The sequence below is a fragment of the Chelmon rostratus genome, chromosome 14 (assembly GCF_017976325.1).
Source record: "Chelmon rostratus isolate fCheRos1 chromosome 14, fCheRos1.pri, whole genome shotgun sequence".
NCBI classification, from domain to species: Eukaryota; Metazoa; Chordata; class Actinopteri; order Chaetodontiformes; family Chaetodontidae; genus Chelmon; species Chelmon rostratus.
The window spans coordinates 14,576,419-14,863,573 of record NC_055671.1 but is presented as its reverse complement, the minus strand read 5'-3'; the positions used below and the strand labels follow the sequence as shown (position 1 = coordinate 14,863,573).

The window sequence follows — 287,155 nt, the reverse complement described above, 5'->3', positions numbered from 1 at the left end:
CCATCACCCAGCAGCGTAGAGACTGCAGGGGCAGAGGGGTTGTTTAGTTGAATATTTTAATCTTGTCTCTGACTCATTGATCCTTTATCTGAGGTTTGTGCAAGTTAGAATCCATGACCCCCAATCATGGCTCTGAAGTACCAGCAGCCTAACTGTTCTTCTGTATTGATAAATCCATGGTGCTGTCCATGGTGCTGAAGTAGCAAGTACTGTAGAGTAGAGTTGTGTCACCTTCAAGATCAAGGTCACAAGTAGCAATGTGGAATTGTGGAAGAGTGAGAGGATCATAGAGACACACTGCTGCCTGTAGTATTCCTATGATATTTCTATGATCATTCAGTAGCATCTATGATGCTGACTGTGTTTGATGTCACACAGTGTGTGAGTGTAAAAATAACAACTTGTGGTTTTAGTCCAAACATGCAGCAAATCTGATCAATGGGAAAGACGAATCCAGAGCGTTGGGGCTAAAACAGCAACGGCACAATCACCTCTTGTTTTGCAGTTGGAGCAGGGGATGGATAAAAGGCAGAGATTAGAGGATCGAAGAGGTCAAGAAGTGGAATGAGGAATGAGGAGATCAGAAATGTAACTGGGGGCAAAGTCATGCAGAGCCTTATTAGAAATCAACAGGATCTAGTTTATTCTGAATTTTACAGGAAGCCAGTGGAGGGAAGCAAGAACAGGAGGACCATGGGGCAGTCGACTAGTTCTAGTTCATAATCTGACAGCTGCATTCTGAAATGACTGTAAAGGATTTAGAGCAGCTTGACTGAGACACGTGTAGAGGGAATTACAATAATCAAGGTGGGAGAAAATGAAAGTGTGAGTTAATAGTTCAGACAACATACATCTGATTTCTGCAATATTACAGGACTGAACAAGCTCAGTAACATGTTGGTCAAAAGCCATGTGCTCATCAAAGATGATACCAAGATTCTTGTGTGGTAGATTTGATCTGACAGTGAAATGGACCAATAAACCAAACAACTACAGAGGAAAAGTTGTCAGGATCAATGAAAAGAAGTTCTGTTTTGTCACTGTTTAACTGGAGGAAATTAAGAGACATCCATTCTTTGGTGGCTTAGCAATCATGGAGGTGAGCAGTCGATTCAGGTTTGTTGGGTTTAGGAGAGAATAGATCTATCGTCATCACAGCAGTGATATGACACGTCCTGAAACTAAACAAATGACCCGGTGGAAGCAATGAATTTCAAGATTTGGTCGGTGATCATTTTTTCAAGGGTTTTGGATAAAAAGGATGGTTTGGAGATTGGTCCGTAATTCTCTAAGTACACTCGTTCTGTATGTAATAATCAGGGACGGATATGGATGTGAGAGAGTTGTTGAAAATAGAGAGCAAGCTGGGACAGAAGACAGGACAGATGGATTTTAGGACTCGAGGAGGGACACATATGAGCTACAGTGTTAATAAGGATATAGGAAGAAATAAAGGACTACATTCAGACAGAAAAGTAGGACAGCTGAATGGTGTGGATGGTAAAACAGACAGCGGAAAATTGGACCTCAGACCATTGATCTTGCCTGCAAAAAAAAAGACTTCACAGTCATTAGAAGATGAGGCTGGAATAACGGGGGAGGGCTTACAAGCTGGTTAGTAGTGCTGAACAGGAACCTCGGGTTGTGTTTATTACTATTAATTAAGCCAGAAAAGTAGGCAGTTCGCACATTAATAAGTGGGACAGCCCTGGAGGTGTAAGGAGCTGAAGCATCTACTGCTGATGTATACAAATCATTAAACCAATTAACTTGGCCATTGATATTGGTGAAGTGTGCAAAGCAATTGGCCAACACAATAAAAGATGGCTAGAATGCTTGTTTCCTGGCAACCTCACAGTGAAAGCTAAACTCCAGGAAGTGACTGTGTCCGACTGCTGTTCTCCAAGAAATAGTCTCAGCACGTAACTTCCTCTAAAGTCACAAAATGATGTACTGATTGAAGTAATGAAACACAACATGTTATCGGTGAGCTTTTGAGGTGTTGTAGGTGTATCTTTGAACTCTGGACAGAGTCAGGCTAGCTGCTCCCCCAGCGTCCAGTATTTATGCTAAAATAAGATAATCATCTGCTGCTTGAGATTGAGATTGGTATCGATCCTCTCATCTCACTCTCTGAATGAGAGTGAATAATCCTTTTTCCCAAAATATTGAAGTACTGCTTTAAATCTGCCTTTCTGTATGTGTATGTGAATGCAGTGTCGAAGCTGTGTTGAGAATTTTGGGTGAAAAACATTTGTTTACCAAACTCAGTCGTTCAGTGTCTTGTCCGGGGTCCAGTCCAGCCGCATATGAAAGTCCCACCGGGAGGCTTTTGTGGTCCCTGATGAATTAGCAGTGTCTCGAGTCTGGTCTCGTCTTATTTTCAAGGTCAACAAGGAACTTTCACACATGGCCGTTAATGTTTTTTATGGAGAGTTAAAAAGCACCAGCCATGATTGGTCAGCATGTGCAGAAGGACAAAAGGGTGTCTTTATTTTAACCTTCACATGGTCTGCATTGCAGTTACAGCATGTCAGTGTGTATTCACCATGCGTCACGTAGTGACAGTTCAGGCGGTTATGACTGCAGACATGAAATATGCTCACAAAGTGTTTACACAAACTGAATGAGCACTGCAGAATGCCTGTGTTCAGTGTGATGTTACTGTTTGTGCCATCTTTAGGCTTATTTTTTGTTTTTAAGCTGTAGCAGTCATTGAACTGAAGATGGCTGCCCCTCTGGACCTGTGTACCCATGCAGTGCTATCAGCGTCAAGCAGAATTTCACAGACAATTCACAGATGCTCACAAAGCCGCAGCATACAGAGACAACAGCAGCACGGCACATGCCGACGTTTGCTTGTTCTCTGTGTTTTCAGTGTTCACTCTTTAACCAGCAGCTACATGTTGGATGTTCAGTAAAAGACAGACAACAGCAGCTGCAGCGATAAGGATCATGTGCAGGGGTTAAAATGCAGACCTCACCTGCCCTGAAAGAGACATGAGCTCCCCAGAAAGCCTTATTTTAGACCCCTAAAATATCAACATTTTTGTGCCACCATTTTTTCTGCAAAAATCTGTATTTTCCTCTATATTAAAGTGCCTGCAATAAATAATAAGATAACAGCAAAGCACTTAACCTGCATATAAACGCTCAATATGAGCGTTTAGCCATTTGTTGTCTATTCCTGCTGTGGCAATCCATGTGTGCAGAACGACAGAAACAACCAAAAACTTACAGCAAACAGCTGTTGTGTTCGCTGTTGCTGGTTGATATGAACGCTAACATGAAGCAGGAGGAGTTCAGTGAATATCCAGTGTTTGGAATACTGAAATGAGAAATTAGCATTCTTTTAGCTTTTGGAGGCATTTGATGACTGATTATTACAAATACCAGGGGACACAAATTATCATATTTTGCATATTGCAGGGGACATAACCCTCCATCACCTACGGCGATTACACGTTTGTCTCTGAGAGTGTTGGTATATGCTCATACTGTATATTCATGTGTATGTGTGTGTATGTATGTGCGCGCGCCATTTGTCTCTACCTGGCAAGGTCAATTCCCCACATCAGTCATCTAGGCCGTTGGGATTTCTCTAATCTGTCAAAATCTGTCAACAGTTGGCTGCACAGAACAAATGACAGATGCACACTGACTGTTTTATATCTACAGGGCTTGTTTCAGTGCGATTTATATGTGTGCGACTGTGTGCATGCGTGTGTGTTGTAGCCGTATGCTTCTGTCTTGTGGAGACAAACATATGTATGGGTATCCCCTCTGTCATACTGTAATCGCTGTGCAGCCTCAGAGGTGACTAACTAGGCGGCGATATGAGAACTTCATCTTTTATTGTTGATCATTTCCATTTGACTTGACACAGTCAGAATAACAGGGGGGAAAGGGAGGTGCTTTTATTTTGGTTCAAACGGGCCCTTACAGAGGCTTTTTGGTGCAACTCACAGAGAGAGTGCTTTCTTTAGCTGATAAACTTTGTCAATGAGATGCAAATCCATGCAGCACTGTGGAGGGAAAAAGCCAACAGAGCTGGGCCACTGCACAAACACACACACAGACACACACACACAACACACAACATTAAAGCCCAACTTTCTCCTTCAAACACTACATGCATGCATTTGCTGAGACACCGCGTAGTAAAAGTGTCTTTCTTCTTGATCAGTAGCTTAGCGATTCGCACACCATCGCTGTCACCTGCAGCAGCCGTCTGTGCAGCCCTGTGCACAAATTGAGTCAAGCCAATCATCCTCGCAAAATCCAATCAGTCTGCAGTACAGGTATTCCACACGGGGCTTCGTTCAATAAGAGAAGAATTGTATTCCAGAACATTCTACAGTATATCCATCCCAGCTTCAAGATATTACCAAAAGTTTTCAGCTGACTCAGTCGGATTGAATGAAGTGGGACTTAATTTGTTAACGTTATTTTCACAATCAGCAGTAAAGTTATGTGTAGAGAGAGAGAATCTGGGTTTGACTCAGCCACAGAGGCAGTTATAAGTGTAAATTACCCAAGATATTTTTGAAATGTAAGCATTTTTTAACACGTGTCATTGGAACTGTAATATCACACAGTAAAAACATTTTGTCATTTCTCGACTTTCTCTACTTTTGATGTGTGACTAATACCGGGATCAGACTATAGAATGTTTTTGGAGACGGTCACCGTGTCAGATTAGGTCATCAGGGAGACAGAAATCCTTGCCGTGACTCAGCAGAGAGACGTCGCAGACTTCATGTTGGACTCCAATCATAAATGATCCGACTTTACTGCTCCACCTGAAAGCACCATTACCTTTGATGTAGTATGAATTGTGCATATGATAGCATGTAAGAAAACTTAAGATGTGATCTGTCATCAAACAGGAAATTAGCATAGAAGTTGCTTAACTTTGAGAGAACAAAAATTCTGACATGTTAGCTTTTTGTCTGGATGTCGTGAGGCATCCCAGGTGCTGCATCAGCAGTGTTCTATCTTAGTTTCCATCCAAACGCAACACAAATTTTAAGATAATTTTTAGATAATCGGCAAAAGAAAATTCAAATATTTCCATCCACTACTTTTATGGGAATACTAAGAGTTAAGTGCATCAAGAAGACAGCTGGTGGTGCTACTTTTCCAAGCTGGTGCCATTAAACTATTGTAGGAGACGAGGGTGCAACAAGATGACATAATGAAAAGAGCACCAATCAAAGTGATGGAAAATCATATTCCGGTTATGTTTGTTTGATTCACGTTCTCATCAGTCGACACATACATGATGTTTTTGTCCGTTGACACTGAGATGCAGCAGAGGCTTGAGTGACATTTAACTCAAATGCATGTCATGATTTACTTGCCGAGTCTGTTTCCTTTCACTTGATCACGTTTTTTTTTCTTCCAACTTTCCCACCAACTTTCTAACACAGAAAGTAAAACTGTATAAGATCAGGTGGATGGCTTTAAGACGCTACACAGGGTAAAACGAGCTATTGTCCTGCCCAACTTCCATTTCTGTTCCATACATATTTGCATTGTTATCAGGCTGACATCGTGTAGTCTGATCCCTGTATTAGCCTCCTATTCCTTTGGGGAAACACTCCTCTGATACATCCTAATCTGCCATCAAAGCTACGCTCAGGCCACAGTAACATATTTACAAGTCGTCCTACATAAGCCTGGGATGGGAAGAGTCCTGGAAAGAGCCATATGTTCAGTGCCACCACTCAGTGATTGGAGTCAGAGGTCACATTTTGCTGTGCTCCGCAGATCTGGTGAAGGTGACGGCTGTGTCAAATTAGATATTGATCTTAAGTGTGTGTGTCAGCTTATTTCTGGATACTCTTCTTTTTCTGGTCTCCGTATAATCGATTTATCTGAAAGCTGCATCTGTGAGTTGCAGGAAATTCTTTGATATGAAGTTCCTCGGGGCATGTTTGCAATTGTTGAATATTCGATGTCCTCTTCCGTCTTTAAGTGTGTGCGCGTGTGGCTGAGCGTGTTAGGCATTCCACAAATATTAGTGGATCGATTCTCATTTGTGTGGACGGGCCGTGAATGCGAAGGCTGGGTCCTCCTTTTATCTGCGCTGCAGCTCGCCAACATGAGGTGACACTGTTGATTTGAGTATGGATCAATAGGACAGGATACTGTCAAAGCAGGAGATAACGAGGCATCTCGCACTCACAGCATCATGTGTTTACCGATGCCACTTTCGGTGCGTTTTGCTTGCGCTGTCGTGTTGTACAGGGATGAGGATCTTTCAGAAGCTGTGCAAGTGCAAAACAGTTTTTAGCTGGATGTCAGAGTTCAGTTAAACTTTCTTTTTTTTTTTTATTACTTTTATTACTAAGTGTTAATATTACTTATTAACACTTTACCAAGACTGACGCTGTGTCCGCTTTTACAGTCTATTTTACTGCCCTTTCAATTTCAGCAGTAAAATACACACACATAAACTACTACTAAAAATAGTAAAAGTCGTGTAAAAATACAAGACTATCACTACTTCCTCTCCTCCCATGTGCAATGGTCTGGAACCTTTTCTTTATTAACATTCAGACACAATTAGCAGACTTCCTTTCTTCTTTATGGAGCTCTCCACCTTGTAATATGCTTTCCTACGAATGTTGAAAGACATTTTCATCGTCGTCGTGCTTATTGTATGTATTTTATCCTCTTAGAATGTTTCATGTTGAAGCAGCTATAACTGATATTCATAAAAATTGATATGCTCATAGTGATGAATATACAGAGAATTATCGCCTGAATCTGCAGCTTCTCTCAGCTTTACGGAGCCTCATTGAAAGTTTCAGCTCATTATTTAACTGTTGGAACTTGACTGTTTTATTTCACTCCCTCTGCTCGCATTGCGTCATTTCTGGCTGCAGCAGGCAGCTGCTTTTCAGCAAAAAAAGCTCTAAAAACCCAATGCACACTACCTGCTCAGCACCAGACAGCAGATCGACACAGTTAGCGATAGGCTAGTGAACGTAGAGGAGCATTCTGCTGCTAAAGAGCCAGATGTTTCCCTCAGGAGCTGGTGGAGACCAAAACAGAGCTAAAAGAGGGTGAATATTGCACTTGCATTCATCCGGTGGCCACAAACGACTTGATAATACACAATCCAACTGGATGTGTATATAAACAACATTTGCCACGTCAGCTTTATGCTAGGTGATATACTGAAAGCCTCTATGTTTCCGCCTCCAAAAAATCAGTAGCCAAAGAAATCGTATCCACTTTAATTACAAATTCTGTTTGAACTTGTCTTTGCCTTGTCAGAATGTGTTTGCAAATATTAACTTCCACATACTCTGAGCCAGCTACAGTTACAGGGAGTCATCTGGAGGAGCCAACTTGAGGCGCTCCATGAGCTCCAGCCCTGCCACCAGAGCGTCAAGCTCTCAGTTGTTTCGTTTAAAAACATGATTTGGCATGAACAAAGACAATTTGAAGGGGATGACTCAGCAGAGGAAACTGCACACAGCAGAATGATAGATGTCTGCACAAAAAAACAACAAGCTGCAACTCTGGCCTCTGCTGTTGTCAGATGCTGACATGCGTAAAGGATTTTTCCATGTTTTTTGAAACCAGAAAGTGTTTGTGTGCACTTGTGCTGTTAGAGGATGGCATCTAAAACAGGCTTGTTTTTATTTTTGAAACGAGAACTTGAGAAAAGGAAAGTTCTAGAGGTGCTTATCGACATGTCACACTTTCCAGAAACATATGCAAAATGTAGAGGGTAAAATACAGGTTGCAGATTTTATCTCGTTAGATTTAAATGGATCCAGTCGAGAGAGTGAGACCAAGAAAGGGTGTGTGTGTGAGTGTGAGTGTTTGTGCGTTTTGGCTCAACCTCCTAAATCCTCAGGCTGTTCATCTTATCATCTGAGATTTGGCAGCTTTGCCCTGTTTGTGTATGTATATTTAGATATTAAAGTGTGTGTGTGTGTGTGTGTGTGTGTGTGTGTGTGTGTGTGTGTGTGTTAAAATGTGCTGGAAGTCTAACTATGCTAATACAGGCTATTCTGTCTCACACACACATACGCATACACACAGCACTCTCTCATACTCTCTGTTATGGCCTACTTCCTTCCTGATCACGTGACCAGCTGGCAGCGAAGGTGATTTAGTGCGAGAACCAACGATGCTGGAGGCTACTACAGGTCCCAGGATGCCAAGGGGCACCTCTCTGTTTTCTCTGCCCCCTTGAGAATCCACACGTCAGTAATTAGTGAATACCATCTCTAACGTCTGTGTGTGTGTGTGTGTGTGTGTGTGTGTGTGTGTGTGTGTGTGTGTGTGTGTGTGTGTGTGTGTGTGTGTGTGTGTGTGTGTGTGTGAGTGAGGATACTCTGTTTTTAGATTTTTTGTTTGCACGCGTAAGAGAGAGACTTTTTGAGACGAGCTGTCGACCACTTTCAGTCTAAACCTCCAGTTGTTGCTTGTTTGTATGTTGAATCCTTTAAGTCTGATAACAAGTTCTGTCTACTCACGTTAGATCCCTCATTACAGATGTACCGCTGTCTTCACCCTTTAAGGCAATCTGCACACGCTCTCATCCAATTTCAAAAGAGAGTTCAGTATCTTGCTCAAGCACACTTTGGCGGGGCTCATGACTTCTGAGGAAATTATCGACTCTGTGCAGGGATTCAAACGTGACCTTTGGATCCCAGTTGATCTTCAGCCTCCTTGGTGCAAATGCAACACCCCTCCACCCCCCTCACAGCCTCTTTCACATCATCTTTCAGCAACACTCATATGAAGCAGGGCTGCTACTAATTGCTCTCTTCCAATATGGGAACTTAATGGCCTGTAACCTTGTAGCTTTCAAGAACCCATAAGGCTTCAGTTCTGCCTGATATTTCCACTGTTTCACAAACACAACATTCTGGATATACTTCATTGAAAAGGCAACTGTGCTTCAGACAGCAGGACAAATGTTGTCTTTTTTATGCGTTGTTTGGAAGGCGAGTGAAATCCAGCTGTGGGACCAACACAAATGGCACTAATATTGATTTCCTTTAACATTTTACACATAGTGACTTTCAAATGTCAGCATCATTAGATTAATAGAATGGCTCCACCTGCAGTACAGTAGGAGGTGGACAGAATGTATTAAAGAGTGAAGGAGACTGGCTCCAGACCAGCTCCCGTCCTGCTCACCGGCTCTCTAAAGCCCAGCGTGTCCCTCGAGACAGGTCCTGCTCTCTCTCTGTTCCGTGCTGTCAAAACATCCCGCTGCTGTCCCGAATCAGAAGACAGGGAGGTGCAGGTGAAATACCTTGTAAATAACAGACTGCATTTTATTTGGTTTTGTTAAAATAAAATAAAATGCGAAGACAAGTTTGGTCACCTTGATTCGCTATTTAGTGGAAAAAATTTCACACTACTTGAAATGATTTTGAAAATTCAGACCCAAAAAACTGGTAACGTTCTCTGTAATATTGTCTCATAATCAGTTGAAAGAGAACACATATAACAAGGCAGCAAATAATACACGGTGGATATTCAGGATCAGTATATCGCCTGCATATTCTTTTATCCAAGCAGCGACCTCCGGGGCTGAAAAACGAAGCCAGCGCAGATGTGCCAAAAACAGTTCCACTTGAGGCTGGCTCCAAAAGCGAGTCAGTCCCCATAGACCCCCATATTAAAATGCAGAAGTAGAAATAAACATGTTTACGGCTTAGTACAAAAAACAGTTTTGGTCTTATTATTCATATAACTCACTTGTTTAAATTATATCGAGGCTTAATTATGCACATGGACACACATGGGCACATTTGAGTGACAGACAGCCACAAGGTTTCGGCAACCGGGCTTCACTCAGCTCACCTCAGCTCCACCCAAGCTCCACCTCTTTGCCCATTTTTGGATTAGCTGGGAGTTGGGCAGAGTCAGGCACTTGAGTGGAGCCACTAAGTCAGTCACTGGGGTTCCCAATGGCTGCTCTAAAACCTGTGGGTGACATCACAGAGACTACGTCCATGTTTTATCTATACAAGTGTTACTACCCAAACCGTACATCCCGACCGATGAGTACTGCACATGAGCGTAGGTCAGGTTGTAACACCTGAGAGTTATTCTAACCATAATTCCCCTAACTGCTTACGTTTGAGGGCCACATTTTTGCACATGCATAGAACAAATTGTGTTTCTGGTGCAGATCAGGCAGTGACAGTGTGTCTTGCTTTAAAATTGCTGTGTTGCCTCCACACACGAGCTGCTGCGTTTCATGGAGGTCTGAAAAGCTGACACTTAGTTTAGAAAGCAGTTGTTTACGTCGCTCAGACCAATCAAGATGTAACGTGGCACCAGTGCTCACCTGTTCACAACTGCATAAACAGCGATGACATTAGCGTGTGAAAGACACTTAAGCAAATGTGAGATTTTAATGATGTTCAGTGGCTTTGTTTAAATAATAATGACTGTGATTTTCAGTGATAGTGCAGAACAAGCAAACCAGTCAGGGCTGCTTTTCACTCAGAAAAGTCTTGTTTTCTGTTGAATTATGAGAGCTTCTCCACATATCTGGTTTCAGAGCCAAAGGTATTGATATTGAAAATCCCCAGGGAAAGCGTGAGTATGTCTCACCATCTATAACAGCTGCTGATAAAAATGCCTTTGACCTCAGCTTTACCCGTAAAGCTTCACAGCACAACACAGAGGTCGTACTGGGAAACTGCTTGCATTAAGGTAAGGATTTGGATAAATATGAATCTGAGCTGGGGATCACTGGAAAGGAATAAACATGCTCAGTTGTCTCTTTCTGGGTAAACAGAGATATAAAATTACCTTTTTCTTGCTTGCAAGAGTCCTGCAATTAACAGGCGAGTTGAAGCGAGAGTCGCTCAGGTAGCTTACTCTTATTTTGTTACTCTGCAGTTCGCTATCATGTTAATGGAGACCACCTCTCCATATTAAGTGCGTCCTTGATCTTTCCGTCCTCCCACCGTTGTGGTCCTGAATCACATTAGGCGTACACTCACTTACACACATGTGCACGGCAAACACACAAAGCCCTGCACATGCACAAACAACAACAGCACACACAGACACAGAGACACACTTGTCCTGCCGTTGTTTTATATTTTCCGTAGTCCAAACACCTCCTTCAAACTCAATCATATCCTCTCTTATCATTTCCCAATTCTTCCCCCATTATATCGCCTGCTCACGCGCTCCCTTTCATGAGAAAGCCAATAAGGAGACAAAGACTGAGAGGAAATGAAAAAAATTAGTTTAGACACAGCCCTCATTATTCTCATTCACAGCACCAGCAACATCGTAATTGCAGAAAAACCTTGCTGTCTCTTCTTCCTCACATGCTCCATTTAAGTCTGAACCCCTGAAAAGAACAAGTGATTGATGTCTCTCTCTCTCTCTCTCTCTCTCTCTCTCTCTCTCTCTCTCTCTCTCTCTCTTTCTTCCTTCCCCCCTCATCGTTTCATTTATCCAAGCACTCTTTCATGTTCTTGGTGCGCCTGCCCCACATGAAAAGAGCGAATGAAGATTACAGAAATAGAGGTAACATTCAGCAAGAGGGGCGAAGCTCCGTGTAGACCTACCGAGTGACACAAAGTAGCCTTTAATTGTTCACTAGAAATCTTTCTTCCCACATGTCTTTGATCCTCTCGTTGCAGGATCAATACTGTGAACGGACACACATGAATGCATACTGCCACGCACGTGCACACCCTCACAACAAGGGCACGCACACATTGATATTTGCAGGAAATCGATGGGGACGTTCGGTCTTCTCACAGCAGTGTTTCTAGCTGCTACAAAGAATTTATCAGGGCTGAGTTTGACTTTCACAAAGATTCAATATAAGAAGAAATACAATGTTTGAGCTGCAGGTAATTCTTCATTCAGGCCCATAACAGGTGGATGGCCGCTGTGGTGTGTGTGTGTGTGTGTGTGTTTGAAGTGCATTGATGATGTGACACAGATGGATCTCTTCCATCCTGCTTTTCTGCTTCTTGTGTTTCCTGGTCCGCTCTCCAGGACAGTTGGAGGACTTTTTGTAGAGCTGCTATCCATGAGATGGACGGACACTCTGGGCTCTGATTGGCTTGTCTCACACCAAGGTGAGCTTGTCCCTGAACGCCCACCCCATCCTGTTCATGTGTCAGTCTCCGTCACCAGCTGCAGCAGCGGGACGTCGGGCATGTGGCGATTACATGAGCTCGCTCCTCTTTCAAGTGCTGATGCGAAGGTTTGGCATCTGTTTTCCGAGCAGCGTTGAATTAATTTGCTATTTTCTTGGAAAACCAAATCATAAACAAGATCATGTAGGCCGGCCGACTATAAATAAAGCTTTAAGGTGTTTTTTTTCTAGCATCACTGATTAACACAAACTGGTTGAACTGGCTCAGCAAACTGTTCAGATTTGTTACTTCATGTGCATCTGATTGCACGCAGAAGGAGAGTGTGTTTATGAGCATCTGTGCATGTTTACCTGCAGAAGGGATGGTACATGTATGTTTGTTTATTCCTCACAAGCTGTTGACAGATGGTGACGTGCGAGAGGTGGCCAAGTTCAATGTCAACCCAGACGTGCACAAAAGCATTTTTACATGTTTACTTGCTTTCACTATGAGCGCTGCAGTGCAAACATCTGTCATAATCAGACTTCCTGGTCAGACATTATTGTGGCTGAGATCAGACACTGGAGACTGAGGAGTGTCTTGTTTGGGAGAATGGAGACCAATAAAAGTGGTGTTATGAAGGCATTATTGACAGATAGAGTGGCGTGTTTATTATGGGGCATTAAACTGGCAACAGATGGAGACCTTTGCCCGGTGTTCTAGTTCAAACAAGGGCAAATGTCATCATTCTGCCTTGTTTTTTCTCCCTGATTTGGCCCTGTCATTTCACTCTTAACGTGTGCAACTGTGTGTGTTATGTGTGTGTGTGCGTTTTTGTGTGTAAGAGAGAGAGCTCACACCTGCTTAATGCTGTGGGTCTATGCTTTGCTCATTAGTATTAATGAATCACACACTAACTACATCCCGTTCATTATCTCTTTCTTTCAATTCAGCTCAGTTCAAAGAGACGTGGTTAGTCAGTAAACATGAAAGAAAATATGAAACAACACAGATGACAGGGAACATGATGTGATAAGTAATGACAGCAAAAGCGTGACAGAAACATCTTAGAGGTTCAACCAAAGCAGGAAATATGGACATGGTGTCTGTGACTTTATATGAGTATTTAAGCCTTAGCTTGCATTTAATTCACATCGCCGTCATGTTAATCACTGAACTGGGCGGTGATGTGCAGCTGAGGTGGAGTGTGCAAGCAACAACCGCCACAGTTTAGTGTAAAACAGAGAAAAAACACACGCACAGCGATACCTCATTTTTTACAGCTGCATAGCAGTATATTAGTCTAGATGAAGTGACTGTGTGTAATATAAAAGGTGCTGCTCGTAGTGACAGACCCACAGAGGATTATCACCTGACTGTGCAGTACCCCTCAGTTCCAGGGCATTTTAGCATCTTTCGGCCAACTGTTGTGATTTTACGGCGACTGACATTACTGTTCTGACTCACACAGCTCTCATCCATCTTCTTTTCAGCCACATATTATATTTCCAGCACCAAGCAATAAACAGAGCGGCTGGTGAACATAGCAGCATTTAGCAGCTAAAGAACCAGGTGTTTCCCTCAGCAGGTGTGTGCACACCAAAACAGAGCCAAAAGAGAGTGAATGTTGGACTTAAATTCATCAGGTGGACGGGAACACGACTCCTATTTGATGCTGATGTTGCTCTGCTGGATGTGAACTGGTTGCTAAGACGTTTGCAACAACAATTACAGTATGTCAGTGTATTTGCAGCGTTTTCTGATGCCCTCAAGTTTGAAAAAAAATGTTCAATGCTGCTTTAAGATTTTATGAATTGAAAGACACAAATTAGAAAAATTTCAGTTAACTTAATCCACCCCCGGCAATTAGTATGACCAGAGTCTCTTCACTTTGGCACTGTCTTCAAAAGCAGATCCTGTCATGGTGGCTAATCTCCCGTACAGCATAATTTATTTTTTCCATTTTTACCTTCTACCTGGTTATCTTTGGCTTTCTTGTTCTTTTCTCAGTTTATGATGTCTACTCTGCACAGCTACTCTCTGGGCCAGCGGAAAACCCCCGAACCATCAATCCTGTGCCCTGGCCCCTGGCAGTCCCAACACTGTGGCAATGAAATGTGAACCTATGTTGTGACAGAGCTGACCTCCTTTTCCGTTCTCCGGGGATTGTGCCAGCAGGAGGTGAGAAGAGAGGATGGGGGAGGAATTGCGGAAGACGTGGCTGGTGGGAAAAGGCAACTGTCGGCGATGAACTGAGAAAATTGGGTTGGTGGAGGGGGAGCTGAAGCAGTGAAATGAAATCTAAGTTAGAAGCAGGAGATGAGGGGGCGTGCATGCGAGAGGGAAAAGGCTGGGAGGTTTGAAAGTGGAGGGAAAAGGGGGAAGAAAGGTCGATGGGTTGGGGTGATGGAACAGGTTACAGCCGATGTGGGGCAGGTGGGGTTTGGGGGCAGGTGGAGCTCCATCACTCCCTCTGGTTTCTGCTTGCTTTTGCCTCTAGCTGGAGTTGATTTACTGCCCACCACCGAATGAAGATCCCCTCCACGGTCGTCTGCCTCTGTCTCCAGTTTAGTGCTCCTTCCCAGGGGTGATATTAATACCTGAGGAAACACAGTGCTTCTATTCACCTGCTGCAGTGGGGACTTTATAGGGCACTTCACTGCCAGAGAGGAAGAGCATTACTCACAAAAAAATGTAGAGTGCTATTGTGGTTGCAAAATATTCTCTGCTTTGCAATAGCGACACTCCACAGTGCTGTTATGGCCCTTCACCAGAACTTGAATGGAACAAAACAGCCTTTTGTTGTTGCGCTGCACTCTTTAAGCGTCGTCTGACTGGTGCATTTACTGTAAAACATTTGATAATGTTGTCATGGAAATAAGCACCTTTTTCAGCTCTGAGTTTGGACCAATGAGCATATGACTCAGAAAGCTAATATGTTGCCATGGCAATTCCCATGGCAACTTATTAGCTTATATTAGCTGAGTTGAATATTCCTGTTGCTCTAGTATGATGAGCTGGCCACAGGAAACGTGTGCTCATGTTACATTATTTCAGGTTAGGTTTACGAAAGACGACGTTATGCTGTGCAAATTTGAACACACACACACACACACACACACACACACTCACAAACACTCCCGCTCCTCCTGGCTCCTCATCAAGAGTTTGCTTACTGTAACTCAACTCGGCTCGTCCACATCACCTTGGTCCTCCATCCTTCACGCTTTCTCCTTAGCTTCACCTTCCTCTTTTTTGTCTCCTACCTTACCTCTGTCTCTCCACGACCTCTCTTTCACCTTAAATCTACATAAACTCACTTGCTTCCTGTCTTTCCCACCTCTCCCCGCTCTCCTTCCCGACACTATCCCTGCACAACCCTTGCATCCTCTCGTCCCCCTGCTCCTCAGCGATGTTTCATTTACTTTAATCTAATTTGATGTTATTTAATTTAGAGAGCCGTGACTTGTGATGGCTCAGCAGGGATTCAGTGGTGTAGCTGCACTGTCGCGTGTGTGTTGGTGTTTGTGTTTGTGTTTGTGTGTGTGCGTATGATCACGTGCATGTACGTGCATTTAGGAATCTGCAGAGTGCACACATGCACAGATATACCCTTCTGCAGGGCTGAAATGTTAGATTTTTGCAGCCTGAGTGTGTCTCAGAGAAAACAAACTAACTTACAATTATGCGAGGATGGTCATCACTTATTTACATGGCTGAGTTGGGAGACAGTAGGGAGAGCCGGATTGAAAGGATGATGAGGGGTAATGTTCACATAGTTATAGCAGGGAAGAAATGAGGGCTGCAGGATGAGAAATAGATGAGAGGAGGAAGGAGAGGAAGAGGAAGAGCAGGAATGACCTTGGGGCAGGCCAGATAAACTGACGTATTGTGATTTATACGACTTCATGCATTATTGACAAGGGAATCATTGGCTGCAGGGAATGGTCTTCACTTGCAATAATCTCCAGACTGTGTTGACATGCTGCTATAGACACTGGCTATGAAGACAAAAGTGCATTGCCCATTTAAATTCAACCCAACGGACTTACTCCAAGCTGAAAGGACAGATGTGAAAGTCTGAGATAAAGTAAAATCTTGTCCACACGGTATTATATGTGATATGTATCTGCTGATATAAGACGCCTCAGACACAGAGCTGTTTTAGAAATTTTCAGCTCCAGTGATATGAGGATATTCCTGTGAAAAATGCAAGTAAAAAAATGGATTGTAGCAACAAATATCTGTTTTTATTCAACAAACAATTCTATATATCACATGGACATAGCACATTACACAGTGCACTGTATGACGCAGATAATTAAGCAGTAATATATGTATCTTGTACATTGCTTGATTTTTTGTCTGTTCATATGCATGATATGAGTCATGATATAATGAATAAAATACAGGAAAATACATGATTTCATGAAGAACTTTAGAAGCATTTGATGCTTTTTTCAGTTTGACAGCAAGTGTTTGTTTTTGTGTCAGAATTGAACCATGTGTCAGAATTGTTTGTTTACTTTGTAATTCCTAAAGTTTTGAGCTCAGATGAACTTGTGATCCTGTTAATTTCATCCCTCAGACTTTCTCTGAGAGCCGTAATGCCAGCAACATTACCATATCATGAATTAAAAGTAATATAATCATGTTTTAATTAAGCCTCATTTGGGTCTGTTACCAGCATGTGGTGGGGTGTGTGCCTGAGTGTGAGTGTGAGTGTGTATGTGTGTGTATATGTGTATGTGTTTGTGCCTGCCTGTGTGACAGTGAGTGTGACTGTGTAGGTGGATGGTGGGGTTTTATAGTGTGTTTGTGTGTGCCAACTGGAGTGAGTCTGTGCTGTTGTGTGGTTGTGTGTATGTGTGTGTGCGTGTGTGCGCGTGGTGCACACAATTAACTCCAGCATGAGGGTTTTTTTCCTGACTTTTTAAAGGAAAACCTCTCATAATGCTGTTCAGAGAGAGATGGGCTGCAGCGCTGCACTCTCATTGTTATCTCATCTCAATGATTCAGTTACTTTCCTCATTTTTCTCTTTGTTGCTCCTCTCTTACTGTTTGTATTTAGCTTTAAATCAGGGTGGGATGGGCACCTTCGATGTCGCTTTTCATACAAAGATACATTGAGACTCAATGACGTTCACTCAAAATATGTCCAGTGAAATGTTTTCATTAGTTTGTTGACTTGCTCCACATACCGTGCGTGTGCCTTTTGGATATAAATTCACACTGATCCAAACTCAAACCATTTGGAACCAGACAGGATAAGAAGAAAGCTGCTGCTGCTGAATTCAGGGTGTCTGGAGGGATGATGGACTGGCAGCTGCCTGGCTCAGAAGAGAAAACAGACTAGAACAGCTTAAACCTACCAAGGTGTGAGATTTATTCATGTTGTGTGTGGGGTGTGTGGGTGTGTGTGTGTGTATATGTGTGTGTATCTGCTGGGGTTCAGCTGATATGGGTTTTTTTTTTTTTTTTTTGAAGGCTGATATTTTTTTACATTGAAGGTACCTATAGCTGATATTCTGCACATTACATTTGAGCATCTTCATGCCAAAAAATGACACGATTCCTATCCATCATCATCTTTTTTTTATTTCTCAGGTGGAAAAAGCCTCTAAAATAGCATTTAGACCATCATGTCGCACTAAAACTTCCCTTGAAAGCCATTAAAAATTAAATTGTTCCAGGGTTTAGCAGCTCCTATTGAGTGTTAGGGGAAACTCTGGGATAAATTGGGCTTTTAATTTACCAAAACATTAGTAGATAATTAAAAGAGGAAATTGAATCTGCAAAGAACATGAAGGGAGGATCTTTGGATCAGTCGAGTCCACAGTGAACGACGCTGACTGACAAGTAGCAGGATGATATACTGGAATACAGTGTTTATGTTTGTGTGAGTGTTTGTGGAGCATAGTGTTTGTGTGCATGTGTATTCCTGAGTGTATCCATCTATTTAAGGGAGATGATGACTCACCCACTAATCTCCAAATGGAAGCGGTGTTACATTTTGAGGATACATCCATCATGTCTCCTGCAGGTGCATGCAGGTCATCCTCAGGGTAGTGGCAGTGCACAGCTAACTCGTTAGCACTTCTACCAGTTTCTCACTCTGCCTGTCACTACGGCGAAGTTTGCAGTAATTCCTAATTTTATGGTCTGTGGACAGCAGGGGCGACAAACTATGTTAAAGTTAGCGTGTCTAATGTCGTTACAGGCTGTCAAACGCTCTTTACCTCAGTCATTTAGCCGACAGCTTACAAACAGTGAGCAGGTAAAGCTTCATTGACTTTCTGGAAGGAACTCGTGCATCACAGTTGCATACTATAACCTAACTCAAACAGTGTTTCATTATGCAAACACAGCACACTCCAAGTGGGGGAAGGAAATGCTCGGATCAAATATACATACTAATGTGACCATGCAATCTAAAATTGCTCTATTTTTGAGTGTGGTGTTGATGGAGACCATTTTCCCACAATTCAATCTGCGAATGAAACGGAGGAGCTACTTACAGCAAGAAAAGAGTGGGGAGGAAATATTGTGATGGTTCTGCCAAAATATAAAGTTTGGACAAGTTACTTCTGTTATAAACTGCACAGTTTTATAAAGTTATTATTGAACAATCAAAGTTGGATCCAGTAATTTAATCCTCATCCACACAAAATCAACTTTATATATATGTACATTAAATACAAAACAGTATAAAAAATGATATTGCCTTGTAACGAAAGCACTTTGAGCTGCATTTCTTGGATGAAAGATGTTATACAACTAATGTTTATTATTATTATTGTCATTATTATTATTATTAGTTCTTCCTGCAAGTACAGATATAATGTACTGAGATCTGAAAGTCTTATGATTCCTCCTGATTCGACACACTAGTTGCAGCACATTTTTGTGTATTTTTGAAATATGTTGTGCCTTTACATGTAACTACCCAACCTCGCATTTATAATTAATTTATAACTGGCCTCGGTGCCCCGGGCAAAACAATGCCAAAAGTACATTTTAATATTCTACTCAACCTACAAAATGTCCCATTTGTATTTTGTGAAGATGAACATTCAATGTTCATTATCTTTGTCACACAACTGCAAACAGCTGGCGTCTCTCTCTCTCTCTCTCTCTCTCTCTCTCTCTCTCTCTCTCTCTCTCTCTCTCCCTCTCTCCCTCTGTCACACACACACACACATGTGTCTGCACACAACCTTTCCTTCAAAGGTCTGGATGTTAAATCTAGGCAGTGTTGTATTATTCATGTGGTGTTGCAGATGTCTTCCTAGATGAAATTTAAAGTTTTACCCCCAGCTCTTAGGGATACTGTATATGTTACAGGACGTGTATTCATTTCTGTGTGTGAGACAACTGTGAGTTTTTTTCTTTTTTAGAAAACCACAGGATGCTTACTGTTTACATGACCTTTGAGCTGAAATGTTGTGATTGAATTATATATTTATGTCTGGTCCGCTTGCAGGAGTCACCTGTTTAACAAGATTTTTCTTGATGGCTGTTTCTTGCTCACCTGCATATTTACTTATTCACGTAAACACACTTATATCACACTTATCAGCAGATGGTTTTAGTATGTTCGCAATCCTGGGGACGCACAGTGTGAATTCACCTGCTTAGGGATTTTAAATGTAATTTCTGATGATGCCTATGGTGCAAAACTCTGGCTGACAGGATCCTGTTTTTTCCCCACGGAAGGTCATGGTTGCTGTAGGACTTGGAATAAGCATGGCAGGGATGTGGAGGGGAATGGATGATGACAATATCTAAATGCTAATGAAAATGAGGTTGGATCAGGAGAGATGTTGAATGTATTACACAGCAGGGTTGTGATCTGAAACCATAATCTGCTTTCTCGTGTTTCTGCGGCTGCCAGGCTTCCACCTCATGAGGGAGCAAGAAACGGGATCAAGGCACCACTCCTCCTCCGGGTGCAACTGCAAAGAGAGTGGACAGCATCTATATGAGAAGCATTTGAAGCACCGCAGACATTCGTACAGTTTAGGACGGCGTCTTCCGCGGCTGTGCGTTGCAGTTCAAAGTTAAGTCGTGTCCCATTATCTCCAGTTTCAGCTTTATCATCACAAGGCTCAGTTGACATCACAAAGCTTGCTGCCCTTCCAGATAATCATGTCATTTTGATAAATATACCACTCTGAAAGAGGCCATTAAAACAGCACATTATCGTCACCTTTCACTGTATGGAGGAAATAAATTACCATATCTGAACATGGACTTTGAAATGCTAATGTTCTTGCTCAGAAGAGTGCTGTAATGCAACCTCAATAGAGACTCTTTCAGTCTATAAATTCACTCTGACCCTTTCCACTTTTACTGCAGACCATTTGCTCTGTTATCTTACTTATTTATTGATTGAATTTGATTTGATTTGAGCCTTAGGGAGTCCTGGTGGCTGTCGGACATCATAACTGCTCCAAGATTCAGATTTGACCTTTTGAATACCCCTTATATTTCTTGGCTCTCTCCACTGTCAGCAATCTAATTTAAAAAATCTAGAGAGTTAAGCCTGTCACGTCAGGCTGTGTTTTAGTCATGGTCTCATTAATGTAGTGATTAAAACTCAGGAGGCAGGATAAAAGCATATCTCTATTAGTGAGCAATAAACGGTCTGACAGAGTAAACACTGCAGGGAAAAAATAGGGCAGCTGCTTCTGATTGCCAACAAGACCCCCTGTATTGAGCTGTTGTGAGGTCAGAGTCCATATTAGTGTGTCCCTGTGGCTCTGGTTGATGGTTTAGACCTCCTCTCATGACTCCTCTTTAAATTTGTGAAGCCTGAGGTTTTGCCAATTGCGAATTCTCTCAGGTCACTTGGCAGAATCCAGCTGTGAATGTACAATCCATGTTACACTCAGGGTGAAGTGTATTAGTCAGTCAGTCAGCAGGGAACTGCAACACGGTGAATCAGGACGCTGAAAATAAGTCAGGCTCTTTGAGTCGGTGGAGAGGTTTCTTTGAGTCAGTGAAGGAAACACAAACAAGAGATGCTGACATTTTGTTGTTGTGATAGAGTGGTTTTTCTTCTTGTGAATGAATTGCAAATGTTCAACGACGTGTGACCAACCCACCCCACCTCCCTAAAGAATAAGCAATGAATAAGATATCTGGCCACCTGAGAAACTGACATTCAGATCATCACATGGCACAGATACCCACCACACAGGTGGGTCCGTTTAGAGCAGCAGATATGGCGACCATTAGAGAACAAGTTGATTTAACTGTATAGCTTTCGACTGTAATCATCCATATTTCATATCACTACTGTGAAAATAGTGAATCAGCAGTGTTTTAAAAAAGTCCAAATCTACCCTTTAAACCTATTCATGGGTGACAAATTAAAGTGCTTGACCACTGAATGGAGTATGAAAAGGATGTGAATAATAAGCTATAGCCTCCACAGTCACCAGATACCAATCCAACTGAACACCTCAATGTTCAATGTGTTAAACAGCCTATTATGTATCAGAAAATATCTGCCAACTATTTTATCAATTAATTGCTTAATCATTTGGTCTATAAAACATCAGATCACAGTATCTTTGAGCACCAGGTGATGTCATCAGACATCTTGCTGTGTCCAAAATCGGCAAATATTCAATTTACTTCAATGTGAGTCGACGAAAAACAGCAAATTCTCATATATCAGAAGCTTTACCAAATCATTTCTGGCATTTTTGCTTGAAAAATAACTTAAATTTATAATTATGAATTTTGATTGACCGATCAATTAATCAGTTAATTCAAGTAACTACTGCACCCGACCTGGAGGCAGCATTAAAGAGTTGTTATAACTATAACTGCAAACAGCATAAATAGACTTAAACTAACAGTCACGTGCCAGGAAAGAGTATAAAAAACACCCATTAAGATGCAGAAACAGGTACGAGTTTCTAAAACTGTACAAAATAAATTGTGTGACACATTAAGTAAAGGTCAAGGTCAAGATATTAGGGGAAAAAAATTTACTTTTTCCACTTTAAGACATATTACTTAACAAGCTGGACATTGAGCTTTTTTAATTACTATTATTAATTGTGACATGTTGGTTTGTCAGTAGGATGATGTCACATGAAGGACCATAATTTAATTTGGCCTCCTTGACTTTTTGGTGACTGCGTCTGATTTAATTTCCTCCGTCTAATGCTGTCAAATAAACTGAAGGGGAAAAACAAAGCCACGTTATGTTGGCTTTTCCTATAATTTGTCACCCAGCCGCACACGTTCACAAATGGACAGGAGATTTTGGCCATTAAAAAGCCATAAAGTGGTCATAAAGTGTTATGTTGGGGTTTAGTATTATAATATTGTTATGATATAAAGGCTTATCAATCCTCAGGTGTGTTTGTAGATGTATCAAATTACTTTGATGGTTTTTATTATAGAATTAGAAGTGGTGTATGAAAAGGGCCACTGGACTGCTGTTCAGTCTGTTTTCTCTCTAGACAGCCTTTGTGTCTTTTAAGAAACTCAGATTTTATCTAACCTGGCAGAAATCTCAGCCATGCAGGCTGGAGTGTTTGTAAAGGCTGACAGGAGGCGCATCACTGCCTCTGATGCAGAAAAGCCCTTCAGCACCACGGACAGCGCCAAATAAATAGATAAATAGAAGTGGATGATAATCGGCACCACAGACGAGCACGTTCAGAAAACGTCTTTGACGTGATTTCTATGGAAGCATTAAAAGGTAAATTTAGTGACTTTGTGTCTCAGATTTGACCTGATTTTCCCATGAAGCTCTGCAGTCTGCTCACAACCTCTGTAAGGCTCGTTAGATTTGCCCACAGTGCTGCCTGAGCTTCCATGACTCACTTGCGTTGTATTTACTTTCCACTGATGCCTTAACCCCCCGTGACAAAACAGCAGTCTAGTGGCCCGTCGCACTGTTAAACCCCCGAGGCGCACACTTAATGTGTTAACCCGCTGCAATCAGCGGGAGGGTTAAATAAGATGCTGCAACCACGTTTAATTATCAGCGCCAGAGACACAGTTTCCAACCTCAAGGCTAAGACTGCGCTCGAGCTGCTGGTGGGGAGGAAATAGAGGTATAGTGGTGGGGTGTTCAAAAAAAACAAAAACACAAACAGTCTGATCTGGCCCACGAAGAAGAAGAAGAGGGAGATTTAGGATGGGTGGTGGGGAGGAAGAGGGGGGATTAAACACTGCATCATTTAAGTGCTGCGGCTGATGTCATTTCCTAAGCACCATAATTGGTCATCAATGACTCTTAAAGCTGTGAAGTATGGCTAAATGAAAACACACACACACACACGTCCCCAGGGGAGAGGTTGTAGCTTCACTGATCCATTGAAACCTTAATTGCTCGGACCTCACACCCTCTCTCTCTCTCTCTCTCTCTCTCTCTCTCTCTCTCTCTCTTTGGTGCTCTCTCTCTCTCTCTCTCTCTCTCACTCTGTCTCTCTCTCTCTCACTCACACACACACACACACACATACACACACACATACACACCTGCGAGGAGGGCAGCTCCCGCTGAGCGCCACGGCGTCGCATATTTCCCGCTCACCTATACACGGTCGCACCTCTGCTGCCGTGGCCCCCATGTGGCCCCTCCCTTACCGGACTGGACCGATAAATGGGTTAACTCTGTCACCGGGAGTAGCCGAGATAAATGCACCGGGAGCGTCGGGAGATCCCTTCCCATCCCTCCGCTGTTTGACCGATCTGCGCTCAAAGGCATCACCCTCTCCTCTCCGCCGTGTTGATTCGACAGAGTAGACTGAATTTAAAATCGTGATTTATCTTTTTTTTACAAGAGGCGACCGGCAGCAGCAGCAGCAGCAGCACCGGTTCTTAGACCCAGACCCGTGGGCGGCTGGGTGGCGTCCGTCTGGGCGAGCTGACAGGACGAAGATTTGGCACTCTACCTACCCAATTGCTTCATCCCAAATTTTCAAGATATGGCGATGAGAAGTGAGATGTAGGATACGGATGGGAGGCCATTCATGTGGGTCTGGGCTTCAGCAAAAACGGACAAAATCTCCCAGCACCACCATCCTCCTCCTCCTCACCTTACCAGTTGATATTTTTGTTGTTGTTTTTTTAGAATAACTATCTAAAAAGTGCGGAACACATGAGGCACTGGTGAATCCCCGAGGCAGATCCCACACGCAGACTGAATGAGTCCATCTTTGGCTGTCGGACGGACTCCTCAAGAGCACAGGACGGATGCAAACAGACTAAACACATCTTGGCAATTCAAAACACCCTCAGCGTCTCCGCCAACGGTGTTCTAACCGAGCGGGGGGAATCTCACACAGCGGGGGGAGCAGTCGTTTCACAGGCAGGTAGGCTACACCCCGACGACTAATTAGTGTGTCACCTCTGGCTTGTTAAAGGTGATAAAGGTGATTACCGCCACCGACCGCCCATGCGTCGGTCCCGCTGATGGCCGCAGAGTCGCTGCACCTGTTGTAATCTGTGTAAATGTGCGGAGCGCGCCCGAGCGTGCGCGCGTGTGTGAAAGGACCTCTCTCTCTCTGTGTGTATGTGTTGACAGTCTACTGGAGCTGTGCTGTTTTCAATGGCTGACAACCTGGCGACAGAATGATGTCTGTGTCTGTTTGCATTCGCTGTCCGACTATTTCAACTGCTCCTGAAAATCTCTTTCCAGCTGTTTGCGAGCGTCGCGCGCGTCGGTGCGCGCTGCGTGGGTCTGGTCGGTGTGATGAGGTGATTATAGGTCCATCAGACACGCGCTATAAGCGTAATTGCGGAGTGAGCGTCTCAACGCGGTGCGGGATGTAAAGCACTCCATCACACGCACTGCACATCATGCTTTGTGGCTTTATCAGCCGCGCTCCTGCTCACTCTGGTTCTGATGAATGGGGAATGGCTGCAGTCTGAAGCCCAGTTGCATTCAGTCTCGTGGCCAGATGCTCTAAAACTCCCAAGTCATAAAGCGTGATGGCCAAATCTGACACCTGCCCTACAAACATTCATCATCTGATGCCCCGGAGGAGACCCGCCGGTGGATGGAGACGGATGGAGTGTGTTACAGTACGTGCGTGGTATTGGGCGGTGTGGGTGCGAGCATATTTGGCGGGTAGCGCGCATGCTTTTTTTTTTTTTTTTTAATAATTCTCAGACACCCCATTCTCGGTGCAGTGAGGGTGACATGTAGCAGCAGCTTTGAGCATCAGTGGGTGTGAGTCCAGCTGCGCTCCCTCCGCTGCAGCTGCGCGCGATGTGTCAGACCTTCATGGGTGTCCAGTTCTTTTCCCGTCGCGTGGGACTCTTTTAACACCCAACAAGCGTCGTTACAGACCACCTGAGGGAAGATCGAGAGCTCACTCGTCCGCATCAAGCACCAGAGCTGATCCATTAGCGCAGCAGCTGGTTTCGAGGTCAGACAGGGCGTGTTGGATGGCCCATGTTGACCCCCGGGAGAGGCGGCTGAAGGCGACAAGATGGGCAGCTCACCCAGCGCCTCTGTTGAGGAAATGTTTCTAGAGTACAGCCTTGATGGGAATGGGAGAGACAGCAGAGATCACAGCTGTGTGGAGGCTGCCTATCTTTGCCCAAGGTGACTTCAGTAGGACGCTGACAATGTGACATTGAGCAGAGACAGAAAAGCAAGTTATCTGAATTCCATCAATCATTTTTTTTTCTTATTGGTTTAGCAGTTAATCTCATAAAAAGCCATTCTGTTGTTGCTTGCCTGCTGAGGTTACAAGCGCCCTTCTTTGGTGCCTGGGATTGGTCTCCTGTCCATTTTCTTTGACTTTGTGGTCTGTCTGACAAATGGCAGAGTTGCACTTTACCTTCATCCAACACTGCTGGTGCCTCAGCTCATCAACATTGTCTCTCATTAGTTTTGGCAGGCAACAGGGCCCTTATCTCCAGAACTGGATAAGCTGGAGAGCGAACCGACATTTTACTGGCTTGAAGTAAAGAGAAAATCATTTGTTGATTTATCTTGAAGTCCACCTGGCCAGCTAACAGATCTAGTGCACATCAGAGAGTCCCTGGATGGAGTTAAATCACACAGTTTTGCATGTGCTGATGCTTAATTGGTGGCTGCCACAGTAGCAACCTGTTTCCTCTGATCTGGTGGATTTAAGGCTTGATTCTATAACGCTGTTGTCTTGTTGGCGCTGCCTGCTTGTAGGGGCAGCTTTGTGCGTGTGCTGTTGGAAAAAATACTGTTGTGACCCCTCAGCTCTTTTCTGCCACTCTGCTAATGCATCCCTCTACATGGGGAGCGAGGGAGGTGAAGAAAAAAAACATGATTCTCCTTTCTGCCCATTCCCAGATTTTGGTTCAGTCTCGTTTGCTCCTTTCCCTTCATCTCAGCCTCTTCCCTTTCGTCTCAGCTTAAATTCGCTCTGATCACCACGCTGCAGACCTGAAACTTGGCTCCCTGGGGCGCAGGTGACCCCACAGTTCAAACACTGTCAGTCAGCCCACTTTCATTTGCTCCTTTCATCCCTTCCACCCACCCTGTCTCACCTGTCTGCCTGTCTGTCTGTCTGTCTGTCTGTCTGTCTGTCTGCCACTCCTCTTACTGCTCTCCTCTGCCAGGCGATGAGACTCATCAGATGGAGGTTTTCTGCTAAAGCTTGTCCTTGTCAGCTTTCATGTCCGTCTCTGTGACAACAGTCTGTGTTTTCACGAGTAGAAAAAGCACAATCCAAAAATATATGGGAGAAAAATAGGGAGTGAGTGAGAGAGAGGGGAGAAAAAAGGAGAAAGAATCAGCGTGTGACTGAGTTTGATGTATGTGTATGTGCGTCTGCTGGTTTTTGCCATGAGTGAGTGGGTGTTTCTGTCAGGGGAACAATTGTGAGAGCAGATGGACTGTTAAAATACATTCTCATATTAATTTCATATCATATGTCTTATTAATTTGTCCACTTATTAAATAATTGCTGGGTCCTGTTGAATTTGAAGAGTTGAAGAATTGAGGGAATTTATTTATTGAACAGCCATTAAATGTTCATCATTTTGAATCGTGACTCTTTTTTTCATTTTTGCAATCCTTGCTTTAGTCTTTTCTTCCATAAATATATTCATTTGTAAATGCACAACACATCACTGATACATATTGAACAACTGTGTATACAGTGTACAAAAAAAAAATCATTCTCTTCTGCTCAATTGTCCCCACCGCCGCCGAAATTGTACATCATATGCATACATGTTCCCAGCATCTGCAGGTACATGCATGTTATAGGCATGCATGCAATAAGGCACCCACAGGAATTTCAACATGCGCACGGATTCATTAATTTACAATTTCTGCAGAAGCACCCTCAGATATAAATCACTCATATGTATAAATCTGGTGTATCTGCACATGCAACACACAAACGTAGCACTGCAAAAAGCAATATGCACATATTCCCACTCAATCATATGCATGTGTACTGGCACACCTGAAGTCACCACCAGAAGAAAAAAAAAAAACATATTAGAAAAAGCATCCAGCCTCATACATGCACACAAACCTGTTGCTTCATGTCTGTCTGGAGAAAAAGGTCTTATTTATTAATTTAGTTAAATCTCCAAATTAATTAAAATCTGATTCACTGATGGTAACATGCTTCACTTGGCACCTTAAAGCTAGACTAGGTCATTTTTGCTAAACAGCAGCCAAGGTGGCAGGGAGCGGTAACTATGGAAAAAAAATGATAAAGCTCAGTGTATAAACTATAGTAGAGAAGAGTCACTGTCAGTTTTAGTTAGTTGCTACCATCAGCTAACATTAGCCACCATGACAGTGATCCGACAATGAGAGCTTAGCATGTGTTTGCATTTTGTTGGCTGAAACTCGTGTCTGCAGAGCAAATACATGTTGAGTCTATTCGAAGTGCAGGTGGGACAAGAGTAGAACCAGGAGCAGATGGACTGAGGACTGAATATCCACACATACACACTTCTCTGCACACACACACTGTTTGCTGTCTGTCCCTGTCTAATGCACACACGGAGCCACTTTCACACCTGGTGTCCTCTACAGATCACTAGAGCTGACTTGCACCTATCCCCCGGCTCTTAACCTTTTACACTCTCTTTGTCTTTACGCTCAGTCCGTGTCCTTTGCCTCCCTTGGCTCTAATTCCAAGATCCACAGAGGATTCAAGTCTCAAATAATGGAAAGGAGAGGAGTGGAGAGGAGAAAGGAGAGGAGAGGAGAAAAGAAAAGAGAGGAGAGGAGAGGAGAGGAGAGTGGATGTTTATACTTGGACGATGTCTCTTGTGACAGAGACATCCCCGCTTCTCTCTCTATCTCTCCTGTCTGGCAGCGGCACGCTCACGAAATACTCCCGGGATCTCTATCTCTTCCTCCCTCCCTCCCTTTTCCTATCTTTCTGTCTCTCCCTCACCTCGGCTCACTTCAGTTCAGCATGTGTTTGGCAGGAATATCACATGAAGCACACTGCCAAAGTGTCAAAATATTACACAGGAAAGCCCCTCAGAGGGGCAACACTCATGCATCGCTCTGATCACGCAACATCATTGGGCTGTTGCTGATTGATGCCCTGTCAAGGCCTGGTGTCTCTTGGTGGGGTGCTGGGTGGCGGTGAGGATTGTCTGGTGGGACAGGAAGTCAGGAGATCTGATGGGGGGTTATAAGAAACGATAGCGTGTGACAGGACTTTAGTGCGCTTCCTCTGTGGACTGAGGCTGAACAAAGAGCGAGCGGGAGAAAGACGGCGAGAGAATGATTGCTAGATAATACAGTTCCTGATTGTACTCTGATGGTATTTATCAGAACAATAACAGTGGAATGGTTTTTTTTGGTGACTCCATTGAATTATAATGTGATTACATAATTTGTCACTGTGATTGTGCCACGAGTAGACAGCGGTTTCTCCCAGAAATGAGCATTAGCAGAGTGGAAGGAACAATGTTCCCTCCACAGGAGATTGTGTTTCTAAAAAGGGCTCCTGACCGTGCTGATACCCTGGGTTTGAATGCACATGCACGCACAGCCTTTCTTACCTGTAGTTTTCTCGCTCAAGTACATACATGCAAGGTTTATTTAGACTCTTTGTTTGTGTGTGTGTTTGTGTGTGCGCACTCTGCAGGGAGAAGATGCCATTCCACCATGTGCGGGCGGGCCTGCTCTATCCAGACAACTACCTGAGCAGCTCCCTGACGGAGGGCAGCGAAGCCTTCCAGCTCACCAGCATCTCCACAGAGGAGCTGGGAGGTGAGTGTGCCGACAGAGAGAGAGAGAGAGAGAGCAAGAGAGAGGGTGGGAGGTGAGGTGGGTTGCAGAGTAAAGTGTGAGGTATTAGCAATTAATGTTTCACTGCAGGAACAATGCAGTTACAACGCTCCAATCCTCCCAGGGAAAAGTTTTTCCATTTAGCCATTTTGTCAGAGCTTGACTGGATGCATTGGTTTCCAATTATGGTGCTTAGGAAATAAAATCAGTCACAGGACTTAGAATGAAGAAACAGAAATAAAATATATTGGACCAGGCTTGAATTAGGACACCAATATATTGATATTGGTATCCTAATCCAAGTTTACGATCAATCTTCCGTGAAAATTGATGCCACTGGCTCTCAAAAAGGCCTGTTTCCATCTGATAAATCGACTGTACAACAGTAAAACCGCACTTTGACAATCTGAGCTGAAGAAAAGCCATGTGTTCAGTGTGTAAACATCCCAAAAGTATTTGTTTTACAATCAGCACACATGGCTTTAAAGGTTTTTGGTTAGATTACAGTTAAATTCTTGATTTTCTTTATCTATTTACTGTGTAATTTCCACATCTTTTTACTACAATGTCTAAACATGACTACTTCAAAGAGGACTCATATTAGTGTTTTATCACATAACACTCTTGTGATTAAAAGAAAATTTGATTTTTATTATAACATGGGCTTTGTTTCGTAGCTTGGGCTATTGGTTGTATGAGTTCTACTAACATTGTACTCACCAAAGTAAGCATTGCTGAAAGTAGTTCCAGTGGGTCAAAAAGTATGATGGATCAGATTTTTTGAACTGGCTCACAGGCAGGCAATAAACCCCAGGTCAGCCAAATTTATTTGGAAGAGAAAACAAAGGTGGAACAGTTTGAACTGTTCATTGTGAAGCATCCATCACAGTATGCAGACTTCCTGGTTCCACTTTGACCCGCAGGACTTGCCATAGTTGTGCACACCTGCAGTTTTCTTGTGCATAAGCATTAGGAATTATTAGCCTGATTACAGATACATTTTCAGTATGACCTCCAAATAAAGGGGTATTTAAAATGCAAATATCACTGCTTGTTAAATATTAAAAGCAATTTTCCCAGAACTCCTCAGTTGCTTTGGTGAGTATGAATTCATCATAATGGATGACCAGAGCTAAGACAATAAAGCCCAAGTAGTAACAAACTGCAGTTTTTGGCTAAAACTGATAGGAGAGAGTTTTACTTTCATGCAGTCTATTCAGTGTGTGCACAGTGAGTGGCAGTTTTCATGCAAGAGAGACCACAAGCTGAGGGATCCTGAACCCTTCTGTATGGCATTATGTGTAGGTCCTGATTTGAGGTGAGACTGTGAGGTAACCTCACACGTGCCGCTTATGACGAGCTGCAGAAAACAAAGACTCCACTTCAGTGAGTGCACATATTTGTGACATGGGTTGGTTTGGTGGGAAAGAAACAGCTGCAGTAATCCCTGCACCAAGTGAAGACCGAGAGCACGAGAGTGTGTTTCTGACTGAAGCTGTTTGTTTGTGTTTATACATGTGGCCTATTGTAGTTTGCTCGAATGAGCTCTGGTATGAAGTACTTTGTCTCATAAATCTTTTAATCCGATGTCCCTTGCGCACAACTCGACTCAACCCAGTTTCAGTTGCTTCAGTGCACGGAAGCTGGTGCATTGGCTGAAGCGTCTCATCATCATTAGTCCGGATGGCCTCTGTCTGTGTTGTGTTTGTCAAGGACAGTGAGAAGGGTAAAGCAGTTTGGACCTATGTAGAGCTATTATATAAATTGAATCTAGACTCTTAGACTCCAGACATTATGATTACGCATTATCTAGGCCCTGTCAGCCACAGATCCAACGCAACCAATGGGATTGTTTGATGTGGACAAAATATCCGTGGTATTTGCTCCCAGCACTTGAAAACTCCTAATCCCACTTCAGAGAGACGCTGAAGGTTCTTCTAAGGATCATCTGTTAGCGCTGATAGAGGGCTAGTTAATCACCCCTCTGTTGAATCGCCGCTATCCTTTTCTCTGCTTTTGAGGCGTTTCATCAATCACAGTGAGAACATGTATGGTCCTGGGGGGTTGACTTCGTAATACACAGCCGCACACAGGCAGGGCCGCGCGCTCACACATACACAGACATTGCACAGTAATAGATCACGTACCAGCTCATTCGTACCCTATTGAAAATGTACCCCTTACTGTTGAGCCGCATACAAATACATCTCACTTTGTTTTGGGAGGCCGTGCACTAGCCTGCATTCCCCATCCCTCGCCTCTGATTCTCACTTTATTTAGCGAGAGACAAAGGGAGGCAGTGGCACGGTGCTGGAGTCTAGTTATCAGCCGTGGGGGATATTTACAGGCTCAGATGGGGGCTGCGACTGAACTTCGGCTCTCACGCAACTGACAGAGCAAAGACAGACATAGGAGGCAGATCTGAGACGGACTTATTACACAGAGGAAGGAAGGAGCAGCATGTCAGGACGAGAATATTAATGACACACAGCCTGAGAGAGACACAGAGAGATGAACTTCATGTAAAATTCATCGTTTAAGTTAGGAAAAGGATTAGTCTCTGGGAAATTGTGATTTAAATTCCATCGTGCAGCGGGCTATTACTCTTCTCGATTGTGTTTCTCCTGTAGAGATTTGCACAAATGCCGAATGCCAGCTGAAATGACACCCTGTCTCACCCCTGAAGTGTGGAGATACGCAGAAAAAATGGAGTGCTCGCCTGTCAAAGATGTTGAATAAAGACTTGCACGGTCTTTCCTGTCCCTGTTGTCTTTATCAGGTCGATAAATTCGACCACCTCCACCCCAGCCCGAAGCTCCGCCTCCTCCCCTTCCACCCCCCACTCAGAGAGTACCAACTGATTGACAAGTAATTAGCCAGAGATTGACCAGAGTATGTTGTAAGATGGTCCTCAGAGGTTTGAGTAATTGTGCTGCACGAACAGATAGCTGTGTGCGTTTACTTACAATTTCAAGTTAGAAGGAAGCCTTTTATGTGGGAGGAGAGAGTCGGAAATGCTCTTGGCAATACTGGTGGTGATTGTGCTGTGTGGAGAGATTGGTACAGGCCCCTCGGGGTTCGTAAAATACAATAAATATATAAAGATGTAAGAGAGACAAGGAAGGAGAGCGAGAGGGAGGGAGGGAGGGAGAGAAAGGGAGGGTGGGAGATCACCCTCACCTTGATTTGCCTGTGAGAGAGGCTGCAGCACTTCCTGTTAATGGGAAAGCCTGTTATCAGCACCAGGGAAGCACCTTCCAGCACCATCTACCTGCTAAAACCTGTTAATCATTGATTTCATCTCATGGATTAGTCCTTCTCACTGACACCATCTGATGGCTCACTGTTGTATTCTGGGATTTTATGAGGCTGACGACACAATCATACAACTGCAGCACTGTCTAAGTCTTGCCATTTCTATGGTTACACCTTGTTAAAATCAGCAATTGCACCAATCTAAAAAGCAAGTAGGCCGCTTGTCGTTGCCCTCCAAGTCGACACATATCAGCATTTTCTGATCTGGTGGCCCTGTTGTCAAGACAGCTTTGTTATGGTTAGAGATGAGTATTTGTGATTGTGATCAGCGTCCTCGTTGGAGTGCAATTAGCTGTAAACACAACACTGTTGATATGGTGAACATGTTAGCAAACAGTTGCTTATTTACACATCCAGCAGTTACTGAGCAACATTATCATTCATTTGTCACGAATTCATTTGCAGTCATGTTTCTGGCCACCTGATGAATGTAAGTCCAATATTGACTCTCTTAGCTCTGAGTTTGGTCTCCACCACCTCCAGAGGGGGGAGAGACTTGCTCTTTAGCTGTGTTCACGATGTTCACCAGCTAGTCATTAATGTGTCTGTCTGCTGTTTGGTGCTAAGCAGGTAGTCTGCAGTGGGCTGTTAGGGCTTTTTACACTGAAAACAGTCTGGAAACACCAAAAACAGTAAAGTTGTCAGCTGGAAAATGAAAACAATGAGCTGAAACTCTGCACAGCTGGGGGAAACCGCAGAGTCAGGTGATAATTCTCTGAGTCTATCGATACAAGTGGCCCCTTCTGCATACAAGTAGTCTTTTAATCCATATAAAATTTGATTGCAACCGCTTTAGGATAAGAGAATGATTGTGGGAATGATTAGAAGAATCCAATGCTGAACAGAGGTAAGAGACGGGATGCAAACAGCTTTCTCCAGTGTCACACTGTTTGATGACTTAACCTTCCACCGCGACCTCCTCCATGAGAGGCTTTGCGCTGTGTGACAACATCACGCTATTTCTACCTTTGCCCCCAAGAGACAACAGTCATTATTCACAGGACCACAGGATGTGAAGTGTAACTCGAGCGGTGTAGACATGGGAATGATAGCAGACGTGACGCAGGAACATGAAGATCAAACACGCAGAATGTCAAGGAGGCAATTTGAAAAAAAAAAAAGACAAAAAAACGAAGAAAACAACATTTCAAGTCAGGATTATTGCACCTGTGCAGTGAAAATGAAAAGAAAATCTTCTGATAGCATGACACATGTTTCAGAAAGTCAGTCACCTCTCAAATGTGGATGAATAAAAGGAAATGAATGAAATAAAGAAACTCGTCTGTTCAGCAAACACACACACACACACACACAGGAAAGACTTGAAGAGTCAGTTAATTAATGAAGTCCTGGCCTTGGGTTTTTAATGGCAATAAAGAATAAAGATGAACCAATATTTTCATCTGCTGTGATGAGCCTCTGACCTTTAAGACACATCCAAAACAAGGAGAGGGAAATAAATGACGAAGTAAAGGAGAAATGAAAGACTCATTCACATCTCACACCACACCTGCCAGCCTTGTCCCAAACTAACCAGGAAGCCACAAATCAGCACCAACAGGACGAAGAAATCACACATTTAACTTCACATAGAAAATAAAAACTCTGCATAAAATGCTGCTTGTCTATAGAATTATGTATTAGACTGACATGAAATGATCCGTTGCGGTTAAGAGGGACAGGAATGTACAGCGATATGTTGTGTGTTTGTCGTGCAGAGATCCGTGAGGCGTTTCGTGTTTTGGATCGTGATGGGAATGGTTTCATCTCCAAACAGGAGCTGGGCATGGCCATGCGCTCCCTGGGTTACATGCCCAGCGAAGTGGAGCTGGCCATCATCATGCAGAGACTGGACATGGACGGTGAGGCGCTACATAAGGACACACACTTGGGTGCATGCACGCACACATGCTAACAAGCACCTCTTCATAAAAGGACAAATGTGTGGCTATTTAACATATATTGCTTGTGCATCATGCTTGTTTATTGTTGTTGTCTATATTAAAATAGGTTGTGTACAAGCTTGTAGAAGACTATTTTCCTTTCAAAGAAAGCAAGCCGTGTGAATATTTTTATGTGTTGAATTTTAATGTGATGTAAATGAAAAACATTAATTGATGCCAAAAACGCAGAACTTAATGCCTCTTTCACTTGCTCGAGGCAAAATGGGATTTTGAATTGGGGCTTCCTTCAAAGTGTTCCTGCAAAAACTGTTTCTAAACTGCCTCAAGAGCAGCAGGTGGTCAATTGTCAAAAAGCAGATTCCCCCAGAGACAATAAAGAGAGAACCTGTCCCCTCCTGCTCCTTAAACCCCAGCCCTGCCTGTAAATTCACAGAGGATTGCAATTACTCCTAAGCAGTCCCTGCATCGCAAACAAGCCAGTCAATCTTTGAGCTGGTTCTTATCTGCTTGCTCTTGATTCAGCTCGCAGCTTGCGGTAAATATCAAAGGTCACAGCTAAAAGCTTTTTGCTTTTGCCTCCATGAGTAGTCCGACTGTCTGAGAGCAGCGCTGCCGTTTGTTCTGAGGAGAAACAGCATCGCTCTTAAAATCCTCCACCTCTGACTTCTATCATCTCGATGTCGTCACTGCTAAAGCACTGAATGCGGTCATAGGCATAATGAGTTTAAGAATGGCAATTATTATCAGGTGGTAGCGTCCTGCGCAGCCCTTCAGATGGCTGATTTGATGTCAATTCTAGTGCACTGCTCGTTCAAAACGTGCCCGTTTGGAACAGGCCGACTGATTGGCTTCAAGAGCCGCTCATGCAAACAGCTTCACACTGACGCTGCGCTTCAACATAATTAGCAAGCTAAAATATTCTTCATCTAAATAGAAACATGAGATAATGAACTGATGTCTTTCATTGCTAGCTGTTTGAGATCAGGCTATTTCCAGAAACAGAAGCCTTCATTCCAAAAGTTACATCGCTTATACTTGAACTGTTTGAGTTCAGCAAAAAACAAATTGCAAACTCACATATCTTTGATCTTTGAGCTAGAATGTGACATCTCCCATCTCTCTTCCTTCATCTGTTCTTAAATGTTCTGCAGTGAGCGACGGAGAGCGAGATGTACCCAGCACTGACACTTAATAGGGCTTCCTTCTCAATACACTACACAGTGTGTGCTGTTGGTGGTAGTAATGCACTAATAATAGATACGTCCTGTAGAACTCAAGAGCACACTGCACTTCCTTGGGTCCTTAGCAATACACCCACCAAGTGTGAAGTTGATGGGATGAAGGGTCGTGGAGGAAATCGAAGGACATACAGACAGAGACTCCTTCCATTTTAGTTTGATTAAATCCCTCCTTCAGAAATCTTAATCCGCTGATCTCTGGCATTGCCTTCTTATCCAGGTTTTATGCAAAGTAGTCTTAAAATGTAAGATTATGTTATGTTAATTTAAAGCTGCATTTTTTGAGGAGCTGCAGTCAGGTTTCAGAACAGAGAGCTGATGCTGTTTGATACCAATAATATGCTGTATTACAAGGTAACACTTCATTTCAGAGTCTGCATTTCTTAAGTGTTTCCAAGACATTTCCTGGAAAGAACTGTGTAATTTGGCACTAATCTCGGTGGAGGGGGAAGAAATTTCTTCAGAGTACAGCAACAGCTATTGAAAAATCCTCCATACATGTTAAATTGTGTGTTTAAAACGTTCACATTTTTGCATGTTCAGCTGGCCTGCTGTGCACTACTGGAATTAAATGCTCTCTAAGTTACACAGCAATTAATTAGAATTCATTTATTGCACGAGTACCAACTGAAGATTGTCTCTTTTTTCCCTGTAATTACTACCAAATTATATAGTTCTTTCAAGGAATGTTCTTGGAAACTATTCAGAAATTGCAGAGCCATAAAATAAAGTGTTATCCTACTACCAGTACTAACACTGAGGCTTGTGCAGACAACTAATGCGTCAGATATGCTACTTATTATGATAAACAGTAAACAGAATATTACACAACACTGCAAACTGGTGGTAATATCAATATTGGCAATATATACTCAGTATATAATACAAGCTGTAGTGGAGATGTTAATTCCACGGGACGCTGCCTGTTGATTGCTGTCTCCAACAACATGCAGCAGTAGAATATATAATGCCAGCACAAGTTGTCTCCTTTGAATTTAAATTAGCTAAATGTTCCCTCAATGGCAACAAACCGTCCCACAATCACTCGCACACAGACCAACACACTTGCACAGGTGCACGCACGCACTTGCACAGGTGCGCGCACCTTGTTTGAAAGGTGAATTAGCGGTGATGATGCATGGGTGTTTGTCATGGATGGGGGCACTTCCATCTGTTGATCTGTCTCACGGCGCTTTTCTTTGTTTCGGCAAGCAAGTAAACTTCAGCATATAATGCATTATTTAGCTCCGGTCTGCCAACCCTCCAGTCTCTGTATCTGATTTTCTATTGTCCCGGTCTGTCTCTCTGCCTTTCTGTGTGTGTGTGTCTGTGTGTCTGTGTGTATCTGTGTGTGTGTGTCTCCCCGCAGGGGACGGCCAGGTGGACTTTGAGGAGTTCATGACGATACTGGGACCCAAACTGCTGTCGTCTGACAACAGAGAAGGATTCCTGGGCAACACCATCGACAACATCTTCTGGCAGGTGAAAAGCAAAGCCGGAGTCTTTTTCTCATCGCTCACAGTCCTCGTCATTTATCAGTTCCATCCTTTACGCCTCCTCTCTCTTACTCTGACTGTGTATTTCAGTAGTCATCCTTAAGCACAGCCCTAGTTTCTGCAGGTTCCCCCACGCAGGCGCACACCCACTTCAAAAATACACACATGCACCAAAACACACTCTCATACGCCCCACCTGTGTCTTCTGTTGCCTGACAATAACAGAGACTTTTTTTTTCGCCTTGAAGGGAAAAGAGACCTGCTGAGAATTACATGTGTTTCTTTATGCGAGTATGTGTATGTTTTTGGGTTCGGGTGTGTGTGTGTGTGTTTATCATTCACACTGTTGCAGGAGGTATTACCATAATAAAGATTGCAGGGATGTGCCCCTTTATGTGGAAAGTCTGAGCCTGCGTGTTTTCAATGGTCCAAACTAGGCCCAGTGGTGATTAAGGCTGCAGCTCATCTACATGCTTTTGAACGCGCTTCCTTTGTTTTTGAAAATTGTTCTGGACAGAAAATTTGCTCCTCTCAGAGTGTTTTTTTTTTTGGGGGGGGGGGGGGGGCTCTTAGGTAAGACATGCGACAATAATGAAAAGTGCATCATTTGGAGAGCGTGTGTGTGTGTGTTGAGTACGAGGACGGTTGGTTGAGCAGGGTGACAGCTCTCAGGAAGCGCTTCTCTGATTTCCTTGAGTCAAATGAGGGGAGAAACATTTAGAGGGTGACTCACTGAAATGAGGAGGTGTGTGTCTGTTTCAGGTTACACACATTTACATAGATGCTCTTTATCCTAGATTTCACTTCAGAAAACATTATTTAAAAAAAAAAACGACTATGCCATTCACACATCAGAAAACAATCTAAATGAATGCAAAAAAAACACATCAAGATAATTTCTTTCTAAATTGTGTGAAATAAAACACCTTTTATAAATGAGCCGCATTGCATCTATGAAGGAAGATGGAGCAAGACGGACTCCAGAGTGCCAGCCAGCCTGGGAGAGATGAGAGAATAGAGAGGGGAGCTGGACAATATGTGGGGATGGGGAGGGTGGTGGTGGCGGTGCGGGGGATTGCCCCACATAAAGATGCAGGCATATAAAAGAAAACCACAAAGGAGGAGAGTGGGAGAAAATGAAAGAAGAGGTACGACAGACTGTGATTCATGAAGGTCGCAGACGGTGTGCGTCTCAGGGGTGATTTCAAATGTTCTCCTCCCACAAAGAGACACCAACCAAAAGAAAACAGGGGAAAAACGGGAAAATGAGAGGAGAGAGGGAGCGAGCAATGAAAGAAGAGAGCAGAAAAAAAAATATAGGAAGAGCGAGTAGGAGCAGGAGGAAGAGAGAGGAGGAGGGGGGTGAAATGGTGGGAGGAAGTGTGTCTCTGAGGACTCTGAGAGCAGCATTTCGTGTGTGTCTGTTTATATTTCACAGAGCTCAGAGGGAGACAGGAAGACAGGGAGAGTCATTGTGTTTGAAAGAGAAAGATGGAAGAGAAGGAGGCACATCATGGTGGGCCATAATGACTCAGTTCAGTATGTTCAGATAATATCCTCGCACACTGAGATGTATAATGATTGACTTCATTGGGGAGACTGGAGTTGCCAAGTTCCGTGTGCAATCACATTTTCGTTCTGCGTATGCATTTGTGTGTGCGTGTGTTGGATACATTTTGCGCGTGCTTGTGATTGTTCCCCATCTTGTTTGATTCAATGTACTGCTGAAGACATCCCTGTTTTCCTGTTTATTTTCGACTGTAGCACAGCCTGAGTAAAGCTCGAGGAGATTTAGAGATCTGCTTTGAAATAACCTGACTTTACCACGTTTCTGCTGACAGTCAGTAAATTAGGTTTGAAAAAGGAAGCACCTGCTCTTCCATTGCAAATTAAGCTACAGTACATTTTTTAAAGCCAATATCATAACAATGTTTATAGTCTATAAAAACATGTTTGCGCTGAGAGAGTGCAGGACGGAAGCCTGCCGAATCTCCTCTAGTTTTATAATAGCTGGAAAATGCTATTATACATTACATTTATCTGAAGGATGCGTTTTGTCTTTCGGGGCGACACACAACAGTTTTGAACTTCTTGCTTAAAGACAGTTGACATAACAAACAGATCAGTGATTGAACCAACCCCACAATAAATACCCTACCTGCTCTACTACCTGAGCGGCTGCCACCACCAAGACCACCAAAGCTTGTTGAACCCCCTTTACCACGATCATGCGTCACCTACTTAATGAGTAACTTAATGTATGTTAGAAATCTTTCTGGAGATTAGGGGTTAGGGTTAGGGTCTTTGCTGACTTGACTTGACCTCCACAGGTATAATTTCTCACCTTGCTGCAGTGATGTTGAGATGCACCACCTCATATCACTGATGCTAGGTGCAGTCAGAGGTGAAACAGGCTTGAAACTTTCAACCAGAGCGTTCAATACTTGAATACTCATGCTGTAGCATTGGTTATATGCTTGTATACTAAAACCACTTGTTTGGAATAATTCACCGTTTTGGGACACACACTTGATATTGACCAGATTGGAACCACTCTCATGTCTGTACAGTAAAAATGAATCTACCACCAGCAGACGGTTAGCTTAGCTGTCTAACAGTAACAAAATCCACCTACCAGCACCTCTAAAGCTCACTAATTAACACGTCACAGGTTGTTTTAATTGGTAGAAAAGCTGAAGTGTAAAAAGCAAAAGTTGCGGTTGTATGAGGGTTGAGTGCTGGACTATTTCTTGTGCAGGTGCAGTGACTTCCTGTAGTCTCAGCTGGCTGCCTGACAATCTCACAGTGAAGACCAAGCATCCTGATGTTACTGCACCGGGCCAAGAAATGGCCCTGTTTCCACTCTTAATGCTAACATAAGATATCCATCTCATGGTTCCAGCTTCATATTGAACAGATAGACATGAGAGAAGCACTTGTCATACAGCTAAACTAACAACTGATGTCCCTCCAGGCAGCCAATGAGAAAATCAAAAGGTAGACTCCGTATTTGCTTGAGTTGTACAATCCAGTTTGCACTTATTCGTGTCAAAAGTTACATTACAAAAGTTACATCAGGTTACAAGTTTTTATCAAAGTTTTTTACCATTAAGTTGTTTTTTAGCTCGACCACCTCCAGTATCAATATTTCTGGCAATAAAAAGCACAGACTGAAAAGAAGGAGGAAGAAGGCAGAATGAAATAGTCGAGCAGTGATGGCTCATCACTGTCACCTGCATCTGCTGAGACAGTCTGCAGTGTTCATACTGATGACCAGAGAAGCCAAATGTGGAGTAATTTGAAACATGGTGTGTCCCTGTTACATAATAACTGCCATTTGGTGGATTTGTGAAGTGGAGTACTAGCAGTGCAATTATTTTAACACTGGTGTCTAAAAAGTGACGGGGGCAGGGCCTCCTCTGCTGAACGTTTTCCTTCAGAGTGACAAAATCTGGTGATATTTTTAGGAATCTCATTACATCACATACAACTGTGACTGATTCTGTTTCTGTGGATCTAATTTATCTATTATTCATTTGTGGTTGGCTGTAGCCTCTGCTGTCCTTGTTAAAAATAACTTATCTTACCTGCAGGTTTCTACTACCATGTGTCCTCTGAGTGTGTGTGTGTGTGTGTGTGTGTGTGTGTGTGTCTGTATTTGTGTGCATCTGTGTGTATACACCTTTTGCTTTTGGTTAAAGCACTTTGGTACAAACGTGGTTTGTTTTCCAAGAGAAACACAGAAACTTCACTTGAACTTGAAGGTGCAAACTAACCCTGACAGCACTGCTGTTAGGCAGGAAAAATGGTAGAAAGCAAGTGCAGGAAAAAAGAAACAATACTTTCAGGTTGTCACTCCGGGTGACTTTTTAGAGAAGGGTCAGGAGACAAAGCAGGTGGACGACTGACGAAACAAGCTTTTTCTGCGCGAGGGCAGGCAGGATTAGACGGGAGGGACGGCGTGTAAGCACCTGTTCTTCTGATTGATGTGTCCTGGCTCTGTCAGTATGTCACCGGTCACTGCTCACCATCCCCTGCTGTTTTCCTGTCACACGCACGCTCACAGGCGCACGCAAGTACACACATATATGAGTTCATTCAGTGAAAGACAAAATGCTCTGACAGCCACACTCTCGAGCCTTTGCATCCTCTGTTCATCACCCTGTGTGTGTGTGTGTGTGTTTCTGTGGATGTCCTTCAGAGACCGGGCAGAGGGAGAAATCACTCTGCTGGTTGGTAACAGGTAGCGGCTCCGCTGTGGCTTTTCCCCCCTCAGACAGACAGACAGGAACATTGTACATTCCCCCTGCTCCCGCTCTGAGCTGTCATGTTGTCTGTCCTGCGGCTGCAGTCCGAAGAGTTGTTCCACCATTTCCAAGCATCCAATCCAGGCACAGACAGCTTTTGCGAGAAGGAGAGCAGAAATCAGGCAGCTCAGGCCCCACAAATGCAGCTGCCACTCCCTGTTTCTCTGCCCTGGAGTGCCACACAAGGTTGCATGAGTCAGAGGAGTTAAAGGTCCAATCTGTATTTTTGTTTGACCATAGAAATTGAAATATTATCACATATGTAATAGAAGAATTTTAAATATAGGTAAAAGTAATCATTATTAGTTTTGCAGCTGATTGTTGTGAACATTACTGATGAAGGCCAAACTTAAACAGCATCAGAAAATATTAATTACTGAGATGAAGTTGTTGTATAGAGTCAGTCCATGTTTTAAAAATCTGTCAGTCAAACTTTGGAGCCTCCAACCTTTACATTTTGGTGGATAAATGGTACTTTTGTTGGCAACTCTACTCTCTCAGGCTAAGGTGTTTGCAACTTAGGGTTCTGTAATGTCCTGCATCCTGTATGTTGTGCCCCTCTCTGTCACGTTTGCTTGTTTGCTATTAAAAGAAGCCAGAATGAAAAAAGCTGTCTGAGAGGGGGAAGAGATAGAAAACCAGACATGCGCAATTTGATCAGTGTGTGTTTGAAATTATTCTCTTCTTATTTTATTTTATCCCAGGTTTGCTATTAATGTTGTAAAGTGTCTTTGTTCATGTGAATGTGTGTGTTTGTGTGTGTATGAATCCACATGTGTGTTTTCATAATTGCACTGTAAATCACCTGAGAAGGCAACATGAATGGTTAGATTGCATTTGCAGAGTGTCTTGGTTGCTCATCAATGCACACAGAAGCACACATGGAAAATATATAAATAACCATCTCAAAGGTGTTACGTATACATAGAATGTGTGTTTGGTGGTAGATGACACAACGCCTCTGAATTATTGCTTCGATATCTTCGTTACGTTCCGCTTGCAGTGTTGTAATCTGACATTACAGAGAACACCAATACAGTAAACAGCGCTGGGGTAAATTTTACATTTTATGCAATACTGGTACCAGAACAATACCTGAGTTTTGTTTCCAATACCAAAATAAGACTGTTTTTGATACCTTACTTTGAAAAAAAATTCCACAAAATCATTCTTAAATAATTGTTATCTAAACACAAGCACTTAAGAGCCCCAATGAAACAAATATACAAAATTGTGTTTTAAATCAGTATACACGCTTACAGGAATAGTCAGTTTGGGATATAAGGGTATTAGGTTCCTTGCTGAGAGTCCCATATATGTCAGTTAAATACGAGGCTACCGCCAGGAGATGGTTAGCTTAGCTTAGCATAAAGACTGTAAGCAACCTGGCTCCAAAGGTAAAAAAAAAATATTCTGCCTACCTGCACCTTTAAAATGCACTAATTAACATGTTAGCTTGTTTTTTTTAATATATAAAAACAATATGCTGTAGTTATACGTGGTGTTATGTGCTGGACAATTTCTTGGCTAGGAGCTGTGACCTGCTGGAGTTAAGTCTAGTTGCCTGGCAACCTCACGGTGACAACAAGAGTCCAGCAAGTAACTGCTTCCTGCCAAGAAATACTCCCCAACACACGAACCCCCCAAAAAGTACAAATACACCTTTTTTATACTATAGTTTTGTATTAAACAAACAAAATGTAATGTGTTAATTAGTGACCTTTAGTGGTGTTGGTAGGCAGTTTTCGTTACATTCAAGCTAGCTGTTTTCGACTGAATTTATGCTAGGCTAAGTGAACTCCTTGCTATTGTTGTCTATTTAATGGACACATATGAAAGTGCTATTAATCTTTTCATGTAACTCTCCGTAAGAAAGCAAATAAGCATGTCTCATAAAATGTCAAACTATTCCTTTAAAGAATAAGCAAACTGCAAACCTGACGAGGCATTCAGTGTCAGGTCCGTAGCCTGAACGATGGTCACATGAGGTTCAATACCCAGTTCTACTAGTGGTGCAGTTTGTAACCTCTCATCAGCTAGTTTTCCTTTGGTGAATCAAATCTGTTGTTGTACCTAAGCTGGTTGAGCATGAGAGATGCTTTTTTTAGTGGTTTACATGCATTGTTATAAAGCAGGAGGATTATCATTGCCCAGCTGAAATGTGCGTCCCCTGTCCTCATCATAACTCACATCCGTACCTCCATTGTCAGCCAGTTCTGTTTTCTCCATCCGTGTCTCCCTCTTCTCCTTTCATCTCCGTTTTCTCTGACCTCACCATACTGTTTTCTCATCTTACAGCATCTCTGCTTCCTCTATCAATCAACCCCCTATTTTCTTTCTCTTTGCATTTCCTGCCTCAGTATGTCCATCTGTTGTGCTAAACCAAGCTGTCAGTGAGGGAAATAATCTAGACATAGATCCTGTGGGTTTCAGGATGGTGTGTGTATGCGCCCCTATGGATTGTAGGAGGGATCTGCTGGGGGACAGCATGTATGTGATGGTTATGGAAGGGCAGTCAGGGAATAGGAGAGAGGCTAAGATTCAGACTTCAAGTGAGTTATTGGTCAGAGCCTCAAAAATCAATTTAAACACTAACTTGCACACACAACTGAGAATACAACCACCTACAAGGAAAATGTACTGGTATTTCCATTTTAATTGATACGTCCATAAACCAATTGTGCTTGCATATGTTTATCCACCTATATCGATGCACACGTACAGGTTTGCATACTGATTCAGGCACCCAAAAATAGCGCCAGTGATGCATAGCCCCACATGCTGCCATTACATTACAAATGGCACCTTTCCTACTTACATACTGTACCTGCACATAACACATTTAGGAAATAAGGCACAAATTATTACATGCCATAATTTCTTGCAGCTTGTACATTTCACACCGCATTTTGATTGTCTATATTTATCTGTCCTCAAAAAGCCAGTTTGTGGATGACTGTGTCTCTGCATTGATCGTTGTGTGCCCCTGCAGTTTGACATGCAGCAGCTGTCTCTGGATGAGCTCAAGCAGGTGCTGTTCCACGCCTTCCGGGACCACCTGACAATGAAGGACATAGAGAACATCATCATCACCGAGGAGGAGAGCCTCAATGAAACCTCAGGGAACTGCCCTGAGTATGAGGGAGGTGAGGAGGCTGCTCTTTGCTGGTATAAATACCTGTGTTTAAAACAAGTCATTTTGCACTGTAATACTTATGATATTTAATGCAGTAATTTGACATTGAGCTAAGTAACCGTATGACCAAAAGATTATCTTGATATTTATCCAAGTAATGAACAATATTTTTAATCAAACTATTTAAGGAATCCTTTATTTTTGGGTTTTTCCTATTTACGGAAGGTCAGATAAGATGAAATGAATAATAATTGATCCCACTCTCATATTTGTGTGGCTAGAATGGCAATTATACACTATTGTATACACTATATATACACGCTAATTACAGCCTGTTTCCAGAATTTTCTAACAACATTTCAAATAGCTCGGGTCTTGTGCTTATTGAGTACTATTTCGGCTGTTTTGTCTTTTATGTGAGCTAGTCGACCAATAAGAATTGAGCTGGCAGGATGAAGAACCGGGACGTCATCTTTCTACACGGCTAGCTAGCTACCAAACTACAGCCAGAAATAACTGTGAAAGAAAAATGGTGACAAGCTTGGGTGAGATAGGTGCAACTTTGCAGGTTGTTGTATGTTAACTCAACAATAACAACTCTTAACTTGGCGTATTACTTTCATTGGTGTGGAAAACAAGGCGTCTAACGCTCCTAGCAACCGCTCACCAACTTTCGCATCAACAGAAAATGATGTCCATGGAAACGATGCGTTACTCGCTGCTGATTGGTTAGGGCAAAAAAGAATACCCTTCGCTCTCTCTACCATTGGCCAGGATGGATACAACTACATGGCTGACTGAATGGAATGAAATAAAATGACAGTTCAGTCTGCTATCAGGCGAGGAAGAAACCGCTAGCTAGCCTGGCTCACTACAAAGTTCAAATAAGCGGCTACCAGAACTTCTTAAGAGTTTTATATATATTCTGGTTAGCGTGATTATTTAATCCATACACAAACAGTGTAATGTAATGTAATTACTACAAGTTGTAGTTTTCAAGGTGGTAACACGCTGGAACTTCTTGTTGTGGCCAACGTAGTGACTTCCTGTCTCTGCTGATTGTCTGGAAACCTGACAGTGACAAGCCTCAAACAAATACGGCATGTAAATCACCGTAAAACCACAAATGATCATTTCTGTTTGTGTAGGAATTGAACCAACAATATGGAACATATTAACTAGGGAGCTTTAGAGCTTTTGGTAGTCCTGTATTTGTAGGTTAGCTCTTTCCGAGTTTCCAGTCCATATAAGATGATGGCCTCCTGGCTCTAGCTCAATACTTAGGGCACAGATGTAAAAGTGGTATCGATCCTTTCATTTAACTCTCAGAGATAAGCCTATTTCCCAAAATGACAAACTACTTCATTATGGTTAAACTGTAGACAAAAAAAAAAAACAAATTCACAAACCTATTGCTGCATCCAGACACACACATTTTGACATGAATGGATGGCTTGATTATAAAATCCCACTTGATTAAAGCACAAGTCTACACCACTAACTTAATCTACCACAACAATGGAGTAAGATAGGAGATAGAGCAGGAAAATACTGTAGAGTGTGAAAGCAAGAAGAAAGGTTAAGAAAAGTCAGATTGCACAGAGGCAGAAGAAAACGTCCTCTGAAGTCGTGGTTCAGCTAGAATAAAATGGAAAAGACAATGTGTATAGTTGGGGGTGATTGAAAACTTATCGCTTTTAGGCATAAAACTCACTCAACGATTTTCTAAAAATTCACGGTACAATTTCCAATTTGCCGCTATACCAACATGAATATCCACACAGCTGGTGATCCTGAGAGAAAGATCAAGAATGCTGAGGCATATTCATGAAAACAGATGAAATCTATTAATCTAAGGGAAATCATGCATTTCTTTGAGTTTCAAAGCCAGGAATGAGGAATGGGCTGCTACTGTTGTGCACGAGTGAAACACAGTAGACATTTTTCTTGAGACATAAGAAGTTAAATTGCTTTGGGACAAGAGGGAAACAAAAACTTGTGAAACATCCACAAGTCAGACTAGGACAAAGGTAAAGACAGATCAAACATACTAGAAAACCGAGAAAGTCTTAATGAATCCATTGGGTACTGGCCCACAGTCTCGGGGAGTCCTAAAAAGAGAGAGCCGGGAGGAAGTGTGGAAACTAAGCGACGAAGGGACAGTGAAGGAGGAGATAAGAGGCTAAAGAAGGGATCAGGGAACTGCTGGCTTGGCACTCTTTTTCACAAAGTTTCTGGTGTTGAGGGAAGGGTGTGACGTGGAGTTGGGGTGAGAAATAAGAACAGTAGGAAGATGTTTAAAGAGGAGAAGTAGGCATGGGAGGGATAAAGAAGAGAGCACAGACCCTCCCTTGTAAAGAACAGCTGTGTGGCTCCCCACATTTAACCCTCTACCCACATCCTCAACTTCCCTCTTTCATGCACGCTTCCTTCCCATCTTCTTCCTGTCCAGAGGGACTTCAACGCCTTTTACAGTCCCTCTTAGATCCACAACTCAGAGATCTGACTTGATTTATTGATGCAGCGTGTGATTCTTACAAACTGAGACAAGGGGCCTGACAGAGAGGAAACTTTTGGTTGTTGCTCTTGCTGCAAGGCCTGTTGGAGGACACATCTGTCTCTTCTCCTCTCCCTCTTTCAACCTCCAGAGATTAAGTCTTTTTTTGGGGGGTGTGGGGGGGCTTTAAGCCAACACAGATAGGTATCAGAACAAAAGTTCCACCTCACTTCTGTTGTCTTTGTTGTTGCTGCAGCATAGAGAGTGTTAGAACCAGTTTGGTCTCTCATGTCCTCATCATTTTTACATTGGAGACACTTCCATTGATGATCTGGGTCACAGAAATAAGACAAAACATGCAAACAAGAAAGTTTAGCTGCTGTTTCATCTGTGTTTGTTTTGGGTCAAAGAACAGAGGTGCACCTTGAGAAACAGGTTAAAATTCAATTTCAATTCATGAATCTGATTTTTTATGCATGTTACTGCTTTTATGCATAGTATCACTCTCCATTTATACATATCATATAGGCACAACAGAAGAGATTTTAAGGATTATGCAAATGTCTATCAAATTTATTAATCATTCTGCAGGGTTGTTTTTTTTAGCTTTTTTTCAAAGGAGCATGAGTTCATTCTTCCACTGACTCCTGTTTAATGTTGCATACTTGCCTGAAAAGACGGTACATAACCACATGGTTTTGTAATTGATGTACAGCAGAGTTGTTTTGTTTCTAGACTGTTGTTTAAACCGAATGTTTTATTTGATTAGGGGGCTAAAGAATTACATGTAGAAACTCGTTCCCTTTTCTCTCTCTCTCTTTCGCTCCTCTCAGTCCATCCCAAGAAGAAGAATCGGCAGACGTGCGTCAGGAAAAGCCTGATCTGCGCCTTCGCCATGGCTTTCATCATCAGTGTCATGCTCATCGCAGCCAATCAGATGTTGCGAAACGGCATGGAGTAACCAATTGCACTGTGAGCATGGGGAGTGAACAGAACAGCCATGACCTCACATCTTGTCTTTGCAGCCAAAGCTGGACCAGCCACAACCCAAGCACTTCTCTAAACAATCAGTTGAGTTTTTATTTTATTTTTTTTAAGTTTAATTTGAACCTGCAGAAGCAGACAATGTGAGTGAAATGAAGAATGATATGACTGCTTTGCATTGAAGATGTCACCATGTAGAGTTACTGGACTTATAAGGGAAACCTGAACTGGAAAAGAATTAAACAGCGAGTTTTACTTTGCCGAGACCAAGACCACCCTTTAAACTTGATTTTCTAATTACCGAAAATGTTTATCAGGTGCTTTGAGCCATTCCTAATTTCAAAAACAAACAGTGGTTATTATGGACAACTGCATACTTACCGTAGAGAAGTGGCGTCGAGTGAATGAACTGAGTGAATGTGGGCACAGTATTTAACCGCTTAGGAAATCCCTGACATCCCGTCAGTCATGTGTAAACATCACACTTTTCGTGACACATCGACAGCTCAGTCCACCAGTGTTGGGACACATGAAGTCTTTATGTGGATACAAGGAGCACAACTCAATACTCGGTGAGGGACCATGTAAGAATTATCACTGTCCCAGTATCTTTAATCTTAATACTGATTGATTGATTGATTGATTGATTGATTGATTGATTGATTGATTGATTGATTGATTGATTTGTGTGGGTGTGTAAAAGACTGTCCACATGCAGTACATAGTGTAAGCTCAGGCTATCTGAGAGGTGTATGACGGTAAGAGACATCAAAACAAATGCCAGTGGAGCTATGGTTAACAATAAGACCAGGCTGAAATATGTTACAATATTTTTAGTTATGTGTTGGTAGAAAATGTTTCACCTCAGCATCTCATTGTAATACTGCCCAACTGTGGTAAATATAAACCACACAAAAGCATGCCAGTATATACACTGCCATACCAAACATTACTCTAACTGCAGTTTCCTGTGGAGTTCACTGTATATATAGAACTAGTTAGCTTGTGTGATGTCTTATCTTCTCAACGGCAGAATGTAGGAAGGGTAGAAACTAGTGAGATAAATCAGGGATATACAGTAGAGCTGTGATGTACTGCTGGTACAGCTGTTTTCTAGGAAAAGGTTGCAGTCTAGTGGCTAAAAGGAGAACTGCAGCTTAACGCTTGAACAGCCATGTTTACAAGGTGTTCAGAAGCAAAGGACGACGCCACTGAATTTTGGCCTTCACATGCGCTGTGTCAGTATCACAGGGACAGTTTGATCTGTACTGGAATAGAATATAATTTTTCCACAACCCAAATTGTGTTGTTGCACAAGTGTACAGCTCAGGATTGGATGAGGGACTGAAGGCGACTGCTGCTGCACCTGTGGTAGTTTCCAGGGTCATGGCTATGTTTTATGGTTGGGACCTGATAGCACTACACTTTTATAAAGCCTGCTGGGATGAAAAAGTTTGGCAGAGACCTTGGAGGAGTTTGCAATCATGCTCCTCTTATTTTATAATGGAGCTGCCCGAGGTTGAACATCCCAATGACACCACAGATTAAATTTGAGGATGAAAATATTGTTTTGTTTTGTTTTGTTTTTTAAAGTAGATGTAGGGCTGGGCGATAAAGACATGTCATTGTTTATCTTCTGTCAGTGGGATATTATCGTAATTACATGTTCATATTCTGTTATTGTTTTGCAAAATGTTGTCCAAACAAAGGACAAAGAGTCAGTAGAACACAGTTCTTTATAGTGAACATCATTTTTATTATTTTATAAGTGAGTATTTTATGAAATTAATACATATCATACAAATATTTTCATTCCTGTGACAATTATTTCCACCATATTGTCTGGCTCTATGTAGATGCCATCTTTGAAATTGGAGACTTGTTGGTGTTCATTACTGCTGATTGCAACATAATATGCCATAACAGCAGCATATGTGGATTCCTAAATTGCACCGTGCTCCACTTGGATTGGAGGCTGGTTTGTTCCCATTAATACCTCGGAGTGACATTTGCTGAGGCTGAGAAAACAAAACTAGATATCAATCAAACTGACGTACAACCATGTCAGTTTATATGCTGTCCGGGTTAGAGTGAGTATAAAGGGGAGAGGGCTTTCTTTTCAAATGAAACATAGCTTTGTAAGATCAACTATCACAGCAAAAATGTATTATACTGTAAATCAGTATGCATGTTGTTGTTTAGATTTTCATGTCTTTGGAAGACAGGGAAATCCATTTAATCTTTCTTTGTGGTGGCACAGCCTTGGTTTAAATGTAGGTATGTATGTACTACTGTCACATATTTGACTTTCCAGTTTATACTGTAATAGCCATTTTTTCTAGTTTCTACCAGCTATTAATCAAATCAGAGTGCAGGAGAGGGCATTTTCATAAATATGCAAATACAAGGTCACATCATCATCATCATCATCATCATCATCATCTCTGTTTCACGTCATCTTGGGTAGAGTCTATAGGTCTCACTGTGGATGGTTAAAATTAGAATTGAATCCAATATATTGTGTGTTTTAGTCACTCACTGCCTCACAGTCCTGTATAAACTGCTGTATAATGTATGCTACCGTTATCCTCGTAAGTCAGTTTTATGTCTTTGATATTCTCAGCACATTTGACATTTGACCAATGGACCATGTTTTCACCTTATGTCTATTCTTGTCATGGTCCTTTTGAAACCAGCATAGACCACTTTATCTTAACAATTCTCCAATAATTGTGCCATTCAGACATCCTTGCATGGCTATGTGAGGGAAACTCGTTTGAAAGACCTTTTATCGACACTTTTGAAGTTTACATTATTATATTGTACATCTGTAACAGGACGGAGTCGGTTCATGATTTTCATGTTTTTGAAAGTTGCTTTTGAGATTTGTTTTTAACAAAACATGTTTTTACCTTGTAGATTGTACAGAGATAAAAACTAAACACAGATATGTAATACAAACCTTGGCATGCTGCTTAGAAAAGGAAACAGCAATAGTCACCAACTGAATGGATATTTAAAAATGCAAATAACAAGTTTAATCTGTCTAATCTAAAAAAAAATATATCCATATATGTTTATGCAATAAAACCTTGTTTTGATAGAAATATAAGGCTTCTGTGTTTACTCATGAAAGATGTTTGTGAGCTGGCTCAGAACCAACATTGACAATAATGACAAAACAATGCTGCCCAGAAACATCAAAAGGTAAAACATTCTTAATTAAGACATCTAAATTATAACTTTGGCTGAAAATAAGCTGTTGAGCAGAAATATTTTCACTGTTAATAACTGCAAAACTCAGTATAAAGTAGGCTTGTTGCTTTACTTGTCACTTGCTATGATCCTCGCAGTGTCAGTGTAAATATCAACTCTATAAATAGAAGGACAACACAGCGTGGCTTTCACTGAGCGCCGCTCACTGCAGTTTGTGATTCAGAAAAGCAGCCTCTTCAAGTGCAGAAAGCTCTGACCTTCACACAACACACGCAGGTCATGCAGCGCTCCAAACGCAGCAGCTTTGAGTGGACTAACCTTGGCAGGTGTGACTGTCAAAGGTTAACCTTCCACTACTGAGATCTGCGTCTTAAAAACAGGTTTTACCTCGATGCAGTACGTGATGGCTGGAGGTGAATTTGCACGTTTGTCAACTTGTGTCAGAGGGGAGTTTCCTGTGGAGCAGTGCTGGAAACAGCACTCACTGTAAATCACGATCATTAGGGAGCATAGGTCAAATACAAGTGAGAAACTGCCTCATAGCAGATGCACCCGCACCCCATTAACCGCCAGATAATGAACCAAAACATGCCATTAAGTGGACAAACAAGGCATTAGTGTAATGGTCCAGGCAGACATTAACAGCTTGTCTTACTTGCGAATCCTTTAGTCTGCTTTCATCTTTGTGGGTGAAATGAAGGGGTTGGACTTTGTAAGGTCATTCCAACTTGCTCCACTACTGCATGAATGATCAAGGGACACACATGTAAAAACATCTATGCTGCAGTGCGCTCTTGTTTAGCTTTCATTTCATAATTCATGTTGGTAAATTATGAATGCAGCTTCAGGGGAATCATTGATTGACATTAGTGATTCATCTCAAGTGATCGTGCAGGAAGGACCACGTGTGACAAGAAAGCCCAAGAAAGAGGCCACACGTATACTGGTATGCATAAAAAAAAACACTTTAATATGAGGTATTCAATGCATGTTTGTAGCTCATATGAACCTCTGGAACAAAGAGTTGATCTAATACATATACATGCACAGACAGCATGAATGTAAAACACTGTGCTTTCTCCCAGCACTTGGAAACTGATCATACAATGATAATAAACAGCATCCAGTTCAATGATGTACATAAAAAAATACCTCCAGAAACAAAGCTGCTTATCCTCTCATGTCAGTTAGTGTGGGATACTTTTTAGGAAACACTGAATCTGACTTAAGGGGGGTGGGGTAATTTACCATAGTAACACTGCTTATCCATTTGAGAAGAATATGAGTACAAGATGGCTTATAAATACCATAAAAACGTAATAAAATTCTTGATTCCAAAAGTTTTAAAGGCTCCACAATGTAAACACCTTCAACTTCTTAAAAAAGGATAAAGGCACAAGTGTAACAATGTTTTTTTTTTCCAGTCCAACAAAACACAAAACTCACTTAATGACTGCACTGCCTTCTGCATTGTAGCGTGACTGCTGATGGCAGTTATTTAACAATAAATAACAGCTGAGAGGAACACCTCTACTTGGATGTAACTGTCACATACTGCAATAAAGATGAGTTTTTATACTATAAAACAGCATTCTTAACACATTTATGCCTTCTTGCACCTGTTAAGGCAAAGTATGATGTGGTTGAAATATTGTTAGCTGTCTGAGTAGCTGCTGGATCTTTGCAGATTCAAGTAGTATGTCCTACAACACAATGAATGTGAGAGGGGTTGATAAGATAAAGTCCTTGTACCCTGATTCATGACAGACTTTGGCACAGTCTCCTCACAAGAGGATGGAAACATTAGTGAGAGAGAAAAATGAGACAAGAGAAGGGGAGAGCTGCTGGTTGAGGTGTAATTAGGGAAGCGGTATGAATACAGTGGTAGGCAGAGAGAAAAAACAGGACGTGACAGAAGCAGAGAAGAAAAGTCAAGGTCAGAACTCTGTGTGTGGGTGACTGTAGTCTCGGCTGCCTGCGGGGATCTCGCTGGGCTTCATAAAGATTCCCTCCATGGCCTTCCACAGGCTGTGCTGGCTGGGGCTCGACATGGCGTGAACTTCCCTCTGACCGTGGATCGGCCGTCCATACTGCTCCCCCGTCACTGACAGCAGCGCATCGGTGGCCTTGTGGCGGAAGCGGACCGCCTCCTCGCGCTTCCACACGGATCCCCCACACTGAACTGTCCACTCGTCCAGGAGGTCGCCTTCCCCTTCGTCGCCAAACGCACTCACCTCCTGTGGACAAGGGAGAAAGGGATTAGAAGCCAAGGAACAGAGGAGAGGATGAGGTGCCTTTCTTTGTGAAAGCTTTTTGGTTCCATTTTACAATCCCTTAACTTTCCAAACATTTTTGTACAAACAAACAATTTTCACAGATTTGATTATTTACCAGGCTAGATATCGCAACACAGTAAACATTAAGACATGTTTGGTTTCGTCAGACAGTCTCTGGCTCCTAATTCCTTCATCATGTGATTTACACTCCCCCAGTGAAGAGTGTTGCCACTGATATATTTGACTTCTTGAGTAGATGAGGGAGGCCGGACAGGCTACAGTGCATATTACACAGACACTGTGGGTTATGTACACAAAATCTTTGATTATGATATGTGTAATTTTGTGTTGCCATAATGCAAAAATCTTGTAACGTGCCATAAAGCAGACCTGCTCCTTGATTTACCCTAAACACTGTCGACAACCATCTCATACAGCCAGGGATATTAAGGAATAGTTGCCTTGGAATAAATGGTGTGCCAAAATGTCAGACACTTTCTGTCATCTCACGGCACACGTTGCCCAGCCCTATAGCACTTTGTATAGACAGTGTGTTCACACTTCCTCAAGAATGGAAAGGTTTTTGCTGACCCAAGGCTGTTTTCCCACAGAGTTTGTTAGTTTCCTGAAGTGTAAACGCTGCTGTCAACTCAGGTCCAGCTCAAAATGAGAAAGGCAACCTCTTGGTACTTTACATCTCTGACTGCATTTAATAATGTTACTTCAGTGAATCTCTCTGTGGCTTTAACTTGGCAGGGTGGTAGTGAATTATCGGAAATGTCAAAACCATCTTTTAGACATTAACATCTTTTCTGAGTCTCTTCAGGGAGCAGAGTGGATAATCCGTCACATAACACCAAACCTCTCCTCCTTCCCCGTGCACTCCTCACACCACCCACCTGGTTAGAGGACAGCGGGGAGGCGAAGTAGTGGCTGTGCAGGTTCCGGCCTGTGTTGACATGGGTGAGCCGGATTGTCTGCCCGCACTTGACCGGGGTACCCCGATGGCACAAGGCGTCGCTTGTCCCTCGAACACTCCAGTAGCTGTTACTGTCTTCCACTGCGGTCACCCCTGTTACAGACTGCTGCCCGCTACCTGTCTCACACACACATAAACACACATGCAGTGAGCCGAAGAGGATCGCACACATGCTCAACCTGAACAAACCAGGAACAACCAAACTAGGATTTTGACTGCCTGAAATTTTGAGGTATGAAGGTCTGTAAACACACTTATCATAGAGTTAAATTAAGTGTTTGACTTTGAACCCAAGGGCTCATGTTGGCAAACCAACAGCCCACGTGGTTAACTTTAAAGGCCAGAACCATGCAACTGCAACTCAAAGTGGTGCAACACATTTAAAACACAGCCCCTCACTCTCTCAACTGAACTAGTCATCTTTGTGAAGTTCGGGCAATTCATTTCTACCACAGCTGAGAAAATGTTGTAGTACTTGCATACGTTTAATACCATGCGGGTATTTGTCTATTATGCTGATTAAACGGGGGGGAAATGAGCTTTTCTGTGGAAAATTCAAGCGTCAGTGTTTTTCATATAGTGCTTTCATTTGAATAAATATTTGCTTTGCATATATCACCTTAAATAGATGACATGTCCCAAATCTTTGATGCGTGTCACTATCTGATTGCACACATGATGGAGTCAACATGAATTAACTGTCACACACTGTTAACCTTCGTACAAAGAAATCATTCATTTCCAACTTTTCACCCAACAATAGTTTCATTTACAGAGGTGGGTATTGGTAGATGAAGTCAATGGTAGCGAAAAACACGATATAGCTGTTTAGTAATGCTTAATAATCGTTTAATGAACGGAAACTCACCAGAACCGTAGCGTACGTCGTGCGAGTGTAGTCTCACATTGTGCTTTATATTTAACAACTTAATGACTGATCCGCATGTCACAAAACTCAGTTCGGTACCGAATGACAGCCCAAATATGCAGGCTAACAACAATAAAAGTGCTGGTACACACTGTGGAAGTACAGCACAGTTTAAATTACCCATTCCTACTCCGACCAACGCAGCCGCTGGTACCTCTCTGAGATTTGTACTATTTTTCGCTACGTCATTAAAGTGGTAACGTTTGCTAATATGAAGCTTTGGGAACAGCGCCCCTAGCGACTCGGAATGGTAACTGTAAGGATCATACTATTTTTTTGGTTTATGTTGGGTTCATTTGGCGTCGCTGTGATGTATATGATATTCATGATAATACCATAGTACCTCGGCCAATTATCAACAGCGGTTGCGTTGTGTAGCTGTATTCATTTGTTTAGTTTTATGCGGATTCACGATGAGCCAGCAGGGGGCGACACCTTGATATTGAAAAGGATGAAAGTTCCTTCACTGCATCCCGGAATTGTCTTCACGCCGCTCGTTCTCGGCCATTTTTACAAGTACAAGCTCCTCGAAACACAAAACACAACACAATCCCGTTATTATTGTAAATATTTACGGAATATACCAGCGCAGTGAGACGTGTAAGTCAAACTTGACCGTGGTCAATTGCGATCTATAGATTGTGTTGCTTAGCTACCAGCCATTTAACTTGCTGACGCTAAGGCAGTTGCATGTTGTTGTCGTTTCAGCTAATGCTAGGCTAACTTAGCGATGTGCTAAAGCATTAACTACCTTTAGACTGCGAAGTTGGCTCAGAGGCCTTAGTCTGTATCTACAACAGTGAATTTGGCTCGGCTGGTCGTTCATTGTCGAGAAGTTTAATGTTGTGCACAATATAGTTAAAATGAAGGACGTGAATATAAAATCCCAGCAGTTTGGCTAAAGAAAGGTTGCTCGCTAGCTAACTAGCATCGCTGACTTATGTTAGCCTTGTTGGTTGTTGCTAGCTGACTGGGATACTAAAGTTGTCCGTCATTATTGACCAGAAATCACAATATAACAATATAATGTTTGTTCAGAGAGCGCTCATCAACTAACGTTAACGTAAAGATATCATCCTGATTAAGATTGGCTGCAATAGATGGGCAGTAAGCACTGTGGTTGGTTGTGTCTGCCGATGTGTGTGCGCATTGCGACAGTTAGGTGGAACTTAGGTTAGCTAGGATTTTTATTAAGATCACCAGCTACATATAGTTTTGTTGTAACTTTGTGATATTATAGTACTATGATATAATGTCAAAATCATCACCAGTTGACAGAAATATGAACATACAGTATTGATTATTTAAATGGTTTGACGATGTTTGTCAATAACACTAACGTTATTTAAGTAATTTTGATCATCTGCGGAGAACTATTGCCTTGATGTATGATTCCAGGCTTTCTTATACGTTAACATATAAATGTCATTATAAATATAATTCGGAAATTATTCATATGTTAATGGAGTTGATATATATCGTTTGTGTGACAGGACAACATAGAGTACCAGTAATAATAAAGAGGAGTAAAAACTCGGGCTTTGCAACCAAACAATGTTCAAACCTACAGAACTCTGGAAAAGATCCTGAAATTTACAAAGATACCAAATATGTGATGCTGAAATTTGGTCAAACGTGCATAAAATTATGCACAAATGATCTAGATTATTTCCAATCCTTGAATGGTGCAGCTATAAAAGAAACACAAACAAACTTGTTACTTGGATTTTAATATTTTGTTCCTGGTAATGCTAATGGGAAGTTGGTATAAGCTCATGAGGAATCTATATGCAATACTGTCAGTATGATGTTCAAGGATTTTTCCAACCTTATAGATATTTGAAGAGGAAACTACAGGGAACAAGACATCGTGCTGTGAGATTACTATTAGAACAAAAAAAAATGGGTCTGTGTTATTTTGTGTGTGTCTCGCTTTTATATTTGTGACCAGCCTGGGAAAACAAAGTACTTCTTGGATGATGTTTAGACAGTTTACTAACAACATCCTGCATTCTTCTCAGGAACAGCAGTCATGTCAGACTTCATCGAGAGTGAGGCTGAGGAATCAGAGGAGGAGTTTGAAGAGAAGGACCTAAAGCCCAAAAAGACCCAGAGGTTTATGGAGGAAGATGGTAAGATTTGAGTTGTTCAGTTCTCGGTATCTGTTTCAGAAGTGGAGTTGTATGATGTGTGGACCACTCATCTCTCATGTCTCAACAGATGAAGAGGATGAGGAAAACACAGAGGACCAGGATGAGCAAGGAAATTTACGCGGACTCATCGATGATGGAGACGAGGAAGAGGGGGAGGAGGAAGACGAATCTCATAAGAGTGGGAGTGGAGGGGCGAGTGACTCAGAAGAGGAAGTGAGACATCGACGTAAAAAACGCAGTAAGTTCATCAGGTGTTTTTTAAAGGTTGCCACCATTGTTGCAGGTTTGGATTAGTTTAAACAAGTCAGGGATAGAAAGGGTTCCACCAGCCTCATGAGGTAGTCACCTGGATTGCTTTTCCAATAGTCTGAGGTCCCATGTATGCTGAACACTTGCTGGGTGCTTTGCCTTCACTCTGTGGCCCAGTTCATCCCAAACCAATTTTAGGTTAGGGTTTAGGTTAGGTGATTGTGGAGGCCAGGTCATCTGATGCAACACGTTATCACTGTCTTTCTTCGTCAAATACTGTAGCTCTTACATAGCCTGGAGGTGTGTTTGACTCATTGTCCTGCTGAAAAACAAATGATAGTTTTACAAAGCACAAACCAGGCATCTCGCTGCAGAATGCTGAGGTAGCCATGCTGGGTAAGCGTGGAACCTTGAATTTCGAATAAATTGCCAACAGTGTCACCAGCCAACAGTGTCACCAGCAAAGCCCGCCCACACCATCACACTCGATGCATCACAGCGGGAACCACACATGTAGATACCACCCATTCTCCTTCTCTGCATCTCACAAAGACACAGCAGTTGCAACCAAAAATCATGCTCAAATAGCATTTATATGGTACTCATTAGAGCCAGTTTCTTCATAGAATTTGATGTTGTTTCGGTACTGCAATTGAAAATCCATTTAGAGTTCTTGAAATTTTGCCAATTGACTGTCATGTCTTTAAGTGATGATAGACTCTCATTTCTCTTTACTTACCTGAGCAGTTCTTGATGTAATATGGACTACTACAGTCCTCGAATAGGGCTACTTACTGTATTCCAAGACTACCTATCTGTATCATGATTGTTTATTTAGGTAATGTGTTTTGTCATGTCTTAATCATTGAATTGTGTCTTTTTTAAACTCCCAAGTGTTGATGTCTGTATTGGCCACAAAAGTCCTGTTCGCTCAGCTGTAGTTCATATTCGCTATAATATTCACATTGCATGAGATTCCCCTTCATTTTAGTCTCACAACACAGTAAAATAAAACAGACAAATATAACTCTATGATGATTTTGGCTCACGTCCTGATAACTGCCTTGTCTGGCAGACATTATAAAATTTACCTCATGTTGGTATTTTCTCATGTATCGTAGTCCGTAGTCATTTCCCAATATGATACAAAATTGATTGTTAAGGTACCATTTCAAGATTCATCACTGTTTTGTTAAGCCGCAAATACACATCATAGTTTATTAATGAGTTCTTTTTGTGCTGGCTAGTAGGTTTTAAACAGGGACGAAATACATTTCTGACTAATCAAAACAGACATGATGTAACATATGACTGGCATCTGTTGGACAGGTGAAACAACAGGTTGCCTTCTTTTTTCCTTTCCCTGCTTCAGCTCCATATGTTTTGGAGCCAGATGCAACCATATAATGGTTGCATTAATTTGAGCTTGTGCTGCTTGACGTTAGTTCTTTGCAAGTGTGTTGCTATATATAAGCTGTATCTTCCTCATCAAAGTCAATGAATGTGTTGTTTCAGATGCATTTGCCTGGGTTACAGTAAATACAGTAAATAAATAATTGAATGCAGCAGCTATGCAGACTGAAAATAATATTCTGAGTCATTGTGATCTAAGGGCTCAACATTTGATTTCCTCAACAAATAATCACGTGCATCACACAAACAACAAGGCGTTGCTTTTACAGTGGTAGAAATGGAACATGTCGTGCAGTTGTTTCCTCTGACTGAGACGTTTTCTCTATGCAGATTATGACGACTACCTGGATGATGATGATCTTGACCTAATTGAGGAAAATTTGGGCGTTAAAGTGAAAAGGAGGGTAAGGATCGTTTGTCATCACTAATTTCTCTGTAGTGATGGTGTACAATTTTAGCCTCTACTGGTATGCCTGACTTTTTGTCTTTTCATATCATTTTTGTACACTTAAAAAAGTTAAACCTAGCAGTGCTGAGGCTCTACCTGTCTTGTGTCACAGAAGAAGAAATACGACCGTGTAAAAACACTTGATGATGATGAAGAAGATGATGACGAGAAGGACTTGATAGCAGATGAGATCTTTCATGGTGATGCAGAGGGTGAGCTGGAGGAAGGCGAGGCTGTTGATGAGCCTCTCCATCACGGAGATGATGACGAAGAAGGAGAGGACGAGGAGTCGGGTAGGCTTGTCTTAGAGCATCTTAAAAGCAGAGAAATAATAGAGAAATGTAAACTCAGGCCCGCAATTGATTTCTAAATTATATGCCATAGAATTCATTAGTTTTTAATGTGTCGTTTTGTCCCACAGATATAGACGATTTTATTGTGGATGATGATGGCCAACCCATCACCAAAAAGAGGGGCAAGAAGTTCCCAGGATACACAGATGCGTGAGTGTTGTAGTTTATACAGTAGCTGTTGCGATGTCTATCCGTAAAAAAATGCATTATTTGTAGGCCAAGAGTTTTCTATTTTAAATGAGATGCTCAAATATCGCCTCATCCAGTAAATTAAGAATATTGATATATATAGTATATATTAGGAAACCACAAGACAATACAAGACAACAATAAAAATGGCAGGCTGCTTTGAGATATGAGTAACGTGAAACAAGTAATCACTGCCACTTCTCCTCCTCACTGTTCATTCTCCCATAGAGCCCTCCAGGAGGCCCAAGAAATCTTCGGTGGCGACTTTGACTTTGCTGACTTTGACGCAGATGCTTACGACCAGGGCGAGGAGGAGGAAGAAGACCAGGATGAAGAGAGTTGGGACAGACCCAAGAAGCAGACTAAGAGGAGACAAGGGAGGAAGAGCATCTTTGAGATCTATGAGCCCAGTGAGCTGGAAAGTAGTCACATGACCGACCAGGACAATGAGATCCGTACTACGGACATGCCAGAGAGATTCCAGGTGTGTGTCTGTGCTTTTGATGCTAACAGTGTTTTTTCTGTTGCATATTTGTGTACAGACCATATAAGGTCAGAATGACTGCTTTGTTATTCCTGACTGTGTTTTCCGTCTTTTAGTTACGATCCATTCCTGTAAAACCTGCTGAGGATGATGAGCTGGAAGAGGAAGCAGAGTGGATCTTCAGACATGGCTTCTCCACTCTAACTATCTCCATGCAGGTATGACTTTTGCCATCCAACTCAAGGGAAAATGCACTCACAAAGAACGCAAAGAATTTTCTTAGATTTTTGTTTGCGATACCTGTTTAGATTCCCCTTTGTGGAAGAAACCATTGGATTTTGCTTAGCTCTGTCCCTTGTTTATCATGATAAATCTGTTTTTTTCTGTGCCCTAAACAGGAGAGCACAGATTATTTAGACAGGGGGACAACCACAAACTTCAGCAGGAAAGGCCCCAGCACAATTGCCAAGATCAAAGAGGCCCTCAACTTCATGAGGAATCAACAGTTTGAGGTACAGTGAGCTCACCTTACCCATGTGATGAACTCAGTTCATCTGTTTCCTTTGTTTCAGGCTAATCTTTAAAATCTAAAATCTCTGAAATTGACGTTGTGTCTTTAAGAAAGGATTCAAAACATGACATTGTCATAAAGAACCTTTTTTTTTTTTCCAGGTTCCATTCATAGCTTTCTACAGGAAAGAATATGTGGAGCCAGAGCTCAACATCAATGACCTGTGGAAGGTGTGGCAGTGGGATGAAAAGGTATGGTAAGGGTTCAAGCCCTGAAAGGGACAGAACCCAATTCTGTTGTATGTATGTATGACAGTTTATTATGATTATTTTTCTCAAATTGTTGTGAGCTAGAAACATGAAAGTCTGCCGAATAACTGGAATGTGCATTGTGGGATGTGCAAGTGCTTGCCAAGAAATATGAACCCAATTGGCCAGATGGTAGAGCTCTAATTAAGGCCCAAAAATACAATTTTGGAAAGGCCACGGTAAATATCTTCAGACCATTTTTGGGAACAGCTCTACAAACAACAAAAATGTGTAGCTCAAAACCCAGTGGGCAGAATTTCACCGATTTTGGTGAGCATGCTCAGGCGGCAAGTATTAAGTGCCATATTGATTGGCGCAAGAGGCCTGTCACGTTTTTTTTCGTAACTCAAGATGCCTTTGTGAAATCCTCATTAATTTCAATGGAGACACCCCAGCTATCTCCCATCTAGTTGTAAGAAGGGGGGGACAAATGACAGAAGTTTGAGTGTGCAGTTATTGAATTGTCGCAGGTTTTGTGATGATGAAACAAGTGTGTGATTGGTCTCAGTCCTCGAAAGAGAATTAATGTGGCTGAAGTGGCTTTGCTCACCTTTACGAAGCCTGAAAACCACTTGTTACTGCTCACGGCTTCGATTTTGGCTCATTGAGCTGCTTCCTTCTGTTGAGCACAAAGGGGCTTGACCCTGGTCAAGAAGAGCCGCATGTGGTTGTATTTGGTATCGCTTTTTCACAGAAAGAATAATGTAAAGCCAGTGTTGGAAGTTATTATAAAAGGTTGATCCTTTAAAAATCACTTCTTCAATTAATTAAACATTGTTGCCACTTCTGGTTTCTTGACTTATATATTTTTGTCCTTCACCCACCAGTGGACTCAACTAAAGACCCGGAAGCAGAACCTGACCCGTCTGTTTCAGAAGATGCAGTCCTACCAGTTTGAGCAGATCTCGGCTGATCCTGACAAACCTCTGGCTGACGGCATCCGTCCTCTGGACACAGCTGACATGGAGAGGTACGTGTCAATAACACTGGAAGTCTGGGGCTGAAAAAGATCATCTCTTATGCGTTATGACTGCACTAAGCAAGGAACAATTGCAGAAAAGAGCTAAAATTCAAAGTTCACATGGTCATTGACGATAATTGTTGCTGTTCACTTATCCTCAGTGCTCTTGTTATGTCCAACTCAAACCTATTTTGTCATTTTTCTACAGGCTGAAAGATGTGCAGACTCTTGAGGAGCTGGGTGACGTGTACAACCACTTTCTGCTCTACTATGGCCGAGACATCCCCAAGATGCAGAATGCTGCCAAAGCCAACAAGAAGAGGATCAAGAAGCTCAAAGACGATTCAGAGGATGGTAAGCCCGATATGTCTGTTAGACGATGATGAAACAGATGCTGCAGAATTGCTCAGCTCAAATTGAAACAACTTTTGAGTTTGAGTTTTGATTGGCTGCTCTTTAGGTGAAGAGGAGGAACTGGAGGTAGAACAAGAAGAAGAACACAAAGGACCTGACCTCAAGCTGGCGTCTCGTAGAGATATGTACAGCATCTGTCAGAGTGTAGGACTTGGTTAGTACTTTTTTTTTTTTACCTTACATATCACAATCTCAGTGTTCATATGTCCTTATACCTTTTTCCCAACCTTGGTAGCACTTCAACTTCTTTTTCTGTTTCTTCCTGGCTGCAGATGGCTTGGCTAAAAAGTTCGGGTTAACTCCAGAGCAGTTCGGAGAAAATCTGAGAGACAGTTACCAGCGTCACGAGACAGAGCAGTTCCCAGCTGAGCCTGTAGAGCTGGCCAAAGATTATGTTTGCAGTCAGTTCTCCACTCCTGAGGCAGTGCTTGAAGGCACCAGGTACATGGTGGCCATGCAGATTGCTCGTGAACCTCTGGTCAGACATGTTCTCCGACAGACCTTTCAGGAGAGGGCCAAGATCAACATCAAGCCTACGAAGAAGGGCAAAAAGGTACACACAACAGAAAGTTTTCTGAACTTACAGAGTGTGATCTGACTCCCCTTCTGAACGTGCTGTACCATTTGTTTACTTCCTGTAGGAGATAGATGAGGCTCATTTTGCGTACTCCTTCAAGTATCTGAAGAACAAGCCTGTGAAAGAGCTGAATGGAGATCAGTTCGTGAAGATGTGCCTGGCGGAGGACGAGGGGCTGCTGTCAATTGAGATCTGTATAGATCTTATTGGTGTGAAAGGGTAAGTATAGCAACAATATCCATGACCAGAAACTTAAATGAAATGATTCTGTTTAATGATTTAGTTAATTCATAATTACTGGTGGACCAAGGATTTCTTAGGTTTGCCACTTACTTCAAGCTCTTAATATTCCTGTCAGTTTTGTTGTTCACCTTCCTTGGCCATAGAACACTTACCAAGCACAGGATCTGATGTGACTAACTGTTGTGCTATTTTTAGGGTCTTTATAGAAACCTAGCTTGGATGTTGGAGGAAAGGAGGGGTTGATAAGTAGGATAGCTCCCCTGAGTTTTGTGTTTTGAAATTTTAAGCTGCAGCTTATGTTTTTTATCCACATCCTTGTCACTAGTACAAGGGGCTTTTGAATTATGACTCCAGTAATATTAAGGCTCTGCTTCCCTCTGTGTCTTCCCTCTGCCCTTCTCCTCAGATATGCTGGGGACCAGACGTACTTTGATGAGATCAAACAGTTCTACTACAGGGATGAGTTCAGTCACCAGGTGCAGGAGTGGAACAGGCAGCGAACTTTAGCCATAGAGAGATCTCTCACTCAGTTCCTCTACCCTCAGATGGCAAAAGAGCTGAAGAGCAAACTGATTGCTGAGGCCAAAGAGAGCATCGTCAGGGTAATTTGTCTCCATGCAATCCATTATTACTGTATAACTGTTATGCACAGACAGTCAACACAGCAAAATGCTAGCACATGAATCATGTTTGTAAACTTGCAGAGCAAAATATTCACAAAACGATCGAACCATGTGTGTTTGAGTAGTGTTTTAACTTTAGAACTCATTATGAACTCTCCGCTCTCCATTTCTTCTCGTAGTCCTGCTGTCGTCGGTTGTATAACTGGCTCAAGGTGGCCCCTTACAGGCCAGATCAGCAAGTTGAGGAAGACGATGATCTGATGGATGAGAGTCAAGGCAAAGGCATTCGGGTGCTGGGTGTAGCCTATGCACCCAGCAGGTAGGTGTCCAACAGTATTTTTATTTATTCCCTGATATATCAGTAGCCAGAATTTGTGCCGACTTTTAAATCTGGGACATAGAGATGGGTGGATAAAACCAACATTAGGTGTGTGAGTAAGTCTCAGTGCTTGTGGTCTTTGGACCCCTGTACTCTCAAATGTGCATTTATCTTTGTAATGAGAGGTTTTATGCACCCCAGCCTATGTTCCTGCTGGCAGTCTGATCACATCCTGTATTTACATACTCAATCACCTGAGGAAGAGTCACTCTTTTTCCAACACACAAACGGGTCATCAAATGTGCGCTCTTGACCACAATTTCCGATCCAAATTCTAAAACCCTCTTTCAAGGTCACTTAGATCTTACCATGTGGAAGCACCATCATTTGCTATATTTCTCTACTCTATTAAGATTTTTCCTTTAATTTGCTGCCTGTCTGTATACTGCATGTTTGAATTGCAACTATATAAGACCAAGCATTGTTTGCTGTAGAAATCACACGCTTATGTAACAATATAGTTTGTTCCTCACAAACTTTGCTCTCACAGAGATACACCGGTCTTCTGTGCTCTGATCAATGGGGAAGGAGAGGTGGTTGACTTCTTGCGTCTGCCCTACTTCATGAAGAGGAGGAATGCCTTTAGGGAGGATGAAAGAGAAAAAAAGGTACAAGCAGAGAACATGACCACTTCTGTGCAACCAACAGACACTGTTCAGTTCTAGAAAAACATGTTACTGCATCTTTGAGATGATCTCTCATTTGTGTGTGTCATCCTCAGGCCCATGACATTGAAAATCTCAAGAGGTTTCTGTCCAGCAAGAAACCTCATGTGGTAGCTGTCGCCGGGGAAAACAGGTGAAGTATTGATTTCTTTATGAATGTGATGGAAAGCTACATGAAGGCATTTTGAACAGCATTCACAAGTATGTTAAAAAAACATGCTGTGTGTGCAGAGATGCCCAAATGATCATGGAGGACATGAAGAGGGCTATCAGCGAGCTTGAGCAAGAGTCCTCTCTGCCCGCTGTAGGAGTTGAACTTGTTGACAATGAACTGGCCACACTGTACATGAACAGCAAGAAGTCTGAGGTAAACATCTTCCATACTGTACACAGGCACAAACACATCAGTGTTGACTAAGTTCACTAACTAGTCAGTCTGAGATGCTGAGATGGTGTTTTCTTTGCTGCTCATTTACCCCCGGCCCTCTGCTCTCTCTCTCTGTCCAGGCTGATTTTAGGGATTACCCTCCCTTGCTGCGACAGGCTGTGTCAATAGCCAGGAAGATCCAGGATCCCCTGATGGAGTACGCTCAGGTTTGCAGCACCGATGATGATATTCTCTGCCTCAAACTGCACCCGCTACAGGTGAGACATTGAGGAAATATCAAGTTCCTGTGGTTTTATCTTTGTCTATATATTTATTGCTGTATATTGTTTCAGCATGAGTTCTTTAAATAAGAATCACAGCCAGATTAATAGTGTTTCATTTGACATCACTGAAAGACTAATTCAATTTTTTGTAGTGTTATGATACGATTTGAAAAGCCAGGAATGTTAATTTGTTTTTTAGACATTTGGTAACAGGAGATATCCGTTCCTGCCTTGTTTATTCACCTTGTATTCTCCTGTAGAATCACATAGACACATTACACAGACCATTACCAGCTAAGTTGTTGCTACAAGATTAAAGTATGGAAACAACCACTCTGTCAATTCAGCCTGGTCAGCTACATTATGTATCGGCAAACCAGTGAATATTAATTTAATAATTTGATGTGCTGCTTCTCTAGAACATTAGTAAGGACTATTAAAACTTGCCACTTTAGACATAAAATCAAGAATGACTCTGTAGCTACATACAGTTTATATATGTTTTCCTCCTTTTCTCTCTCAGGAGCATGTGCTGAAGGAAGACTTGCTCTGTGCTCTTTACTGTGAATTCATCAACCGCGTCAATGAGGTTGGAGTGGATGTGAACAAGGCCATCGCCCATCCTCACACTCAGAGCCTGGTCCAGTATGTCTGTGGTCTGGGACCAAGGAAGGGCTCCCACCTGCTTAAGGTATGTGCTGTTTGTGCTGCTGTCATTACTTTCTTGTGTCGTATCTTAAGGTATACTGCCCTACCTGCTGATCCGATAACCGTTGTGGTCTTTGTTGTTCTGTAGATTCTGAAGCAGAACAACACTCGTCTGGAAAACAGAACCCAGCTGGTCACAATGTGTCACATGGGGCCCAAAGTTTTTATCAACTGTGCTGGTTTTATCAAGATCGACACGGCTTCGCTTGGGGACAGGTTGGTACCTTGCAGGGGTCTTTTAAACACTCAGCCCATCCAGATGTTTCCCATAGATTAAGCATTTAGCCTGTTGTGAGGTTATTTTAAATCAGCATTGTTTTTTTCCCACACAGTACGGACTCCTACATTGAGGTTCTGGATGGATCTCGTGTCCACCCTGAGACGTACGAGTGGGCTCGCAAGATGGCTGTTGACGCCCTTGAGTATGATGAGTCAGCAGAAGATGCCAACCCAGCTGGAGCTTTGGAGGAGATCCTGGAGAATCCAGAACGTCTCAAAGATCTGGACCTGGATGCCTTTGCTGAAGAGCTTGAGAGACAGGTGTGTGTGTGTAGAATACTTTAGTCCAAAAGGAGATATGTTAGACACCACTGTGTGTTTCAAGAGCCTGTGAAGCCAAAATATATTTCAGCCATGTTTCACATTAACTCACTATGTTTTTTTTGTTTGTTTTGTTCCTGCAGGGTTACGGTAACAAGGGAATTACTCTATATGATATTCGTGCAGAGCTGAGCTGCAGGTACAAAGACCTGAGAGTTGCCTACAGAGTCCCCAACACTGAGGAGGTCTTCAACCTGCTCACCAAGGAGACCCCAGAGACCTTTTATATCGGTAAGACACACTGCACATATTTGCACATATTTGTCTCTTGAATCAAAGTTTACCAAAGACCAATGGTTTATAGTTTATTCCTAACTGTCAGCACTCAGCCTGAGAAGTTCCAGGTGACAGTAGAAATGCAGCTCCACAGGCTGGTATAACTCATGTTGGCCTCCTTTTCTTCCAGGTAAGCTGATCACCAGTGTAGTAACTGGTATTGCTCACCGGCGGCCTCAGGGAGAGAGCTACGACCAGGCCATCCGCAACGATGCCACAGGACTGTGGCAGTGTCCCTTCTGCCAGCAGGACAACTTCCCTGAGCTCAGCGAGGTACCAGAAAGCTGAGTTTTCTTCTTTTGACAACTTCATGTTCAAAAACAGCTGACTCTGACATCTAAACATAATCTTTTATTGTTTGTGTTCCTGCTTTAGGTGTGGAATCACTTTGACAGTGGTTCGTGTCCAGGTCAGGCCATTGGGGTGCGGTCCAGATTAGATAACGGCGTCCAGGGATTCATTCCCACCAAGTTTCTCAGTGACAAAGTGGTCAAACACCCTGAAGAGAGGGTGAAGGTGAGATGTTCTTTGTTCTTTTTTGTGCTTTGCTGATGCATTTTATTTGTATTTCTCTTTTTCTTATCTTAATCTTACCTGCAAAAATATGAATGTGTCTGAGAGTTTTAAAGTGGGTCCATTTACACAACCCAGTCCTGACAGATCTGATTAATAATTTGAATATTTTAGCCCTTCCTGTCTTGTTTCCTTCTGTTGTGGCACCTGTGTGATACTGTTCCTCTTCCTCTTCCTCCCTCAGGTGGGCATGACAGTTCACTGCCGCATCATGAAAATCGACATCGAGAAATTCAGCGTTGATCTCACATGCCGCACCTCAGATTTGATGGACAAGGCCAATGAGTGGAAGCTCCCCAAAGACAGCTACTATGACTTTGACACAGAGTCTGAAGACCAAAAACAGGAGGAGGAGCTGAAAAAGAAACAACAGCGAACACGTTAGTATGATAACAGGGTTACTAAAAGCTGTTTGAATCAGAAAAGTTAATAATATGCCACAGTGCTCTACTCTTGGGGATTTTTCCCTCATAATGCATTTGGTTTACTCAATAGTATTTACTTCCACATCAGTGTCCTTACAGCGTGTTCTTTACCTTCTGTCTGTCTCTCCAGCGTATATAAAGCGTGTGATCGCCCACCCCAACTTCCACAATATCAGTTTCAACCAGGCAGAGAAGATGATGGAGACCCTGGACCAGGGCGACTTGATCATAAGACCCAGCAGCAAGGGAGAGAACCACCTCACCGTCACCTGGAAGGTAAGAAACAGATGGAGGCGCACAGCAGAGTGATGAAGAGTAGAGTTTAACTGAATGGATGAACGAGGTGAAAAGATGCAGGGTAAATAAAAGACTTTGTAGTGTCATTGAACTAGAGCAAAACGTGGTGGTAAAAACACAATATGAGTAGATATTTAAAGCAAATACACTTTGTTGAAATGTTGTTTGTCGTAAAGCGTTTGCTTGACACGTGTTCCAGTCTGACTCTGTGTGATGTCCTGTAGGTGGCTGATGGTATTTACCAGCATGTGGACGTGAGAGAAGAAGGCAAAGAGAACGCATTCAGCTTAGGGCACACTCTCTGGATCAACAATGAGGTAAGCTGTTTTCTTCTGCTGTTTTCTCAGGCGTGATCTTGTGCTTCATGATCAAACCCACAGAAAATGTATTGATAAACAGCAGTGTCGTTAAAGGAACAGTGTGTAGGATTTATGGGACTCTAATGGCAGAAATGGAACATAAAATTCAGAAGTCTGTTTTCATTAGTGTGTAATCATCTGAAAATACGATTTGTTCTGTTTTCTTCAACAAATTTTGAAATCGATCCAGTACTGAACAAGAACACAGCGGCCAGCATCCACAAAATGGGCTACCATATAATCCCTCCAGTCATCAAATTGCATTCACTAAGAGTATTTGTTTGTGCCACTGACAGGCTCAGATTGTTATTCTAAGTGTCTACAACATTATGGAAAGCATCCCTACAGAGAAAGACCTTTTTGTTAATGAGTCAGATTCTTTTTGTTTTACCAGAAACAGCTGTTACATTGCTCCAGCCAAAGCGACTTCAATTACAGAAACAGTTATTTTATCATTGCAAAACTCTTCATTCAAACTCGACAGAAGCAAAATAAAACACATCAAAGCCATCCTCATTTGACTTTCCCCTGTTCAACCAACAATCACTCCCAACTCTGGTTGAAATAAACCCTTAATTCAATTAGATGTGAAAATATTAGGATAGGAGTGAGAGGGAGAGCGAAGTATCAGAGTAGCAGCAAGGGGAAGTCAGCACGTAGAACCAGAATATTTTTACAGGCGGGAACCCTGTTTGTTAAAGAGATTCTTGCACTCTCTGTAGGAGTTTGAAGATCTGGATGAAATCACTGCTCGGTACATTCAGCCAATGGCATCGTTTGCCCGGGATCTACTGGGGCACAAGTACTTCCAGGAGTGCAATGGAGGAAACAAGGAGGTATGCAGTGATTTACTCTCCAGAGTATTTTTTCGTCTTGTAAGTGTTACTCACATCATTCTACTACCTATTTTTGTGCCTCTCACCTCGCCTTTTGTCTTGTTCTCTCTCTGATAGAAAATGGAGGAGCTATTGGTCAGGACGAAGAGGGAGAAGCCTACTTTTATTCCTTACTTTATTTCGGCATGTAAAGACCTGCCAGGAAAATTCATCCTGGGCTATCAGCCTCGTGGAAAACCGCGGTGAGCGGCAATGTTCTTGTTGTTCTGTTTTCTGATTACTCGCTCTAAAGGTGCCATGGGTAGAACACTCTGAATAACTAAGTTGGGCTGATGTCAGTGGAAGCTGATTTAAAACGTAACTGTTAATGTTGCTTTTCCTCAAAGCAGCTCGAGCTTACATTAGAAACACTGAAACGGCTGATGATGTCATTCGGTGCTGTCAATGGTAGTGAGTCACAGTGGCATATGGTGATATGCTAAGGTTCATAGCTACTACAGAGGATCATATTGCTAATCTGAACCTTTCTGAGTCATGTCATACTTCATTATGCCAAATTACTCAACACCATTCAATTCTAATCCACTCTCCCACACAACTGCTCCACTGCTAAGACGTTTTTTATTAGATGCTGGTTTGATTGACAGCAGAATTTACTTACCTGTAGATTGTCAACATGTTGTCATTTTTTCTTTTTCTTTTTTTTTAGGATTGAGTATGTGACCATCACCCCTGATGGCTTCCGCTACCGTTCACAGATATTTCCTACAGTGAACGGACTATTCCGTTGGTTTAAGGACCATTACCAAGAGCCTGTGCCAGGTACGGAGTTACACCTACTGCTCAGAGTGTATATTAACAACAGTTGAAATATATATTATGAGTTATTATCTGACTAATATTTCTTCCCCTCTCAAAGGCATCACTCCCAGCAACAGCAGCCGAACAAGGACACCTGCATCCCTGAACGCCACCCCAGCCAATATCAACATCGCAGGTGAGTTCCGCTCTCCTCTACACACACAAATCTACAGTTTGTGGAGTTGTAATACATTTTTACTATTTCCTGTTGTTTTCCTTCCTCCATAGATTTGACGCGCGCTGTCAACGCGCTCCCACGCAATATGACTTCTCAGATGTTCAGCGCTATCGCCGCAGTCACAGGCCAGGGCCAGAACCCCAACACCACCCCCGCGCAGTGGGGCTCCAGCCAGTACGGCTACGGTGGCAGCACCGGAGGAGGAGGAGGGAGCTCCTCTGCTTATCATGTGAGTGCAGCTTTTAATGTTGACACCTACTGTGAAAGGAACACGGTTGTTTTATTAGTGGCTCCTAACAGACTGACTTCACATTCATTTAGGTCTGTATAAACTGTAGGTGCCCACTTACAGACACATCAGATCTTGTGATAATGGTAAATAGAAGGTATGAAGATGAAAACATATCATATGATGTAAATCACATGACACGTGTCCTCCTTTGAGAAACATATAAAAAACCAACAGATAGGAATGTATCTCTAATATTATTCAGTTTAATTGCCCAATCTTTGCATTATTTCGCCAGAATACTGTTAGTTGTCTGTCTCCGTGGATGGAGAACTTGTTTCCATAGAGCCAGTCAGATCATGCCATAAAGCAGTCATGCCGGTGGTTTCTCATATACAGATGGTTACAGTAACAGCTACCGCAGCCTGCTTCACAAGACAAGAGCGTTAGCTTTCCTGTTAAAGTCTCCATCTTATCTAACACAATTATGAACACACATCTTGTTCTGCACTGGAGCTTGTTGAACGAGCGACCAAATAAAAAGGGTGCACTGCTGACATCTGTTCGCAGGCTAGACAGCTAGTTTGTTTCAACTGCAGGACATTAAACAGCATATAAATGTACCCGCAAATGTCTCTTCAGTCCATTTTGATTCTTTTGTGCCAGCTCCTGCCAAGCAAACAAAGACACACCACTCTAGCCGCTGAGATGAAAAGCACCATTTCTGATATTTCCCCAGACATTTTTTCTTTAAAAGACAGAAAACACTAACATTATGTTTGGCTGCTAAAAGGGATGACTAAATGTGATTCCACATACTACTACAATATATGTTGACTTTTCTCAATTAAGTCTGTGAGCCACACTTATTGCCAGTACTTCCTCCTCTGCAGGTATTTGCCACACCTCAGCAGCCCATAGCAACGCCCATGATGACGCCCAGCTACTCCTACACCACACCGAGCCAGCAGGCCCTGGGCACGCCGCAGTACCCCGGCTCCACCCCGCAGTCCTCACACTCTCACGCACACGCCCACCCACACGGAGGTCACGTGTCACACCACGGCCATCACGGCCATCACAGCAGCCACCACGGGCACTCGTCCAGCACGCCGTCATCATCCACCTCGTCCAGAGGACGGACGCCACAGCAGCAGCCAAAGTAAGTACAGGCGGAGTGAGTGTGGTGGAGCTGAGGTACTCCAACCATGTGTTTCCTGAAAAAGCATCCTGGTTTAATCAAGTTTGTGCAGTCAACTACTGTTACATTGATTGATTTTTCTTTAGTAATCATCTTAATCGTCAGATTTTCTCAGAATGTTTGATGTCATTTGAGAGTGACAGTTTTTCTGCCATTAGGTGGAGCTAAACCCACAGACTGACTCATCTTCAATCCAAGCAACAGCCCCACCATTCAGTCTATTTTTCCCTTCCTACACCGCCTTTGACTAAACCACCTCCCTCTCTCTCCTCCCTCCCCGCAGGCCCAGCGGTAGCAGCGCCTCCGCAGTGGACTGGGGCAAGATGGCGGAGCAGTGGCTGAAAGAGAAAGAAGCAGAGGGGCGGAAGAAAGCCCAGAGGATGACACCACGACCGTCGCCCAGCCCCATGATCGAGAGCACACCCATGTCGATCGCCGGAGACGCCACACCCCTGCTGGATGAAATGGACCGATAGGACTCGCAGGGGGGCGTCGCCACACCCCCCCAACCCAACTCCATCCTCTGTACTGCTTCTCCATCTGGATAACCCTCCACCCTCTGTCTCTCCCATCCCGCTTTCATCTGGCTGACCAGTAGTTGGAGCCCACTCCATCCGGCTGACTGTCCATTCATACGCTCTCTTCACCTCCTGATATTGTAGCTGCAGTGTGTCAGTCTGGGGTCACGGGTCATCTCAGCTCCTTCCTTCCTGCTGTCCTCCTGTCCACCCATCTCATCCCAAATGTTTCACCTCCTCACCTCCAGCCAACTCCTTTGGCTGCATAGTATTTTGTACAGTCAGAATAACACTGTATGTATATGTCATGCAGAAAGTCAGTACAATGACAAAAAAAAACTTGAAATATGTGACAGCAACTACATGTACCGTAGGATATGGACCTACACAGACTATGTCAGACAAGCTGTCCTATCTTTATTTTCGCGATTGGTTTTAGTTCGATCCATGAATGGTTTTGACAGAACGGCACAGTTACAGTTTCCTCAACCCACTTTCCCTCCTTTATAGTAGGTGGATTTTTGCAAGCAGTTGCCAAAAGATCGCTTTGCCAAGCCAATCGGGACATTTATAATTTTTGTATGGAATGCATCCAAATGAATAAAGACTGTTTTTTTTTTCCTGTTTGAACATTAAGCCTCCGCTCTTCACATCTGTCAGAGAAAAAAACACATCTGTGACCACAGACACACAAACACGCCGAGTGTGAGGAATGAGGCTGAATTAAAAAAACGAAATTAATTTAAAAGATCGATGTCGGCTTGAGTTTCTCTCAAACACAAAGAACTGCTAGTTGTCCTGTGTCCAGCGCACGCTGTATTATGATCAGCTGACCATGTGTTTTGGCTCCTGTAGATAGCCTCTTATGTACTGTTGACTCTTATTTGACCTATACTGTGTGGACGCTAACAGTGTGCCACGTTTGAGGCAACGGTGGTCGTTTTTTTGGTGATTTCATCTGCATTTCTGCAAAAGCAGCGCAGAAGAAGTCACTTCACATTTTAAAGCAGTTGATTTTAGTAAGAATATGTAACAGGCTAAGTGGAAGCACCTCGCCATGACAAGCAAGCGTCCATGGCGGTGTCAGAGGGCAGTTTTTAATTTCTCCTGCACCTTTGAAGTCTGCGGTTCGGCGAGCATTCACTTCTGACATTGTGTTATGACGTTTGACATGTAGGATGTGATCTCCTCATACGCCGCTGCTGCAGTTCAGTCCCAGACAGTATCAATCGCTAAATTAAGATCTTTTCAGTGTTTCAGAGTTCAAAATTCTCTAACCCAATCAGTGAAAGATAGAAACTGACTTGCTACTGTGTTTATATTCCTAACGCTGTATAATATTCCCAACTGCACGCAGCATTGTCAGTCGAATGAATATATCGTCGTTAGAAACGCTTTGAATCTCTTTTGTGATCATCGTGTGGGAGTTGTAGGCCACTTTGCATCCCTCTGGACTTGTGCATTCAGTTTTTTTTTGTTGGCAAACAAGCAGCGCTGGTATTTAATGGTGTGCTTCATTTTGCAGTGTGCAAAGTATCATGGTCCCATAATATGCATATTGTTTTAAATAATTATGGTTTATGAGTTAACTTGGTTTTACATCTCTTGCCAGAATAAGATACTGCATCTTTCTCAGCGAGGCTGTGATCGGTTCTCGGCAGCAGTTGGTGATAGAGGAGAAATGATGTCTCTGGCACTGCTGATGACCTTTTCTACCTGTGATCCCTTTAATAAAAGTGTTCATATTATACACCCGAGTTGTGTTTATGCTAATTTGGGAAACAAACTGGCACTGCGGACATGTGAGCTACATGAAAGTGTGTGTGTTTGCATTCTTGCTTTTCTTAATGGTAGAAATATGATTAGCTGGAACAGAATGTGAAGAATTTTTCCAACCTTTAAGCTTGTTTTTCATGATCTAACTTCTGCACATCAACAGAAGAACAAGACAGTGATGAAAACCAGTTTATTTACAATGAATCACCTATGAGCTGTAATAAAAGTAGATCTATGTTTAATAGGAGGCGACAGAACAAAAGCAGGCTCATGAAAACACACATTCCTCCTTCCTGTCTGACTTTACAGAGTGAAGAAATCAATTTGCTGCTCCTGAAAACAATCCCTCCATTTTTGAGATCATGAGAACCCTGATGTCAGTTTGTGGGTTTGACCGTGGTCATGGGAGCCGGCGTATGCATCACATTAGCGGCACAGACACATGACAGTAAACCAGTGAGGACTGAGGAAACCAAAAATAAAAAATACAATTTTGTCCAGTATCAGGGAAAAATGTCGCCTCAGACAGACGGACACGTGTTCGCAAAAGCGTCAACAAAGTGTAGTTTAAGAAATGCTCTGGAGGAAAATAATCTTTCTGTTCTGATGGATGTTAACAAGCATATCACAAAGCTCTACTTGTTGTACCGCCGGCCAGCAGTGCAAACATTCCTGAGAGGACACTAAGCTGGTCATTGTGCTGACTGATTGTTTACAGCCTCAACTCAGCCCTCATTATGTCAAACCTGCAACTTCCAGATCTCCACACTGAGTGTGCTGAGTCCATGTATCAGTTTAATTTTCTCCTTCAGTGGGCCGTTTTGTGCGGCTGTGTAGTCGATGCAGCGTATCCAGTCCGGCGTCCAGGTCGTCAGCAGCAGTCGGGCTTCCTCTTGGTGGGCGCTTGATTGGCCTCGCTGCTGTCCGTGAGCCCTGTGGGGAACGCAAATAGAAATCAAGCAGCTTTTACATGCATCTAAATGTGAGCCGCACTGTTGTGCTGTGAGATGTTCCTTTAGTGCAATGAATGTGGGAGGAAACACTGAATGCAGCTTTTACTGTTTAAGTAGTGTTAGCATCGCTTCAAAATCAAACTACTGCATATTTGTGACCTTTTTTGCATCTTCAGTAGGAACAACTGGACTTGGAGTGAGTGTGGCGGTGTAAAACATAAACCTGAAATCTAGGCTGTCGACATAGCTGTTCCCAGAAACTGAGGAGCTGATTAATTGGCCAGTGAATCAAAGGGATAGCTGAATGTGACGCCGGCTTCTTAATCATGAGACTTTACTGAGCAAACTGACTCACTGATGATGTCGCCGACGTGCCTCGAGCCACTTTTCTCGAGCTCAGACAAAACGTTGGCCTCAAAAGTCAGAGATGCCACACGGAAGAAGAAATCCCTCACACCGTCTCCTGGAACAATGAAGAGACGGGAGTTTAGCGAGACAAAGGGAGGATTAGACAGGAAGCGAAGAGCGGGAGAAGAGGATTTGTTCGTGTTAACGTGTGTTTGACTCCCACCCGACTTTGCAGACACGGCCCAGTACTCTGCTTTGATTTCCTCGGAGAGTCTGATGGCTTCCTGCTCAATGTGAGACAGCTGATCCGGAGACTGGGGAGGGAAACGCAGTGAAGGGAAGTGAACGGGATCAGGGGAGTGGAGGGAAGTGGTGAAGCAAACAAGCTTCAATCCACTGGTCACTATAAGATGAGGCTGATCATAAACTAAAGGAAAATTAACTAATTAACATGAACACTGGCCTTTCACAGGAATACCTCATCCAGAATTTGGCACATTTTTATCAATGTATTGATAACTAGCTTTATCTTCATGGTTGCATCTAATGGTTCTTTTCCATCACTTCTTTACTATTTATCTACTGATTATTTATTTTTATTGGTCATTGAGGCAACAAAAACCCAAACACATTCAATCCACAATGATAGAAAACCAGGAAAAGCCGCAAATCCTCCAATTTAATCAATTAGCAAAATTGTTCCTTGTTAATTTTCCAATTAATTTTCTAATTTCTAATTAATTTTGCACAATTTCACCCACACTGAGGTCCTTCTTGGTACCAACAAGGAACAGTAAAACACTGGATGGGTCATTTTCTTTCATGGCGTCCTCCAGCCACTGCCTACACACACACACACACACACACACACACTTGTCAGTCTCCAAATGGCATTTTAATGTTATAATTGGATCATAATGGGGTGTACTTTACCTGGCATGTGCTAAAGAGCTCACACTGCTTAAGTCAAACACCACAATAATGGCTGGAGGAACATGAACAGACAAAGATGATGAACAAAACAACAAACACAAGCAAAGAGCATTATGGGAAGTAGACTGTGAGTCAACGCGGTTCATTTACTTTAGTCAAAGGTAAAAGGTGTGACGGCAGAGGCCGAGACAAACTCACCCTGGGCGCCTCTGTAATATGTCGAAGCGATGCATTTGAAGCGCTCCTGACCTGCTGTGTCCCACCTGAAACAGATCAGTTCAGCTTTAACTGTCCTCGCTGTAGAGGACGAGAGGAAGAGAGAGGAGCTGCAGGATGCGGCCGTGATGGTTGTCAAAGCTAACATGCAGCGAGTGGGAATCACTTTAAGCTACATTTAACAAGTAAGCCTTCGTCAACAATGATCAGCTTTATTTAATCTTATCTAGATTTTATCCATTCATGGTTCCCAGAGGATGGATCCGACTGATGTCAGTGACGTGAAGGTTCGCTGACCTTTGGTGTCGACCTCACTAATTCTCATTAAAAAGAAGTCTCTCTGGGATAATAGCCTTAAAATCACATTAACTCACTGAAGATTTTAATAACAAGCTAATCAAATCTGGAGGTTGATGTACAGCCTCAAAATGATCTAACCGTGACTTTGTTTACATGTTGATCGTTCAGACGTTGTATATGATCAAATGAGTGCCAGGCAGCGTTAATGAGAGCTCACTGAGGGTTTTTACCCTGATGAGAGTCAGCGCAGTCAGTGAATGAGTTTGTTCAGGGCTCAGTCTATGAGCCGAGAGGTTCTGCGTGGTAGGCAGCATACTCACAGCTGTAAGCTGAAGGGAACACCGAGCACCTCGAAACGCTCCATCTCAAAATCCACCCCTATGGTCGCTTTGTAGTTCTTATCAAACACACCTTTACGGAACCTGACAAGAAAAAGAGATCGGCGATATTATTACAGCAGAAGCAGCTCAGTTAAACCCTTAATGATGATTTGGACTTTTCCCAAAGAAAACTGACAATTTTCTATTTTCTACATCATTATTACTATTATTATTACGATTATTATCATGGCTGTGTTATCTTTATAGTAGTTTGTAGCTTTGTAGTTTTTTACCCTTTTAAGTATTTTATCCTTTTCTCTAACTCCTTGTTGAGCAACTAGTACTGCAACGAAGCGATGTCCTTATGGGGATCAATAAATTTTTTTTTGTAATCTGATTTAGTCATCTAACATGTATAAAGGTCATTGATTTATATATTTATGATTCAGGTTCAGTCATGTTTTTATGGAAGAAAACTTAACTGAACTGCAGCTACAGACGAAACATGCCAACAAGGAATAAAGCCTTTGTTCAAATCTGACCAGCACAGAATAAAAAAATCTGCCACACGATCCTCTGACTGATCTAATCATTCATCACTGCGTTTTACCTGCTGATCAGACACGTCTTCCCAACTGCGACATCTCCCACCACGATGACCTTGGCGATATTGAAGCTGGAAACAGAAAGCCAAGGCTGTCAGTCAACAGCAGCGCAACAACACAACAACATGATCAGCAACATGCAGGCAGCCTGCAGGAGCCGATGAACTCAAAACTTTTATACTCTCAGACAAGAAACTTTAAACTTCAATGCGCTGAGCCCTTCGTGGACCTCAGTCTGCTCTTGCATTAAAGATGAATCATGTTAATTACTTAATTAGTTTAGGTTTAAGCAGCCTCTCCACTGATGTCACGAATTAAGGGAAATTAGCCCCCTTAAGCCTTTTAAAAGGATGATTATCTGCTCATGCTGGGCTTTGACATTCATTTGCTATCTTAAAAAAGCACAGCAGTGACTTGCTCTGTCATTTTAATTCAATAAATGCACTAAGAGTTTGCTTTCCGTCAATTTACTTTGTGTGAATGAGGCACACATTCATTTGTTGTTGTTGTTTTTTTTTTCCATATATCTGATTGTGAGTTAATAACTGTGTTTCTACACGTTATACATAAATAACCTGCTCCAGATCTACCTCTGCTTATTTTATATATGTATGAGTCACAAGTTATTCATGAGAATTACAGTAGAGGTCTGTCGCTGCAAAGTGGTAACTTTGCCGGCTTATCTTCTACTAAACGTTCATCACGGCTGCTTGGAAAAGGAGCAGAAGTAAAGCAGGATAAGGATGAGTCTCGTGATATTCTATATCTTTCTCAAGCTCAACAAATCTCACAAAGAGACTGTAACCAACAATTAATTGATCCTATTAACAAATATTATTACACCAGTTGCACTGGGTGACGTGTTCTTTCATTACGATGGACATCAGCGCTGTAGTTGTAGTCAGCTCACAAGAGCACCAGATGTGTATTCCTACGCAGCTGAATATAGTCCCCAACAAATGAACAAATGACTCCTGTTTGAGTAACATGTGCTAAATACTGCAGTGCCCTGCTGATTTAGGAATCCAATGAGCCTTTTTTAAAAGTGGAACTACATATTTATGATCGGACCTTGCAGGGAAGCTGGATTCAGACCTGAGAAACCATCCAGTCACAGTTGTTCGTGATCAATCTGCCTCCTGTGAGGAGCAGCGAGAGAAGCGACTGTTCATTGGTTAGCGTAGATGCTGCTATAGCATCAGTTATAGTAGAGTTTGAGGCAATTTTTTCACCCAAAGATGCAAAAAAAACAGCACTGAAGGCTTTTCTTGATGGAAAAGACGTTTTCCTACTACTCATATGGTTTGTTAATCTGATTGGTTGAAGTTAGCCTGTGATAGACAGCAACAGACGGATGGCTTATCCAATCAGATGCCAAGTAGTTGCCACGGACGACTTCGCAGATGGTTCTGTGTTACAAACCATCTGGTGCGTCAGGTTAGAGGGAAGCTGGATTCAGTTTTTTTTCAGCTTTTTGGTCTTTTAATGTGATTTGTTGAAAGAATCTCCAGCCTCGTCCTTTAAATATCTTGCAGTCAGATGTGATGGGTGCAGTTGATGGCTGTCAGCTGACAGCAGACATGGCATGATTTAAAGGCCCCTAGTTAATTCATTTAATTTAAACATATCACAGAGAGTGCAGAGGCAGCGCGCGTTGTCTTATTAACCACCCCTGTGAGCTCACCTCACTGTGCCGGTCTTCTGCACCTGGCACATGGCCTTCACCTGTGGGTGGAAGCCATCTTTGGTGTGCAGCGCTGCATTTGGACTGAAACACTGTAAAGAAAGGGACACAGGAAGCTTTCATTTAACTTTCCAAAGTGTAGCTGGGCTTCATTCGGGTGGTGAAACTGTCTGAGCTCAAAGAGGAACATCAACAGCCTCCAAATGTGAGTTCAAACAACAGTATCATCAAGACTGCAGTTACGAGGTTTTCTGAAGACAACCGCATTTTGTAAACTTGCAGAGAAGCAAAGAGCAGCATTTGAGACTGCTAACAGCCTCGTCATCAATAGTAACACAGTTAGCTAACCGTGTGTTTGTGTGTGTGTGTTTGTGTTGTTTCTGATGACTTTCAAGGATGCATTTCAGACATGAGGCCTGTTAACTGGAAAAGGATTGTCCAAATGGGGACAAAAAGAGTGGTTCAGTGGTAAGTTAGGATGAGTTTCTAGGAAATTAATGTCTAAAGTCTCCAGAAGTGTGTGTGTGTGTGTGTGTGTGTGTGTGTGTGTGTGTGTGTGTGTCTGTGTCACTAACCCTCGGGAGCTGAGTAATGATCCGATCCTTCTTCACAGGGTGCAACATGCTGCAGCAGATCAACACACATACACACACACACCTTCAAGCTGCCACTCTCACTGACAGCAAACACACACACACACACGTTACTTTCTTTAGGGATGGACACAATTATATCTTCCAACTTCTCCTGAAAATAGAGCAAATGTCAGAAAGTGAAAACGTTGGTTCCAATAATATGCAGTGAAGCAGATTTTCTTTGCTTTTCCATCTAAACTGAAGCAGTTTGCAGTGAAGACCATGATCAACACCCCAGGAAAATGTAGAGGATGAGGACAGTTTGGGTCAAGGTTTCAGGAAGGTGTGACAGATACAGAGTGTATTTGAGACTGATGCAGAGGAAAAAAGGAAACTTTGTGTGAAACACAAACAGTCCACATACAGAATTAAAGGTTTGAGTAAGTTTAACAGTTTTACCTGAAACTGCTGGACAGTAAATGCTGAAGAAAACGTGCTCTGGCTCTAGAGGTGTGATGGGATGTGATGTCCAAAGTCTGTGGAGAAATGAGGCTCGCAGGAACCAACCGAGTCTCCAGACAGACGGACACGCACTTAAAGAGAGTCTCCGTGTAATTAGTGAAGGAAACCAGCGAGTATCCTGTCAAACAGCGCCACCCTGCGGCCGCAATGTACTCTAACTTACTCATGGTTAATATTTATGTTGCCGTAAATAACAAGTGGCTACATTTTCATTAACTAGTGAGGAGGTGAAACACAAGGGGAGGTAACACATTTACTCAAGTACTGTTCGTAGTACAGTTTTGAGGTACTTGTACTTGAGTATTTTCATTTGATGCTACTTTATACGCCTTCTCTACAACAGTTGCACTACAGTTGAGAGGTAAATATTGTACTCCTTACTCCACTATATTTTCTTAGGCAGCTATAGCTACTGTTTTTGTTTGTTTTGCAGATTTAGATCAATATAAACTATAACTACAAGCAATAATCAGCTAATACATTCTGATGCATCATATGATGCACACACGTCAATAACTATAATCTTGCGATATGGTATTTATATAATAACGAGGTCATTCTGCATATTGAGTATTATGATTTTTACTTTTGGTACTTTCAGAATATTTTCATGCCAATACTTTCGTTCTTACTTGAGCAAAATTTACTTGTAGGTTAACAGAATAGGTCTACACTGTGGTATTTCTACTTGTACTTAAACTTGAGTACTTCTTCCACCTCTGAAGTATGAATTTACTTAGGTATCCTCAGGACACGTTAATATAAACAACAACAAAAAGACAATTGTTTTTGTCCCTCACTGCAACTTTATTGGACTCTCAGATCATACGATAAAGAAAGCGGAGGAGTCATTTAAAGAAAGTCAAAATTTTAGATAATTAGCAATTACATTTACATTTTTCTTTACACAGACTAAATTAATACAAAAACTCAACTTGAAGTCATGATGTTTGCACTCCGGTACAGCAGGCGGCGACAGAGGGATTTTACTGTCTGTCTGTCTCGCGCCTAAAAACAAATAAGAATAAGTGACGTCATATTCCTGCGCCGTTAGCATATAAGGTCTTCGTCTGCAATGTTTCTGCCTCTTTTGACTTCGTTTGTCGGTTGAGTAGACGTGTCGGCCCTTGACATTTTTTCCTATAACATGTTAGGAGTGGACAGTAAATAGAGGCCCACAGTACTAACTTAAAACTAATGGTTATTTTAGTGATAGTTTATTGCGTAAGGTAAAACGTGATATCAGCTAGCTAAAGAGCAACATTAGCTCTGTCCTGACGGGCCTCAAGCAGACACGTGGGGAAGACTGAAAGATGGACAAGACGAAAGACAAGTGAGTTTCAGTCCGGTCTCTTTCTTTTCGCCGCGCTGTTAGAGTTTATTGTTTCAACATCACTGCAAAAACTGAACTTTTTAACCTGTAAGTCGGGGAAGACACATGCGCTTCTAATGTCAGACTTAAGGATGTTTTTGTCAATGTTAAATAAACAAAATTTTTAGATATCATTATCACAGCCATGTGTTTAAATTTAAGGGTGACTTGCTGCTTTCTGAGAATATTTTGCAAGAAAAATTACCAGAAATGTTGTTATTGCTGAACTGAAATGGACCGTCTTCCATCGAGTTAAATCAGAAATTTGGCATTTAATCACAGCAATCCTAATAAGATGTCAAATTATGTCTTAAATGTCTTTCACAAGCTTTTCATTATTACTAATATTGGATATAATGCCAGCATCTGGTGCCAGTTCGCCATGCTGTTAACTTTTTTCTAAACGCTAAATGTCTTGTTTCCTCAGGTGGACTTCACCCTGGCAGCTCTTTGCTAGAGTTCAGATCCCATATTGGATATATGGGGGTCTCATGTCTGTGGGAGGTGAGTGACAGTGAACCCAAAGATCTGATGTCTCAAAGCACTCGTGTCAGTGATGAAATCTGTGAATAGGAAGTGCCGTCTGATGCGACAACTGACGATGTTTCATACTCACTGTTCTGAGCCTCAAACTGTAGGCGATTCTCAGTGATGATGCCTGAACTTCTCACTGTTAATGGAAGTAATTTTTTGTTTTTTTTTCTTTAAGACTGCTCAGATCCGGCCTGGTCTAGATGATGGAAAGTCAATACTCGGGTTGGTTTAATAATGCACTTGTACTCATAAAATGTGCTGTAGCCTTTAAGTGTGTTGATGAAATCTAAACTGAAATAGCTGGAATTACCGGCAGATTGCTCAGTGGTGACTCTCGGTTTTCTGAACATTAGTTGATTCATCTGTTGTCACAGTAAATGAACTTTAAGTGTAACTTAACAAATCATTCCCTTTTTCCCTGTAGCTGAAAAAACTGACATAAGATGTTGATACCAGGAAAATAAGCCTGTTGATGACCACAGGTCTGAATGATGGGTAAGTTAACACATCCTCAGTGGTAATTTCTGTATGAAGCTTTGCATTGATGAAAACTTTCAGTAGGAAGTGCCATCAGATGTGACAAGTGACAATCTAATCTACAGTGTTTCTCTTGTTAAGTTACCCTTCTCTGCTGATTATCTAATGTTGTTTATTTTTCCTTCGAAGTTTCCATGCAACTCTGTGCATGCTCCCAACTAAACCAGCATACTGAAGACCATTTGCTTCCAGCAGGTGAATTTGCATTATCTGTCATAAAAAGCAACTGGCTGCTTCTGTTGTGATGAAACTTAAACTGAAATAGCTGGAATTACCGGCAGATTGTTCAGTGGTGATTATTGGTTTTCTGAACACAATTGCAGAAACATTTCATCTCAAATTGACTTGGATCAGTTCATGTTTTTCACCATGTTGAATTTTGTTGTTTCTTTAGGTTGAGCTGGTTGCTGAAGGAGATTCCTCTGAAGAGAGACTTGTTATGAGGTGAGTTAATTGAAAAGCTTATTGGATCCCTGTGTAGCTTTGTCAGTGATGAAAGCCTGGAATAGGAAGTGCCGTCAGATGCGACAACTGACGATTGTTTCAAATCCACTTTTCTGAGTCTTTTAAAGCTTCACCTCAAGAACATTGGTTTTGAAACTACATTTGTCTTTTCTAATTTTTTCGTTTGTGTAATTACAGGTGTCTTTCTGCCAGTCGGATCCTGTCCCCTGAAGTCTGCTGTTGGGGGAATTTAACAGGTAGCTTTTAAACCATTGCACACAAATGCCAGTCATCCATTGTTATGATGAAATCTAAACTGAAAATAGCTGGAATTACCGGCAGATTGTTTAGTGTTGACTCTCGGTTTTCTGAACATTAAATGACAACATCACACAACACCTGCATGGATTAATCTGCTTACTAACTTCCTTCCTTATCCTTCAGATTTGGATCCAGTGGTTGCAATGACTGTTATACCTGCAAAGCTACATGTGGTAAGACAGTTGTGATTCATTTGTAAGATGAAAATGACAATGAGAGTGTCCTTTAACAAGAGGACTAGTCAAATATCTGCACTTTGGATATGTCATTCAGAAAGGCACCTCAAAGGGCCTGCTCAGGATGACCCCTGCAGGATAAACTGGGTCATTGCAGCAGTAAATGTAAAGATTGTGCATTTAAACTGATGATAGTAAACCTGTTACAGAAGCTGCTTTGTAAAGCATAGTGCTCTTATATATAAATGAAAAGGGGTTAACAGAGGGCAATGTCAGATGTAATGCACCCACTGTCTTATCAGTGGTTTGCACTGTAATCTGAGATCAGCTGATCTTTATCCACCCAGTGTTTGCTAACCTCGTAACAGCGGAGATGGCATGAACAACAAGTAGACTGGATTTTCTAAGCAGTTTTATTCAACCCTGAATACATTTTCTTTTATTCCAACATTAATGTAGCTCTCTCTTCTTCAGATGACAAGAGGACTCACACACTGGTCTGAAGATGTTTGTTGAAAGACATTTTTGTAAAAAGCAGACTGATTAAATGTTTGGTATATTGTAATAAAGCACAAAAACAGCCTGATCGTTGAAACAAGTGGTGCAACTTCTTTTTGAACTTCCAAGATACATAATGAAGTCCATTTTAAACCAAAGGTGACATTAATGTATATACAGTATGTAGGAACTAAAACTACCTTTCCATTATAAGTGGTACCTCCCACACCCTCAGGGACGGACTATAGATGCTGCTGTTTGGTGCGTTACAGCCACCTGTAGATAAATGCAATAGTGAGAAGCCACCGGCAGGATGTTTTACATGCATGTGCATCCTTGTGCATGATACAAACAAAAAGGAACAGATCCATTAGAAACAGCTCTAGTGTTACGGTTAAGTAGGTCAGCGTCTACCAGCAGGTTGCAAATGGCCTTTAATGATCATTATAAATTGCTCCAGCACCCTGATAAGAATCAGCCGTTTCTCATCAGGTGTCGTCACTCTATCTCAGCCTCTGCCTTGGAGTAGATTGTGATGACAAAGCTTGCCGTTTTGTTGGGGTCATACGTGCAGGGAATGATCACATACTCCCCCGGCGCCAAACTGTGAAACTCGATCAGTTCTCTTGCCGGTTCAAAGTCGCTCATCAGTACAGGCTCCTCATATTGGAGCACTGAAGATGAGAGGTGCCCTTTGGGTGCCTGCAAAGATTTTAAATGGGGCATTTATACTGAATTTATGCGATATGTATACCATAGATCATTATATATATAGAAAATATGGTTTACCTCTGATGGCACCTGTTGAGAATGAAGGATGAGGATATCAGGTTAGATGGTTTTGCTATTCACACAGTGATATGCAACAAAAATGTTACAGAATGACCATGTGCAGAAGGTGATTTGACCCATCCCCAGCAGGGGCAGAGGGGTTGTTTTGTTGAACATGCTGGTCCGGTCTGCCTGACTCATTGATCCTTTATCTGCCTTTTTGATTGAAGTCTTGCTAAATCAGAATCAGCTGGGCCTGCTCAGCACTTTTATGCTACAGGGTACAATTTTACATTTATTTAAGTTAAATTTAATCAAGTTTTTCCTTTATTTTGTCTCCTGTAGTTTTTACTTTACATGTTTTGTTCAGGAGTTTGGGTTAGGGGCTCCCATGGGACCATGCCCCTCATTAAAACTTCACAAATCACATACTGACCATGGGCATATGCTAACACACAGGTCAGGAACAGACGAACATAACACATCACTGACCTTGTAGATCAAGAACCCGATGTGGTGATATTCAACTTTGCTGCGATATTCTTCATCAGGCTTCTGCAGCAGGGACAGTAAGACGTTCTTGTCTCCTTCGCTCCACTCCTCCAGCGCCTTCACTTTGAGACGATACTGTGGATTTGTCCAAAACTCCTCTGAGGAAAAGTGTGAGGTGGTGACATGTGTTATTTGGGGGGGTATTTTCAGCGGGCAGGAGCTGCGCTGCATAAAACAATAAGTTTGAAACATAGGAAAAATCAAACCCCACCTGCATCACTCATGCAGCCCCCAGCAGATATTCCTTCCTCCCAGCGGCCGTCTTTAAGTGAACAATTCCACTGGCATTCATCGCCATCCACAAAGTTGGGGCTGTCACAACAGATGTCCATTTCATCAAAATAGGTGCAGAAGTCCTCCACCTTCATCCTGAAACAGTGGTAAATAAGAATCAAGCCTTCAGTGATAAGCTTAGTCAGGAACATGGGACATTTCTGGACCTGCAGCACGTCAGTTCTTGAACGCTGACCAAGGGGTCAACACGGGTCAGTGCTGCCTGCCGCCCCAATAAAACTGACTCACACCAGATCTAGCTAGCTCTAGGGATGTTCACCTGTCCTTTCATCTGTCTGTCCGCCCATCCGCCAATGTTTTCCAAAGGGACATTTCTAAAATTGAATCCTACTGAGTGGTGACCAAACTGCTGCATAGCTGCCTGAGAAATGGTTCATTCAAGGTCTCTAACTGTGGTAGGCCAGAAGTACAGATCCAGCACCCACTGAGTTTCAGCAGGAGCTAACACTGCCCTTGATAGAAGTGCTTTAACAGTTAAATAGTTATTCTTAATTTGAACATAACCACTACTATCTGCCCACAACATATAATATCCTATAACAGCAAAATGAGACAAAACAGCCCAGTTACACTCGTGAATCCTGAACTGACTGATTCTTCTGTTGCATGCTGGGAGATGTTGAACATTATTCATAGGCAGTGATCAACATGTTTTGGATATACAAGAGTTAATTCTGCAGGCTGTCTTTTTTGACACCTTATTCTATCTGTGACATTTCACACAAAAAATGCAACTGTACATGCTGCTAAAACGATGTGGTCTGTCATGATAACTCCATACATGTTAGATTCTTGCTTTTTTGATTGCTTTACCAGAATTCTCCATCGTCGCGCACTTTCAGACACTGGTCTCGGTCCTCATCACTCACAGTATCCCACAGTTCTGACCTGTAACACAAATCAACTTTGTTGCTTTGCAGGGACGTTGATAAAGAAAGCTGCAGCGTTAGTTACAGCACATGATTAAGGTTTACTGTATGCCAGCTTCACTGCTCCTTACGTGTCACTCCAGTCTCCGTTCCACTCTTTCTCACCCCACGGGTTCCAGATCCTCACCAGATTCACTCTGTTCCCCTCACTCTCCACCTGCCACATACATCATCAAATGTTTCACAGTCGAGGTTAAAACAGGTCATAGTACGTACACGTGCTTTGTAAAGTACAAACCAGCTTGACTCCTGTCACAGCGAAGGCATGACTGTGCACCAGACCGAACCGTTCAAAGATGTCTTTCCCTTTGTCCTGAAACAGACACATTTCATACAGTGGATGATGGCTATTCTGAACCCCCATGTCTTAAAATAATGACACATGATTCTGTCTTTTACCTCTGAAAAGGACCCACATCCCATCAAAGATCTGCACTCTAAGGCTCTGCTCATGATATCCCACAGCTCGGGCGGGCTTTTGGACAGCTTGTAGTTCGTGTGGACGCCCCCACTGAAGTCCTTGAAGGCTTCAGGTGGGGTTCCAGCGATCATGTCTCCATAAGACCCACAAACCCTGAAGCAAAAAAAATACAACGGCAAGAACAATTTGCTGAAAAGACAGACAGGACATGGGTGAAGGAATACTTCTAGAGGTGATGTGAGTTTTTTAGATGCTTGGCTGTCTGATTTTTGTGTATTTTCATTTCAGCGCACGGTGTTCATGAATCATCACGTACTTGGCATATGCCTTCTCCAGCAGGGGGGCCCAGAACTCTTTCTCAGATCTGGAGGAAACTGACACAGGTACCTTATCGCGTGTTGGCAACAAGTCATCGATGACAACATCCACCCACTTTCCAAACCTCCAGAACTTCGAAAGAGAAACGAAGCGTTGTTGTGAATAAGAAGTTCCATAATTATTCCGTCTTGAAAACACATTTCAGATCGAAAGGGTTGTTTGGCTTCTTAGTTTAGTGACTGACAAGAAAAGATTGCTTTACCTTGAAGTGAAATATCCCAGCGTAGTTATCCTTGAAGCTCTGATTCAGAGGCACCACGTGTGCCATCAATGACTTATGAAAAGTCAACGCTCCAATAGATGCGAGGAACCAGCAGTTTCCTGCAGGCAACCACAGACCACATTACAATCCTGCCAGAGAATTAACCTAATCCTTCACTGGAAAGGCTTTCTGAGTGGGCTTTACCGCCAACCACATACTGCAAACACAAATGATGAGGTGGACATTAAGAGTTCTTCAAGTTTGCATACCAACTCTTCCCTGATGAAAGTCAAACCTTGAAGCCCCGTCTATGATAAATGCTGCATCCGGATGAAGTTCCTAAAAAAAGGTCAGAGACATATGATCCTTTTCTTTCTTCAACACTGCATCAATTTGATCATTTTAAACGACGTATGAGACAACTTACACGCGGCCTAAGCCACTCCACTTCACTGAGCTGCTCGTCTGTGAGAACCTGAATGTCTCCCAGAGAGTCGAGGTTCGCTGGGAAAGTCTCATCCTCAAACATCCCCTCTTGATTGAGGAGAGCTTCCTTGAGCTGCTCGTAGTCTTGGCCTTTAAATTTCACGGGGTTAGAGGGGCTCCCTTCACGTCCGTCCTCATAGAGGGAGTGAACCATGTTCACGCAGGTCGATGTCATGGTGGAGAGCAGAGTGTCTGAAATCAGATAAACAACAGCTGGTTAACAGCTTTCAGGTAAAACTGAACTTAACCAACGACAGAAGAGAAACATGCAACTGCAGTCTTTACCTGCAATGCTTGATTCTGGCAGCTGTTGTGAAGTCCAAACACAGAGTGCCCGGAGAAGAAATGCAGCATCTAATTTATATGGATCGACTGCATACCGTAGAAACCAAATATTGAATGGCTCACTGCCAAGTAAATCAACACCCAGTCAGATTTGGCAGAGCAACCTGAAGTAAAGGTTGCACGTTGCACAACATGGGTGCAATATGAGGTGTAGGCAGAGATCAACATGGATCAGACCAATGCCTAATCCTGACATTTTAACCTAATGACAATGAGACAGTGAGAGGTGGATGTTTAGTTACTATTTATCGATTTAAGCCTTTAGTGTTTGAAAGCAACATTCAATTTATGTCTTATGTCACTGAATTTAGTGTTGGACTAAAATCTTCAAATAGCAGTTCCATAAAAAAAAAAAAAAAAACTGATGCAAAACACAGAAATTTAGTGAGCGTGTTGAAGTTGGATGTGCGTTTCTACAATCGATCACAGACCTTTGCAGCATCTGAGCTGCGCACAGAGAGGCGGGAAAGTATTTTGATACGCTGTTCTGTGTCAAAACTCAAATTTGTGGCATCAAACTTTGTGGGACTGCTTCTTCTACTAAGCTGCTTTCATGGCATGTTGCCTTTCGTAGGCACATGAAGATATTGCACCTGCACTAAAAAATATATGCATATGCAAATATATAAACATCTCAAAACACTTCCAATGCACATAAAATGCATGCATGTAATGAATTATCTTGTACTCTGCACATGTATCACTTATAATGTCTGACTGGGTGATAACCTGTGTTTTATATTGTTTTCAGACCCTCTTGGACTGTAGGTAAGTACTGTCACTTTTTTTTGTCCTCCTCTTGGCTTGTTCAAATGGGATGTTATTCAGCGGGTAGAGAGTGAGGGGAGAAATGTGAATCTGATGAGCATGCAGAACCTGCAGTGAAGCTGATATAACAATAATGAATCTTCACACACCGTTACCAGCACAGACCTGTTTATACCAATCCCTTCACAGCCCTTGTTTGTATAAATAAAAGACGCTGCTTTGTGCCACAGGTCATAATTGTGGCCAATGATGGAAAGTTCCAGTGAAGTTATTAAAAAAAGAATGAACGCTGAAACCTGGCATCTTCTAACATTATGGGTGGTGTACATCATGTTTAGGGCTGCATTAACCTGCTTGGAGGTCGTCAGTGCGAAAAATAAGCTTCTGGGCTTCTCGTAACGCCAAATCCCTCCCACTCTGTGCGCACTGTGTGCAGTGAAATGTTTAATATCTCCCTCTGAACTGCTGTGGGGTAAACTGAGAAGAAAACACTTCTGCACAATACAGTAGTTCACGTCTGGCCTCGTGAAATCTGTCTAATGTTTGACATGGACGTCCTTTCAGTATGCAGCCACTCTGATCCCTGCCAACCTGCTGCCAGCTCCGTAATTAAACCAGGTAACAGATGATTCCTGTTTAATGTCTCTGAGCGTGCATATAACCTAAAATGTCGTTTCTTAGGTTAAGTTGTTGTCTGCCAGATCTGACTGGCTTCACCGGGGTTGAACTGTACAGTAGTACAGTGAACATGTGTTTATACTGAATAAACCGTTACCAGATGCTTACTTTACAGCTACTCTACTCTCCAACAGGACACCTGCCCGTTAGAAGGTCATTCCCTCCCTGTGTGAGGACAGGGGTGGAGGAAGCAGCTCAAGGAAACTCAATCAGGGGAGGAAATGTGAGAATAAAACTTTGCAGGCAAACTTGGACACTGTTGGAAAACTGGATGATTTTATATTAAAGCAGCTCAGTGAGGTGGAGTGGCTCAGTCAGTCTGTCCATGCAGGGACGTTCATTGTGGATGGACTGGTTTCACTTCAAATAGGGAGATGATGGTGTGCAAACCTAAGATAAGTAAAAAAAAAAAAAAAAGAAAAGAAAAAAAAAGACACAAACCCACGTAAAATGATCATAACTGTCTTCTAATTTCAATTCCTGCAGTCTCTGTTAATGTTTGGGTCTTGTTGCCAAGGCACAATAAGATACCCGTGTTCTGCCCCCCCCCTACAGGAGAAGACAGATGCCAAATATGTGATGATTTCTGAACACTGTACACTGAGATAGTTGTAGATGGTTTTGTGGCAGAGCCAAGGGAGATGAAGGAATTTAGACTGACTAACGACTCCAACCAGAGAGCTGCCCCCCAGGAAATATGTGCTACTAGAAAAAAAGGAAAGACACACAGACCTGTCACTGACTTCAAAATAAAGACAATCTTATTAAGAACTGAATAATGAAACAAAGGTTAGTGAATGAAAATACAGTGAAATCATCTACAATGATGTCAAATTACTTCTAAGATACCAAATATTGAATGTTTAGACATTAAATTAATATTGATATTTAAAGATCAAATTAAAACAATTAATTAAAACAACTATATAAATACAGTTCATAAATACAAGAGACAATTCAATTAAAACAGTTACAAACAGAAGCTTAAGACTAATAAACATATGTGACCTTGGGAGCCTAAATTTATATTGCATTAGAGAGCTAAATATCAAACATATTTGCACTTTTAAATTGCCTGGCTTGGAATGAAATAAGGTTCATTAGTTGAAGTAAAATTACAATAATATAATTCCTGCAAGCCAGAAAATGAGTCGGTTCCCTGCTTTGCCCAGCTGCCAGCACATAAACCAGCTTTGGGAGAGGCAGGGGTATCCAGAGGTGCCATCATCACAAGTGCATCACAGTAACATAAACCCACACAGCAGACAGGTGTGCTAGTCTGTCCCAGTGCCTTTAAAGCTCCCATAATTATTATTATTTTTTGTTAATAATGGATCAAATGACTATGTGTAATGTGAAGGGAGTAATCAGCGTTGTTTTCAGCCAATGGAAGGCAGCTGGTTTCAGTCAAAAAGCTCTAAAAACCCACTGTACACAACCTGCCCAGAGCCAAGTGGCACACACACAAGCTAAGGGACCAGCTGGTGAATATAGTGGAGCATTCAGGGTTATCCAAGGAGGGTTGCTTTAAGGGTGTGTTAGATGTGTCCAGCATTCACAGCAGAAAAGAGAGGAAAAAGTGGAAAGACACTACAAAATTTAACATATACCAAATAAAATTTACAGGAGGTTTAAGGAAACTGTCACATCTAAGTAAAGCAAAACAAAAGGGACGACAAGACAGAACAGCTTGTGGTGACATGAGGCAGGCATGTTGAAAGGGGGCTGTAAAACATGTGTTTGTCAGTGGAGATTGTGGTTGTGGGCTCGACTTAAAACACCTGCTGGCGATGCTGAGGTAGAAGAAGCCACTAATTACAAGGAGTGTTTGCATACTTTCGAATGTCACGCAGTGAAGAGCATGGGCCTGTTGTAAATTCTGGAGAATTCTGGAGGAACAATCACCCCGCCCCTGTCCCAGGCGTCAAATTCAGAACGAGTACATATTTATAAAAAGAGAGACTGCATCCAAACCTTGTTGCAATCACAGAGAGGGACACAGAGTTGAGCTATCTAAAACAAGTTTGCAAGCAAAAATGTCCTCATATTAGACTTTTAACGGTTACCTACGTTCCATCATTGATGTATTTTAGACCTAGACCACCCAAGCATGGCGACTGCAAAGCTGGGAGTGGAAAAATAAAGTCTGGTAATAAAGAACAAGATGACAGAGAACCCACTGATCTGCACTTATAGCTTCACATTCTGCTCCGTCTGCTTGAATTTCTTCTTCCTAATCAGGCTGTCATAAGTAGTTTAATGCATTAATTCTGCCAGAGGCTTGAAATGGTCATTAGACAGATCCACAGAGGGCAGTGCAGAGTTCCTAATAAGTAACATAGGCACGTCTGTAATGCAATCCATAACAGCAGCCCTGATATTTAACGCTACGTATTTATGAAGGTTCTAATGTTTAATTATTACATGTCATTATGACATTTCAACACTGTGGTTATGCTTAACCCTCCTATACAAGTGCACAGCATTGTGAGTGTTTCAAAAACAGTCTGTATTTCCTTTTATCTTTTTGTCACATCACTATTTGGGTCATGTGTTTTATAAGCTTTGGGTGTTGCCATTATTGTGCAAGTGTGATTTATTTAATCTTTAACACCTGTTCTTTCATTCATTGTTTTCTCGCCTCTAAAACCTCTTCTTAGAGCAACCTGTCATTTTCTTCTTATAGAACTTTGTTTACATGACAGGTCTCACAAACTTGTCTTGCCACGGGCAACTCTCCCTAATCCCGCCATCATAACACGGAGTAAACATGAACATCCAAGTTCTTTTTAAGTCAAGTTTTAGAAAAAGATCTTGGTTGAATGATAATTTGCCCAAACAGACATAACTCACAGCCAAAGACCAGCCTCTAATTAATGAGGTAGACTTTCCCACTTAATTTGATGCCAAATCTCACATTTTCACTGTTGATATTTGAAGGCTGTTTTTCTGTTGTTTGCTGTTTCTATGTAGCATAATCCAGCGCCCAGACATGAATCTGCACCTCCATTTCTTTTTCAAAAGCAAAAAATGGGAGAAAGAGGTGAGTGTTTTTACACATCTCAACATTTTCAGAGTTTTTCTTCTGCATTTTGTTGCATTAAACATTCCTTTCAGATTTCATAACACGCCAAAGCTGCCGGTATACACTGTTTTTTGCTGTGTTATATCACATGCATCCATCAGTGCATTCCTTGCAAATTCTTGTTATGCTCTGAATGGAACCATAAGTTATGACCTCAACATAAGTGAAAGCAAGTCAGCTATCACTGATATAATCTACTCTGTTATGTTTTGCTGTCATGTCTTGAGATGTTGAAACCGCATCAGGTTTATGCAAATAAATGATCTGTCCCTGTACCTTCAGGGGAATAGACATGCAAATTTAGAATGGGTTAGGTGACACGAGGAAACACGTTCAGCACAATTATGTAAGTTGTTGGTGCTTTTATCTTTTATGGACTCCTTTGTAACTTCTCATAATGTGTTTTCTTTGCCAACGTGTGTAAGTGTGCAATCAGTTAGAAATATTCCTCTCAAACACCTGCAGACATAGATAACATCACTCCCACAGTCCTGCTTTCTGCTATTAAGGGCTTCATGATTATGCAGTCAGTGGCTTGATAACTGGCATAATTCCATGTGCAAGAAATAAAGCTGGCAGAAATTGCTGGCACCAGTTTATAAAACTTACGCAGCATTTGAATGTTTGCCTGCATCTTATTACCGCAAATGAAGTAATGACACTGAGTGATGAGCTCTGCTGTTTAAAGCCTTTGATTAAAAACATGCTCTAAAGAGTTATTTAATTGATGGTTATGATGCTTATGCTAATATTTCTTTGCTGTTCAGTACTTTCTGACTTTGCATTGTTTAATTTAGTATTCCTGCATGTTTGCGTCTTCTAAATCTTAAATTTCACCATCAGTCGCTCCGTGTTCTGCTTCTTACACAACTGTGAGAAATGCGGGTTATGTGAGAGGACTCACGTTAAAAAGCTTGCTTTGAGCATTGCATGTTTACATGTTATTCAGCAAGAACTTGGCATGAGGCCAACTCGTACCTTTACAGAGGTGTACTTAAATCCACAATGTGTGTCTGTCAAGCATGTCAGATGATGCGTGCTGACATGTCAGGATGGAAAAAAAGCAGCTTTTGTTGCTTCTCAGTACGTTTGTGATTTCAACCTTGAGGAAACATTAAAAAAAATGTCATAAACTGAGATCCAGTGTTTTTCCATATTAGGACTTGTCTCTACATCAAACACTATCTCGGAGTCACTAGCGTCATTCTTGTTTTATAACATGGAGAACTGGCACAGCACCACCCACTACATTATCCTTGCAAGCATAAAGGCTTTAAGGCATGTTAATGTTTATTCTTGCTACTCATCTTTTAGAGAAAGAACTTGGTTGAATAATAATTTGCCCCAACATTTAAGGTTAAAGTGACTAATTATTTATTTACTTAAATATGTGAATTATGTGAATCACAGCGTCAAGAACCTGTGTGCAGTTTTAGCAGCACTGACAGGACAGGTGAGAATGACAGGTGACACGTCAGTGGAGGTGGTGATTTATACCAGAGCTTTCTTGATAATAAACCTTGCAGGCCCCTGTCATTATACGTTTTACCACCTGAGGAGCGGGTCTACCTACAGACTTATCTCAGACAGTGTATATATAAGTTAGAGACAGTCTGGTGACACTTCCAAGTCACCTCTCTGGTAGGGAAGCAGAAGCTGGCTGCAGCCGTCCTGCAGGTAACTCTCTCCATCCGTCTCTGAAACACAGCTTTTGCTTCTATAATTAGATTCGCAATTCTCTCCTTTTCTCTGTCTTCTTCTTTTTATCTCAGAGTCCGACTGAAGCTTCTCGTCAACATGGCAAAATCTGGAACTTGCACCTCCGTCATCAACTTGCGTTACCAAGATGGCAGCGAGGGGAGCCCCTCCAACCCCGCCAAGTTCAACAACCAAGACTATGCCCAGCTGAAAGATAACTACCTGCGCAAAGGGAAGCTGTTTGTGGACAGCACCTTCTCGCCTGACAACCAGTCTCTGGGAGACCTGCCTGATCTGAGCAGCTGGCGTGAAGCGCAAGTCATGTGGCTTCGACCAGCAGTAAAATACTTTTAAAATGTGTTTTGTCTTCCTGTAAATATATTTGTGCAGTCTTATGAGTATGTTCTTGCATGCTTGTCTACATCTGATTTATTTCCTTTGCTGTTTTGACCAGGACATCTTGAAAGCACAAAACAACAGCGATGAGCCTTTCTTCTGTACGAAAGGAGCCTCGCGGTTTGACTTTGGTCAAGGCAGTGTGGGTAAGCACAGATCTCTGGCTTACAGCTAACAACAAACACTGAATACCCTGCTCAGGTGAAAATTTGAATTGTGAGGCAGTGCTTGAGAAAAGTATTTCTTTTCTGTATTTGCAGGTAACTGCTGGTTTCTGGCTGCGATTTCCTCACTGACATTCCATAAAAGCCTGATGGTGCAAGTTGTGCCTATGGACCAGTCCTTCAAGAGCTACGCAGGGATATTTCACTTCAGGGTTAAGTATAATGATGCACCAGTGCGTTCACGAGAATGTTTTCACAATGCGTCCTGGTCATTAGCTAACGTGTTACTCGTCCTTTCTGTGTCAGTTCTGGAGGTTTGGCAAGTGGGTGGATGTTGTCATTGATGACCACCTGCCAACACTCAACGGGCAGTTACTGTCTGTGCGCTCCAAGTGTGGGAACGAGTTCTGGGTGCCTCTGCTGGAGAAAGCATACGCCAAGTACGAAACCGAATTTCACCTTCATTTAAAACGCTTTAACAGGAGGCACAAACACCAGAATCAGATAGCTAGCTAATAAGCTAGCTTAGCTAAGGTAAAAAAAAAAAAAAAAAAAAAAGTAGTACTCTTTAGTATACAGGAAATATAATTAAAGTATAGAGAAGCCATTAGTGCACTTCTATTTTTTGTGCTTAATTTAAAGTATGTTGACAAAACGTGTACTTCTAACTAGTTGCCATTAAGTTCTACTTAAATGTATCAAAAATGAGTGTAGTAATTCTGCAATACTTAAACTGTTATGTCAAAGTACTCATAAAAACTGTACTTTATTGTGAGTGTATTATAAATTGTACCCAAGTCTACCATTAAAAAGTGAACTAAATTACAAAGACCTTTAATATTAATAAATTTCTTATAGTGATACACTACTATTAGGCTTAATTAAAGTGCACTTTAATTTCACTTTATTTTAAGTGTATTTGAGTGTACCTCCAACACTTTGGTGTTATAATACAATTGTACTGCAAGTGTGTTTTTAATGCTCATGAATCCTGATTTTCACTGGTGGACTTCAGTCCACTTAAAATTTGTAAAAAGTTGTGCCAATTTAGCAACTATTTACACTTAAAGTATACTCAAGTGATACTCAATGAATACTTGATTACACTTAAATATACTTGAAGGCGACAAAAATGGCACAAGGTGGCACATTCTCCAAAAAGTATAGTTTGAGTATAATATTTTTCTCACCATGGATGCATTTGCAAACATCTTTTTCTGTCTCCCTCAGAGTGTGTGGTTCATACGCAGACATGAACATTGGGTTGCCATCAGAAGCCTGCAAGGATTTCAGCGGAGGCGTGCACATGAATTACCTACTCAGGGAGGCCCACTCTGCAGGCCACGATGAGGAGCTGTGGCTCTCACTGAGCAGAGCCACCGGCTGCAACTCCATGGTTTGCTGCGCGACTGCCCAGAAAGGGGTGAGAACCCGTTTCTTGGAGGGAAAATTAAAAAAAAAAATCCAACTCATTGGTGTGATTTAACTGTTTTTTTCGCCTCAGGACAAGCTGGTGAACACTGTAGCGCACACCGGATTGGTGGATGGACATGCCTATTCTGTCACAGCAGTCACTGAGGTAAATATATGACAACTGAGGAGGCGGTTTAAAATGAGTAGAGTCAGAAAAGAGCAAGTTGTCGTTGGCTCGTTTAAATTTATCATTTCACCTTTAGGTCGAGTATTACGGCTCCAAGGTGAAACTGGTGCGAGTCATGAACCCTTGGGGCAGACAAGAGTGGAACGGAAAGTGGAGTGACAAGTACTTGAACTAATCCTGCATTCACTCATATGTTCACGTTGCAGCAATTAGACTCACACCTCGCTACAACTTTAGACTTGTTGTTTTAAGGTGAAAAAATAACCAAGAGCAAACTGATCAGTTTGAAAATGTTGGATTCTGTGGTTAGTTTATTTTCCTCTTGTGCCCAGGTCAGACCTGTGGAACAGGGTCAGCCCAGGTGATCGGGAAAAGTGTTTCGACCGCAACGATGGAGAGTTCTGGTAATTTAGCTGCATTAAAAGAAGTAACAATTAATTCCTCATGGATGAAGTTTACAAGAGAACGTGTTGGTCCCAGTGGTAGATATTTAAGTTTTTCTTCCGTCTCTCTCGCTCTGCCTGTCCTAATCTGTCAGGATGGAGTTGGAGGACTTCTGTCACCACTTCGAGATGTTGTTCATCTGCTGCGAGAGCCCTAACTTCATTGATGGAGACCTCACCTGCCAGTGGAAATGCATGATTTATGACGGCAGCTGGGTGGCCGGGAGATCTGCAGGTGGCAACGTGACTTATTGTGAGGCCTGTTCCTTATTTTACCTTTAATTATAACTGCAAGGACACAGTGTTTGTTGTGACTTTTTCCTTTTATGTGTGCAAGCGCAAAACCCACCCAGCTGTCTCACAAGTATCCTCCTCACTTTTAATGTTTCTCACCACCTGTAGCCACCTTTGCAATCAATCCTCAGTATCGCATCCGGGTGACCAAAATAGACAAGGAGGAGGAGGGGGACAAAAATGTCTTGCTTTCTCTGATGCAGAAACCTCAGCAGCAGAATCGCAAGCATACAAGACCCTACCCAATTGGACTCACCCTCTTCCAGGTTTGCATCCTGTAGTTTTGGTTGGATGTTAACTAACGATTGAATAATAGAAAGTGCTTTTGGAGTCATGCTCCTTCACCAAATTAACAGCCACTGCTATTCCTGTGGCAAGCATTACTGACCGATTTGAAAACTGCATAATGAAATTCTTTATCCCATTTCACATCCAACAGGTTCCAGCAGGGGTAAGAGCAAATATCACACTCCACCTCTGCACACAAAGCAAATTCCACATCTAAATAAAGGTCAATTCATTACATTAAATAAGGCTGATATTCTTTCCAGACACCAGCAGGACGCCTGGGGGCCTCCTTCTTTCATGGAAACAGGCCTTTGAAGCAAATACAGTCTTACACCGATGAAAGGGATTTGATTGAGCATCACAGTCTGCAGCCAGGAGAGTATCTGATTGTCCCCTCCACCATAAAGCCCTACATGAGTGCAGACTTCGTCCTTACTGTCTACACCAAGGCTGAGACTAAGATCAGGTAATCAGATAAGGTGTAGACTTTATTTGGCTTTTTAGCAACTGGGGGAGAAATTTCCATTCTCTTAAGCAAATTTACACATGCTACGTAAGGCCAACAAAAATTGCTTAATGTAGATATAGAAAAACATATCAAATCTCTCTCAATTGTGCAATTGTGCAGTGCAAGGTCTCTTGATTAGACTGATCATCTAACCAAGCATTCAGTGCCAGCTTTGGAAACTTTCTCCACCTGTCGCTTATTCCTGGCAGTGTGGAGTAGGCTTTGAATCTCGTTAAAGAGCTAAAGAGGCAGATATTTCCTTCGGGAGTTGGTGGAGACCAGAAAAGAGCTAAAGGGACAGTAAATAATGGATGTAGATTCACCAGGTAGACAGAAACACGACTTTAAATGAATACTTCATGTTGCTTCATGTCTGTTGCACTGCTCGCAAGATAATAATAATGTGCAGCTCTGTTACTGGTGTTGCACTGTTCACATCTGGCAGTTAAATGTCTGTCTTATATAACCATATATAACCTTATATGTGCATATCTTATATAACAGAAAGTGAGAGTGAGCAGGTTTTTAACGCATTCTCTTCTGCATCCAGCCCCCATGATGGGCATGAAGATGATCATCATGACCACGAAAAGGAGACCCTTCCCGAGGTACGAAACAAAAGGATGTGGTGCCGACTTCAGCTGTAAGATAGAGAGAGCAAGTATTGTTTGCCAGATTTCATGTCTGACAATTTAGTTTGATTTTAGAGACCAGCTGACGAGGACGATGACAAGGACGATGACGAGGACGATGACAAGGAGACCACTGGCAAGGATCCCATCCACGTCACGTTCAGCCACTATGCTGATCAGGTGGGTTCTCTCTTGCTTTTACCTGTATTTAAATCTCCTCACTCATCCATCTGCTGTCAATCGATCACAGTTTTTGTTGTTTCCATGTATGTCAGTACGGTGAGCTGAGTGGCAGACAGCTCCAGAGGCTCCTGAATGACAACTTCCCTCATGGTGGGTTGATTTCTATCATGCATGCTTGCAAAACATTCAAAATCCTAATTCATTTGTTGTGAATCGTGGCTGAAACTTCAAGTGACTTTGTCCTCTGTGTCTAATATTCACAGGAAGCTGGAACGGCTTTGGTTTGGACACCTGCAGGAGCATGATAGCTTTAGTGGATGTATCCTAAAAAAAAAAAAAGTTTAATTTTGTTTTTCCTCATCTTACATTATACTGCCAAAAAATCCAAAATGAAGGATTCTGATCAGGATTAAATTGTTTTTCATCTGTTTTTGCGATCCTTGACCCGCAAAGACCGACCAAAGGATGACGATGACCTTCAGTGAGTTCTCCACCCTCTGGAAGAAGATCAATGAATACAAGGTAATGTAGCAAATATGATGAAGACATAATTAGATAGATAGATAGATAGATAGATAGATAGATAGATAGATAGATAGATAGATAGATAGATAGATAGATAGATAGATAGATAGATAGATAGATAGTAAACAGTAGTGATAAGAAGTATTGTATTTCCTGTATCTGTCCCTTCTAGTTTCTGATACTGCCTCTAATGTGCATTTAATAATTAAAAAAACTGACTTTCTTCGTTTCTTAATGTATTTTAATCTTTTTTCCAGAAACTGTTCCATCGCTCAGATTTGAACCAGAGTGGATCACTGTCTGACTATGAGCTCAAGAGGGCTATTGAGGCTGCAGGTGAGACTATTTTTAGGTTAAACTTAGCTAAAACTTAATAATAAGCTTATACAAATACAAGAAAGGGCAACATGCTTCACCATCACAGCTGTAACTGGAGTGCTTGTGTCTGTACCAGGAATGGACCCGAACGATGGCATGGTGATGCTGATGATGTTCCGCTATTCAGGCTTCTCATCCACCTCCATAGAAGGCTTCATCACTCTCATGTTACGCCTGGACAAGATGTCAAGTGAGTGTCATGGCAACCACCAATCGCATCACTTCCAAAACCACACTCCCGTTCTGAGGAGTTAGGCTTTTATTTTGAATCATTGAATGAATTATTTTGTCCCAGCTTTTTGTCCCAGAGTATTTCTCCATTTAAAAGTATAGTTTAAATTTATGTTGCATTAAAAAAAAAGACATTTGTCGTCTTTACAGATATTTTCGAGGACAAATCATCAAATGGAGTGATCCACCTGACCAGGGACGAGGTAAGTCTATTTCTGCTTTATGCCACTTATGGATATATTCTTTTCTTTCTCAAGACATCCAATGTACAAAAAATAACATGTGGCAGAAATGTTCACATCATCAACGCAATATAAAAACACAAGTAGCCCTGGATTGGCAGTTAAGTACGTAAGTGTAAGTATTGGTAGTAAAATATATGTAAAGTGATAAAAATAAAAGTACTCATATGACCCGCAGCCCCTTTGAGTTATGCTATTATTTATTACTGGATTATTATTCCTTAGATATTCATGTATAAACAGAATTTTTCTGCTGTGTAGTTTTATCTTTAACAACAAGTAACATCATATCAAAGCTGCCGAATAAATGTAGCACAAACTTTTCTTCTGTTTCAGTGGTCCAACTTCTTCATGTACAACTAGACCAAAGCTCACACAGGAGCAGGATTCCTGCAGTCAAACACGGTTTCTTTAAAAACTCATGTCTTCCTGTGCAGAACGTCTGAGGTCGTAACATGTTTTTGTGACCAAATGATCCTTGTGGAATAAATGTTGTTACCCTTTGAACTGTGAGCCAAAATCTTGATTCTAACACAAACACCAAACTGCAAATGAACTGCAGAACAGGAAGCAAAGGAAAAAATTGTGGACCAGAAACGATTTTATTAACTCATCACTGTCTGCATCAAAAAGATACAAAAGTGATCAAACACAACATCAGTGGCTTACACCTCAATCAACTCATCCACCTCCTGAATTAACCAATTAACATTCCCTATATACACTCATTCCTGTATGTGATGGTACAAGACGCTCAAAGGTATCATATTTACAAGTCAGAATTCATATTTAACAAGGATAGATCAAAAATCCACCTTTCCAAGTGCCTCTCCGCCCCAAACAAAAAGTATTGTCCAGCACCATCTCTTGTCAATGAAGACCATGAGCACACTCTGCTGTTTGAATCTCTCCAGTGCAGTGTATGATGGAGTCAGCATTTACAGGGTGAGGTTGGCAATATTCAATATTTTTTTTTATTGTCAACAAATCCCATGAAAAGACCACAACCAACAGGGCATTGACACTACTGTCAAGTACTGTCTGATATATTCTTCTATGCCACAGTCCTCCACTATTAAAAATACATCAATAAGCCTTACTGTTGCACTCTGTGACATGTTCTTTCATTACAATGAACACTGGCACTGTGGTATACTTTGTCAGTCAGTCAGTCCCATATACACTGTTCTAGTGCTGTAAATACATACTAATGTACCAAATGTGTATTAATCCACAGATGAAAAAAGTCAACAACAAATCTGCTATTTATGCCTGCTTGAGGAACATTTATTAAGAACTTCACTGCCCAGCAAATCAAATGAAACTCTATATGTGTGACCAGTTTTTAAAGATTTACAACTTCAGGAAAAAATAGAAAGTGGTGACAGAAGAAGCAACTAACTCGTTTTGATCTTTGTTGAAAAAAAACAAGAAAAACATAAAGGAGCCTTGTCAAATTGAGATAAAGTTTGTGTGCAATTCAGGGATGTTGGCTCAGTCCTCGTCCTTCTCTATATAGGTCTTACAGGCCGAGCGTGCCACCTGTCTGGCCATGTACCTGTCTCTCGCCGAACTCACAGTCTGATCTGTGCTGCGCTTTGCAAACTTGTTGGGCTCCTTTCCCTCCATGTCCGCTTTCTCCCCGCCTTCCTCTCTGTGTTCATCTTCTTTTCCCTTTCTGTGTTCCTTCTTTTCTGGATCTTTCTCTTCCGTCTTCACTGCCTTCTCTTTCTCGGGTTCCTTCCTCCTCTCCTTCTCTTCTTCCCGATATTTGTCCTTCCGCTTGTCTTCATCTGGATACCTCCTCCTCTCTCTTTCCCCGTTCTTGTCCCTCTCTCGTTCTTTGGGGCTCCTCTCCCTCTTCCCGTGCCTGTCTTCCCTCTCTGTATCTGCTTTGCCTCTGCTTCTGTCATCTTCTCTGCCTCTGTCCCTATCTTTCCTTCTATCCCTGTCTTCTCTTCTTCCTCCATGTCTGTCATCCCTTTCCCTTCCCCTGTTTCGGTCTCGGTCTCTATCTCTGTCCCTCCCTTTGTCTCTGTCTTGATCTCTGTGGCTCTTCTTATGCCTGTCTTTTTCCCTTTCTTTGTCCTTCTCCTTCTCCTCTCCACTCCCTGATGAAGGCGACCTCTGTCTGTATTGCCGTTTTGAGTGTGCAGAGCCTGTTGCAGACTTGCTAAAACCAGACTTCTGCTCTTGCCCCTCCTCATTGTCACTGCATGAACTTGGGATATTATCGTGGGATGTAGATGTGGGAACAGGTAAAGTCCTCTCTGCGTCTTTTGGAACCTTTGAGGGTTGACTTCTGTGGAATAGACACAATTAAAGGTTCAGAATAGTTGTTAAAAACATGAACTGTATGTGCATACTGTGTTTATGGCTGAAAAAGTAATAAGAACTATGACTGACTTGTTTGCTGAGCGATCTGGTATCGCCTCCTCCCCTACAGTCTGATTCAGCAGGTGTCGGTAGAAGCCGCTCAGGTCTTTTTGTTTCTTCACGTCCAAAGCAGCTATGCAAAACAAAAATAATTCAAAGCATTATTTACTTTCATCATTACACTCCTTTACTTTAGGAAAGGATGGTCCACTGTATCATATGCTAAAGGTGATAAGAGAGGAAGCAGTGAAACGCCTTTCTTCAGAATTTGAACAGCTCTTATCGTGGCTGCCACTGAGATAACTTACTTCCAGGTCAGGTAAAACTGTACAAAACAGAGATAGTTCACTAATCTTGCTTAAAATGTTGAAGACAATGTTTCATCTTTAATTGAATGACTTTTGGAGATCAGTTCATCTTCTACTCACTTAACCATCCACTGTAACAGAAATTTTGCCTAAACTTTTGCATTACATTGTATTTCTGCAAAACAGTATAAGTATTTGACATGATGTCTTAACTGTTATTTATTTACATTCTGTTGAGAATTTTTGTTATTTTTTTAATGTTTTAAAATAAAATTCTTACATATTGCACCTTTCTATTTCTAAGTGCTTTGTGTTCCCTAAGATACTTCTCCAACCATTACTGCCACAGAAACATTTATTGAGAGAGTTGGAGGAATCATGTTAAGTTACCTTCCTGAACTTTCTCTGTCAATAAAATATATAAAAGAACACTTTCATTTTCAAATTGTTTTTACAGTATCCAGATTGCTTACGGATTATAAAAAGTTTAAGACACATTTCTATGTTGTTTGGTACGTCTTGAGTTCAAAGTCTAACCATATCCATTACAATAAAATCTAATCTGTCTGCAGCCAAGAGTTGCCAAGTATTGGTCGAACCTTCCATCTCAGCCTCTCTCTTCTCTCTCTCCTGCTCCTCCTTCTGCTCCTGCAGTTTTTGCCTGTAGGCCGAGGTGACGTAAGCCTCTTTATCAGCAAACTGCTCTCCCTCTGCCTCCCTTTCCTTCTGGATCTTCCTCTCTTCCCTTCGTTCTTGTTCTTTCTTTCGGTCCTCGACTGCTCTCATTAACTGGTGGATATACTTTGGCTGTAATAAAAACACACAGATGAAAAAATCATTAAGTTAAAGTTCAGGAGGAAGTTCTAGCTCTCGCTTTGCTTTTTTTCTTTACCAGTAGCATGCCAGAACTCAGTATAAGCAAAACAGGAATCAGAGTCTTGCGCCTACATATTTTAGCAGATTCCTCATGGACAGTCTTTCAAACCATTTTATCACTGTGAAACCCAAGGGTCGACACGTGCAGCTATACAAGTGTTTAACATAAATAAAAATACCCTTTTGTCAGTGCCATGCAGAATTTTTTTGTTGCTCTCAAGTCTCTGGTTTTGAATGTCATCATACACAGCATCATAGTCATATACAGTGCTGTCCTCTTCCAGGGCCTTCTGCATCTCCAAACGAGTCTTTAGACAGAGAAGGATAACAAACAGACAAGGACCAGAGAAATGTAAATCACAGAGGAATGACATAAAGCACTTGTACATTAAGAACTTTTTTAAATTGCGCTCACCTGCTTCATCATCTTTTTTTTGACAGCTTCTCTCTGTAGACTCTCGCCAACTGAGGTCTGAGAAACAAAACGTAACATATTTAGTATATTTGGACAGGAGTCTGCTACAATGCCAACTGATACCTGGATAAGATTTTGCAAATACCTGGATCACATGCAGCGACTGATGAATCACAAGAGACAAAATATATTGCCCTGCTGATGACAAATCTAAAAGTTTACCCACCTCATCATCTGAGTCATCCCCAAACACTGAGGGCTTCTGCAGGATTGCTGTCTTTGACGCTGCTTTCTTCTGTGGCAAGATCAGCCCATACCTATGGACAATCAGGAAACAGGGTTTCTTAAAGCCTGTCCTACAATAATCATCTATACATGCATTTTACATGCAAAACTTTCACAAAATCTAATTCATCAAGAAAAGTTGTGTCTCTACCGGGACAAATGCAAAGGCTTTGCATCCAACACAAACACTAAAGTAGCCATTTAAGTGAACAGTAAATGACCTTAAAGTGAAACTTTATACTTCTTTTGATGATGACTATCTGGATTAAGTTATAGATGTTTAGGAGATTTGTCTCCTGCATTTACATACAAAAGAATCCCGTGTTTTTTAAATTGTGGTATCAATATAGTTTCTCATAAACAGACAACGCAAATCGTATCAAAGCACTATAAATACACTATATACTTCAAATATACTGTGTATCAGCAGTTTAGAAAGACGCAGCTATACATTTTCAACTTTCCAGTGGAAAAGCAGCTATATATTAAAAAATGTTTTTTTACGGATTGTAGTTTGTTTATGCGACAGGTGACATTCGGTTAAAGGCACTTTTCATAGCACAATGTCTTGCACCAAATAAAGAAACAAAAGCTGCTTAAAACTGATCAATTTGACGGCAGTTTGAATGACTAACGTCTGCCATAAAAGTTTCATTAACTGTCCTTGATAGGGTCATTGGAAAGGCAAAAATAACGCTAAAAAAGTGCTGCGGTGTTTGGTCAAAAGAAAACGTAGCTTAGTTTATACGTATATGACAGGTATGAAAAAAGTGCTTAGCGTTATCCAAACAAAAGGACACTAGTGTTGTTAACATTAACTAACCTAGCTGGTTTATGAGCGAGGTTAGCATAACGTTAGCATGTCGTTACCTAGCAGCAGGGGCAGCGATGTACGAATCACCGTTTTTACAAATAACCCTGAGCTGTAACATCGATGCTGCTGTAGCGAGTTAAGTTCTTTATCGTGACTATAACTATAACCTCAAACGAGTGAAACAGTTGCCGTTTAAAGTTAAACACACATTTTCATGGGTGCATTAGCATGTTAGCAACTTACTGTTTTGCAGGGACCGCCATGTTGCTCTGCTGACTGTGAACGAGCGCGACAGATTCGTCACAATAATTTAGCGAAATCATAAATGACAAGTTCTGCTAGTTTACCTTTTAGCCGCCATATAAATATAGTTACCGTACACAGTACCAATATTCCTGATATAATATAACATATCGGTGCAACATTTGTTTCTATTAACTAAATATGGGTTCATCAGCCTGTTGCGAATGTGCGGACTTCCATTGTCAGATAGAAACAGGTGACATGATGAGCGAAATGTAATTTATCACTCATTTGTGAAATATTTCGGCTATTGAAAAAATAATGAAACCATTATGACATAAAGAGCACATTACTATGGACAGATCTCGTGAAAACGTAACAATGGGAGAGGTGTTGTGTTTAAGCGTACCAATAGAAGGTAATATTACTCCAAAGGGTAACTCATGAGGAAAAGCTATACTGTATTAGAAAACAAAAAAGAAGGTTAGATTATTGTATGGAATATATATATAATTTTGTAAGGTAGAATTTTGATTTTCATGTTTCCTATTTTAGTAATCATCCTGTGTCCCCATAAGGCCATTTCACGTGCATTTGAAGGGTCCTGACCTTTAGGTCGGGACAACTAAAAATCACAAGGGCAGACAGGGGCTCATCACTCTGTGGGAAGTCAATGACATGAAGTGCTTTTTTAAAAGGTTAACTGTGATGAAAGTTACAAGTGAGTCTGCTATTCACACTGTAGAGGAAACCAAGACTGACGATCTGTGACTACTGTCTGTCGTTTCTGTTCAGCTGCTCTGTTGTAAACCTGTGGTAAGTCCTTCCCTTAAATCAGACCACAGAATACGTGGCTCACCTGTGATTAAAGCTGTAGCTTTGCATTCCCACTGCCTCCTCTGAGTGACTCTAAATCCAAACACCATTATCTCTGTCGTAATCTCCATCTCATCTCATCTCTGGCCTCACTACTAATCCCTCTGGTACAAACAGAATGACTAAAGCTGCCTGATGGACGGATGAATGGATGGAGTGATGTACAGACACTGCAAATGGTGAAGTTAGTGAGAAGTACATTCTTCCTATCTTTGCATAATGATCTAGAAATATAGAAATATGGTGAATTATTCATATCACCGTGTATTGTTTTAGCCTTGTTTTAGTCACAAATCTTAATCACTACACACATCTATAATTTTTGCCAATTCATTCCGATTATTAGCCTAGTATTATTTATGTGTAGGACAAACAGGGAGAGAAACCAGGTTGTATATCAGCTGTAATGATAGTGGTAGAGCTGGTGTTGTGAATATGTGCATACCTGTAAGCGTTGGTATTTGATGACACACACTTCACGTTTGAGTTTGTGATTTATGACAGGCTACGGTTACTACTATCCCTGATCTGTGCCCGAAGGCAGTGAAGATAACAGTGTAGCAGTACAAGTTCAGACAGGTAGGCTACACATCAGGAGTCATGACACACTCATTTTTCCTTGGTCAGTACTGCACCCACTTCACTGAAGCTGCCTGCACAAGTAGCTCATGACTCCTGGCTTGATAACCCTTATGAAGGCAGGCCTGTCTTCCTTTCTGAAGATTTAAGTTGGCATACTGCAGGTTTATACTGACTCGCTTAAACAAATACATAAAAATAAAATTATGCACTTTATATGGATATTGAAAACCAACTTACACATTGTGTTTTCCCACATTTTTATTTTTAAAAGTGATAGATAGATAGATAGATAGATAGATAGATAGATAGATAGATAGACTTTATTTATCCCAAGCTGGGAAATTGCAGTGCAGCAGCAGCATTACACACAGTGAAATAAGTGAAAATAAGACTATAAAGAACAAACTATACATAACAAAAATATAAAAATAGCGAGCAGTAAAAAGATTATATACATAACAAAATAATAAAATAGCCAAATAGTGCTCCGCTGTCTGTCCACTGTGTGATGGAGAGGGTGCTGATCATTGTCCATGATGGATAGCAGTTTATTCAGCGTCCTCCTCTCCACCACAGTCTCAAAAGACTCAAGTGACACGCCACTGGTGGCTGATGCAGTGTTAAAATATTGAATTATGTGACTCAAACTCAAATTTGAATTGATTTTATTTACTTGAGAGATTAGGAAAATTACAGAGGAACTGACATGACCTAGGTTCTAGTGACTTGAGATTTAAGTCACACTTAAACCTCTGACGAAAGAGCTGATAAGATTCCTTAAAAAAAAGTTTGGTATTCTCCATTTGGACTTGGGAATTGACTAATGTCTCAAGATATTTCTCTTGTGATAAATAAAATTATTATCTCTGGGCTTAATATCTATACATTAAATGGACAGTATGCATAATAGTAGCTGGTAGAGAATAATTGTCATTTGTAATTTATACAAATAGACTTAAAGGGACAGTCAACTAATTTTACTTTTTTGCTTTACTTGTCAGTTTTATAATGTCCTTTTTGTTTGTTTGGTTGGCTGGTTGGTTTTTTACAAGGCTGTCATCAACACAGTTCACAGTTTGAAAGACGTTTACCAGACATGAAGGATCACGAGACACTTGTAAGTTGCATCATGGGTATTGTAGGACCCATTGTTTTTAGAGTCTCACCAACAGTGTTGACTACAAGTAAGGATATTCTGGCCTCTGTTGCATCGATCTTGACCACTGATTTTAAAGATTTGTGTCTTGCAAGTCTCTCTGCTTCATGAAAGTACAATATACATGTCATATGGTCAGTGTAGAGTACCCGTTTAAGAGGAATATCTCAATGTAATAGTTCTCGGTTGAGGATGGAAGTCATCCTTTTACATGACTGACAGACATTACTCATAACTGCTTTGTTTACGTCCGGCAAGCATACGGTTAATCGGGATTGACAAACTAAGGGTAGTTGCGCATGCGCAGGTGGCGCTGACAGAGGAAACAGCCGGGGAGTAGTCAAATAGTCTACGACCAGAGAGGAAGAGAAGGGAGAAACGAGAGAAGGGAAGCGACCCAGGTTCAGCTGGGTTTTCTCCCCTCTAAACAATTATGCTCGTCTCGCCGCTGTCGCTTCCTCTCAGGTGTCCGCTTCCCGGTCGCTGAATGGCGCTGGTTACCGTGCAGCGTTCACCGACCCCCAGCACCAGCTCCAGCCCCTGCGTTTCGGTAAGAGCCGCCTTTATTGAACCCTCCTCCACTACTGCTGCCGCCACCACCGAACCCAAATCTCTGTGCTGTCGAAAGCGAATTGAGGTTTCATTTCCGCTGTCTTTTTGTCGGCTACTGCCTGTCATAAAGTGCCTTGCCTTTGTACTCCTGCGCATGCGTGAAATGAAGCTGCTCATCATTTTCAGTTAAGAGTGTCTGTGTCTCCGCCGCTAAGTTAACCTGCTCTTAAGTGTTTTGACGCTGGTGTTGAAAAGTCAGTTTCGTCTTCAGCGTTAGCTTGCGAGCAATCTCACCTTGTGTTTCTATCGTACCCCAGTGTTGACATGGTTCCAGTATGCACATTTCCGCCAGTTCAAAGGTTCATCTGGCAGCTAGCTAAGTTACTACTGTCCTAGATAAGAAACTCCCGTCTTTCATTGATAGTGTGGTCAAGTTTGCTAATCTCTCCTGTTTTCCTATTTGATAGTAAATTATACTGCCAGCTATTTCATGTTTTTTAGGTTCAGAGCTGTAGTTTTGCTGTCTACCAAGAAACATGTCAGGCACTTCCGCTCGTAATAAGCGCCTTGTGACATGCATGAATGCGGGTCTTTACCCTTCCGTTATTGTTACGTGCTGTCTTGGTATGTAAACAAGGTTGTGGACGTATGTCTTTCTCTTTGTCTGCCTCTTTCCTACACTATCGCTCAGTCCTGTCTACATGCTTCTCTTCCTGTGTGTGTCGTGTGTGTCGTGTGTGTCTGTGTGTGTGTGTGTGTGTGTGCCCATGCAAAGCAGAGGAACAGGTGTTTTTTTTTCTGTGTCTACTCCCCCTGTTTGTCTTGTTTCTACAGTGGCAAAGAACCTCACCAGACAACCAGGAATAGACTGAGGAAGTATTATACAAGCATACGCAGTCTTCCCGTTCTAATGTCTTCCCCTGTCTGTTTCACACCGCTTCACACACTCCTTATGTCAGTTCTGATGTGTGTATTGTTGACAGCATGTCTCCAGAAGTCCTTTTCTTCGACAGAATGGAGCAGTCAATGTGATATAATGTGATAAATTTTGATATGGTTCACTCCCCAGAGCTGGCTGATTAGGCATTTGCTTTTCCCATTGTAGCCTAAAACACCCAAGGGATAGCTGTCATGGTATAGGTAAATGTAAATGTTAATGCAAATTCTTTGAGGGTTAAAAATGTATATTGCATTCCAGTACACATTGATATATTTCCAGCAAAATCAAATTACTGGTTAGTGAAAATACCGTACAATAAATGAGGACTGTTTTATCTGTTTTCTTGCTAGTTGGAGCCAGTAGAAGATTGAAGTGAAAATGTGTGATTTTCTCCCCCCAACTGTGTCCCCAATCACAAACTGCAGTCGAGTTATTTTATTTATTTATTTTACCATGAATGTCAGTCACAAACTATTTCTGGGTACTGTGGCCTTAAAAGAGACCCCGTCCTCCCCACCTCTTTGCATTTTCAGAGCAAAACAGGTTCTGTGAGTAGACATAAGGATGGCAGTCTTGTACATGTACACCATGTACACACATTGTAGGTAATTTGTTTTGACTGTCATCCAGATTTACTCAAATCATATACAAGAGTAATTAAAACAAGATTTAGTTAAATAGTTAACATTGAGCAACTGGTATGTAGGTGTTATTTTCAATCTTTTGGATGCTCATGTATATTAGCAATGTGATAGATAGATAGATAGATAGATAGATAGATAGATAGATAGATAGCTGGGAAATTGCAGTGCAGCAGCAGCATTACACACAGTGAAATAAGTGAAAAATTCTGAAATAAGACTATAAAGAGCAAACTATACATAATAAAATATCAAAATAGCGGGCAGTAAAAAGATTATATACATAATAATAAAATAGCATAGTGAGCTGGGGGGATCTTTCATCGTGACAGGAGTATGCGCTGTCAAAGAAGAGGAAGCAGACATGCATGTAAAATATATCAAGATAAGGCAGACAGGGGTCATGAAGGAAGTGTCTTCTTGTGGAAATATGCTCTCAATTTGCAACCCGCACAAGCATACACTCATTGCACATTTCACAAGCACATGTCTGGGTTCCTGGGTCTTACTGTGATGTGTGTACAAAGTCTTATGTGAAGTCTCTTTTGAGATGCCTGCTAGCTGTTTTTTCACCACCATCTCTACTTGAACCATATGTCGAATCTGTCCAGCCTCAGCGGTGTGTGTCTGCTTCATAATAAGGGTGTTTGTAGGGAAAACACACGTACTGTACTACACACACTTGGACACATTCATTTGGCCTTTACTTGTTTTGACCTGGTGACTCTAGATGCTGTAACTTGTGACTGCCAGTGCAGCACAGACTTGTCTTTAGTCCTGCAGATACCTTCCCGGCATGCACACTCAGGCTACACATTTCCATAAGCTTTGGAAAAGCCTTTTCACATTTTCATACATGCAAAATCTCAGCGTGTTTTCCAATCTAAACAAAGGTCAGGTGATACATCACAATGTGGGACACAATAGCACGAAACAGCAGCTGAAATTTGCATATGCAATCAGGTTCTTTGTGTTTATTTGAAACTTGCTCATTACGATTGCAGTTCACCATGAGGTGCAACAGAGGCCAATATAACTAAGGCATTTAAATGCTATGGTTTCTGCCAAATACTCTATTTCCTGACATGAAGTGCAAAGGATCTCATAATTATAGACTTTGATATGCAGCATCACAAAATAAGGCATTGAATGTTTTCATTTTTTTAATCACTAAAGGTGATGTGCTGTTGAGTCTGAGAACCTGCTTCAGTTAATGTTAGCTGAGAGAGGATGAGCTTGTCCCGTCACCCATTTCACAATGAACTGGATCTGCAGCAGTTTCTAAAGACCTGGCAGTAAATTCAATCCAGACTCTTTCCTACTTTGCTTAAACAATAACTAGGCCAAAATTTATCAGTTTGTTGAAATTAAATACAATTTGCATCAACTGTTTGCGTCAGACTGAATTCAAAGACAATAAAAAGTACTCTGATATGTCTAAGGAGGGTCAAATCAAAGGCAATTGACCTTGGCTTTAAAAACTTGAAAATGTTTCCCCTCTCATTCAAGGAGCCTCTTCAGTTTTAATTGACTGGTGAGGAGTCTCATGTATTTTTGTTGTAGACAACGTTTCACAAAGCTTATAATGTTTCCTCTAACTCCATAACTCCCATAACTCTTTATGGGAGTCTGGTGCTGATGTGCCACCACCTTCAACTGCTGACGTGTAGATTTTGCTCTGGAGGACAGAGATCTGATCTTAATGAGGATAACAAGAACACATTAAAAATACCAGGTTAAGCAAAGGCAAGATCGGATTGTTTATTGTGTGGATAACTCCAGATCCTATTTTAATACCTGGTGTAAATGTGTGTTTGTCTCATTGTTGCCTATCATCAACCTGTAATCCACTTTTTCCTTTTATGAAGCTGCTAATGGTTTTGTAATGTTGTGAAGGCGAGTTGAGCCCTGTAAGATGAGTGCCAGGTGTGAATCTGCCACTAATGCTCAGCCCTCTCATTTAGCAAAGCTTCATATTCCGCAGTGTGCTGATTGGATGTGATTTGAACTTTTCTCTTATTTCCTCTTCTTCACCCTGCTGCTCGTTTTTGTGTGTGAATGTGTTGTTCTTTGACCAGCCACACCTTAAAAACAGACTGAGGTCATTTTCCTGGAGTGTGTGCAAATTGAGTTGAAGCTCCACTCTGCTCTCCTGCCTGTCTAGCTGCAGCGGCTGCTCTCTGCTCAGGCAGTGCTGAATACTGCATTGAATTCCTCTCGCACTTTTAATTTGTTTGTTGGTGTGTGCGCTTGCGAATATGGAAATGCACAAGCTACCCATCATACATTACTTGTTAGGTTGAAGTGGAATCTTCTGTAATGTTGCTAAAACATTTCTATTTTTCGATCATGATCTCTATGATTTAAAATTTGACTGGTTTTATTAATAAACCTTATCAATGCACTTAACTAAAACAAGTTATAAAGTCCTTTGCACAGCATCATAAAATTAATTGAGTACTACATGACTGAAATTATGCTCGCATTTAGTATTCAGATTTCCCAGTCTTCGTCAACATTATTAATGCTTTTTCCACTTCACTGTATAGAGTATTAACTATTTTATTCTATAACAAAAAGGCATAAAAACACATTCTATGAGGACTGTTTTCCCATTGTTGAGAAGGGTTTGTCTGTTAACCCTGAGCGTAATCATACTGTGATGTTAATAGTGCTTTCAAAATAAAATTTCTTCTGAAAAAATAGTTTTGGGGATTTTGCATATAGTATATCAGCAACTACTGTAATACTCAAAATGATTTTGCATTAACTTTCATGTCATATTTTTTCTCTATCTTCAAGCTCAGCTGTCAACCATCCAAAATGGTTGTGTACTTGCGCGTTATTGAATACAATTTTCTCGTTTTACCTCTTTAGGAGTCCGGTAGTGGGGAGGATGACCGCCGCTCTCAGCCGAGGAGGTAAGACATAGACTGAACTCAGACAGAGCTTCATCATCTTTCCCCTCTGTGACCTCAATTCTAAACAGAAAACTTCCTGTTAACTCACAACTATGATCTACAGTGGTACGCCTGAAACCAGGAGTGTGGGTCACAGTGATATAGTATGGGAAATGTAATGCGTGTTGCATTTCTGCCCCTGACCTCTGACTTGCCATGACCTGACTTAGATGAACAGGGGAGAAAATAGATTCTACCTGAAGAAGCACATTATGTTTAATCATTAAATGTGTCAGACCTTGGCTGCAGGATTTCCTTCCTTTACCGATACAAAGAGCTGCTGTGCTATTGTGGCAACACAATCCTGTGCTGTCCCTTGTTGCCTTGGGCATTGAACTGGAGTTGGGAATCTGGTTTATCCTGTTTCACCCAACCACATTTACAACTGGTTTTAGCCCACTGGCAACTAGCAATTTCCTTCCACTGACTGCTGTTTAAGTTTTCTAGATGCCAGTGAACCTAAGTTGCAGTAACATTCTTACTTCTGCTTTTGTTAAGGTTAAATCCTGAAGTCCTCTCATGTATGACCGAAGGAACTGTGTTTTGCTGGCTGCCCATTAGAGGGCAGTAGGCTCCCTGTGAGTCAGGTCTGGGTATGTGGGTCAGGGGAACTGCACTGCTGATCCAGGAGCAGATTGGTAGCCCCTCCCAAAGTCAGAGCGCCTCTGTGTCTGTCTGGTCATTGGAGCTTTGTGCCATCCAACTGAGGGCTTTCTGTATTTGTGCAGCTGGGAGTGAAATCTATATTCACGTCTGTGTGTCTGTGTGTCTGTGTGTGTGTGTGTGTGTGTGTGTGTGTGTGTGAGAGAGAGACAGGTATCAGATTAGATGCCATTTTGATTTACAGTGTTTTGCAAACTAATATTATTTTCAGTGTCTCGTGTTAGAGTCCTAAGATTATTCAGCCATTGACCTTTTGGGCAGCCATACCCAACTAAGGAATATGTGACACCATGATTTTTTTTCAAAAGAGCTCAAAGCAATATATGAATATAGTTCCTACTATAGAGCAGGACCTTGTCTTGACTTCCTCTTTGAGTCGCTGTTACACCAATTAGGAGCTGTGTATATTTTACTGGATTACAGCGGGCTGCAGAGACCAGGAAATATTGTTTGTTTGTCATCTGCATGTTGGAATGTTTTTTGACATTGGTTCATTTGCTGTTGCTTGAACTTGTTGTCTGTGTCCTACCATCCAGTCTTATTGCTTTGGATAGGGCTCACTACTTTTCTAGTTGAATCTTTGTTTCAAGACATTACCTAGTAACTCACTGGCATTTTCATTCGCCTAGCTAGATAGGTGTTTATACCTAACAATTATGCCAGACATCACACGAGCAGCGCTGCATACCATAAATGCACAGAAAGTGAGGGATTTCAGCTTTATTCCTCACCATCATAAAGCTGATTTTATTCAGATTCTACAGATGCAATCAGATCACTCAAATTGAGCATGGCTTAATAAATACAGGGTGTTATGAAGCTGTGGAAAGATTTGGAGATGTAGACAACTGTTCACCTTCCTCCACACCTCCCTCTCTCGCCCTATAAGACCACACCTCCTACTATGATATTGGTCAGCTCACTACCCACTCTGGCTAATGGTCAAAGTGTGGTTTTATGTGATGTGTTGTTGTATAAGCTTATTACCCCAACTCACATTTGATCGGACACATTTATGTAATCACACCTGAGTTCAAGATGAGTTATCAAATATAGTTTTAAGTTTTACAAGAAGAGAATAGAGGGGGATTTTGTTATAGAAATTTCCAGAAAAACTGTTTTTTCAAGTGCAAGCTGCAGTGTAGAGTGTTCCCATCCAGATGGGCTTAGGTGTGTTAGCAAAGGGGCAAAAACGATTGAATGAAAGTGAGCCCACACCACACTGAATGTTAATGTTCCCACACTGCTGACGTCTGTGCCTGACATGCCGTAGAAGTCAGCAGGTACAGCAAAGCTCATCTCTGACACAGGTAGTGACATTCATTCAGGCTGGAATAAAGCTTTAGGGATGCAGTGTGTCTCTCTGCAAAAGCAGGGCCGACTGCAGTGCTGCTGATTAAAGTCAGTGACATCAGCAGAACAGTGACGCCAGCCAAAGCAGCAACGTCACTGGAAGACCCACAGAGGAGAGATCTGAGGGAGAGGGAGGAACTTAGAATGATGCTTCAATTGAAGAGTATTTCTGGTCTTTTGTAATCTACATAATCCTTTTGTCAGATGAAATCTTTTTTCACTCACTCTGTTGTAATCTAATATGTCTGGTCTGTTAGATATGTTGTCTGGCAGATGGATTCAGCTATAAATAAGCAGATTGACTTCCTGTCAGTGCCTCATACATGTAGAGCTCAACTGCTTCTGCGGTAGACGTGTGTATTGGTGTTGTTTTTGTGTACAAATGCTTCAAATCCATCGCAAATACCTTATAGCCCAGAGTGTTCTGTGTTATATATGAGATGTGATCACTAAGGTGACTGTCTGTGTCTTTGTATACGTGGAGACGCAAGAGCAACAGAGGAGTGTCCGGTGTCTGTCTGCATGTAATGACCACATCCTGGCCTCTGCTGCTTGTCATTGGTGTGAATTTCAGCAGTCAAATGAGAGAACAGTAAGCTGGAACTTGAGAGATGGGCCCAACACCACAAACATGTGGGTTGCTGAGAGTCCACGGACCTCTAGGACTACCTGAGCCGTGGCAAACTGAGAACAGGATTATGTTCCTAGCCAGAACTGCAAAGCCTTTACAACAGATTTAAGGAATATTTACAATTAAAGATAGACGATAGAGAGTTGGAAGTGATTGTTGAAAAGAAAGTCAGTCAGAGAAAGAGAAAGCAACCTAATGACAAAAAAGGGAAGGTGACTGCTAAACTGACAGATTAAGTAGCTGTTATCAGTCCGTGATGAGGGCCTTCTGATGAGTATTTATGTCTCATTAATGTAACTGTTGTCTACTCTAAACAACAGTGGTCTAGCATACACTGAACCCTTGATCTTCTGCTGTATATCTCAGTCCCCTTTAATGTTCCACTTGATGCTTTGACTGTACCGTTACATCATCTAGTACTTTGATATGTTAAAACCACCCGTGACTCAGCGGACTAATTAATAAGCAATTTCTGCTTGTAAAGATCATTGAGAGGAGGTCAAAGCTTGTAACATTGTGGGGTTAATTTATCCACTTCATCTTGCTGCTGAATCCGTCCACCTGGCTACTTGATCAAGGGCCATCGAGAAGAGCATACAACATAAAAACACACACAGCTCATGCGCACACATGCAGTATTACATTGGCCACCGATGGACCTAAAGGAAAAACTCCACAGTTGTTGTTTATCCTGTGATATGGATGGACGGTCAGGTGGTGGCCACATATTTACCCTCAGTTTGTAATCCATCCTACAAATTGAAACCACGAGGGATCAACAAGCAGCGTAACCAAGTCAAGGTCAAGTTTCTCCTCAGTTCCCTCGTGATGTCTCTTTTTTGATTTCTCAATCCTTTTTCCGTTGTTGTTGTTGTTGTTGTTGTTGTTGTTGTTGTTGTTGTTGTTGTTGTTGTTGTTGTTGTTGTTGTTGTTGTTGTTGTTGTTGTTGTTGTTGTTGTTGTTGTTGTTGTTGTTGTTGTTGTTGCTGCTGCTGCTGCTGCTGCTGCTGCTGCTGCTGCTGTTGCTGTTGTTGCTGGAAGCACGAGTACATTTAGGTCTCAAGTGTCACTGCGTCTGGTGAGAATTTTCCCTAAAGGCTACAGACGTGGAGTTGGTTACGCAACTTCATCACCCTTCCTCCAGCAGAAGGGTTCAGACAACACAAATGTGATCAGTGCATGGCCCTCACTCTCAAGAGGATGCCCCACTGGGTGTAGGGCGTAATTAATGCTTAATCAGGAGAAGAGTTGTCATGGAAGCTGAGCCAGCAGGTTTCCACCGAAAAAAGAAAACAGAAAATTGTCTGTGAAGCTGGGTGAAACACCGGAGGACCCTCTCCTGACAGATTGTCTTGACAGATGGAGAAACAGTCATCATCTTTTGTCTTTAGTCATTTTCAGGCTAAAGTAAGGAGTAAAGTGATTGCTTTGTTAGTAGTAAAGCCATTCTGCTGAATAAGGCTTAAAAGCAAAATAAATATGATAAATAAGTTATAGAACAATTGTACAACCCTGTTGAATATAGTATTGAACTGGAAAGAGGTGTCTGACATGATCAGCCACAGCATCCTCAAGCAAAATAAAAGGTACTTGCCATAACTCCCCGCTCAAAATCAGCCTCTAAGATGCCGTTGCTATTAATTTTTATTTGCTCACATCTTGATTATGAAAACATAACAACATGTCAAACACCATCTGTGACTGGAAATGCATAATGATTGTTATTAAGCTGCATCCATGTGTCCAGGTAAACAGGATAGCTGGAAGCAGGTGATAGCGTCATCATCCTGTTTCACTGATAGCACTTTGATATGTCAGCAGCAACCTCGGTTAAACTTGGAATAATATTAATTGGCAGTCCGCCGCTCCAAAGGTAGTGGTCCCACCTACCTGGGTGCCATCACTCTCCCCAACAGAAAACAATGGCGCAGTCAGTTCACCTCAGGTGTTTGCAGAGACAATTTTAATGTACAGTTTAGCTACAATACCAGAAAGTTTGTGACCTGCCTGAAACCAAGCACCGCCCAACTTGCAGTTACGTCCACAAGCCACATTGTTTAGGGGGCGGCCTGTGTCCAGCATTACTTACAGTAAGTAGTTCGGTTTCTGACACAAGAGTTGTCTCCATAAGGGTCATGTTGTCAGTGACTGTCATGCTTTTCCATCGTTTTCATAACGGCACTAATAACGCCCCATACCGCCGCGGACGGACCGCTGCTTTCACTCATTGGACCATGTGTGTCTCCGCCCCTCAAGCGGCAGCATTTACCGCAGCCTGCCGCAGATAAATGACACAGTGCCGCTGAGCAGATGTCAGGAAGCACCTGCTCCGCCTCACAGCTGAATAAGTCAATATCTCCGCAGTTTCTGAATATTACCATGCCACGCTTTTTTTAAAAACCTTTTGACGGATAAGCCACTAAATCCGTGATGTCCATTAAACGCAAAGCGTCACAGTAAGACCTTACACCACAGCTGCCGCTACCCTCCACACCTGAACCGCGACTTCTCGGTAACTGCAGCCCACCTCTGTGCGCCCTGCCCCCGCCACCAGAGCGGCGATGCCTCCCGGTGTTGTGACCGCGCCACGGAGCTCATCAGCCGGCTGCTTCTGCGCCTGCTGCGGGGTGAAGCTGAGGCCGTATTTCACCGAAAACTCCGTGATCTCTCAGGGGGAAATTTATCAGCTGTAAGTTGACTGAATATACTGTGCTCAGAGGCTTTCCTTGTCAACGTGTTTAACTATGCACTGCAGTATTTTCTTGAGGGCTATAACGTTATTCTCATCACCCGGCTGTGCTTAATGTAGGCTGCAAGCCTCTGATTCAGTTTGTATAACATCACTAAGTGGTTGGATTTTTTTCTGACTTGAAGCTTACTTGTCTTGACATAGTTCATATTCCCATTTGCCCTGCTTTCCAATATTTGCTAACAGTGATCCGGTATGACAAAGGCATGTGGTTTTCCCATGATGACTCAATGGGAAGGATATGACAGCGAAGTCAGTGGCTGCAGGAAGACGTTTCCTTCCCTCTGCCTCTTGTGAAATATCTGCCAGCTGCCATACTCATCTGCTCACATGCACATCTCCCACCCACCTTGTTCTTTCATTTTAGATGTGCCTGAAATGCATGGTGCAGGAAGGCACACAGTGTACCTGAGACAGATTGTTCATGAATCAGAGGATGTGATTAATCTGTCCGCCGGGTGTCTTCGGAAAACAAACACTGGGAATGACTCTGACATTTTATTGGCAGTTTATGTGTTTGATCAGCCAAGTCAGGACTTAGTTTGTCTACACTTACCCATTATTCATACTTTTGTGAGATATCCATCTAGTGTGTATTTACACGCTGTCACAGGGTTTAAGACTGAGGATCGTCTAGGTGCGCCAAGCAGAATACAAACTCCCAACTGTATCTTTGTTATTTATTTGTTTCTTCAATAAATGGCATGTGGGCAGTAGGTGGTTTTTCACAATTTCTGTCTGCTTTTGTCATTTGCTAATTTTCCCAGAATTGGACTTCCTGTCTCTGATAGGCCTTGGTATGGAGTGACAAATATGGAGGGTCAGGGATGAATAGTGTTAGTGGTGAAGCTGCATTCACTCCATCATTACAAAGCACAATGAGGCTTACACTTCGGTGTCAGCTCAATCCATAATGTAATTGTATCTCACTATGATTTTGCCCATGATTCAAAAAACGTCAGAGCAATGTCAAACTCAAAGGAATGCATTGTGCATCTTAAGTCCATTACATAACTCTATTGTTGCAATAGCAGGAGTGCCAAGTAGCTTAGATGGAGGTGCCAATTTCATGCCAGGTTGTTTTCTATTTTGGGCAATAAAGGACTAAAGTCTCGGCCAAAGCCAGTTAAGTTGTAATTGTCTGTAAAATACAAAGATAAAAAGCATAGGTAGGTCTGTTGGTTTGAGAGAGCAAGATTCGTATGAAAAAGAGAATTGGTTCGTTAAATGAGTGGACATTTTTTTTTCCTCTGTGACTCTGCATGTTTTTGTCTGTCTTTCCTTCTGTCATTTTATGATCATGTCCAGTTCAGTTAAGCCAGCACATTATTGGAACCAGCTGTTGCAAAGTGTAGTGAGCTCATAAAAACGCATCAATCTTTCCATTATTGTTTTGTATATGATGTTTACACAGGATGTTGTGTATTTTCTAAGAAAACAAAAGGTTACATCAGCATTATTGAAAGACCTTCAAGTTTTAGACGAAGAATCCGTCCTGCAGGAGAACAAAAGCTTCACCTTCGTACAGAATAAAAGACACCATCCCCGGAATAACCGCACCCGTGTTAGCCCTACATGTCTTTAGCATTAAGAGGACAACACATACAATTAATTAATTCTATGAATTGTCAGAAAATGGTGAAAAACACCCGTCAGAAGTTCTCAGAGCTAAATGTGATGTCTGTATATTGCTTGTTTTGTCCAAGCAATGGTTCCAAACCAGAGGATATTGAATTTACAATCTCATTTGAGAAGCTGAGACCGGAAAAATGATCATTAACCGATTATTAAAATCCTTAAAATACTTGCATGCAGAGAACTGGGGGGTTATTGCATGTGCCATTTAGTTCTTTAAGGTTTTAAAAAATTGGTTTAGTTGGAGTCACTTGTAGTATGTGTCACTGTTGGGCAAACATCGCTGAAAAAGTTAAAGCTGTGAAGTCTTTGCAGGAGGGATTTTATTACTATTTATGGGTGTTGAGCACTCACTTTATTTTTTACCTCTTTTCTCTCCATTTGTCCAGCATCAGTGAAAGTTTCCTGACAGTTAAAGGAGCTGCTCTCTTCTTACCTCGAGGAAATGGCTCCTCCCCTTCCTCTGCCTCTCGCTTCTCCCAGCTGCGCAGCAAACATGCAGGTGAGGTGGAAGGTCATCCCCAAAAAGATCGACTGTTTGACTGAATGAGTTGTGCTTTTGGTAAATAACGTACTTAACACTGATCAAAGTTGTGTTCTATTACCGTTATATTACCAGGAGACATCCAGCAGCATCTTCAAACCATGTTCACTCTCCTCAGACCAGAGGACAACATCAAACTGGTGGCTACAAGCTATAGCGCGCACACACACACACACACACACACACACACACACAATTCAATCTTAAGGTTGTCAATCAACTGTATAAGACATCAGCTGTGTTTTTGCTGCTCCAGGCGGTGCGACTGGAGAGCGCCCACACTCAGATCACCCGCTACATGGTGGTGGTGTCAACCAATGGTCGTCAGGACACGGAGGAGAGCCTGGTGCTGGGAATGGATTTCAGTCCTGTAGATAGGTGAGGCAGTAACGTACACACACTTACATGAGCCTGCCTGTTTTGATCCTGTGCATCAATCTGTAACACGGAGATTGTTTTTCTCCTCCCAGCTCATGTTCTGTAGGGCTGGTTTTGCCGTTATGGAGCGACACGTTGATACATCTGGACGGCGATGGGTAGGATGCACACTTACACACCGCAGAGCCAACACGCACTAAACACCAGGCTGCTAAGATGCCCGTCGGTGCCTTTTCTAAATTACACCTCTCTCTTCTCGCTCTTAGGGGTTTCAGCGTGTCAACCGATAACAGAGTGCATGTATTCAAGCCCGTTTCTGTGCAGGCCATGTGGTGAGTCACACTCCATTAATCACTCAACCCAATAGAAAAGGATATGTGCCTTTTTATTGGTTGCATGTGTTCGTGTCGGTATCTAAATACATTCATTTGGAGGTCTTTTTTTCAGTCATGATCTCCGACTCTCTCCCCTTTCATCTCCTGTCTCTCAATCTCATTTTTCGCTCTCGCTGGCTCACAGGTCAGCTCTCCAGTCACTCCATAAAGCATGCGAGGTGGCTCGTTGTCACAACTACTTCCCTGGCAGCTTGTTCCTCACCTGGGTCAGCTACTATCAAAGCAGGGTCTCCTCAGACCAGGTACGCATCAACGAGTGGAACGCCATGCAGGACGTGCAGTCACACCGTGCCGATTCGCCCGTGCTCTTCTCTGACATGTAAGTATTCGGATCCTGTGGTGTACAGTATGTTCCACTTTTTATTTTCTCCCTTCACCTTTGTCAAACTTTTTTCTAGACAATATGATCAAGATTATTTATTTTTTTATTCATTGAAAGATGAGCTGTAGAATTTAAAATCACTACCATTCACATTTAATCGTAATACACATAGTACCATAAAGTGGTTTGGTCAGACGTCTCCTCCACATGCCACAGTGTACGTTGGCAACAGCACTTCATAAATGGAAATGGTCTTGCACTCATAACACATTTCAATGTCATGGTGTTTCTGCAGACCCACAGAAAGAGAGCTGACTGAGCGTCAGATCAAAACCAGTTTGAGGGAGATCATGATGCAGAAAGACCTTGAGAATGTCACCTGCAAAGAGGTGAGTGACCGCGTGAGATGCTGGATTTGAAGATGCTCGCTACAGATGCATTCATGACTGAAATTTGTGTTTTTGCAACAGCTTGGGTCCCTCCCAAAGAGGAATGGCTGCCATTTAAGTTTTTGCTGTTTTAAGATTTTATCTGTGTGTTGGTCTGTTCTCTGGCTGGATGTGTTGTGTAGATACGAACAGAGCTGGAAATGCACATGACGTGCAACCTGCGAGAGTTTAAGGAGTTCATCGACAATGAGATGATTACCATTCTGGGCCAGATGGACAGTCCTACGGAAATCTTTGACCACGTCTTCTTGGTAGGTTGCATCAGAACACCTCTGGAGCAGTACTGCTGCGTTTGCCACCAATGTTGTTCTCCTCATTACACTGAAATCCACATGACGAAGAACTGCCAGAACTGCTAGATTAAAGTGTCTCAGTTCTTTTAAGTAAAATGTATGAACACCGGTGGTACTTCAGGCTCAATCCACGTCTGGGAAACCTGGCAAAATATGAGATAGTCTTGTGTAATTCCTCCTAATTTTGAAGTACTTTGTTCTTGTTTGGTTTGGAGTGCACACTGGATGTCAGGCATGCCTTGTCACAGGATTTAAGCATTATGAAAAAGGCTCAGCTGAAGGCTCTGAACTAGACTGAGGATTGCTTTTGTTTCCTACAGGGATCTGAGTGGAATGCATCCAATTTGGAGGAGTTGCAGAACAGCGGGTATGGAGGGGGACAAAAACAACAAAAGCCACTACACAGAACAATCTGTACTGAAGTCAATAAAAACATCAAATATTATATGATAAGACCCTAGCAATCATTTTGCCAGAACGAAATTAAATGTTTTGTGTTAAAATATTTTGATTCATTTCTCATTCTCAGGGTTCAGTACATCCTGAATGTAACGAGGGAGATTGATAACTTCTTCCCTGGTGTGTTTGAGTACCACAACATCCGTGTTTACGATGAGGAGGCCACTGATCTACTTGCTTATTGGAATGACACCTACAAGTTTATATCGAGAGCCAAGTGAGTTTCAGACAACTGCACATTCTTATTTTTACAGACGTGTCGATAATGATAAGCTGATATGCATGCTTGATTCTTCACATCTACTCCAGGAAAGCCGGATCCAAGTGCCTGGTGCACTGTAAAATGGGTATAAGTCGCTCTGCAGCCACAGTGATCGCTTACGCTATGAAGGAGTACGGCTGGGATTTGAAGAAGGCCTTTGATTATGTCAAGGAGCGCCGGACTGTGACCAAGCCGAACCCGTCTTTTATGAGACAGCTGGAGGAGTATCAGGGTATACTGCTGGCCAGGTACCCACATACACTCACACACGTATATTTCATGTGTTTTGAGGCTGTAGCATTATTTTTTTTTTTTTTTGCCAACTTGGGGTTGGCAGAACATGCTGTAAAACACAACATCAGCATATTGTCACCTTATAAAGTTGTTATGGCTAACGTGTTAGCAAATACTTTTACACATCCAGCAGACATGGTGCAGCATTTATTTTGAATTGTGTTTCTTGCTGCCTTGGTTTTAGAGCTTTTCACTGAACACAGTGAACCTGGTGTAAACGAGGATGATGAAAGCTGAGTTTGCAGGCCGGAAAACCAAAACAAAGCACGAAAAGACGTTAAATTGTTCCAAAGACATGAAGGGAACTGCAGAGTTGGGAGATAATTCTCACCACAAACAACCCCTTTCACATTACACAGTGATTTGATCCATAAATAAGTAATGATTAATAATAAATAATTAATAAAAGATATTGATTAACGCAGCTTTCAAGTGCATTTTGTATCAGCATCGTATTTATCTGTGGCACAATACATTAACCACAATGACCTTATTAAATGGCATTAAAAACATGTATGTGCATTTTTATATGTATATGTTTGCATTAAGAGGATAAGGGTGACATGAAAAGACTATAAAACAAGTTGAATTTCTTTTTTATTCCCACCCTTCTGTCATCGTCTCCAACAGCAGGCAGAGGCACAACAAACTGTGGCGTTCTCACTCTGACAGCGACCTCTCTGACCACCATGAGCCTCTGTCTAAATCTTACGCCCAACCACACAGCCTGGGTCATTCCGACCCCCATAACCAGGCCAGCGGCACGTCTGTCCGTGGTCCGTCTGTGAAAGAGCTGCTGGAATCACTGGGCACTGGCAAACCAGCACACTCCACCAGCCAGCCTGATACTGGCATCCAGTCCAATCAGCTCAGCTCTTCATCCTCTGAGGGGGTGACAGCTCTATCAGGCGATCCTAAAGCCCGAAGCCTCGAGGCCCCTTCTCCTTCTGCTGTAGTCCAGATCAGCCAGTTGGACTCCCCTTGTTCCGAGTCCACAGCCGGCTCTGTGTCTCAGTTATCTCCCCCGCTCTCCAACGGCTTATGTGACTCTGAGGAGAAGCCTCCTCTCTCCCAGCCAAAGGCCGCCACTGTGGTGCCTGAGCTTCAAAAGACAGACATGGTGACTGTAGCACAGAGTGTTTTAGTGGGCCAGCCTCACCCGCCTCCATCCTTTCACCACCTCCCTCTCTCCCCTGCTCCATCCCCTACTCCAGCCTGCATGGATGAGGTTATCAAACCACAGTCCTGCTCTCTGCCTGTGATAAAACAGATGCTCGTGTCAGTGCCTGAGCCCGTGACAACACAAACACCAAGCACACAACAGGCTGAACCCCAGTGTCTGTCTGCACCAGTGCCTGTCAAAAAACCAGACTGTGACCAGCAGCTGTGTGGCTCGTCCGTGGACGGTTTAACAGCTCATCCTCCCTCCACTAGTGATTTTATCAGCTACCCCAGTGCCATTCCACCAAACAACGAAGTGTTGTTTGGCCACAGTGCAGATCACATAAACTTTTTCAGTGCCAGGGAAAAGTTCAAGGGAATGAGTCAAGATGGTAAAAGTTGCCAGCTGAAGAGTTGTGGCAAAGAGCAGCATCTACCGCTGCAGGAGGTCTCCACCAGTGAGGGGAAGGAGGAGGAGAAAAAAAAGGTAAGGCTACTTCTTATAGCAAAACTTTCCAGAACCACTGCACGCTTATTCCCATTGCAAGCACTCAAATTCGTGTCAATGCTTTCGGTTGCAGACTGTCTGCAGAGCATCTCTTGAGCTCTTCTCGTGTTCGCTCAGTTTCTATCTATTTTTCAAGGCAAGGCTTGTGCTAGATGTCCAGTGTAATGTAATACGGAAAATTAATAAAAAATAATTCATCAATAAAATTTGAATTTTTATGTTTGGAAGTGTGTTGAATCCACAACAGTTAAATTTGGCCTAGTTTAGCTTTTGTTTTCTTGAGTCCAAGGGGGACACCTGGTGGCATAAAGGTCTGTCACACCTGAATCAGTTGTATTTGAATGTTTTCTGAGTAACTATGAATATACTATAACACTTTTATTTTGCTGAATTATAGCTTATATTATCTCTCTTTTCATTGTAGGAAATGGCCGTCCCTGTGCAGGTCACAGGACTGAAGCCTGCAGTGCACACAGAGGCTTCACCTCTTAGCCCTCTTAGCCAACCGGAGCCTCAGGGCTCCCAGGACCAGGATTTGAGGAAGTCAGGGCAGGAAATAGAGGATAGAGATGTTTTATCACAGAAGGATGCTGAGAGTGTTAAAGAGGAAGTGAAAAACAAAGAAGAAGAGGAGGAGGAGGCGGCTCCTGCTGGTCTCTACAGCGACTGGACGCGGGGGTCCGTGAGGCGTGTCACACGGCAGCTGGAGCAAAGAATGAAACAGGAGCACGAGACTCCGTCACCCTCCTCATCTCCACCCTCCCTCTCCGGCAGCTCCTCTTGCTCTCTGCGGCGTCCACCGAGCGTCCACCCCGGGACAGCTTCCAATCCCCAGAATGCATCAGTTTGCTTGCAGGTGTCAGTAGTTAACAGCGTGCAGGAAGAGCAGGAGGAGGAGGATGATGGGAAGGTTGGACCAGTTAGAAGGGAGAGTGGTGATGTAGTTGAGATGGAGGCACTAGGAAATAACGATGGAAGCACAAAAGGACACAAACTCCAGCCTGCTGATATTAGATTGCTCTCTACCTCTTCTTTCCACCGCTCCGCCAATTCTCCCTTTGCCTCTGTGAACTTCCTGTGTTTGGAGGGCGTGACAGAGCTCGAGTCAGGCACAGACTGGGACTGCTCCACAGAGGGACCCCAGAGTGACATTGTCATGAGGGAGACATGGAAGACTCTATGCGAGCTGGGTGCCTTCCTGCAGGAGGTGAGCATGGGCGGAGCCTGCAAGACCAGGTGTTTGGACCAAGTTTTTGGCTCCAGCACTAGAACTGCTCAGAAGCGAGGTAGCAGTGTCCAGAAGAGGGTCAGAGAGGTGGAGGCCAGGATTCGCCAGGCAGGACTGACCCCTCCATCCCTGATGAAGCGTTCGGCCTCTCTGGCCAAACTGGGCTGTCTTGAGCTGCTCGCCAATGACCTGAGCAAGTGGGAGCTCAGCCGATCCTCTTTGGCTCCGTCCTCAGCAGAACCTCTGATCCACACAGTAAACGACGAGTCCAAGAAGCAGCGGGTCCACAGTTCTCCCTCCTCAGCAGGCCAGCAGCCACAAGTCCATGGCACTGGTGCGGAGAGGCTATATGAAGCTGGAGAAACCTCACCACCTCCGCCATCAAATCAGAGTCCACATGGGGGACAACTCCCCAACTCCGACCAAGACTCTCTGTGTTTTCCTGGGCCGACACTTATGACAGCGAGGCAGCAATATGGAAGGACTCATCCCCTGAGACGGCTTAAGAAAAGAACTGCTAGTACCCTTTACCACACCATGTAACCCTCACCGTGTGTGTGTGTGTCTCTGTATGAGTGTGTGTGAGAGAGAGAGAGGGCTCATGTACGCCTGTGAAAAAAGGAAGTTATTGCATATGTTAGGTTTATTCAGCAAAACAAACCAATGCCTCTTGCCTTAAAGAATATGTTAAGTACTTTTTTCTTCCCTGCAGATTCGCCAAGAGCCCCCTGTGAAATCTGCTACGTGAGATACTTGTCTCAGTGCCAGAGCAGTGACAAGGCTTTGAAGGTTCTGGCCAATTGAAAGTCAAACTATGAGTCAAATTGGAAGAAACTTGGTGTCGTATAAATGCTTTCTAAAATCAGCAAACACAATCAACTTGTTTCAAAGGCTAATCCGCCGGAGCCTGCGTACATTCACTCGTTACATTAATGCTGGTCTCGCCGTCATCCACTTGATATTTACTTGATCGCTGTCAGTCGATCGAATAGTCCGGCCCGTTGTTATGTAGAATGTAGCCTCCGTTTTCCTCTCCTCGTGCTTTCACATCTCTTCATCATTTGCTAGTTGTGCTGGGTGGCTGCCAAGAAAATGATACAGCTGTTTTTCTGGTACAGTCTGACAGGTAAATTACATCAGTTTCACACTCAAACGAGCTTCAGCAGATTTGGTTCAAAATGGCGATGCAAAGATAAACTTGGAATCATTTGGCAGAAATACTTGAAATATTGACAAATGATAGCGATCAAAGTCAATTCTGCTGTCTAGAGGCTGATTTTAAACATGGGTTGTGTTGAGATTAGCACATCTGAACACACAAGAGCTCAGGATGAACCACGCACACCACAGATTAGTGTTTTCCCCCAAAGAAAGGTGTATCCAGAGCTGGTGACTAACTGTAGAATAGTACAGCGAAAGAGGCATGCTGGTTTTAATTGTATTCAATTTTTTTAAATGTTTGTTTTGACTCCACAATACCTCAGTCAGTCTGAACCAAACCTGACCTGCACAAGCGTCAGGCTCTGGAATCCTGGAATGTCAGTCAGAAACAGTTTCAACTTCACCTCTCAAACTGTCAACTCAGCTCATCTCTCTCGTGTCCTCTCGCAGTTCAGATGCCACTCAAAACAAGACATTTTCTGTACGTATTACTGTGTGGGAGATAGGGGGTAGGTTCGGGGGTTGAGGGCAGAGTGTATATTTGTGCGTTTCTGCCATGTTCTCTTTGGGATGTAAAGGTCTATATTGTGAGTGTTGACATTTTAAGAACTTTACATGTTTTTATAACTGGTTTGTGTCTGTGTGTGAGTGCGACTGTGTAGCACAAGTTTACCATGTGGGTGTGTACATATTTTTTTTTTTTAATTCATCATTTTCTCTTTTGTACACATTTTTAGGAGTGTGCCTGTGACTGGCAAGTGAAGCTTCTCTGCAGTCTATCAGAAATGTCTGTACAGGGAGGTCTGTCTTACATGCACTTTACTCCCTTTTTAAGTTTAATGCTGTTTTTATTTTTTAATGTATGGTTGCTACTTTTGGCTAGCATGCTTAAGTAGTAGCAGGTGTTGGGTATGAGTGTGTATTGTTAAAAAAATGTTTTTTGGGGGGGTTTGTTTTATTTTAAACTATCATTGTAAATATACTTTTATATCATGTGCTTCAACTGTGACCATTAAACAATGGAAATTATTGAGTGTTATGCTGTCGGTCTGTGGACAGTAACATAAGGTCGTAATTAAATATACTTTTCAGTTATGGTTCAAACAAATGATGACGACGGTATGTTTCACATTATTTAGTGCTTATGTTATATACAACCCTGATTCCAAAGAAGTTGGGATGTTGTGTAAAACATAAATAAAAACAGAATTCAAACATTTGTAAATGAGCTGTGTTCACTGACAACTGTTTTACAAAGTGTTCCTGAGCCCATGTAGTAATCTCCTTTATACAACTATGTGTTCACAAAGTGGTGAACCTCGCTCCATCCTCGCTTGTGAACGACTGAGCCTTTCCAGGATGCTCCTTTCATACCCAATCATGTTACTATCACCTGTTACCAATCAACCTGTTTACCTGTGGAATGTTCCAAACAGGTGCTTTTGGAGCGTTCCACAAATTTCCCCGTCTGTTGCTGTTTGAAATGTGTTGCTGGTGTCAAATTCAGAATAACCATATATTTACAAAAATCAATGTAGCTGATGAGGTCAAATATTAAATATATTGTTTTTGTACTATTTTAAATTGACTATATGTAAAAAAAAAAAAAAAAAAAAAAAACGATTAGCAAATTATCACAATCTGTCTGTTTATGTTTTATACAGCGTCCCAACTTTTTCAGAATTGGAGTTTGTACATTTATACACATGGGATCATACGTTTACAATTATTTATTGTTTAGTGACTAATTGGAATGATCAGTTATCAAAATGGTCAATTTTTAGTTGATACACTAATCATTTCACATGTAGCTCTGTCAGAAGAGCAGTCAGTAAACATGTAAATGCTTCTTTATGTCTATGGTTAATTTTGCTCACATCCTACATCATTTTCGAATGAGGTGAGTATTTTTTGTTCCTTATTGTGCTTAAAGTTCCCTCCACTCAGAAATATGTTTTTCTTCTTGTTCCTGCCGTTGAATGTTTGAGCTTCACTGTGCAGAATGATGCACATGAGTTTTGACACTAGAAGGCAGTTTTCACATTCATCTGCTGAAAGTGGGAAGTTTGTGCTCAGTGGAAAAATCCAATTTCAAGGGGCGGGCATGATGTCTCACATCACAACTAGTTTGGAAGCCAATCCTGGTCCAGAATTGATCTTACACAAGTGTGATGTGGACACTTGGAAGTCTTCAGTGCACATATGCTGAGGACTGCAACTGTGTCTGTAATAGAAAGTGGCTTCACTGAATATAGTTTGCATTAATTAATAAGGAAGAATAAGAATTGATATATACAGTAGGGTTTGCCATGTGATATGTACCTGTCATGTATGTTTATAAATTAATTCCAATCTTCTAAAACAGCAACATCACATATCTTACAATCAGTGCAGAATAACTGCTGTTGTATTCTCTCATAATGCACCAGTATAAACATCCGAGACTGTTCTTGGAGAAAGAAAAGTGATGCTGACATGTTGGTATTTTGGTAGTCTGCCTGATTTATTGCTATCACTGCTGTTGAGTCAGAAACAGCAACTTATGTCATCAGTGTCTTCAGATCACCACCCCAGAGAGCTCAGAAATCATGCTGCAAGGTCATTCCTCTGATTTTCTGCTCTCTTTGCTCCTTACACCAGTCCCAGCAACAGGATGCACGTCTGAGGGATTTTATAAAGCTCTTATGTTTTGAGTGCGATGGTGCAGTGTGGAGCTTCTTTCTTGACTGACAGCAATATGGGAGCACAGCGTGGCTCCTGGTCGGCACGCCCCTCAGGTATCTAGGTATGTCGAGTGTGTCATTATGCAGGAACTAGTACAAATAATGCAAAGATGTTCAGTGATATGGAAGTGTACAGTTCAGTATAGTGTTGATCATTTCCTCAGGTCAAAGACCTTCATCTTCTTCTCTACTGATTGGCTACCTGTCAGTACAGGTTTTCAGTGGTGGAATGTAACATCTACTCAAGTAGAATACTTGTACTTCATCGGTATTTCCATTTTTACTTCTACTCCTCTCCATCCCAGAGGCAAATACTAAACATTTTATTCCACAACATTTGTCTTCACAGCTTTAGTTACAGTTTACTTAAAACCATGTATCTCCATATCTGGTAATTTGAATGTGAATGTGTGTGACAAATTTGAGGATTTAGTGTTCCTTAATAGGTTGAGAAAATTCTCCTTCTTCTTAAGATAAATAAACTGTTTAAAAGGCCTCTTGCATTGTCACGAAGTGGAAAACAGAACTGTTTGTCATGAAAAGTTTACCTTTTAGAGATACATGGTTCTCACAGGACAGCGACGCTACAAAGATACCTTGTATGATAGATGTGTTGCTGTGGATTAAAGTACAGACCAGTATATAAAGTAGCTAAAATTAGGTCAGCCTTAAACATCTACAGCAGTAAAATGCATCATATGTGTTAATCCAGAAACATCAGATATAATAATAAAACACTGACAGGGACCATTTTACTGCATGAGGTCTCTTATTTTGATACTTAAAGTACATTTTGCTGATAATACTTTTACTTAAGTAAAGTTTTGGATGCATAGCTTGTTCTTGTAGTGGAATTTTTTTTTAGAGGTCTTGCTACTTTTACTTACGTAAATGATCTGAGTATGCTTCCAAAATGAATTCACTCAAACTCAACAACAGCAGCCAAAACTCTGTGTACTATGCACATGTGCATTCTTTTTTTTTTTTTTTTTGCTACATTCTTCTACATTTACACCCATAAAAAAAACATAGAACTCCATGGAGGAATTGTTGCCCATCAGCCACATGATCAAATACCTCTACTGGATACCATGAAGGCTGGATGTCTTTGTTGTTGTTGTTCGTGCAATGAACAAATAAATTTATATATAAAAAGTAGGAAATAAACTCCCCTTCAAAGACAGTAGTGGTGTAAGGCTCCTGGTTGTTCATGAAGTTTTCTTGTTGGGATGCAGCTGTCAGTATTCTGGTTCAAGAGCTGATCCTGAGATGTGTTTGAGGTGTTTTGGTTACATAACTAATGTGCTGAGCTGCATGTTGTTCCAGAAACTGTGTCAAGAGTTTTAAATAAAGCTTTTCTTATTTTAACAGTTGTTAAAAAAGGTAAACCTTGATCTTACAAACGGGTAATTCAACAGTTTGGATTTAGACTTGTGTGCGCATTTTTATTTCCATCCTGCTCGCTGCAAACCAGCTGGCTTACTCCATCTGCGGGTCACTTCAGCATTTTACTGTAAGTTTTTTTTTTTTTTTTTAAGCTCTGGTCATCACCTTGTGGCCACATACAAAAACCACTGTTGCAGCATTGACACCTGCAAGCAAACTTGAAGCACTTGAAGGCAGCATCAGGTACCTCTGTGCGTTCATTTGGTTTCCTTTAGGTCACAACTCAGAATCCACCAGCTGTGACAGTGACCCCCGGGGAAGCGCTGGCCTTCTATACCCGGCGCGCGTCACGTTCCCTGTACTGACAGAGCCTGTTCCAAAATAGACGGCACCCACCCTACCCTACACCCACCCACCCACCCACACCCTCCTCTCTGTCCCGGTACTCTGCCCTCTCTCTTTCCCTGCCGAGGAGCGTCACGCAGTTGTCCAGTGCGTCTCCTCAGCAAGTCCGCACCGACTCCAGGAAACCGGATCGCAGGGAATATAATTTGTAGGAATAAGAGCAGCAGCAGCAGCAGGAGGAGGAGGAGAAGGCTGAACAGCAGGAACCGTGAGAGTTGTCCAGGGAAGAGGGGTCTCCCCAAAACCTGAGGTGAGCTGTCTTGTGGACCGTCTTTCCTAATATGTGTGTCGGTGCTGCAGTGGGGTGAGAGGTGCGTCAGCTTCTTTACCGCACTGCCGGAGAGGAGCGCGCGCGTCCGCACCTTTTGGAAACCCTAAAGAACAGACAACAGCCGCTGCTTTGTGACTGTGCACTTTTACCCCCCCCCCCCCCTGTGGACGGAGCAGATCTGGAGTCGTGCATGGCAGCTGTGGGCTACTTTAAGGAGCACGTTGTACATTACTTACCCCCCCTTCCCTGCTCCTCCTTCCCTCCCTTCCTCACACCTCATGCGTGTTTGTGTGGGCCGTGCGCATTCGGCTCTTTAAATGTACGGTCCGTTCATTAGCGATATAGCGCCTCGGTGTGCGGTGCCTTCGTTGTGGGACTATTTAGGAGCAGGCTGGCGGGTGGGGGGAGCAGCCCGGGTGGGACAGTGCAGTTTGTCATGTCTATATTAGGAAAGTGGCAGTGTCATTCTTTCGCTCTGTCTCGGCTCTCCAGAGCCGTGCCATGCGCGACAGAGGAGGGCCGTCTCATTAACCTGAGGTTGAATCAAAGGAGATCACATCACACATTTCTGCCACCGGTGTCCCAACACTTCTCAGATTGTTGTCTGCTAAAATCTGCCTTATCTCATTTCAGTCAGGAAGCATTCCTATTTATTTTATCTCTCATGTTAGATTTTTCTGTTTTTCAAGCCCCTCTCTTACCAAACCATAATTAAGGCATGTTCATGTGCAAATCTGAAGATCAGGCTAATATTTTTTTTCTCTCACATGCTGAACATTTTTCTTTTATTTCATTTTTTTTTTTATATTATCTTGACAGCTTGGTGGAAAAAACATCACATAATAAAGATATTATCGCTGTCAACAAGTCTCTGACACATTAGCAATAAAAAGAACATGTGTGTAGTATGTGTGAGATTGCGTTTGCCCTGAAATGCCCCACAGCTGGCCGGCCTGAAGTGGCCGCTGGAATGTAAATCTCCTGATAACAGAGCTTCTAGGAGAGAGACGTGGGAGCTCCTGTCCTCCCATCGGCCCGGCTGAGTCGTGCATGCCGTCCCACAGTCTGTAGGTTCACTTTGGGGCAAAATGTAGATATTCTGGTGCGAAATCCAGGCATCAGTTAAAGCTGTGATGACAGCAGGATCTGGGTCCATTTCTTCAGAACAGATCTCCACAGTAAAAGAACTGGACCCTGGCCTCTTTTGCTTTTTACTGCTTTTATTTCAATCCTGAAGAGCCAGACAGCTTGAGTTTATGACACTAAACAAGAGGAAGAACTCTGCTGCTTTCATCAGATGTCTCCAGGGGCTGAGGCAGGCCTACTTCTACATTTGGGTTTTTAGTTTTAGCCTTATGTAAGCCAGCGCCAGCAGAGAGTGCATGTTAGATAAGTTTTAAACTACATATTCTCAGAGGGGTTCTATCACATGGCTGTGATGTAACTACGCTGGCATTGTATCTGTCATATATTAAGTTCTTTCCTGGCCTTTTATCTGCTCTCTGCGTCTTAGTGTTTGTCTTTGATGTTTGGCCGTCACATAGTGTTTGGTGGGACAATCAACTATTAATATCTGCACTGATGGCAGACACTGTTATAGAATATCTCCTGTGTTTCAGAGGATTACAGTCCTTCTGGCCTGGTGCCTGGGACAGCCACAGGACGGCAAGTTGTCAGTCAACAAACAGCTAAAAAACACATTACAGAGTCCATTAATCAGAAAAAAAGCAGTTATTTAAAGCCCATGAAAACGTGGCCCAACTCAAAGTATTTCTTTACATTGGTCACAACTAAATAAGCAACATTAAAGTTAAAAATACATCTGTAGGTACTATTTTTGTAAGAGTTTAACACTCACAAGCTATCTGTATGTGTTGTTTGATCCAATTTGATTGACGGCGACAGTAACAACCCATCGACTGTCATCAGATTCAGATTCAGTCGTTGCCAAATTCTGATTGGTGCCTGCAGGCTTGTTAACCAAGGCCCGCCCTCTTCAAACCAGCTAGGAGAGCAAAAAAAAAAAAAAACAGGAATCACCTAAATTAAAGAACATAGTGTGTTTATGTAGGCTCCCATCGCTCGCAGTAAGGAGCTCACTGAGAACAAAAGGCATTTAAAATGTGCTGATGTGTGTGTGTGTATATACAGTATGGATGGACTGTGGGCTTCCATCTGTCATCTGCCTCCTCTTGAGTGAAGAAATAATTCAGACCACCATTACATTACTGAGTCATCTTCAACCTTGAAGACAAACACTTTTCAACAACCTGCCTCAGTGACAATAACAGACTGTATGTTGTAGGAGGAGATATAAAGCATATAAAGCAGCTACAGATTGCAGAGTGTGTGTTTGTTTCGTTGCTTTTTCTTCTTCGGTGTAGGGACGAGATCTGCTCAAACTCTATTGCTAGATCACCATTTTCCGAGGGAAATTAGTCTTTTTTTCTTCTTTTTGACTCATCTTTTTCCCAACTTTTTACCACCTCTCATCCCTTTCCTTTCTTCAGATCTCTTTGTTTCTAACATTTTTTCCATCCCCTCCTCCCCTCTGTTTTCTTACCTCCCCATCACTGTCCGTTCATCCTGTCCCGTCTCTTCGCCTTCACTCCCTCCTACCTTCCTCTGCTCACCTCAGCCATGAGTCGCAGCATCGTGCGGCAGAGCAAGTTTCGCCATGTCTTCGGCCAGACGGTGAAGGCTGAGCAGGGCTACGATGACATTCGCGTTTCCAAGGTGACGTGGGACAGCTCCTTCTGCGCCGTCAACCCAAAGTTCCTGGCGGTCATCGTCGAATCCAGCGGAGGAGGGGCGTTCCTGGTGCTGCCCCTCTCTAAGGTCAGTGAGGTCAACAAGGGGAAACAGTTGTGGGCTGCAGAAGGTGGAAACACAACAGAGCGTCCATGAGTTCAGTGTCAATCTGCCACCGATGATGAGACCAAACACTGATTATCCCTTTTTTCTTTACTGTAAATCTTGAGTGATTAGTCCATGTGGTCAATAGACAAGGAAGGTGGGTCAATGAATTACATTCAACATGAAATATGCCTCACCTTAGATGAGGACATCATCGAATTAGGACACTTCTGAACTTATTCTGCTGCAGAGTGAACATGGATACGACTAGAAATGAAACTGCGAAAGAATTAAGCTGTGTTTTTTCAGCCACATATTGCTCCAGGGGCGACAAGTCAGCCTGTCCACCACCGAAATAAATCAGCTAATGATGGCTGGACTGTCATTAGATTTTGTATAGATATTCATGGTCCACAGAGGATGACTCTCTGGCGATCCCTTGATTTCAATATCCTTGCGCCACCATGAGGTTGACATTTGTAATTTTGAGTGAAATGTCTCCACAATTATTGGATGGATTGCAATTAAATCTTGTCCAGACGTTTGTGTCCCTTTGAGTTATAATCACTGAATTTCACGTCAAGGTGTCAAGGTGTCAAGGTGTCATTTCGTTTCAGATGCTTTTTCGTCAATGCTTTTTTTTATCAGATATCTGCAAAACTAATAACATTCCCATCCTCAGCTGTACTCTCTGTTTAGCGCTAATTAGCAAATATTAGCATGTTAACACGCTAAACTAAGATGGTGAACACTAAAAATTCGAACCATCAGCATGTTGGCTTGCTGACATTAGCATTTAGCTCAAGCATCAACTATGTACAGCTTATTATATCCATTCGCATGACTATAGATTCACTGCTGGCACATTGCTGATAAAGATCATCTACAAGCTGTTCCTTCCTGTCTGGAAGGTATTTTTGTGCGTACAGTGTTTTTTACCACGTGTTTGTTGGTATGTTGAAAGAAAACAGTGGTCTACTCAATCAGCCTCTCACGTCGCCCATCCTTCGTGCAATCAGCAGGAACTGCAGCAGGATGTATTTGTTGTATAATAAGAGTTAGAGGAAACAAGGAGGAAATAAGAGAAGAACTTAATCTGGAAAAAGGAAGAAAAGAAGGAGAAGTTAAGATTATTATCTTAGTTTCTTCTAAAGGGACAGCCTGTAAGCTTTTGTGTTCATGATCTGACTTATTGTTCAGCTCATCAAGGTCACACAAGGCAGTGCCATGGTGAATACTGAACTCAGATCTGTGTACCTCTGTGTAAAAGTAAATGTAAAGTTAATTTCTCCATATTGAGGAGGCTTCAGATCTCTTCTGTTTGGAGGCTCGTCTCAATTTGATGAAAAAAGTTGGGACGCTGTGTAAAACAAAAATAAAGCTGAATGTGATAACTTGCTAATCCTTTCTGACATATACTCAATTGAAAACAGTGCAAAGACAATAATAATATTTAATGTTTGACCACATCAGATTCATTGATGTCAGCAACATGTTTCAAACAAGTTGTGACAGGAGCAACAAAAGACTGGGAAGTTGTGGAACGCTCCAAAAACACCTGTTTGGATCATTCCATAGGTAAACAGGTGGATTGGTAACAGGTGACAGTGTCATGATTGGGTATGAAAGGGGCATCCTGGAAAGGCTCAGTCGTTCACAAGCGAGGATGGAGCGAGGTTCACCGCTTTGTGGACACATGATTGTATAAAGGAGATTACTACAGGGGCTCGAGAAGATTTCATAAAACTGTTGTTGGAAAACACAGTCCGATTTGAAATGAATGCATCCTGTTTTTATCTACATTTTCCACAGCGTCCCAGCTTCTTTGGAATCAGGGTTGTAATTCAAAAAACAAGATGCTTTTCAAAGCTGAATAATGGCAAGTCATGGTATCGGCAGTGTGATGGTTAAACAGCTCGTACAGTTTTAAGGCTGCTGAAAGTAGTTATTTAGCATGATTTCCTCCTGATAGCAGAGGATATAATATTCGCTTGTCGCTGTCACGTTCGGGAAGCCTTAGGAAGGACACCATAATTGCTAAAACAGAAATACAGCGACAGGAAAAGCAACAGGGCGAGACAGATCAGACGGTTAAAGCTGCGATGCTCAGCGTGGCACGGGGCCTCGTGATGATAACAACATGGCCTTAAAATAAACGATGGACATCACAGAGACAAAACTGAACTTGTGTGTGTCGGTCCAGTGTTCATATGCAAGTAAAATAGATTGTCTGTACTGTATTTTATGCATTTTAAGGGGTGTCATAGCTAAACTGCTGTGAGTTTTGGTTTGATATGATAAAAACTCTGTACAGATCGGTATGCGTAAAACGATTCATTTTTGTGGACGGTGTCACAGTCCGTCCAGTTAGCTTCAGCTCCTGGTGTAACTCTGAAATAACTACTGCTGCTGCTGTATCAGCCAAGTCTGCAGCAATTAAGCTGACCTGTGACCTCCACTCAGCAGGTTTCATTTGAGCGGAGCTGCTAACAGTTCTGTTTGAAAACTGAGAAGTTAATTGACTTCAGCCAGAAGAGAGTTTTTGAAAAATATGAAAAAATATTGGTTTTTGGAGCCTGTAGTGTTATAATTGGACTTCAAATTTAAAATTTTCACGTTTTGAGATGAATAATTTGGAAATTTCATGGGTGCGACGAGGCCATCACAGCTGAGATTCATCAGCATGTCAGCGATGGTAGTTAGCGACCAAGCGCAAGAAGTTTTCTGGTGACATGGGAAAATGGATGTGATTGTGTACTGGAGTCATGGTGAACAGACATGCTATTAATACACACCAACGTGCCCTCCATCCTCCATCTCCCCCCTCTGTGTCCCCAACAGGCCACAAGAAAAACTCCCCTTTCAACGCCTCGTCGCTCAGCTATAAATACACCTCTCTTGGGGTGTGTGTTGTGTGTGTGTGTATGTGTGGAGGGAGTGACATCTGAAAAGTTGATACACATGTTCACATGACAGGAACAGGAAAACATGGGGAAAAAAAGAAGTGATGTGATGATTTGAGTTTGCACATTATGATCATCAGCACATGGGGTTTGCCCAGTTGTTAAGGCACTGTGGCTGTTTTCTTGCCACTTTAAAGGGACAGTTCACCCCAAAATCAAGAACCTAGTCCTTTTCCTCTTGTGGTGCTGCTCACCCATTTAGATTGTGTTGGTGTGAGGTGCCGAGTTCTGGAGATATCGGCTGTAGAGATGTCTGCCTTCTCTACAATATAGTAGAACTATATGGTGCTCGGCTTGTGTTGCTCAAAGCGGCAAAAAAAGTACATTTGAAAAACTCAACAGCAATGTCTCCTTCAAGAAATCATGATCCAGTTACTCAAAATAATCCTTAGACCTCATTGTGAGCAGTTTTATATAGGAACTATTTTCTCTCTCCTGAACTACCAGGGATGATTGGTGGGTGTAGCTCAGTAGAAAGAAAATAGTCCCGACATGAAAGCTGCTTACAACAAGGTCTGTGGGTTAACTTGAGTAAGTCATGACTTCTGGACGTTGAGCAACACAAGTGTCGTGTATTTCCATTTTCCTGGAGAGAAGGCAGACATCTCTACAGCCGATATCTCCAGAACTCTGTGACACACAACAAAACAACAGATGGATAAACAGCCCCACAGGTAAGAGTGAAAAATGTGTTTGATTTTGGGGTGAACTGCCCCTTTAAGGATTTGGAAAAGTTGTTGAGAAAACGTGTTGTACCACAAGGTCATTTGGACTTGGAGTCATATGCAAATTGGAAACAGCTGCTAATTGGTCCTTAAATTGAGATTGAACTGATGTTTGGACCTGTTTCACATTGAAATAAAGTCACTGAAATGCTGTTGAAACAGTCCTTCACTTTAAGCCTGGTTTTAATGCACATTTCTTGGTGGTTTTTGACCTGCAAATCAACACTTACGACTTCCTTTTGTACGTCCTAACTCGGTCCTGCGTGTCGCTGCTGGTGTGTGTTACAGACAGGTCGTGTGGACAAGAACTATCCGCTGGTGATCGGCCACTCTGGACCTGTCCTCGATATCGACTGGTGCCCTCATGATGACAACATCCTGGCCAGCTGCTCGGAGGACTGCACTGCGATGGTAATGTGTGTGTGTGTGTGTGTGTGTGTGTGTGTGTGTGTGTGTGTGTGTGTGTGTCTGCAGAAAAAAGTTCTGAGTGGGAGAGAGACATTGCAAATGCATGTGGAGGAGTTTGTTGTTCGGTGACTCAGATTAACAGTCATGGAGGTTGCTGAGTTCTGCTGCCTGTTAAAAGAGTGAAGTGAATCAGTCTTGGCATCAGTGTGTCTACCTGTCTGACTGTCCACCCACCTGTTCCACCTCATCTCTATCTCTTCATCAGCCTGCCTGCCATATTTTGTCCTTGACAAGTTGGTCAGAATCTGTTGTCTGTCTGCAACCAACCGCGTCATTGTAACGCAGCTGCTAATCCTGCTGCTCCAACCCGTCCCTGTTTATGTGTGTGAGTGTGTATATGTATAAAAAGTCATGCAGAGGACAAAAGCAGTAACAATTGTCTGTGTGTGGGGAGGATTTTTACAGTATGACGTCTTCTCCAGATGGTCTTGTCTCTGTTCAGTGACACTTAGATGTGCTCACATTAAGTATTTTTATATGCATTCAGCATCCTTTCATCGGACCTGAACGCATCACAGCGGATCCTGCAGGCTTAGCGTGCAGCATATGTATGCACAGGCTGTGGTGAACACTTTATATAATCACCATCAGCCTGTGGTGATTATGTTCAATCACCTCACACCTAGAGGAAATAGTCCGCTGTCTGTTACCTGGACAAAACCTAATCACAACACAATGTAGTCGTTTTACCTGAAGCATGTAACATGGTCGCTGTTGGACTGAAGACAGACAACAGAAGCTCTTTCAGTTCTTTTTCAGTTCTTTCAAACCTGGTTGTGATACACTGCAGGTATCTGTGACCCGGAAGCTCATGACTGAGTTCAGGCAGCAGGGATCATTGTGAGGCCTGGACTGCAGGACATGAGTATATTGTAACTATGTATTATAATTCATGCACATAATGTATTCTATAATTTGTGAAGCTATTGACATATTAATGGATTGTAAAATCCCCCTACAGCATTCAGAAGTTATAAACCCCCTTCAGTTCCCACCTTTAATACAATATTTTCTCACAGCCTTCCATTCTAAACATTATAAACTGTTAATTTTACTACATAGTGCTTAACTGTAAATGATGCTATTAGAGAAACTGTCAGTAGAAAATGTCCGTGACAAGTAGCAGGAAGAGAGAACCAGGTTTAGTGTCTGGGATGTAATGGAGTGATGAGCTGCTCCACTGACACAAATAACGACACGTGTCACATAACTGTGCTGATCTAGAGTAGGGCTTCCTCATCTTTCAATCTGCACATTATTTAATTTATTCATCAGGTAGTTGTTTGGTCTATAAAATTTCAATTTCAAGTTTCCCAGAGGCCGAAGTGACGCCTTCAAATGTCTTGTCAGATATTCAGCTGTCCACCTATATGTCATAAAGAAAATACTCACATTTGAAGAATGGGAACAAGCACATTTGCAGCCCTTTTGCTTAAAAAATGACTCAGGTGATTAATTGATTGTCAAAATAGTTGCTGATTATTTTGCCTGTTGAGAGACTAATTGATTTATGCTCTAATCTTGACACCTTTGCTTCTTTCGCAATAGTAATATTTCATGATAGCATTTTAGCTTCTCATTAGTTACTCTGTTACTCAGCATTAAAATCTTATTTCAAGTGACTGTGATCAATACACATCAGGAAATGTCAACTCTTTACAGCTTAACAAACAGGCATAATTACACTTTACACAGCTTTGTGTGTGTGTCTGAGCAAAAATGTGCAGTATGTGTGTCAGCATGTGTCAACGATGACATTTTTTCGTTTGCATGATGACAACACGTCTGTTGACTCAGCACGTATCTGTGCTGCAGCACAGTTGTCACATGTGCCCACACTTGTTCACAACGCCGTCGCAGGAATCTTTGCGCGATCGAGTGATTGAATCGCTGCTTCTCTGCAGGCGACAGCTGCCGGGATGCTGCCTGAGCGCTGTGTGTTGGCTTTTGTGTGTGCATGTGCACGTATGCTTTGTTTATGTCCCGCGCACAGACGGACAGTCGCAGCTGTCCAGTTTTGGTTGCTGCTGTGGAGCATAGAGGCCATAACCGTGATGTCATTCTCTTCAGTTCACAGAAACGGATCATTGTGTCATCTAAAAAGGCTCATTACCGTGTGTGTGTGTGCGTGCGCGTGCATGGCTGTACAGAGCTGTGCTCTCGAGCATATGTGGATCACCTATTGTGTGGTGCAACTGAAAAGGCCACATTTCAGCAACCTGACACTAATGAGAAGCCCGGGTTAGTTTTGTTGTGCATGTTTTTGTGGCAGCATCCTGAGTATCACATGAGGAATTCATAAAAGCGCGACAGAGTAAGACCAGTTCGGGTCACATGTTCATGTCATGACATGTCAGTATGCTTTTAAAATGTAGGTTTTATATGAAAGTACTGTGCGAGCCCTCTGTGTGGGTCGTAGCCACCTCTGAGGACACTGATGTCCTCACTATTGTTTAAACAACCAGAAGAGCAATTTGCACCCTGCAAGTACATAGAAATGGTGTCTTTTTAAATTCTCTTAGACTTTATATGTGTTAATTAGACGAAACATATTGCAGACATAATATATCAAAATAAAATATCTACAACAGAAAAGTGTTCCTCACAGAAGAGGAAATGCTTTGAAACAGCATTTTGACCCAAAATATAATAATAAACAATTAAACATATAGATTAAATGTAAAACTAATTACAACATTTGGTATCTTTGTGGTTAGTCAAAGCTTTTGTGCAAATTTTAACTTAACTTTTAATTAAATTCACGCTCCAGTGACCCAAAAAACTGTTGATGTGAACGGATTGATCAATGGAAATCTGTTTGAATGTCAAAAATGTAAACGTGCTACTGTATTTTTGACACAAACACTGAATCGATAGTTATAAATTAGCACTGATCACAGCTTGATCAGCAGCCCTCTCCACTTGTTGGACAAGATTAGTAAGCAGCCTGTTGACGTTGCACACAGGTGTGCAAATTAGTGGGTGGGTGTCATCCGTTTGTTTATGAAGCAGCAGAAAGTCACTGCAAGTGAATTCATGAACCAATTAAAGTCGCCAAGCTGAACAATAAATCTGTGGCAGTGTGCTGAGCTGAATGGAAAATGAAAGATGTGGGTTGGCAGTTAGGGAGGAAGAAATACTTTGATACAGAGTCCAAGTACAGTTGCGTTCATCTCCTGTTTGTTCATTGCTGACATCAAATTAAGATGCGATTTAAATTATAACTGCCTTTTAGTCTTAAAGGGTCGATTACTGGGCAGAAGACTTTTTTGACATTACATGAGCTGCTCTGACTTTCCTTCGTCCCTCCTCTCCAGGTGTGGCAGATCCCAGATCACTCACTGACCCGCCCCATCTCCGATCCCGTCGTGGTCCTGGAGGGACACTCCAAACGCGTCGGCATCGTCACCTGGCACCCCACCGCACGCAACATACTCCTCACTGCGGGTAGAACGCACACACATCTTTTGACTTTCTGTAACAACGGTGAGAGGAGGGTTTCTGGCCTCCCCCTGCTTACACCACGTTCAGAGGTCCATCTGTTGCTCTTCCTCCAGGCAGTGATAACCTGATCATAATCTGGAACGTGGGCACTGGCGAGCCCCTCATCTCCATGGACGACCACCCGGACCTCATCTACAGCATCAGCTGGAACCGAAACGGCAGCTTGTTTTGCACCACCTGTAAGGACCGACGTCTGCGTGTCTGCGACCCCCGCAAGAGGGAGGTGGTTGCGGTGAGTGAGTAGAAAATACTAATAAATACAATGCACAAATATAATTCAGAATACACAATGTCATTCATTCTAATACAACAATACTACTATTTGAGCTCTTTAATAAAATTTTAGGAGTATTATATATTGCAATCATCCGTTAAATATACAGCTACAGCCAGCAGAAAGTTAGCTTAGCTTAGCACAGACACTGGAAATAGAGGGAAACAGCTAGCCTGGCTCTCTGTCTCCAACAGGAACGTCTGGCTCCACATGAGGGGATCCGGCCAATGAGAGCCATCTTCACCAGAGACGGAAACATCTTCACCACAGGATTCACCAGGATGAGCCAGAGAGAGCTCGGACTCTGGGACCCGGTACAGAACAATTCAAATTCCACGTGCTGTTCATGCACATCAGAAGGTGCCGAAATAAACACGTGCAGCATGACTTGTGGGCTTCCTTCATTGTTTTTTGCTCTCCACAGACAAACTTTGAGGAGCCTATTGCACTGTTGGAGCTGGACACAAGCAACGGAGTGTTGTTACCGTACTATGATGCAGATGCAAACATGGTCTACCTCTGTGGAAAGGTACTGAGACGTTGCTCTATTGATTCAAATCTTGTTTGCTTTGTTTCTGACACGTTTCACGTGTGTGTTTTTGTGTGTGCGCAGGGGGACAGCAGTATCCGTTACTTTGAGATCACAGAGGAGCCTCCGTACGTCCACTACCTCAACACCTTCAGCAGTAAGGAGCCCCAGAGAGGGATGGGCTTCATGCCCAAGAGAGGTGTGGACGTCAGCAAGTGTGAGATCGCCAGGTGAGATACAGATCACACAATAAATAACTCAAAATTACAGCTTTGCAGCTGTGTTTGATGAGATGCAGAGGCTACAGGTGCTGCTTTAGGATGGCTGCAAATTCAGCTTTTAGCAACACATCATGTTGATGTTGGCTTCAGATGGTTTAGTTCTGACCATCATGTTTTAGGTACAATGTCCGTGTGTCACCCTCACAGTCATTGTAAGAGTTGCTGTGGGGGCGAATTCTTTTCACGACTGCACCCTCTGCATTCATGTCCATATCTGATGAACTGTCCATCAAGCGTCTCCGTTGATGATCTCGGAGTGCGTGGGATCATCTTATACTTTCACTTCACTAATGTGAAGCATAAGCTGATACACAGACGTGCAAAAAACGCAACTGATGGGTGTCTCTCCTCTGTCTCACTTCTTCACTTGTCCTCTTAGGTTATTCAAGCTCCTTGACAAGAAGTGTGAGCCCATCACAATGACAGTACCCAGAAAAGTAAGCCCGGTGGACCCACTGTTCGTACTCTGCACACTTTTTCACTGTCACAGTGGTGGAAGGTAGCTAGTCGGTAGCGTTTTTTTTCGTTTTCTGCTACTTCATGCTTCAATTCAGGAACACTAGTACTTTTCACTACACTACATTTGCCCCGTAAACTACAGAAGCTAGTTTCTATCAGATTCATATAATAGTTTATGAATTATGATGTATTGTTATACATTAAACTACCAAAAACAACTAAATTTTTCCGGCGTGGGATCAATAAAGTTTTTATCTTATGTTCAACTACAACATGAACAATACTTCTGTACTTTTACTCAAGGATGAATACTTCTCCCACAACTGGAATTTCAAATTATTCCCATCACCACTTCACAATATGCTCGTTAAATGTTGTTGATTTTCCTCTGAATTTTTATGTTTTGTTCTGTTCTCTTTCCCTCTCTGCTCCATTTATCCTCTTGCATGTAAAATTTTAATAAACCCTGCGAACGCAACCACTCATCATCTTTCATCTTACCAACTCTCTTGCACAGTCGGACCTCTTCCAGGACGACCTTTACCCGGACACAGCGGGGCCTGAGCCCGCCATGGAGCCTGAAGAGTGGCTGGATGGCCGCGACGAAGACCCAATTCTGGTGTCCATGAGGGAAGGCTACGTGCCGCCTAAGAGCCGGGAGCTCAAAGTGGCAAAGAAGAACGTGCTGGACTCCAGACCCACCACCCGACGCAGCATGTCCACTCTGGACACCAACAGTCTGCCGGTAAGCTGTGGCATGTTTCTGTTAGCTGTGGTTACATGCTCACGTAATGTTCATCTTGATTTGAGCCTTTTTGATATATAGAATGGCGTTACTCCTCTAGCTTTAAACTGCAGCCTTTAATCTGAACGAACTCCTAAAAACATCTTTGTCTCTGCTTAACAACTCTCTGTTTATCTCTCTCCTATTTGTACCTGCCCACAACTTTTTTTTTTCCAAAGCTCCCTTCTTTGTTTTGGTTTATGTTTCCTAGATGCTCACTGTCCTTGACCTATTTTTCCTCTTTTTCCTTTGCCCTTAATTTTCCCCTTTCTGTCACTGTCTTTGTCCCTTTCTCCTTCTGTTTCCCCTTTTTCCTTCTCTCCGCTCTCCTCCTGTCCAGCCTCAGTTGCTGGAGAGGTTGTTGGAGGAGATTCAGAATCTGAAGGCCACAGTTTTGTCTCAGGAGAAGAGAATCTGTGACTTGGAGAATAAGCTTTCCCAGTACACCAATGGCACTGACTGACGTGCATGAAAACACCTTCTGAAGAACTGGTCTGAATTTCAGAAACACTATTATTATAGAAACACATTTCCCTTACATTCACAAGGACCTCTCTCCTTAATACTCAGACGCTGTTGCCCCTTTAAAGGTACGACTGTGTGAGAACATGAATGTGGACGATGTAAATGGAGGTTAACTGTGAAACAAATTACATCCATAACTAATGTAATTGTTTTGTGGTTGATTCTACATAATCCACGTTCCTGTTTTAACACAATGTACCTTAATGCTGTGGCAAAACATATTTTAATATATTCCCAACTTGACAGTGATTTGTAAAGAATGAGAAGAGTGCACAAGTGGAGTGAGGGGGCTGTAGGTTAGGTGGATATGTGCAAGTTGGGTTAAAGGTCTAAGAAAGTCAACACTGTTATCTCTTTTTTAATAATAATCTGTGAGACAAGGACAAGTATACAAAAAGAAGCAAAAATCAAATGCCAGAAAAGGACTTTTGGTAAACTGCATCTACAAACTACATAGTGACAAACATACTTCACCACAGAAGAAGACATCTCAACACATGTATTTTCTCGCCCTCTGCATCAGACGATCACTGACTGGTTTATCTGAATGAGTCTCTCTAAATACTTTTCAGAATGTAAATAGTGATAAAAGCAAACGGGGGAAAATTTGTTGAACTTGTAGCAAAATGTGAAAAGCAAAGCGTTTTGTGCTCTGTAAAGGATTATACATTAGACAACAATGACAACAATAAAAACAGTGTTTTTTAAAAATGCCTGCCCCTTCCGTCTGTTGTTGCAATGTTTTAAAGTTTATGTTCCTGATGAGAAATGATCACCTGCCACCTGTAGGTGCTGGACACCCTACACTGTGGCCAGCTGGTCTTTAACCATCTCATGTCTGCATGGATCCACAGGCATGTGTGGAAACCTCAGGAGGATTTCTCTGTTCCGTTTTAGGATTTAGGTTGGCTCACAAACAAAAAGAAATACATTCACTGAACAGAAGGCAGAGTGAAAAGGTATCAGGGCTCCATGTTTCAGAGGACAAGATACTTTTAGAACAGCAGTAATAAGCCTCATAATAGTAACCAGTATGCTCATAAGCAGAAAATCAGTTTGAGGTGTAAAGCTGCATTAATCAGTTTTGGCCACTAGAGGGCAGATGAAATCCAAAACAAGCTGAAAGGCACACACCCCCAACATTCACTGATAAAGATTATGTGGTTAATAAATCAGCAAACAGTTGTGTACTTAAACCGAGTTTATACTTTCTGCATCCGTGTTGTCGTAAGGGTCTGCATGAAATTTTGTTTGTTCTCTTCTTACTGGCGATCGCAAGTGAAATAGTATTTATGGAACGTAACGCCCGTTCTATGAGTACATACCCAACTCTCTACCTGCATGTTATGGCAGGTCCCAATACACGCTGCTGGTGTTCTCTTATTTTTTCACACCTGCCCCTCAGACAGCCTGAAATTTTCAGGTGCTCCTCCTGGGATGTCCCACCGCCCTTACACTGTCCACATACCCTTACTTTGAGGGCAGGGGACACACAGTGAATCCTAAAATCACAGCTAGGTAACAACTCATTTTAAAATATCAGAACAACACGGATTGGGTTAACTAGTTCCAACATTAAGTAAGTGACTATAATTAGGTGGTCAGAAACAGACACCTGGTTGAAAATGAAATGCTGTGAACATCCCTGCATTATATAAATAAAAAGACAAAACGGTAGCTAAATTAAGCGCTTAGTCTATGTATTACTTGAATGATTTATACACATCACTTACACTTTATGCCTCAGTGGTGATTTTGCAGGGGCATGTTTTTTTGACTGGTGTTGCTCTTCATGAAGTACAGGTAAGTCTCCTCCAATTTTATATGATGCTTTCAGTGTGTGGCAGGTACTTCGTCCCTCTCACGTTCATCAATCTTTTTCTACTCGTTTTATTCATAGATGACATTTGTCACGAGATGTTACAGCTAATGTTCTACATACTGGCACCTGCTGTACTGGAGGGGAATGGAGCAAACGCATCAAATTGGCAGTTATGCATACCAGCAAAGTTGGGGTTTTTTTTGTTTTTTTTTTTTGGGGGGGGGGTTGTTTGGTTTTTTTTAAAGAAAAATACTTTTTGTTCCAGATTTACGGGAAAATATTTAAATATTTAAACAGCAGGACAAGTTACATTTGAAAATAATTCAACTCGAGTTGGATTCACTGTTCACATAGCCAATTCAATGATATATATTTACTGAATGTGTGTACTTATATGTATGTTTGTATATAAGTATGTGTAGATTAATGCAGCTTTAAAGATGTACAACTTCGACATGAGGTCACTGGATGCCCAGTTCTGTCAGGAAAAGGAGCCCTAACACCGTTATGCTCAGGCAAAGAAGGGGTGATTGCGTGACTTTGGTGGAGAAAGAGAAAGGAGCTGGTGGCTTTTCCCGGAGAGTGTAGAAACAGGTGCCTACATTACCCACCCGATCCACAACCAGCAGCTCCATATCAGGGGAACAGCAGGACGCGCTGTAGGACACAAGCGTTATGTTCTCATTGCCAGCGGCCAGGCTGGTGTTCATGGTCCCGTTGCCTAGTTTGAGGCTAACACGGTCGACGCCCGTCCCTTCAACACCATCACTCACCTGAACAGACAGCTCCCACATAAACAAGCTGCAGTTTGCAGAGCAGTTGGACTGCAGGCTGAGCAGCTGACACACTGGCTGAGTGAAGTCAGTCACCTGTGAGGAGAAGAAAAGGTAAATTTAACATCAGTGAATTAACCAACAAACCGAAAGGAATTTGTAGAGGCAGAAGTTAACGCTTCATTTTGTGGGTCTGTAAATTTTTTAAAAGATTTCACAATGGTTTCCAAGACGATTTCTGAAAATAATTATGTGATTTATGACTAATTTTAGGGAAAATTGAGAATGTATTCAACTGGTCATTTAATTGGTAGCATAACCTAATGACGAATTACACAGTTCTTTTCATTTCTGAGGAAATTACACACCTGTACAACAAAGATTAACCAAAGGATTTCATTAATAAATGTGGTTCTTCAGTGGGAGCATTACCGTGTTAATGATGGAGAAACGCAGCACGACATAGTTTGTGTCTTTGCCCCCAGGAGCTTCGGCCTCAATTGTCAGGGTGACGTCAGTACCCGATGGGGTGTTAAGAGGAGCTGAGAGGGTCACTGTACCATTAGTACTATTTCCAGCTTCCACGGATAAACTGGTTGGAAATACTGAGCTAAAACCTCTGTTGTTGGTGGCTCGGATGGTAAAGTTTCCCCCTGTTCCATCGGTCATCACAGAGAAGGACACAGTGAATGGTTTTCCTGGTATCAAGATGCTGTTTGAATCAGCCTGAATATAGACAGACAAGAGTACTGATGAAGCTCTTTATGAACTACTCTGTTATATGAACATTTAAACTTTTAGCTGCTGCATCTTCTCTTGTTTGATGCCTTGGATTTCTGTGGCGCAGTGATGGTACTCACAGTAATAGTCAGATTGGAGGGTCTGAAGTTGGTGGATGACTGCCTTTGGAAGATTATCGAAGCTTTGGAGGTACCACCGTCAACCTGCCCCTTCAGCCGCACCACGAACACCACTGGTGGTATCCTGTCAACCTGAACTAAGAAGTTCCCGCCCCCCTGTGACTCCACAACACCTTTTACCTCCTCTGACCCCGAAGATTCAACCAGAGCGACTTCTGTCACCGTGCCGGAGTCAGTCCCCGTTAAAGTCACCAACAAGCTGCCGTTCACACCTTTAAAGAAAAAGAATGATGCCAGACTTGATGAAGTTATGTTACATCAGCATATCATCAAATTCACATCTGAACAGCTTCCTTTACCAGCTCTGGGACGTGTGTCAAGAGCATCAAATCCCTTGAAGGGGCCTTGCGATATCTCCACAAAGTCAAAGAGGAAGTCAATAGGACTCTGACCTGCAAATAAAAAAGGTAGAATGAACAAATCATACATAGCATAACTTTTTTTCAGCAATAAAGAAAATTGCATAAAATAGTAGACTAACACGTTACGAACACGTCATTACAGCTTATAACACGCTAAACCGGATGAGTTGTGAGGACAATTGCACAATGGTGCACATTACCAGGAGCCTCTCAGAGCTCCAGCCAGCTGCTCAGCGCTCTGCTGTGTGTGAAATCATTTAAAGTGAAATTAAAGCTGTGGCAAGTACAGCTGGAAAGCACAGCAGAAGACTCTGCTCTGCAAGAACAATAGCTGCTGTGACACCTGAACATGCTGGTGAGTGTGAAAACTCCTTCAGGCGTTTGGTGAGAGGTTTCAGGACAATGCAAAGTAGACAAAAGAAATGCAACATGTTTGCTACACCTTAATGTGGAACCAGCTGATATGCCTGATAATCAGCGACATAAATCATTGAGCTGCAAAGCAACAACCTCCTACTGAGAGCAGCCATACTGCTAACGTGGCTCCAAATCCCTATGAAATTAAACTGAACAATGAAAGCTAACCCTAAACCAAAACCTCATTTTGGACACAAAGTGAGGAATATTAAGACTAACATGGCCCTAACAAACACAAATATCCATGCTGTGATCAAATAAAAAAAAAACATGTAGTTCTCACCTATGACCTTCAGCGTGTAGGAATTATTTGACACCATTTTCATTTCCCATTGTCCAACTTCTATTTTTAGTCGCAGAGTAATGAAGTTTCCCACTGACTGGGATGCAGTGATCAATGATCCGGTTGTGTCGTTGCTTTGCTGAGTTGCACCTTCAAAGAAAAGCCAATAATAAGAAGGCTGGTTGGAGACTGTCACAAGAACATATTATGTAACATACTGACAATTAGATGTGCTGCATTTATGCCTAAACATAAAAAACATTTTCAGATTATTTGTAAAAGAATAGAACTGTATTCTAAAATGATTAAATGAGTGATTGGTAGCTGCATCATCTCACACCATCTTTCCTACTAACCCTGTTGATTCCTGTAGAAAAACAGATTTTCTTATACGTCTTAGAATTAACACTCTGGAGGCTTTTTCCCCAGCAGCCTTTTTTCTTCACACCAATGCAACAACTTTTAAAATCTGTCGAATTAATACAATTCATACATGCGTGTAACTGTTATAAATGCTGTTTTGTTGCCTGAAACTATCAAGCAAATTCCATAACAATCTGCAGAAGGGAACAGTAGAGACTGCCAATGCTCTGCAATCATATTGTGATGATTTAAAATTATCGTAAAGGCACACTGGTGCTTAAATAAGACACATGACGCCACAAGTGTAGTGTTCATAAAGAGGAAATATTAGAAAGGCGGTGTTACCTGACGGGCTGGTAAGAGTGAAAGTGAGGGAGCGCCCAGTGATGTAAACTGTAAGGTTTATTACTGTTTCATCAACGATGAAGCTGAAACTATCTGTTTTTCCGGGACTCCTGGCTGCCTGCAGAAGGGTCACCTGGAGATTACATGAAACAGATGACAAATCCGAAATCTTCAAATTGACAAAACTAGCTGGCAGTGAGGTCTTTGAGTTCTTACCAGAGAGGAGCTGGAGGACTCTGTTATGATGCTGATGGCCACGGGGAGCTCACTCTTGGTGACTTCAATGGCCTGGCCCCCTGAGGCCTGAGCCAGGTCTCTGTACAGCTGAGCATCGGATTCCTTTATCCTGCTGTGTTGTTGCTGACTGTCATCCCTCCGTCTCCTACGACTGGGCAACATCGAAATCATGAAGTTCACCTGGACAGATAAAAGGGGAATGGAAACTATGTCCATTATTGGTTCAAAATATCAATTCTTGCATAGAAGGAAAATTACAGTATTTTCAGGCTGTGGTTATGTGCTGATTGTTCTCTCTATTAAAATCTAGTCTATAAAATGTCAGAAAATAGTGAAAAATCTCCATCCCTTCACCGAACCCAAAGTGACATCTTTAAATGTGTTTTATGCGACCAACAGTCCAAAACTCAAAAATATTCAGTTTACAATCATACAAGGCAAAAGAAACCAGCGAATAAGCAGATTTAAAAAGCTGGAACAAAACAACTGCAGTATTTTGTCTTTAAAAATACTGTAAATGATTCATAGATTACTGATTAATTAACTCTAGACCACCTAATGTATTAATCAACTAATTGTTGCAGCTCTACAATGGTCCTAACCCAAAGCAGATCTTTGTCAGGTTCAGTGGAAACAAACGGGTGTGTGTCCTTGAAATAGTCTTGGTCCCACTCAAAGGTGTCTCTAGAGCCAGCTAGATATGTGTACAATACAAACCAGCACTGTTTCCTATCAGGAATCATCAATTAACACTACAAAAACAAAAAATACGATGAAACATGTCAAACATGTGTTTTATGGCTTTATGCTGACCATAAATGTGCCCATACTGACACGTAGGTAAGATACTCACCACTGTTTGAGTCCGTTCTATGAGTGCTATCACTGTGCTTTTCAGGTATTTGTCTTTAGCACCTGCATCCGTGAAGAGGAAGATCTCCGAGTTTGAAGGAGCACTGGTTAAAGCCAGCTGTACGAGGGTGAGAGCACAGAATGGTAAGGACAGTTGTTTGCACATCAGCAAGCTTTTTGAGGCAGATTTTGAAGCAGTAAAACAAACACATCACAGCACCTGAAGCCCTGAAAGACTCAGTTCCTCCTCATCTCCTCCTCCAGATGCCGACAGTGAATTAATCACAGTCTTGAAGACTTTTGGGTCTGTTGTCTTTATCAGTGGCCCAAAATCTGTGATTCATTTGGAGACAGGAAGGAGAATGTGTTGTTATTCTTCACCTCCACGAGGGAACATTCTTTTGGGAACATTTCAAAGTTTTCAAACAAGCACAGACATGATGCTTGTTTTCTGATGAGCGTTTTTTCACAAGCAAAGCGATTATTTGACAAATTTGTCACATCCTATAGATCCTACCTGGATCATTGAAAGGTACAAGAATGTAAAGTGCAGGTTCGTTCTCTGTTCCCACTTCACTGTTGATGATAATGGACGTGACGTTGGCCACCGTTGCAATGTCGTCACTCATGCTTTTGGTGGTGTCGATGACGAAACAAAGAGCTTTGCTGGATCCTTTGGAGATTCCCATCATCCTGAGGGACGGAAAGAGACGGATCAAACAAACAGATGGAAAACTTCCTCGTTATAGCACATACCTGAAACATGCAGAGTGGGTTTCGTACTGTAGGAATGGTCTGTCACCAGCAGCCCCTCGAATGTCCTCTAGCAGCTCACTGGTCGCAGCTATCGCCAAATTTGCAGCGTCAGTGTGGAGATATCCATGGCTGGCATCCAAAGTGTCTTTGTTGATGCCGCCTTTAGGGTCGATGGTACTTGTTTGATCAACTGCTCCTCCGTGACTGCATTTTCCTGTTCAACAAATAACACGAGAGAAAGATCTTGAGGACGCAACTCTGCTCTTAATGTGTTTAGTGTTCCACCGGTTATATACGTGCTTTTATTTGTGCAGATCACTCTAGATGCTGCACAGCAATTAGTGAATGTTTTCACTGGAATCATCAGAAAATAAGCAGACAGCCATGATGATGTTTCTGTTTGGAGAGACACATGGCAGCAGTGTACACAGCTGACTTAGTATAACAACACAATAGGAGCGGGTGGAAAATGTCTCTGAGACAGAAAACACAACAGGAGGAGAGGCATAAGGGCACAACAATAGAAGAGGGGAACAAAGCTTTGACTGAACAGCTCATGATGCAGAGATTAGTTTTCTATGCGACAGTGTGAATGAACAGAAACCAAATCTTTGCTAAAGAAAAACCCAGGAATTTGAAGGGATTTTGTTTACTGCCCCCAAGCAGTCAGTGGACTGTATCAGTATAAATATAACACAGATTTCTTCATCATTATCACCACAAGCCATGTTCACTGTTCTGTACCTTTGACAGATGTCATCGTGGTCGGTTTCTAGCTAAACTAAAATAAAAAATGGACCTTGAGTTTGGCTTGTTTTGTCTAATTCTGCGCTCCGCCTCATGCTGTAACTCGAGGCGCCTTTAAAGCTGAAACCTGTACCGTCCAACACAACGTGACCCCGCAGACAATGTAACAGTGAAACACAGGAAACACTGTGTCGAGTTTAACCAGCTTTTAACAACCAGAAAGGTTTTGATAGTGACAAGAGATTAGTCAGGTAGATATATTTGTATTATTATTAATAACATAATGCCAAATGGGTTTCAGGTCAAGTAAAGATACACTCTTAGAAGTACATATTATACACATTATACTGCAATGGTTAAGGCCATTTTACATCCTCGCTATGTTGTTAACATAACAGAAGTTGTTGATGTGTCCACAAAGTAGAAATCTCAAGAACATGTGCATGCACTGTAACTGTATGACTGCATCACTGACTATACTGCAATACTGTGGCTTTGTCAGTTGAATTAATCATTTACCTTTTGGTTTGGTTGAGACTAAAGGCACAACACCAAAATATCCGGAGGTCAGGACCTCGCCCTCGATGATGTCCTCCAAGATGTTGTTCCTGCAGTCGTCTCCATCACAGCTGCGACACGTCGCCCTGCCCTCATCTGCAGAGGTGAAAATCAATGTTTTAGTTCTCTGCAGCCACGACCACACTACATTCCCCATCATTCCCCACACAGCCAGTCACATCACACCATCTCCTTACCTGCTATGTTACCAATGCTGGTGTCTGATCTGAGCAGATTGGAGTTTGGGAGTTTTTTACCCAGCTCCACCCAGTTACTATGACTGTAGAAATCCTTCACATTGACAAAAGGAGATGAGGGTTAATAATCTGATAAGTTCCTTTAAGGCAGTGCTAGTAATGCTTTTAAAAACAAAGATAAATACCTGTAGAGGATGACAAACCTCTCCCAGTTTCTGCCTCGCCGCCTCAAAGTTTTCCTGCTTGTTGCTCGCTTTGATAGCCAGTATTCCCTCAGTGATGATGTTCCTTCCTTGAACAAACATTTCTTCATCAAAGTGGAAGCTCGCATTCAGGGCATAACGGATGTCCACCCGTATGTTCCTCAGTGTGATGAACGTAATGGCTTGGCGGAAACTCTTGGCTGATTTCGGCGCTCCGCAGGCTACAGCAACGGCCTCTGCAGTGAAAGGCTGCGCCTGCACACAGGAGATCAAACTTTAGTAAGAGATGTACACATTTCAGGTGAAAATAAGTGAACTGAAGGGAATTCTTACAGGAAGAGTGAAGTCCGTCCCCTCAGCTTGGGCCAGAGCACGGCACACCTGCACAGTGACATTTAAAATGGCTCTCTCGGTAATTTCCAGGTGATTCAGAGAGTCTCCTGGCAGGATCCCAAAGCCCTGAGCTCTGGTGTGCAGGAGCAGGAGACACAGCGCAGCCAGCCCTGAAGACATCACTTCTCAACCTGTCGAATACTCTGAGGAAGGTAGAAACACACTGATATCACTCTGTTTTCCTTCAGCTGTTTAGCACCTGGTATAGTCATCTGTTATCGGTTCTTGAATTTATTCTGTGATAAACCAAAGGTCCTGAGTCAGTTCAGCTGAATTCATAAGGGCATGTTTGTGGTCACAAATGCTGCAGACAAATCAGGATAAATAACAAGACAGCATGGAGGCAGTCTTTATATATGACTGTATAACTCACACATTCGTTTTTCCTTAAATACTACACTATGCATATATCTTTTTTATTCCACTGTGACACACATATATATATTTATCTACTGTGCAATAGAGCAACTACTTAATTCATCCATAACTACAGGCAATTTTTGTTTCAATCCCTGTGCTGTTCTCTTTCAATATTTCTCAAGTACTTTCCATTGCCGATATATAACAGACTATAATACCAGCAGTGCCATAGCTAACGGCCAAAGACATCATTCTGCTGCAGGGGGAACATTTATTCCAGTGACACAAGCACTCTAAGAACCAGTTCACACCTACACTGACCTGCTTTATGTAACAAGAATCATTTGTGATTCTTTCCATAAAGCTTAGGTGGCTCCATTTTCACACAAGAACTGATTTTTATAGTGTCCTGTTTAACATCTAATCTCAAATTAAAGCATGAACACTTATAACGACTTATATTTCTGCCTTAAGATTTATAGTCCATATCAACTCTTTAAACTCACACTTTTACTCTTCTGTATAACAGCAGACTGTAAGTTGTGCAAAAAACAGCAACCTTCAAAAACATTGTCTTTCATACATAGCACACATACATACAATTTTCCTTAAGGATTTTCCTTGTGGTACAATGCATGATATGTGGGTTTACAGTCTGCATACAGTAAAACAAATCTGTCTTTCAGGAATTACTTATACGAGTAAAAAGAGCACCATACCTTAGTCCTTGCTGTCGTGCTGTAAACTTTATCACATTGTGGCAGCACCTGCCCTGAAATGCAGTCAGGGCGGGGTCACACAGGACTTGTTCTACCTGTTGCTTCGGCATGATTCTGTTAATGGGACACATTAATCGACAGGAGCGTGTTAATGTCAGTTTGGGAATGAAGGCACCGCCAAACTGATACCGCAAAAGCGCAGGAGATCTTCCACTTAAGGTTTCATTTTTACTACACAAATATTTGCCAAAATGTGTCTCATTAAAAACAGTAATTATGGAGTCTGTGTTGAATTTCAGTTTAATTTTTGATAAATCTTTACTCTAAGCTAGACCCGGCAAATGCTGGTTTCTATATAAAAAAATCTTAAACATTTGGAAAATTCCAGACACAATGATATTTAAACCTTTAAAATGTCTCTTTTTCTAGTGAGGTTTGTATCTGCTGCTTACACAGGTGTACTGTGACAACACTGCCCTTCACCGCCACTGCTTTTTCTTTACCTGTTTTTACTTTGTGGGTGGGGCAGGGGATCATCAGTGCCAATGTAGACTGTATAAAACATGGACGTAGTCTCTGCGGCGTCACCCATAGCTTTCTGAAAGCCACTGTAAATAAAAATAAAGACAGTGTGAAAGAGGATTAACAGTCTCTCTCCTTCCCTGCACGCTGCTCTTTCATGATGTTGTAGCTTCAGTTCCTCTTCAGTTTTTCCCTTTATGTTATTTCCATGTACTGTTGACCTACAGATGAATACTTGTGATCTTTCACTGAGGACTGATGAACTTCTGCAAAACTTGTTGCTTGCTTGACCTCTGGGCCCTCACTCAAGGGTGGCACTGATGGAAAGCTCGGTGACAAGCGGCTTATTTACAGCGGACATCCAACCAAAACCACTTTGTCATGGCCTCACGAGCCAGGATGTGACAGTACTGCGTGGGAGCGGCCGACACAAAACCCGCTGGTTGTCGGCATGTCTGTTGGATGAGATTCTACATTATTCTTAACAAAAGTTTAAAAATCTGACTGGCAAGAGCTGAAAGAAAAGGAAAAACCCACGCTGACGCAGATCAAAGCAAACACTGCGGGCGGATACTGTGATAATGCTAATTGGGCGGTTCATTTAAGGTTACTGTTGAAAGGAATAAACCACAGAGCACTTTGTTGGGTCAGACTGAGAACATGACGAGGCTGTTTGTTTCATTTCCACTCCTTACCGCTACACCCACAGATAGACCGACAGCATCTGACACACGTGACACATACAGTAGAAACTGGAAGAGGAGGTCCAGAGAGCAGTGCTGTCTTATAAGCTTCTTAATTAGCACAAAGCACAAAGCACAGCCGAGGCTGATGGGAATGTCAGTACATCTGACATTTCACTCTAAACTACAAATGTCAGCTTCGCTGTGAAACTTTTAAATAATGTGATACTTGTCTGGTTTCAGAGGTGTGGGTTGTCTTAATCTCTTAAGTCTTAAGTTTTGTTTCACATGTTTGTTTTGTTTATTTTTTACGTTTTACGTATATTTTTAAGGTTTAATTTCATTTGTATTCCGTTTCTAAGTGCATCACTTAATGCGTGTACAGCTTTTTATGAATGAGTCAATTGATTATATTAACTAAATAGTTCTTTTATTAAATTAAGTGGCTATGTGCACTCCTCATCTACAACAATGTCCCGTTTGTGTGACTGTTGTTGTGGGATAATGTCTTTCATCTGTTATGTGCTGTAACTTGTCTGACTTGTGTGTCTCTTGTTATTATTTGTCACTGGGCATGGGTGGCAAAACAGGTTTGTAACAGATATATCTAATCAAACCCAAACCGTATGCCAGCTGGGGCGCCCATTTTTCAGGAAACCGGTGAATAGAAACTGCATAATTTGGGGGGGGGCTATATGGATAGGGCAATGTACTGCATCTGTTTGACCTGATTAAAATCCAAAAAGTATTGCAATGCAAATAGGTCTTGTATTCATGGTTCAGAAGTGTCTCAGTGACAGCTTGATGAGGCTTGAGGCTTGCTCATGCTCCCTCCACTAGGGGGAGCTCTTATGGTGTCAAACCTATTGCCTGCGATTCTCTGCTGCCCCCATATGAAACAATAGAACACTTTATTCTTGGATTAGAGCTTCTTTCCTTTGACTATATGAGCTTTTTATTATTTTTTATTTTGTCACATGGTGATAACAACTATTGATAGTGTTTAATTTATATAGTGGGAATAATCACCTGTTGCGTCATTCTGACTGATGCTGAGTCTACGCCATGCTACACAGACATGTTTATTGAATGACATTGACTTGTTACCAATTATGCAGATATATAATATAATTGTCACCCTCTGATGATGTAATCTGGCACAGCAAGGTCACCTTTCTTTCCCACCACTGTTGTTATACACCTTTCTCCCAAAAGCACCACAGCAGACATGAACTGTTGAAGCATTGTGTGTAATCCTTGGTTTTTTAATCATATGTGCAAGAGGTAAGCCTCAGATGTGTATCTTATATTAAATGATCAAATAAATGTCATCATTTAATCAACGATACCATTCCACACCATAATATCAGCATTAATAATCAAAATATAAAATTATAAGCACACTTAAAGATTTTAACTGTGGTTTTACACTGGTATTAATCACCCGCTTCTACATGCACTCAGTTGCTAGGTTATTAGTTTTACCCTTAAATCTATATATACCCACGAAGACAGACCAAATATCAGACATAAGTATCAGTATAACACAATGCATTTCAGCAACACAACGAACTACAGGCTCCTAAATTAACATAAAGCTCACAATGTCATCCTGCTCCAGGAAACTAATTCAGAGGATTTATTGCACAGATTTTGTAGCCTGCATTAGCCCAGAGAGCTTTTTAAAATGTACTTCTTCACCACACTAGCACGTCAATACTCAGTTGATCTGAATGTCAAATGAGAAATTGAGCCCGAGGATCGTTATGATGAGGCAGAGCAGAAAAGACTGAACAGTTTTGGTAGACGAAGACTCAGTTGCTGTCGTCGGAGGCTGCTGGGTACTGGCGGACGTAGTCCGGGCGGCGTAGGAACAGGAGGCTACGTTACCTACCTGATCCACAACCCACAGCTCCACATCAGGCGAACAGCAGGACGCATTGTAGGACACGAGCGTAATGTTGTTGCCAGCGCCCAGGGTGGCGTTCAAGGTCCCGTTGCCTTGTTTGAGGCTAACACTGTCGACACCCGTCCCATTGGCACCGTCAGTCACCTGAACAGACAGCTCCCACATAAACAAGCTGCAGGGTGCAGAGCAGTTGGACTGCAGACTGAGCAGCTGACACACTGGCTTAGTGATATCAGTCACCTGTGAGGAGAAGAAAAAGTAGATAGAATCAGTTTTAACATCATTAAATAGAACAGAGTGATTATTCAGTGTCTTAACAATGACTGAAATAGAGTTACTGGTGTAAGGACGGTGAAACGCTGAACAAAGTAGTTGGTGTCTGTGCCTCCTGGAGCCTCGGCCTGAACGGTCAGAGTGACATCGGTACCAGATGACGTGTTGACAGGTGCTGTGATGTTCAGCGTACCGTTAGCACTGCCCGAAGCTCCCACAGACAAACTGGGTGGAAAAGTTAAAGCAAAACTCTGGTCGTTGGTAGCTTGGATGTTGAAGTTTCCTCCTGCTCCGCTGGTCGTCAAAGAGAAGACAACTGAAAGTGGCATTCCTGGTACTAAGACTCTATCTGAAATGACCTAAAAATGGAAGGAAAGTGGAAAAATGTCATATAATTAATTGACTGTGGCAGTGCAACCTATCTTAAAAAGTCGTTTCAGGCTTTTAGATTATTCCACTCACAGGAGTAACAGTCAGAGTAGATGCTCTGACGTTGGTGTTTGACTGCCTTTGGAAGATCATTGAGGACGATTTGGAGGAACCACTGCTCGTCTGCCCCTTCACAAGAACCACAAACTCCTCTGATGGTATCATGTCAAACCGAGCTAAGAAGTTTCCTCCACCCTGAGCCTCCACCGTGCCATTGACCTGTCCTGACCCCGATGATTGAACCAGAACCACCTCCGTCACTGTGGCCGAGTCAGTCCCGGTCAACGTCACCATCAGACTGCCGTTAACACCTTCAGAAAAAGAGGAAGTCCACTGAAGCATGCTGACGTAAATAAAATTGCGTTGGCATATACAAAGTTCTGTTTCCTTTACCGGCTTTTGGACGATTGTCTACAGCATCAAAACCTCCGAGCGGGCTCTGAGAAGGTTCCAAAAACTCAAACAGGAAGTCAACGGTACTCTCAGCTGCAAATAAAAAAAGTTGCAAGAAAGGAAAATCAACCAACCAACCACATGCAGAACACAGCATTAGCATGATTGCTTAAATATTCATTACTTTTACAGCTTTTTTCAAGCATATTCATCACATCACTTTATTTAAAGTCTTAAATTACAAAACTAAAACTGTAGCGTTGAATACCTCAAAATCTCAGAAATTAACACTAAAACTACGTGGATGGCTACATGCCACTTTTTTTGCCAGCCCTTCTCAGCAAGGGATAGTCTAAGCTAAGATAATTATGAAGTTATGAATTAATTTCGTGATTCAACCACACAAGCGTGGAGGTCTCACCTACGACCTTCAGAGTGTAGGGATTCGTTGACACCATTCTAATTTCCCACAGTCCCGCTTGTATTTTTAGCTGCAGGGTCTTGAAGTTTCCCACTGACAGGAACGCAGTGGTCAATGGTCCTGTCGTGTTGGTGCTTTCCTGAGACACGCCTAAAAGCAAAGCCATGGAGCACGCTGGTTAAAAGGCCAAGAGGTAAACAAACTTTTTGCATTCATTGCTGGAAAGTGGTAGCATGTTGTCTACCAGACTGTCACACTTAATACTACCACCAGATGGGGACAAAGACAAGAATTTTGAAAAATGACAGTGTAGCTCTGAAAGACTTTTTCTATGCCAAATCACAAAATTGACATTTTATTTTCCCTTAAAATCACTGTGCTTTCTATTGGTAAATTAATGCTTATCGACTGCACCAATAATACAAATAATATCTTCGAAAGATTAAATCTGGAACGGAGTATCACCTGAGGGACTGATGAGAGTAAAGGCAACCGAGCTCCCAGTGATGTAAATTGTGAGCTTTTTTGCTGACTCGTCAACTGCGAATGTGAAATTTTCGGCCTTTCCTGGACTCCGAGCTGCCTGCAGAAGGGTCACCTAGGAGGGTAAATGAAACTGGTGAAACAGCTGATTTTTATTTATTTTTTTAATTTAGAAAAGACATTGGTAATTGTCAGTGTGTGCATTAATACCAAAGAGGAGCCAGAGGACTCTGCTATGATGCTGGTGGCCACTGGGAGCTCACTCTTGGTGACCTCAATAGCCTGACCCCCTGAAGTGTGAGCCAGCTGTCTGTACAGCTCGGCATCTGATGTCCCCACCCGAGCGAGTAGCTGTTGCTGGCTGTTACCACTCTCTCTTCGGCGGCGACCCAGTACGTTCGTAATCATGAAGTTCACCTGAAAAGAAAACAGGTGAGGGAGAATCTCACAGGGGCTTCAAGTCAGCCAAATCAGGGACGTGTTTAAGAGCTGTTTATGTTTAGAGTTCACAAAACATGTAAAGAAAAGGCCAAAAAAATTAATTCACAAAACCAAAATCAAGCTTTTCATAATCTTTGTGGCTAAGATAAATGCTAATGTTAGCTGTTCAGCACACAAAACAGTGAATATGATCATTTTGATGTTTTTAAACTGAATGATCACTTATTGTTTCCTAGTTTTATTGGAGCAGGCCTATCCACTAATTTTGCTGTAAAGGTTAGACTTTTGGCTCAGTGTCTCAAATTTAATAAGGTTGATATACTATCTGAAAAGTGTCTGAAAGATGCAATGTTGTATTTTTATTTTCATATACTGCACATACAATATACTGCAGACATTTTTTATTCAGTGTGTACTGTGTGAGCCTTGGTTTATTACAGTATATGTCAAGTTATAAATTTCCATATAATATCATAATGTAATAGCCAGCACAAAATGCATACATTTCCCTCAGTTCTCATGTTATAAAGTCAATATTTTTTAAACCATGCTAGTGCTGTAGCTCCCGGCTTCGCCATGTTGGACAGTCCACCACTTTGGTGCAAAAGTTGGATGGATTGTCATGAACTTTGCTACACGCATTCGTGTCCCCCTCAGGATGACAATTACAAGTTACATGATGCTTAAACTTTTCATCGAGAGCCGTCATCAGGTGAGTGTTTTAATTAGTGAAATACTTTTTTGATCAAATACCTGCAAAACTAATGTCATGCCCCTAGCCTGAGGTGCACTTTGCATTCAGTGCTAGCTAGCACTGCTAACACATTAAACTACAATGGTGGACATGGTGAATTTCACAAGCTGACATTAGCATTTAGCTCAGTGCCCAGCTGTTTCTAAGTACAGCTTCATTCATAGTGTCTATTATAGTTTTTACATTGAGGTTTTAATTGCTTTTTCTATCACTAAGTCATTAAACCACCTTTTTGTATGCTGATTTTTACAGTGACACTAAGAGTCCTCACCACTGTCTTGGTCCGTTCTATGAGTGCAGTCACTGTGCTTTTCAGGTAAGCGTCTTTAGCTGCTGCATCCGTGAAGAGGAAGATCTCAGAACCAGGAGGAGCACCAGTTAAAGCCAACTGTGTGAGCAAGAGAGGACAGCCATGATGCAGCAGTTTGACTTTAAATTTTGTCCATCTTATCAAGTTTTGCAGAGGCAGATTTTGAAGCAGCACCTGAAGCCCTGAAAGACTCATTTCTGGAGCATCTCCTCCACCGGTTGCTGTTAGTGAGTTAATGGACTCCTTGAAGGCGTTTGGGTCTTTAGTCCTCGTCAACGGCCCAAACGCTGGAGTTCAGGAGGAGACGGGATAAAGAAATTCTTTTATTCTTATTCTGCATTTATGCAGAATAACTATTATTGATCTTATTCTGGTTTATTTCATTAAGTTTGTTTAAGTGTAGCAGGCAAGCAGATAAAGAGCAAATTCATAAACTTGAGAGTGTAAACATCCCTTTACATCGCTGTAGTCTGGGAGCATGAAGATCCTACCTGGATCATTGAAAGGCACAAGAATGTAAAGTGAGGGTTCATCTTCTGTTCCCACTTTATCGTTGATTATAGAGGCCGTGACGTTCCTCACTGCTGCGATGTCGTCACCCATGCTTCCTGTTGTGTCGATCACGAAACAAAGAGCCTTACTGGATCCTTTGGAGATTCCCATCATCCTGAGGGATGAGAGAGACAGCTCAAACTAACAGACGATACCTCTTTACAGTACTTAACTAAAACCTGCAGAGTGGGTTTCATACTGTAGGAATGGTTTGTCACCAGCAGCCCCTCGAACGTCCTCTAGCAGCTCACTGGTCGCAGCTATCGCCAAATTTGCAGCGTCGGTGTGGAGATATCCATGCTTGGCGTCCAAACCATCTTTGTTGATCCCACCTGTAGGCTCGATGATGCTTGTTGAATCAAGTATTCCTCCATGACTGCATTTTCCTGTTCAGGATTAGACACAGAACAAGAACAAAATGTTTCATACAGCTTTACATATCCCTCTTCTGTAGAGAATACCACACTGCTGTTCACAGAGAGGCGGTCTTTTCTGTCAATGTGTGTTTTGCGCAAAGCTAGAAATGAAGAAAGCTACAGTGAGGTGTAGCAGACAGACACATTCAGACAGGACCTTTAGAGGCCATGCTGGGGACATATTTAACGACATCTGCAGGACTTTTTCCAAATGTTCCTTTAATGTCCTCAGGAGGTTCTTTCAGCGTCCCACAACGACATCCCCGTAACATTAAGGTAAGCCTTCACAATGATGTTTAGCAGACATTTGGAGACGACCTTCAGGGGACGTTTTTTGTTTGCTGGGACTCCACTATATCTTCACATGAAAAATAGTTGTTTGCTGCTAAATGAATGTTCAAATTCTCATACTTAAGTTTAAATCAAGTTGGGAATAAATCAACATTAACCCATAAACCTAATAAAAAGTACCAGTTACCTGGCAGCAGTAATTCATATTTACATTTGAAGGATAATCTAACATTACTCTTTTCACCCATTTAAATTATAATGTCATCCAACCTACATGAGTGATTTATATAAAAATTTACTCCTGTACAGTTTTCACGAAATGGGAAATTAAGTATAGACACCAAAAGCAAGCATGTTTATTTCTGCTTTAAAATCAGTCGTTTTACTATGGGGTTCTAAGGGCAATGACTCCTATTTGGAACCAGCCTCAAGTGGCCTTTGGTGGAACTACAGTTTTTAGTACTTCGTTATTTCAGCACTGGCAACTATTAACAACGACGGTGTTAAACATTCTGACATTTCCAAAACACTGCATACACATCCTCAAATACCTTTTCAGGTGTCACGTTACTGTGACATATGAACTGTTCATTTACAAAACACAGTTCTTCCTGTTGGCAGGTATAAGACAGTCATTTACCTTTTGGTTTGGTACCCAGAAGCTCAAAATACCCTGAGATCAGTATCTTGTCCCGCAGGACATCCTCCAAAATGTTGTTGCTGCAGTCGTCTCTATCACAGCTGCGACAGGTTGCTCTGCTCTCATCTGTGGAAAAGAAAATCCAGACATTTTGCGACATTTTGTCAGTTTTTGTAAAATTATCTCTATTATCACATCATATCTTTCCTCATCTCTGTTTCTCACGCCTCAGTAACGTAGACAAACACAAAACGTGAGCTCTTTACCTGCTACGGTACCGATGCTGGTGTCTTGTCTGATCAGGTTGGAGTTTGGGAGTTTGTTGCCCATTTCCACCCAGTTACTGTGACTGTAGAAATCCTGTTATTCAAAAGTTAAAAAGTTACAACATGTTAAAAGCAGCATCTATATTATTCATTTTAATATGAGGTCACTTTTTCACCAAGCTCATTTTAAAGAAGTTGTAGCAGGTGCAGTGAATACAAACTGTCCTGTAGAAATACACTGTTGTGTTGCTTGTTGAGTTTTAGTACTTAAGTACAACATTTATTTTGGAAACTGTTCAAAATGATTAATGGAAACCAAAGAAATTATAGAAAGTACCTGCAAAGTATGTAAGATTCCCCCCAGTATTTCTCTCGCCACCTCAAAGTTCTCTCGCTTGTTGGCGGTCTTCACAGCTGAGAGTCCTTCTGTGATGATTTTCCTTCCCTCTGAAAACTTCTCATTGTCAAAGTGATTCGCTGGGCTGAAGAAAAAACGAAAGTCTGTGCGCTGATTCGTTTTCTGGATCAACTGGATGGTTTGGAGGAACGTCTTGGATGATTTGGGGGCTTGACAGGCGGCAACTACAGACGCTGCAGTAAAAGGCTGTGGCTGCACACACACACACACACACACACACACACACCTTTATTGCCGCATCATCACATTATTATTGATAATACAGGCTCTGGTCATTTGAAATAAAAAGTGGATTTAATTTGTTTGCATCTCTTACAGGAAAGGTAAAGTCTTTTCCCTCAGCCATGGCGACGGCACGGCACGCCTGCACGGTGACATTCAAGATCGCTCTCTCAGTGATCTCCTGATGATTCAGAGATTTTCCGCTGAATATACCAAAACCAAAAGCTCCAGTGTGAAGAAGCAGGAGACACAACGCAGCCAACCATGAAGACATCGCTGCACAACCTGGTTGATTCAGCCGTGGCAAGATTAAAAAAGGCAGCTAAAATGAGATTAAACTTGTTTAATCTCATTCAGGTGTTACAGGCAGCACAACAAACACAACACAAACTGATTTATACTGAAATTATATGTATCACAGTAGAAATATATATTATATATATGCAGTTGAGTACTTAAAGGGAATGAAAATGTAATATTGCAGTTTGTTGGCTGAAGTAACTTACAGAGGCAAACACAGTATCAGTGACCAAGTTCAGTCCTTACCTGGCAGTTGTCAGATCAGCTCATTCCATATTATACCAACTCATTATTTAACATCATGAACACCAAACTTTGTTACGACAGCTGACCTCAGTCAATGCCATCACTTTGAGCATGCACAAAAAATGATCTGGCCTATGGTTTTATGGTCGATTCTTGTGAAACTCTTATTTCATAAATAGTCACAATCTTTAGCATTATGGTATACATTCCTAAAAAAAATCAAAAACAGTGAAACATTATATAAATATTTAACTGAGTTGACCTTGTTTTACATTAATATAGAGGCTGATTATCAGATATGACTATACTGTACCTTAGCTCTTGATGCCGTCCTTAGACTATTCACTTAGTGTGCCAACTTGATATATATTATGCTGCATGTCGGGGGTGGAGTCACGACTGTGTTTGACCTGTTTGACATGTCACACGTTGCCATGACAACATCCTGGCTATGATTTTATTGTGTGTAAGGGTTTACAAAGATTGTGAAGATAAAATGTGTTTGCTTCTTCCACTACAAGAGAAAAGTCTGCCTCCAGTGGCTTGTTATTATAAAAGCGAGCAGCCATCACTCCCCATGATAAGAAAAACTGATTCATTAAGGCGAAAGCAGTCGTTGGTATGATGCTCCACATTCCTTATAAAGAGATACAAGTATTGAAAGTGGTTTAAAGAGAAGCACACGGATCATATCAGACACCGCAGGCAGATGACATACAGGTGCAAACTGGATGGTAACAGGTTTACTGCTCCTACGAGGTCGTAATTAAAAAAAGAGCTTCAACAGTGTTTGAATTCCTTCAGTTTCATATCTCATCCTAACAGGTCGAGTGAGAAAACTGTTTTTGCAGTTAGAGTGAAATCAGCAGCTGATCTGATTTATGTGCTACAAAACAACAAAAGTAATGACAATCCAAACCTGGACATGTTGAAAATGGTGACACTGTATACCGATCCGATGTTCAGGCGCTGGAGCTGCAAGTGAAAGATCACAGACAGGGAAAGCCTCCCTCCACTCAAAACCGTGTTTTCTCTTTTTATCCCTTCACTTGGATGTTTGACTTTCTCTGCGCAGAATGATGTATGGGCGGTTTGACACTGGAAGTCTGTTTCATCATCTAATTGCTCACTTTTAATCAGAGTTTAAGACGCCTGAGCAGAATTTGTTAGCAGGACTTTTCATTCACGAGTTCATTTACTGAACCACTGTACTTCAGCACAAATTTGGTACTTGTACTTAACTTGAGTATTTCCATTTTGTGCTACTCTGCGACATCTTAGAGCAGGCATGTCCAAACTATTCCATAAAGGGCCGTGTGGCTGCAGGTTTTCGTTCCAACCAAGGAGGAGCACACCAGGCCAGCCAATCAACATCAAGGGATCACTGAGTTATCAGCTGAAGACTGAGCTCAGCTAATTAAGCTGGTGTGCTCCTCCTTGGTTGGAACGAAAACCTGCAGCCACACGGCCCTTTATGGAATAGTTTGGACATGCCTGTCTTAGAGGCTAATACAGTACTGTTTACTGCACTACATCTGTCTGACTTTTTCAAAGCCTTCCTGTGCAGTGAAAACCTCCTCTTACAGCGTGACTTATCAAATGAAACAAAGTCAGTTTAATGAAAACTTGATTGTGGGTTGCATTTTCTAAAACGGAGTGGAATTCATCAAAAATGGCCCAAATTGACAAATGTCATTTTAAAGGGCATGTCGCTGAGTTTGTTTGTCCTGAAGAGGATGAATCAGCCAGCGTGTACCATAATGCTTCCTGGAGGGAGCATTGCAAAAGTATTCAAAAAAAAAAACAAAAAAAAAAAAACCCAGATGAGATCATTAGCTTGTTTTGGGTTTGACATTTAAAATGCCAGAGTTACAAAATCAAGGTGTGGCAAACCAACACACAACAACAGTACACAGGTGTGAGTTGTGCTGGCCACCGTTCCTGATGGGAATCACGCCTTTTTCAAGGAAGTCAGATTTTATGCCTCCTTTCTTTCCTGGTTGCCTTTCAAAAGACGTGCTTAACATTCTTTTGTCTTTTATCTTTTAGGGTGTGGGAGTTAATAAATTGATCTGAAAAATAATTACAAGGATAATGACAGGGTAAGACATGAAAAACCTGCTCATTTACTTTGATTTCGTAGCACTAAATTACCTCATTACCAGACTTAATGCTGTTGATGTGCATTGTAAACAAATGCTGATCAAACAAAACAAAACAAAACAACAGCGGCTCCCAAAGGCTTTCGCATAGATGCTGTCCATTATATCAGAACCGGGGAGTATTTCTTCACTGAAAGAAAAGCAAAGGGCTTCGAAGGCTGGTCTCCATGGAAAAGATGTTTGGCTCTTCTCCTGATTGGGTTCGGCAAGAGTTTGATCAACTATGTCATACGGTTTATCGATCGGAGTGGCAGGCAGGTATAATGCAGATGCAACCTGGACGGTAAACGATTTACTGCTCCAGGGTTACAATGAGGAAGCAAACTGAGTTTCTGCTGAATTCTTTCATTTTCTTTCTCTCATGAAAACAGGTTGTGTGAGACACCTGCCTTTGTAGTTCGCAGAACTGACGGTAGCAGCTGATGGCACAGTATGTGAATCAAGTGCTACAACACTTTCCCATTCCAGAGGCCACGGCTATCACTACTGTAGAAAATAGTGTATGAAAATTCAAAGATTAAACGGTCTAATTTGAATGTTAAGAAAAGTAGCTTCAGCTCGTCTCGTCTGATGTGAAGGTTGGTTACCACTGAAGTTGGTATTATGTTGTATGAGCCCATAAATACGGATATATAGATGCCAAATAACATGTCAAACCTCCTCTGGGGCTCTGCCTATGCAGAGGAGTTGGTATAAAAACAACAAATCAGCTATGACAAAACTGAAAGGAAACATTGCTGGACACCACCATCAGCCGCTTACAATACTGTTGTCAGACCCCTCCCCAGGCAGCTCAACAGCCAGTCACACCAAGAGTCAGGTGACCCTGATGACTTACAGTATATGATGGTTGGACAGGAAAACTCCACCCTTTCACACCAGGACCCACCCCTTATAATCCATTGACCTACTAACACCCTGGTCCATGTGACCTGAACGACTCACATGATAGCTAGGCGGGTCCATGACCCAGCAGGAGGATAAATACCTGAGACTTCCCACCAGACAGGTAGAACTGAAGAAGCCTCTTGGATGAGAGGCGAAATGTCTTCTAGAACCTCAAACTAATCCAGTTACCTTTTGGAAAACCTAAGAATTTTTTTTGTTAGCAGAGCCGATCTCACTGCAGATCTGGGAAATATAGCAGTGACAATAAATTTGCATGTCAGGGAGGAGTGCAGTGAACAGTCCCATGTTTTATCGTTTTTAGGACAAATGCTGAGGAACATTATGTGATTTTTTATTTTATTTTCTTTTGTTATTGTAGTTAGTGGTGTTTTTTTTTGTTTGTTAGAAAATCAATCAATGCCAATACTGTATTCTTGAGTTGACAGACCTTTAAATGGAGCTGTATGTAATGTAGTCAACCACATTTCCCTCCAGCTCATTACAACAGCTCGTTATTTCACATAACACAAAGCTTTGTACTTACAGATACTGTGGCCGTCCTCACTTCACACCATCAGTTTGAACGCACACAATTGATTTGGCCTTTGGGTTTTTTTTTTTTTTTTTTTTTTTTGGTCAATTGACTTTGATTTTAAAGTGAAAAGACAACTAAAGGGTGGTCCTTGTTATGTTAAAAACATTTTTCATTATGATTTACATTTTTACATCCTCAAAAATCCAAGACTAAAAGTAAAACTGTGACTGACTTGTTTTGGAAATGCATAATAAAACTATTATAACAATTATTTTACCTCATATCACAACATTAATTTAGATGCTGAAAATATTACAATTCTCAGATATGTCTATACTGTACCTTTGGTCTTGTAGAGTATTTACTTCATTTACTCACTGCTGTGCTTGATGTGTTTAACATGCTGCATTTTATGGGCGGGCTGAGGTGAGCAATGAGGTGCAACAGAGACCAAAGCCAAAGATCACAACACAAAGTTCAGTTTGCAGGTGGAGAGATGCTGATGTGTCATGGCCCTGCACCTCTCAGTGTGACTCCACAGTGCTATTCATCTGTCAGCAGGTAGAGCTAAAACCATCAAAGGAAACTTTACAGGGACTTTACAGGTAAACTGGGGTAAAGAATGCAAAAGAAATAACGGCAGACACGGAGCAAGGTCGAAGACTATAATCTCGTTTGCATTAAAGAGACAGATTTATGTGTCCTGTGTTTGCTTGCGGTAAATGATTTATGGAGGGAGGAGAAAGGGCGGAGGGGAGGAGGAGCAGCAGGAGTTGAGAGACGACAGTTCCTTTGCTCCTGTTCTCTTTTTTTGTTTGCCAATCACTGAAGGCTTCTCTTTACTCCTCTTAACAATCTGGAGAAAGAAGATCATCTGTCAGTGCATCAGGCCAGATGTTCAGCTGGTACATGAAGCAACAAACAGGCGTTTGCCAAATATGTGGGTCAGATGTGACTGAGGAGTCACAGCAAAACCTCCCAGAGAAAACACTGGACTGTATGCTTCAATCTCATGTGTTCACCAATGGCATCCTTTGTATGGGAGTGTTTGTTCTGTTTTCTCCCATCACTGCTGCTTCTGCTGCTGTCTCTGGCTTTCCGCTGGCCCAGGGCACGCTGTTGGACGAGGCTGGCTGTCAGGGCTGCTGGCTGGAGGCTCTGGGTCATCATCTGTCTGATCCTGGAGCTGCCGCTAGACAGGGATACAAGAGCCCTGACGGAGGAGGCCGGGTCGCCAGGGACGGATGATTTGTTGGGGTCAGGTCACGCCTCAGACGGTCCCAGGCTCATCTGCAAAGCCACCGCGCTGGCTAAATATCTGATCCGGCACTGTGGCTCTCTGGCCGGGCCGAGACTGGCCTCCTGGCCCAGAGGGGACCCGCACCTTCAGACTCTGTCCAGCATGCTGTGTGGACAACATGGAGACACGTTACAGTTCACTAGAGACCATCTGTTATTGAGAGACGGGGGTATCGTAGCTCTGGACTGGGCTGTGGGAACAAGACAGGGTGAGGCAGGCGGGAGGAAGAGGTGGGAGGGGAGGAAGGAGCATCAGTCAGGGGGAAAGGCGTTAGGCTGCTTCACCACGACGCCCCCTGTCCTGCTCGTCATCCCTCAGTCCTGGGGAGGGATGACCCCCCACCTGAAGACGCTGTGCCATCAGGCGATGCGTCAGGGCTTTTACGTGGTGGTGTTTCACCCTCGAGGCACAGCAGGGTGCCCGCTGACCACAGCACGACGGACTGAGTTTGGAGATCCAGCTGATCTAGAGCAGGTATAGAAAGACGGCAGGTCTACTCTCCTTTTTTTGTTGTAACGTTTCGGGAAACAAGTCAACTTTTTAGAAGCCCATTTCAGGTTTGTGCTGAAGCAAAGTCAACAGAAAATTAACAGCGAAGCTAAAATGTCCAATATTTAATGTAAATACCTAACACATTTTTTTCAAATGTGAGTATCTGCTGCTTTTTATCTGTTTTATATGAGTGTACCTTGAACACTTTTGGGTTTTGGACTGTTTACTGGACAAAATTAGTAATTTAGAGACACAATTTTGCTTTTGATTTAAAACGTTGGCTAATTTTTAATGTTGCAGCAAACAAAAAACAGATTAAAGGGTAATTACAATTACTTTTTTATGTGTGCCTTATTCAAATCAATACACAATGAACAATATACTGTATTAATCTCAGCTCAACAACAAGACTAAGAGTTTACAGCGGCTCTGTGAAGCTGTATTTAGGCAAGGTGGTGCTTTGAGCGGAACGCTAACTTCAGCATGCTAACATGCTCACAAGTATAATATTCAGCATGTTCACAACCTCATTTTAGCATAACAGCATGCTAAAATTAGCTTTATCACTCTAATCTGAACACAGCTGAGGCTGACGGAAACATCATTCATTTAGCAGGTGTGAAATTTTGACCTCGTAGTGGCATGATATGACAAGTTCACCAAAGTTATTAAGATTCATCTTCATGGAACTGAAATCCATGGTGCCATTCTGTTGGCTGCTGTTGGCATGGCTACCTGATATTTTGTTCATTATGTTTTGTTTTGTTTTTTTTTTTACCTGCCGGTGACGATATCTTGGATGTCCTCCATTTTCAGGCGGTGGCTTATGTCCACAGCCGCCACCCATCCTCTGTGTTGGTTGCAGTGAGTGAGGGTTCAGGCTCGGGCATTCTTCTCTCCTACTTGGGGGAGTCTGGATCGAGCTCACACCTGACAGCGGCTGCAGCCATCTCACCTGTGCTCCTCGGCCAGCTGTGGTTTGAAACAGCCCCGCCTCTTCTGTATCGCTGGGGGGTTTTGTTTCACCTGAAAACGCAGCTCAGCAGGTGAGAGAAATGACAGCAAAAGGAAAATGTATTAATGGTGTTTATGACGTGAATGCAACATAGATCATAAGATGGTCTGTCGTTTTTCGCTTTCATTAGATATGCGAGTTCCTTCAGAGGAGTCCTGGATGTGGATCGGGCCCTCAGCTGTTCCTCCCTCAGAGACTTTGAGGAAACTCTCTCCTGCTCTTCAGCCCAGCTTCAGCAGAGAGCCGCCACACCTCCTCTACGCTCTCAAAATCCTGAACTGAGCTCAGGGTCCCATTCCCCGCAGGGCCTGGCACCCTCAGTGGCCTGGGCGCTGGGCGAGAGGGCCTACCCAGCCAAGGACTGGGACAGCTACTGGGAGAGGAACGAACCACTGAGAGACGCAGACGAGGTGGCGGTCCCTGTGCTCTGTATCTGCAGCCGAGACGACCCTCTCCTCCCGCCAGCCTCCACTTTACCCCTTCCCCTTTTCCAGAGTAATCCTTATTTCCTCCTGGCTTTGACAGACAGAGGAGGGCACTGTGGATTCACTCTGGAGGGAGGGAGGACCACAAATGAGGAGGTGGAGGATGGTAACTGGAGTCATATCGCAGTTCTGGAGTACTTCCGAGTAGTGGCTGATTTCCTGAAAGGGGAGGAGAGGGACAAGGCGAGCTGGGGCGGTCCGCTGGGAGAGTACGGCCAGGCTGGGCAGAGAAGCAGGACCGGCAACACGGCTCCGCCTCGCAGGAGGAGAGCCACCATGATGAGGAGACTGAGACTGCAGGGCCCTGAGCAGAGTAGGGTGGATGCAGAGGAAGGGAACTTCACCTGGAAGAGGTCCTACACACGCTGAGGAGGAAGACATGAAGCTCTGCAGAGATATTTTAGCGACTTTGTGTTTTCCTTGTCATTTTTCGAGATGAAAGGACGATCTTTCAACAATTGGGAAAAATAATTAGCAAAATAAGGGCAGTGGACATCTGCTGGACACAAACACTTTGTAGTTCAGAATAAAAGCATATTTAAATACATATTTTCCTTCACTGAGCCGAATTAGTCAAATTGATCAAACTGACATGTGATCTTCAGTAAAGACAAACAAAAACAAGTTGGATTCCCACAATTCTTCTCCTAAACAAGATCAGCATTTTGGATTTATCACCATTTATCTAAACGTGCTGGTTATTTTTCCGTAAACACAGCTGCTGTGTGCTTTATGAAATCCCGCTGCAGAGAGAGGTGACGCAGATTTAACAGGCGGTTTGAGGTGGCTGGGCTTTAAACAAACATTTAGTACGGTATCAATTTGAAATTGTACTATGAATACCTGAGGCATTTAAAACAAACAGAGTAAAGAATCTAAATATTAGGCCTGAGTTTGTTTTTAAGCTTAAAATACTTTGTCATGCTCCTCACACACAAAATGAAAAAACATGGAGCAAAGAAATATTAAAATTACTTTATTACAGATGATTCTTTATCCAGTAGCCCTCTTCCAACAAAAAATAGTAATTACAAACAAAATATTACATTTATCCCCTAAACTTTGTTTCTGAATTTCTTTTATACATTTTAAATCACTTTGTCATCTGTAAGGAATAGCTTTTCTCTTCTGCTATGCGACATTCAGCTTTTTGCACAATCTATACAATTTAATACAGTTTAATACAGGTCTCTGGACTACGGAGAATAAAACAGCAAGATCCACCAAATGACAGGAGAGATAACGGGAATACTGATAAACAGACTGTACAGAGACGTAACCCTGCCTCCCGCCTACTTTCAGCCAATGGCAGCCGTCCCTCAGCACACCGAGGGGATCACAGTAGACTCTTTAATCTGGTCAATCACTTGTGCAATCAATGCAACTGATCCAGTTCAGAGTGACCAAGGTCTAAAGCTAGACTCTGCCCGACTGCCTTGCAAAACACCTGGGAGTTCTAGTAAACACAAGAGAAGGTCTAAAATCTGCCACTCGTTTGGCCCTCTGCAGACATGGTCTGGAAAATAAAATGACCTTTTCTGGCATAAAAGGAAATAAAACACTACAGAACTGGGGGGAAAAAAGGTTGATAAAAACATATTGGGTACAATGGCATACTGGCTGAAGAGAGAAGTGGGACCACCACATTGTTTTTTTTTTTTTTTTCTGTTTTCAGAACTAAGCCAAGAAAAACAACAGGATTATAAGTTCTGAGTGCAGGGTGGTAAGATGTAAAAAAGGCAAATACTTAAGTGCAGTGTGAAAATGCTTTGTATATAACCACAACAAAAGAGGGCGCGTGTTTCATAAATCAGAAATAAAAGTCCAAATAATATCTGTGGACCCCACAACACCTAAGGGCAACTCTTTGTAGATATCAAACAACATATATTTTCACTGTCTTGTGCAAGAATTTGGAAACAATTTGAGGTTGTGGAGCACACTAAACATTGTTTATGCAGCCAAATATTTTAGAATTCAGCATTTTTTTTAATATTTGATATAATCTTTGAAAGGCAATTCTTTCTTTTTTTATGTTATTATAACCTGTACTTTAGGTCTGAGAGTCTTCTAAAAACCGAAAGAGACGAACAAGTCTTCTGTATTGGGTATCATCAGTAAAATATAACCATTGCTAAAGCAAAGGCTACACCTAACATTTCAAATTATGTGCAAAATCATCCTCATTCAGCATTAAACAAAATGTTGCCATTTCCTCAAGGCAATCTGCCCTAAAGTTGTGTTGTTATCACTCACAACAGAATATCTGTAATATGTTTCAGAACTCGCAGCTGCAAGTAAGACAGTGAAAACCCAGCGGCCGTAAAAGGTTCGCTTGAATACCGCCGGTCTGAAACCACGTCACTGTGTCCGCATCACAACAAGATAATTTGTCTTTGAGTTGTCAATTAGATTTCCATATTTTCAAATTCAAAATATACAATATTAACAGGTTTCATGTACATTCCACCTCTGAAAGTCATATAATGCATAATCTCTGCATTTCACAATAAGACTTGTGCCTTTATCTTTATAATCCTTCTTTTTTATAGATCTATATAATAATAATAATAATAATAATATATAGATTTTCTTCTTTTCTTTCACTTAAAGAGCTCTTCCCAAATAGATCAGGGAGGAGGTGAGGAACACACCAGGCTCAGGAGGGGAGGAAACAAAGGTCGAGGGAAGCGGGGAGATCGGTGGTCAAAGCATGACATCGGGGTCAACAGGGGTGAGACAGAGCGGGCCGTCAGACCGGGGGGAAGGTTGCAGGGGCATGGCAGCGGAGATCACAGCATCACCGCCCATCCACCCACCGAGACATTCAGCAGTCACCAACCAGCAGAGTGCGAGTGAAGCTCCTCTTTCGCGCTCCCTGCTCATTCACCATATCTGCTTTCCCTTAGAAGGGTCTTTTTAAAAATCAAAAAACACTCGGGGATATTTTTTTTGGGCAGATGGATGTTGCTGCCCCGACACAAATGCTGCTTTCATAAAATTTAACCCTGTACATGCATTCTTCAAGTGTGCAAAGGGGCATACTACCAAATCAATAACTTTTGTATGTATGTATGCGTGTAAATATTAAAACTTAGTGTGGGGTACAAGGCCTGTGCCAAAGTGCAAGTCATTGTCGAGTCCCGACACCCTGTGGTGAAGCTCTACTTGAGTGTTCTAGAACGAGGCCAACAGCCATGGTTAAATTTGTCAGTTTTTTTTTTTTTTTTACTGTGTCGTACATCGCTTCCACCGACCAACACGGTGCCAAATTAGACCTGCAAATTACTGCAAACAAGAGGAGAGTGAACACCAGTTCTGAAACTATTACAGTAGGAGGTTAGGCGCTGCTGAAAACCCATCCCTGTCACAAGGAGCGAGTCAAGAGCAGAGGTCTGTGGAAACCCAAGAGCCGAGCCAATGAGGCTGAGCAGGCACGAGAAAGGACTCCGCTCTTTCTCCTCCAATACAGCAACACATGCATCTACTTGGCCTCGTAGTATTACGCTGAACTTCCACTCACATCTCTGGCACAATCTCATTAAATACATAAAAACAGTATGTTGGCATGGATAATTATAATGACGAATCTGACTCTGCGCCCTTTCCTTTGGCATCTTTGCAGCCCTGCTCACATCACACAATAACTCTTAACACCAGGGAATACGAGCCCGTGTAGCACTGAGGATAGAGGGTTTTTTTGTTTGGTTTTTTTTAGTTTGTTTCAATGAAATGATGCACCTGGTGAGTCCACTGGTCAGATTTCCTCAGCTGGAGGATACTTCCAGCTTTCCAGGACACCACGGCAGTCCCTGTGCCACTAATATAAAGTCAGAGATCTCTCACTGGTGCTCACATACGACAACATTCGTTCTCTTTACACTTCCTGTCTAGACCTTTCCAATGCGTGCTGAAACTGTCTGTGTCAAACACCAATCTTCATTCAGACCCCTACGTGACCACCTGCCTTCTCATTTGCCTGCGACTGCACGGAAACGATAATCTCATTAAACATTCTTTCAGTAAGAGTCTGTGCTTAAATGAGCTGTGAGTGGTTTGGAGGAATTTGCAAATTTTTTAAAAAATTTTTACTCTAAAAATTGCACACTGAATGCAAATTTTCCAATACTGCACCTTAAGTATCAGATTTATCTCAAACCTATGTAGTATAAAAGAGAGTACTGCAAATTGACAACTCATGATAATCTACTTCATGGTAGATTATATGAATACTACTGTGAGTATATGGCAACAGAGACTAACATGGCAACTACAAACACATAGTAGCACTGTGGGCTACAGTAAAAATGACACTATTGCATTGTGGCATACTGTATACGGCCCTCAGCCATCTTGGATTAGTCTCAAGACTTTTGGGCTTCCACAGACTGCTGCTAGCAGTGCACTGATGTAAGAGAGCAGTGGTGATGGGAGAGCAACTGAGTGGAAGTAACCCAGTCTCAATACTGTGCACTGTGTGTCAGACGCACTGTGGGAAACAACGAATGTATGTGTGGTGCATGCATGGTGTGTGTGTGTGTGTGTGTGTGTGTGTGTGTGTGTACAGTGTTACCTCGGTGCACAAGAATTTATTTTAATTTAAGACAATTATTGTGTTGCTTGTGTGTGTGAGTGTGTGTGTGTGTGCGTGTTCTAGGTGTATGACAGGTGGGATCCGTTGGATATCTGAGAGGTGATGCTGGCGCTCCTGCTCATGCCCTGTTCATTCCTCCCCCCTGATGGCGTCCTCCTCATAGCCTGCGGGCTGTTTCTCACCCCACCTGCCCCTCCTCCGCTCCCCCTCTGACTCCCTCCTCCGGGGTGGTGGAGGCTCCAGGGTGGCGGGCCCCCAGCCAGCATGGGGTGACCCCAGGGCTGCTGTGAGCTGGAGCCCCCCTGGTGGTGATGACTATGGTGGCCGCCTCCTCCACCTCCTCCGGGCCAGTGGCCTCCTCCCTGAGCCCCCTGGCCTCCTCCACCTCCTCCCCCCCAGCCTCCCTGGGAATCAGGAGCCAGGTTTGTGAGCACCATGTTGCTGAAGCCCAGCCGCATGGACTCCGAGTCAAAAGCCTCGATCTCTCGGGCCTGGCGCTCCAGCAGTGAGCGGATTCGCTCCAGGCGCTCGTTCTGCAGGGCAAGCATTTCCTCCTCAATCTGGAAAGACAAGCACAGTGAGCAGATGAGATCAAGATAAAGTGATAATGCACAAAGTATTCAGCCAGTAGTCTGCTCTGAAAGGTTCTTGGTTGAAAGAACAACCTCTCAACTCGATTTGTCATATTATTGATGAAAACAAGTATTTTTTTCCCCAGAACAAAAAACATATAGTTATTTGATGTGTAAATTCTTGCAAACTGTGCATAGAGCAAAAAGCTGCAGAAAAATAAAGATGAGCAGTGGGTTGTCTGCACGGGTGCGCACGACTTCCATGACTGATTGTAATGGATGCACTCTGCGGCAAGCATAGTGTGGCGGCAGCGTCGCGCCGTCTCACTGCACCTTGTCTTTCGGCTATTACTGTCACTCCCAAATCTACTGATACCTGTCTTAACACTAGACAACACAAGACAAAGTCCAGGGCCTCTCTTACTTTCTGCTCCAGCAGAGCCCTCCGCAGAGAGACCCTCTGCTCCAGCTCCCTCCTCTCCTTGTCATGCTGAGCGTCTGTTTGCATCTTGATCTTGCTCTGGTACGCGTTGAGCAGCTCCAGCTCCTGCTGCAGCTGCATCCTTAGAACCTGACACTCCCCCTCCTGAGCCTCATCTAACCGCAGCTGAGGAAGAAAAACAGAGCAAGACATGAAAAAACAAAGATACAAAGTGCACCAAGCACCATGTTTGTTTTTGGACCGATGGCAAAAAATAGTAACATACAGTGTGTGTGTGTGTGTGTGTGTGTGTGTGTGTGTGTGTGTATATATTTGTTCTATAGGGAAAAGAGATTTTTCAGGAAGCCATACATACACAATAACTCATTTTACCTTTCATATCTGACAATGACTTTTGACTCAATGATCCACCATCTGATTTAGAATAATCATATATTAATATTTGGTAGCGTTCATGTGGAACCTGATCATGTTGAACACAGGTTTTCTCGAACTTGAGGACTTGTAAGGACTTTTGAGGACCTGTTTTGATCAATTCAGTGACTTTACTTTGGGTTGTGTTGAAGCAAGACAGGACAAATACTTACTGTAGTGTGTGTATGGACCAAACTGTGTGTCCTGCACACAGCATCAAAAATGGTTGCGCATCATAAGTTGTCATCAAATGCTGGTCGGATTCTTAGTCTTGCTTACATATTCTTAAATGTCTGTTGTAGCATCAGGTATCATATTGGCAAAGGTACTGAGGACTTCACACGATTTAAAAACTATGTGATTAAATAAGGACATTTTCATATTCATGCTTCATAAACTTTTAGGCTTTCTCTTCTGGTACTCACAGCCTGCGTGGATAGCATTTCGTTGATCGAGTGATCGTACTGCTCGGCCAGGATGGCCAGCTTCCTGGTCTGCTCCTCCTTCAGCCTCTTGAGCACAGCCTTGTGATCAGACTTGGGTGTGGTCTCCAGCAGGTGGTTCCTCAGGGCCTTGTACTGCCTGGTCTGGGTTTTACAAGTCTCCTGGAACTGCTTCTTGATCTGAAGCTCCTTAGACTGAAGAAGGAAAACAAATGAAGATGATGTGTGTGTTTTCTAGTTGGGTCAGTTACAGAACTGCGTCCAGGAGTCCTTGTACCTTGAGGCTCTTGGGCTGCTGTCGGACCTCCATGACATGCTTGCGCCGCAGCTCCCTCTCCCTCCTCTTATTGTATTCCAGCTGGTTGGTGAGCTCTGTCTGGTGCTGGGTCCGGATCAGCTCTGCCCGCGCCTTCTGGATCGTCCCCAGGTGCCTGAACTCCAGCTCTTGCATCGACTCGTGATGCCTGAGCAGCATGGCGTGCTCCAGGTCCTTCTGTGTCTGCCGTTTGTTCAGCTCCTGAAAAAGGGTAGAAAATGCCGGGTGACAGGAATCCAATAAAGAAAATCAAACCCTAAAGTGAGAAGGGGCTCTCTGCGTGACCAAGTACCTCTCTGGCCAGATCCTGCTCCACATTGTGTCTGGCAATGAGGATCCTGCGTTTGAAGCGCCGACACTCCAGCTCCAGGTACTGCCTCTGTCTCCTCAGCAGGTTGGCCTCCTCCTCAGCCTGGGAATTGACACCACGTTGCATTACAATGATTTACTCTAATGTGTATATGAATGGAAAGCACATGTACATGGGAAATTAAGTTTTGCGATGCTGATCTTGGAAGCTAAGCAGGGTCAGGCACGTTTAGTACTTGGCTTAGAAATCAAGTTTAGTAAATGTCACAGATTTTATTGACTGTGTGAATTCATTTGGTCTTGGCCAGTTTACATATTGTGTGAAAGATCCTGACCTGGAAGTGCTGGATGTTCTCTTTCTGCTTGGACAGCCACTCCTGCTTCTCTTTCTTTGGAGTCGACTGGTTCTCACTCAGCTCCTGCCACAAAGGTGGTTTTTATTTCAGTTTGTCAGGGCATTGCCAAGACTGGGTTTTATGGACATGACAGTTTGTGGGTACTTATGAATACAAAAATAGGCACGATGACCACTCTCTTTCTTGCATTTTTCTGTTATCAAATTAAAAACAAGACTCCAATTAAACACACAGATGCTTCAAACTCTGTCTTCCACAACATGATTATACTGACTTGAGCTGAAACAATTAGTCAATTAACTGATCAGTCAATTGACAGAAAATTAATCCTGTATCTTATTTCATAACTGATTCATTGTATAAACCATTTTTTTCAAGCAAAAAAACACAGAAAATTATCTGGTTCCAGCAAATCAGTTGTGAGGATCTGCTGCTATTTTCAATTTAGCATGTTAAAAAGGATTAGCAAATGATCATATACCTCTTTGAGCTGCTCCTTGCGTAGTTTATACTCCCGCTTCTGTGACTCCAGGAAGCTGCTGAGCTCCTTCTTCTGCTGCACCTGGATGTGCTGCTGAAACTTCTTCTCATCGTTGGTGAACGTCTTCAGCTAAACCAAACATGAACGTTAAGTAATAGACAAAAAAAAAAGCTCCTGCTGCAGTTGTAGGAACATGTTCTGGAAACAAGAAAAGCTGAACACTTCAGTACAGACATAAAGCATCTACAGTATCAGCAGGACAGTGCATTTTTGACTTAATACTAAACTGCTCGTCTACATACATCTTTGTCCAGAGCCGCCTGGTGTTTTTTGAGCAGCTTCTCCATCTCCTGGGTGAAGTTGTTCCTCTGACTCTCCAGCTCTTTGTCCAGCCTCAGCCTGTGCTCATCCATCTCCCCCTTCAGCTTGTTCTCCAGGGCCATCAGGTGCTTCTGATGTTGCCGTCTCATGCGTTTGTATCCCGACATTTGCTCCCGCAGCTCAGAGTCCTGCTCATGTTCCTGCATCTCACGGGTAACCTGCAAGGTGTGGACGCAGAGAGAGAATCAGCCCAGTCTATTTAGATTCAGATGACTTTAAAAGTGCGGTAAAATATAGAATAGAGAGGGACAAACACATCTTACTCAAGTGCGGGTGCGACAGCAATGTTGAGAAAGCTTGTTAAATGTACAACACGTTGTGTTACACAGCCACTAATAAATGAAATCAGTAAGTGAGATGCATGGTGGAGTAAGCAAGTGTTCTCACGAGTGACGCTGTGCGTATGGTGGCAAAGTGCTCTCTGTTGCGGTAGTGCTTCCTTGGGGCTTGAGCTGGTGTTGGCTGGGGCTCAGTGGGTTGACTGGTGGCTGCCTGCTCCGCAGAGAAACTCTCCTCTTCTTCCTGGAGACATAAGGCAGCTGAATTAACAAATTCACAAAGGGAAGCATTAGGGGTGTGGGAAGGTTTGGGATAAAGCAAGAAAGACATCGAGACAGAACAGAAGAAAATCAGAAACAACCTTGAACATCAAAGCTCTACAGAACACTTACAGTAATAAAGTGCTCCATCTAACTGTGGGTCTCAGGATGCTGTCACACCTAACCTGTTTGTTTCCATTAAAACAAACCCTGGTGTGTTTGCCCAAACAGTGCGGTTTGCTTGGGCTGGGGTGAAAGCGGTGATCCCGGTCCGGTCCCAAATGAATTCTGGAGTGGTTCATTTGTGGTAGGAATGTGATCTGATCTTGATCCAATCCAACGACTAGCGTTCTCTGCAAATTTACTCAAAAACAGCATCCCTAGCCAAGCGTGTTTTGCATAGTGGGATGAGGATGATTAACATTTTCCAGCAAGTCGCTTGAGAATGAATCAAGGTCGGACATGGACTACTGCAACATAGTACACTGCATCTGGCCACTGGACCGTGTTCAGGACCTTCATCTTGTGTTAACCTTCTTGGTCCCATCTGGCTAATGAGTAAAGTGAAGGGTCTCACGTCACTTGTGGTGCTGCATCTTGGCTCGCTTGTGTTTTTCTCTGTGTGAAAAAGAATGCGCACCAAGAGGAAAACACTCCAAGTTCATCAACTCATCACCTGATTCGGACCAACTATAGGTGTTAAACACCCTCAGGCTGCTGTTACAAAGCTCCTCACCAACTTGACATGACTTCCTACCAAATCACAGCTGGACAAACCAGATCAATAACAAACAGTATTATTTAGAAATTAATAGGTCACTCAAAATTTGACGTGATTAATTAAATTATTAATCATTATATATTTTTCAGTGTATCAATGACTTGTTAGTAAGTATTTATCAAAGCAAAAAAGTGAACAATCACTGGCTTCAGCTTTGTAAAAGCTTTGAGATGATTTGCTGTTTAGTCAAACCACTGGAGCCTATACTTCCCATAATGCAACTCAATAGTGTGTTTCATTAGAACTTCCCCGAACGTCACAAGTCTTTTAAACTTAATGTCCCCAGTTTGCAATTCCAGGGTTTCTGTTCTAAAATGATGCCATAATCAGACTACACAAAGGTTCCACCAGAGCCACAGAGAACATTATAATCTGATCTTCATGTCTAATATCAGTGGATAATCTGACAGACTTCCTCTAAGTACGGGTGTGTCTGTGCCACTTTACCCACCGGTTTGAGGTGTATGACTGAGCTGTTTGACATGACTGTGTGGTCTCCCTCCATCAGGTCCAGCTCGCTGCGGCTGTCCTGGGCCGCTTCGTTCAGGCTGTTGACAGAGCTGCTCTGGGAGCTGGCGCTGATGGACATGCTGGGGATGGACTGATTACTGCCAACACTGTTCACCGTTCCCGTCCGACCTCCGCCCGGCTCCAGCTCCTGGAGACAGAGCAGAGAGATAGAGACAGGAAGGTAGACAGAAAGAGCCAGAGAGGAAACAAGAGAAAGAAGAAGAGACACAGAAGACAACGAGAGACAGACAGACATGCATACAAACCGATGCATGCTTGGTTACTTTCTATGCACAGTGGAATGCCATGAAAGTGGCAAGTGTATTTTGTGCTCCAACAAGACCACACAAATCATATTCTAGCACCAGTGCTGCTTGATTCTAACATTCAAACATTCACACACCTCGTCTCCATCCTGGACTTCTGCTGTGGGTCCGTTGTGGGCCTCCTGAAGGAGGATCTTCTTCATTTTACGGTACTGCAGGTTATCCAGCTCTCGCACTGCATCCTTGGTCCTCTGGATGAGATCCATCAGCACGGAGTCTGGACGTTCACGCTGCAGAAACGCATGCTGGAGCGGAGGGTGACAGGAAGCAAAAGACAGAGCGTCATGAATAGAGAAGTCACAGAATAAGAAGAGAGGACGAAGGGGAATGACAGGTTTGTTTTTTGTTTTTGAGCCATAAACTGCAGAAATCGCAAACGTAGTGGCTGGAAAATGTCCAATATCCCTGAAAGAACTGAAACAGCTATTAGTGTCACTGATGTAGTCAGGGCCCTGGATTTAATGAGGCCGTCGATGGTTTTGCACTGAAACAGCAGAAAGAAAGACATATCACACTGCTATTTTGCCTTCATGGCTGTTTATTTAACATTGTTAATGATCCTGTTTGGCTGATCAATAATGCTTATCAAATCCTGTATAGACACAGTTTCTTGTGAGTAAAACTTTGTTCACACTGCAGTCATCTGATGAGGCTGTGCACTAAATCAATGATACACATCTGTTCTACACCGTATGTAGTGTCTGGTATATTTGGTGTGTCACATGCTGACTTTACTTACATTATAGGCAGAATAAAGGGCTGCTGTGCTTCTAACTACTGACGCTGTCGTTATCTCAAGATAACAAAGATCATTTTCTCATGATAATGGGTTACTTTAAGGGCAATTTTTCAAGATAACCAGACGACTTATCAGGGGAAAACATCACGTCACAGCCATATCGTACAGTGTGAATTACCACCATGAATCACGACACAGTCTACATTTTCATCTGTCAATATAAAAAAGCTTAATGAAGACATGCAAACATGGTGAGATGCAAAACGCTGATCTAGATAGGTTGTCCGATGTGTGCACTATGGGTTAGTGTCTTGGGAGACCTGTGGTGATTATATGTGCATCTGTTCGTTTGATCTGTCCTACATGCTGTAAAGTGCGATGTTGCACGTGCTACAAAAAAATCAGTCTGTGCAATGAATGAAATGACCACAGCAGCACAGCAGCACAGCATTGCGATGCATGTGTGTATGAGATAGTCTGAAACGCTGAAAACACTTGTCTGGACAAAGATCACTTTTCTTTTAAAAAGCTGTTTTGTATGAAAACGTATTCGTGCGAATGCAGACAGAATCGCTTGTTTGTGTGAGGCGAATCAATGGCGAATTGCTATTGTACTTGGAACGGCAACCATCCGTGGCTCCTAGTGCATGTACTGAGTTTATCAAGACAGGAGGTCTGTCCACAATTAAAAATTTGGAGGAGTGGCAATTAAAAACATTATAACTCATCATGAACTAACTGATTTTCAAGCTGTTTGCTTTGTGGATCAATTCCACTGAAAAAGGATTTCCCTTGGCTAACTGTCGGCGAGGAACAGCAGCTCTTGTTCTGTTACTGGTGCAGGGAGGCTCCAGAAAAGATTCAAAGAGAGGACCCTTAGATATTGAGTGGTTTTGTTAAGTGATGTGTGCCTGCAGATCCTAGTTGCGGTCAATGACTTGAATCTGTTTCGTTCTGTTGAAGAAAGAACAAAGAAATCTTTTGGATTCTAGTGTTCAGTTGTTACACAGATTTCCATGTTGGTTTGTGTAAATCACTAATGAGACAAACACACATCAATGTGAGTTTAACACCAATAATGCTGCATGTACGATGATATAAATTTACATGTCCCTGCAATCACATTATGTGCAGATAAAGAAAACATTTCTATTCCCGGTTTGGATGGTGCCCTGTATGCTCCACTAATGTCCTCTGCCAGTCACATGCCTGTTTAACTGATGAATGCACTACTTGTGGTTGTTTTTAGAGATGTTAACAGACCTTTTATACTTCTGCTACAATTTTATTGCCTGTGTTATAAAATTTGTATTTTGTGACGTCTGTAGCACCAGAGCTATGTGGAACAAGAGTTAACATTTCTGCCTCTGTTACACCTAGACTAAAGTACAGTCTGACGCATTGATCAATAATGGCTCCTTCATCTGATATTTTCCTCTTGCCAGTTGCCACAGTGGTCAACACACATCTATGCATGCTGACATGGCATTGCTAATCATAAATCACAAACATATATGCTAACTTTTCTTTTTCTTTTCTGAAAGAGCCAAGGTAGTGTAGTTTGGGTTTGCATTATTACCGCTACTATACCTGACACTTCTCACTGGAATACGTGTCACTCTGGCTAGCCAGAGCCAAGAGATGTCTATTAACATTTGGCGCGGGGTTAAAAGAATAAATAAATAAAATAAAAAGGTTTGGAAATGTCAGGGAAGAGTGCCACACAAACATTTACTGTACCTCAAAACAGTAAAGATTCCCAGCTATCTTATTTTGAAATACTGAGAATGTCCGATGTGTTTTCTATCCCACTTTGTGGATCATACAGATGGTGATAAGTTGTCAAAGCTGACAAAATATGACAAAAATATGAGAATAAAACCCAGGCTGACAAATTCTCTCATTCTCCATGCACTTTGCAAGAAGGTAAAGTCCATTTGAGGAAGATCACATTGAGACACAAGTGCTGTTTTTGAACTTGACATTTAAAAAAGTAAGACACAGTGTGCAGTGCCTCTGTACCCCGAGGACAACTTCCATTAGCAATAGTGAGTCCATTAGTGGGCTAAGTGACAGCTGCTCAGTTACTTAACGATGGACGCAGAAGTCACATCTCTACAGTAATTACATCTGGGTTGTTTCTACAAAACCAAGCTGTGTGTGTATCTGTGCATGTTCTGACTGTGTGTGTGTGTGTGAATCCGGAAGTAGAGGATTAGGGCATCAAAATAGAAGCTTATGGGGGACAGAACAGAGCGCAAACATCAGAGAGATTTATCACCAGGGCGCTTTGTCAATCTCCAATCTTAACACACTGACCCTGCTCTCTGTTTCCCTGTCACAGTGTACAGTTTGCACTTACACCCAGCATGTCGTCAGAGTGTGGTCTGTCTTGGGGGATTTTCTGAAGGCATGAATCGATAAAGTTTCTAAAGTAATCCGTCCTGAAACACAAGAAGACAAGACAGAGAGTGAAAACATAAACAGACCTATACAGATAGGATTTAATAAAAGAAAACACACAAGACATAATCACAATTATGCCCATTAAAAAAAAAAAAAAGAAACATCCAGTGAAGTGAATGCAAAGAGTTCCACGTCATAGTTGTATAACACTTGCTGTGACTATGTGCAGATCGCTATACATTTAACTATATATATATATGTGTGGTGGGTTTGTGTGTGTGTGAGGGGTGACTCCTCACCATTCACTGGATTGCAGTGTAGGGCTCTCATTCTGCGCTATGTGGTATAAGGCACTCATTGCATTCATGTTAAACAGGGGAGGCTTCCTCTCAGCTGGAACAGAAAAGACAAAAATATTTTATATATTTTCCCCCTTATTAAATTGCAGGTTCATTCACAGATGCGGGTGAAAGGTTTCAGATGAAACATTTTTTTGTATTTCTCAACCGATCATAACTGACAATACAGGCCTGATTTACTCCTGAGTTCATAAACATGAATGATTTAACTGAACCTTGAATATACACTGGTGTTATTCCTTGTATTCAATGACATGTTCATTTGGCAGTGCCAGACAATATGAGATAAGACTTTATTAAACTCACACCGGAAATTAAATTGTTACAGACAGCTAAGAAACTTTCAGAAGATGAATGGGAAAACATCCTTCGAGTTTCATTCTGTACAGTGAAGCTCAAACATTCAAGTGCACCAACAAGAAGAAGAAGGGACTGGGAACTTTAAATATACTTGGTACGAAGTTTACACTTATTTTTATTTTATTCTACTGCAGTTTTAATTGGCACAATACACACATACTGCCACCTACCTAATTCTATACAGGTGATCCCTAAGGACCAGATATCCACCTTCCCATCATACTGGCCCTCGTCCATAGCTAGAATTACCTCTGGGGCCATCCTGGGTGAAGTGGAGAGGAGAGATAAAGTGGGGGTGGGAAATAGAGAAGGAGGAGAGAAGGTCAGAAGTAATTTTAGAAATAAGAGAGATAGTTATGGTCAACTTTAGGTGTGAAAAAAAACAGAGAACAGTAGCTTGGTTTTACTGTAAAACTCCAAACTAAAAGATGCGGTCATTTTAGTCTTTGAAATTAAATAATGGTGTTTTTCATGAGTCATCTAAGTATTTTCTCAGCAGCATAAAGCCAACAGAGCAGAGTAAATCATCTGGAAGAAGGTGTCTGAATTCTGAACATACATTGCCCCCAACAATCACAGCAGCAAAACATCTGAATACATCCATAGGTGGTTTTTTTACTTGTGTGTGAGTGAGCAAAATACATTTTTACAGTCAAACGCAGCTGAATCAATGCTTCTTTAAGCTCAATCAGAGGCTGTGCAAGTCATCTCAACATCTAACACATACCAATCACTTACCAATATGGCGTTCCCACAAAGGAGTTGGCAGGTGAGGCAATGGAGGCCGAGCCGAAGTCGGCCAGTTTGACCTGCCCGGGCTCAGTCAGCAGAATGTTGCCTGCCTTCACATCCCTGAGAGAGAAAATCCCACGTGTGAGTGACAGCAGGAGGGGATAGCGTTTACGTCTTCAAAGATGATGCAAATCACTCACCTGTGGATCATGTTATGGGAATGAAGGTAGGCCAGCCCCTGCAGAGCACCATGTGTAATGGCAGCAATCTCTACTTCTTGTAAAGGTTTTTTATGAACTGAAGGAAGAAAACCAGCGAGAGGATGAATCAACATTCAGCGGATGAAGACATATATCTGTCCTACAACTCACTGAAAAACCCCTCCACCCCCCCATAAAAAGATGTGGAACATCTGCTCACCTTCTAGCAGATCGGAGGCTGAGCCGAGACAGTACTCCATCACCAGCTAGAGCGAGAGACGACGTCAAGAATAACGCATAATGTATAGACACACGCAGGCCCTTGCATGTTGCAGAATGAGATAATCTTCCAACTCTGTGCATGTAACCAGGTGACTTACCCATGCTGTGTGCTCACGGAGGTAACAACCTTTGTACTCTATACTGTTGGGGTGCCGGATCCTCTGGAGAAACTTCACCTCCTTTATTATGTCCTGCCATTTCTGCCGGGGAAAGAAGGGATTTAAAAATGAGATCAGGCAATACGCTGCTTGGCTTTCAGCACTAGAGGTGACGAATGTGTGCGTGTGGGCATAAGACTGTCTTTCAGTGCAAATAGGGGTAAGGTGGTTCTCTTCACAGATTATGTGTAATCTGATTATGGCTAATCTGAAATCATGAGCAGCGTAAACTGTATCTGGGATGACAACAGTGAAAGTGAGCACATGGGGGGGGCAGTACTGTTAGAATGTTGGCACAAAAAGTGCAACACAAAGAGCAGCTAGATTGATGATGAAGTGTATTTAAGTGTAAAGAAGTCTTGGTCTGATACATGCAAAAGACAAAAACATAAGTAATTTACTAATATTTTATCTTAAAAAGGACAATTTCAATTGAAAAATTGTAAACAAGTCCAACTGTAAACAATTTTTCAACTGAAACTACGTCTGTGGAAAAAAAAATAACATGTGAGATTCCTTCTCACCACAACACAGTGCTAAAGGGCTGCTGAGTCAACATCTGTCAGTTCTCTGAAATGCTTAGCTCAAGGCCTGTTTCTTCATTTTCTACGCAGATCAATTCAGGCCAAACTACTTAAGTAAGCCATGTTTCACACACTGTGACATGACCAAAGACTTTAATGGTGAACGGACAGGGTGAAAATGCTGATGGTCAAAGTACGAAGCACTGCATAATACAAATATAGTCAATCTTGTCTCACCTCATTAGATTGTTTGCCACTGTAGGACATCTTTTTAATTGCCACCACCTCATTCGTGCGCACATCCCGTGCCTGGAAAACACAAATTGTCAGTAACATCCATGGTCTGTTCACACATTTCAACTAGAAAATACAGTACACGTAATCCTCTGCACGCCTTCTCTCATCAAGGATGTGGTTTCTCAAGACCTCTTGTGCTTTTTTAACCGCACTGTGTGCAGTGTTCGAGAGCAGAAGTCAGATTAGACAGCCAGGCTGAGTCGCATCTCTTCGCGGTACCTTGCTGCTATTAAACCCCATCATGGGCTGGTAAAAATAACTTTGTTCAAGTTGTTTCCGTTCTTCATTAAAGATCAAACAGTTTCGCAGTTTTTACAACTGTGAAGCGAACTCTGGCACATCATAAGCCCACTGATGTACTGAAACAAAGCTGTATTTGATTCAGCTAACTAACTTTAATCAGCCTTGGGTTGCTGTATTATTCACAGAAAGGAATACAGCGGCTTATGTGACTGTGTAGAAACTGCATTTACTGACAGTGTTTGTGTATTCAACTGATCATATCCCTGATTAACATGTAGAATTTCAGTCCACAACTAAGTTCAAATGCATTTCTCTTTAGTGTGAGTCAGTGTGCGGATGCAGTTGCCATACAAAGTAGACAGCGCCAAAGCTGCCATGGCCAATCTCTCGGAGGTCCGAGAAAAGCTTCTCTGGGTCTTCTTTGAAGAAAAGCTCAGCCACCTCCGGATCCTTCAGGCTCCCTGCCCTTACAGAGGAGGGCATCCTTGTTAATGTAGTCCCTTATCGCCCACGCAAAGGGGATGGGACTATCTGGGTGCTGAGCTACACCAAAGCAGCTGAAGATTCATCTGCGGTAATGGATGGGCCTAAGGAACCAGCACATGGGCACCTAGATGAACAGAAGGGGTAGAAAGGGGAGACAAAGAGAGAGAGACAGGGGGTTAGCAAAGACAAGATGAAACCCGCTGATTTAGCACAGTATGAAGAAGAGTGTATTTGCTCAGCTGTGAGTTTGAAGATACAAGTGGGCAAAGTCAATGGCCAGACTTTGAAACAAGAGGAGGGAATCTCAGCACAACTTTGATCTTGCAACACAACCCCAAATCTAAAACATAACGGACTCAAGTCACATTTTATCAAAGTCTGCTTTTCATGAATTCCAACCACAACACGCAAACCAAAGACACACTACAGAGGGAGGCAAAAATAAAATGCTGCGTTACACGCCCTGGAAAAAGCACTACACGAACGGATGGTGAGGCCGCAGGGCTCCTGAATATTCTTCCCATTGGTCGGACCAAAGCCAGCCTGTTCAGTGATTTCATGTGTTCATGCACCAAATTTGGCCAAGTCCAAACATCAAAAATCAAAAGTATTTAGCTACATAATGTTCCCGGTTTTCATTGAATCACTCCAAAGTTCACTTTAGATTGTGCATCAGATGATGCTTATTTTGGAAAATTAACAAATGTTAACTTTAGGGTGACCTCAGTCCTGTAAAAATATCCTATGTTCCTTGCTTATAATACAACCATACAACCAAGCCTTGTGAATATCCGACCTATTGACTTACACGTAAGAATCCCTATCCCACTGATATGTTTGACAATTGGTGGCCAACATGGACCGGGCTCCAGACAACTGATGTCACACTTGGTGGCTCACGCTGGTTAAGGGAGCACACACAAAGTTTTGTCAGAAAGGTCACGGCCTCCTGAAGTACTCTAAACACGGTGATTTCAGCCGCTGGTCACACCTTCAAATGCTGACCCTCATAAAATCGAATAATTGCAGAGTCATCACACATGCAGATTGCTTCAGCCACTGGAATGACTGGGCAATGCAAATATCCCAGCTCAAGGATTGATTTCGTGTCCGCCACTATGAGGCAGCCTACAGTAATGAGGGGCGAGCGGCTTGGATGATCAATCAGCAGACACATGGTCAATTTTTACTGTGTACCAGAAACCGGATGCATCAATTTTGCTCTAGTTCATTCATTTAACATGCATGAAAGATTAATGTTGTGTATTGTGTGTACAATGTGGCTAATCTATACTAAATCAAACAAAGTGATTCAACTGAAGATACATTTTGTTATATGCAATGACAATACAATTCCACTGAAAGCCAACAAACAATGCTGTATTGAATTATGGCCCAGTTCTATGTTCAAGGGATCAAACTGGTCACCACATACAGGGGACACAGCAAAAGAGTACAAAGGAAATGTAAAAAGCACTCTCCTCTGCTTAGTACAATCAAAAGAAAACCAGCAACATGCAACCTTAAAGAATACCTCCACCTTTTTCAGCCTAATGTCCTCGTCTTGTTTTCACAAGACAACCCCCTCCATACCCAAACGCCACACATTTATCTATACAGAAATGCTCAATTCTGGGAAAACTGCTAGTTTACCTTTGGATCGGTGGCCCTGCTAGCCTAGCCGGCTATAGTTATCAGTACAGACCGCTGTACCAAAACCACACTGCTGGCTGAATGTCACAAGGTTTTGTGCTGCTGAGAAAGTGATCCAGCTGACTGAGGAAAAAACCAAGAGTGAAACTCATAAAAAAGACACCCAGCCCTGAAGGACAACAAATATCTTAGTGAAGAGAAGCTAAAAACTGCTGCTGGGAACAAACTTTAGTAACACGAACAGAGATCCATTCATTTTATGGTGGATTCTAGCAGAGAGCAACAGAGAGTCATTTACATTTTTTCCTGATTCTGCCACAATACATATAGCGTTCTTATATAAGCACTGTGATAGATACAGATTGGCTGCTAAATGCGTCTCAACAACACCAAACTTTGACGGTTAAGGGCTTAAAGATACCCTATAAAACCAAAGCTTAAAGTTGCTTTCAGAAAGCAGGAAGATTAATGCAACTGTGCACTAAATACTGATTATTCAGGTGTGGGGATGTTTCTCTTATTTTGAGTTGGTGATGTGCACAGTGACTTAATGCAAGCACTACTTCACTCTGTAAAGACATGCCAGCCGATCTGACTTAATGTGAGTAAATGATTCATTTTCTACAAGGCCATTGCTCTTATGTATACACTGTGAATATGGCAGACCTATAGAAAGTCAAAGGAGAAGTGAGGCTTTCCCTCTACAAATACACCAAACATCTCTGAGAGCACAAGAAGAAAACATGAAACTAGGCAAGCGTACAGGGTGTAAACATCTCATACAACACAATCAAACCGATATTCAAAGAAATGAGCTGTGTTCCAGTGTTAATACATGAGCAATGTTCAATACAGTATGTGTTTTGTGACCTGACAGTATGATATACAGAATACAACTGCACAAACAGGACCTTTTTCCTGCTTTACTATAATACAACCCTGATTCCAAAACAGTTGGGACATTGTGAAAAACATAACTGAAAGAGAATATGATCATTTGCTAATCCTTTCTGACAATTACTCAATTTCAAACAGTCCAAAGACAATATATTTAAGGATTCAGCTTCACTGATTTTTGTAAATATCTGCTTATTCTGAATGTGATGCAGCAACACGTTTCAATCCAGTTGGGACAGGAGCAACGAAAGACTGGGAAAGATGTGGAACGCTCCAAAAACACCTGTTTGGAACATTCCACAGGTAAACAGGTTCATTGGTAACAGGTGATAGCATCATGATCGGATATGAAAAGGGGCATCATGGAAAGGTTTAGTCATTCACAAGGCAAGGATGGAGCGAGGTTCAATACTTTGTGAACACATGATTGGATAAAGGAACCCTTTGTAAAACTGTAAAACTGTCAGTAAACATAGTTTGTTTATAAATGATCGCATTCTGTCTTTATTCACATCTTACACAGACTCCCAACTTATTTTATACTGATGTTGTGCGATGGGTTAAGGTCATTTCTAATTTTCCTGTGAAAAGCTTCTTAGCAGTGTTGACAAAGTTAAATCCCTACTGTACTCTAAATGATCAATTTCCTATCATAGACAATACTGACTGTCTCAGCCCCACAAAACAGCAACACATTCTGACAAAGCATGAACGTCAGCAGGAACCACAAAACAATGTTATTAATACTCTGCTGTCTAAGCTTTCTGTGCTTGTTTAAGAGCTGCTGAAAGACTTTTCCCACCTAACATGTGATTGTACTTCCTCATGAATACTTTACTTGATTCAGCAAACACTGATTTCACTCATGGCAACAAGATCACAAGCTAGGTTGTTAACGGGCATACTATTATTTACAAGTATTTACTGAAGGCAATATTAAGACAGCCATAGACATAGTCATCATTTAATCAAAATAAAACAGTATGATTATTTCTTCTTAATTAAAGCAGCATTCACTTAAGTATTTTTGTTCTGTCTCATAAGGATTTTGATAAGTGGTGCAAGAAAATGACCTAATTTCCCTGTAGTAGAAACTAGACTGTTCTCTTATAGTCATTTGTTCTAATAGTAATGTTTTCTAATTCTAAAACATTCGCTTTGTTGCATTGTGGCCTTCTGGTAAATTTGACATTAGAGCACTTCTAGATGTGTAAGCTGATTTGATTTTAGCAGTAGTACAGGGGAAACTTGAAATGAAAACGAGCCAAGGTCAATTTCATCAAAATAATATTGTCAAGCAACATGAAACTACATTGTTTTCCATTTCTGGTGTGCAAATGAAAAAAAAAAATCAGGTTAAACTCTGTGCACAAAAGTGGACTTGAAAGCAAGCTGAAAGCTTTTCCTTCTCTAATCTGTCAGAGGTCTTCCATTTTAGACTTTACACATTGTTTTGATTTCTGAGTAAATCTGTGCCGGCATCAAAGCTTGATCGTCTCGTCCACATATTAGAGATACTTGTCAGAGAAAGCAAAGGCAAAACTGATAACATAAACGATGACTCCGTTCCAGCAAGTTTTGCAATGTAATGCAGCAATTAATAATGACACCTGCATTTACAACCTGTACGCAGTGTCGATACTGGAAAAGCATGCAAAAGTATTTGTAATAATGTAATACTAATGGTTGAGGACAAGTTGATTTTCTTACCCCGTTGTTTCATCTGTTTTTAATAGCAGGTTCAGGAAATGCACCAAAAGTTGCTCTGATTTGTTGCTCTAGAAAATGGATCCTCTCTTGCTGTATTATGTGAATTGATTCCCCCTACACTGTAAAATCACAGAGAAGCCTAATGAAGAGGCTACCAAGACACAAAGCTGAGTAGCAAGGGGTGTCACGGAGAGGAATGAGCGAGAGAGCGAAATGGAGAGGGATAATAAATAATCAAATACTTTATTGATCCTCATAGTGAAATTCTCTTAGCTGCGCAGGGTCAGCAACAGAGGAGCAACCCTGGAGCAATCCTGCTGACTGCTGGTTTATCAAAACGCAGAGAAAAGATGTACAAGATAGGAAAGATATAAAAAAAGAATTTCAGGAAGAGCTTCTCAAACCCAGCCTGAAACATCCATCCATCCATCACAGTTCCTTTACATTTTTCTCAGTTTAAAATGCTGTCCCAAGCCTTATTTTGGCTAGCCATAATTAAACTGATAATGATTTCCAATATATTCAGAAGACTGGGTTTAAAAGCAATCTTGATATATATTAGAAAATGTATAATTCCTGTTAATATACCAAGCTCTGCAGTCACCACAATAAATAGATTTAATTACTAACAACCCCTAATCATCCATGCTACACCTACACACTTGTTACACCTGCGAAGATGGGACGACTTAGACTGTTATGATGCTTTTGGGTACATGGAGCTGATCTCAGCAAACCTTCAACCTTAAATGTCAACCTGAACATCTCCTCAGGCAGAATAACTGAAATCACCTATGTAAGTGTGGAAGGCCTTTAGACTGTTTTACAGAACTGTTTGAAGCCAGTAGTCATATTGATTTGCTTCATTTCACACACACACACACACACACACACACACACACACACACACACACACACACACACACACCTCAATGGATAATATATGTTACACGTATATACACTTTTATACACATGCTTTCAAAATGTCCTTCAGCAAGACACTTAATTCTGCATTTCTAAATAATTTAAAGTCGGAATGCACTGAGCTGATACATCTTATTAAACGATTGCACATCAGCCAGATATAACTGGTCCACATGAAATAGTTCTCAGTCTGCCTCTGTAAAATTGTAACAGTGCAGCTTTTTAACAACATAATAACTAAAACGTTCACAAGTATAAAAAGAAGACGAGCGCCCTTGTGGTACCTCAAACATAGAAAAATGACTCCAACCAGCTCCAGTGAAGTGCGCAGATTTTAAAAAGAAAAAATAAATTAAGTAGTATCTGATCTGTGCTTGAATCAGCCAATATACTGACTTTAGGTACTGGATAGGATAGCGGAAGAGAAAAGATTGGGCTAGGTGCATCCCTAATTTTAAAATCATCAGTCAAATGCACAATCCAATAAAGACAACACTGCAACACCACAGCTGTTTGTTCAGTTGTTCATTTCATGACCTACATGTGCGCTGTTGCTCAAATGGCTTACACACTAGATTTCTATGCCCCAAGATGGAGGGTGGGGTGTCCATGCTCCTGCTTCCCAGACTGATTACAGATTGTGGCTTTCACTGAGTGAAGGAAGTGAAAGCTCTATAGCTACCCAACGTCGTCAACAACAGTAACAACAACACATCCCGATTTGTGGAGATACAGAGATGATGGTGACAGAAGAGAGGAATGGAGTGACCAAACACTAAGAGGATTTGACCCATCCCATTTCACTCACAGAGCTCCATTTACACTCTTCCTGTTAGGATAAATGTCACGAACATCAACAACATACCAGGTTTCCTCTGAACAAGAGACACTAGGGTAAATAAATAAGACAATGTGCCCGTGGCAACTGGAACAACAGGACATGCAGGCATCCAAAAGCACAAGTTTAAAAAGTCGTGTCAGTGGGTGTGGTATGGCATATCGGACGGAAGCATGTCTGGCTGTAGGAGTACCTTGGACTAGGAGACAGAATTCATTTAGTCTGATTAAAACCTAAATTAATCTCCAAAAACATTTGAAGTTTGAGACTGAACCTGGTGAAGATCAAGGGACTGAAACATTAATGTGCATTCCGTAATTTAAAAAAATGAATAACCCTCACTTTTGGGGATATTTTTTATTGTGTGGACAGTATGCATTCTTTGTCCGTCACCTAACCTATTTTTTGGATACGCCAATCCTTCCCCTTTTTCCTTCTTGCTCTCAGTCTGACTCATCAATTATTCGATTGGCTCCCAGCTTTTAGCAGCCAGCCACAATCAAAGACCTTGAGCAGATGCTTAGGAAGTCCTTTTAAGGAAGAGGACCATAACTTTATTACCTCGCTTTTTTAAACTGCCATGTCACTGAAGATGCCTCAGTGGCAGTTGGTTTAGTTAACACAATTAACCGTTAGTTAAGATTAGTTAGAGACTTCGACTTTTATCAGCCATTAGGTTCAACAGCTAAACAGATGAAATATAATAATATCACTGTAGCATTAGTAAGCCAAATAAGGTTACTCACAAGTACGCTGCATAATTTAAATCACTAATAAATCAAGTTACGCTTGTAGGACTGCAGTGGATCATATTGTTGTACCAGCACTTGTTCTGCAGTGGCTGACAGTCACTGACTGACTTGGATCTAGACTTGAGCAAGCAGGGAAGGCTTTGCTCCAGTGCCTAATCCATTTTTCCTGGGAGACACTTAAATCCATTATGCAGTGCGCCCATATTCAGCACCCCCTGAAATAACACTGACACACAAGAAAACACAACTTTGCAAAGGCTTCTCCTGCACCGAGATGTTCACAATCACCAACAGCTGCGTACCTCTCATCATCAGCTAGCACCAAGTCCTTGAAAGTAAAGAAGGGAAGCTGTTCCAGCCTGTGCTCTGTTCCACACTGTTGTTCTAGCAAGCATGCAGAGGCATAAAAGAACAAATAGCAGGTGCGCAGATCAGCACAGGTTACAGTGAACAAAGGCAGCCTAGCAGAAATATGTGATACCACAGTAAGAGGAAAAGTCGTACCTGCCTTTCAGATCTATCCTATAGGCTGAATTTACAACATAGACAGTCTGCTCATCTTGGTCTAAAGATACCAACAAAGATAGGTGGACTGCTCATGCTGCAGTGCTTATTAGACAAACAGAGCCAGGATAAAGTACCTGACACATAAACCAGAAAGCATGTGTAGGTGTAGGGCTGGATCATCCATTAAACCTTGCCCATCAGATTTGACAGATCACTCCAACAACAGAGCGCAGCGTTATGGTTAGGTGAATGGTGAACTTGGTTTCACAACACTGGCGTTCTGCGCGAATTAACCACATCCAAAGTGTTATGTTAAATCCTTGTGTGGCCGATCAACTGTGTCATGCATAAGTTAGGCAGCGAAGTCACAGATAAGGCAAGCAGGAGAGTAGCTTGATGAGTGATAGCCAGTGTTACGCAATATCAACACAGAAAACTGAGGAATGCGACTCACGTCAGTGCACAAAAACAGCCATCAGCGGCAGATGGATGTGAGCTCTGCTTGTCGCTTACACAATGATCATCACTATGATCTGTCAGACTCTCCTGGCTGATGCTGCGTGTAAACACAATGTCAGGACATATATCTGTTACGTGCGACAGACATCGAAAGAGGCTTGACCGATGTCACCTACCGTCACATTGCTAAGTTAGCTATTCAGACACTTACGTGAGTCATGATGTCCCTTTCAGATAATAGAACTTCCGAGACAGACACCTCCAATTCCGAGTTTCACTTAACGTACAGCCACAGTGGACAAAAACAAAAACGAGGGAGTGGCACTGCTTGCAACGATAGTTGCATAAAGCGGATTAGCAAGCTAACGTAGCTAGCTGACTGGTAAAGCAATCTCTAACAATTATTCACAACAAACCAAACCACTGACAATTTAGCTCGCTAGCCCTGCTCCCCGTGCATTGAAATTATCTGTTCATGTGCTAAATTGGCAGTCAAATCAAACACCCTTGCAACTAGAGATAACTGATGTTGCCCTGTAGGCAGACTAAAATCTGTCGATGCGACAGACCATACAAGTTGTGACAGCAACTTTTGGTTAGCTGGCTAGCTCGCGAGCTAACCTACGTTGAAATCAAGCCCCACTGCAGCATGTAGCGTTGGAGAACAAATCTAACGCTAGCGTTACCAATCGTTAGTTAGCAGAAAGCTAAAGTTAGCGACCAACTCACCTGGTCAAGATGAATCCACACAGGTTGCGAGGTGGGGTATAAGCGGCTGGTTAATCCAGTCACCCTGAACACAGCAGGGTAAGCGGCTGACGCTAAATCACAGACGAGGCAATGCAGTCCAGAGAAATCAAAGTGTGAATTCGCTAGCTAATAAGTTAGCAATGCTAATTCGATAATCTAACTGAGCGTACAATTGCCCTACCCAATAAAGACGGTCAGGCTGACTTTAAATCTAGCTCAATTCTTCCTCCAGCAATAGCCGTTGTTTTTGTCATATATACTGGCCGGCCGCTGGAATAATATATACCAACGTGAGGCACGCTGAACTAGCTAACGACTGTCAAGCGTTAACTGTCACAACGAGCTGGTAGGCAGACAGGAAGGCAGGCTACTGGCCAACTAGCTAGCTGCTAACGTTAGGCAGTAGCTAGCAAAGTTTCTCTCCTCGATAGGCAGTTCCCCTAAAAATGGCGGCGAGGAGAATCACCTCCCTTTCATCGTGAGGGAATCAAGGAGCAAATGAATCGAAGAGCGCAGAGTCGGAGCGACAGTCAGCATTTACTGAGGCGAGTGAACATGTGTGACAGGTTTGGAGAGTCTTGCTGTCCAGCTGTGCCCTACAGGGTAAACGTTGCCCCCTCCCTTGTCTCAAGAGTTTGGTACTGCTGTTCCACCCAACCACTGCAAACGTATAGGTGTGTGATCTGGATGGAGAGAGCAATGCACGACATGACTGTCAACACAACAAGAGCGCCGGTCCATTTTATTACCGGTATTAAGCAAATATCGGGCATTTCCCCCTTTCCCGTGTGTGTTTGGCCTTATTCACTTTCAGTCACTGAGCTCCTAACCTGATTATCAGTTTGAGTCTTAATCTGACCTCTACTATAAATAGGCTGTCGTTAACTCGCAGACAATGTAAAAAAAAAAAAAAAAAAAAAAAAAAAAACTCATCCTAGAACAATAACAGATCTGAAGATCATCAGTAAAGATGGTCAAGGTCCAATCAACATTTGGCTGTACAGTTACCACAGTGTGCAGCAGCTCATCGGTCAGTGTCCCACCACAATTTTTTTCCAGTAAACAGTAATAGTGCAGCCTGAGCAATATAATTCTGTATTGGAATATAATTACAATACTGTGATTAGATCCTCTGATGGACCTGTCAGTTTGCACTGAGAGCATGTGATGAGCACAACACCTTGTAGTCAAGAATCTGGACTGATATGACTCGGTATTACATGTTATATAATATGAGATATGGCTAAGCAATTAAGTAGAAGTGCAGATGCCATTCATTATTTCAGCACCTCTGCACTCTGTCCCCTAATAACCTGCCAATTGACACAAGTGCATTGACTACTACAGATGTTCTGACAGTCACTTTTTCATCATGTTATGTTTACACTACGGAAGGATGTAAGTGACCATTTGTGTAGCTGAAACATCTGTTATTTCTATATTCACAGAAATACTTGATGTTCTACTTCCAGTACGAAAAACAACCTATCATCACGTCAGTATAAACGTGACACCACATCTCAAAGGATTACACATGTAGGTGTAATCCGCGTTGTGAAAATATAGGATGTATGCAGTGTGCATGGCATCAGAGAGGTTAAAGATGGGCATTCCACAACAAGCTGCAGGCTGGGAAACCAATCAGCGTGCAGAACGGGGCTCGGAGGGCTTTGATTGGTTGCTTGGTAGCCCTGTTGTCATGATGATGGGAATCAGGTCCTGCCTGTGTGGTCTGTATCCAGGCGCAGAAGTATACTGAAGCAAATGATATGGATGGATGGGCTGCAGAACTTTCTGTTCCTGAGACAGACACGCACCCACACACACACACACACACACACATAATGTTAATACATACAACTCGTGCATACGACCACAGATGTTTATTCAAACTGAAACTGAACATTCTTGTGATGATGGTGCTTGTGTGCAGATGTGTCATGCAGAAGAAGCCCAAGAATAGCTGCTTGTCACAGTATGGCAGAGCGACTTGTATCATGTAAAAGAGGAATAAGCCTCCAAACACTGATCCTGTACTATTGGTACTGAGTGACTCTGTGGGCCTTGGAATATCACAATTTATCTGCCTTAAGAATAACATATCAGGACTGAACCAGAACAATTCAGTCTTTCAATACATCTAGATAATAATTGTGGTCCTTAAATTTATGTCTTTTCACAGATGCCACCCTGGTCGTTGCAGTATGGTTTATGTACGCAGTTCCTCATTTCATCCATTTATCAAGACCCTGTAACGAAGTGCTACACCCACAACTCACCTGTGTCATCTTCAACTACCACATGAGGGCACACATGTAAAGGTTTCAGTGTCAGTGATTTAGATCTAGCTTAATTGCAGATAATTTGGTTGTGTAGAATGCATTTTGATTCTTGTAATAATTTTGATTATCTGGGTTCATTATTAATGGATTAATAACTACATTTCATTATGTCAACATTTGCATCTGGCTCTGTATGTTTCTACATTAAGATTTAAGATTAAGTCAATACGAGTATTGCGTTGCATTTGCCTTTTTCACAGCAGACATTTTGACAGGTCACAGAAGGAAAAGTACAGCTGTAAATAATAGAAGTTCAATTAGCTGCTTCACTTTCACGAGTGCTGGTACTATTCATGTCGGCTCACAGGGACTCTTGAATATAAAGTCAAAACGTATTCTTACAGTAATATCACATTCTTATTTGCACAATGAGGTAAAAACAAAAAAAAGCAATGACTTTAAAACATTTTTAATGATGAAAGATGAAAAAGTAATTGTTTTAAACTGATTATGTATTTACTATGTTTGCTCCAACAATAAAACACTGCAGCAGTGCTACTTAACACCATAGATTGTACTGAACACTAAAAGAGCACCAGAACAGGAGCTGAAAAAAGTATGAAGCCTGTCTGTGATTAACACAGATACAGAAACATCTACTGCTGACTGAAGCTGTATAAGCCAAGCTGAAAAGGTACATGACAAACACAAAACAAGGCAGCCACTTCTACATACAGTATTATTTTAAATGCATATTATCAAACTCTGATGAGTTAATCATGAATTATGTATGATGCATCACACCAGAGGACAGGTTTAGATTACATCTATTCTGAGCATCCAGACACGGTCTCAAATGCACACAGAAACAAACACTGAACAACTCAGAAACTCCTGAAGCAATGTAGCACAAGCAAAAATACAAACACAAGTACTCCCTGTGTTAAATGTTTGTTGACAATGTGCCAGCTCGGTGTTGTTTGAACACAATGGAAATTTTACAGGCTGTGATTTATGGTGGTATACATCACGCAGTTTATTTCAACTGAGTGGGTATTGGAAGTGGATGGAAGTGGATATGCGACCTTTTCTCCAGGTCACACTGTGAACAGGAAAATAGGTATTGGCAATTAAAAACATTTTATTAAAAGGTAAACTGCAGTGGTGGTATGAATTGAAAAGCACAAAAAAAACCTAGAGTGTAAAGATGAAAAGGAAATTAAGTGAATAATCACCATGGGCACTCGATAATTAAGTATCTGCAAAGTCAATGTCAAGGACCAATCCATCTCCAAACCTCGTGGCTGTCTTAAGTAGACCTTGGTCAAACACTATTTTGAAAATCTTTGTTCCATATTTGTAAGTTATGGATGGGTGGGAAGTTTATGTTACTCAATGTAGCCCAATCTGGAACTGAAAACTCACCATAAACTGAGTAGTCTTGATATTTATAATCTTACACCTTTGTTATACATCTCAAAAACAAATTAATAATTTGCACCCAGATCTGATTTTGAAAAAAAGAGCTTATGGTTCACACTGTTTTGGGGGAAACCTTGCAGATGCTTATTATCAGAGTATACAAAATGGAGAAATGGCCTCCAAGAGGGAAATAAAACTTTTTACACAAGTTCAAAAACAAGAAAAAACAACAGGAACAGAAATAAAAATGAATGTTTTTTGTTGTTGCTGACTTGTTAAAAACATTTTCTTACATTAACCTCAATGTTAGCATCAAGCTGGAGGAACAACCCAAGTTACCAAACAGGCAACAGGCACTTCCTGGGTTAGCAGGAAATACCATAGCTGCATGAAGGTGTCATGGTTGCATAAGGGGTCTTGATTAACCTTCACTACAATCAGCCACGTTTTACTGTACTGACAAAGACCCTCCAGCTGTGCTTCTCTCCACCTAGCTTTCTCTCAGCACTCATGTAGTGGCCAAAGCAGTCGAATATGACTGTGCCCTCAGAGATGTGTGGGAGTCCCAGTTATGGCCGTCATTACTGCTGTCTTTAATCAATTAAATGGCCATTAACACTCTCCCTCTCTGCCTCATGCTATCATTAGCCTCAAATTTTAATACTGCTTGCAGAGTACACTCACTAACTAGGAGTAGAGGCTCGAGACTGGACCACCACACAACTTCCACATCAAATCGCTCCATTTTTACCTCCTTTTTCCCTTCCAATCCAGCCTTCCTGAGACTTAATAAGTCTCCCTTGCCGCTTTATGGAGAAGCTCACTGATCTCAACACATAAATACACACACACACTTCATCACAAGGGGGGAAAAAGCTCATTGAAACCACCCTGCTCTCACTACATTTGCTTGTACTTAAGAGGTGGTTCTTTGCTTTCTTCATCATTTCCTCGCCCCTGTTATTGCCTCTTCTTCTTCTTCTGCTTAAGTGTGTCTTCTCTCCTTGGCTGAGTGGCAAGCAGGCTTCAGCAGTTGGGTTCCTTTGATTCCAGCTCAGCCTGGTTCAGCCCACTTTGGCCCAGCTGAGGAAAGCGGGGATGTCTCGGACTGGGACGTTGCGGGTCAAAGCTTTGACACGCAGGTTACGGTCATCTGTAAGGAGCACCACCTCCCTTTGAAGCCTCACAGTCCCATCTGTGTTTGTGCGGGGGGGTGGAGGGAGAAGCGGAGAAGAGGAGTAAGAGTTTGTCACTGTTTGCATGTGCCATGGGGACATATGAACACTGAATGAGTCAACGTTACATACTTCTCTGATCAGGCATGAAATCTTTTGCCTTGTCTTTGCAGTAGTGGAGACAGCAGGACAGAATCACATCATCATTGTTACCCTGAGGAAGAATAGAGAAGTACGTCACTGAAAAATAGTACAAACATTTGATACAAGTAATGTTCCACCAGCAGTAAACCACTTCTTGCCAGCAAAAGAAACCAAATTACCAAAAGGTAATAAAACAAACTGATAATGGAAAAAACTCTTGCCTGCTGTCCAGAGGTGTCTTCACTGCGGAAGGCAATAGACTCGAGCTGATTTCCTCTGCTTGTCAGGGCTCTGAGGTACGGTTCCCTGGCTTCAAATCCTCTCTCTAGGAAAGCCACTGCCAACCGAGCCTTTTCCTGCACGGCCCGCACATGGGTCGCACTAACATTGTAGTTGCCCCGGCTGCCACTGCTGCGCCCTCCTGACCCCATTACTCCACCAAAGGTGTCCTGGCCTTTAGCCAAGCCATCTAACTCTGTAATCACTGAGATAGAAAACACACATCACATCACGAGTAAACATAAACAAAATTCCATGTTTCTACACTAAATGCTGAACAAGTGGGCATTCTTATTTCAAACATGTCACACAAACACCCCAATTCAATTCTCTTCCATCCCTCTTACTACAGAGCAGGCTCATCATTTAATTTCTTTCTTTCAGTCTTACCAATGAGCGGCACAACTATTATGTATGTTCCACACTGAAGGAGTTTCTTCAGCCCTTCCAAGTGATCAATGAATCCATTGGTATCTGGAACCAAAAAGAGAGGCCTCACTTCCAGCTCCAACTGCCCACTTGTCTGCAGCACCGCCTGGAAAACACACACACACGCACGCACACAGAAATGAGATGCTGAAATGCTTTTGCCATTCATACAAATTAGGAACACTTCAACAGTAGCCCATAGGGGGTTTCCTTATGAATGAAAGGTGTAACTTTTTTAATGGGATTTTATCATCATAATCTGGTGTTATTTTGAAATTGAAATTTAGTAAAACTCCATTAACAACTGAAAAGGTAACTTTGGTTGTTGTTTAAGGTTGCAACTATAAAATGTAAAACAAACAGATAAATGCCCACTACAACTTACTTCCCAATTTGAATATTTGTTTTTAGGTACATATGTGTGACAGTTTTACCTGTATTTTATCCCTGCGCTTCTGTTGCTGTGCAAGTTTGTTAGCGAGGGCGTGGCGTCGTGCCTTCAGCTGTCTGATGTCATTCTCACTGTCTCCAGCCTCCTCGGCATCCTCCTCTCCTTCTGATGCGGAGAGAGAGGACTCGACTATGACGTCATCATCCTGCCAAACAGACACAGATGTGAATAAGACGCATTTTCAGAAATTTGGCTTTCACTACTTTCAACAGCCTCTCTACTTTTAGTGTTTACATACATTTTCGTAGGTAAAATTTTAAAAGAAGGAGTGTACTTAGAGATAAAAGGAACAGAGGGAGCTACATAAGTGAAGAGAAAAGGTTATTAAAGGAAAGGTAGGTGAAAGACCCTCACCTCTTTCTCTGTTAGAGAATCTTGCCTGCTCCTTGTATCCACTGAGTGGTTTGATGGAGAAGTTGCCACAGAGACATACTTGCCTCCCTTGAAGGCCAACAGAGGCTCCTCCTGTCCACACAAAGCCTCCAAAAAGTACTTCAACACCGTGACTCTCTTACAATCTGCTGCTATTGCCTGAGGAAAGAGGGTGAAGGTACATGTACATGTGAACAAGAAGAGGATGGTCAAATGTAAAATTCCACACTCTGATGACAACAGAAGAATAACGAGTATTCAGCCATTCCACGGGAGTCAAAGTATGTACCAGGGCTGCAGTGTTACAATATCATGAAATATTTAACTTTCCACTCACCATGTCAGTGTGTCTGTCTGTGTAACAGGGCTCCTGTGGTGCAGCCAGCAGTGGGACGAAGCCAGCAAGTAGCCTGTCTTCCTTTAGTTGCAGGACAGTCAACTCCTCATCTCCTTCACTTTCATCAGTGTCGACTTTGTACAGCGGCACTTCCCCGTGGTCCACACGTGCCAGCACGTTACACAGGTCAGCAAGGCACTGCCAAACATCAGGGCAGCAACTTGATAGAGAGGAGAAACCACAGGTGGTGGTGAGGAATGAGCATCTTAAAGAACTACTGTCTTGTGTGTGTGGTTTATGTAAAATTACCAGTTGAAGCCACAAGCACAACCAACACAGTAATTTAAAGTGGTTTTCAGTGAAAAACCTCTAGTAACCGACTGCCAACAACCTGTCAGCACTTAACGGCAAATTAGCAACTAGCTGCCGTGTGGTGCATTTAGCAGCTAAAGAGATATTTTCCTCAGGAGATGGTAGAGACCAAAAGAGAGTTAAAAGACAACGAATATTGGACTTGCATTCATCAGGCCACCAGAGACAAGAATTCAAACGAAGGACAATGTTGCTTCGTAACTAAATAAGTAACTGTTTGCTAGCAGGTTCCCCATATCAACCTAAAAAGGCGAAGATGTTTAAATGTTGTTTCCACAATGTGTTTCTACTGCCCTCAAGTGGCCAACATCATCAGTTATCGCAAATTTAAAGTGCTCACTCTATACTGCATGGTGGTGGGTTCCACTGGTCTGGGTGTCCCAACATCCAGTCAGACCAGACCTTGATGCTTGGTAGTAGTTCTCTAAGGTCCAAGGGGAAGGCAGAGACCCTCACCATACCCTCCAACTCCCCCCCTTTACCCTCCTTCTCTCCATCTGCCATGGGAACTGGTTCTGAAAGAGAGGCGTCTATAAAACATTTCATAATAAACAATGAAGCACAAACAACTGTAACTCCCATTATAAAGATAATAGGATGATGTTTTGAGCTGGATAAAGATGAATTAAGTCCAACGGCATCTACAAACATCAGCCCCATCAAAAACCATGTCATTTCTTAAAATTATCTTTAACATTAGTTTACTATTAGAAGGTAAAAACAGCTAAATACAGTTAAAATACACTTTAGCCATGTAACTAAAAATAGTGTATTTTCAAAAAAAGCTGACTGCATGTTCAAATACACTGTTTACTAGTTAGCTCTATGAATAATCTCCACTTCAATGTCCTTTAATTGTTCAACTGATACAGATGAAAACACCCTAATACTAATGCTGACCATAATTTCAAAGTACCTGAATTGGATTAATGTAGAACCACAACTTCAATAAATGCTGCTGATCCAATACTTAAACTGAACATCAACGTGTGGAGCTTACTCTCTGTCTCTCTCTGTCTGTGTGTGTGTGTGTGTGTGTGTGTGTGTGTGTGTGTGTGTGTGTACCTGCAGGAGTATCTCTGAGCAGTTCTGTGCAGCGCTGCACCAGCAGAGCAAACATGCCGAGGCCCAGGGCAGTGCTTTGCTCATGTAATACAGACCGCACTTCTTCTTCGCCTGACAGAGACAAGTATTCGAAACAGTATTTGAACACTATCAAAATGATCAATGACTTGATTGCAGCCCAGGCTCAATTGCATAACAAATAAACTGCATTTGAGGAGATTTAAAGTGGGTCAAAGAGCCATTGTCAACTCTGCAATGGCCAAATTCAAACATGGCAATAAGTTAACTTTTAAAACATACACAACAAATGGAATCCGTGTTAGTCATAAAATCAGTCCCTAGCCATGCATTTGCATCAATTATGAAGATTAACACAATGTGTTAAGGCTTTGAAGCAATATGTGTTATTTGATAATGATAAAAATAATGTGTGTGTGTGTGGGGCATTACCTCTGCTGTGGGCATTGTGTATGGTGAACATGTTGATAGTGATGATCTGCAGCATGTGTGTGCTGCCCAGTAGGGAAGGGCCATGCTGCAGCAGCGTCCTGAACTCCTGCAGAACACGGCTTGCCACTCCAGGGAAGGACTCCATGCTGTATAGGCAAGAACCCCACATTCATAAAATACAAAAAAAACAAGACACAAAAGCACACAAAAATAAAATTTTCAGTTTGTACAGTATTCTCATTCAGTCAAATTAAAAACTGGAATAATTGAGACATCACTCACCCCACTTTAGTGAAGAGCTTTCCATGTGCATGGAGGAAACTCAGAATGAACCTCTTATTTAGCTGGAGAAAAAAGAAGGAGACAGCCAAAAGTATTATGAATCTTTGGGCAACAGTTTTATTTAGCTACAAACCTCAGAGCACAGCACATGACAAAAAACACATGTCCTCATCAATGGACAAAACACAAGGAGAGGTTTGAAGCTGATGTCACCATTTAAATGCACCCGGGAATTTGAACAATAGGGGTGGGAGGAAATGGACTGAAAGGTTATTGAAGCTGGAAAGAGCAAAGAGGATATACATACAGATGCCTCTATCAACAGGATACACTGACAAATAGTGAACAGAGGAAGACACATTGAAGAGAGACAAAACAGATTTGTTAAAAAGACAAGAAAGTAAGTACAAAAAGCTACTTCCCACATTTTTGGGGTTATTTAAAGTTACTATTAACATAATCACTGGGGCTGCTATAGAGCATGTCAAAAAATTCCTCAGTCAAACTATGATTGATACAGTAAAGTAAACAAGAACCTGGTGGTATGGATATTATGATCATTCACTAGAAAAACACATTCCTGACTACAACAAATTATCCACTGTGTACGATTAGATTCACCACATCTTAAACCATAATTCTATCACAGAAACAAGTCACATGCATCTAACTCATAACAGGACCAGCTGATATAGTTAGTTGCCACCTGAGTGTCTCCCCTTGATGGGCTACAGGATGCATAAATCTAAGAAAACAGTACATCTCCCAGTTACCTGCTATATCTACTTCAACGTCACTTTAGTTGGTGCTGACAGAAGGTGCCCAGGAAAATATATCTAACCCATCCTGTTCTATCAAATGCCACTGTGACAACTGACAGAATACCCAGCAAACAAATGGATGGATGGATGTTTAGCAACTCCATACACATATTTGAGAAAAATATGCCTTACTACTTAATAAACAGATGGTGAGTCATTACAAGCAAAAACACAAACAAACCAAAAAAAGGGCCATATAAGAAAATATTGAAGAGGGGGTAAAGAGAGGGGTTAAAAACATCCTTGAACATATAACAGCAATGAAAACAAAAGATTAGTATACAGAAATGAGGGCCCAGGAAATACTGAAAAAGTAAAAATGAGATGACGACAGAGTGAGTAAATAAGAGTCAAAAGAAATGAACATAGAGGACACAGCCAAAGAGAGGACAAATGTAAAAGCAGAGGAAATAAATTGTATTAAAAAGGGAGAGGAAAAGAAATGCTGTATAAAACAGTGTGACATATCTACAGACATCAGTGCCTTTAAGTATTTTAGAAAAACAAACAACTACAACAAAAAACCCCATCAAGAACACCTGTTACAAAAATATGCGCGCGCACACACACACACACACACACACGTGTTTTTGAGTGCATACATGTAAAGACATATGACACGCGAGAATCTATGTACGTGTGTGTACGAGAGAGCAAAAGAAGGGGATCTTACATCACTAGCACTTAGGCTGCCCAGCTCTCCGTCCTGTTCAGAGTCTCTGCTGGATTCACTGCCTCCTCTCTGTGAGGATGTGGCTGCCACTTGTCCGCTGGGGCGAATCCAAACCTCCACACGTGCTCCATCTTCCCCTCTTCCTCTTCCTCTTACTGCTGGACCCCTGGAGCCCCCTTCATGCTCCTGCCTCCTCCTTCGCTCAAGTTGCTCGGCCTACAAGAACAACGTCTGTAATCAAGAAGCACTTGCACTGCCTAAAGTCTCAGCATAATCACAAGATTAAAGTGAACTTGACCAGCTATACTAGTAAGGTAATTAATTAAGAAAATGATTGAATTAATAAGCTAACACATCTAAGTCATTAAAATTGTCTTTATATAATACACACTAATATTTATATGAATTCAAGGTTGATGAAAAATTCAGTAAGTAATAAGTACATGTATCAAGGGCAAGAATAAATGCAAGATGAGTTATGAATCAAAATCGCAGTAGTAATACAATTATTCAGGCAGGCCAGCTACATTGACAGTTCCCTTCTTAATAACCTCTTGCGATTATACGTCTGTCAGGCCACTTCTCTTCCAACCAATAATTAATGTCCACTAACAAACCACAATGTTTTTTTTCCAAGGTTATGACTTAAAGTTTTTTTCTATGAGTGTATCAGAGTCAAAGCTGTGAACTTATGATAGAACTGAGGTGACCTTCAGAGGTTTTCGATCCAAGAAAAACAAACAAAAAAATCATCTGACACAAGTTAATGATAGAAATGTGTGTCTCGCCTTTCGCTTTGCTTCCTCAAACAGACTCATCAGGCTTTCCTTTGCAGTCAGGATGGGGTTGGAAGCGGCCAAGCTGCGCATGTAATAATAAACAGCATCTAACTTCCGTTTCTGTAAATGAGAGAGGTGGGAAGAGAGTAAGAGAAGGGAGGCATCCCACAAAGGACACACACTGGGCAGATGCAAACAGAAAATATATCTGTAGTTTTCAATCATCCTTGGGACATGCAAGGAGAAATACAATCAGTCACAAAAACAGGCTACTTAACTCCAATGATGTAATTATGCCTGCAAAGAAATAGAAATCCAACTCCAACAACATAAGTTCCATATCACTTACTGTATAGACTGCCAGCAGGGCAAGCTGGTTATATGGGCGTCCATTTTTGGGGGCAATTTGCTGGGCTTTCAGGTACCAGCTTAAAAAAAAAAAGATGTTGCCATGAGATACCATCAAAGGGACTTTGAGGAAGATTTGGCATTTGTTTTCTGCTTCTACCTTAAAATTATGACATTCTCACTAGCCAGTCATATACAGCTAGAAAGTAACTTCATCAATTATGGTGTAAAGTTTCTTGTCTTCACCAGATAGCATCTCAGGAAAAAAACACGTAGGGGAACTTTCAAAAATAATCATGACTAAAATGAAAACCTGTTGTCTGGGAGAAATTAAACAGGTGTAAAAACTGTCCCATCACAAAAGGTTAGTCCTGACCCCTTGTTGAACTTACAAGTTACCAGACTTTGACAATGTAATCTCCAGACTCATATCAAACATTTAATGCCAATACACATCCAGTACTCTTCAATGTGTATAACGAATTCCACAATACCTAGAGAATGCTCAAATTACCTACCTGCGAGCCTTGCCGTAGTTGGCCGAGTCACTCGCTTGTTCCCTGTAACGTGCAATATCTCCCTGACAAATCATGCAGCGCTGAGCACTGATAAGTGCATACTTTACCTGAAAAAGACAGAAACACAAGAAAATGTTTACAATTCACTTCAATCAAATTTCAGTTAGGACACAACTGTTAATACAATTAACAAGTAGCAAACAACTAAGATGCCATCAGCAACTACATTGTTAGTAACATAGCAATGTATTCACTGCCTGGCTCTCTCTCTCTCTCACTCACTCTCACACACACAGATTATTTGATAAATCTCTGAATTTTAAATGCACACACAAACACACAAAGACTGAAAGGAGCTCAAAGGCGTGTACCGTTTTGCGTAAAGGCCGAGCCCTGATAGCCATGCCATCCATGTAATCCTCTAATTTAAACTGGTACACTGTCTGCAGCTTCTGAAGTAGCGCATCAAAGAATAGTGCTCCCTGTGAAACACAGACAATAATCACAATGCAAGTGAAGTTACGGTGAAGAAAAAAAATGACTGAATTTTCCATCGTTACTCATCTTCAATGTATGTATGTATGCACACATACAAACTTTCCAGGTTTTCCTCTTATTCAAAATCCTATGAAAAAGTGATGAGAATTATGTGCTCTGTTACCACTACAAGAAATTAAAGCTGTAAAATTGTGTTGGACACAAATTCAAACAAACACATTGTATATTATCTAATTATATACAGTCATACTAATTCTGGGTTTGCTGATCCCAGCACTTACCCAAATTCTAAGCAAGGCTGCAACTATATATCTAATTAAGTGCCCAAATAGACTGTTATTAAGCACTTGTCTTATGTACACTGCACACAGATCTTCAACGCTAGACACACACCTTAATCTGCCTTCCTTGCAAAACCCCAATTATTTTGCGAAATCCTACTCTGTCAGAAATTCCCACACATTCCTTACCTCATCAAGCAGTGTAAGCAGCATGTTCCTAATATGTGGGGTGTTGTCATAGGTGGGGTCTTTGAGAAGCTGCCGGAAGCGTTCTATGACCTGGTAAAAGACATTCTTCCACAAAGCCTGATCCACATTCTGAGAGTCTGACAACTCGATGTCTGTCAGGATGACATGCTCATACAGCCCCAAAAGGTCAGCTCTAGAAAACACAAGGGCATAACAGGAAAATGCACTTTCAATAGGCCAACTTGATCAGTTCTGCTATTTTATTATTAATTATTCCCAGCGGCAACAAAACAAAAGAGTAAAACTTTAAACACACACACACACACAAAAATGCCATCAACACATATCCTTCCCCCCGCATCCTCACCTGAGCTGGGCCATGCGATCTAGTCCGTCAGCACTCACTCTGTCTCTGGACAGCAGGTTACTGAGCTGGAGCTCCTGTGCATCTGCAGCCCTCAGAAGCCTCCCCAGCTCCCCTCTGGCTTGTTGTTCCACCTCTTCAAATGTCATAGCGCCTCCTGCACCTGACTGGGAATAACCTGCTCCCCTGTAACTCCCACAGAACTGACCCACACCAGGGCCCGGGTACACACCGTTAGTGGGAGCCATTTGGTAGGTTCCCATATAAGGGTATGGATATCGTGGGCTAGTGGCTGTGCCAGGATTGTGTGGGTTGCTGGTTGGCATGGGGTAGCAGTAGGGGTTGTCTGAGTTTTGGAATTTGTAGTAGGCCATGGCAGCAGCCTGCTTGGATCGAAAGTGCTCACCCTGGGGGACCGGAGGACTGCCTGCTACCTCATCGTCTGTGTCCAGAAAGTGAAGTTGTCCATATCCAGTTCCAGTCTGAAGATAAACAGGCTGTTGGAGAGATGAATGCTGTGAGGATTGGGTGCTGGTAAGAGCTGGTTTCTGGTCTGGGTTATTTGGATCCCAGAGTCGTCTCACTCCTCCTCCTCTGCCTCCTCTACTCCTGGAAGCGGCTCCTCCTCTAATTCCACCAAATAGAAGCCTTTGCCCAACCTCAGGGGAATTAGAGATGTCTGTGCGGGCTGGTAGCACCAGGATACCCCCACCTCTGCCACGAGGGACCAAGCCTTGTCTGTGATGTTGTGCAACCCCACTGTTTGATGAGGTACCTGACTGTTTTTCTAGGGAAACCTTTAGGATTCCACGACCTCCACCTTTGTTTCCCTTTGGTTTATTCCTTTCTTCCCTCCGTCTCTCTGCACTTAGCTCCTCCTCTCCACCTCTTCTTCTTCTCCTTCTATCTTCTGCTATGTCACTCATCTCACTCCCTTCCAGGGATTCTGTAGATGATTCCCCGTTCGTGGTCCAGCTTTGTAAATGACTCCTTCTTCCTTCCCCTCTATTTACTATCCCCTCTCTGTTATTGTGTCTAGTCTCCAAGCGTGACCACTTGGTACTCTCTACATCCATTCCTAGTCCAGGACCATCCAAGCTGGTCACACTGCTGGCTGAGCTACTGCTGTAAGTTCGATTCCGTGAGCGTCGAATATCTGATCTGGAATAGCGTTTTGAGGTTGGTGTTGTAATGTTTGCGTTGAATTGCTTTCTATCACCTTTTTCTATGGCCCGATCTACATTTCCCTGCGTCTTACCATCTTTCTCAGCATCTCTGGACCGACTGTTGTTGTTGTTGTTATCTCCTCTTCTGCTTTCTCTGCGATTCTCTCTTCCTTTGCTTTGATGTGTCTCTATTGTCTTACCTGGTTTGTTATCCCTATCCGCTTCTGCTACTCTCTTGTCTCTTTCCTTCTCAACTTTCCCCAAGTCACTCTTTCCTTCACCACCTACTTCATCTTCTCCTCTTCGGGAATCCTGATTCCTCTCTTTTTCTTTCTCCCCTCTTCTCCTGCGGTTTCCCTTTTCCCTCTTCTTCTCTGCCTTTTCTTCTGCCTCTTTTCTTCCTCCCTCTTGACCTCTCCTTTCCTTATCAGTTGTTTCCCCTCTCCTGCAGCTGGACTCTTCAACAACTTGGCCTTTTTCTTTCACGCTGAGCTTTTCTACTTTGTTAACAATTTTCTCCACCGAAACATCAGAGGGTAATGGGGGTTTTTCCACATCTCGGCTTCCTTTCTTTCTGTTTGTCTCAATGGACAGTTTCACTTTGTCCTGTTTACCTTTTACTTCATCTTTCCCTCCCTGCCTCTGTTTAGATACTTTATTGTTCCCCTCCCTTTCCCCTGTACTCAATGGTGATTCTGGTTCAGTTTTCTGCTCATGCTTCCTTGGGGGAGGCTTATCTTGCTCTCTTCCAACACCACAGTCCTTTCCTTGAATGTTCCTCCGGCTCCCAGGTTGATAAAATTCTTGATCTGGTTTGCGGGCTTTCTTTGTTGTCTTAGCAGCTCCAGCAGGTTCCTGGTGTTCTCTGTCATTTTCAACAAATACTTTTGCTTGATTTGCTTCAGCTTTAGTCTGCGACTGGCTGCCCTTTCGACAGTTCTGAGTGTTACTACCATCACCTCTCACCCTGTCTTCTTCCCTTTTGTCAGTACCCGTTCCACTGTCTGCACATCCATGTCTCTCTAAAACTTTGTCAGACACCTCCTTTTTCTCCCTCTGTGATGGTTGATCATGCTCATATGAATCAGTGGCCAGGGGATCACTTTGAGCAGCTTCTCCCTCCTCACTGTCACGGTGACGCCGTCCATGGCCAGTTACCGACTGGTAGCGTTGCAGATCAGGACGCTTTCCTTCACGCTTCCTTTGCTGCTTGTACATGCGCTGCTCCTGTTGCTCCTCTGCAGAAAGAAAAACACATAGAAAGAAGAAATTAATATGGTGAAAAACAAAGTTGGTCATCATCACCATAGATGGAGTATGGGTATGATTAATGCTGGCCTATTCTGTTTTTCTTTTCTTATCAACACACCCCCTAAAAAGAACAAATTCATCAATGCCTTAGACTGTCTGTTAGTTTTCGACTTCCCTACCCATGACTATGGCGCTCAGACCCCAACCCATTCATTCCCACTGAGGACATAAAACTTTAAAAATTGCTCTCAAATAAACAGTTTCATTTCTAAAAAGGGCTCAATAATTACTTTTATCAGGATATCACTGTAGTTTTTAGAAAACAATACATAGACAGGAGTAAAAAGTGGATTTGCTGAGGATTATTTACAGCTGTGAGCTAGCGAAGTATTGAGGGCAGCAGAATAATGTATGTTGGATTGACTAAAAATAAGTTACAGTTCCAATGTGGAATATGTCACCAAGTGGAAATCCCAATCCCAATGGAATATGTCACCAAGTGCAATGGAGTGTCTCTTCAATCTGTTTTTAAGGAAAAGCTAGATCAGTCTGTTTTTCATGGGATTAGTCGTCACGATAAAAATAAAGAGGAAAAACAGATGTGCATATACACAAACTAATGTGACCCACTACAAATTACATTCATTATACATGAAAAAAATCAGCATCACTACTTTTTAAATTGAGTGTTCAAATAAACTGTTTATTCTCTTCAGCAAAAAAACAGTTACTTCTCTAAAGTCAACGAACTCAAATCATCTTTATTTACTAATATAGCACCTTTCAGCTAAGTGCCTCACATTGTACAACTGAAACAGACAAAAAGTAAACAATAAAAAATCGCGAGACTAAAAATTACAACTGTAAAAAAAAAACATAATGTTAAGAATGCATAATTAAAAGTCAACGTCAGAAAATAAAATAACAACCAGGGATAAACATAATGTAATAACTAAAGATAACGCTTAACGACGTCGTGAGTACAGCTCATCAGTCACAAAATCATTCAACGTTGCATGCAAATGATAACGGCACATCAGTTGTACTAATGTACTCAAAAGTATCGGAAGAAAATAGAGGAAACGGCGCGAAAACTATTAAAAACGGGATTAATTCGTGACAACAGTCGCACACACACAGTCGTGTCGTTACGGTTGAGGGGGGCGTTTAAAACGGAACGCGCGAGAGCAAAGAATGTACAGGTAGATAGCTTGCTAGCTAACAACATTAGCTGGTTACAAACTTAGCAACTCCGTATGCTACTTTCAGCTAACTTGGGATACTTCTTCGCTTCAAGTTAGTGACTTTTTCACGAATGTGTTCCTTTCAGGCACCTAGTCCACTTCGTCTCACCTTTCTGAAAGTCCGTAATATTGATTGAATTCGACGCTTCAGCACGGAGTTCCGCAGCTGAGATTCGCACTCGGTCCAGTTCGTTCGCCATCTTTGCTTTCACTAAAACAAACACAACAAGTATGGTGGCTCAGCTGGATCAAACATATTCACCGGGTGACGTTAGAGCAAAGGCAGTCGGGTAATGTAGTATGGTTCGCTTTCAACGCAATATATTTATTGATGCATTTTATTTACTTAGGTAAAAATAGCAACATCAGAATTATTAAATATTTCATAACAAGTAAAAGTCCCACATTCAAGATTTCAGTACTATATCACTATTTCAGTACTATAAGACAACAACAAATTTCACCTTTTAAGACAGCTGAAGAACGAAAAAAATATTAATGTTTTACAGAACAAAGAATATATATTTTTTGTTTATTGCATTTATAAATGTATTTTTCATTGCTGCTCTTAATCTTTATTTTTTTTAGGTTGTTCAACTGAATGTTGTTTTGTTGTAATAACTTACAACAACTTTTGTGTTATGTCAAGCTCTTGTTATCCTTATCACTATTTACTATACTATGTAAGATATTATTGCAACTTTTTCACAATGGTATGAATTATGTGCTGCCCATTCTCCCTGAGCAGATTAACAAATACGCACAACATCTTTCCACAAAACCTGTTGATGCAGACATACATATGTTATCTTGCAAGTGTGTTTGATAATGATTGCACAAAGTTGCCCAATCTTACACCAGGCAAAATATAGTGTAAATATTACCTTTTCATTTAAACTCATGGTTCATTTTAAACGACTTGAGTCTATAATTTCTAGAAACACTTTCTATTACATTTTGACAAAATTCTAAAACGTGTAGTTATGTAATTATTACGTAGGCCTTGACCTAAATTTGAGGCCTGGATAAGGGGGCTTAAAGGTCTGCACATTATATAAAGAAGCAGACAGATATCCTATATACATACACACCCGCAATTCTACACAATAGCCACTAGATGTCAGGAATGATTACTTATTCTCATTTCTAGCTCAACTGTCCTGTTGTCCAACCTTCTTTGGATTGGCCCAGCAACAAACTTTGTCTCATCTACTTTTTGTTTTCCATCAAAGTAATTTATATTAATGTGGTTTAACATCTCCTCCCAGTTGCATCTTTTTTCTTCTCCTGTCTCCATTCATGACTTTGATGTGAACTGACAAATTGCATGAGGACATGTGGAGGGAAACTGCAGAAACAAATGACAGAAACATACACAGAAAGACTGGCTGGTTCACGTGTGTGTGTGTGTGTGTGTGTGTGTGTGTGTGTGTGTGTGTGTGTGTGTGTGCGGGCCCGCACGCGCGTCTGTGTGTGTATGAGCATATTAGGTGGGGTAACTGGAGAATTCATGCAGACATCACTGGTGTGGCTGATGCTAGAGTAAACAGCTTCATTTCCCTAGCAACACCAAATTAAAGGGCCAGAGTCTCTTGTCCTTCCTACAGATCTCCCACACATGATTCTTCATCCAGAGCCAAACCTCGTCTTTGTCCACACACACGTTCCTTCATCATGTCACTAAATTATTCATCCAAGGTGCTTGGCTCACTTCTTTAGCATAGTAATCAGGAACGTCACCACATACTTACTGTATATGTGCGTAGATTACTTCTCACAGTATTAGAAGTTACTTCCGTCGATCTCAGCTGTACCACCAAATCATAAAGCAGGCAGGCAGCAGGGAGAGGAAATACAGGCAGCAAGAATCTAGCTAATTACACACATCTATAGACCACACATTTATTTATTACATTTTCTTTCCAAAGTGTTTTAATAGATTTTTTTATCGATTTTATTAATGAATTTTAAATTTTATGTAAAGTACATGAAAGAAAGGTGCCATACAAATAAAGCTTAAACTAAGATGACATAATTTTGATTATTTGCATAATGTATCATTATTATTATCATAATTACTATTATCATTATTATCCTCTCATATCCTCTCATTCCCGTTATTAACTCTTTCTCTGTTTTTCATTTTGTTATTACAGTTATTTCTATGAGGCATAAATAACGTATGTGAATGCAGAAAACTGTTGTGATGTAGTGCTAACAGTGTCTCTTGATGAAGCCCCGGCACACCAAGGGTTGTAGAATGTTTCGTGTCTGCAGTGGAGAGGTGTGTGAGAGAGGGAGGGGGGCTGCCGGAAGTAGTGGGCGTGTGTCTCCCTCTGTGTGTGTGTGTGTTTGAGAGAGAGAGAGAGTCTGTAAGTGTGTGTGCGCCTCCGTGCGTGTGTGTATGTGTGCAGAGTTCTGATTGTCAGTGCTGCACCACAGTGCAGGTGGAGCAATGCAGGATGATAAGAGACACAGAAGGACAGAGGGGGGGAGGTAGGGAGTTAGTGAGGGAGACGGAGAGAAAGAGGAAGCGAGGGAGAGAGGTGAGGAGGCATGATGCAGGAGGAGAGGAGAGACTGTGAATACAGATGAGAAAAAGCGGGGGAAGCGGAGTTTTGCAGGTGAATTTCTGACACCAGGGGGTTTCTCCAGCCCAATCGTATCTCGATCTCTCCTGCCCCCATCTCATTTTCTCTCTCTCCCTCTCTCTTTCCGTCTATCTCTCTGTCTCCCCCCACTGGGACACTGGGAGGTGGGAGGAGATGACTTTTAGAGATGACTGGAGTGGAGGAGGAGGAGGAGGACAGATGGGGGAATACAGTCAGCAGAGAAAGGTGGAGACGAGAGCGGGACACTGGTTGAGGCTGGAGCTGAATGAAAATGCTGGGGTTGAAAAACGGGTAACAAATAAAAGAGAATGAAAATGGCAGGGGGATGAAAGTGTGACGACTGAAATGGGATCCACATCTCAAGTAGAGAGAGAGACAGAAATGAAAGACGGCGTGTGTGTGTGTGTGTGTGAGTGTGTGTGTGTGTGTGTGTGTAGGAGAGACAGACAGAAAGACACAGAAAAAGAGAGTCTGAGGCCAGAGGCTTGCGTGACGCATATTTGCTGGCACTAGATGTTTGGAGTATATCCATTTCAACTGTTTTTAAATGTATAATTCACAAAAAAGAGGGAGTGAGGGAAGGAATGAGCTAAAAGACGGTGTGAGATGGAGTACATGGAGCGGTGTGTCAGCGCAGAGAGCCGAGCTGGAAATACAGAGAAGTCCGATTGCAACAGTGGAAGCCTTTGACTGCATTTCATGACCTCATTGCATGAAAGTTTTATTAAATACATCAATCAAAGAACAAAGCTACAGTATATGTCATTACTCCTGACTGTGCTGTGCATAAACAACACCACACCTAGAACCCTCAATGAACAGGGTTCCCCTTATTTCTCCTTTTAGCTTCAGGGTTGCTAAAATCATCTTATTCCACAGTATCTGTCGAGTCTGACTCAAGCTGAGTAAAATATTCAAAACCCAAATGTTTTTAATGCCTGCACTTTCCATCAATATTTCTCATGATGCATCTCCCCCCAAAATTCAGCCTGACATATGTGGTGTCTTTTAAAACTTTGGTTGTAATCAGTACAAAGTTCAGTGTGTTTGAAGAATGTTTGGCTGCAGGCAAGAAGTACAAGGGTAGCCTCCAGTATTAAGGTGCCACCATCTGGAACCAGTTAGACAGGCTTATATTGGAACGCACTAGTCTACAGGCTTTTAACCGTTGTTATAACTGTTTTTTCATGTAATGTATCATCACTCCCTAGAAAGCAGCGTTCACATTTTGAGTTTGTAAGGACATCTGTCATCTGATTTTGATGCATACACTCACATGGAAGTCCCTGCTTCGTTATCACCAGGCTATGTATGTGCAGTATATACAATATTAGGGCACGGCGTGGGCCTTGACACATAAACATAAACACATATGCCACTTCAAATATTCCGGGTGATCTGTGCTAAAAGTTCCTACGATCCCCGTGCTGAACTCTTGCGATCGGATGCACTCGCTCGCTCTAACACTGACACCCTCCTCCAACACATACACAAATGACTGCCCACGCTTGCACGCACACAAACACACACACGCAGCTGGCATTGCATGTTAATTCCATTCAGCATATGACTTTGGCATAATGTTGTGAAGTTCTGCGTGAGTCACTGTTGGAGTTACAGCAGATGAGAAGAGATGGCGTATGACTTTGCAAAAGGACAGCCCGTCAAGGCATCCCTTGCTCTGCAAATGTAATGAAATCACGGTAATAATCTCGTCATGCCATCTCAGGTAAGTCAATTCCGCTGCAGCCATTTAATTGGCTCCAGTGGATGAGGAACACATATCACAGAGGAAGCACATGCGCCGTTACATGTTTCGTCCTCCCCCTCCGTCACATGACATTAAAAAGACACACATATTCAAAGTTTCTGAGAAGATACGGGTTCACAGTATCTGTCAGCTTAGGTGGGTGTGTGTATGTGTGTGGGGGTGGATGTGGAGTTGCTGTTGTGTGCGAGTGTGGGTTTGCGATCTCACAAATCTTGTAGGCAAGAAGAGCACGGAGACAGTGGAGGGAACGACGTGGGAGCGAGAGGGGTTTCACTAATGTACACCCACTCTTTCCAAACCTCCGTCTCACTCCTCCACACACCCCCACCACCACCACACACACACACACCCCCACCACCACCACACACACACACACTCCTCCTCAGCTCTCCTTTGACAGAATCCTCATTACAGGCACGTTTTGGCAGCACATAGCCTTCCTCCTCCTCCTCCTCCTCCTCTCCCTCCCTGTCTCCATCCCTCCGCTCCTCTCTCTCTCTCTGTTTCATTTGCTCATTCTCTCTCGCCCTGCTCATTGCGTTCGAGCCAGCTTGGCAATCAAAGGGAGAGAAAACACAAATGAGAGCGGAGGGGTGGGAGTGGGGGGTGGGGGGGAGGGGGGAGAGAGGAGGCTCACTGGGATTTCAGTATGAGTCAGAATGGGAGAAGGGGAGGTGGGAAGGCAAGGTAGGCGGTGGTGAGGAGAGAGGAGTGCATGGGAGGGATGAGGCTTTTTTTTTCTTTCTCTCTCTCTTATCTGACTGCATTCTCTGTTTGGAATACAGATGAGGAGATAAAAAGAAAGCCAACAACTGGGCATGACAGACAGATGAGAGGTTTAAACAGGAAATAATCTGCATCCTGATTCACAGTCAAGCTTCCACATAGAAGCTGTACACTGGATATGAGCTGAAGGCGGCCGGCCCGTGGGATAATCACTTGGTGTCAAAGCAAAAGGCAAAAGGTTAACAAAGTGAATACATAATCAGCATGACGAAATTAAAAATGCTGATAAGATGAGATAAAGAACACGATGCTGTAGCAGCGTGTGTGTTTATGGCGCTGTGGGGCCAGCAATGGGAGGGAGTGTAAGATTAAGAAGGGCGTAAGTGAGGAACTATTTCATTCACACTATTTCAAACATTCAGCCACCCCCCCCCCACCCCCCCCCCACACACACACACACTTGCATATTCATGTGGGGTGTAGTATGACGAAATTGGATTGTGTACGCTTGTGTACACACACTTGCACAATGCTTACCCTCTGCCGCACGTCAGCACATTTATATTGCTGTTTGGCTGCAGTAAGTGGAGATCTGAGGCCCAAGGCTGAGAGATTCACGCTCCTCCTCCTCTGAAATAATTTCTGAGACGAGTTTACTCTGAACGTAAGACCGAAATGCAATAACAGAGTGAATGACATCTAATGTTGTACTTGCCTCTGTGGGTGTATTGTTGTCCTGATTTCTTACCATGTTGGAAGGATGGAACTGTTTTCTGTTAAGTGATAAGCACACACCCCAGTAGGCTGCCTCTAGTTGGGATGTGAATGTAGATTTTAAAGTCATGGCCGGAGTGAGCAGCAGTCAATGCATTTATTCATATTGCGTCATCATTCAACCGTAAATACAAGCAAAGGATCGCAGATCCCTTCGGTTAGGCACACAGAACGGCAAACTATGTTCATACATCTCATTAATTGGGTTAAAATCATCAATCAATTTCATACATTCCACAAAAAGATGTTCACATTTAAATGAGCATCTGTATTCTTGACCTTATTATTGTAGTACAGTGTAAAGTGTGTCAGTTATGCAACAATTCGACCTCTCACGTGTTTGAAATATGTTTAAACTGCCCATAATCTAAGCCATTAAAGAACGTAACCCCCAAGATGGTTCGAACTATCCACTATCCAAGTCTCAAGATCCAGACAGGAAACAATGAGAGAGGGGTATCAGACAGGAGACATTATGATTAATGGTATGCACCTTTAGCACTGGGCCACCAGGATGTTCCACATGTCTCTGCATTTAATAAGATTAATTTCAAGTCAGAGTGCTGAAGGTGCTTTGTCCTTAAATAGCAACCAAACCCTCCACCTGCCATCAGGTGTACCTTCTCGGGGCCAGTCCATTGATATTTCATTAATGATTAGAGTTTTTGACTTAGATATTACTGCTCTTTTTGTAAGATTGTAAGGTTTCCGCCATATCAATTAGAAAATGTCCTCATCCTGCAAACAGAAAGTGACAGACTGTGGTAAGATGTTCTCAAGGTTTAGCTTTTGACCACATCCCATGAACTTTGGTCACTTGATAATAGGTGATGGTATATGGGGAGAGACTGTCGCCCCTGTTTGTTCAAGGATGATCTCTATGTTGAATGTGAGCGGCCTCCTTCATCTTTTTCCAGCCATCCATTGAATGTGATCAACAACTTTGTGGGATATGTTTGAGACCTCTGAGAAAAGCAAAGTAAATAAAGGAAACTTGAGTGTTGAATATTGTAGCACAGATGTGTATTCTCAAACCGGTCCAACTGTGCAGGTTGACTTGATGAGCATGCGGATCCCTCCAGTGAAATATGCACAGAATCATAAAAAAGTGAACTTGAGCCTCAACTTTAGTTAAGCTTCACTTTTGTGTATGTATGTATATATATACTCGCACACACACACACACACACACACACACATATATATATATACACATATATACACATGTGTGTGTGCGAGTATATATATATATACAGTATATTCAGCTGTCTTTTCACAAACACAGCCTCTGGTTAAAGTTGAGGCCCAATGAGAGTGACCTTAATAACATTGAGAAACAGCACATCATCAGTACAGGCTGTCTCCCTGCTGTTCAGTTCCATGACGCGTTCAGGAGCGCTGCAATGGGCTTGCATTTGTTTTTATGGTGAGTTCAGAAACACGCTGACAGCTCAGAATGAATGACATTATGAGTTTAATAAAGCAGAACTCATTTTTAAACGTTTCAAATTACATCTTGGAGTGAAAAGAGATTTTATTCAACATCTGCTGCTGCAGGTCCGTGCCCTCACCTGTGGCATCTGGCTACTTTTAAATCATAAAGCCTCAAAGGAAATGCAGGCCAGGCGGTTTCCCTCCAGACTGCAAAATAATAGTTCTTTGGTTTAAATCTTACTTTAAATTGAGGGTTGAATTATAATTTATGAGCTTTTTGTTTGAAATCCACAGTGAATAAGAATGAAATCATCCTCGCTTTATTCAGTAACGCCTGGGTAGAGGAGGCGTGTGGAGGTGGAGGTGGGTCGTGCAGGAGACTGATCCAGACCTGGCCTAGCCTGCAGGGGCGTATAAGTTTTCTCTCAACTTCCACTCTTGCGTGGCGCGACTCTGCGCGTTCCCAACTCAAGGGGCACTTTAGTCCTGTGTCCAAAGTGCGTCTAATTTACAGGAGCCTCTCACTGCACGCGCCTACGTATGTCTGACACACTTCTTTACGCACGAGGGTCTCCCCCAAATCTCCCGGAATGTGTTGTGAGTTTAACAGCGTCGGGATGGATTTACGCACGACTCCTGTCACATCTCTCCCTCTGCGCTTCCACCGATGTGTGGAATCTGGGTTGCATATTTGGATCGTTTTTTATCCATCAATAAATTAAGAGAGAGAGAAAAAAAAAACATCAGTGCACTGCAGCAAACATTTTCAGCCACTCCAAGCGGGCAGCTGCAGTGATTCATCGCCTAATCTAAACATCACGATTTTGCTCATCGCTGATCACTTGGTAAAACATTTTTAAACATATGCGACAAGTGTCAGCTTTAGATGCTGCTGCTCATCGAGAAAAAGAAGTCTCCTTCAAAATTCTCCAATAAATAGACCGCACCGACAGAGAACCGAACCCGTGGGCTTGTTTTATGATCATCTGAGTGATTTTAAACACGCAAAATATCCACCAGTCAAATAAGTATCCACTTGAACTGAGCACGATGCTGTCACCGAAGCAACAGACAAATCCTCTGACAGCAGAAATTACAACATGTTTTGCGGGTGTTCTTGTGAAAAAAAAGTAGACAATGAGAATGTGAAATGCATCCCTTGCGAAATTTAACAACGGATAATTATGTAATAAGTAGGCTATTATAGGAGTATTGGGAGATGGAAATACGAGACAACTGACTAATGAGTACCTCCGAGACTAAATGTCTTTATATTACAGGAAATTTGTCTTTAGAGCTGTTAATATTTGACACCTCGGAGTAAAGACCTCATGCACAACAAACATGCTATTTTCATTTCCCCTTTTTAAGACCTGCACAGTGATTCAGGCTATACTTTTGCTCCCTCTTATAAATAGCTGCACTCCGTTCAATGACGTGGGATACGCACGTACATGTGTAGGTGAATCTTTGAATGAGCTCTCCCTCTCTCTCCCCCCCTTCCTCCCTCCCTCCCCCCGCCTCCCTCCCCCGTCCCCTCTACTAGTTACTACGGGATCTCTATAAAAAGCCTACAGTTGATGGGAGAGCCCGGTCTGTATGGGAAGCGACTTTGGAGAAGAGGGACGACAGCGTCTGTGCGCGAAGACGGCGTGGCACAGATTTGCTCTGACAGTCTCATGTTGATGAAGACAGCGAGTTTTAGAGATAGGACAGGCATATTTCTCCAGCAAGGAGCCGCAGCCGTGGCCACACAGGGAACTTTGACTGAGGTAAGTTAAAATTCCTATTTCTACAAACCAGGTTTTGTGTTACTCTATCCAAATCCTGGGAGAGAGAAAAAAAACACCTCTGATATGGGTTAAGTGCAACCAGAGGGTGAATTGGATGGGCCATCCCCTTAAGAAGCCCCATAGTCTGCTTTGACTGACACAGTTCTCAGTGTGCTCTGCAGTTCTGCAGTGTGACTCATTTCTCTCCCATGTGGGCAGCATTCAGCCTGCCATCTGAAAAAAAGAAGAAAAAAGAAAATCTCAAAAAATACAAAATGCGATCAAAAATCGCCCTTAAAATGTCTCTTTACTGTCAGAATCTTGTTGGTCCAATTACGTAAAGCGCAAATATATATTCATACATGTATAAATCACCATGGATGTTGGTTATTTAGGTTCACCTGTCAGACAGGTTGCAGCTGGTTCAGGATTAAACAGGTAGACGCTGTTCTGGTTGCCACTCGGGCGGCACCGGACCCTCTGTAGGCTGCCCGGTGTTGTCCACCTAAGATGTGCAAATGCCACCGTGCAATGTACACCAACACGTGCACAGAGACAGCTGCGCACACGCGTCGCCCTAGTGTGTGTGTGTGCGTGTACGCAGGTTTCTGTGTGAGTGTGTGCGTGTTGGGGGGAGCGAGGGGAGTGTGGAGGTGGGGGAGTGTTCCTCACCAGCCCCTCTTCTTTCTCGGTAGCGCGTGGCACCGGGAGGTTTCCGGTGATAGTGATGACATTATAACGATCACTTTCTTCCGGTGTGGCGGCACACTCCTCGCCTCCGCCTCTCCCCCCCCCCCCCCCCCCCCCCCCCTTCATGCACTTCCGTCCGGCGTTTCCTTTAACTTTTTTTTTCCAGTCTCAGTTCTGTGACGTCGTCAGCCAGTGAAGTCAGCCCTGCGTCATTCTTGCGCACTTTGCAGATGATACGCAGTCACCTACTATAACCCTTTTAAAGGCATCGCGTGCACGCACGCGTGTACGAACGCGCACACTGCAGTGTGATCCTCTGGCGTGCGGGGGTGTGAATGCGCAATGTGAGAGGCTCGTGCACGGACAACACGAGGGAGGAGTGGGTGGAGCGAGTCAATGAAACCCCTTGTTCATTCACAACTCGTTGTTGTGGCTACTGTTGCGTTGTCTTTGATCAGTCAATGTTTGTGATGTGTTTGTAAAATAAGAGACATCTGAAGATGTGTATATATATATATATATATATATATATATATATATATATACACACACACACACACACACACACATACACATATGTGCATAGATATATGTATATAATGTAAGTACGTATGTAAAAAATCCAAAGACAAAGACAAGCTCAACCTAAACCCAGGCTCAAGTTCACGGCTCACTTTTTATGATTCTGTGTATTTCACTGGAGGGATCCGCATGCTCGTCAAGTCAGCCTGCGAGGTCGGACCGGTTTCTCCCCGGTGCCATGGAAACCGAGCCAGACCAAGCCACTGCCCACGCGCTCTGATAAGCTAGGCGGCAGAATGGGACGAGAGCCGATTGGTTCGCGTGCGGCGTGACGTCACATACCCGTACCCTCGGGCATGTGACTCGTGGAGCGCCGAGGCTCGTGACGGTACTCGTCACCTGACCAACATCTATTCGGTAATGAGAGCAGAGACTGTGGAGCCTGCGCTCCACGTCAGAAACGATTAAGTTGGAGAAACTAGGGCGCTACGATACGTCGTTTAGAGTTACATGTTATAGATTCTATATATCTCTAAGTGTTGAAGTACATACCGGTGTTTTAAAAGTCACAGTAAAGTGAGATTTGGAAAGCTTTACCCTACAATCTGCTGTAAAAAGGAGACTTTCACGCTTCCTCTGTGCTGTCAGCGTCGTCCAGTTCAGCACCGCAGACAGCGCCGAGCCGCCGCCGCTGTGTCGCTGTCCCGGCGCCGTGGTGCTGAAGCTGAGGTGAAAGGGAACCTGTTGCAGAGACACCCTCTAAATCAATTTAAACAAGATAGGTGCTCCTCATAAAACATCTCTGTCAGCTGATACGGAATGAAATTAAACTTTGGAAGTGAAATATCATTCAAAAAGTGAAAAACTGATGGCTTTCTTTTATGACTTTTCTTCCTGGATAGATTTGATTCGCTGTTGTTTTATAGAATGTTAATAGTTCTCACGGAGTTAGCTATTTGATTGGTCTTCTTCAACAAACTGTACCACAACTGCCTTCTTTTGAAATGTCCCTCATCCTCAAACAGTGAGTCACTGAGCAAACATAGGTCTCATAATCAGCAGATCTAATCAGGCGCATCTCCAGGTTAGAGGACCACAAGCACAGCAGCTTAACAGGGCTGAGGGTAAGAAAGAGAAAGACTTCAAGTTGTTGTCAAGTTTTAGACAATCGGTTAATGGTCAATATTCTATAAATTGTATTCAACATTGACTCGTGTGTGGCTGCTTGCAGATATGGTAGCCGGTGCAATAATCATCTTAATATTCAGTATATTCCCAACCTGATGAAAGGCCCCAGCTAAATCACCGTGTGCACCATGGGGGGACAATCCCACAAATTTCTTATTTTTCTCTGGGGGAGGACAGACTGGTTTAATCATATCAAACTAGTCGAACATAGTTTACTAGATCTCCCTCTGCTTCTCTGTTGTTGTCCTTCCGCCTCACTCACTCTGTACTCTCACACACACTTGCAAACTAGGTCAGAGACAGGAAAAAGAGTGGGTGGATGATACTGAATGCCAATCTTGGCAAGAGTTTTTAAATAAAGTTTTCCCAGCTCTTATTATCTGGATGATTGAGAATATTTGTAGACATTTTATTCATTTTATTACAAAATTACCTAAAAGTTTGTTTTCCCATTTGTTTAACTGACTGTTTCTTTGATACATTTTCTTCCTATTTATTTCTAAAAAGTCTATCTGCTTTAGTCAAACATTTCTGGACAGATGGCCTACTCAGTTGTTGAAATATTAGTGTAAATTATGGTATCATCTGTAAATAAACACATAGATGAATATTGTAATTTTTGCCACTCTGGTGTTATTAATACAGTAATGTTTTTCCGTCCTGCCTGCAACAAAACTAAATTTCCAGGTCATTACAGGAAAAAATAGGTCCATGACTAGATGGTAGGAGACCAGGTTTTAGAATCATTGCGTTACTAAAGCGTCAAACTAGCACAGGGCTGCAACTTGGACACTTAATGTTTGAAAAGATTTGCACAAACCTCTCTACCAACGTCTACGTTGTTCTCCTTTCTACCCCAGTTCAGAGCACAGCAGTGAAAGCTTATTTAGAAAGTCTTCAATGCAAGTCAGCAACATTTTATTTTAAATTGACTGCACAGGATCAGGAATAATGATGCAGAGATGATGCTGCAACTACACCTAAAGCCCCAGCTGATGAAAATGTCACAGGATGGTTACAGTAGCAACAATATTTTCCAGCATCCACTCAGAGTGATCTCCCCATGATAACTATTTAGGTCACTGGGATGCCCCTGGTTTACAAGCACTGTATTGATCAGCCTCCAGCTCTTGGGGTTGGTGTCAGGTTTGATTCCAGAAATGTTATACCTATATCCTTTCCTCTTTTTGCTGATGCAGGTTTCCACGAGGGGAGTTTGTCCTTCTTACCGTCTCTCTTCCCCGTCTCTCCTAACATGGCCAGAGCATCAGCACCTTGGCTTTAGACTGCTTACTGCTTATACAGTGTCACAGTACAGTAACAGTCTACAGTCATGGCTACTGAAGCCTGGTAATGCACCAAACACCACGCTGGAGACAACACGGACATGTAGAGACCATGGAAATACTGTTCGGTACTTTTAAAATGGCTGACTTGATCGCTGAGGCTTTGCATGTTAGAGTTTTCTCTCTCTGGTCTGTCTCTCTTCTCCTGCTCAGAAAGGAAACCTGTGTGGGCTTGCATTGGGGGAGTCCTACACCATGCAAGTGCGTAATATCCACGCTCAAACCAATGAGACCTTGCAGTTTTCCAGTTACCATGCCAACTCCAGCTCCTCCTCCACCCTGCTGTCTCCATGGCGACCGTGGCTTTAGATTGTTACTCTAGCAATAGCACCATGGTAACAGTCTACAGCCATGGTCGTTAGGGGCAGGTGTCATCAGGAAGCAAAAAAAGACAGACAGGAAAAAGTTAAGTCATAACTAATAAGTTGCATTTAATTGATAAGTTCAAATTCTCATTTAGGAAGTAGGTCAGAAGTCGTTCACTCATGTATGTACAGCAGGAGTTGTCAGTTTGGCTTCTTCATGGCTGCAAATGTCTGTGAGCCCTCAGATCCAAAAATGACTGTATTTTTCATTTGATTTCATATACAGTGATGTAATTCTATGTTTTATCACAAAAATAGACATGACGTAAACTCTCTGACACACCAGACAAAGTTTAACAAGCAAGTATGCAATAACACATATGGACACACATTGCTTTTCACTTGTACTTTATTACGCATTAACTTGTGTCTTTACAGTTTGAGCACTGAGTACAGTAATGAATGCAAAGAGCACACGCTGAACGGATGAGTCAGCCAGCGCCAACACCTGTTCCCCTCTCTATTTATCAGAGGAGAGCAGCTTCACTTCAAAGCAGCACAGCCAGGAATTCCCAGTAGGCAGCGCTACAGCCCGCAGGCAGACATAAACCACACACTGGGTCCTGCACAGCTGGGCTACATCACATGTATGCACGCACACATGCACACACACATATGGCGTACTCACGACAAACATGCACACAAAGTATGGACTCGCTCTTGGCCCACTCTTCCTTCAGCACTACTCGATAATATCCAGACTTATTCTGCCCTCTGCAGGTCAGGATCTGTCTGTGTCATCTGCTGATAACTTGTTCCAAGCTGAAACATTTTGTGTGCCTGACTTGATCAAATAAAATAAAAATGAAACTGTGACAGCGTTTTGTTGATACTTGCTAAAGTAGCTGTCTTTAGTGTGTTCGGTTTTCATAGCTTGTAACTGATGTGATGCGACAGATGGTGGTGTTACTTAAGGTCTGGGTAGAAAAGTTGGTTCAAACAAGACAAATACTGTTGAAGCGACTGCAGATTCCAGCATGACAGAAAGGTAGAATTCTCATTCAAATGATGTGTGGCGTCTGTCCAAACTCTCACATATCCAAGACAGGCTGAGTTTTTTAAAGTTAGCAAAAAATGCTGGCATGCACATGGTGCATTATGCAGAAATGTTAGCATATGGAGCATGGTTGCACCGCAGTCACATTACTTTTTCATTCAGAATCCATGAAAACCACTTTACCAAGTGGGCTGCTGGCATTTTTTAATCGCTAAGATGTACACTGTGTCCTTTGCCATTACGTTTCTGCCACGCGTCATCTTCTTGGTGCACAGTCTTTGAAACATATTTGCTGTGTGCTGACTAAATGAAAAGAAAAGTTGTTTGTCCTCTGCCTCCCTGCACCGTAAAAGCTCATGTGCTGACAGAGAAACAACAGCACATAAACTCTTACTGTTCAGGGCTGAGAAGTAAAGTTATCTGGTACAGACGCACACGGACACACACACAGTTTTGTTTCCATCAGAGGACATTACATTGACTTCTTAGATTCACTTCATTGAGACTTCACCTGAAACCGAAACCTAACCTTAACCCAATCACTGCAGGTCAAACTACATTTTAAGGAGCATTCCACTGTTTAACCATTGTAGAGATCTACTGGTCCATATATAATAATATCAAACAAATATTAATATATCACTCTGTCGCACATTACGTCCCAGTACAGCGCTGAGAAAGTCTGGTGTAACTGAACACCCATCAAGGTTTTATGACTTTCATTACTTCAGAAGTTATTGGATTACTATTATTTGTTTATTTACGAATGCTCCAAAAATGTTCTCGCTTTCTTTCATCTGCATACTATTCCGAATATCATCAAGCTGCACGAGGACAGCAAGTCTCGAGATGGAATTATAGTAAAGTCCCTTTTTTTTACCTTCAAAACCTCTTAATAATGGTCTGAAACCAAACAAGATTGCGCAACAGTGTTCACATTTTTTTTTTTGCATTTGTGAGCCAAGACATGCCTCTCTCTCTATCTCTCTGTCTCTCTCTCTCTCTCTGTCTGTCTTATGCACACTCTACCACCACAGTCCTCCTCCATAGTCACGATGACTAATATTTACCCCAGTAGTGTCAGTTAGGCACCTATAAGGACAGCCAAACCACAGCTCTCCTCGCCAGGACCCAGCCGTGGCCTCTGTAACAGTCCAGTAAAGCACACAAGCAGACAAACGACTGCAGATGACATCATGCATCAAACGCCCGCTGCCCTAACTTCAGACGGCCTCAGCTGTGTCCTCAGTTCACCTCTGTGCCTCCTCGGTCAACAACAATCAACGCAACCTCTGAACACACTTACATCTGGTATTACAGTGAACCGGATACGCCCACGCTGAGCAAGGTCGAGTGGCCAATCACAGGCAGGATGCTGCAGGAGATCAAATCTGTGACGGTTTGCTAACAGGAAGTTTTTTCCGGTCGACAGGACCAATAATATGTTGTATGTCTGAGAGGGACGGATAGAGAGAGTGCATGATACCCATGATGACAGGACGAGGGAAAAAAAAAACAGACCACGTTTTGGCCCCAGCCAAAGTACACTTTGTCCACACAAACAAGAAAACCACGAAGCAGGAGAAAACCAGAAGTGTGTGAGTATGCAAGCATGGAATAACAAATGACCAAATCACACCCATATGGAGGACTAAAAATATGCAGACACACACCCACATGAACACACTCTGCCCGTTGTTTGGGCCTAGATATCACACCAATACTGCAGCAGTGATGTCTTAACTATGTAGTTTCATGTCATTAGCTGACATTAGCTGACTTTCCCTCCCTTTTCTGTTCCCGAAATAGCAATTCACCTGTCAACTCTAAATATACTCCCTCTGTTCCCACTTTCACATGTCAACACGCACCACACACGTCAGACACACTGCATATCCAGCTAGCTCTCACATCATGAGGTGACTTTCTTTTTTTGTGCAAACTATGCAGGCACACATGCACTCCCAGTCACAGACAAACACACCAACCCACACAGACACACACACACACACACACAAACAAACACAGGAAGCAGAGAGGCATGGCCGAATCCCCATGTGATACTGGACACAGGCCGTACCTCTGGACGACGTCCAACATGAAGTTACATCACATCCACCCGCACCAGCACACCAAATATAACAGCACAAGCACACCCATAAACACATGTAGACTTAAATGAACAGATATTAAAATCAATTTCACAGAGTTGTGAAAAATCCAAACTACGCAACAGTCGCTCTGTCTTCAGCATCTTCTCTTCGCTGATGTTCAGAACAATGCAGATTACGATGAAAAGTTTTTAAGAGATGATGGTGAGCAGCTGCAAAGAATGAATGTAAATCCAAAAGTTGCGGGTCAGGTAATAAAATCTCAAATCCCCTGCTGAATATCTCGTAATCACAGATTATTCCAGTGAGAGCTGTCAGTGGAGGAAGCTGCAGGCAGAGTTGGTCAACTTTGTCAGAGTCTGGACCAGCCTGGGCCATGGGATGACCAGGCTCTTTGGAGTTTAAGTGCAAGTCTTATATAGATGCACGCACCACGTGGCCCCTCCCCTCCTCCCATCTCCCATAACAACAAACGCTCCATAATCAAAATAGAGCCCATCTGTGCTCTGACACACCCCTCTGCCCCCCTGTTCCATTCCCCCAAAACTCCACCAGGGCGAGAGGGAAAAAGTGATCATTCAATCGTGGCGAAAGCTTGAATGTGCCCTTACTCTCCCTTTTTAACCGCAACAGCCAGAGAGAGGCAGAGTGGGAGAGGGAGAGAGGGGGAGGATAACTCCACCCTCATCTGTCTCTGTCTCTCATTCCATTATTTCCCGGTTGTTGTGCAACAGGGGGAACGGATTCCTGAGAAGAGAGTCACGGCTCTGTTGTAAAACTTACTGGCAAGAGTGACCCTCTGTGTTTTTCTTTTACTGTTTCCCTCGCTTGCTCACTCTCTCCGTTCGTCTTTACTTGTTATCAAAACCATGTGTGTGTGTGTGTGTGTGTGTCTGCTGTGAGGTCTTGGAGGGACACAAGGGCCACAGGGGAGCACAGGAGAGGATGAATATCAGGGCTGCGATGGTGAAACGGGACCACGTAGCCACGATGTGTGCGTGCATGTGAGTGGCAGGGGTGGCTCGTTAGATGTTCAAACAGGTGACATGTTCTAAACATTAAAACAGATTGATTAGGAGAGCGAGAGGGGAAGTAGATGCTGAATATGAGCTGTTTTATAGTGGATATCATCTCCGCAAGGCAAATTACCACCCACAGCTGCCCACAGCTGTCTGCAGTGTGAGCTTTGAGACATCCAGACAAACAAAACTATTTCTGTCCTTGTCATAAATGTAGCGGACATGTGATAGGGGTATTGCGCCCAAAGCTGATGACACATGGGATGTGGAAAGGAGGAGGATGTTGAGGAGAGTTCGAAGCGAGGTAGAGGCCAGTGGGAGATGAAAGCAAAAGAGAGAGAGAGAGAGAGAGAGAGAGAGAGGTAGAGGCCAGTGGGAGATGAAAGCAAAAGAGAGAGAGAGAGAGAGAGAGAGAGAGGTAGGGAGGAGAGAGCACACATCTGGAAACAATCGAATGAGTGCAGTCTGACGTGCACATGCTTTCAGCTATAAAAGAACAACATGTCCTTGAACTTTGCGCGTTCGAGCTTGTGCATAAACCCGTCTGTATAACGCACACATGAGGGAGCACCTTCACACAGCACCTGAAGCAATCATGGAGACGCATCGCCTCTTGATGGCAGAGCGGCTCCACTCTTGTCCACTGTGGTGCAAAATCACTGCGGGTGAGAGTGACTCAGTAACCACAGGATGGTGTGTAGAGACGACTCCAACGATTGTTAGAGCACTTCTTTGTGCATTTGTGTAAACTCTGGCGCAAAGACATTTTTTAGTTAATTTGTTACTGTATGAGGTTTGTTAAACTGCTGTCACAACACACGGGAAGCGAAAGGTTGCAAAGCTACATTACGCAAAATATTACTCAGACTTATTAAATCAAGGTTTCCACTGTGGCTCTGAAATTCTTGTCATAACTTTCCACAATCATGGTGCAGTGTTCCCAGAGCCTAAAAATGTCCTCTCCTGGCATAGTGTTGTTTTTATAAAGGGGAGGTTTGACTATTCAGATTACTGCAGGGAAAAGTGGAAAATACATTTACATTTATTCCTGTAAAATGAGTAATTTATATGTTCATCTAGTTCCCAAACAAATTTAAGAAAATATTCTCATTATTATCATCTGCCACGCTGTCTAAAGGCCACAGTATACTTCAAACAAAGTGCTTGTTGGATCGCATTATACTGTCTGAAACTGCAACTTAGCAAAACGGACAATCCTGCAATCAAGCTAACTTCAGGCAGCAATGGACTACATGTGCTTTTTTAGATTCTTCACTCGACACAATAATTTCCGTCACTTTTCTTGTGTGAAACAGTGTGCAACACCATTTATGCCTTCAAGATCTGCATGTTTTTTGCGTCGAGGATGCAGACGCATGGAAAAGACAGTGGAGAAAGCAAGTAGGCAGAGGGATGCAGCCCGGAGGAGGCTAAGACAGCACACTTTTGCCTGCAGAGCTTCACTTGTTGGAAGCAAACTTAGGCCTTAATCTCATTATCTTGATCTTTTTTGCTTTCAGTTCAGAATTTCTGAGAATTTCATGATGCAATCACTTATTTAATTACGAATACTTAAGTCTCTGTGGGAGAAGATGCAGAGGTTTTAGCAGGAAAAGCACAGGTTTTAGTATCATTTTAATGGAAAAAAGGGCATTGTGAATGATAGCAGTTACTGCTGTGCTTTTCCTGTTATAAAATATACTCTGTATGCACGGCCGTTCCAAAGTTTAGAATCCCCTGTTGCATTCAAGTTTTCTTCTTATTATTTACATTTGAAATAGTTTTAGCACCAAAAGAATGATAATTTAATGATTAAAACTTTTATGTAGTTGACACGCTAATGGTGTTGCATGGCAGGGTAGATTTGAATTTGCATTGCAGTCCATGAAGTGTAAGATCATCACTGAACCACAACGCTGCAGCTGGATTATAAATGTTTTGAGAGCCACTGTCCCCTGCAGTCTAATCAGTGGTTAGACTGAATAGGTTTAAACAGTGATAAGTCAGTATGTTCTGCTGATATCCGAACAGTACTAAATACTACTTTTACCAATGGCTGGTTGGTCATCTCTTATATTCTTATTTAACTGTTGCTAAGAGGAATCTTTGTCTCCTTCTAGCCTTTTAGTTGTCAGTCTGGTTGAACCATTGTACAGCATTTTGTTCTCCTTGTACAAAATATAACTTTTTTGCAAACCCTTCATACAAACAGTACAGTAGTACGAGTAGTCCTCTCAGTTATCAGACTGTACTGAATAAAGCTTTCGTAGCGGGCGATTCCAAGCTTTTGGCTTACTGTCTCAGTAAAGGGAACTTTAAAGATATTACATTACTCACGAAAAGACACAGAGATCAGAATAGATTAAACAACAACTGTCACTTAATTTATTGTCTGTTAGAAGACGTCTTCCCTGAGAAGGACAACAGTCATTGAGCTTTCAAGAGGGATCAGATCAGAGGAAAACAACTGCTTCCAGAGTACATTTTTACGACAAGTGCTTCTGGGATAAATTATGTTATCACACGATTTTTCTGAACATTAAATAATCAACATTCCCTGGCCACGTTTAAGTGCTTGACTGAGTTTCTGAGACTTTCGTCTCTCATTGGAACCTCTTGAGGAAGTCTTGGTAGGTTTGTCTATGAGCAGACGCAGCAGGAACAAAATGGCCACCAGGATGTGTCAGGACTTGAGGGTCTTGGAAGGAGGGGAGGAGCTCTCTGCTCATGTTGTCAGGGATGACTCTGTCCTCCAGTCCAAACACATGCAGGGAGGGGATCTGGAGGGGAGAGCTGTAGAACGTCTGGTGTTCCTGACATGCGCTGCGGAAACCAGCGACAAGGATGGCAAAGCGGAAGCTGAACTCTGGCTCCAGTTTCTGCTCCTGAAGAGAGCACAGCATGGCCACAAAAGCTGCTCCTTGACTAAAGCCCAGGATGCCGTCAAATGGACCCTGGACCTTCACAGCTTCTCTCACAGCAGTCACACTCTCGTTGAGTCCCAGGCTTGCCTCACACTGCTGCTGAGCACTGAAACTTCGAGCCTGGATGTCAGAAAACCACCATCCCTTGGGGTCCTCGTCGTCTCCAGATCCAGGAACTGGACCCTTCTCCTTCTCCGGAGCTTCTGAAAGGATGGAAGAACAAAGTGGTTATCCAGCTGTTTAAAATCATTTGAAATTCAAATGAGTCACGACGAGTTTCTTTCCTCAGAAAATTTGGATTAAATACATTAAGATATAAATACAAATGTTCAATGTATTCATTGTATTATAACATTGATTTTGTTTTTAGTGCATGAAATCAGGCAACATTTCCTAAATAAATAAATTTTTATACATTTTTAAAAATATATTTTGTGTAAATTGTCATCTACATGAGTGCATTGTTTCAATGTTTCAATCTGACAACCAAGTGTAGTCTGACATTTACCGGATTTATTTATTAAAATGATTTGCATACAATCAGGAAGTTCTTTTCAAACCACAGAAAATTTAAGGCAAGATGGAAACCTATATTAAATTCATTAATTATCTTGCTATAGCTGTTACTAAAAACTAGACTGTGGCTGCATTCTGGACTTATTCAGGTTCCAAAACTGTAGCTGGTCTAGAAATACAATTATATCCTACTATATGTCTTTACACTACATCTTGTCATTGAAAAGTTGAGCCAAAATAGGCATTTTTTTTTAATGTTGTGCCACTCTTTAAATGCAACTTATTATTATTAAACAAATATAAGATGATGGTAGTTGCAGTAATAATAATTTCAAGAGACATATTTGCATTATGACATAGATTGTGTACTACAGGTGATTAAAATATTGGTTTGTCCTTAGACAGAAGTTGTTTAAGCCTTGTCATATTTTTTAAAAAACATTCAATTAAGAAATATCACAGAGCTAATTCGTTGAAATAATAATGGTTTCATTCAAATCGTCATTACGCATGACAGTTTGCTCATTTGTTTGTTTAGTCGTTTAGCTTAATCCAGGCATGTCCAAACTATTCCATAAAGGGCCGTGTGGCTGCAGGTTTTCGTTCCAACCAAGGAGGAGCTCACCAGGCTGGAATCAATTAATCAGCTGATCTCAGTGTTTAGCTGATAACAAAGGGATCCCTTGATGTTGATTGGTTGGCCTGGTGCGCTCCTCCTTGGTTGGAACGAAAACCTGCAGCCACACGGCCCTTTATGGAATAGTTTGGACATGCCTGGCTTAATCAATTCAGGTAGTATTTTTGTTTACGTGTAGTTACATCCAAACACTTCGTAGAGAGGACATTTAGAATAAAGTCTAAAAAATGTACAAAGTGAAAGCAAGTTTCTTACGTCCACCTACATCCTTTTACCAACATAAAAATCATCTAGCTACTTGTTCCTCCCCCGCCGCAGCATGTTCTGGTCGGAGGTAGGTGTAGGAGATGACCCACCGTCACTGCTGGCTTGCTGCACACTGTGCGGTGCACTCAGGTAAACGAGCTCCACTTGTTTCTTCAACAGCTTCCGCAGAGCTCCCGTCTTTTCACGGAACGAGCAACCGTTCTGACGATAACCGTGGACGCACAGGACCCGGAGAGGTGCCATGGAGAGGGTAGACGAGCTAACGCTAGCCGCTAGCTGCAGAAGTTACTTTCTATTACACGTGAGGTCGGAAGATATTAACCTAAACATACAAGAGGAACAATTCGTCGTCATGTGACTTACACGGCACTTTAACAGGACATGTAAAATGCAAATATTTTACGTCCCAGGACATTTAAAACGACGAGAAAGAGTTAGCTTCCGAAAGTTTAGAACATTTAGGAGACAGTTGCACCAATCGTGACATCAGCCGGAAAGACTGCAACCTACTTCCGTTTATTCTTTTCAAAGTAAAACCATTGTTCGTAAACATGACCGTCTATAAATAATACATTTAAAGAAGAATACAAACTAGACTAAATAACAACAAACATAACGTCAATAGATGTTTTTAAACCCTAAATATATTGTTCCCACACGTTGATTGAGTAAAAACTGACATATATAATAGAATGAAATCTGATTTGCTTTTCATAGCCTCTATGGGCTTGATCAGCACGGGCTTCTGCTATCACAGCAAAGAAAAAAAAAGACTGAATGCAAAAGTTTATTCAATGCATAAAATGTAACTTTCAGTTGAAATAAGTAGCCGAAGTACACTGTGATTAGATGCCTATACATTGATATATCGCAATCGTAAGCGCAAAGACATTTTGTTTGTCTAGTTCCATCACACTTTCAGTATAGGCAGGTTCTGCATTTATTACAATGATATTTTATCACACCATCAGCCATTTATCATCAGATGAAACTGCAGCAAACTGTAGCGGCTCAAACTACCTGAACTTTTGACAGCTTGTGCATCACTGCTGGCCTTCTTCAGAGCAGCAGCTCTGATTAATAGCCTGCTAAACATATGCCTCATACTGATGATGATGCTGATTCACCAAGCTAAATGACATGCTGCAATATTGTGTCAACTTCATGTGGTTTGAAGAGTTTAGGCACACAATGAGCAAAGAGTGCAGGATAATATAATCTTGCGTGTCTGTTATATGTCATTCACACCTAATTTTATAATATACAGAGTTAGATTTGTCAATAAATGCTGCAAAGTTGAACTTCTGAGAGTTGAAAGTTAACTGAATGTGTTGACAGTGAAATCTCTGACATTGACAAGACAAGACAAGTGTTCTCTGGTGTATTTCTGTCTTGTCTGAAATATTCAGCACTGGATATTCTTCTCTACAGTGTCTACTACTACAGAAATGATTGATTGATAACTCCACTGACGGAAAACTAAACCATTAGAACACTGATAGAATAATTGTGTGACTTAACACATTTCTGTGGAGAATGCAAATCAGTGGAATTTAAAATACAACCTTGATTCCAAAAAAGTTGGGATACTGTGCAAAATAAAAAGAGAACGCAATCATGTGTTAACATACTGTCTTAACGTCTTTGTTTGTTCACACAGTGGTGAACCTCGCTCCATCCTCACTTTTGAACGACTGAGCCTTTCCAGGATGCTCCTTTCATATCCAATCATGAATCTATCACCTGTTACCAATCAACCTGTTTACCTGTGGAATGTTCCAAACAGGTGTTTTTGGAGCGTTCCCCAACTTTCCCAGTCTTTTGTTGCTCCTGTCCCAACTTGTTTCAAACATGTTGCTGCATCAAATTCAGAATAAGCAGATATTTACAAAAATCAGTGAATTTGATGAGGTAAAACACTTTGTACTGTTTTCAATCAAGTATACGTCAGAAAGGATCAGCAAATGATCACACAGGATCCCAACTTCTTTGGAACCGTCTTTGTAGTTTAGTTGAAGATGCAACTTTTTTTTGCAACATGCATTTCTTAGACAGAGCTAGCCAGAGCAATAAGAAAAGGGGTCTTACCCATATTTACTAACCCAGGACGTACAGTAAGACCCGGATTAAGGTTTTATGGTTAATTACTGAAGCCAGACCTCAAAATACTCAAGCAAACAACAACACATCTTCCTTCCACCTCACATTTAGCGTGTGCTTGCATTTCTGGGACGGAACGATGGACTCGTTGCTGGCTGATGGGAGGCTGACCCCTAAAGACATCTCAGACAAGCCAGGTGATTCAAAGCAGCTACTGTAAAAATCAGGAAAAATCAATCTTTCATCTCTGTGCATCCACCCACCAAACCCACCCAACCACACACACACACACACACACAAAAACCTGACAAAGAACTTTATTTTCAACACAGATAAAAGTGAAATGCTAATTCTAGGCCACAGGAACTCACTTATCAGACTCGCTTTCAACTTCAGTGGCAGCACAGTTCTCCCAAAGGACTCTGTCAAAAATACAGACATTATCTTTGATCCAGATTCTCTTTTGACAAACATATGAAGGCAATAGCCCAAACACCACATTATCACTTCAGGAGTGATATACAGGAGCTGGCATACAGCCAGTCCTCCTCCGGGTTTGGGGAAGGCCCAAAGCACTGACACTGAGATATTAAAAGCCTAGTGCTCAACAAGGGAAAAAAAAAAAAAATCAAGAAAAAATGAGTTTTAATCAGGTTTGCCCTCTATGCATGCATTATTGCATCGCACCTTTTAATCCTGGGCAACCAATATAAACATAACTTAAAAAAAAAAAAGTATTTTTGGTGCATCCGTTTCTGTTAGTTCCTTTTTAACACTTTTTTACTTTTTACTCACAACAATAGAAACAGGTGGCTCCTTTACTGCCTTGTGAGCATTTGTGTGTTATGACGGAGCTCTGGGTCGGGGTTTACCCAACGGGGAGTTTGTAATTGAGCAGGGAGGCCACCAACTGTTCCGTAGGTGCAGCCGTAAGGCCGGGCAGGCTTCATTCTCGTACTGTTTTCTCCTGCTTCTGTCTCCTCTCAGGCTTTCTGTCAACAAGCCGTGGTTTTCTTTGTTGTTCTAGTTTTTGGAGTGGTCTCGTCTACCCTACCCTATCAATTGGGTTTAGTAAAGGTCTTTTGTTGCTGTGAAAGCGCATGTGTTGCCTGGCGGTGACGCACATGCTAATTAGGGGGAGTGAAAAAAAAAACAACAAGACAACACACTCGAGGGACAAGGCTGCTGTTGATGTTCCTTAGCACTGGTGAGGAGCCATGTGTCGATCCCCCGGGGAAGCAGAGGCAGAGAGAGATGGAGAGGTAGAGAGACCTTTGCTGGTGGAGGCAAACTGATCCCCGCTGTCATTTTTTATTTTTAATTCCTTCCAGAATTGGCTGCTGCAACATATTACTCCCTGGCTGTCCCAGCTCCACACTTAGACATTTCCTGTTATTCAAAACTCAGCGTCCAGGCCACTCATGTGGATCATAAAATATAACAATATCATCACATCATAATATGGTACAAACGACTAACAAGCTATTAAAATGAGCATTTCATCAACAACAACTATCAAAATGTTCATTATCTTAATTGTGGCACAGTACAACTCCTAGTTATAATGGTAACGTAATGAACGTAATAATGTGCATAATTAGTCGATAAATACAACACAAGGTCATAATGTGATGCAGTCTAACTGAGACCAGAAATCTGCTTGTAAGTTAACACATTTATAAAAGCTGTTAAGTGTAAAAGACTGTTTTCCATGACATTTTCAGTTAGATTTACTCTATTTTCATATCAGTTTTGTGATAAATAAAAATTAAGAAGAATTAGAATTGGGTTCGCCGCTTTGTGAAACACGTGATTGTATAAAGGATGTCACTACATGGGCTCAGGAACACTTCATAAAACCCTTGTTTGTAAACACAGTATGTGTGCAAATGATTGCATTGTTTTTTTGCACATTTGCACATCCCAACATATTTGAGATCAGGGTTGTAGTTACTTTTGCGTATCTAAACACAAAACAAACCCATACAAGTGGGATTGTGTAAAAGATACTGCCACGTTCTTGTGTGATTTGCATTCATGTTATAGCTATGGGCAAAGGTAGTAGAAGATTTACAAAGTTACAAATTATGGCTGTGGGGTGAAATGAGGTCTCTCTTCATGTTTTACTGCAGTCCACAGGGGGGCAGTGGTGCACCATAAATTCAGGCTGCACTGCTGTCGCAAACCTCACACCTCCTGGAAACAATGCCAGCACCCTGAACCTACCTGTGTGTGCGAGTGTGGGACAGAACAAAACCACAGAAAGTAATTGCACAGAATTATGATCACAAGTCATAATGTTGTAATTAGGGAATTCAGAAAACACTGTGATTCAAAAGCAAACCATTCAAATTACCAACAGCAGATCCGCCCTGCAGACTGAGAATTACAACATGCGTGATAAGGCAGTCCTGAATATATTCTCGCTGTAAAAACCAGCTGCTCACGTGTGATGCTACAGCAGGAGTATGAGGACACGCAGGTTAAGCTTCACAGCCAGAGCCAAGAACTGAAACAGGGGGAGCAGTCGAGTTCAGAGAGGTCAGAGCGGCCTGCAGGTTGTGTCCTCCAGTGGAGGACCAGTGCTGCTGTCCCCTGCGGCGACATTATTAGAGACCCTGTCATTCTGCCATGCAATCTGTGAAGTCTGAGTGCACGTAAAGGAGGACAGAGAAGAGTATGACGAATGTCCTGTCTGGTCTGGATCCTCACTGGAGCTTGCAATGTAGGCCATACACAATGAGAATGTCCTCGAAGAAAAGCAGACAGATGAGGGGGGAAAAAAGCAGATTTATTCCTATTCAAAGTCTTTATCTTCAACTGTTATGTTGTATTCAAGGATGCACCAGTATGGTTCTTATCAAGACAAGCGTGGTGCAAAAAAGAACAGGCTGTTTCGTTGTTGTTTTGCTGACAGCTGACGGATGTCATCATGGGACAAAGGTGACAGGTGAGGCAGCAGACATGCCATTTGTTGTCATTGAAAATGTCAGCGCCACTTAATGGACGACGTCCATTATCGACATTAAATAAGAAGGTGGTCTCTTCCTGACGCAAGAACCGTTGACGCTTCCACTGTCAATCCATCTTCCCAACACTTCATCCCCTGAAGCGTTCAATATGTATTATCTGTTGTTATTTGTCGGTGAACTGAGGCAGAGTCCTGTTCAGAACCTTATTTGCCCATGTTTTTGTCCCGATCAAACTCGTTTTGATGCATGTGCTTCGTTTCACATGTTTTTATTCATGAAGTCATGTTCTTTTAAATTGCCGGTGTGCGGGTGACACTCATGAAATGACAGAATGACATCATGCTTTCCCATTGAGCATATCAGTGTGTGATTATACAGGCAAAATGCAAGTTAATAGTTGTTGTAGCATCCCACTTAAGCTAATCAGTGCATAAAAAAATAAGAAAGAAGCCGTAGGGTGGGGGGTTGGAGGGGGGGTCTGCAGTCCTGTCCAAAGAAATCTGGAATATTTAAAGTTGCTCCATCGAGTCACAGTACAGTCTTACAGTAAAACCTTGTTTTCTTTTCCATTAAATGATGCATTCAGTGCTCTGAATGAGCAGACTAACGCCTTGCTGAGACAAACATGAGTTTACCCATTGACTCACTGACTATTCCTCCTCAGCAGCCTTGAAATCTGAGAGCTACTACTATTTATTTTAAGCACTGAGTACGATTCTGATTGACTCACACAGGAGGGACTCCTTGTGATCCCAAATAAACCGCACGATATGACTCAACTAGTAGGAATGACGGGCGCATATCGCTTCACTCAGCCATATACAAGCATTTTTTTCACATACGTCTCAAAACTTCTTTGGACAGTGGTGTCCGCGCTGAGCTGGGATGATACCGAATGTAACTAAGTACTTTTAGTCGAGTACTTTGCAGTAAGATTTTTGAGGGACTTAATGCTACTTCACACTTCTACTCCAGTGCATTTCAGTGGAAAATATTGCCCCTTTTGTTTCACTGCATTTGACTGTGATAGTTCTAGTTAGTCTTAGTTTAGCCTTCAGAATAAAAGTTTTCATGCAGATTATTTTAGCCTTTAAAAGATGTAAACATGATGCATTGTTATATATTAAGAATTAAAAAATTAAGATTAGCTCCATCTTGACTGAATAAAGAGAAAAAGTCAACAATCATCAATAACAAAATATTACAATAAAACACTCTCAGGGGCCATTTTCTGCATAAAGATACTTTTAGTACATTTTACTGGTAATTCATCCGACTTTGACTTAAATTTGCTTAAGATTTTAATGCAAGACTTAATACTGGAGTTTTTTTTTACAATGTAATATTAAGTAAAGGATCTTCAACCACGAGTGTTAACTTCAGAATGTATTTTTAAAAGAACGACAACTGTGGATTTTACATTACCTTTACATTTGAACCACATTTGCAAAGGATTTATGCATGGCCAGTGTGGAGGCAACTTACAGGGGAAAAACAAGACAGCTTCACTGCACATATTAGCACAGTATTGAACTGTATGGGTGCATTAATGTAAACACATCCTTTGAGAGAATCCGAAAAGAGCAAACATGCTTTAGCCCCAAATGATTTCTTCTCACATGTGGGAAGGAGAAAATCTCCTTTTCCATCGAGGAAAGCTACCCAACGCTATTCTCTGGCATACGTATGTCTGAAAACGATGCACTGATGAATCGCTGTTCAAATTCACAGTCCACTGCCGGCTGCAGAGCGAGCAGAACTTCAGTGGCTTGCAAGTGGTCCCGATGCTTTTGGCTGCAGGCTTTCATTAAGAAATAGATCAAAGAGATCAAATTGATAAAAGTCTAGAAGGGGGGATAAACCGTGTCGCCACCAGAAATTAAATTTTATGATCAGACGCTTGGGAATCAAACACTGAACATGGGAAATCCCACTCTTTACCCTCACACCATCATCCGCTTCACATGCTGCTCAATTATTTAATTTTATGTTCCAGATATTTCAAGATCAAGTAATTAAAGTCCAGCCACTGGATGTGTAATAAAACATTAAGCCGATCTCACTCCTCTGTCAGCAATACAGCCATAACTCGAGCACTGCTGATCTTTTTGGTGAATCTGCTGTCTTTGGACAAAGCCCCAAAATTCAGAGAGACAAACGACCCCAAAGATGTGCAGAATTGTAGATTAGAGCATTTGGGTTGTGTCGAGAATTTCCAACAGCTCGTAACAGAGGAGGCTGCAGCAGGATGAGTGTCCAGAGGGAGGGAGAAGAGGAGACACGGAGGACTCTGAAGATGAAGACTGAAGAGATGAACAGAGAAGGACTGTATTAGTGCTCTCAGTGAGACCATGGAGAAAGACATCCCTGTCTAACTTCTGGTGAAAGGGCTTCTGGTATTGCAATTGCCTCGAGCAAATGGGAAGCTTAATGGAGGCTCGCAGGAGAGTAGAGAAGAAGTTTTGTACTGTACTTTCTCACATTTTCTTGGACCCTTATCAAAGTCCCTATCAGAGAGTAAAAAAAGGCTGTAAAGATAGATTCAGATGTAACAATGAGGGCCCATACCTGTCATATTACATGTTATAGCCCATTAAGTTCAAATTACATATTTCTCACAAATCCATACATTTCTAGTATATATGCATGTAATAACTTACTACCTTCCTCACAGAAACGTTTATCAGACCTCTGCATGGCAGCTCAGTGTAGAACTATCGCTGCACAGCAAGAAGGTCCTGGGCTCCGTCCCCTGTTGTCTTCCCAAAAATGTATATACTGTATGTTAGTTTACATTAGTGATGTTTTTGGATCGATATTACTGCTGCATTAATGTGCATGTTGCATTTCACTGCTGTACATGTTTCAGGTTGCGCTAACATTAGCTACTTTATGTACCGAAGGGTAGTTTAACCAACAGCAATGCATTGCATGCTTGAGATCTCAACATCTCACCAACATCGTCACATGGTGATGCAGCTGCAAGCATATATTGTGTTTTTGGGCAACGTGTCAGAAAACCAATCCCACTGGAGAAACAAGAAGAAAACGTGGATATTGTGAAAAACGTCACATGATTTTGGCCATTTCTTGTATTTTAAAGGTTGCTGTTAGGCCACTATGAAGCCTTGGAGAACAAGAAGAGTTCTTGCTCGTAAGTGCATTGCATGGCATGGGAACAAAATCTGCACAAGTTGATATTTCTCTTACAATAAGGTGAGATGGCGGTCATTTCACAAAACATTTGTTTATGTGTAAGTGACAAAGCCCTCTGTAGTAATTATGACTTGTATATCAAAGCAAAGTCAGGTGATGTTATTGTACAGCCTCACTGATGGAGGAGGTTGAGGTCGATACACAGTAGTCACAGCATGGGCCACTACCATGACCAACAGCTGTTTGTTCTTGATTCTAATTGACGGTCAGTGTTGTTGATTTTCAACCATGACCACGATATTTCCCTAACCTTAACCATGTGTTTTTTTTTATCATCACCATGACGACAAAGGTCCCCTAACCAAAACAAGCTAGTCATTTTAGCTCACGACCCCAACCATCTTTTCTCAAAACAAACCGCATTGAGATTGTACCTGAACCTAAACACACCTGAACCACTGTGTCGTCAGATCAGTGATTTGTTTTCAGAGACAAATGATGCCGTCCTGCATATTTCACAAATTTTGTAATCTTAAATTGGAGGACTTGTTGAGTAGAATATTACAAACATGTGAAAGTAATAGTTCTTCACGACAAACCCACAGAGAATAATCACCCAATGGTCCAGTCCCCAGAGGCACCAAATGGCAAAGACCAGTAAAGAAAGACAGAACATTTAACAAACGAGATATTTTTCTCAGGAGTTGGCAGAACCCACACAGGAATATTGAACATTTGTCAGGTAGCCAGAAACAAAACTCAAATGAGATGATAATGTTACTTCATGTCTGCTGAATGTGCAACAGATTGCTACCACAAGCGGCATAACCACTTAATACTTAGATCATTTGTGAAATCTATCTGTCAGCTTGTTTTGGAGTTCTTCTGCCCCTAGTGGCAAAAAAAAAATTAATGGATCTTTAACTGCGCCAAAAACAGACAGACTACATTCTGTATCAAGCAAGTTTCAAGTCTTTGCAAGTTGATATTTGTGCTGCAGTGAAATGCACGCTACAGGAATGGCATACCATATGATTTGGAATATGCCCAGCAGTGCATGTATTGTTTATTGGCTGTAAGATGCAGAGAGACTGGTTTGGTGGTCCTTTAAGGCCCTATATCCATTTCACCTTACACATCTGATCTACCCAATGTCAACAGGCATCAAATGGCAAGGATGAATAGTTAATGCCTGTATGTTCAAAGGGAGACATCACATAGCAGGCAGCTGTATCCTGCAGGAGTCTTGTGAGTGCCTACATGTTATCAAAGAGCCCAGCTGGGACCTGGTAGTTAGGCAGGGATGACACCAATTGCTTGATAGGTGTGGTCTCAAACCTGCTTCAAGGCAGCTCCCAAATGAGAGTGTTTTCCCTTCCTCCATCTCCTTCCAGAGTCCCTGTTATTGTTTTTTTCCTATTTTTTTTTTTATCCTAAAGGATGCAATGCTAGTTTTAGATAGGTGTCACATATAGGCTAGGCTGCACTAGTTAGGTTTACTAAAGGTCTTTTGTTGCCATGAAAGTGCACACAGGCCTACTGTTGTGCCGTGATGCACATGCCAATTAGAGAGCGTTAAGAAACACACCCAGGGGACAAAGCTGCTGTTGACGTTCTCCCGCACTGATGAGGAGCCATGTGTCGATCCCCGAGGGAGGCAGAGAGAAAAAGAGTGCAAATAAGAGGGGGTGTGACACAAAGGTAGGGGAGAAGAAAGAAAGTGGGGAGCTCCTGTACTCAGGTGTAATGTGGCCCTTCCCTGTCATGGTGATTTATGAGGAGCAGAAATATTATAATATTCCTGCTGCAAATCAGAGAAATGGGAGCAAGAGGGGAGTGGAGTAAGGAGGTTTAAAGTGTGTGTGTCTGTCTGTTTGTGTATTACTCACGTTGTGGGGACATAGATCTGTTTATACATTGTGGGGACTCGCCTTCCTTCCCCATAAGGTAAATCATTTAGGGTAAAGACTTGGTTTAAGGTTAGGGTAAGGGTTCGGGTTAGGCAAGTCGTGGTTACGGTAAGTTTGCAGGAAATGAATGTGTGTCTATGAAGTGTCCTCAGGAGTGATGAAAACACGTCTGTGTGTGTGTTTGTGTCCAAGACAAACAAGTCACACTAAGGGGCACAGCTGATAAAAGCCAGAGCCAGAGAGGACGCTTTATCAAAGCAGTAAGTGGACACTTCGTAAAACACATGCTGCTCCTGATCTACTTTCTGCACCTACACACCACTTCCGTATGCATTTGCAATTTGTGTATGTCTCTGTGTGTATGTACACACTTGGGCCTTCTCCCACAAATAAAGTAATAACACACCAGGAATTTTAAATGTGTGTGATGTCTTTACTGTAAAGGTTGGAGTCTTCTTAATGGATTTTTGCAGCGATGACTCAACTGAGTGTCCTTCTGCGTTTGAGAAGAAGTCACTTTATAGGTCAGACGTAGACCAAAAATCGAAACTTTTTCCATTTGTGAGTGAGAGCTGCAGCTCTTCTCTGTGGGATTTCCTTTTTTAACAAGTCCAGCCAGCACAATAGGTGCAGGCTCAGTTTGTGCTTGACATGCATCAGTGCAGTTGTGTGCACATGTATCCATTGCTCGTCATGCCGCTTTAATTAACCTTATCACAGTGCAACATGCACAGACAGAAAGGGAAGTCAGTGTGGAAAGACTGATAACCTTGACTGAAGGTTCCTCGATGTGTCTGTCCATGCCTCTCCTCTTTGAAGTATTGCCCTGCATGCTCTCTACCACACCCTAATCACATTCTTTCATGCACTCCACAACACATATCTCACCTGACGGCCCAACACCAAACACACACTAACATACTGACATGTACTGTATATACTGTACTCACATAAACTGTACTTACATAAACCTAAGCTACGGGGTTCAAGTATGTTCCCCTGCAAGAGCTTGTGGCATTTCCAAGATTTTAATTAACACAAAATAATATAGATTTTATTTCAAAAAGAAATATTGGTATCGTTGCACACAGATGGGACTCTCCTCCTGATCTCAATTAATGAGAATACCAGGAACCATGAGATCAATTGATCTTTCACTTTGGCAGAACATTTACATTTTTAGTGTACATAAGTCTACAGCAACTCATTTACTCGGGCAGCTCTGGGGATCTCTAGTCAGCACCACCTTTTAACCTTTATTTTGAAAACCTCATCTAAATCTTGCACCAGGAAATGTGTCCTGGACCCATTTTGCTTGTTTGCCGTTAAAAAAGAGGGAGTGAATGCTGCTCATGAAAAGAAAGACGGACTTCTCCACAAGTTTGACGAAAAGGTGAAAAAGTTCCTACAAGGTGAAACGTCACTGTCGGTTCTGTGATGGTGGGACAAATTGCCATTTTTACAGGTCAGCCCGTCTGACTCCCACTCGGAGATCAGCACAACATTAACACACTTACTGTCACAACACACACAGCGACTAATTCCACTTCAGCTAGGACATTTGCAACATTGCCTCCTGTCATTAGTGATGTATAATAGGTGACGAGGAAATCCAGGGGCCACACATCTAATAATAACGACATGCAAAGCCAGAGAGCTGAGAGATGCGTGGAGTGATGCAGGACGAGCGGAGTGAGATGAAATGAAAGGGGGCAGAGGGGGGATTAGCTACAGCTATTAGCAGCGTCTAAAGTAATCACACTCATTAGTTGCTATCAGATTGGGTTAGATGGTTATAAAACAAAAGAGAGAGAGACGCAGAGAGAGAGAGAGGGATGCATGGAGCATGTTCCTACCTTCTTTTTCTTTTGCCGTTAATACCAGTGATAGACAGACACAGACAAACGGGTGTTTTTGGAGCGTTCCACAACTTTCCCAGTCTTTTGTTGCTCCTGTCCCAACTTGAAACATGTTGCTGCATCAAATTCAAAATAAGCAGATATTTACAAAAATCAATACATTGTCTTTTGTACAGTTTTCAATGAGTATAATTATACATAGCAAGTTATTACATTTTGGTTTATTAATGTACTACATTCTTAAATCAGGTTGTATATTTGATTTATTTGAAGGGGTCGATTGTCAGTGGCATTATCTATATCATGTTTCCTGTGGTGAGAGGAATGCTTTGCCTCTAGAAAACAGGAATGTTTCCTGTATTGTTCGACAGTATTCTCTGTATTGTACTCCGGGTCTGCGAGAGTCCCGAGCTGCTGTTGCAGGACCGTTAGGAGTAGCCATGCATTATATGACTGCATACAATAGAGATGTTGTTGACTTGGTTTTCATGAATAATTTTCACTTAATCCAACAGTGCAGAAACATACTGATACAGGGGGAGACAGGCAGGGAGGAAAAGAAAGAAGAAGCAGGAGTAAATTATAGTTACATAGAGAAAATAAGATTTTTCTGCTACAAAAAATTAAGCTTCTCTTGTATTTATTAGTAGGCTACACATATTTTTTTTCACATTTTAACTGAGCTGTCTTGGCTTCCAGTCACTCAGATAAAATAGCTGACCTAGCTGTCTCCGTTTGGCTACAAAGTAAGTGTTGTTATTGATGAGCTGCCTGAATTCGTGAAAGATATGAGAGCCAGCCAATGTTGTCAATGATTATCAGTAATTAGTACAATAACATTTTATCTGAAGAGGTGGTGTGCCGTAGGCAGTACTGATATGCTATATGTGTATTCACAAGTACATTGATTCAAAAACTTCTAGGACCTGCTGTCATACATGCAGAGTTTTCTGATCCATACTGTATGCTGATTTTATCCCACACTTCCTGTTTTAGGAAATAGAGTAGAACTCTGTACACATGTTGTACTTAAGGCTGCACTTATCAATATCTTTATATTAACAAGGTTAAAATGACTATGTGTGAAGGGATTGCTTGTAGCAATGAACTATCCCCCGAGTCCACAGCCACCGTCAGCTCTGTGAAGTGTGTCAGTGTCTTGCAACTCATTGTTTTTTTGGTTCACTTTCATTAATTGAATTTGCAGTCGGAGGAGGAGATATCTCTAAAAGCCCACTCTGCTCGACCTGCTCAGCACCAAATGGCAGACAGACCAAATTAGCGACTAGCCGGTGAACATAGTGGAACGTTTAGCAGTTACAGAGCCACATATTTCCCTCAGGAGTTGGTGGAGACTAAAACAGAGTGAATATTGGACCTACAGCTATTTGGTACGCCTTCAACTGAATGGTCATGTTGCTCTGTGTTCGCTGCACGTGCAAATACACAACTGTACGCTGACATATTTGCCACAACACCTTTACGAGGTGAAAAAATGTCAGGTTGTGTTTATGAATTGCTTCTGTGCCCCCAAGTAAGTGAAAAAAGGGCAACGAATGAGGGATTTAGTTAGTAGCGACTTTACACATTAAGATGTTGCATAGAAAACACGATCAAGAAACAAAATGGCATATGTTTACAGACTGAACAACCCAGAACTACGTACCTCAAGAAGTAGTTCTCTACACTAAAAGCATACTTGCACAAACATTATTACAATCCAAAAATATAATACACATCATAATATTACAAATACTCATTATCATGTATAACAAATACTTTTATTTTTGTATCCATTTGCTTGTAATTCTTTAGCAAAAACAATTCCGGTGCAGAAATTTTACTTGTAACAGTATCATGTAACAGTATTGCAGCTTTTACTTCAGTGTAGGATCCTGGTAAAATCCCAGATAAATAAAAATTATTATATAATTAGAATAATTCTTAGCCTATGAAGACTCAAAGACTTAAAGCCAGCTCTGCTATCTTCTTCAACCCAGTTTAAAAGAGAGTCTAATGCCGAGTGTAGAAAGTCACGAGTCAAGAGTTTGAATTTGTGACAAACAGTGCTCCCCACAGGCTCTTTTCCTGGTCTGAACTAGAATTGCCTGATTTTATTCGTTTACAGGAGACAATGCAGTTCACGATAAGAATAAAATGAGAAAAAGTGCAGAAATTCAATGAGCAGAGGGAACAGTAAGGACTCGCTCCTCCGTACCCTCCACCGTCTCTGGACTCCACTAGGAGTGCTTCTGGTGTCTATCTGTATTCACGGTGCACTCTGGGCAGAAAACACAGTGTTGGTTACATTAAATGTGATACAGATCTGGTGCCGGTGCCACCGGGTCAATACAACTGACAAAAGAGAAGGCCTAAAGACAGTGTTTTTAGCTCACTCAGTGCCCCTCTCTCTTCCACCATACACCTAATTACTCCTGATATGTAGTCCTGAAACTTCTCTCACTACTGTACTTCTCACTCCCTCTTAATTCAACCACATTTAATATTATCCCTTTACTTATGGAGTCATTGCCAGATTTTGAATTTGCATTATTCCTATAATACTACCATATGTTACTTTTAATCTATCTTCTCTTACAGGGTCAATTTATGCACAGCAGTGTCTCTAATACACAAACTTTTTCCTTACTTGATATTGATGTCTTCATAATGACATGGGTCGGAGTGACAGACTAAAACTGTGCGCTCTCAGTAGGCAACGATATGATAGATGAAGTCAAATAAAATAGTAATACATTTTAGGAAATATGCTTGCTTTCTTGCTGAGAATTAGATAAGACGATTAAATCCCACTCATATCTCTCTGTTAAATATGAAGCTACAACCAGAGGACTGTTAGTTTAGCTTAGCTTAAAGACTGGAAGCAGGGGGAAACTGCTAGCCTAGCTCTGTCCTATGATGAGAAGCCCTCCAGCAGACATTTTTATAATGATACTAATTAAACAACGGACATAAAAAGTGTTAATTACTGAACTTTACAGGTTCCTGTTTCCAGTTTTTATGTAGCCTCATATCTAATGTACAGACATGAGTGTAGTAGTAGTAAAACAAATAAGAGTTTTTACAAAGATGTCAAACTTTTACATTTTTATGTTTAAGTTTCTGATTCCTCTCATGGGATCCACATTGACTTGTGTGTGCACTCTCAGATCTCTAATGATTTGGCGAACAACTTTCCTCTCAAATATCCCCCTAAACAAAACATAAGGATCAAAGCTGGAGCAAAGCACTGATTAATCCAGCAGAAGCAGCGGGGGAGATTTTAACAGCTTATGGCAGTTTAAAATTCACAAGGTAGTATGCAAATTTGATTTGCCATTTCTTGTACCAAACGTATTTGGTGCACAACCAAAACATTTTCTGCCATTTTGGGAATATGTTTTTGTTTCATTGTTCTCTTTTTTGGGGGAAAAGGCCACTTCTGTATATTCATGTTTATCAAAAGCAGCAGTTCATTAGTTCATCAGGTTCTTCAGATAAAATGTAAATTTGACAAAATCTTCAGACATAAAATAACAAAAGAATGTGTGATGAAAACAAGGATATTAGGGAGGTTGTTATGTGTTTTGTTTGGTGTTGTTGGCTTGTAATGTCCCTGTGGTGTTCAATTAAACATTATTTATATATATATATATATGCATTTTAAACATTCATGAGGCTTATTGCTAATGTTTGAGTGAAGACTATTATTTTATTATGTGGGAAGTCTGAAAAGGCCATTTAAAAATGCTAAATGATAAGGATGAGTTGCGCTATTTAAAACAATTTGTAAGACAGCACTGCATTGTGGAAATATTAAGCACTTGTAGAGGAGTAAATGGAGGGGGAGGCTAATTACTGGAGGGACATGGGAGTTACATGAATTATAGCTGTTTGCTCTGGTCTCTGATATTTTGCTGTTTACAGGCAGACTAAATGCGTGGAGCAGCGAGGGGCCGAATGGTCGCTTGGCAAAGAAAGCGCCACGCTCAGTGGTGATGCAGCTTGCAAATGTTTTCTTGCAGTTTTCATATCAGTAAGATAATTGTACCGTCCAGCAGTGTTTTTTCAGCTTCCTCTTTAATGGTGACACTGTTGCCCTGCAAGCAGTGTTTTTACCAAAAGCTACAGAAAGGCTGGAACAAATGTTGACAACATGCACACATAAAAGAGGACTTGTGATGATATTACAAACAAAAACTATAAATGAGTCTGCATGAGCTTCATATTTGTTTCCGCAATACAGTACACATAATGATTTTCAAACATGGAGCCACAAAAGATACCATCATTTTAATAAAAGAGGGCTTATAAAATAGGTGATCGTCCAATTTTATTTATTGTCAAAAAATCCCATGAAAAGTCCAAAGGCAACTAAGAGAATACAAAAAGCATTAAAACATATCAGTAAGTAGCAACATAGCACTCAGTGACATGAACATTACAATCCATAATACCGTCCTGCAGCTGGAAATGCTCAAGAGCGCACAGAATGTGTGTTACACAGCTGAAAATAGTCCCCAACAAATTCAACTTTTACTCCTTTTGAGTGACATTTGCAAAAAACAAAACAGTGCCCATGTATTACATGACCTTTGAAAAGAATTAAACTATATATTTGTGACCATTTTAAAGATGAACATTTCCAGTAGGAACAAATGGTGGCTGAGTGCCACAAACAGGGTAGGGAAATTGAAAAAGTATGAAGGGAAAAACTCAGTCATTGTTGGTTTGGTCACTTGGTGTGATTTGATAGCAAGAAAAACACTGAATACGCCAGCCTTATCCTTTAAATGATGGTAACATTCACTTGGACTAAGATAAAATTAACTCTTTTGATCCTAGAGGATCTATAGATCCTGACAATATAAGATTTTAAATTGAATATTATTGATGGAATTGATACCATTATCTATCCTTTCAAAATATTATGTCATGAATCTCAGGTGATTTTGTAAAACTAAACCTGTACAGTTAAACCTGTAATAACAGAAGACACTTCTGGGCAGCAGAAACAATTTGTGATGGCAACATTAACATTTCACCTTTTAAGTTCATATGTTGAACTCATTTGCAAATATCCAACTGGTATGGAGCAACGTTATCATTCATTTGGAGTCATGTTTGTGGCCACGTGATGAATGCAAACTCAGTACTCACTCGCTTTAAGCTCCGTTTTTGTTCTCCACCAACTCCTGATGGAACCACTGGCTAAATGCTCCACTATTTTCACTAGGCTAGTCGCTAGGTGTGTGTCTGCTGCTTGGTGCTAAGCAGGTGCTAGCAGTAGGTTTTTATAGAGCTTTTTCCCAGAAACAGCTGCTTGTTGCGGCTGAAAACGATGCCGAATGGCGACAGTGAACCAAGACAGCAAAGTTGTGAGCCAGACAGCCAAAAAATTTGCTTTAAGATATAATATGCAACATTTCCACATTACTATGTTTGAAAACAACTAGGCCTTTGAAATATGTTGTGTTGATTTGTGTACTTAGATTGTCCCAAATTTTTCCAACGATGTTCCAACCCAGGTAAATGTGTAATTTTAATAATTAAGATTTGCGCGTCAAACTATGTCTTTTGTTTTCTTTGTTTTGATTGAGAGACTTCTAATGGCAGAAATTACATACTGTGCTTTTAAACTCAGTATAAAGCTCTGTATAGCCGAGGGGAGCTGCAAAATCAGGTGATAATCCTCTGTAGGTTCATCAGGACTCATATTACACACTGCCATTTGGTATATTGTTATCATCAGAGTATCAGTCACACCTGCTTTAAGGAACATCTGATTGTTAATGAAAGAAAAAATAAGTGATGTTTTGAACCCTTTAAGATTTACGTTTAAATGTGTATGCCGCCATTTGTCTTGTACAACTGCTTAAATCTTGTGTGAGCGTGTGAGCCAGAGCATGTTTGTCTGTATGCACACACCTCAAGGTGAAGGCCGACGGGCTCTCCCACGGGGACCAACAGATGCATATTGCTGTGATGCTCCACAGTAAACACGCATCTTTGTCTTCCTCTCTCCCTCTCGCGCTCCCTCTCTCTGTATCTCATTTCCCCAAACCCTGTAAAACAAGATAGACAGCGATAAAATACAACAGGGAGAGAAAGATAAACGATAGGACAAGTGAAAGATATGGATTGGGGAGATAAAATAACTCCTTCATTTGGGTTCAGTCTCAGAGGAGCAAATGCAGTGTGTGGGCAGGCACTGCTGACGGTTCACAATCTATCCTATAGTAACCGCTTTATGTAATCTATTGAACATTTCCGTCTGCAGCTGTGACATTGTTCCCACCTGAAAGTAAGTCCAGCTGAGCAGTTAACTGAACGCAGAGGACGAGGTTGCATTGTCATGTCTGTTGGTGGTCTTTTAATCTGGTCTTCTATTCATCAGTTGGATTAAAAAAAAAGAGGCCCTGTTTCCGTTTCCTCTCTTTGCAGTGAGTCATGTTAACACACAAAGTGACTCACTGCCTCGTTGCGGTTTCTGGAATTACCGGTTTTATAATGTAGCTGTAATTGTGGTTTTCATGGTCAGCAATATGAAAGAAATAAGGGAAAGCATACTGGAATTCAAAGAAATAAAGGAAGCAAAGGAATTTGCTGAAGTCGGAGCAGCCACAGAAGCTGAAGAGTAACTGAAGAACATAATGAGGCTGGAGTCCACGGTGAAATGTAGGAGAACGCAACTACAAATTTGCTGTGGTTAACAACATGGTGGTCGATAAGCCTGATCATGTTACCCTTCAGAAGCAAAAAGGGGAGATGGGAGATGGGCTGCTTGAGGTTGAGTGTTTTATTTTGTGTGTGTGTGTGTGTGGTTGAGCTCTGCTGCAAATGAAGGCAGTGGAAAAGAACTACGAGTGTATGGAGAGAGAGTAGGGAGCGGACCTTTCAGCTGAAAAGGTCGCCCAAATAGCTCCAATTTTCAGGCTAATCAGAGAGGGACGGGGTAGACACTAATCGGCTGGTCAGAAGGTTATGAAAGGTCACTAAAAGGTTATAGAGGTCACAGCAACCCGGCGCAGATCACCTGTCCATCATCTCTGTGAATGACCTATCCTCGTAAGGTGAGCGAGAGAGCGAGACAGAGAGGAGTTATTAATGTCTCTGCGTTGCATAGATTTCGCTTAGGTGAGACTAACACAGCATTTACTGAAAATAGGCACAGCTCATCCGGTCAAGAAAAAAATTAGCCTCAAGAGCAGATAACAAGAAAGGAAGCAAGTAATTTATAGCAGCGATGCAGGGATGCTGGATAGACACGTGGGAGGGCCAAGGGAAAAAATACTTTTGTAATTAAACGAATCAGGAACACATTCTGGACTCAGATAACATGCTGTAAAGACAGGACAGAGCAGGGCTCATAATCTCATGTTATGAGCAGGATGAATCTCTTATTATGAAGATGAACAGGAGCATAACAAACTACCTATTAGTAGAACCGGATGGGAGATAAAGGAAGCTAATATGAGACAGAGAACTGAGAGACTTGTTGCCATTGATTGAAATCTGAAACTGATTCCTGATGACCCCTTTCACCTCTATAACGCAGTACTTTATCAATACTGCTATAGTTCATCAACAAAAGGCTACATTTCTCTCACAGAGAATATATATGATATATCCTTGTGTGATCAGTGACAGAGCCTGATGTTTCCTGATATTTATAGAGTTTGATTGTTTTATCAACCACCAACCAGTTTTAATCATGAAATACAATCCCCAAACAATGGCTGGTTACCTGCCAGGGTTACCAGTAAGTCGATAATACTAAACAGCATTTGGCAGATGAGTGACTGGATGGACAGATGGCGGGCGACCGGTGTTGACATATCAAAACCAGGAAAAAAGACCACATTTTGCCCAAAGATTTCACACACAGAAGTCAAACTTGGTTGGGAGATTTATTCACTTTATAATGTTGCATAAGTGATCTTATTTTGATAGGAAATAGCTGTTGTCGGGAGGTGTGGATGTTATGAATAAATGGATGAGATGATCTGTTTGTTTTTATACAAGCAGCACTTTTTTTCTGACTGGCTGATGCTCAGCTGTCAGGTACCAAGAGGTGGATGTTTAAAGTCACCCTCCAGACATGTTTTAAGACATTTCAGAACACTATGCCTTGAATAACAATTACTGTCTGATATGGTTAGATATTCATGAAAGCACATCTACTCATTCTCCATCACTGAAACATCCAGAATCTATAAAAGAAAAGTCTATTGGATATTGGACCCTGATTGGCTTCAAAACTAGCTGTGATGCGACACAATCTTGCCTGTGTTTTAGAAGTGATCAGCACAGAAGATGACTGGGAAAACAGTCCCTCAGTGTCAAACCCGATATATACTGTACATCAATCTGCACAGTGATGGTCAAACATCCAGTGAAGAAACAATCTCACATGTAATTAAAAGACACTGCTGTATGTTAAATGTCAGACATACAGGTTGACATCCTCCGGTAGCTCGTGAAAGAGAAAAAAAAGATACATGGTTCATAACATAATACACATCTACATGATTTCAAGTGACATGTGTTCATGTATTGATTAGAAAGTCACATAAATTGTGCACCCAATAGCAAATGAAAGAAACATCTTTTTTACAACTCAAATATTTATTCTGACGGCTCTTTCTTCTCATCTGCTAATTAATGACTGACTTCAGTGTATATGTAAATAGCCACACTGCAGACTTTATCTCACTCAACAATGTGAGTGTAGTTCCCAAATTACAGAATTTTCTACATCCCTGAGACGGCACCTTGGACAAATCTGCTGTTGCCATGTAGCATTGCACACCTATGCAGTTAAAAAGTAGAATAAACCAAAAACAATGCTGCAGAACCAGAGGTATCGTCTCTTTTATTCAATGCTTAATTCTCCCTTTGCCTACATTACCCTAAACACAACCCAACCACCGACAATTTCAGCCGTTATGCTAGCGGGATAATGTACCCTGATGCAGAGACATGGGGCTTCTTTCTCTCTCCGCACCCCCAGATTTTTGTCATTTTCAATCTTGTTGTCTTAAGGCCCAAATCATGCCGACTCAAGTGATATCACTTGAGGCAGATTTCATGTAGCTCCCTCCGAGGCCACGGAAGTTTCACGGTTCAGGATTCAAGGTTCATTTATTTAGCATTCTACAGCACAGGATTGTACAAGCTCTACCCCTTTATGCTAACCACAAACCAAAAAAAAAAAACTATTACACATGGTGGAGTGTGGAGGACAAGTTGAGGAGCCTCACAGCCTGAGGACAGAAACTGCTCTGCAGTCTGGTGGTACAGCAGTGGATACTTCTGTATCGCTTGCCAGACGACAGGTGGGTGAACAGGCTGTGACTGGGGTGGGTATTGTCCTTCAGTATCCTTTGGGCTCTGCACACCTCACTGATATCACCAATGCTTGGTCAATGGGTACCAATGAAGTTCTTTGCAGTTTTAATCACCCACTGGCAGAGCCCTCCAGCTCTGGGCTGTGCACAAACCATGCCAGTTTGTTATGTCTCCAGTCAAGATGCTTTCTATTGCTCCTCTGTAAAAGTTAACAAGAGCTGGACTCGAGAAGTTTCCCTTCATAACTTTCCTTAAAAATGCTTTTTTTCTTTAAACCACTTTTTGCACACATGCAGTAAACACACTTTGAGTTCCCCTTAAAGCATAAAATACTACGCTTTACCAGTAAATTACATAACACATTATTCTCTCTACCACATTCATATTTAATTTCATATTTAATCATCATAAATTTATTATGTAACTCTAACCCCAACTACATTTCTGATATTCCAATCTTCACATGTATCTCATCTCAAACTATCTATGGACAACTTTGCAAACAATTAAAGACTGTTTCTGCACAATCATCACACTTTTTAAAGACATGTTACAGTAATTTAATGCCGAGTATCAACACTGGACTATCCAGATAAAGTGTGACTACCGAAGACTGAATAACAGACAAGATAGTGCATTACTCAAGTAAATCTTCAAATCTGTCATCATCTTAATTTCGTTAAAATATGCACATTTATTCTAATAGGGCCCAAAAGCACATTACTTTCAAGTATAAAATTGATGTATTAAGCCAAGTATCCAGGACCCATACAAATCACTTTCCCCTCCCCATTTGCTCATAAGGGCTGCTCAACTTGTACAACATCATCACCTGGACACATGAGAGTTGGATTTTACACATTTTTATGGCCTTTTAATGCTGAAAAAGATTCCAGAGATGCAGTACATTCATATAGGAATACAGAAGATATTTTATTAGGCCACTCATACAATCGATACACACATTTATCTCACTGCAGCAGCATAATCAAAATAAATGTATCACGTGGATGTTTGCTTTACATAGGCCCATGTATTATAAGCCCATGAGTACTTATAATACTCTTGCATGCTTAGACCTGTCATTTATTTTACATTTAAAACAGCCAAAGAAACTGCAAATCATGAGAGCAGTAAAATAAACAGAGCCCAGGCTTAATGAGGTTTGAGAATTGACTGGAACACTGGAGAATTGACTGCAACACTAGGCAAAAATTATATATATTCCCCTTCTAGTACACTAGCTTGTGTGATATTTCAAACTCAAAATATGAAAAACTGAGAGCCTCTTGACCTTGACTCAAGATTAATTTCCCCCCAAATTTTATGGTCGTTTCATTAAACGCAATCAATTCATTCTGCAGCGAGCACAAATAAGAACAAAACACTATTATGCTCCAAAACAACAAATATGCTTGTGTTATTATTTGTCTGTAACAATTGTTTTTTGTTGATTCTAGAGTTGTCCATTTAGAGCTGATTTGGCTTCAGGGCAGCTATTCAGAACTACGTAAAAGTTAAATTAACTGATGGCATGGACTGATAAAAGCTCCGCTGAAGTGTTTATTTTTACATCGCAGAGTGGAATAAACACTCATGATTTGCATTTGGGAGCAGATAGTATTCCTGTGCCAGTTACTGATGTAATATAATGTATGTTTAAATTCTGCTCTATTGCTTCTCTTATCATATTGCAGTATAGAGAAACTTCCTGTTAATTGTGGCCAAATCATTCTGAAGGAAGTCTATTTTGATGCTGAATACGAGCCACAGACATCCAACTGCTGTTGCTAATGGTGCTCAACTCTTTGGGTTGGGAAAGTGGAAAGAGAAATGGGTTGGAAAGAGGAAGATAAACAGATGAGACGCAGAGGAATGGAAAGAAATGTTAAAGAAAGCAAGCAACTCAGGGAAAGAAGGGACAGAGAGGGGAATAATCTTCAGCCTGTGGGAATGAATGCGTTGTGAACTACATGTCCTTCAGTTGTGTCATTGAAGCCCCTACACACCCATAGTCCACCCACCCAGATCTTTGTGTTGCCTGATGAGCTGTCTTCTGACTGTGTGCGAATGCGGTTGATTGACAGCTCCCTCACTCTGTCGTCCGTTAGAGACAACTTACACGGTTATAATTCTTATTAGTACACAGTGTTGGCAGACATCACAGAATTCCAAGCTGAGCTATAAAAATCCCTATTTAATCTAAGAGCTCCACCCAACCTGACTAGAGATGTAATCAGCCACAGTAAAAGCTTGTACAAGTCCCATTAAAATAGGAGAAGGATGAGGAAATCAACCAGTCACATTTAGGCTAGTTAAGGAACAGCAGTACTCATTTTAATACTAACATGTTTGTATTCATGAGCAATCATTTCTACAGTTAGCTACAGGTGATGATAAATTTAATAGTTTTGCTCAGTGTAAATTTTGTATTCAGACTCTGTTGTGGTAATGCTGAGTGGATGCTGGTGCATTGCTGTCATTAGTGTTTTTCCAATGGGAAAATAACCTTTATGCTGGTTTCAATAAATACAATCAATTGAAATTTTGACCTAATGGTGGCACTACAGGAACAATGAATTTATCGCAAAAGTGACTACAGTTCATCCTCATGGGGACATGAATGTGTGCACTAAATGTTGTGCTAATACATTTGGTAAGACGTTTCACTAAAAGCTATAAATGTCAACCTCATGGTGTCTCTAGAGGCGAGGTGAGGGGACCACCAAAATCTTTAGGGTTCATCCTCTGGGGACATTTAGGTACCAAATCTCATGCCATCCCATCCTGTAGTTTGTAGAAAATTCTGGTTTAAATCTGTGCTAATCCAATGTTTTTATATTACCAATGGATCAAAAAACTATGTGTGATGTTAAAGGGAGTCGCTTTGTTAGCAGCTAGCTGGTGAACACCGACAATTTAGCAGCTGAAAAGCCAGATTTTTTTTCTGGAGTCTTTAGAAGGAGACCAACACAGTGGATGATAGAAAGAAAGCACGAGGCTACCTGGACATAGAGTGATCTAAGCTACCAGTTACTCTACATTAAATGAGGCTACACTACACCCATGCTTTCCCCAGAGAAATGTAGATCGCTGAGCTACAGCAACATGGCAAGAGTGGTTTACTACACTGAAGCTGTTTTTTTTTTTTGAACCAACTTCATTACAAGTCAGCGCTATCTCAGTGATCAATAAAGCTGTCAGTCAAACAGATAGGCAGGCAAAAGACGCTAATCAAACAATCAGCTGTGCTCTTTGCTCTCACTGCTCCCCAAACCAATATGGTAATAAACAAACAAACAGGTGCTGCACATAACAAAAAGCAGGTGTTGTGAGTGTGTGCATGTTCATCTATGTGTGTGTGTTTGCTCAATCTAGACACATTTGCAGGACAAATTGTTCACTTAAAATTGAATGACTCAACTCAAACCACTGTAGAAGAGAATAAACATCCTGACTTGGATTCCTCTCCGTCCCCACCCTGTGCCATATTCCCATCAAGTCAACTCCAGCTCAGGTTTCAGGTGCAGCGAAGACAATGAAGGCGTCAGTCCGAGGATCGGTTTGTGACGCCGTGTCACATGAATGTGCATCCGTCTGCTACAAACCTCCGCTGCGCTGGAGCTTCAGAAATGCTTCAGAATGTTCGGTAGCTTGTGCGGACGCTACCGAACTACATGATCATTAAAAGAGCTGAGCTACTGAAAAGCTGCTTGATTCAGAAAACAGCGACGCTGCCACCACGCTGCTGAGAAATGCAGTGAAATGGATGGGTTACAATAACAACTTTATATGGTGATAATATGGTAATGTTGTGTTTTAAGCTTCTGCTGCCACTAAGCAGCCAGAAATAAAGGAACACTTTTTTTGTTTGTGCGTTTTGCTGATATGATTTTGAATTTTTTACTCTTCATGTTTTCCTTGTCTAAATTATTTAGATCCAGGCACTTACAGACAGTCATCTCTTATCTTGATGCTGAGGCCCAGTTTTCCCTGCAGCCAAGGAATCCCTCCCTTCTTTGTAACACTGAGCTACGATGAATCTTGCATTTGATTTCAATTAAATTATACACTTCATAAAAGCTTGTTTTGTGTGTACGCTTCAGACAATATGAGACATTCGGAAATTGCTTTTTGGCATCGAAGAGACGGATGCTTTCTGTCGAGGGCACAGTTTCATCAGATTTGGTGACCACCCATGAGATTTTCTCTCAGCCCTCACAGTTCACTACAGATTCAATTCTGGACACACAGTATGATTCAAAGAGAATCATAGAGTATGATTGCAGGTCTCTTTTACTGCTAAACCCCTTTCCTGCAGACATAGGTATAAAAGATACACATGTCCTACACCAATATGATCGGTCTCAGTGTGCCTTTTCTAATTTTACTTGCTTTTTGGCTTCCATGTTTCTTGTCAGTTAAAAGACAATGCATATATAAATATGAGGTGGGCAAGAAGGGTTGATGGACAGTCCAAAGAAGGAACTCAAACGTTGATGGCACTTCCCCCGACATAGTCTGCTCATACAGGGAGTACATCCACCTCAGTACCTTTCCTACACCAATCACATGCACACAACAGTCACATCACACGCTCATATATTTAACTTATATGTTTACTTGAATTCCCATTTAGGGTTCTACAGTTACACTTTCAAATCATTTAGGTTATGTTGGTTTATGTATGGTTTGTAGCTAATGGGCAGTTAAAATATTAATGCTAATATGAGAACAGCTTTTAAGTCTGAAGAAACAGAAAAAGGGTAAGAACTGAGCTGGAGAGGTGAAAACAGAGGATAGATTCTCTGGATTGTAAAACCTTTATTGTCACAATTGGAACACAATAAAACCACTCACCAATGACAGAGACAAACACAAAGTGAGAGGGAGTAGGCAGACAGGGGGGAATAAAGACTGGATGACACAAAGACAAACCTGGCAGCAGAGAGAAAGCAGAATGTGTCAGTTCTGCCCTCAAAATGGGATGACAAACATTTTCTGCTCCGCTGTAGCAAATATGATACAGAAAGGGTCCAAATTCTTTGCAAAAATAAAATTCTGATTCAAAGGGAGAGAAAACCTCCCCGGAGACAGCTAAATATATCAGCACATGCCACAACCAAAGAGAAAACCATTTGAGAAATAAAACCGTAATTGCTCTCATCAGCATTTGCCCGTTTGTTTCAGTTTTCATGTGTTCTCACATGATTGCTATGACTTTATTTTGGTGTTTTGTTACGCATTCAAATACACAATCAGGGACATTTACCGATACAAAGTGTCAACATCATGCAAATTAGAGTTAGCAGTGGGAAATTGCTTTGGCCGCTTCATAGTAAAGATCATTACCGGGCATGAAAATTGGAGAAAAATGAGAGAACATAAGCTTCATGCAATCTTGACCAACCTGCAGCCAAAGATAAAAGAAAAGTGCATCAGCTGTTGGACATCTTCAGCAAAAACTCAAAGTGAACATCAATGCTAAGTAACACTGAACAGACAAAACAAAGTGGCAGCAACAATACCATCTGGGCGCCGTGAGAGACCAGAAACTGAAAAGGACATGGAGTATATTCAGACTGAATGACGACAACCTGGCCAACCTTGAGACTGGTGGACGCAGACGAACCTGGCAACCCAGCGAAAACAGATGGTGTCATTTCTGTCAACAAGGAGAAGCAGAGAGAGAGCAACACTTCCTGCTTCACTCCAGCCTGTATAAAGACAGAATAACCAAGTTCTGTGCAAAAACACAACTCAAAAACCAACAATTTCACACACTCTGCAAGAAGAAAATGCCATGTTTACTTTACTGCCATCACACACACACTTTATTGGCCACTTTATAAGGTGCACCTGCAAAATCTATTGCAATCAAATATGACAGCTCAGCCTGAATTCTGTCTCCACAAAGAAAAAAAACATATGACTGACACTGTCAGAGAGGTATTAATTCAACTATATGTTTTTTATTGAGGTTGTACAAAAGCTATTCCAAACAATCTGACACCATCACCTGTTACCAATCAACCTGTTTACCTGTGGAATGTTCCAAACAGCTGTATTTGGAGCATTCCACAACTTTCCCAGTCTGTTGTTGCTCCTGTCCCAACTTGTTTGAAGCATGTTGCTGCATCAAATTCAGATAGATAGAAATGCAGATATTTACAAAAATCAATGAAGTTAATGAGGTCAAACATTAAATATACTGTTTTCAATTGAGTTTGTCAGTTATATTTAGTCAAATAGGACTAGCAAATTATCACATTATGTTTAATGTGTGTTTTACACAGCGTAAAAACAACTAGTTTGGAAACAGAGATATCTTTTTCATATCCCATTTCCTGCTTGTACCATAACCACTCCATTACCTCATATTTTCATATACAGGCCTGTTTTTTTTCCTGATAATCATTTCTGTTGTACCATCTTGTAAATGTGCATTGTTGTCTTTTTCCGTCTCAGTCTCTAATTCTGTGTCACTATCCTTGCATTGTAAACCTTGTACACCACGCTATGGCACTACTGCACTTAATTTAATTACAGCCAAGCCAAAGAACAAATTCTGGATTTGAATTTTAGAGACAGAGAGCGGGGGCAAATGGATAAATGAACAGAAGAAAAGAAGCGGGGTAATTGAATTGTAATTGAAGCTTGGGTGATGCTGTTTGGGCAGCATTCACGGCCATAAAGCAGGCCGAATTATTGGAAGTGAAATTGAATTGAGGGAGATAAAGGAGTGGTGGAGCCTGGGACATAAGTGGAAGAGTGAGAGGGTGCAAGAACTGATACAAGGAGGGTTTTAATAACTGTTTTAACGTATAACTGCTTCATCACACACTGGCTTCTTGCCTGTCATGCCAATGAAGCCTGTTTGAATGGTGTGTGTGTGTGTGTGTGTGAGGGGGGAGAGAGAGAGAGAGAGAGAGAGAGAGAGCTGCTCTGCCTTTCATCAGTCACATCTCGCAGTGGGAGGGGGATTGAAGCGGCTGCCTCGGAGCTCTCCGGTAACAGAGACAGTAGACAGCACTGACTCACACCGACTATCCACACACAGCACACTTCAGACTCTACCTGACCTGCAACCTGACAGGGGGGACGGTGATGAAGACATAAAGGAACTTTCCTGCGGTTTTTTTGGGCTGTTTTCAACCCGCGCTCGACATCATATTTCTCTACAATCCGGGCGTCAACTCAATCAAAAATGCACGTTATTGATCCGTAAACAGCGGATGGCGGCGAGTTGAAAATATCACTCAAACACATCTGAGTGTGTTGGGACGGGACAAGGTGTTTTTTGCCCCCCCTCACCTCACACCAACTGCGGAGAAAACTTCGTTTCTACCGGTGGCGGACCCTCTATTTTCGTCCTCAATTTTGTCAAGCAGCATCCGACCCCCTTTTCTTCCTCCTCCTCTTCCTCCACCACCACCTCCTCCTCCTTCTCCTCCTCCTCCTCCTCCAACCGTCTTCACTCCAGAAAACAGCCACCGAGGAGACAAGACTACAGCCTGCCTGCCTGCCAGCGGTCAAAGGGAATCAAAATAACAATTTAGTGAGCAGCAGCCGCAGCAGCAGCAGCACAGGATTGGAGCCTCACAAGGATGCTACTCCCGCACAGAGACTAGCCTGCTCGACGGTCCGAACAGCCGCCGCCAATATGTTTATGCGAGGTAAGACAGAGATGAATTCACGTGTTTTTGCTGCTGATGCTGTGGAGCGCGTGTGCCCGGGCTGTTTATTGCTGTCGATGTGTGGGTGTTTGTGAGTTGGTACAAATTCTTGGAGTGTTCTTTGCTTTTTTTTTTTTTTTTTTTTGGCGAAATTGAGTCTCAGAAGGAGTCTCTCGGTGCTGCTCCAACAACTTACCCGCCGTCCTTTTATCCGCTGTGACGGCCGGGAGTGGGGAAGGGATGAAATATTTATCCACTTCATGTAAAAATCATTCTTAAAATAGCGAGCCGCTGCCGCACTGCAGTTTGTAGGACTTACCTGCGTGAGGACGGCTGGTGGTGTTGCTGCGCGCGCCGCTGTGCGTGCGAGATGAAAGCAAAAGGCAGCGCGTGAGAATGAGGCTATTAAGGGAAAAGTTGTCAATCGTGCTTTTTGTTACAAGAAAAGTTTCGCCCGTTTGGGCGCGCGCGGATGGCTTGAGCGCGCGCGCCTATGTTGGTGTGTGGTTACACTGGCGTGACAGAGCGAGGCGCCCAGCCCACCGACGGCAGGATATTTGGACTTTCGTCTGCACTACAGGGAGAGGGTGGCTCTCCCGGTGGAGGAGCAGGCGAGGGAACAGCGCGCGCTCAGCTCCTCGCTGTTTACTATCACACAGACACGCGGCTGTTCTGTGGTGAGAAAAGGTATTAAGTTTTACCACAATGACCTTGCCCGTGTGTGTGTTTGCTCGACGGGGAAGCTCCAATCCCACTGTCAGCCTCCTTGCAATCATGCGCACATGAGCGTGCACGTGCGTGACAAAGAGGAGGTCCAATTAACATCACTTTTCACAAATCCTTAGAAGCCATTTCGTAAATTGATGTTCTATGTTGAAAATGCCACTCATTCAATCCTAACTGAAAATATAATACACACACACACACACAGAGAGAGAGAGAGAGAGAGAGAGGTGTTTCCATCACTTCTGGGGACAGTACATAGACTTTCATTCATTCCCTGGAAACTTACCCTAACCACCACCACTACTTGCTGAATCCTAACCCTTACTCTACCCTACCCTTATGTGTTCACCCTAAAATTGATGATTTACGATATGGGGACTTGCATTTTGTGCCCATATGGAAGATGCGTCCCCTCAACGTGACAGTGTGAGCAGACTTGTGTCCCTTCAATGTGAGTAATACACGTCCACCTGCCCACCCACACTCATCCACACCCACCCACACTCATCCACACCCACCAACGCACAAGACTGTGTCGTGTTTTCATCACCTTTGGGCGCATTACATAGACTTACACTTACTTCTTGAAACTTACCCTAACCATAACTTAACTTATTGATCAGTCTTTTGTTTGTTTGTCTTTTTGTCCTTGTTGAGCTGGAGCCTCTTTTTTCTCCATGCACATATATTGAGGGCAGTGTTTAAACCAGAGTCAGATTCCTTGTGTATGCACATATGCTTGGCCAATAAAGCCAATTCTGATTCTGATAATCATGACCATGACCACTATTTGCCCTACCTAAACCTAACTTTACCCGAACCTTAAAACAAGTCTTCACCCTCAAATTTAATGATTTATGTTATGGGGACTTGCATTTTGAGTCCACACGGAAAACGCGTCCCCACAGCGCAACTGCGTGAACAGATTTATGTCCCCACAATGTGAGTAATACACACACGCCCACACACCTGCACCCACTCACAGATAGTTGTGTTTCGATCACTTTTCATTTCCAGGAGACTTACCATAACCCTAACCCTGACCACTATTGCCTAACCCTAACCTTAACCCAAGTGTTCACCCAGAAATGCAATGATTTACCTTATGGGGACTTCCGTTTTGTCCCTATAAGGACGATGCGTCCCCCACAATGCGACTGTGTGAGCTGATTTATGTCCCCACAACGTGAGTCACACACACACACACACGCACATAAAATTGCACCACACGCAGATACATTTTGAAGAGAAGTATTTGTGGAGTGGTGACTCATCTGCCCCCCCCCCCAAAAAAAAAAAAAATACAGTGGGGTGCCAGTGAAATGCAGATTGTCAGGGTACTGTTTTGTGATGAGTGTCGTGCACGGCTGACTGAACCCTGAGAACATAATAGAAAAACATTCTTTAATAGAGACACTAGAAGTCTGTCATTTGTCATTTCAATGCAGCCCAACGCGGAGGAGGCAAACAACACTCTTACATCCATGCACATCATTATCTATTAGCTCACTTGGTTGGCCCGCGTCAGGGCACAAACTGGGTGATCTCCTCATTAAGGGTGGGACCTAATGGGCTTGACAGAGGGCTGATTAGTGCTGTCGTTGTGTGTCTGTGTCTTGTGTGTGTGTTTGAGACAGCGCAAAAGAGACACACCGAGAGCTTGCCGGCTCGAGTGAGACGAGCTTTAATTTTAATCTTCCTGTAATTTCAGATGGATAGCACCCACCCACCTACCCACACACATACACGACACACAGCGGTGATGGCTGATGCGTTGCTTTGTATCTCCTCCTACAAATATGTGGCTGTCAGTAACAATAATAAAATTCAGAGTAATTGTGCAGTCTGCCCGAGATACAGTTATCTATGTCTGTCACCTTTACCCACAGTATCTCTCTGCGGTGGGATAAAACAAGAGAGAGAGAGGGAGAGACGAGGGATAAGTGTTTTTGTGTAATGAAAACTCCCTCTCTCTTTCTCTCGTCGTCTGTCTCTCGTTCTTTCTCTATCTCTCTGCTTGGCCAGTTCCTGCTGCCAGCCTCAGTCTGAGAGGAGAGAGGCCTGGCAGGCTGATTGGCTACTAGCAGGCCGGTTTGGGTCGCTGCCGAAGCTTTGTTTCCCAGCCTGTTTGAAGCTGGATTTGTTTCCCTTACTTGACTTTGCCTCTGTCTCCAACTCTTCAGTTGTCTCTCGCTTTATCTACAGTTTTTCCACAGTCATGTGCACACTGACACTGTGCGAACAAAGAAACATGCCAAACCTTAAAACTTGTTATGAAAAGAAAGGCTCTTTTATTAAGAACGGCACAAAAGAAAGGCTTTATTATGCTCTGTCACCGCCTGTAAAAGTGCGTAGTCAGTGCTGTATTTGGATTTTCATGTTTTCAGCAAGGCCTGTCTTAATTAATCAATGTGTCTATTAAATGTCAGAAAATTGTGCTGCTAAATTCTAATTTTCTAAAGCTGAACTCTTCAAATTGCTGTTTTATCCGGTCCAAAACCTAAAGATATTCAGTATTATTCTATCATGATACAGTTACAACATATTCATTCATTCATATTCATAAACTGTAAATTTAGTGACTACGAGCAAGTAATTTAGTGACGTTCTCAACCAGTAAAGCTCAAGCTTATTTTGATACTGATTTCGCCAATGCTTATGACTAATCATGTAGTTTCTTATTTCGAAAATTGCATAGGAAATTGATTTAATTAGTCTTTCGTCACATCTAACACACAATTACACCCATGAAGCACAGGTAAGCCCATGATTTAATCCAGAACACACCATCATTCAGAGCAAGGTGATCAGCAGCCTGAATGTGTGGATAAACGTAAGAGTGAACACATGAATGAAAGTTTAGAGCTCTGACAGTCATGGATCAGACAAATCAGCTGGAATTGAATGATCGATACAAAGAATGATTTGGGGTTTTAAAGCATTTGGATACACAATTTTATTTAAGGAACTGGACAAAGGCTCTGCTCCATCATACGCTGCTGCAGCCCCTCTGTTCTACTTTCAAACGAGGCTACATGATCTCAAGCCATTTTGGTGCATTACTTTAGAATAAAATATACAGTCAGATTGATGGCATCATTTTGAGGCTTTCCGGGGAGACTCCTGAGAGTATTGGTTAATCAGCAAACTGCCATCCTCTGGAATTTGATGTGTTTCAGAAATATCTGAGATTCAAAATCTACGGTAAGAGTATGCAAACATTTACAAATGGGCTGTGGATATACATTTTATGCATCACATGCTAGCGGCTGAACTGGTGTGAGAAATAAATGCAGTGATTTTGGAAACACTGCAATGCATTTTGAGTTAAAGAGATGACATTATAATGTATGATTTGGTCCACATAGAGCTGTGCTGTGCCAAGAATAAAAAAAAATGGTTGTTAGCAATCGAATATCCAAATGTAAACATAAAATAATGTTTAATGTATAATGTATACACCTCCATCTTTCAGCCTATATTTGTTTATATTTTGTAAAACTGGCAACATTAAAGTACGCCGAAGCTAGCTATTGAAAATTTATGTTTGCAACATACCCATGGATGCACAGAAAACTATCACTGGATTATTTTGATACGCAGCAAAACTTAAAAATGTGATGATTCTCAGGCAAGTTCTGGCAAGTTATAGTGATTTTTCTAGAATTTATGGATTTTAAAGGAGTACGTATTTCACCTCACACAGTATCTTTGCCTCATCTGAGCTACGCAATAAATGATGGCTACAGTGACTGCATAACAGTATTGACTTGATGGTGTCATATTAAGATACATAAGTTCAATTTATATGGAAAACAGCATTATTTTAAATTGAGTTTTACATAAGCAGTGTGAGTTTGACCAGATAGTTTCATATTTTGTAGGGAATAATGTCATGAAACGTGCCTAAACACTTTTGAAGAAGTACAACTCCCGCTTCTTGAGTTGCGAACCTGAACATCTAAAGGCACGACGCTGTCTCTTCTTCTTCTCTTCTTATCACTACATCTTAATTTGATTCCATCCTCTCGCTCTCGGTCCCGCTAAAGACTATACTGTGATCCACGAAAAATTTGCAATATCTGAAGTAGTGAAATGTTCTGTGATATTACCTTCAGCCATGATAATGTATAACTAACTTCAGCTCAGTACTGAAATTCACTGATCAATATCAATATATGAGGGTAAAATTGCAAGTCACTGTTCATTCAGACGACAGTCTCGACCTCGCCTGAGGGCCAATGGCTTTCTCTGGGCCCAAATGTGAATAAAGTCTGGCCTGATTATGAAACTTTCCAGCAGTATCATGGATTTCCTGCTCAACTTGAGCCTAAACGAATGAGAAGTTTGCCCTGATTCCACCCAAACATTTTCCGCACATGCTGCATGTTCATGCTGAAATGTTGACCTGTGTATAAGTCATCCGCGTTAATTAGATTGAAGCGACGTGTCATCTTCAAATGCGCGATCACATAGGATGAGTTTCATTTGATCGACGCTGGTATAAACATATTATCGCACAGTGTATCTGATGGCATTGTGACAAAGACTAATGTCACATCCTTGCTTCCTCTCTCGGAGCTGACAGTTGCGTTGGCACGCATACATTTTGCCTGCAGGCCATTGTCAAAGCTACAGTCAAACAATTAGAAGCTGCTGTAGCTGTTTTGTGTCACTGTGTGTGTGTGTGTGTGTGTGTGCATCTATGATAGCCTTGCTGGATGATAATAACATATGGATTACTGACAAAATGTTTATTCGGGTCGTGAAGCACCAAATGGTGGGATAATTGAGTTCTGAGATTGATCCAAATTTGCTCTTGCAGTACCGCCATTCCTGAGGCAGTGGACAGACTTTACAGATTAGGCAGAGTCACACAATATAGGTTCTTTGTGTGCACTGTGAATATATTATATGAGATAACTAAATCATCTTGGGATTTGATGACTGGAATGGAATTCATATGATAATCAATTAGATCTCTAATGCAAGTCACAGTGGAGAGCAGGATGAAACGCATCACCACACACTCCGCCACACAGAGCGAGCGTCCGTGCGATGGCCGTGCATATCAATGACCTTTGCAACCGCTCCTTCTGCCTGATCTCAAGGTCACTCACAGGCGCTTTCTGTCTTCGGCTGTATCCCGAGCACAGTGTGGTCTGCCTGCTGAATTCTATTTTATCATTAAGTTGCACAACAATTTTCCGGAATGTGCGTAGCATTTACAATCAATACACCGTGTTGAAATGCGTTAAAATAATTACAGGGACTGATGTTTTACAGCGACGAGCTCCTGAACTGGCAAACGCGCACAAGCACAATGCAAAAAAAGAAAAAATGGAACACTGAATGAGCAGGAATTGCTTTGATGGTAAATAAACAAACACCGAGTGCTGCAAATTATGCTGTACAGACCATGAAATGGCATTTCACAATGGCCCTGTGGCGTTTTATTCCAACTTTCTTGCCAAACAAAGCTCTATCACACTTTATCTGTATGTGCAAATATAGTGTTTTGCACTTTCAATATTTTCCACTAGGGTAGGGTGCGGATGGAGCCAGCAATAGCGAAGGAGACATTACTCTGCACATTTTTACATTGTTCAAACCAAAAAAAAAGGGAGTTAAAACCATAAGGCTAGCACAGCACAATGAACAAAGCAGAAATAGTTTATGCCTCTATCACCTCTAATTAGACTCACACTACGTGTTTAATTGCAGCTGCAGTAAAGTTGTTGCTGAATTGTTGGTAAATATGGTGCACTAATATGCTTATGAATCTTGGTGGTTCACCTTGAGAGCCGGCTGCACGCACAGCAGGACGGTCCTGTGTGAATAGAGCGCCCAATCAATTGAGACATTACTTCCTAACAGGAGCCCTGTGGAGGCCTCTGATTGCAGGTTCACTTAGCAACAACGAGAGCTAGTCGTGCATGTGCTGTGTGTGTGTGTGTGTGTGATACAGTGAGACAGAGAGTGACATGCATGGTTGTGGGTGTGTGTGCGAGCCTCAGGAATCGTTAGTGTAAATGTCAGAGCTGGAGGACTGCAGGAGTTACACTGTATATCAAGCAGATGCTGATGCAGACATGTGGAATGAGACGAAAGGCAGAGAGAGACAGAAAGATGGACACAGGAAGAAAATGAGCGATTATTTGGAAACAGACTTCACCTGGGGGTGAGAGAGAGAGAGAGAGCCAGTAGCGAGTGAAAACTGCGCTGACGGGAGCTGATTTTGTGTGTGTGTGTGTGTGTGTGTGTATGCGTGTGTTTCAGGCTGATTTTCATTTTCTCCCTCTCTGGCCCAGGAACTTTGATATTTTCTTGTCTCCAGAGGGGGAGACACTTGGACAAACCACTCGCTTCCCGCAGCTTCCTTGTTTGCTAACTGAAGTGAAGGAGCCTCTATTATTTATTCCTCTATTATAAGCCAAAAAACCTAAAAACGGAAAGAATAGACAAAAAAGGTGTATTTTGCTGAGATGAGAATATGGATATCAATGTCAAGTCTTTGCATTAAGTACAGAGCAGAGAGTGACTTAGCTTAGCATTAAGACAGGTGGGAACATCTAACCTGGCTATCTTTGTTTTTATCAGCACATACACTGTACATATATGTAAAAATCACAGCTTGTGACTATACGTGTTTGAGCAGTTCTTCCATCCGGCTGTAACGAAGGTTGCGGATCAGTGAGCACTGGTTTTACCTGTGTGCAGGCACAATGACATGAAACTCCTCACTGTATGTCTGTCATCATGAATTTGTCAAACAAACAACATGTCAATCAGTGAATTTTTGCGGTTGCAAGGCTCATTTTTGCATGTTGGACAGAAGAAGGCAAGCTGAGCACTTCATGCACAGTCCGACTGATTCAGCTTGAAGAAAGCAAAGAAGTGTGTTTCCCAAAATGTTGAACTATTCCTTTAAACTAAAGCCATTAATATCAACCTGCATCTAAGTGTCAGTGAACTGACATGAGTGCCACATTTGCTCATGGTTGCAGATGCATTAGTCAGGAAGTGATGGCTGCATTATCGATGAGCAGGCGCCACATAGCATGTTTGTGCACACATTTACACACACACAAAAATCAAATCCTTTGTGTCAAACTCCCATGCAGGATATATCTCTCCTACCCCCACCCCCCCCTCAAATCTCCTCTCCTCCCATGTCTTCTCCTCTGTAGCTGGTTCGCTCTGTACCTGTTGAATAATTGATAGCTGTTTTGGTTTCCGATAAGGCGTTTGGGGTCCACAGCTCTCAGCAGTATGGGCTTGCTGCTTTCCTCACGGCAGATCACACGGCTCAGTCCATCCTTTCACTCCCTCTCTTTCCCCCTTTTTTTATCTCGTCTTTTGATTTTTTTATTCCACATGCCAGTTATTCTCATATGCGCCACTCACACTCTCTGTAATATGTTCGCATGCATGCACTGTATTTGTAGCTCCTATTCCAGGTTTTACTCTAGATAAGCTCTTGATATCCATCTTCTTCTCCCGATTACAAACAACCCTGCAAACATAAACAACTGGATTTTTTTTCTGGACATTACTATGGTAACAGAACTCGTAGAGACAGGAAAATAAGTAAGGATAAGGTATTTAACGTGCCTCCATAAATTGGCTCATGCTGCAGCATCCCGGCTATCACATGCTGATTGTTGCATGGGATCCGAGCTTCACCCAGGTGTTTGCAAGGGGTAGACAAACTCAGAGTGAAAGATTTCCAACTTTGAAGCAGCTGAGTCATCAGAAAGGTGGGTCAGATAGTTTGCATGCCAATTAGCGGCATTAACAAACTCCCTCTATACTGTCCATCATATCCCTGTTGGTTAGCTTCAACCTGACACTGTTATTCCTCTGAGATCAGGCAGCATCTTCAGACGGTCCTCGCGAGAAAACACAGTTGTTTGTTCAGATGCCTGCCCCCATTTGTTGGGCAACAAATGCCGCATTCAACCTCCTATGATTCATTCAGGTTGAAGCAGTATTTAAGTTTAAGTTCCTTCACAGTTAAAAGTTATTTTTCATCCATTTTTTATGTTGTTTTGTCTACCCCCTGCAACAAATCTGAACTGGAGCGCTTGAGTGTCTGAAAATGCATTGCTGTATTAATATGCATGCACAAAAACTGCTTTACAACCTATATTTGTTCCCTCGCCGTCTGAGACTCCCTGCTCTCTCTCCTTTACTGCTACCTCTGTGCAGTAAAGGGTTTAGAGCCTGCATTGGCTGTTACCCAGCGTGTGGGGAATTGAAGAAGATGGGTTAAAGAGGGAGAAGAGTTCATCAAACCCAAGACAACAAGTCAATTCGTCCTGATTTACCACATCACTCCCCATCTGTCCCACGCTGTTCCCATACACACACCTGAACATGCGTGTGTCTGCACATACATAACGGCTGGAACAGACAAATGCAGACACACACAGGGACTTACTCACAAGCTCTCGTTTACCCCCCGCCCCTCCTCTCTGTACTGCAGTACAGACAGACAGGAGCGGCAGCAGTAGCAGGTCTTACATAACTACATCACTGCATTAACGAGCCCATCTGCTTCTGACTGGTGCTTACGCTTCGAGTTGGAGCTCTGTTAAAATGATACACGTGCACACATTATAAGAGCGCCTGAACCGTCCCCACAGGCAGACTGACTGACCAGGTGAAAACAGACTGAAGACTTTGTCTCTATTGAGATATACTCCAAATAGATGAAGCGCAAACGCAGCTGCTTTGTAGCTTTATTGCGGCTTTTAACGTTGAAGTTACAATCAAGGCAAAAAGCTATTGGCACGTACACTCAAGTTGCCAGTTTATTAGGTACCCCCAGCCAAACCTGTCGCAGTCTAACACAACAACCCTGCAGCCGTCATGAAGGTTTTAATGGACCAAATGTTTTAGAGAGGTTCTCATATTTAGTGAGCCCTCACTGATCAACAAAGTCAGCATTCAGTTCAACAGCAGCACAAACTACAACCTCATAAATGACCGCAACTTTGCATCAATCCTCTCCAAAAACAACGTCAACACAACTGAACATTCTGGCCTTCTTGATGACCAGATTTGCTGCAGGACTGTTGTGTTACAGTGCATTAGTTTTAGCCTGGTGTACCTAATATACTGGCAGCTGAGCATAGTTTTTCATCCCGTCTTTTCCTTGAATTGCTACTGTTCTGCACCTCTGTTAAGTTCTGAAACAATCAGCCAATTCATCACTTTGCTGAGTGACAGAAAGTAACTCCACAAGTATGATTACTAAATAACTGCTAATTGACATTTACTTATCAAAAATGTCACATATTTTCTGGTTTCAGTGTCTTAATTGTAATAATTTGCAGTTTTTTCTTTTGTCTGAAGACATCACAATGGGTATTTTTCAGTTTTCTGATATTTAATAAACAAAATTAGGAATAAATAAATAGTGAGCAGATTAATTGATAACAAAAAGAATCTTTACTTGCAGACCAATCTTTTTCTGTTGTATACATGTGTGCTTTTTTAAGGGATTTGGTTTGTATAATGACAGACTCTCTCACACACACACATCCACACACACAAACACAGACATCTGCCAGGACCCACCAGTGGGTTTAATGAAGTTCATCCTGATCCATCCAAATCCGAGTCCTGACTACGTTCCTAAATTAGCCCTTGAACAAACAGGGAAAAGACAAAAACGACTTCACATCGCAAAAAAACGCCCACACATAGGTGCACCAGCGTGCCACACAAAGACAGTGACGCATGAAATGGCTGAAATTAGAAAAAAACGTCTATTTTGTGGGAGTTTGTGTTTGATGTGTGCTTCAGAGTGACGAGAGGAAGTAAAGATGGAGTGATGTGAGAGAACAGGAGATGAGGGACGTGTGAGAAAGTGTTGTTTGTCTGCTGCCACAGCTTGTTTGTGTCTTCGGTCTGAGTCTCATTATAACACTGAGGCACTTGTGTATGTGTGTATGTGTGTGTGTGTGCGCGTGTATGAGCAAGTGTACTCACATGTGTGTATGTGCATGTGTGTGTGTGTTTCACACTTAGTCTTACATAACAATTGGATGCTCAGCTGGGGACACTGTACAGATGAATCCCATGACGCCCTTTTATTGGATCTAGTGTGGAGGTTTTCTGGAACACAACTAAAAAAGTAATCAGAGACAAACTTTCACAGAGCTGGAAAAGTCCTAAATGTGTGCTCACTCTAATATTCAAGTAAATCAGCATCATTATTATACATCGCTGCACAAACCCGCAGTCATTTTCATGACATTGCATTTATATTTTAGGCATCGCTGATGCTCTTTTCCAGAATGAGTGAGTCAGAATACTTCAGATGGGCTTTTACATATTTAGCTTTTCGCTGTTTTTTTTTTTTTCTTGCCATATTGAATTCAAGCCCGGAAATGCTATTTCTGTAGCTGGACTATAATAAAATAAATGTACAACAAACAAAGTTCTGTATTCAGTATTGGAAATCGTGAACACATGGCGAGGATAAATAGAAAACACTAAACCAACCCGGCCTGCTCTATGTTCAGAAAATTGGAAATGATTTGTACATGATAGGCTAAAGGTAGCGGCTGTAATAATCCATAGTGAGTTTTTCTTTTATGTGGCGAGCTTTGATTTTATGTCGGCAATCATTCAAATGGTGGATCATGGCTGGGAATGAAACATCTCATTTATGGCATGTGCACAGCTGAATCACGGGCAGACTACTACAGGCTGATATCATAAGAATGGCCCAGAATGTTCACCCACAGCTACAGTATGTGCTGAGAGAGACAGCATTAAATATAGCGAGCTTTAAATAAAAGTGTCAAGATGGTATAGCCATTGTTGATAGAGCGGGTTTATGGGTGTGCTGCTGTCCCGCGTAAGTGGTGTTTATGGGAGACTCGTCCCTGCAGCGTCTGTGTCGGAGGGTGCCGCACAGTTAATGTAGAGGGTTAGGGTCTGTTAGAGGATGATTACTACAACGCAGAGACCAACGCGTGCTTGTCTCACAGCTGAACAGAGTGTTACAGTGGCGAGAGGGAGGAAGGGTGAAGACATCCACAGCGCACCCTCCGAACTCCCTCTCCCCCTTTAACCAATACTGCATTAATCTTCTTAAGCTGTCAGCATGACCTAAAACTGATGATGCACAAGTGCACAGAGAAGAGGGAAAAACTCCCGCAGAGTAGACAACAGCTTGTGACTAATAGTGAGTTTAGCACAGCTCACCAAGCTCATAACTGAGTTGCAGCACCGTCACCTTGGCACAATTCAATTACTGCTTCGAGAAAGGTGCTTACCTCAGATGTTTCTGCTCACTCATACTGTAAGTCAGTCCAACCCTCCGCCTGGTGTGTGTGTGTGTGTGCGTGCGTGTGACCTCCCTGTGAACCAGGGCGCACCACAGAACACTGTGAACCTTTTCAGACCATTTCTTCCTCCAGATGTGCAACTTAACAGATGGTGCCACCGGTTCATAAGTCAATGTAAGCTCACCCACACAAGATGAGACACTCATGTGCTTATGCAGGTGTGAGTTAATGAAAGGTGTGCACGCAGAAGAGGTGTGAAGCAAATGCTGTAACGCCAGGGAGGATGTGTGAAATAGCGAGAAAAGGAAAAAGAGACGGAGGGGCAGAGGTGTGCACAGGAACAGACACATTCATGCTCATGAGCTTCACAGGACCGAATTTTTACACCTTTGCTTGCACCTGATATTTAGTGATATAATGACCTAAGAGATGATCACAACACAACAGATGCCTAGCTAACAATACAGTGAATCCAGAAAGCCTGAATGACCCATGTTGTTGTTATGATTACAACAGTGCTACTGCCCCAATAAGGATCTGGATACACTGCAGCACAGCTGTCATGAAGATGGGCTGCCTGCCCAGCTACACCAGCTGTGCCAGCCCAACCATCACTTAATCACCCTGGGAGGCAAGGAGGGAGGGGACGGGAGGATGAGTTGCGAGGTTAAAAAAAGAATGAGCAAGTTGCGAGGGTGAGGAATTCAAGAAGAAGTGAGTTGAAGGAAAGAACTGCAGAGGGGAACACTGGAGGAGACAAGTGATGGAGGGGTGAAGGAGGTGGAGGATGGGGAGGCTTTAGGAGGAAGGAAAAGGTGATGCAAAGAAAGAGGAGTGGATGTGTGAGGCAAAACACAGAGGTGTGTGATGCGAGAAAAAGTGGAGCAAGAAGTGAACGGTCTTGATGGATGAGGGTGGGGCGGAGGGTGAGTGTTGGGAAAAGAGTGATGGCGGCGAGAGTGATAACATGAGGAGGGGAGAGGTGGGGGAGTGATTTGTAAAAGGAGCTAGAGAGGTGAGGTGAAGGAAAACAGCCCGCGCTGTCGAATGATGAAAAGGACGGAGGGCATAGTGTGAAAGAGACGGAGCGGGATGGAGGAGAAGACGATGTCAAACATGTTTTAGGTCGATTTCTCAGCCGGCCAGATCAATACCGCTGCAATCAGTCTTGTAATAGCAAGAGCGGTATGCAGCCGCACCGTATGCAGCACGCTGTGTTTAACAGACGGTAACTTCTGACAGGCGTTCAGCACCTGCACAGGTGCAAACACGAGGTCTGACTGCAGTTAACATCTCCTAATGAACTAGACCAAATGCCACAGTAAACATTAAACTCTGAACGAATCAGTTGACCTTTGAAACAAAACAAACATCATTATTGTGCATCTCCGTCTTTCTCTGTCTGCTACCTACTGACTGACCTACCTGCTTATCTGTCACATCCCCCTCATGCCTTTCTCTCCCCCCTCTCTCTGAGTACGTGCCACTAACATCACATCAGGCGACAGCTCTCAGAGCAAATTATGCATCTCCAGGGCAGCTTTAGAGCAGCCCAGATGAGTAAATTTGTCTATATTGTGAAGACAGGTTGTTCCTTATCGTCATGCCGACGATGAATATGCTCTGAAGGGAGGATCACTGATACGTGAATTTTAAACTTGGCTATCAACATAAATATCTTCCTCTGCCAGAATGAATATGTTGCATAAGTTAAAGTGAGTCCTTTGCCGTAACCTGACCAGCCAGCGGCCATTGATCTGAGCACATGCAATCCTGGAAAGCTTGACATTGTACCGAAATCACTTACTTCACTGCCGTAGTGCTGCAACGTCCAGTTTAGTTTATTTAAATGGAAATCTACCTGGCAACAAGTACCAAATTATTGATTTCCGTGGGTGATAATTGGCATCAAAATAAACCCTTTTTTAGTGTGTGTTGGAAAACAGAAGACTAATTTGTTTTGCACAGGAGCGGAGAAAAAAAAAGCAGGTTCATGTGGAGATCAAAGCAAATGAGCGATGAAATGAAACATGAGAAATGTAATCAAACTGAAGAATGGTTCTTTGCATCCTATCAGAAATGTAGAAAATGTGAAACCATTATGGATATGACGGTAATACGGAGTGCCAGGGTTCCTGCCTACCTCTCAGGATGTGTTTTGGTCTGCATCTCCCCCTGCCTCCTCCTACCTGCCCCGTCTCTTCCCATCTGTCTCCTCTGCTAGTCTGTGGGACCTTACACGCTCCATTCGCCAACAGATCAAGACAGCTACATCGTCTCTAAATGTCATTTCATGAGCGGCTCCCCAGACACGTTCATGGGAGAGGTTTTTCATGTTGTCACATGTGCGTGTGCGCCACTGGTTGTACAACATGTGGGAGCCGACTCTGCTCCTGAAGACGCCACGTTTTCGTCCGGATCAGCCGGAGGAATAACCAGTTAGGTTCTAACGTGTGTGTCATCAGTGTAGATGACATGTTTCCACGGTGAGAAGAGAAGCAGGGGTGTTGGGTAAATAAAGTATTGTGTTGTGTTAAAATGGTGCAGTCAGAGATGGAGGGACTTAATCCTGAGATGTCACCAGAAAAGAGGGTAATAACATGTAATCCACTACTTTAACCCCCTCCCCCTGCTGCAAATTGTTTGGATGCTCGTTTGGTGTTTTAATAACGATGACAGCACTTCAGCAATGGTAAATAAATTGGATTGAAAGTGTAGGATAGATACAAAAAGCACCGCACAAATTCTGTCACGTGATATTTTGGTCCGTTTAGCCGGGCACTGTTTACCACCGCACCCCCAACAATCCCTCCGCATTAACCCACGAGGCCCCCTGTGGTCCAGAGGCGACGGAGCACAGGCTTACCTTAAAGAGTTAGCATGGTAATACCTTCTGGAATCGGAGTCACTCAGCCAGGCCGGAGCAGAGTTAAGCCCTTGCTCCGCTCACATCAAAGGGGACGTGGCATCCACAGCAATCTCCCAGAGAGAGAGAGGGAGAGAGGATGGAGGGAGGGAGAGAGGGAGAGAGAGAGGAGGGCTGGGGGTGGAGGTGGGGGGTGCTGTCATATATTCCCTTTATCACTGGGAATTTTATGGTTCAGACCTGTGATTCTGAGGGGAATTTTATGGCCTGGCCAAAGATGGGCAGCTTCAATTCAAAAGTAGAGCTGTCTCATCACTTCCCAAAGAGTGTGTGTGTGTGTGTGTGTGTGTGTGTGTGTGTGTGTGTGTGTGCCTGGCTGCGTTTGTGAGTTTTGGCCCATTTGTGCCAACCTTACCTTTCTTTACTTTAGAGGCATATTTTATCATCCTGACAGCTTATTGTTTATCAATCCCGCGTTGTACGGGCCGATTCGTGAGCGGCTGCTGCTGCATTTTTAATTGAACACGTCTCCCCAGGGGCAGGAAAAGAAGTCAATTCATTTTGGGGGACAAAGCTGTGGCGTTTCTCTTTCCTTGGATATCAGCTGTCCCCATTTTAACGCCAAACCTGTCAGCTCGATTACTCCTAGATGGACTTGTGATGTTTGACGGCTGGATTATCAGACCAGGGATGTTTATGTAGCCTGACGAAGATATAATCACAGGATGACGTAGGCACGGTTCCGTGTCGTACATAAATGTTGGAGTAAATGCACCAGTTACACTGCGTAAATGAAACATGTTCTCTAGAGATTATTCATATTCAGTTTTAATTATGAGATGGTCTCACTACACAGTAAGCTTCTTATCTGACTGTGAGTATCGGTTTATTTCTAAATGAGCCACTGATATCCAAAGCGCACACACACACACACACACACACACACACACACACCACATATGCAGCACCTAATGCAACCATTTCTCTTTAGAATTTCAACTATATGCAAATATTTGGCATTAATTTAAAGGCCCTGAAAACATTTTTCTCAGTCAGCTTCTAATTTTGAGTGAGTCCGACATGAGTGCACTATTTTCTGCCAAAGTTTTGGTTATCTCATATGACAGCTTCTCACTGGTTTAAAGTGGACGGGGGTCAGTTGGGGGGGTTGTATGCTTGTGTTGCCAACCACCGTCAATAACATTTGATCAAAACAGCCCTAATGGAGATCAGCTGAGTTTTTGAGTGTTAAACTCTTAATAAATAATAACCAAAGATGTTTTTTTCTGAATTCTAATGCTGATTGTTGCTCATTTAATCATCAATATTTAAGATTTGAGACCTAGTTTTCAAGAGGTTTAGTACATTTTGAGGGAAACATAACTCAGATTGCTTTTATTATGCTGATGTTTCAACAAAGCATTATTCCTTCTGAACACAACATGTTTACTGCCAGTGCCAACACATTCACACAGACCATCTGCAAAGAGAGAGGAAGTTGAGTTCCTGGGAGAAAGGACTGCCTGATAATTACAAACTCAGTCACATGAGCACACTGACTGGAATCATCGTGGTCACAAACACACGGTGACTGTGTTTCCTCGCAGTGCACTTCTGTGTCTTTCCACTTCCGCCACATAAATCATGAGTCACCGGCAAACGTTTGAGTATTTCTCCACATAATTAGATTTACACAGGTATTGACAATGCCCTTTGCATTAACAACCGCTTTCACAGATGTATGCTTATCCTAGATGAAGTAGTGTCACGTTGCAGTATTTCCAGTAAAGCTAAATACCAAAAACCTCAATGTAATGAGGTTTCAGTCAAAGGGCAAGAGCTTCCCACTAGAGCTGCCATTTTGACTTTCACCACATCGCCAATTACGCAGGAGGAAAGTCGGTTCGAGAAGAGGCAGAGAAGCCAACTTCTCCATTAACAGCAGCAGCTACAGACTGTGCTGCAACATAATGGCACTTACAAGCAAATTTAAGGCATTTTACTTGAAAAATGACTTAATGATGAATGGATTATGAAAATAGTTACTGATTCACTTTCCCATAAAGACTATCAACTAATCGACTAACTGTTTCAGGTCTATTGCATGTTTTTATTCAGAAATAGCTTTTATTTACTAGATTTTTAAGGACATGGAAGGTGAAAATGTTCTCTGAGGGGTTTGTAGGTTATGCCAAAGGTTAGAAATGACACTGCTGTCCTGACTGGAGTGGGAGGTCATGTGATCTCAAGGGAGCAGAGAGATTAACAGTTCAGACTGAGTGCAGTGACAACAGGTCACATGTCATCCAGTGGTTAGTACAGAAACCACGAAGAAGATACTTTTCATGACCCACATGTGCTCATTACAGTAAACACATTGGAACAGCTTTATCTTTGGTTTCTTGTGCAGCAAGTGATGCATAAATAGAAGCTTAGTCTGCTGTAGTGCTGATTGCTAAGTACTCAGCGTAAGGACATCATCATAGTAAATATTAAATGCACTGAAGTATTCTCGGTAAAGAGCAGTTCACTTGTCTGGTTTCTGTTATAGAACAGGCTAGACCCCAAAAAGTACTGCATTATTTTTAGTCTTTCAAACTACTACAAACCCTGTCTCAGTCACACACATGCAAGCGCGCGCACACACACACACACAATAACAACAACAACAACAACAACAACAACAACAACAAGTATTGGCAAAATTGAATGAAGTTCATTCTGCTGAGCACTCTCATTGACTGTGTCACCATAGTATTTGGGATAAACCAATCAATTCTCCTTCATCTACGAGGAAGCAAGAGAAGCACTAAGCCTGTCTACAGAGTGCCATTATAGACAGACCAATTAAGAAAGAGAGACAGAACTCTCGATGGAGATGAGACAGCGAGGCAAAAGACGAAAATGTGGGAAGACAGCGACGCAGGGAGGCCATGCATAAAGTCAGACTGATGGTGTCGAACAAAGACGAGATGGAAAAAGAATGATTTGAATAGATGAGAAAGAAAGCGACTCATCGAGCCAACGCAACGAGATCGATGCAAATGAACAAAGTTAAAGTCGAGAGTGTGTCGTAGCAGAGAGTGGATGTTTGCAGTGATGTAAGCCAGGTCCAATAACTATCACTCTTCCAACAGGAGGGAAGATGGTACAGTAGAGTGGATGCTACTGTTTTAGAATATATAAGCACAGCTGTCGCCTGCAGCTAAAGCAGAACGATTACAGCTTAACTCCGTAACATCTGCTGCTCCCGGGCCGGGGAGAGCAGACCGCTGGAAAATACCGTAGAGACTGGAATTAAAAACAAGGGTAGGTGTAGGGCAGGGGTCCTCTACGCTATGTCACTGTGTCCATCTTATCTGTGTCACCTCTACTTGTGAGCGTTGTCGTCGTCCCACTTTCCTCTGAGGTAGAAATGAGAAATTGAGGGAGACGGAGTGGGAGTGAGTGAGATGTGTAAAACACTGACAGATGGAGAGGAGATTTTGCACCAAAGCCACGCGGGTCTGCAACACCACCCTGAGAACCGATCGGGTGTGAGCGTGCATGCATGAGTGCGTCTGCACGTGGACGTGCATACGTGTGTCTGTGTGTGAAAACGGAGGTTTGGCCTCATTAGGAGCTTGTTTGGTAAGAACAGGGCAGCGCTACCGTGAGAATGAGGATCAAGAGGGAGCAAAGAGGAAGCTTGGAGTACAGCGGGGATTGAAGGCTAGTCTCTGCAAAGACTGAAAGAGAAGGACATCAAAGAAATGCAAGAAATACAAAGTTAATGGGCTCACTCATATGTGCATGGCCATTCATGTAGCCTTGGCTGAACAAAACCTTTTAAGTAAGTGGAAAAGCAGTAGGGATCCAGAGGAAATTATTTCATTTCCCATAATAGATACATTTTACAAGACCATAAATAATTTCAGTATTA

General features: G+C 42.2%; 14 protein-coding genes, 1 long non-coding RNA gene, 6 other non-coding genes and 1 pseudogene across 23 annotated transcripts; 13 read left to right on the top strand and 9 right to left on the bottom strand.

The window, feature by feature from the left end:
- Nucleotides 1-29,195: 29,195 nt before the first annotated feature.
- caln2 (calneuron 2) lies at nt 29,196-48,185 on the top strand. Its single transcript, XM_041952866.1, has 5 exons — nt 29,196-29,313; nt 34,365-34,508; nt 37,158-37,270; nt 44,584-44,737; nt 48,058-48,185. Exons 1-5 carry the CDS (start codon nt 29,196-29,198, stop codon nt 48,183-48,185), a joined length of 657 nt encoding a protein of 218 aa, XP_041808800.1.
- A 4,218-nt stretch (nt 48,186-52,403) lies between these two features.
- sdf2 (stromal cell-derived factor 2) lies at nt 52,404-55,762 on the bottom strand. Its single transcript, XM_041952721.1, has 3 exons — nt 55,548-55,762; nt 54,600-54,796; nt 52,404-53,661 (listed from the first exon to the last, which is right to left on the bottom strand). The coding sequence occupies exons 1-3, from the start codon at nt 55,729-55,731 to the stop codon at nt 53,362-53,364; spliced, it is 681 nt and encodes a 226-aa protein (XP_041808655.1). The 5' UTR covers nt 55,732-55,762; the 3' UTR covers nt 52,404-53,361.
- A 334-nt stretch (nt 55,763-56,096) lies between these two features.
- Nucleotides 56,097-75,039, top strand: supt6h (SPT6 homolog, histone chaperone and transcription elongation factor). Its single transcript, XM_041952646.1, has 37 exons — nt 56,097-56,207; nt 57,629-57,739; nt 57,828-57,998; nt 59,753-59,826; nt 59,983-60,163; nt 60,292-60,373; nt 60,641-60,896; nt 61,013-61,114; nt 61,295-61,408; nt 61,569-61,658; nt 62,543-62,685; nt 62,885-63,030; nt 63,137-63,244; nt 63,363-63,643; nt 63,732-63,886; nt 64,317-64,512; nt 64,713-64,852; nt 65,403-65,520; nt 65,634-65,710; nt 65,809-65,944; nt 66,085-66,222; nt 66,752-66,919; nt 67,025-67,152; nt 67,269-67,476; nt 67,620-67,767; nt 67,943-68,085; nt 68,188-68,328; nt 68,570-68,765; nt 68,941-69,086; nt 69,332-69,424; nt 70,189-70,302; nt 70,420-70,544; nt 71,012-71,124; nt 71,222-71,299; nt 71,392-71,570; nt 72,464-72,732; nt 73,055-75,039. Exons 2-37 carry the CDS (start codon nt 57,640-57,642, stop codon nt 73,245-73,247), a joined length of 5,250 nt encoding a protein of 1,749 aa, XP_041808580.1. The 5' UTR covers nt 56,097-56,207; nt 57,629-57,639; the 3' UTR covers nt 73,248-75,039.
- An 897-nt stretch (nt 75,040-75,936) lies between these two features.
- On the bottom strand, nt 75,937-81,283 carry LOC121617580 (annotated as a pseudogene).
- Nucleotides 81,284-82,585: 1,302 nt separating this feature from the next.
- Nucleotides 82,586-85,500, top strand: LOC121617145. Its single transcript, XR_006007385.1, has 9 exons — nt 82,586-82,854; nt 83,321-83,397; nt 83,603-83,649; nt 83,852-83,922; nt 84,094-84,159; nt 84,359-84,408; nt 84,607-84,665; nt 84,853-84,902; nt 85,380-85,500. It is a non-coding gene; the product is annotated as an uncharacterized LOC121617145 (long non-coding RNA).
- LOC121617865 lies at nt 83,443-83,514 on the top strand. The gene has a single exon (XR_006007422.1). It is a non-coding gene; the product is annotated as a small nucleolar RNA SNORD49 (small nucleolar RNA).
- Nucleotides 83,702-83,775, top strand: LOC121617861. The gene has a single exon (XR_006007420.1). It is a non-coding gene; the product is annotated as a small nucleolar RNA SNORD65 (small nucleolar RNA).
- LOC121617857 lies at nt 83,965-84,034 on the top strand. The gene has a single exon (XR_006007416.1). It is a non-coding gene; the product is annotated as a small nucleolar RNA SNORD49 (small nucleolar RNA).
- LOC121617862 lies at nt 84,204-84,277 on the top strand. Its single transcript, XR_006007421.1, has one exon. It is a non-coding gene; the product is annotated as a small nucleolar RNA SNORD65 (small nucleolar RNA).
- Nucleotides 84,450-84,527, top strand: LOC121617866. Its single transcript, XR_006007423.1, has one exon. It is a non-coding gene; the product is annotated as a small nucleolar RNA SNORD49 (small nucleolar RNA).
- Nucleotides 84,708-84,782, top strand: LOC121617860. The gene has a single exon (XR_006007419.1). It is a non-coding gene; the product is annotated as a small nucleolar RNA SNORD65 (small nucleolar RNA).
- Nucleotides 85,501-85,901: 401 nt separating the features above from the next.
- On the bottom strand, nt 85,902-89,590 carry LOC121617579 (calpain-2 catalytic subunit-like). The gene is made up of 12 exons (XM_041952771.1): nt 89,378-89,590; nt 89,220-89,289; nt 88,951-89,069; nt 88,687-88,820; nt 88,349-88,523; nt 88,188-88,262; nt 88,021-88,106; nt 87,834-87,908; nt 86,938-87,095; nt 86,667-86,824; nt 86,193-86,204; nt 85,902-86,105 (listed from the first exon to the last, which is right to left on the bottom strand). Exons 1-12 carry the CDS (start codon nt 89,588-89,590, stop codon nt 85,902-85,904), a joined length of 1,479 nt encoding a protein of 492 aa, XP_041808705.1.
- Nucleotides 89,591-96,109: 6,519 nt separating this feature from the next.
- On the top strand, nt 96,110-102,257 carry LOC121617578 (calpain-1 catalytic subunit-like). Its single transcript, XM_041952770.1, has 21 exons — nt 96,110-96,349; nt 96,465-96,552; nt 96,667-96,782; nt 96,877-97,010; nt 97,801-97,993; nt 98,075-98,149; nt 98,247-98,332; nt 98,503-98,574; nt 98,709-98,866; nt 99,016-99,173; nt 99,347-99,358; nt 99,459-99,661; nt 100,254-100,311; nt 100,411-100,515; nt 100,611-100,668; nt 100,782-100,837; nt 100,972-101,040; nt 101,301-101,379; nt 101,498-101,611; nt 101,803-101,855; nt 102,231-102,257. Exons 1-21 carry the CDS (start codon nt 96,110-96,112, stop codon nt 102,255-102,257), a joined length of 2,154 nt encoding a protein of 717 aa, XP_041808704.1.
- Nucleotides 102,258-102,484: 227 nt separating this feature from the next.
- On the bottom strand, nt 102,485-107,232 carry nsrp1 (nuclear speckle splicing regulatory protein 1). Its single transcript, XM_041952550.1, has 7 exons — nt 107,212-107,232; nt 106,096-106,186; nt 105,870-105,926; nt 105,634-105,762; nt 105,178-105,385; nt 104,301-104,403; nt 102,485-104,196 (listed from the first exon to the last, which is right to left on the bottom strand). Exons 1-7 carry the CDS (start codon nt 107,229-107,231, stop codon nt 103,389-103,391), a joined length of 1,416 nt encoding a protein of 471 aa, XP_041808484.1. The 5' UTR covers nt 107,232; the 3' UTR covers nt 102,485-103,388.
- A 2,908-nt stretch (nt 107,233-110,140) lies between these two features.
- ssh2b (slingshot protein phosphatase 2b) lies at nt 110,141-130,637 on the top strand. 2 transcript variants are annotated; one of them, XM_041952374.1, is made up of 15 exons: nt 110,141-110,375; nt 114,836-114,879; nt 122,338-122,450; nt 122,568-122,632; nt 122,749-122,870; nt 122,963-123,028; nt 123,137-123,202; nt 123,390-123,584; nt 123,883-123,976; nt 124,159-124,287; nt 124,650-124,696; nt 124,859-125,005; nt 125,098-125,298; nt 125,975-126,992; nt 127,438-130,637. In XM_041952374.1, the coding sequence occupies exons 1-15, from the start codon at nt 110,313-110,315 to the stop codon at nt 128,782-128,784; spliced, it is 3,717 nt and encodes a 1,238-aa protein (XP_041808308.1). In that variant the 5' UTR covers nt 110,141-110,312; the 3' UTR covers nt 128,785-130,637. The 2 variants fall into 2 exon arrangements, with proteins under 2 accessions (XP_041808308.1, XP_041808307.1); XM_041952373.1 differs by lacking the exons at nt 110,141-110,375; nt 114,836-114,879 and adding an exon at nt 119,923-120,253.
- A 3,350-nt stretch (nt 130,638-133,987) lies between these two features.
- On the top strand, nt 133,988-148,391 carry coro6 (coronin 6). The gene is made up of 11 exons (XM_041953089.1): nt 133,988-134,166; nt 136,826-137,025; nt 141,020-141,142; nt 144,517-144,646; nt 144,757-144,935; nt 145,172-145,291; nt 145,402-145,506; nt 145,591-145,736; nt 146,167-146,224; nt 146,764-146,991; nt 147,371-148,391. Exons 2-11 carry the CDS (start codon nt 136,828-136,830, stop codon nt 147,491-147,493), a joined length of 1,410 nt encoding a protein of 469 aa, XP_041809023.1. The 5' UTR covers nt 133,988-134,166; nt 136,826-136,827; the 3' UTR covers nt 147,494-148,391.
- On the bottom strand, nt 147,898-157,967 carry LOC121617846 (von Willebrand factor A domain-containing protein 7-like). Its single transcript, XM_041953088.1, has 16 exons — nt 157,863-157,967; nt 156,724-156,926; nt 156,373-156,645; nt 156,188-156,281; nt 155,952-156,086; nt 154,713-154,899; nt 154,447-154,622; nt 154,150-154,262; nt 153,931-154,047; nt 153,057-153,257; nt 152,841-152,973; nt 152,133-152,282; nt 151,370-151,462; nt 151,011-151,282; nt 150,583-150,876; nt 147,898-150,246 (listed from the first exon to the last, which is right to left on the bottom strand). The coding sequence occupies exons 2-16, from the start codon at nt 156,901-156,903 to the stop codon at nt 149,839-149,841; spliced, it is 2,826 nt and encodes a 941-aa protein (XP_041809022.1). The 5' UTR covers nt 156,904-156,926; nt 157,863-157,967; the 3' UTR covers nt 147,898-149,838.
- Nucleotides 157,968-160,316: 2,349 nt separating this feature from the next.
- Nucleotides 160,317-168,162, bottom strand: LOC121617845 (von Willebrand factor A domain-containing protein 7-like). The gene is made up of 16 exons (XM_041953087.1): nt 168,145-168,162; nt 167,380-167,570; nt 166,983-167,255; nt 166,646-166,739; nt 166,380-166,505; nt 165,232-165,418; nt 164,972-165,147; nt 164,655-164,767; nt 164,442-164,558; nt 163,186-163,392; nt 162,958-163,090; nt 162,493-162,642; nt 162,072-162,164; nt 161,712-161,989; nt 161,315-161,608; nt 160,317-161,216 (listed from the first exon to the last, which is right to left on the bottom strand). The coding sequence occupies exons 2-16, from the start codon at nt 167,557-167,559 to the stop codon at nt 160,788-160,790; spliced, it is 2,850 nt and encodes a 949-aa protein (XP_041809021.1). The 5' UTR covers nt 167,560-167,570; nt 168,145-168,162; the 3' UTR covers nt 160,317-160,787.
- A 2,795-nt stretch (nt 168,163-170,957) lies between these two features.
- On the top strand, nt 170,958-175,077 carry LOC121617577 (protein ABHD15). Its single transcript, XM_041952769.1, has 4 exons — nt 170,958-171,002; nt 172,399-173,190; nt 174,025-174,254; nt 174,354-175,077. Exons 1-4 carry the CDS (start codon nt 170,958-170,960, stop codon nt 175,075-175,077), a joined length of 1,791 nt encoding a protein of 596 aa, XP_041808703.1.
- Nucleotides 175,078-176,325: 1,248 nt separating this feature from the next.
- Nucleotides 176,326-200,995, bottom strand: taok1b (TAO kinase 1b). Its single transcript, XM_041951688.1, has 21 exons — nt 200,428-200,995; nt 191,824-192,082; nt 191,170-191,241; nt 190,349-190,450; nt 190,189-190,234; nt 189,969-190,065; nt 189,775-189,888; nt 189,207-189,298; nt 188,617-188,710; nt 188,274-188,355; nt 185,250-185,417; nt 184,788-184,994; nt 183,404-183,538; nt 182,938-183,174; nt 182,636-182,764; nt 182,134-182,217; nt 181,782-181,901; nt 181,451-181,690; nt 181,156-181,368; nt 180,299-180,481; nt 176,326-179,862 (listed from the first exon to the last, which is right to left on the bottom strand). The coding sequence occupies exons 2-21, from the start codon at nt 191,953-191,955 to the stop codon at nt 179,362-179,364; spliced, it is 3,048 nt and encodes a 1,015-aa protein (XP_041807622.1). The 5' UTR covers nt 191,956-192,082; nt 200,428-200,995; the 3' UTR covers nt 176,326-179,361.
- Nucleotides 200,996-203,189: 2,194 nt separating this feature from the next.
- Nucleotides 203,190-217,840, bottom strand: smg6 (SMG6 nonsense mediated mRNA decay factor). Of its 2 annotated transcripts, none has more exons than XM_041952447.1 (19): nt 217,750-217,840; nt 213,983-216,383; nt 213,616-213,808; nt 213,019-213,129; nt 212,648-212,754; nt 212,131-212,209; nt 211,791-211,901; nt 211,003-211,218; nt 209,509-209,570; nt 209,227-209,372; nt 208,777-208,887; nt 208,052-208,241; nt 207,340-207,559; nt 206,985-207,161; nt 206,614-206,775; nt 206,141-206,285; nt 205,693-205,955; nt 205,460-205,541; nt 203,190-205,347 (listed from the first exon to the last, which is right to left on the bottom strand). In XM_041952447.1, exons 1-19 carry the CDS (start codon nt 217,838-217,840, stop codon nt 205,217-205,219), a joined length of 4,998 nt encoding a protein of 1,665 aa, XP_041808381.1. In that variant the 3' UTR covers nt 203,190-205,216. The 2 variants fall into 2 exon arrangements, with proteins under 2 accessions (XP_041808381.1, XP_041808382.1); XM_041952448.1 differs by having other exon boundaries at nt 208,052-208,226.
- A 19,485-nt stretch (nt 217,841-237,325) lies between these two features.
- ovca2 (OVCA2 serine hydrolase domain containing) lies at nt 237,326-239,807 on the bottom strand. The gene is made up of 2 exons (XM_041952877.1): nt 239,401-239,807; nt 237,326-238,094 (listed from the first exon to the last, which is right to left on the bottom strand). The coding sequence occupies exons 1-2, from the start codon at nt 239,552-239,554 to the stop codon at nt 237,571-237,573; spliced, it is 678 nt and encodes a 225-aa protein (XP_041808811.1). The 5' UTR covers nt 239,555-239,807; the 3' UTR covers nt 237,326-237,570.
- Nucleotides 239,808-287,155: the final 47,348 nt, after the last annotated feature.

Coding starts and splice junctions, on each gene's coding strand:
- caln2 (XM_041952866.1), top strand. CDS start 29,196: ATGCCATTCCACCATGTGCGGGCGGGCCTGCTCTATCCAGACAACTAC. Junction 37,271..44,583: donor TCGACAACATCTTCTGGCAG/GTGAAAAGCAAA, acceptor GTGCCCCTGCAG/TTTGACATGCAGCAGCTGTC. Junction 44,738..48,057: donor CTGCCCTGAGTATGAGGGAG/GTGAGGAGGCTG, acceptor CGCTCCTCTCAG/TCCATCCCAAGAAGAAGAAT.
- sdf2 (XM_041952721.1), bottom strand. CDS start 55,731: ATGGGTAATTTAAACTGTGCTGTACTTCCACAGTGTGTACCAGCACTT. Junction 54,797..55,547: donor CGACGTACGCTACGGTTCTG/GTGAGTTTCCGT, acceptor TGTGTGAGACAG/GTAGCGGGCAGCAGTCTGTA. Junction 53,662..54,599: donor CCCCGCTGTCCTCTAACCAG/GTGGGTGGTGTG, acceptor CCTTGTCCACAG/GAGGTGAGTGCGTTTGGCGA.
- supt6h (XM_041952646.1), top strand. CDS start 57,640: ATGTCAGACTTCATCGAGAGTGAGGCTGAGGAATCAGAGGAGGAGTTT. Junction 57,999..59,752: donor ACATCGACGTAAAAAACGCA/GTAAGTTCATCA, acceptor TTCTCTATGCAG/ATTATGACGACTACCTGGAT. Junction 63,887..64,316: donor GATCTTATTGGTGTGAAAGG/GTAAGTATAGCA, acceptor CCTTCTCCTCAG/ATATGCTGGGGACCAGACGT.
- LOC121617579 (XM_041952771.1), bottom strand. CDS start 89,590: ATGGTTCACTCCCTCTATGAGGACGGACGTGAAGGGAGCCCCTCTAAC. Junction 89,290..89,377: donor TGGAGTGGCTTAGGCCGCGT/GTAAGTTGTCTC, acceptor ACCTTTTTTTAG/GAACTTCATCCGGATGCAGC. Junction 88,821..88,950: donor CTGGGATATTTCACTTCAAG/GTAAAGCAATCT, acceptor TCTCTTTCGAAG/TTCTGGAGGTTTGGAAAGTG.
- LOC121617578 (XM_041952770.1), top strand. CDS start 96,110: ATGGCAAAATCTGGAACTTGCACCTCCGTCATCAACTTGCGTTACCAA. Junction 98,867..99,015: donor AGGTGGCAACGTGACTTATT/GTGAGGCCTGTT, acceptor CACCACCTGTAG/CCACCTTTGCAATCAATCCT. Junction 100,669..100,781: donor GAATGACAACTTCCCTCATG/GTGGGTTGATTT, acceptor TAATATTCACAG/GAAGCTGGAACGGCTTTGGT.
- nsrp1 (XM_041952550.1), bottom strand. CDS start 107,231: ATGGCGGTCCCTGCAAAACA. Junction 106,187..107,211: donor ATGGCGGTCCCTGCAAAACA/GTAAGTTGCTAA, acceptor GATTGTCCATAG/GTATGGGCTGATCTTGCCAC. Junction 104,197..104,300: donor CCAGATCGCTCAGCAAACAA/GTCAGTCATAGT, acceptor TCTATTCCACAG/AAGTCAACCCTCAAAGGTTC.
- ssh2b (XM_041952373.1), top strand. CDS start 120,126: ATGCCTCCCGGTGTTGTGACCGCGCCACGGAGCTCATCAGCCGGCTGC. Junction 123,585..123,882: donor CCCGTGCTCTTCTCTGACAT/GTAAGTATTCGG, acceptor GTGTTTCTGCAG/ACCCACAGAAAGAGAGCTGA. Junction 125,299..125,974: donor CAGGGTATACTGCTGGCCAG/GTACCCACATAC, acceptor CGTCTCCAACAG/CAGGCAGAGGCACAACAAAC.
- coro6 (XM_041953089.1), top strand. CDS start 136,828: ATGAGTCGCAGCATCGTGCGGCAGAGCAAGTTTCGCCATGTCTTCGGC. Junction 141,143..144,516: donor CGGAGGACTGCACTGCGATG/GTAATGTGTGTG, acceptor CCTCCTCTCCAG/GTGTGGCAGATCCCAGATCA. Junction 145,737..146,166: donor AGCAAGTGTGAGATCGCCAG/GTGAGATACAGA, acceptor TTGTCCTCTTAG/GTTATTCAAGCTCCTTGACA.
- LOC121617846 (XM_041953088.1), bottom strand. CDS start 156,903: ATGTCTTCAGGGCTGGCTGCGCTGTGTCTCCTGCTCCTGCACACCAGA. Junction 156,087..156,187: donor CAGCATTGGTAACATAGCAG/GTAAGGAGATGG, acceptor TCACCTCTGCAG/ATGAGGGCAGGGCGACGTGT. Junction 150,877..151,010: donor CCTCCAATCTGACTATTACT/GTGAGTACCATC, acceptor GTCTATATTCAG/GCTGATTCAAACAGCATCTT.
- LOC121617845 (XM_041953087.1), bottom strand. CDS start 167,559: ATGTCTTCATGGTTGGCTGCGTTGTGTCTCCTGCTTCTTCACACTGGA. Junction 166,506..166,645: donor CAGCATCGGTACCGTAGCAG/GTAAAGAGCTCA, acceptor TCTTTTCCACAG/ATGAGAGCAGAGCAACCTGT. Junction 165,419..166,379: donor TCTGGGTACCAAACCAAAAG/GTAAATGACTGT, acceptor AATCCTGAACAG/GAAAATGCAGTCATGGAGGA.
- LOC121617577 (XM_041952769.1), top strand. CDS start 170,958: ATGACCCAGCAGGAGGATAAATACCTGAGACTTCCCACCAGACAG. Junction 173,191..174,024: donor ATCCAGCTGATCTAGAGCAG/GTATAGAAAGAC, acceptor CTCCATTTTCAG/GCGGTGGCTTATGTCCACAG. Junction 174,255..174,353: donor CTGAAAACGCAGCTCAGCAG/GTGAGAGAAATG, acceptor CGCTTTCATTAG/ATATGCGAGTTCCTTCAGAG.
- taok1b (XM_041951688.1), bottom strand. CDS start 191,955: ATGCCCTCCTCTGTAAGGGCAGGGAGCCTGAAGGATCCGGAGGTGGCT. Junction 189,299..189,774: donor TTTGTGGGAACGCCATATTG/GTAAGTGATTGG, acceptor CACTTCACCCAG/GATGGCCCCAGAGGTAATTC. Junction 185,418..188,273: donor ACTCTGACGACATGCTGGGT/GTAAGTGCAAAC, acceptor CCTCCGCTCCAG/CATGCGTTTCTGCAGCGTGA.
- smg6 (XM_041952447.1), bottom strand. CDS start 217,840: ATGGCGAACGAACTGGACCGAGTGCGAATCTCAGCTGCGGAACTCCGT. Junction 211,902..212,130: donor CCCTGCTGGCAGTCTATACA/GTAAGTGATATG, acceptor TCTCATTTACAG/AAACGGAAGTTAGATGCTGT. Junction 205,542..205,692: donor AAGACACCTCTGGACAGCAG/GCAAGAGTTTTT, acceptor ATTCTTCCTCAG/GGTAACAATGATGATGTGAT.
- ovca2 (XM_041952877.1), bottom strand. CDS start 239,554: ATGGCACCTCTCCGGGTCCTGTGCGTCCACGGTTATCGTCAGAACGGT. Junction 238,095..239,400: donor GCAGCAAGCCAGCAGTGACG/GTGGGTCATCTC, acceptor CCATCCTTTCAG/AAGCTCCGGAGAAGGAGAAG.